The sequence below is a fragment of the Anabrus simplex genome, chromosome 14 (genome assembly GCF_040414725.1).
Source record: "Anabrus simplex isolate iqAnaSimp1 chromosome 14, ASM4041472v1, whole genome shotgun sequence".
Taxonomy (NCBI): domain Eukaryota; kingdom Metazoa; phylum Arthropoda; class Insecta; order Orthoptera; family Tettigoniidae; genus Anabrus; species Anabrus simplex.
Window position 1 is genome coordinate 21,932,459 of NC_090278.1, and position 274,938 is coordinate 22,207,396.

The 274,938-nt window shown below is 38.0% G+C and overlaps 1 protein-coding gene across 3 annotated transcripts; it reads right to left on the bottom strand.

The window, feature by feature from the left end:
• Window positions 1-42,742: 42,742 nt before the first annotated feature.
• Window positions 42,743-239,337, bottom strand: LOC136885766 (zinc finger protein 211). Of its 3 annotated transcripts, XM_068230215.1 has the most exons (7): window positions 238,916-239,337; window positions 236,500-236,589; window positions 224,630-224,688; window positions 115,291-115,371; window positions 98,864-98,989; window positions 75,635-75,693; window positions 42,743-45,313 (listed from the first exon to the last, which is right to left on the bottom strand). In XM_068230215.1, the coding sequence occupies exons 4-7, from the start codon at window positions 115,357-115,359 to the stop codon at window positions 44,443-44,445; spliced, it is 1,125 nt and encodes a 374-aa protein (XP_068086316.1). In that variant the 5' UTR covers window positions 115,360-115,371; window positions 224,630-224,688; window positions 236,500-236,589; window positions 238,916-239,337; the 3' UTR covers window positions 42,743-44,442. The 3 variants fall into 3 exon arrangements, with proteins under 3 accessions (XP_068086316.1, XP_068086317.1, XP_067014605.2); XM_068230216.1 differs by lacking the exons at window positions 224,630-224,688; window positions 236,500-236,589; window positions 238,916-239,337 and adding an exon at window positions 121,732-122,041; XM_067158504.2 differs by lacking the exons at window positions 42,743-45,313; window positions 75,635-75,693; window positions 98,864-98,989; window positions 115,291-115,371 and adding an exon at window positions 193,050-195,847.
• Between the last annotated feature and the right edge of the window lie 35,601 nt (window positions 239,338-274,938).

The window sequence follows — 274,938 nt, forward strand, 5'->3', positions numbered from 1 at the left end:
TTTTGATTCTGAAGATGATAGGGATCAGATACGGAGAACAAAGAATTATCTACAACCTGTATAAAAATCAGTCTGCAGTGATAAGAATCGAGGGCTTTGAAAAAGAAGCAGCAATCCAGAAAGGAGTGAGGCAAGGCTGCAGTTTGTACGCTCTCCTTTTCAGTGTTTACATAGAACAGGCAGTAAAGGAAATCTAAGAGAAATTTGGAAAGGGAATCACAGTCCAAGGAGAGGAAATCAAAACCTTGAGATTTGCCGATGATATTGTTATTTTATCTGAGACTGCAGAAGATCTCGAGAAGTTGCTGAATGGTATGGATGAAGTCTTAGGTAAGGAGTACAAGATGAAAATAAATAAGTCCAAAACAAATGTAATGGAATGCAGTCGAACGAAGGCAGGTGATGTAGGAAATATGAGATTAGGAAACGAAGTCTTAAAGGAAGTAGATGAATATTGTTACTTGGGTAGTAAAATAACCAACGATGGCAGAAGTAAGGAGGACATAAAAAGCAGACTAGCACAAGCAAGGAGGTGCTTTCTTAAGAAAAGAAATTTGCTCACTTCAAACATTGATATCGGAATTAGAAAGATGTTTTTGAAGACTTTTGTGTGGAGCGTGGCATTGTATGGAAGTGAAACATGGACGATAACTAGCTCAGAAAGAAAGAGAATAGAAGCTTTTGAAATGTAGTGTTACAGAAGAATGCTGAAGGTGAGATGGATAGATCGAATCACGAATGAAGAGATACTGAATCGAATTGGTGAGAGAGATCGATTTGGCTAAATTTGACGAGAAGAAGAGATAGAATGATAGGACACATCTTAAAGACACCCAGGACTTGTTCAGTTGGTTTTTGAAGGAAGTGTAGATGGCAAGAACGGTAGGGGTAGACCAAGGTATGAATATGACAAACAGATTAGAGCAGATGTAGGATGTAATAGTTACGTAGAAGTGAAAAGGTTAACACAGGATAGGGTGGCATGGAGAGCTGCATCAAACCAGTCTATGGACTGATGACTCAAACAACAACAGTTCACTTAAGCTCTTGTTTCTTCCAAAGCCGCCCATACTTCCTCTACTCAAACATTGTTCAATCCTCTTCTTGGGTACCTCTGCGTTATCCTTTAACTCTGCACCTTCATAACTTTACTGCATTCTCTTCTCTGACTTTCTTCTTCACTTGCTGTGCCCGTAGCTGCTTCCCTAAGCCTTCCTAATATCACCTCATTGTCTGCCACTCTTCCTTTTTCACTATTAGCGATTACGCTTTCTGTAAGCTCCACTCCCTGTCTTCCTTCATTCCGCTTCCTATTGTCCTTCTTCTCCTATATCACTATCTTTCACTAGCCTATCATCCTCGCCATTCGCTGCACTTCTCTCTTTTTCTTCATCTTCTTTTATCTTCATTTCTAGGTCTATCAATCTATTCACAGACCAGGTTCTACTCCAGCTGCTGCTTGACACCACTAGATCTTGTCCTCTGATAATTGCTCTCAGCCCTTGAAGTCTAGCTCGTATCATATGTTTTCTCAGAATGTTGTCGTTCCTGATCGCTTCGGTTCCTATGTCCCTCTTGATCCATGTTACCCGCATTTCCAATCACAATATCAGCCATCAACGTAGAAAACAGTTGTACTTTGATAGGCCTGTTAACTCTAATTCTTTCCACTCTCTGCACATCGTCTATGTCTACTTGAGTAAAATTAATTTTCATTTTCCCCTGAATTAGGTCCACTACCTTATAAATTGTAAGCACTTCGTCCTCTCTCTTCTCAAGCACACCGTATATAAATAGGCATTTCTTCCTGCGATTTAGAGTGTTGACTTCCATTTTTGCTTTCAGTTTCAGCGTCTCCTCTTCTTAGCAACCTATTCTCTCTCTTAATGCTGCATATTCTTCGGTATTTTCCCTCACTTGCGATGTTGTGTCGTCTACCCTTTCTCGGAACCATCCCTTCATTTTTCAAATTCCCTCGTTTGCTGTTGAATCATATTTTTGAGTTGCTCAAAGGGGCAGACTTCTACGACCACCTCTTCTACAACTCTTCTGATTGCTTCCATGTCTTCCCAGCTCATATTTCTGCTGGAAGCCGGACCTGGGTTCAGCTCGACCCCCCACAATCCATAGCAATATTATCATCATCGCCGCTGCTAGCATTAATTTTCCTTTCGTTTACATTTCCTTATTACACCCTACTGGTTTCAATTCTTCTTTCTTTTTTCTTCCCTGCCATCCTCCAATGGTCGCCCTGTATTTCTCCACACCAATCATTGCCAGTAAACTCCTCACTACCTTCCTGCACTCAGCACCTGCACTCCCTTCTCCCACTCTTGCGACCTTCCACTCAGCACGTCTACACTCGTCAGTGGCTTAGGCTGAACTGGATTCTCTATCAATGAAATATAATCATGCTATCACGAACATAAATGATCCTATCTTGCATCAAATAACATCACCTTTCTCTTCAAAAAATCATTTTCTTCTTTTATCGTCGTAGCAACGTATATTGTATCTCTCCATTCTTCATTATACTCATATAACATCACAACATTACCCTCATTTCACATATCACATCATATCTCTTCCATTTCTTTCCAATAAACCTCCTATATAAATTATTTTGATGCTTAAAATAACTTCTTTCTCTATTATTCACTTCGTTAGATCAGTATCTTCATATCTATTCTCAACATGTCTTCGGTTTATTCTCATATCTATATATATAACTCTACTCTGATTTCCTATAGCAATATCTAACCTTCATATTTCAGTATATCAATCATCACTTCACATATAACCTTAAAGTGTCCTACCACTCTGCACTTCACATTTCACATGGTATAATCTACCAATATTCTTCGGGTTCATAGCAATGGTATTATCATATTATTCATAACACACTCCCTAATTAGAATTGGTCTTATCTTTTAGGAAGAATACCTATCTCCATGTATGTCGACACAAATGTATAACTATGGCGCGAAAATCTAACATAATTGAATTAATTTGGAAGATATTAACGATCTAACATCTACTCATAAACAACTAAAATGTCTATATTTGAATTTATACCGCAATAATTTACCTTAATTTAATAACTTACCTTTTTTCTTCGGCTCCGGGATTGGTTTATGTCTGCATCGTCATCTGCGGCTCGGGTTTGACGTTCGCACTCCACCGCTGGCCATCGAGATGTCCTCGGAGATGTAGTCACTCTTTGCCGTCATCTCAGCTTGGCCTCATCCAGACAATCTGCCCCATAGCCTTCTTAGAAATACATGGCGGTCTCGTCTTGCGCAATAGGAAGATAAAGTACATAATATATGAAGTTAGCTGCAACATTATGCTGTATTCAAGGCTTTCTAACATTACAAATTCAATGAGAACTCGTTTTAATCTTGCAGATCTCCAATATGTCTGCTGTTGTGTCAGCTTTTTATATAAATCACAATTCAGTTGTTGGATAAGTGAAGGGAGTAATGTGGATACACTTTGTGCTAAATTCAAAGGAATCGTTTGGGAAGGAGAGAAGAGATTTGTACCTGTTAAGAAGGGTAAAATGACATCAGACCCTGTTTATTATACAAGGGAAATAAGAAAATTAAAAAGAAAATGTAGATTAGTAAAGAGAAAAATCAAAGAGGGTAGGGAGAGTAGAGAAAGTAGAAAACAGCTAATGAGGGAACTGAATAGAGTGAAAAAGGAAGCAAAAGAGAATTATATAAATGGCATTCTTCAAGAGCGTAATGACCACAAAGGGAAATGGAAAAAGCTGTATTCATATATCAGGAATCAAAAAGGAAAAGGAATCCAAATTCCTACAATGGTGGGAGAAGGGGGTGAACACTATTTAACAGGTACTGAGAAAGCAAACCTCTTCAGCAGGGAATTTAGAGATTCAGTAGATGATTGTCAGGAGTTGGAAACCGAAACAGAAGTTACAGAGGGACAGACACAGAGGGAAACAAGAAGCTTCTCATTCACAAATGAAGATATTTTCAGAGAAATCCAACTGCTTCAGCAAGGAAAAGCAGCAGGAAGTGATCAAATTACTGGGGAGGTGATAAAGACAATGGGGTGGTACATAGTGCCTTATTTAAGATTTCTCTTTGACTATGTCCTAAATAATAGTGTAATACCAAAGGAATGGAAGGAATCTATAATAATACCAATTTATAAAGGAAAGGGTGATAGAAGGAAACCAGAGAACTACAGACCAAACAGCCTGACCAGTATAGTTTGTAAAATACCTACTGGAGAGTTTAATATCAAAGTACATCAGAGGGATATGTGATGATAAAAATTGGTTCATGGGGAGCCAGTATGGATTTAGAAAGAAATTTTCTTGTGAGGCACAACTGGTGGGATTTCAGCAGGACATATCAGATCAATTGAATTCAGGAGGCCAGTTAGATTGCATAGCCATAGATCTTTCCAAAGCCTTTGATAGAGTGGAACATGTAATATTATTAAAGAAATTGGGGGGAATAGGATTGGACGTAAGGGTTACACGTTGGGTAAAAACATTTCTAAATTCAAGGGTTCATAAAGTCAAAGTAGGAATTAACGTACGGTATCGCAGGAAGAGAAAGTTTGGAAGGGAATTGCACAGGGTAGTATTATTATTATTATACAATCTTCCTGCAACAGCTGCAGGTTGCCCAAAGACAAAGAGTACCTTCACAACAATAATGGATGTGGATACAATAGATAATGTGTTCGTATGATGTTAAATGTAGGCAGTCGAGTGAGGCATGTCAAACATTTATTTGAGGTCCGCAAGCATGGTTCTTGAAGATCATGATGGACTTCTTGAGTGTGGTAATGGCGATGTTATAAATAAAATCTCTATTTAGGGAACAATATAACATCAAAAATAAGATTGTATGCAGATGACATAATTGTTTATAGGGAAATAAATACCATTGAGGATTGTTCAGAATTACAAAGGGACCTTGAGAGTATCCAACAATAGGTTGAAGAGAATAACATGAAGGTTAATAGAGGCAAATCAACTGTTACAACATTTACAAACAGGAGTTTTAAAACTGAATTTGAATATACTTTGGATGGGGTAGTTATCCCAAAAGATGGCAAGTGCAAATACTTAGGTATAAGATTTGAAAGTAATTTGCACTGGAAGGGTCATGTGGATGACATTGTTGGGAAAGCATACAGATCGTTACATGTCATAATGAGGCTACTTAAAGGATGCAACAAAGAATTAAAAGAGAAAAGTTACTTAAGTATGGTTCGTCCATTATTGGAATATGCAAACAGTGTTTGGGATCCTCACCAAGAATACCTAATAAAAGAAATAGATAGTGTGCAGAGGAAAGCAGCAAGATTTGTAACAGGGGATTTCAGGAGAAAGAGTAGTGTGTCAGAAATGTTAAAGAAACTAGGGTGAGAAACTTTAAGTAAGAGAAGGGAGAAAACAAGACTTATAGGCTTATATAGAGCCTATACAGGAGAAGCAGCATGGGGAGATATCCGTGAGAGGCTTCAGTTGGAAAATAATTATATCGGCAGGACTGACCACAAATATCAAATTAGAAGGAATTTCAGCAGAAGAAATTTTCATTCATTGGGAAGGGTGTGAAGGAGTGGAATAGTTTACCAGGGGTAGTGTTTGATCCTTTTCCAAAATCTGTACAGATATTCAAGAAGAGAATAAACAGCAACAGAGAAAATAAATGAAATGTTAGAGGGCATTCGACCAGTGCAGGTTAATGTAAATAAAGAATGTGTGTGAATAAATTAATTCCATCCCGTGGTCTAAGGAGTTTGGACAGCCAAAGTAGGGGACTGCCTGTAGGGGTGAAGTACAGTGGGGATTTCAAGGGCCCTGGGACCGCTACGGTAGCTGTGAAGGCCCTTCAGGAACTCTGAAAAGTGGTGGTAAAAGGGGCTCTGGTTAAGACGCAGCAGGTCGTTATGCTACTTAGGTTCCAGAATGGGTGAAGAAAAGAAAAAGTAAATAAATGCAATGTAAATTTTAATCTTATACCAGTTGTACAGTATCATTTGAACCTACTGTATATCAGATGACTATATTTGTAAGTAGTACAGGAGATATTATAAGTAGAATTTTGTAAACAATGTACATTTATTAAGGATGAGCTGTGTGTTTAATAGAAAAAATTGTTAGCGTAAATTATATAATATTGTATTACAGGAAAATTTTATTATCTTGTTAATTTAATATTTAGTGCTTGACAATAATGTATTTTCGTGTACCATTTGCCACCGACGTAAACACCTCATTTGCAAATAAAGAGATTTTGATTTTTTAAAAATATTGTTTAAAGACTCAATATATTATCATTGCGTTACAAGGAATTCTTTCCCTTTTGATAGAATCAAGGCCTTGTCTTTGCCGTGATCTAACTCCTGTATATCGATTATTTTTAGAATATCCCCCATTCTATCGCGTATTTATATTATTGCTATTCTATTTACGCGTTATTCTGTTAATTTGACGCTGTAAATCTTTCCTTTTCCGACGGGTTTCTTCTAACCTATCACTCTAAATATGCGTCCCTAGCCTCTTGAATGTACGTAATGCGTTCGCTCTCTACGATGTTTTGTTCATTTATCAATTTACAACTGAGCTGTCTTTAACAATTCCCGGGCCGGTATTCATAGTAGCAATAAGTAATACTTACGTTCAAGATGAACTTAAATCTCGACTTTATTTCAGATTCCGGCACAAATAAGTCCTACTTAATAGTGATACTTCATAAAGTCTAACTTCATGAAGTTGGACTTAATGGAATTCGTAGTCATTTCAGTGTTACTTATGTGATGAAATAAGTTGAACTTCGTCAAGTCAAGCAGACCCTTGACTTATTTCGGATCTTAACCTATAAAATGGATGAAGATTTTGAGGAAGTGTTAGAAGAAATCCGTGCTCCAAAGTGATACTTGCAAAATGTTATGGACCCATTTGAATTTTACAGTGAAGTGGAATTCAAAAGGAGGTTCCTGTGATGACATTTCATATTTGCCCATACCTCCCACAATTGTTTGCATCTCTCTATAATAAATTGTAACCAAATTAGTGCTAGGTATAATAATACTTAATATTCGCTTCTGAAATAGTATTTTTACCATTATAAGAACATTACTTACATTTTCTACAGTACGGCATGTTTTGAGGAATTGAATTCTTCAGCAATACTTCCTTTTGCTTAGATGATACCGCGTTCGTCTTCTTATTCTCTACTAGCAAATGAACCCGTGCTTCGATACGGTATTCTACATTGTATTTTTTTTTTGCTAGGGGCTTTACGTCGCACCGACACAGATAGGTCTTATGGCGACGATGGGATAGGAAAGGCCTGGGAGTTGGAAGGAAGCGGCCGTGGCCTTAATTAAGGTACAGCCCCAGCATTTGCCTGGTGTGAAAATGGGAACCATGGAAAACCATCTTCAGGGCTGCCGATAGTGGGATTCGAACCTACTATCTCCCGGATGCAAGCTCACAGCCGCGCGCCTCTACGCGCATGGCCAACTCGCCCGGTCTACATTGTATACAGATTTCTACGTGAATTACTGTACACGCGGTGAGTGAGATTTTATTAAATAGCATGTCTCTTAGCGTTATCGAAGAAACGCCCCAGGAGGACCCCATACGTTCTTTCCCATGTAACGTACGAGTTGTGGAGTTACGATGATAACGGCAGGCTCACTTGCCTACTTCACAATCGCGTTGGAAAGTTTCATTATAATGGCAGGCCCCCTTGTCTACTGCCGGTCACAATCGATTTGGGGAGTTTTCGTTACAATGGCAGGCCCCCTTTCCTACTTCCGGGCACATTACAGATGAGGAGATTTTATTACAATGGTAGGCACCTTCCCTGCTGCCAATCAGTATTGAGTTATGCTGTTATCATTATAATGACAGGCCCCACTTTCTAATGCAAGTCAGGTTACTGTCAGTCACACTCGAGTTGGTGAGTTTCAATTACAATACCAGGACACTTTGTCTAATGCCAGTCACATTTTAATGGGCAAAATTGTTTATAATGGCGGGCGCCCTTGTCTACTGCCAGACACAGTCGGGTAGGGGGGATTTGAACAAAATTGCATGTTCCCTTGCCTTCTGCTAGTCAAATTGAGAAGGGAATTAATTATTCATTAAACTGGCCAGTTACACAAGAGTTGGAGAAGGACCCCATTCATTTTCCTTACAAGTTGCTTTACGTCACACCGACACATATAGGTCTTACGGCGATGGTGGGATAGGAAAGGGCTGGGAGTGCGAAGGAAGCGGCTGTGGCCTCAATTGAGGTATATCCCCAGCATTTGTCTGGTGTGAAAATGGGAAACCACGGAAAACCATCTTCAGGGCTGCCAACAGTGGGGTTCAAGTCCACTATCTCCCGAATACTGGATACTGGCCGCACTTAAACGACTGAAGCTCTCGAGCTTGGTGGATCCCATTGTTACTGCCAGTCAAAGTAGATGTGGGGAGAATTTATAACAACAGGAGACGCCCTCCTGCTGACAGACACTATCAATTTGGAAAGTATTTATAATAATGACACACACTTTCTAGGTCGCTCCAAACCGACTTGCTTTTATATATAGATGACAGATAAACATGGACACGTTTATAAGTGCCGACCTTAATTTCTAGATTTACTGCTCCTAAACGGTTCATCATATCGACAAACGGTTTAAACCGTCAGACGCCACTTTTATCGTTCTACATGTTTGGTCGCAAAGCATTTTCTCTATCTCCCATATTTATGGGTTCAATTGAGTTAGAAAATTAGAATGGGGTGAAATTTGGGTACATTTTTAACACTTATATTATTTTTCGCATACTTACGTGGAAGCTAGAATCATGAAATTTGGCACGCATATGGCCAACATTGGTCGTGTCAGTGTGCGTACAAAATTCGATGACTCTCTTTCCTATAAATGTGTCAAACTATGAAATATACGTGTAAAAATCACAAAATATACGTAGAATCGAGAAATACAGCCACATCAAACGTATAAGGAAAAGAGATAAAACAAAAAATCAGGAGTAAAAAGTGAAAAAGTTAAAATTCTTGGAATTTTTCCGTCGCTTAAAGGCTAACAGGCATAACTTCGCCAAATTTCAATTTTCTAGCTCGTCTGGCAGATTGTACCGCCAGCTTGATTTGGGGGAATTTAGGATTGATTTAGGAATTTCCTGAAAGTTTTTTAAGCACACTAAACCTATAGGTTATCGCTTTGGGTAAATATATATGAGTGCGTTCTTATGCTGAGCCCAAAATTTGAAGCCTCCCCTAACCCCCTAGCGTGCCCTCTGAGGAAATTTTGAGAATTTTCGATTTTTCTAGCAAGTTGTAAGTTTCTGAGATGCCTGGAACTGCCTCATTAATTCACGTCTGTTTTCATTTTTGTGCCTTTGTATATATATTTATAGACAGACTTGCTTATATTAGATAGATTTGTGAATGTTTCAATAAAATATCCTTGAAAACCTCCTTTTCAACGGAAGTAAAATGCTTGCGACTGCATTTCATATCCATTTAAAAAAGTAACTACAATTTTAGTCGCAGACGAACAGGTAAAAGGACAAATAAATAAACAAATAAACTCGGAATAAGGAGTGCAGCGTAGATCTAGTTGGCCGTGTCTGAGCGATGACTCTCATATTCAACTGTTGTGATGATGGCTGTACTATTTCTCATACTGTAAAGATCAACTTAATTGTGCAGAGCGCCTGCATAGTAAGTGTTACTGCATATCGCATTAACAGTTATATTTGAGTGATTTTATGACTTATTTGTGTAACTTACATTATTGTAGTGTTTTATTTATATTTCTTGAAATTGTGAATAGAGGGCAGCACTTGGCTTCCGGGACTGTTTTCTGGCGCGAGTGACTGGCGAGAGAAAAGAGAGTAGCGCGTCAGACATGCCGCTAGTAACATGTAGAGACAGCAGTCTCACAAAATACTAGCACAACAGTGCTAACCTTTCAGGTGCAGCCAAACCATTGGCACAATAACAATTAGGAACACAAGTGTAAAGAATATTTCGAGTGTTAATTTGTGTCAGTACGTACCGCATGTGTAAATAAAATTTTATTGTATATGTACAAGAAGTACGTTCAGTACTAGTGCCTTTTGTAATTCACGTACATCTGAATATATGTGACTTGTGTACCTTTTATGTTTTATATACTGTATTGCCTTAATAACATTTAAGTGGTCCTCCGAAAGTGTAATTCATTGTTTTTATGTGTGGTTATCATACGCGACCTCCAGAGGTAAAGTTTTGATCGAAAAATAAACAACATTTTCATCTCGGTCAAACATTTTGGTCCTAACGGGCCGGATACTTCGAGCTTTCATTTTATGTGACAACAAACATAGTGCATTTACAGTGACTGGATTATGCCGATAATATATTGTGATGTATCGTGGTGCAATTTATGACGCAATTCGCCACATGGCTGATTTACGCGCGAACTCACGCCGCTAAATCAGAGCTACCAACCGCGCCGGTCAAATCTTCCGCGCTGTGGAATACAACCTGTGGACTGTTGGCAGTAGCAACCCTGAGCCATATCAAGATGGCTCCTTGATGACAACAACTACTTCCCACACCTTACAAGGTCAGATCCAATTCATATCTTTATTCCTATCCTTTCATTATGGCAGAGGAGAGTATTAAAATTCTAATACGCAAACGAGGTGTAATAAAGGGCAGCGTAACACGTATTAAAAACTTCGTAGATGGGTTTAACTGTGAGCAGGGAATTGTGGCTATTATCTCTCGTAGGGAAAGTTTAGAGGAATTGAAACAAAGGTATGAGGACATTCAATCCCAGCTAGAAATCAGTGAGGAGGGAGAAACATACGAAGCAGATAGAGAAATATTTGAAGACACATATCATCAGATAAAGGTCGACATAGACAGAATAATCACCCAGCATGAAATAACAGGTCTTTCCAGACACTCCAGTCAAGGGAATATCTCAGTAAGCAATAATTACAATGGGGCGCACATCAAATTACCTACTATTACACTGAAACCATTTGGAGGCGAGTACGAAGACTGGAGAGGATTTCACGATTCCTTTGTATCTATGATCCATAACAATCAAGATTTGCATGATATACAGAAATTTCACTACCTAATTAGCAGTCTAAGAAACGAACCTCTTTCAATTGCACAAAGTCTCCCTCTATCTGCTGAAAACTACAGCATAGTTTGGCAAAGGTTAATAGACAGGTTTCAAAACAACAAATTAATTTCGTCAATCCACATTAAACGGATATTAGAGCAAGACTCAATCCAGAAAGAGAATGCCAGTTCTCTCAGAGAGGCTATAAACACAAGTCAGGCCAATGTAAAAGCATTACAAGCCCTTGACTTAGATGTTTCAATTGAAGATTTATTATTGTCACAATTGTTAATCAACAAACTAGACCCAGCGACTAGGAAGGCATGGGAAATACACACTTCAGGTTCTGAGTTAGAATCTCTGGAGGTGTTGTGGACATTTTTAGAAAAGAGATGTTTAGCACTTGAGGCAATCAAGCCAGGTACTCAAGTTCAACAGATTAAACAGTCGATTAGATCTACACCCAAACATCAAGTAAGCAATGTGCATGCTAGTGTTAATTACCAATGTGTACTCTGCAAGGGCTCACATTACCTATTTAAGTGCGAGTCCTTCAAAAGGCTCAATGTCCATGAGAGACATAATGTTGTGAGAGATTACAAATTATGCTTTAACTGCTTGGGCAGTAATCATAATGTCAATCAGTGCCAATCAGGCTCGTGCAAGATGTGCGGAAAGTATCACAATTCACTATTGCATGATGACACCAGACGTGACCGCAGCAGGCCAATGCTTAGCTCACGGGAAACAGAGAGAGAACACAGCTCACGCCAAGCAGTAGCTAATCACACAACCCGTTCAACAGATGTTACTCACTGCGCTGTCAAGGAATCCGATCTGTCTACAGTCTTGATATCAACAGCGATAGTCAAGGTTAAGGACATTCACGGTAATATGCATGAGGCTAGATGTCTTTTGGATTCAGGTTCTCAGACAAATTTCGTGAGCGAAGAACTAGCTCAATTATTACGTCTAAGGAAACAAAAACATGTTACACCAGTAACTGGAATTAACGGTGCAGGAGTTCAAACCTCACACTGCATTACAGTTCATTTGCAATCTGCGGTCAGCCCTTTCAATGTAGATGCCACATGCTTAGTGCTACCAAAGATTACAAACAATTTGCCAAGTAGAAAAATCGACATTTCAAGATGGAATCTACCCACCAATATAAAATATGCCGACAGAAATTTCCACATTCCAAGCAAGATCGATTTGCTACTCTGTGCAGACATATTCTTTAAGGTTATATTGGAGGGCAAGAAAACTCGTGATGGGTATCCAACATTGCAGAATACGAAACTGGGTTGGGTAGTAGCTGGCCAGGCACCCATACAACACCAAGGGGAACATGCAACATCACTATTCATCCAGGTAGACCAATTAGACACACACCTTAAAAGATTCTGGGAAATAGAAGAACTGAATATGCCACCAATCACTAAAGAAGAAAGAGATTGCGAAGAACACTTCACTAAGAACACAACGCGAGATGCTACAGGAAGGTTCCGAGTTCGACTGCCACTTAAACAGACTTCATCGCAGTTAGGGAATTCATACCCTCAGGCAGTAGTGAGATTCTACAGTATTGAGAAGAAACTTAATCGTGATCCCAAATTAAGAGAAGAATATTCAGCATTCATGAATGAATATCTGAAACTTGGCCACATGAAACCGGTACCCACGTGCACTGAAGATGGAGGATACTTCATGCCACATCATGCCGTATTCAAACCAACAAGTACCAGCACTAAAACTCGTGTTGTCTTTGATGCGTCTGCTAAGACTGACAGTGGCGTATCTTTGAATGACAAGTTACTCGTAGGTCCTACCATACAAGACGACCTGCATTCTATTGTACTACGTTTCAGATCACACAAGATTGCTCTTGTCGCAGATATTACAAAAATGTATCGACAAATACAAGTTGACAACAAGGACATGAAACTACAACGAATACTATGGAGAAACACTAGCACCGAACCTCTCCAGTGTTATGAACTCACGACAGTTACTTACGGTACGGCAAGTGCTCCCTTTCTCGCTGTGAGGTGTTTGAAACAGTTAGCCGATGACGAGTCAAAGGAATTTCCACAAGCAGCAGCTGTCCTTAGAAAGGATTTTTATGTTGATGACCTCCTAACCGGAGCCAGTACTGAATCAGAAGCCATTCGTTTACAGCAAGAATTAGAGACATTACTGTTAAGAGGGAGATTTGAACTTAAGAAATGGTGTTCTAACAGCAGTAAGGTCATGTCAAAAATACCAGAAGAAAATAGAGAAACCAAATCACCACTTCAACTCGACAATGCAGACACAGTAAGAACATTGGGAATACTATGGCACCCTTCTACGGACCAGTTTCAATTCGACATAACTGTTAAAAGGGTTTCCCATGCAACCAAGAGAAGTGTACTCTCAACTATTGCTGCAATTTTTGACCCTCTGGGCTTATTGGGTCCAGTTATTCTCTCATGCAAGGTCTTCATGCAACAACTCTGGACCTTTCAATTAAAATGGGATCAAGACCTGCCGAGTCAGCTTCTTAACACTTGGAATGCTATTTACTCGCAATTACCAGAACTTAACGACATCAAAATTGACAGGTACATTTTAAGTAAGACTAAAGTTGTAAATTGTGAATTACATGGTTTCTGCGACGCCTCTGAACGTGCTTACGGGGCTTGCGTGTACATTCGTACCACAGATGAAGAAGGGCTTATTTCATGCAATTTGATGTGTTCTAAATCAAGAGTCGCCCCACTTAAACAATTGTCAATTCCACGCTTAGAATTGTGCGGCGCTCTCCTGTTAGCAAGATTACTTAAGCGAACGTTCACGAGTCTCAACCTGGATATAAGTTCTATTCATGCGTGGACAGACTCTACAATTGTCTTACAATGGATTGCGTCACCGTCGACGAGGTGGAAAACATTCGTCGCCAACCGGGTCTCTGAAATCCAGGACACGGCAGAAAACTGCACATGGCATCATGTGTCTACACAAGAGAATCCAGCTGACATATTGTCACGAGGAAGCGAGCCTCAAGCATTAAAATCACATGACCTCTGGTGGCATGGACCGTCCTGGTTGTGCCAGCCTGAAGAATTATGGCCAATCAGTACTGCAGAATGTACCTCAGAAGCACTTGAAGCCAAACCCACTACATGTGCAATCAACAGCTGCGATAATGAAGACATCACTACACGGTTTTCCTCGTTATCAAGAATGAAACGTGTCTTTGCGTACTGTAAAAGATTCATCTACAATTTACAGCACTCACATGCGAAGATTACAGGAAATCTAAGCACGGAAGAATGCAACAATGCACTACTTTGCTGTGTACGATATATTCAACACCAGGAATTTCAGAAGGAAATTCAATATCTTCAACTGAAAAAAGAAGTTGACAAGAGAAGTCAGTTAAAATCTCTCGCTCCATTTCTTGATAAAGATGAGTGTCTCAGAGTGGGCGGGCGATTACGTAATGCAGACGCAGCATATGACCAGAAACATCAGATTATACTACCAGCGCATCACCATGTCACGAAATTAATTATTCGTGACGAACACTTAAGATTACTACATGCTAGCACACAGCTACTAGTTGCATCACTTAGAATGAAGTATTGGATTCCTCACGCCAGGACAACTGTCAAAGGTGTCATTCGCAAATGTGTGACATGTTACAGGTTCAAGGCCGAGAGCTCATCGCAATTGATGGGCCAGCTGCCTGCTGAAAGAGTTAAACCCACTCGTCCTTTCCTATATAGCGGTGTAGACTTTGCGGGACCCTTCTTCATTAAACAGGGTTCTCCACGTAGTAACACGAGAGTAAAATGCTACGTTGCACTTTTTGTCTGCTTAGCCACCAAGGCCATTCACTTGGAACTTGTAAGCAATTTAACCACCGAAGCCTTCATTGCTGCCTTAAGGAGAATGATAGCCCGGAGAGGAAAGGTACTTCAACTTCACAGTGACAATGGTTCATCATTCATCGGAGCCAGAAATCAACTTCGAGAACTTAACAAATTATTCCAATCAGAGCAACACCAACGTGAAATTGATAATGTTGGAATCCAAGAAGGATTTACCTGGAAATTCATTCCTCCACGAGCACCAAATTTCGGAGGTCTTTGGGAAGCTGGGGTGAAATCTATGAAATTTCACCTTACTAGAATCACAAAGCACGCTCACTTGACATTCGAAGAAATGACCACTCTTCTCTGTCAGATTGAATCCATTTTAAATTCACGTCCAATCACTCTCCTGAACAATGACCCAAATGACACCTCTTATCTTTCACCCGGACATTTCCTGATAGGAGAACCCATGATGGCCATACCTGAAACAGACCTAACCTTATCAAATACTTCAAGGCTTTCCAGGTGGAATCATCTTCAAAAAATGAAGGGACATTTTTGGAACAGGTGGTCATCCGACTATCTGGGCAGCTTGCAGCAACGCATGAGATGGAAGTCAGCACAGCCCAGTGTATCTACAGGAACTGTTGTCCTAATTAAGGAGGACAACACTCCACCATTGGACTGGAGACTAGGCATCATTGAGCAAACATTTCCAGGCAAGGACGGGTTGGTGAGAGTCGTTGATGTCCGTACACCCACAGGAGTTTATAGGAGACCTGTGTGCAAATTATGCCCACTCCCAATTGACTAGTGACCTCAGTGTAGTGCGTCGTCCATATTTTCTTGTGTATTTGTGCATATGTATTTATCTTTGCCTTGACAGTTTTTCTTTTTTTTGAGACAGAACTCATGCATTACTTGTCTTATTTTCAGGGTATTTAATTTCATTGTTATTGCATTTAATTTGTAAAATGTGAGCACATTTTAAGTGGGCCGGTATGTTACTGCATATCGCATTAACAGTTATATTTGAGTGATTTTATGACTTATTTGTGTAACTTACATTATTGTAGTGTTTTATTTATATTTCTTGAAATTGTGAATAGAGGGCAGCACTTGGCTTCCGGGACTGTTTTCTGGCGCGAGTGACTGGCGAGAGAAAAGAGAGTAGCGCGTCAGACATGCCGCTAGTAACATGTAGAGACAGCAGTCTCACAAAATACTAGCACAACAGTGCTAACCTTTCAGGTGCAGCCAAACCATTGGCACAATAACAATTAGGAACACAAGTGTAAAGAATATTTCGAGTGTTAATTTGTGTCAGTACGTACCGCATGTGTAAATAAAATTTTATTGTATATGTACAAGAAGTACGTTCAGTACTAGTGCCTTTTGTAATTCACGTACATCTGAATATATGTGACTTGTGTACCTTTTATGTTTTATATACTGTATTGCCTTAATAACATTTAAGTGGTCCTCCGAAAGTGTAATTCATTGTTTTTATGTGTGGTTATCATACGCGACCTCCAGAGGTAAAGTTTTGATCGAAAAATAAACAACATTTTCATCTCGGTCAAACAGTAAGTAACGCTTTATCAAGTCCAGCTTAATAAAGTAGAACTTGACCAACGACTATGAAAACGAGAAACGTTTAAGTCGACTTCACGAATAAGTACAGCTTTGTTAAGTCATTCTTGTTAGAGAAATAAGTCGCTGACTATGAATGCCGGCTTAAGTCTTGTTTTGTCTTAGCCACTGCCATGTTGATTTTGACTATTTCAACTTCGCCCTATGCTCTATCTCCTTGATTTATTATCGAGTTTATGCGTTTTGTTTAAATTTGTTAGCGACAATTGCGACCGTCTTAATTCCACTGAATTATATTCTCAGAACAGTGAAATGGCACATAATTCCCCCTTTGTTCGGCATATTTACTTAGATTGTTTTTACTCGAATGGGACTTTTCACTGTTCCAATCTACCATCTTTTCATTCTCTACTAAACCGTGTGGTTTTTGTATCGTTATCTTAAATGTATGTTTCCTTCTGCAAGCCTCGTAATATTTGTACTGACATTTGGCTTCTTTATATGGTTTAATCTGATTTGTCATTATCATCAGCCTCGTATTCAGTATCAGAATTGTCCATTTCTCTGTATATTTCTATCATATTATTCTGTGTGTGTTCTTCATCCTCCTTATCTTATTATTTTAAGTTTGCGTCATTATGTATGCTTTTGTACGTGCCATTCATATTCCCTACCTCATATGCGTTATTACCGAACACTTTCCTAATGACGTATGACCCGTCAAGATTCTTTCAGTATTTCCCAACATTTCTTCTTCTATTACATTAATATCGTCCTGTTCTGTATCTTGATTTAAGCATTCCTTCATATTGTTATTCACCTCCTGCTCTTCTATTCTCATATGTTAATCAATATATGTATTTTCATTCAACTTGACTCTTTCTCGTGCATCTTCACTATCATGTTTATTGATAGGAAATCAAATTTCTTATTTCTCCAGATTTATGATCATTCCTGTCATTGCCATACAATCTATTCCCCGTATTACGTTATATTTGATCTTGTTCATTACAATGAACGGATGTTCCATGGCAATCTTTAAATATGTCTGAATTTTGCATTTGACTGATTTATCCGGTATGATCCCTCTGATTTTGACTACTGATACCGGAATTGTTGGTAATTTAACCTTTTGACAAATTTCACGGTTTAAGGCTTGAAATACCACGCTAATTCTATGACGGTGAAAACGTGTGCCAAATCCCCTCCCTAAACCTTTTGGGCTGAAGGACAAACTTTGAAATTTGTAGCTCTAGTCTTCCTGCCAATTAACTTCTTCTCCGCTGATTATTAAAGCGGTCAATCTTTCCACATTCACATTCCCTACATGTGCATTCAGGTTCGTACCCCTGTAATGAACGTCATATGTATAGTGCTGTGCCCTAAGATCTAGCACTGCAATTGCTGGTGGCTCTCCCGCTACTGTCTCAGCCAATCTGTGTGCGGCCAGTATGCGGCCCGGGGAACGCTCGCTATCGAGCGTGGGGAAGCCCCTGATTCCGAGTTGACCAGCCATGGAGTACGGACGTAGTGTATGGCCGCGCAGCATGTTGGCTTGGGCCCGAGACATGGACCCAGGCCAAATCTACTGTTTCCTACGGGTATGTTAGCCCATCAAGTTTGTGATATTGTCCTCGTTCCTTCATGTTTCTTACTAATAGTGAATTATCTTGATTCTCGTCTCTACTCATCGTGTGGAAGGTAGCGTACCTTCTGACCGAGTGGCTTGGCTGGTAAACCGACGAGATTGTAAGTGTATTTATTCCTCTTTAAATTAATTGAAAATTATTTCAAACACTGATCTGTGATCAAGTGGTGCGTTTTTGGAGAAAAATAAGGATACTTTGCTTTTAAGGAGCCATGAAGTGTTAAACGACGCCATGTTTCAGTATTTACCTTTTCGATACCTCGTTTTGGTATAAATAACAAATCTTAACAAATCTTAAACTTGATTTAATTAACCTAAATACGTTTACCGTTCCGACGAATTTTCAAATTTGACTCTAATTGTTGTTGTTGTTATTATTATTAGTAATACTATTATGCAATATCTGGGTACAACCTTATCTTGTGAACCAAGGAGGTTCACGCAAGGCTTCCTATCTCAACTGATCCTTAACTTATTTATTTTACTTTTGGTTATTTATTTCCTCTGTAATTGTATTCGCTGTGTTTAATGCCTATTTGAAGGGCCGTATCCGTCGGGATTTGTATGTATCAGCGGACTTGATGTGTTTTGTTTGGGTTACCTTAGCAACGTTTTGTTTATGGGGATTGTAGGGTATTAAGTGATTGCCTTGGTCGGGGTAATTGATGCGTGCTTGTTTTGTGATGGTGAATTTTTAATTAGTTTCAATTTGTTCTGAGTTATGTTCTAAAATATTTTCTCCCACTGTCTATTTTTTCTTCTGGGTTTGCGTCTGGGGCGTTTCTGAATATTTATTGTTTGCTGCTAAAATTGTGTCCTTGGGATGGCCCTTTGGTAACTAGTAAGCTAACTACGTCACGTGAAAGTGTTAAAGAACACTTTGGTATATCACCTCTGTAAGATGGACAGGTCGTCGTAATTACTAATTAAAAGTAGGGATTTTCATTCATTCATTCATTCATTCATTCATTCATTCATTCATTCATTCATTCATTCATTCATTCATTCATTCATTCATTCATTCATTCATTCATTCATTTATTTCAATTAATTCCAACGAGCCTGCAGGCTCATACATAGAAATTGTACAGTACATTACATACTGGCGGGCACTTACACATCAAAATATAGTTTGTGTATATAAGATAATTAGTAAATGGTTGAACATATAAACACATACAATATATAAAATATGTACATCATCAATATGAGGATTACAGAGAATTATTTCTGACTGTATTTACATTTACGTAACATGAAAGTTGCAAAGCTACAAGAATGGATTATGGAGTATTTTCATTTACATAAGAGTTGCTGAAGTACAAGAATAGATTTCAGATTATTTACAATTACATAACACAAAAGTTGCAGACGTACAGGAATTGATTACAGAGTATTTACAGTATATATACATAACACAGAGTTGCAGAGGTACAAGAACAGATTACAGAGTATTTACATAACATAAAAGTTATAGAGGTACAAGAATAGTTCCGGACAGTTTGCAAGATTGTTTGGGAGAATGCCTTAAATGACATCTGATATTTTGATTTAAACAGCACTGTACCTTTCCCAAAAATAATGCTTGACTCTTTGTTTGGCTTTTGCCAAAGTTGGTGCTGTTTTTATCTCCACAGGGATGTTATTAAATAACTGGATCGCAGAGAACTTCAAGCTGTTTATACCATATTTATAAGAGCAAACATTGTATAAGGCAAAGTCATTTGCATGCCTATTTCAATTAAGCGACTGGTAGCATTTGCAAGTTTTAATTAATCCATTAATTCTTATGAAGAGCTTAACATTAATTTGAGAACATATTTGGTGTTGTGATTTGTTGTTTTGTTTTTTACCCTTCTTTTCTTTTGTATCTCACACGTGCCAGCTATAACTCCCTTCTGGGGCTAGTACGTTATCATCCTTCAAACCTCGTGGGTTACCCTCAGGCTTGTAAGTTTAATGCTGACCATTTGTGGGGTTGTGGTTTTACCCCTCGAGTGGCTCAATACTCGGTCCAGAATCTATCAAACATTGCGTTCTCATTCCATTTATTTTTACAATAATTGTAGGTAAGTTAGATTGATGGATTTTCGGAGTCGCTGCAACATCCTCTATCAACTCATCCGATCTTACTTTCCAAGATTATATTTGTGCAATTACCCAACTTAGAATTTTTCTGTCATCTTTATCTCTAATATTTTCTATTTTCCTACCTTTTCTAAATTTGACGTATTTTTTATCCTCGGTTTTCTCTGATCTAAAATTAAAGGATTGAGCAGTATGATTTAATCTTTGCTCATCTCATTCCTTTCTCCTATATCTTCGTAGATCGAGACTTTTAGCTCTTTAATTGCGCGTTCCCATTTCTCCATATTCCGGGTCGCTTCTCTCAGATCTCGAATGTACCTTCTGTTACTGTATTCCCTTTCCTTCTCTTCCTTCGAATCTTTGTCTTCTTTTGAAATTAAATATATGTCTGTTTCATCTAAACTGATTATTAAGTCAGTAGTGTGGTACAAATCTGCTATTTCCATTACATCTTTCGCAAACTTGAATTTCTCTCCTACACTGAAATCTGTTTTTTTTTTCCTCCGTCTCGTTCGACCCTGTATTTTCGTCCATAATTTCTTACATTTCCCCTTTGCTCAAATGGCACGTTTTTACCAGGATTTTCCCGCGTTAAGATGTTTATTCTTTCTGCGTTATCCTACTTGTTGGATGTACGGTGGTCATGTCTTGCTGCCTCAAGGTATTTTCCATATTGATTTATGATTCCTCATTTTCATCTGCCAGTAACCTCTATGCATCTGACGGAAATTGCTTTTGAATCGTTTTAATGGCTTCCAACTCACTATGGGCTGCATCGAAATACTGGAAACGATGAAATTGATTCGCGAAATAATCGCTAAATCTGGTCTGCCCATTAGATGCATATTTCTTGGAATATAATTCCAGTCTTAAATTCTGCAGGGCCTCTGAATTCCAGAATCTCCTCACAAATGCTACTTTAAAGTCTTCATACTCGTGAAAGCTGTATTTAAATTCCTGGTACCAAAGACGAGGATTTGAATCTAAGTGTTTCTCTATCACTCTCAAATTCTTGTCTTCAGGAATTTTCTTTTCTTTGAAGTATTCCACCATTTCTCTGAGGATTTTTTCGGAGATATGCTTGCCGTGTTATTGAAGTGCTTTGATAGGTAGTCGTAAGTATTGATAATGTTTATTAGCGCTGGATTCCCATTACTATTCCCCATCATCATTTCGTTGTTACTTTGATTGATTTGAGCTGCACTGTAGGCGTTGCTTCTCTCACATTTATATGTAACTCCATTGCCCCTTGTCTCTCGTTGTAGTTAGACATTACCGATTTAGTTGCCTGGGTTTCATTTCGTATCTCCTGTATTTCTTATTGAATTTTCCTTAGTCCTTATTCTGTTCGGTCTATTGTCTCGTTAGTCTTGTTTTTATTTTGTTCTATGTCCTCCTTCATGATGTCTAATTTATCTCCAATTTGGTCTCGGGCTACTGTGAAATTTATCTCCAGTGTTTTGTTATTTCAAATCCCTCATTTATCTTATTTGTCCTCTCCTGGCATTGTCCCCATTTTTCTCGTGAGGCAGTTTTTAAACCTCTATATTTTCGGTTAGTTTATTAATTCCGTCTTCCTTTAAGGTTTGAATGTAATTCCGTTTCTCCGATAGTTCCTTTCTCACCCTAATGACTTCCTCACATATGTCCTTATACTTTTACTCAGATACGACTCGTGAAGAAAACCGTCCTATGTGCTACAAGAAACGATAAATACGCTGTTTTCAATTAGCATATTGCCATGATGAACAACACATAAGTTACTTCAAACTTGTTAATAATAATAATAATAATAATAATAATAATAATAATAATAATAATAATAATAATAATAATAATAATGACCTAGAAAATATTTTAAAAGAAGAAAGGAGAATCCTGAGGAAAATTCTCGGCCCCCGAAAAACAGAAGATGGATATAGACTGAGGTTACGCAGAGAGACAGAAGAGCATTCCAACATTGCAGCAGACATCCGTAAAAGACGTCTGAAATTCTATGGGCACGTCCACAGATTGCCGGCAAGTAGACTGACACACAAGATTCTCACCTACATAGAACATCTAAAAAATATTCCATGGGTATTAGAAGTGAAGAAGGATCTGGAAAAAGCCCAGATAAACCCAAATGACACCGCGGACAGAAACCTTTATAGGAAAAAAATTAATGGATGGAAAGTGCAACCAGAGAACGAAGTGAAAAAGAAGACTGGAGCAAAGTGGACAGAAGAACGAAAAAGGATCCACGGAGAAAGGATGAGAGCTGTTTGGCAACTCAGAAAACAGAATCGTTACAGCTTTGCGTGATCCATTGGGTCCATACGCACATAATAATAATAATAATAATAATAATAATAATAATAATAATAATAATAATAATAATAATAATAATAATAATAATAATAACAGCTTTTCTCAAAATCTGCGATCTAACCCTTCAGTGATTCGGTCACAAACATCCTTAGCATTAGCCGTCCTGTATGATTCCGTTCTGCAATTTTTTGCTTTGTAGCATTTCTGAAGAAACTTCATTTGCTATTTTCTCGACAGAATTGGTGACTGAAGCAACAGTCTTCTTAAAATGCCAATAGCATTTCCCATTTTGATTGCATCTGTCGATCTTGCTTGTAGCTGGGAGTACAAAATATCCATATGAGGTATTATTCTGTGAAAGAAGGACAGCCAAAATAAGAAATCTTCGTCCTCCAAAATGTGTCTGAGTCCACGTAGTTTTGAACTGCCCTTACACATTTAGACTTTTCCAGGTCCAGAAAACATTGCAAAAAACCATCCTTGTTTTCATGCACGACATTGACGGTTCTAGGCTTGAAGTTCCACCTTGTTGACTAACATCCTGGAATTCGTCGTGCTACCACTTTTTCCAAAGCTGCCAGACGTTGAAGAGATCTGCAAAAGAATGCAGGAAATGCAGATAGGCAGCAGAAAAATACGCTCGCAGCGTGATTTTGAGAGGCCGCTGTTCTAATACGAGGTTGAGCTGGTGGGCATAGCAGTGAATGTAACTGGCAAGGGGATAGTGAGCTTTGATTTTCCTTTGAAGTTCACCTCTTTCACCACTCATCACAAATGCTCCATCGTAGGATTGGGCGATAATGTTATCTGGATTTATTTATTTATTTATTTATTTATTTATTTATTTATTCACGAAGCACAAGATACAGCTACGCTGAGCAAATTTCACTTGCACTGTCAAACTATTTAACAAACATAAACTTTCATAATAAAATATAACAAATATAACAAGATCAGGTACACAGCCTACTAATAACAACTGTCCAAATCGAGAACCAGTAGAATGTCCATGAGTAGTATAATTGGAGCGTTCGGGCGCCTCCTCCCGCGGGAAATTTGAATTCTGGCGAGAAATTTGAATTTTTGGCGGGAAATTTGAATTTTGGCGGGAGATTTGAATTTTTAAACAAAGCCACGTGCTTTTTGACAGCTGCCACGACAATAACGCATCGCTAACCTCACTGCTGCCATCTTGACAGGCCTAAACCTCAGTAGTGCCAACTTAACCTAACTAGCGCGAGGTAAACAAAGCCACGTGCTTTTTGACAGCTGTCATCGACAACAACGCATCGCTAACCTCAGTACCGCCATCTTGACGGGCCTAAACCTCAGTAGTACCAACTTAACCTAACTAGCGCGAGGTAAACGAAGCCACGTGTTTTTTGACAGCCACGTGCTTTTTGACAGACAACAACGCATCGCTAACCTCAGTACTGCCATCTTGACGGGCCTAAACATCAGTAGTACCAACTTAACCTAACTAGCGTGTGGTAAACAAAGCCACGTGCTTTTTTGACAGCTGTCATCCACCATCTTTAAACTACAGAGCACTGTGCTGCCCTCTTTATCGCAGTAGCTGCAAAATTCGTCATCTGTCATCGGCAGTGCTGCCATCTTGGCGGGTCTAAACCTTAGTGCTACCAACTTAACCTCACTAGCGTGAGATAAACAAATCCACGTGCAGCTGACATCCGCCATCTTTAATCTATAGAGCACAGTGCTGCCCTCTTTAGCTACTTACCTTCCACGTGCAGCTGTCATCCGCCATCTTTAATCTATAGAGCACAGTGCTGCCCTCTTTAGCTACTTACCTTTGAAATGTGGTGACGGATAATTTGAAAAATGCTTTTTGACAGCAGCCATCTTGCATCGCAAACCTCAGTGCTGCCCTCTTTAGCTAGATACCTGTGGTGGCAGACAATTCCACGTGACAGCAGCCATCTTTGAGCACAGTGCTGCCCCTCTTTGTGGCGGCGGGAAATTCCACGTGCTCTTGTTTGGAAACAAATTCACGTGCTATTTTCTGACAGCTGTCATCCGCCATCTTGCATCACAAACCTCAGTGCTACACTCTTTAGCTAGATACCTTTGAAATGTGGTGGCGGCAAATTCTACATGCTCTTGTTTGGAAACAAACCCATGTGCTTTTCTGACAGCTATCATCCGCCATCTTTAATCCAGAGAGAACCGTGCTGCCCTCTTTAGCTACTTACCTTTGAAATGTGGTGGCGGCAAATTCCACGTCCTCTTGTTTGGAAACAAACCCATGTGCTTTTTTGACAGCTATCATCCCCCATATTAAATCCAGAGAGTACAGTGCTGCACTCTTTAGTTGAAATGTGGTGGCGGCAAATTCCACGTGCTCTTGTTTGGAAACAAACCTATGCGCTTTTTTGACAGCTATCATCCGCCATCTTTAATCCAGAGAGCACCGTGCTGCCCTCTTTAGCTACTTACCTATGAAATGTGTTGGCGGCAAATTCTACGTGCTCTTGTTTGGAAACAAATTCTACTCGCTCTTCAGCTGTCATCCACCATCTTTAATCCAGAGAGAACAGTGCTGCACTCTTTAGTTGAAATGTGGTCGCGGCAAATTCCACGTGCTCTTGTCTGGAAACAAACCCATGTGCTTTTCTGACAGCTGTCATCCACCATCCTTAATCCAGAGAGAACAGTGCTGCACTCTTTAGTTGAAATGTGGTGGTAGCAAATTCCACGTGCTCTTGTTTGGAAACAAACCTATGCGCTTTTCTGACAGCTGTCATCCGCCATCTTTAATCCAGAGAGAACAGTGCCGCACTCTTTAGTTGAAATGTGGTGGCGGCAAATTCCACGTGCTCTTGTTTGGAAACAAATTCTACTCGCTCTTCAGCTGTCATCCACCATCTTTAATCAAGAGAGCACCGTGCTGCCCTCTTTGTGGTGGCGGATAATTTGAAAAATTCTTTTCGACAAGCAGCCATCTTTAATCCAGAGAGAACAGTGCTGCCCTCTTTAGCTACTTACCTTTGAGGCGGCTAATTTGAAAAATTCTTTTCGACAAGCAGCCATCTTTAATCCAGAGAAAACAGTGCTGCCCTCTTTAGCTACTTACCTTTGAGGCGGTTAATTTGAAAAATTCTATTTGAAAAGCTGCCATCTTTAATGAAAAGAGCATCGTGGTGCTATCTTGCGGGTAATGTTTTACGTCACAGCTGTCATCCACCATCTTGCATTGCTAACCTTAGTGCTGCCCTCTTTAGCTACTTACCTTTGAAAAAAAATCTATTTGACAAGCTGTCACCCGCCATCTTGCATCGCAAACATCAGTGCTGCACTCTATGTAGTGGCGGATAATTTTAAAAAATCTTTTTGACAAGCAGCCATCTTTAATCCAGAGAGAACAGTGCTGCCATCTTTAGCTACTGCCATCTTACATCGCTTACCTCGATGCTGCACTCTTTAGTTGAAATGTGGTGGCGGTAAATTCGAACAAGTTTAATCACGAATCGGGAAAGCTAGAGTAAGCACGTGCTGCAGTGATGACGTCATCATGCATGTTTCGACTTGTCCGTTTTCTTAAGAGTAAGTCGGTGTAAAGGAATGTGGTAGCGGTAAATTCGAACAAGTTTAAACATGCATCGGGAAAGCTAGAGTAAGCACGTGCTGTTGTGATGACGTCATTGTGCATGTTTAGACCTGATCGTTTTTCTTAAGAGTAAGTCGGTGTAAAGCAATGCAATAAGTACAACATTTTTTGAATGCGATCAAATATTTATTTACAAATGTACTACAACAGTGTTCGTTTTTGCTGCTGACAAGGTTGGTGTGCTTCTTAACAACGTATCCTTCTGAAATGCCTCCTGCAACATTCAAATTAAACAAAGCATTTAGAAATATATTATACTAAGTATGTTATGCTTTACAGAGAAGATCATATACTTCTTACCCTGCTGTTATTCCTTTTCGGAATCATCATCATCATCATCATGAGGTACTAGAGAAAGTTCGTTCATACACTGTGTACAGTGTTCAATCCTCGGATTTGGTCCATCCCAATCATCATCACCATTTTCTCCTCGATGCTTGTAATGTCGTTCACAAGTTCTGCATAAAGCTACTTCGATCGACATCTTACTATGTAGAGGAAGGATTCCCAAAAATTATGTACGTAAGAGGCAGCGTACGTATATAAAAATCCTGGTGGTAAGTATTGAATAAGATGTTTCGGCATCGACGATCTACGTTTATAGAACATCTTAATAGCCCCACTCACTCGTGAAACATAAATAAGATGTTGCGTATGAGCATGCAAACAGCATGCACATTTACAGTTTTGTTCCATAGCGTACACACTAATGAAAATGATAAAGATCTATTCTTATTTATAGTCTCGTAACAATATTCGTTAGCGGATGGTAAGTAACATCACTCATATGAATAATAAGACAATAGGCTGCTGTGTTAGCAGGAATGTTTTCAGATGTTTCAAATTCTAAACGAATATCAACTGGAGATTCTTTTATAGATTCTTCATGATAAGAGCAGTCTATAACTACAATCGGAGCTTTATTTTTAAATTCTTGAGGTGTAAATAGCGGACGATTTTCTTTCTGATAGTACGATGATTGAAATTTACAAAACATGTCATAGAGCATCCCAAACTTATTTTTCTCAAAGTTAATGTCGATGTTTTCGTAGGGATACGTAATTCCGTTGAGATATAGTCTAACGTGTCTTAATTTACAAAGTTAATGTCGATGTTTTCGTAGGGATACGTAATTCCGTTGAGATATAGTCTAACGTGTCTTAATTTACAGTGATCAAACAGTGAGCTATCTTTTTCGTGATTGAATTTACGATTAGTTTGAAATCCAAAAATAATGTACAAGGGCTTCTCAGTAAAACGTGATGTTTTAACAGCCCAGCTATGCTTGTTTGTAGGTGGTAACACAGGATATTCATGCAGCTCCCAACTTCTAAAACGTATAGGTAATGGTGTATCATTTTCTACAATCTTGAGCAATCGAAGTTTTTCACGATCAGATAAGGTTACATGTGGAATCCGCCACAGTATACGATGCAGTGTTATTTTCGATTCTACTGGTGTTTCTACTGCTTTAAGAGAATTGTAATCACTTCGATCACGGATTAGAATAAGCTCTTGTTTTGCGTTGATTATAATACGTGTAAAGTCTTCTGCGAATCCAAAAATATGTTTCAGTGATAACATACCCGTAAAAGTTCCATCCTCATTAATCATCCAGTTGTTAGTAGCTTTTGGACACCATCCAGCCATCCGCAAAAGATTACTTTCTTCATCACAGAAAGAAGGGTAGAGTTTCATTGCACTTGTAATACCAACATTCTTCGTTCGATCTATTTCAACATTATTTACTTCATATCGCGCTTCAGAAAAGAGAAAAGCTAGAGCATGGTTGTTTAGTTGTGAAGTGCTTGGTCCACTTCCATCAGACTTTTCTAGTCGTCCTTCAATATAGAGGTAGCTTTCGTGTGGTAAGGTGTAAACATCTTGCTGATTAATAAGAAAATGAATTTCATCATTGTTATTTAATCCAAACGTAAAAGGTTGATAGGAATGAAGCTCACTTCGTACTACACCTTCACGACTTTCTACTGTATTCGTAATGCCTAACATTTCTTCCATTCTGTTGTAGTAGTGTATATCCTAAATCTTGGAGTATCTGCTTATGGGTATCTGTTAACTCGATGAGTCTCTGCACACATGTAGTATGTCTTCGGAATGTACACCGTGTTTTATAGATGGTTTTCATACTGGTTTAAGATGTAGTTTGTAAGCTACGTACGCGTGCTGATCTAAATGAATAAGCTGATTATGTTTATTTACAAGTCTAAGAGTAATGTTGCTAATGTGTTTTACAGACACAGGATGATAAAGAACTACTGCTGGTTTCTCACAAATAGTATATCCACGTTCCTCTGTAACAATAAAGTCGTGCAGGACGTGCGAAGGTTGTAGATTACTATAAGTCTGTAATAATATTACAAGTAATGTTCACATTATAATCATCGAAGAGTTTTATAGGCTGATCAGAGTCGTAACGTACGTTCGGTAGGAGCTCCCTCGATGAAAATCCAAGCAGTGGTCCAATCGAATCAGGTTGTGATTTGAAGTCAATCTTAAATGATGATTCAATAACACATTTATGTGTAATGTTGCTTATAGTGATTGAGAACTTGTAATTATGATTACTAAAACTATCTTCCCCAAACTGATCAATTAACGTACTTTCAATGTAGTCTTGAATATCGTCTACTGTATAACTACCTGAGGGTAGTGTTAGCACATACTCATCGTAATAGAACTTGTTTACACCATCACGCACATTATAGATTTTATTGTAGCTTTCAAACGATACTAGTCCAAGACTATGCGGCTGATAACCAAGTTCGATTGGTGGATTAAAATAGACGGTTGTTTCAGGTCCTTCTCCACGTACAGCAAACGTTCTTTCACTGTTCGTCATCACGTAGACACTAATGCACTTTCTTTACTGTCTGGGTTTGATATAAGAACATAAGACATAATCGTCCGCACATGCGTGTATTAAAGTTTTGCACACGGTTTTTATTGTAAACAATGTCTGCACTGCTTCCGAAATAACGTATGAGCTCAAAAGGAGGAGGTAAATCTCCATAGCTATCAAAATACCATACTTTAGATTTACGTTTTACATAAGCAACGTAATGAGTTCCAGGTCCACGACTGTCGTCCAAGTTAATTACGGCACTTTCACGTTCACGTGGGCGCGCTGGTAGTTGATCGCGCATATACACTCCTCGAAAATAATGAATTCCTAGTTGTTTAGCAAACGTAAAAACTTCATAATGCGTTAGAGCTCGATATGGCAGTGCATTCAGTAGACGTTTTTTTGGAGAAATGTAGATACCAAGCCCTTTCTTGTATGGCGCTAGCTTCATGTTCACACCTTTGCCTCGTAACGCAATTGCCTCCATCGTCTTGTTATGACGTTCACTCTCTTTCAACTGTTGCTTCGCTTCTTCTACAGCTTTGACAGTTCTCGCTACAGCACTAGCACCACCTAGCAATGACCCTAAAGCTGCTAAGCCAGCAAACAGCGCAGGAAGAAATCCTCCTCGTTTTGGTATAGAAATAATTCGTGCACGTTTACTAAATATTGCTCTGCACTTTGGAGAAATTCTCGCTCTTGCTGCGCGTAACGCTTTAGTAATAGCTACACGAGGATTGTATTCCCCTCGAATAGCTTTTTGCGCAGCCTTTATAACATCTTTCCATCCAACAGTCTTTACTTTCTTCTTCTTCTTCTTCATGTCCTTTGGATATCGTTGTTTCACCATGCTGGACACGACTTTACTAGTCAAGAGCAAATCATAAACTAACCGTTACCTCTTGTTTCGTTTAATATATATATTACTATTACGTACTTTATGATTCAGTTATCATGAAGATTATAAAGCAGCAAGACACGCTACCTGTTACCGACATTGTACCACATCTCTTACCTAGCTCTAGTACAACTACAAGAAAACGTCATGGAACGTTGTTTCCTTTCACTGTTCGATGTATTATATCAGGTCAGTCGGGATGTGGTAAAACTAATCTTTTACTCACACTTATTACTTCTGTAAATGGTGTACGCTTCGAGAATATTTACGTTTTCGCAAAGTCACTCTATCAGCCGCTATATACTATTCTACAAACTGTAATACACGATCTAGTTAAAGATGGAATAAGATATTTTAAATTTAATTCACATGAGCAAGTACCATCACCAGACGATGTGCTTCCTAATTCTCTTATGATCTTTGATGATGTCGCAACAGAACAGCAAAACGTTATTCGTGCATTCTTTAGTATGGGTCGGCATAAATATGTTGATTGCATCTATTTGTGCCAAACCTATTCTCGTGTGCCTAAGCAGTTGATACGCGACAACGCAAATGTTATTGTGCTTTTTCGGCAAGATGAGCGCAACATGCGACATGTGTATAACGATCATGTTAACACTGATATGACATTCGATGACTTTAAACGTATGTGTGCTAAATGTTGGTCATTACACCGTTACAGCTTTTTAGTTATTGATAAAGAAAGTGATGTACAGCATGGACGATATCGCATGGGTTTCGATCATTTTATATGCATTAACACAGAATTACAGTAACTACTTGATTAAAAACCATCATCATGTTAACATCTAGCAAGGAGATCACAAAACATATCATCCAAGCTCGAAACAATATTCGACGGAAATTTAAAGAGCTTAAACGTATTCAAGCAGACACGGATTTATTTTTAAAAACACAACTAAGTACACCACTCAAAGAAATTTTTAATTCTACTTCATTACCGCAGTCTACTTCAAGTTTTGCTTCTATGCAAACATCATATCATAAAGAGAAGCATGAAGAAGAAAAGCATGAACAAGATAAGGAAGAGAAGAAGCAGGATGTAGATCAAGAAGAGGAAGAGGAAGATAAGGAAGAAGAACAAGAAGAACTTAATGATACATCACCATCTAAGCGTGTTGAGTTTTAACTACAGATGTTATTGCTGAAACACCTACTACATCGACGCAAAATCTACCATCTTTGTCTGAGGTTATGATTACACCAGAGTATCGCAATCAGTTTAGAACTTTTATTCAAGATACCTATGGATCTCTTTGCACCTTATATAGAAAAACTTTTTACAGGACATGCTGACAGTACCTACGGTATTCGCTACGAAGATGACTGTTTCCGGATAGGAAATTCAAATGTTAAGATTAATAGCAATAAACTCATTGTAAAAGGTGTTACCTATAAACCTACGAAAGGACTCTTAGAACTTCTTTTCTCACGAATACCTGACAAGGATATAAGTTTACAAGATGATCTTAAAAAATATAAAGCAATACTTTTTGCTACTGACGCAACACGACGTAATTACAAGAGAACAGAAGCTGTAAATGCGAATAAAAGTTACAAGTATCGTGAGTTTATTTCTAAGCTGTTTCCGACTGCACGTAGTCTTGATGTTATCTATAAGCCTTTGTTGCCGTATGAGGATGTAAGATACTGGAATGACCCAAACTTACTCGTTGAACGATTACAACTTTTAAGAGCATCGCAAGAGGCTGGTCACACTGGTCACGGATCAGAAATTCTAGAAATAGAAAGAGAACTACGTTATGCCGGTATTATTTTGTAATGGCTCGTCAAGAGAAGATCTCACCTTTAAAGGTAAACATCGCACATGAGTTACATAAACCAGCACGTCACTCCTACTGTCGCAGACGCGTTATTACACGAGGAAAAGATGATCTCTGGCAAGCAGACTTAGTAGAAATGATTCCATATGCCTCTAGTAATAAGGGGTATAAGTATCTACTTACTGTTATCGATGTGTACTCGAAGTTTGCTTTTGCACAACCCGTGCGTTCTAAAACAGCAGCTCAAGTTAAAGAAGCATTTAAACATATTGTTGAAGAATCGAAACGCTGCCCAAGGCTTCTTCAAACTGATCAAGGTAAAGAGTTTTACAACAAGGATTTTTCTTCTTACCTAAAGTTACTTGGCATTCAACACTACTCTACGTTCAGCAATCTCAAGGCAAGTGTTGTAGAACGCTTTAGTCGTACACTCAAAACAATGATGTGGCGTGAATTTACAGCGCAAGGTTCATATCGTTGGATTGATCTGCTACCTAGACTTTTATCTACCTACAACGATACACCTCATCGCACTATCGGAACAAAGCCACGTCTTGTTACAAAGAATACACCTCGTATAAATGCTATTCATCTAGTAATTAAAACAGCTGATCCACGTCGTCATCGCTTTAAAGAAGGTGATTCTGTTCGCATCAGCAAACACAAGTCTATCTTTGCAAAAGGATACACACCTAACTGGAGCACTGAAATTTTTCAAATCAGAAGTGTTAAGCTTACTAATCCAGTTACGTATTTACTTCGCGATCTCAGAGGACAGCCTATTGAAGGAGGATTCTACATCGAAGAACTGCAGAAAACAAAATATCCTGATCACTATTTAGTTGAACGTGTTATTCGACGTCGTGGCAATAAACTGTATGTTAAATGGCTTGGTTTTAATAACAGCTTTAATTCATGGATTAATAAAGAGGATGTACTTTAAATCTTTTGTGTGTTTTCTTTTAATCCTCTACGTTTCCTTTCTTCTAAGTCACTAGGACATGCTGTAGGATTAAACAACACCTGTAATATGTTTTGACAATTCATATTTATTTTAGAATATATATACATTTTTATCCTTTGTTTATTTTACTGTCTTTGTCACTCAGTTTTCGTTTTATTGCACCAACAACGACAAGTGCTGCTATATTCTTCTGAGCAGCTAAAGCACTAGGTAATAACACACACACACACAGCATAACTTTACGAAGCAGATTTTAACAGCTACACGACATACTCTATGCAGGCAGCATGTAACTACGTGTCAGGCGAACGTGTTCTAGGGGAGCAGGGGAGATGAAGCACGAAGAAAAGAAGATCAATCGCTCTATTGATGAGTCCACGCCCAACATGCTTCCTCATCTTTCTCCCAGCACGTTTCTTCAACTTTTCCTTGTTTACTCTCTCCACAGCCATGATAAGTGTTTATAAGCGAAGACAACTCGTTAGTTTTAGGTCCGTGATACAGTTTAATTACTTAACATGTACGGCACTGTCTCACAGAAGGTCGTCTACCTAAACTCACGTGTTCATGATGTAAACTACACGTTTGAAGCTCTGACAAAACAGGATCTTGAGTCCACTCACGAGGCACCTTATCCCAAATCTTCTTTATAGCATTCGCAGCTACATTAACCAAAAATGCCTTTGGTAATGCATTTAACTCTTCTTCAGTAAAAGTGTTTAGTTTCTTTTTGCATGCATAAAACTTTACGATCGCCTTTTCAACTGCGTTACACTTAGTATCTGTTAGAAATGACATGATGTCCTTACTCTACAAATGTTTCTTTTACACTAAGGTTATTTCGACACTGCAGTTTACATATGTTGTTCACTTCCCGGCATGCACTGCGACACAACCAATCAAAGAGCATGCATACATGTTGTAAAGACTGTTTACTTGTTTCTCTGCTATGCTCTTTCGGAAGAGTTTTAAATGATGGGCACCCCAATTCATGCATGTCGATAACTTCACATGATGATGGTAGAAAATCACGCAACCATTCTTTCTTTTCACAACCCTTTAAAAGAACAAGATCTGCTCTTAACAAATGTGCATTCATCATTAAAGGTAGAACACGATAAGGTATTCCTTTTTCTTCCCACTTCAAACCTAAATTGTTTTCAATCCACTGAGTCTGCTTTTTATCTTCATCTGTTTGCAAACAGTAAGGGAACGGTGGACTAAATACTAAACTAACAAGTTTTGGAGCCCACAACACACTGCAATCTAACACAGCCACCTCTTTAAACACAAATTTGTTTCCGTTTATTTTAAGCCTTGCACATCAACTATTAATGTTTTCGTCATGTTTGCACTCCACACTCTATCACTGTTTCTCGAAGACTTTAGTCAACGAACGGGTTTAAACATGCACAATGACGTCATCACTGCAGCACGTGCTTACTCTAGCTTTCCCGATGCGTGATTAAACTTGTTCGAATTTACCGCCACCACATTTCAACTAAAGAGTGCAGCACTGAGGTTTGCGATGCAAGATGGCGGGTGACAGCTTGTCAAATAGATATTTTTTTCAAAGGTAAGTAGCTAAAGAGGGCAGCACTAAGGTTAGCAATGCAAGATGGTGGATGACAGCTGTGACGTAAAAAATTACCCGCAAGATAGCACCACGATGCTCTTTTCATTAAAGATGGCAGCTTTTCAAATAGAATTTTTCAAATTAACCGCCTCAAAGGTAAGTATCTAAAGAGTGCAGCACTGTTCTCTCTGCATTAAAGATGGCTGCTTGTCGAAAAGAATTTTTCAAATTAACCGCCTCAAAGGTAAGTAGCTAAAGAGGGCAGCAATGTTCTCTCTGGATTAAAGATGGCTGCTTGTCGAAAAGAATTTTTCAAATTATCCGCCACCACAAAGAGGGCAGCATGGTGCTCTCTTGATTAAAGATGGTGGATGACAGCTGAAGAGCGAGTAGAATTTGTTTCCAAACAAGAGCTCGTGGAATTTGCCGCCACCACATTTCAACTAAAGAGTGCGGCACTGTTCTCTCTGGATTAAAGATGGCGGATGACAGCTGTCAGAAAAGCGCATAGGTTTGTTTCCAAACAAGAGCACGTGGAATTTGCTACCACCACATTTCAACTAAAGAGTGCAGCACTGTTCTCTCTGGATTAAAGATGGTGGATGACAGCTGTCAGAAAAGCACATGGGTTTGTTTCCAAACAAGAGCACGTGGAATTTGCCGCGACCACATTTCAACTAAAGAGTGCAGCACTGTTCTCTCTGGATTAAAGATGGTGGATGACAGCTGAAGAGCGAGTAGAATTTGTTTCCAAACAAGAGCACGTAGAATTTGCCGCCAACACATTTCATAGGTAAGTAGCTAAAGAGGGCAGCACGGTGCTCTCTGGATTAAAGATGGCGGATGATAGCTGTCAAAAAAGCGCATAGGTTTGTTTCCAAACAAGAGCACGTGGAATTTGCCGCCACCATATTTCAACTAAAGAGTGCAGCACTGTTCTCTCTGGATTAAATATGGCGGATGATAGCTGTCAAAAAAAGCACATGGGTTTGTTTCCAAACAAGAGGACGTGGAATTTGCCGCCACCACATTTCAAAGGTAAGTAGCTAAAGAAGGCAGCACTGTTCTCTCTGGATTAAAGATGGCTGCTTGTCGAAAAGAATTTTTCAAATTATCCGCCACCACAAAGAGGGCAGCACGGTGCTCTCTTGATTAAAGATGGTGGATGACAGCTGAAGAGCGAGTAGAATTTGTTTCCAAACAAGAGCTCGTGGAATTTGCCGCCACCACATTTCAACTAAAGAGTGCGGCACTGTTCTCTCTGGATTAAAGATGGCGGATGACAGCTGTCAGAAAAGCGCATAGGTTTGTTTCCAAACAAGAGCACGTGGAATTTGCTACCACCACATTTCAACTAAAGAGTGCAGCACTGTTCTCTCTGGATTAAAGATGGTGGATGACAGCTGTCAGAAAAGCACATGGGTTTGTTTCCAAACAAGAGCACGTGGAATTTGCCGCGACCACATTTCAACTAAAGAGTGCAGCACTGTTCTCTCTGGATTAAAGATGGTGGATGACAGCTGAAGAGCGAGTAGAATTTGTTTCCAAACAAGAGCACGTAGAATTTGCCGCCAACACATTTCATAGGTAAGTAGCTAAAGAGGGCAGCACGGTGCTCTCTGGATTAAAGATGGCGGATGATAGCTGTCAAAAAAGCGCATAGGTTTGTTTCCGAACAAGAGCACGTGGAATTTGCCGCCACCACATTTCAACTAAAGAGTGCAGCACTGTTCTCTCTGGATTTAATATGGCGGATGATAGCTGTCAAAAAAGCACATGGGTTTGTTTCCAAACAAGAGGACGTGGAATTTGCCGCCACCACATTTCAAAGGTAAGTAGCTAAAGAGGGCAGCACGGTTCTCTCTGGATTAAAGATGGCGGATGATAGCTGTCAGAAAAGCACATGGGTTTGTTTCCAAACAAGAGCATGTAGAATTTGCCGCCACCACATTTCAAAGGTATCTAGCTAAAGAGTGTAGCACTGAGGTTTGTGATGCAAGATGGCGGATGACAGCTGTCAGAAAATAGCACGTGAATTTGTTTCCAAACAAGAGCACGTGGAATTTCCCGCCGCCACAAAGAGGGGCAGCACTGTGCTCAAAGATGGCTGCTGTCACGTGGAATTGTCTGCCACCACAGGTATCTAGCTAAAGAGGGCAGCACTGAGGTTTGCGATGCAAGATGGCTGCTGTCAAAAAGCATTTTTCAAATTATCCGTCACCACATTTCAAAGGTAAGTAGCTAAAGAGGGCAGCACTGTGCTCTATAGATTAAAGATGGCGGATGACAGCTGCACGTGGAAGGTAAGTAGCTAAAGAGGGCAGCACTGTGCTCTATAGATTAAAGATTGCGGATGTCAGCTGCACGTGGATTTGTTTATCTCACGCTAGTGAGGTTAAGTTGGTAGCACTAAGGTTTAGACCCGCCAAGATGGCAGCACTGCCGATGACAGGTGACGAATTTTGCAGCTACTGCGATAAAGAGGGCAGCACAGTGCTCTGTAGTTTAAAGATGGTGGATGACAGCTGTCAAAAAAGCACGTGGCTTTGTTTACCACACGCTAGTTAGGTTAAGTTGGTACTACTGATGTTTAGGCCCGTCAAGATGGCAGTACTGAGGTTAGCGATGCGTTGTTGTCTGTCAAAAAGCACGTGGCTGTCAAAAAACACGTGGCTTTGTTTACCTCGCGCTAGTTAGGTTAAGTTGGTACTACTGAGGTTTAGGCCCGTCAAGATGGCGGTACTGAGGTTAGCGATGCGTTGTTGTCGATGACAGCTGTCAAAAAGCACGTGGCTTTGTTTACAAATTCAAATCTCCCGCCAAAATTCAAATTTCCCGCCAAAAATTCAAATTTCTCGCCAGAATTCAAATTTCCCGCGGGAGGAGGCGCCCGAACTCTCCAATTATACTACTCCATGTTCATAGCCAAGTCGTCGTGGGTCAAGGTGGCGGTATAATCCCTTCACATCAACTTATCTTTAAGAGACTATTTACACACCTCTCGAATACACTTTTATTTGATGCTATATCAAGCTCTTGTCTCCTATTAATATTGTTAACGAGTGTTCGGAGGCGGATTAGGAAAGACCATTGAAGTATTGAGTGCTGAGTGTGGGGAATGTGGAGAAGTCTTTGGTTCTGGTGGAGCGGGAAGGAACACGGAGAGAGAAGAGTGAGACAAGATGTTCCGAGCGGTAATGCCCATTTAAGATATCGTGGAGGAAACTCAGGTCAGCTACTTGTCACCTGATGTGCAGCGGTGACATATTAATTGCCATTAATACCTGCTGCGTAGACAGAAATCTGAGCTTGGTGTTTCTGTTCCTTACAATTGCAGCAAAGAAGGACACTGCTCTGTCTAACTGCTTAGTATTGTAAGGGGTGGCTGTTGTCCAAATAGGAGAGCAGTAGTTTAAGAGAGGTTGAATGATCGTGAGGAAGAAGTGACGAAAGAGTATTGGGGTCAGAATTTTTTCTGTGAAGCGATAGAGAATGGCTAGTAATTTCATAGCCTTGGTTTTATAGGTTTCTATGTGGGTCTTAAATTGTAATTTTGTGTCGAATATTACACCTAGGTCACGCTGTTGCGTAACTACGGTGATGGGCTTGTCGAGTAGGTAATATGATATCGGTAGAGGAGATTTACGTAGTGTTATGGTCATGTGGCTGTATTTTTGTGGATTGGGGATAAGTTTCCACGTACGGCACCAGTTCGAGAGGGTATTAAGTGAGGACTGTTGCAGAGCTGCATCTGCTGGATTCCTGATCTCCCTAAATATCTTGCAGTCGTCAGCAAAGAGTAAGGTATTGGCTGTTTCGTTGAGTTCGGACGGCAGATCGTCCATAAACAAAGAAAACAGCAAGGGGCCAAGAGTACTGCCTTGTGGGACACCGGAGGTGACTGGTATCTATGAAGATGAAGTGCCTGATATTACCACTCTCTGCCAACGGTTATGTAGGAAGCCAGCAACAAGGACCAGAAGACTGCCATGTATATTAAACCGTTCGGAGAGTTTATGGAGCAACAGAGTATGGTCTACAAAATCGAAAGCTTTCGAAATGTCTACGTAGCAGATATCCAGCTGTGATTTAGCTGCAATGGCGTGTGATGCAAAGCTAATCAGATTGGCCAGGTTTGTTAGACAAGAGCCACCTAGTAGAAAACCATGCTGCTTGGTTGAGATGTACGGCAAAGTGAAAACGAGGAGACGCTGGTGAATAATTTTTTCAAAGATAAAAGATAGTGTGGGGAGAATAGAAATTGGTCGGTAAGATGAAACATTAAATTTGTTGCCTGATTTGAGAAGTGGAACAATATTTGCCTGTTTCCAGTTAATAGGAAAATAGCCCGCGGCGAAACATCTGTTAAATAATTTAGAGACAGGGACGCAAAGAGTGCTGGCAGTATGTTTTAGGAAAAGAGGAACCATAGTGTCGGCACCGGTAGCTTTGTTGGTACGAAGAGTTTGAAGAAGGTTAACTTCACTTGGTGTGGTAGTTATGCTTGATAGGGTACTGTTTGAAGCTGTACCAACGGGAGGGAGCGGTTGGTTTTGTAAGGAAGGGGAGAATTGGAGAAGAAATACCTGTTGAACAGTTCATTACGATCGGCGCCGTCTGCTGTTGCATCGTTGTGGTTCACGCTGACAGGAATCCGCTCCGTCCTTCTCCGTGTGTTGATGAGACTCCAGTAGCGCTTGGGATTACTGCGGACGTTTTCAGTGACAGTGTCTAAGTGTGTTTTGTAGTCTCTTCTGACCATAAACCTCGCGTGGTGGCGGATTTTAACTAAGGTATTGTGAGTGTGTGGGTTAGGGAAGTCTTTCCACAGGCGCCAAGCTCTCTTCTTATTAAATAGTATCAGTCTGCTCTCTTGTGATATCCAGTGTTGATATTTGCTGCTAGTAGCCCGTTGTGCAGGTACGTAGTCTTTAATTGCAGCTTGCAGCCAGTCGTACAGCAGGTTAAGGGCCGATTCGATATCAGCTGTTTCGAGCAGATTCCAGAGAAGGCATTCCAGGGCACGACACATTGCAGGCCAGTCGGCATGGCGCCAGATGTAGGTAGGGCGGTAGGATGTCCTATTGTGAGGCTTTGAGGAGGGTTGGGGAAGGAGGAATGTAGCATCGAGAGCATCCGAAAAATGCTATTGACCTCCTGCAGTATGCACTCCGATATTGCATCTGCAGTTTGTCCAGCTGGATTAAAGAATCCCAAAAATCTTTGAAGTGGTTGTCCATTTAATATGTATCTGAACACAATTGCTAACTGTAGCTCTTCAGAAACGTCAGTAGTTTCATCTGCCATGATATCAGTGAACGTAGTGTTATGTATATCCTCCAGTATCCTTTCATAGAAGACTTCCATCATACAGTCTAGCAATTCATTCTGGATGGTTTTTGATGTGCCCTTAAAAACCTTATTGGATTCCATGTCTGGACTGCTCATGAAATAAACTAATCACAATAACACTCCTGGATTTTCAGATATGGATGACTCATCATGACCATGTAAAGCTAGTTCGAATGCCCCCACACAATTTTATTAAATCAATGATTTTAGACAAAATATACCTATTCTTCTCTTTTTCTGCATTATGTCTCTGCAAATTGTCATGATATGCCCTATTAAGTTGTGTTACAATATTCACATTTCCTAGAGCACTTAGGTCTACTACATAATTGATGTGTTTTCTGTTCGACGAATATTTCTTCATACACTCGTTTAAATGTCCCAGATCCTTCATAGCTTTTGTACTCCAGATATCATTATTTACAAATAAGACGCAAGAAAAGCAAAGCAAAGCATTTTCTATTTCACAGTCACATATCCAACTGTTATTGTCGTAAACTTTACAGTTGAAATGCCTGATGTAACTGGAATTTTGCCCTCCCGAAGCCTTCCGAGTTAAATTTAAGACTGGAGCGGGACGACCTATAATTTTTAGGTTCACATTTTCTTCTAATGTTCTCTTAGATAATGGTTCTTTCATCAAACTGTCCACACTATTCTTGCTGTATACTCACTTCCCAAATAGGTTCACGGAAATATAGATCCTCACTAAGAACACTTGTTTAATTTCAATTGATATATACTGTAGTGGATGGATAAATAATTGGATAAATATCCGTATGAACTTTAGCACCAACACAGTGATAGAAAAACACGCACCAACCACATAACCACGAGATCAAACACCACACAAAGCAACTGAAATTGCTGCCAACTAAATGATTGAGACCTCTTCTATTACCAGCATAAATTACATTCTAATGTGGGATAACATTTAGGGTCAGTCCAAGATTCCTTGACCCATTTATGAAACCCTTATTTTTGACACAAAAGGAAGATGGATATTTTAATAAGCATTGGTTGGTTACCTTAATTACAACATTACGTTTGCGACAGATTGTTCCCAGTTACGTTTTACCTTTGAGTCCAGACGATGCTACTCTCCAGTGGCAGAATCACTTATCACATTCAAAATCAGGGTTGCAAGAGGCATCGAGCCCCCTTACAGGAGAAAAAGTAGCTATAGACGGGATCAGTGAAAGTTAATCCCAGTGATGGCATACTCCACTGGCTACGGGGAGTGTAGCAAGCTTGGCTGCGCCTGCATATTGCTTCCTTCAGGCTACACGACAGAGCTCATTTCACAAGAGTACGAGCAAATACAGTAGACACAACATGCGGCACTCTGCGATATATCAAGGGACAGCGATTGGAGCTCTATCTAGCAGAGTGACCTGAGAGTTACTGATTCTGTTATAAGAAAACTTGTATTTGTTCGTGAAGTTTTGGGGTTATTTATGCATTTGCATTAAGTTGACATAAGTAAATAGTAGCGTGTGTCATTCCTTTATTACAAAATGTATACAATACTGTACACATGTATCCATGTTTTAAATGATTTGTTAGAATCCAACGATGTTCTTGTAGAATGAAACAAGTCATTCCTTGTATAATAGTGTGTATATTTTCACAGGTATGTTTACAGTGCTAAAACATGTATTGAAATTGTTGTGTGTTTGACAAATGGGAAAATTTTCATTTTACACTTAAAGTTAATTCCTGAAATGTTAAGAAGATACTCCAGACCTTTTGAAAACTGAGTTGGTCTGATGGTTGCCTGGTTGCAGTAGGTACAAAAAAAATGGACATTTCACACATTTTCAGATAGTTTTCAAACATTGTTCACTGCTGTGGCTTTTCTGCAAATTGACATGAATGATTCCATTAGAGTTATAGCTGGTAGAGCAAGGGTAGCTCCTACTAGTAAATCCCAAAAGATGACAATTCCTAGACAGGAGTTGATGAAGCATCAATTGCTGAGTGGCTGTTCGCAAGCATTGTAGACGATTTCAGAGTTTCAGCAGGCAAACTATTTTCTGGACTGATGCAACAATGGTTCAGGCTTGGATTCATCATTTCAAGCCATGGGATGTATTTGTTTTCAACAGTCAAAGAGATCTGAGAAACCTACTCAGGGCCATATATGGAGGCACATTCCTGATCATTTTAATCCACCTTACACAACTTCCAGAGGCCGCTCAGCAAAGACACTGATAGAATCGCATTAATGAGAGGGCCCTGACTAGTTATAATTTGACCCAAGCCTTTGGCCAACATTGGAGACTACCTATGATGAAGAAGAAATAAACAAGGAAAAGTAGATTGTCATTTCCTAGATGTTGTGTGACATTATAGACAGTGGATGATATTACAGGTATTTTTCACAATATAAGGTCATTCACATGATGGGATGGATTTGTCCTTCACAAGGAATTGCAAAGAGGCAAAAGACGAGCATATACAGCAGGACTTGAAGTCTGAAGAATGTGATAATAGTGAAATCAAGTTAATTAGCCTCATGCAAGAAGAGGCTTTTACTGGTCTAAAAGATCCAAAACTGACTGGTCTACTAACCTTCCTAGACAGGAAATGTGTTATAAGTCTAAAGACCAAAGTGTTGGATAGAGATTATGTTGGTGATTTCTGTTACCAGGCAGTTCTGAAGTAGTCATCCTGTAGTGAATTGAATGATCATGGATCCATATAAAGACAACTGTCATGCTGGAACAAAACTACTGATATCAATATTGAGGCAAAAATTTAAGTCTCAGGATGAAGGAGTACAAGAGTGGTTATTTGCTCATATGTAAAGAGCATCAGATATGATGCAAGAAAAACTGAAGCTGTACCTACCCCATGACTGAGAATAGAGTTTGATGCAAAGATCTTTGAAATCACAGGGATAAACATGGCTGGTCCACTGTTTCTGAAGGCTAGAGTTGACAAAATCATGTATTAGCCCATTTACTTATGCAATGTATAGGGCAATACATTTTGAATTGTTTTCTTCTCTATCAACCTACATCATCTTGCAGGCATTTCCGTTGTGATCAGAAGGAGACGGCCAACAATTTTTTACTATGACCAAGGAATAAATTTTGTTTATATAGCAACTTGTATGGGAAGTTCCACCTTTCCACTACTTTAAAAACTACAAATTTCTTAGATTATAATAACATGAATTTATTGCAATTTTCTTTTTGGTGGAACAAATTTCTTTTTCCTGGAAAACATCTTCAGCCATGATCTTGAATGATAATTAAAATATACACAAAAAACAAATACACAGGTAAAATAATATTAAAAACAACTTGACTTTAATTTGATAAAAGCTTTAAATGTCTAGAGTCAATGGTTTTCTCTTCATTGTTACGGTTTGGCACCTCTTGATATGAAAGATATGTTCAAGAGAAGTCACTTAAAACTATCGTAAAAAAAGGATCTTAATATTTCTTAACAAATAATTAAAACAGAAATGTGTAGCTCTACAAGCTGTTGTAACATTCAACCTGTGTTTGATGGAAAGGGGAATTCTCTTGCCAGATGAAATGGGCTAGGCCTAATTGTGGTCAAGACAGAAAATGACTCTTTGTGATTGTGTCCATATCTCCTGATACCCCTCACGAATGACTCATCCTGGGCCGCCTACTTGCTTAACACTGCTGTTCTGGAAACTTTTGTAGGTAACTTAGAGGAATTGTGAAAAAATTCATTGGACTCAATGGTAAATAAAGGCAATCGAGGTGTTGAAGTATTGGTAACCTGTGGCTGATTTTAGTTTGTGTTGTAAACTGTGATCTTTTGTTTCCAGGTAATAACTGATGTCATATTAAGTTTACTTTCAGTTGAGTTAGGTGGGAGGAGATGTGAGAAAACAAGGGGCAACAGTATGCACACTATGATATTTTGTTTCCAGCAGCTGTTTCTCTTGTCTGCTGTTGGTAGTAAAAAAAAACATGTCATCTAGCTTGGATTGTTATTGTTGTAATAGAGCGGAAAGACAATCCAGAATAAATCCATATTAATGCAAATGATTGATTCCTTGATTTAGTGAGGCTACATTTCATAGGAAGTTAGAATGAAATATACACTCTTGTAATGTTATTGTTCTATTCAGTCATAATATAAACAAACTCCGAAAGTGGAGTCAGGTGTTGCAAATGCGTGAAGAAATTCTTACGAGGACAATAACAGACTCTGCTATAGACTGTATATTAATGAGATTAAGGCTATGATGTTTAGATTCTCAGTTTTCAATGCTGTATACATAAAAGGTTAGGAAATTAATGGGGCTACTGAACCGGTTATAAATAATGAATTGTGGAGGTATGTATTAAATTCTCAAAACAACACAGCTGAATATGATGTTTTGAAAAAAGGCACTGCTAGATTTTTCTTTTTGCTAGGGGCTTTACGTCGCACCGACACAGATAGGTCTTATGGCGACGATGGGAGAGGAAAGGCCTAGGAGTTGGAAGGAAGCGGCCGTGGCCTTAATTAAGGTACAGCCCCAGCATTTGCCTGGTGTGAAAATGGGAAACCACGGAAAACCATTTTCAGGGCTGCCGATAGTGGGATTCGAACCTACTATCTCCCAGATGCAAGCTCACAGCCGCGCGCCTCTACGCGCACGGCCAACTCGCCCGGTACTGCTAGATTAATTGACCCAAATAGCCGAAAACACACACCGATGAAGGCATGCCAATCTGCGGTCAATGAGTCGCTAAGTGTGTGATAAGATTCGATTTCTGAAGAAACGCTTTACCACACACACTACATAAAACAGGGCGGTTTCCTATGTGACTGAGCATATGCTTTTTGAAATCGCACTTCCAGGAGAATGTCTCAGGGCATTCCGAACACGAATAAACCCTCTCTCCAGTGTCCACATAGGTGTTATTGTTAACGTCCCATAATTTAAGGTAACCCACACCACAGTCTTTAAAAGTATACTGACCAACTCCTAAATGACTGATGGAATGTAGATAAAATTCCGAGCTTAATCCGAAAGTCTTATTGCATTTGATACACTTATAGAGCCTTTCACATGTATCAACAATGGAATCAAAGTGAGTAAGGAGGTGATTATCTAAAATGGAGGACGATAGAAAAGATTTACCACACAGTGAACATGCATGAGGTTTCCTCACCGTATGAGTATGTTTATGTTTCACTAGAACACTTTTCCAGGTATATGATTTGCCGCACACGTCACAAATGTGAGGCCGCAGACCAGTGTGTACCGTCATGTGATGCCTGAGGTACCATTTTGAAGTGTACGTCTTACAGCACACAGAACAAGTGAACCCCTTACCAGTGTGTAACCTCATGTGTATCTTCAGGTTATTTGGTGTAGTGAATGTCTTATAGCACACCGAAAACGTAGAAGTATTATCCTGTGCCACTCTCGAGTTCGCATGAACAAACATATCTCTCTTGAGGAGCGATTCAGTTCTTGACGTTTCTCCACAAACGTTACAAATCCACGGTCCTGCTTCAAGTCCTAGTGATCCTTTAACAGAAGATCCTTGACTCTCACTGTGATTGTTCCTCTTCTTCACCTCAGAACCTGGAACTTCGGTACTGTAAAAATATAAAAGTACAGTGTACATAAGATTGAAATTGGGATCTACAAGTTGAATGAAAACTTTACAGCAAAACCTTAAGGAATGGATTCCTCATATATGGCAATGCACGGAACATAAGAAAACATGGCTCTGGAAGTGCATAGTTATGAAGTTAAGTAATGTTTGTGTAATCTGACACTCCAGTACTGTTGCACTGTTCCAACCTCGGTAATGCCAGCTAGAACACTGCATTCACAAATCACACCAAATGTTGAAAGAGACCCCATCCTGCAAAACACAATCAAATATGCCTCGTATAATGCGTACTACCAGACAGGCTCCGAGAATGTGCACACAATGAGTTGGTTCATCATCAAAAGCAGTCGAATACGAGACAAACTTTATGAGTCCCCAAAGATACACGTCCGGGAGAGCATGGTGAACGAAGGTACGACAAATCTGCGGTTATGTATTTCTGGACTAATGTTGCGATACCCTTTTTTTGTTCCATTTATGACAAAATCATTCCTGTAATTTTGGCAGTAAGTTTTGTTACACCCTCATCAAAACCTATCAGAGTGTAATCTGTAATAGTACATACTGAGAGCAGTAATAATATCTTCCCCACGACTTCACTCATAGATCATAGGCAACTTTACATATAAAATTCCACAATTAATTCCAGGGAATCAGTTAAAGATCTTAAAATTTGGTGATCAGACTCCTGGCTTCATATCAGGAGGCCCCAGGTTTTATTTTGAGCTAGGGAGGAATTTTTACCTCAGTACAGTTAAATCCGGTGGCTCAAAGTGGAGTGTTTTTGTTCCAATTAATATACATCTCTTTACCTACAAACAAGACACTGCACTACAAATGATGCAATAATGATTACAAGCCTCCACATAGGCACAATAAAAGACATCCCGTGAAAAACCTACACAAAATCCAAATGAAGAGCCCAGTTGAATAAACTGGGAAATAAGCCAGGAAGAAGTCAAAGTATTGATGCTATCGTAGACAAACAACTTTCATAGAAGCAAAACATTATCAGTGTTTCCAGAAAAGGATTTACAATATTCAAGATATTCAAGAACATATATTCACATATATTCAAAACCCAGAGCCATATAGTAAGAGCTGGCCTGTTTCATTCATGCAAGCACAGCTGCATTGTGGCTGCCAGTCGGAGGCTGTGATATCTAGCTGCGACTGCCTCTATTCTGTTCTGTTCATCACCAGTTCTGATTGAACACTGTTCCTTCATGTGCTGAAGTTTTGTAATCTCGTGCTTGTAGATGACTTTCACGTAGCAGTTTTGCTGTCATTAATTTGTTCTAAGAGGTAGAATGGGTTGTTGTGTGGTAACTAGGAGTAAAATTTATCCTCCGAAGACAAAAAAATATCTATGAACAATAAGATTTTATCACAGGTTTCCAAAGGATTCTGTGACTTGAAAATTTTGGTTTACTAAATGTAAACAATTGGAGTCTGTTAATTGTAAAAATGCATATGTATGCGGCAAACATTTTCCTTCCTCTGATTATGAAGACAACTTGCAAAATAGTTTGATAGGATTATCGCTAAGGAATACACTAAAGTTAAGTGCTAGCCCATCTCTGAAACTACCAGGTCATGCAGAACAAATGGATACAAGTAACTGAAATTTAGCTTTGTGGCTTAAAGAAAGAATTATCTTGTTATCTGTCTTAGAAAGGCTGGTAAACAAGACTCCTTCAGCTTATACTATGTAAAACTGAATGAAGGAGAAGTACAGAAAGAAGGAGAACAGCTTAGCTATAAACTCTACAAGAACGATGTAGACTCAGCACTTCCACAATTTTTGGACTGGCTGAGAACAAGAATCAGATTGCCCTGATGAGAAGCTGAAGACAACATTATCAGACGTAGCTAGTCGTTCAATTTCTTTGAAATATTGAATTAAATTAGCACTATTAAAACATTAACTGAATTAGCATGGAACCATTTTATTATATTTCCTCTATGCATTAAATGAAAAGTAATAACTTTTTATTCTTTATTTTCATTTATTTTTAAAGCTATTTTCTTGTGTTCCAATTTGTGCTGTTTTATTTGTATGTCCCATAAATCGAGTATGGAAAACAGATTTGTTTGAATTATCGAATTCTATGGATGCTTGTGCAAGAAATCCTAAACTCATCCATCCCAATTCAAAGGTGTGTTTTACAAATGAAAAGAGAGCATCACAGTCTTCTCAGTTACCTCATTTATGTTTATTAGTAATAGACACCGATGCATAACATAAATATCACATCTTCACGGGTTACTGGTGGTAGAATGGAATAGTTCAGTTTACCTCTCCATCATTACCTTGTTTATCTTTGTCAGTAACGGTACACCTCTGTATATCATAAATCTCCCTATTTCATGTCTTCAGTTTTACTGGTTGTGGAATACAACAGTTTGGTTAACCTTCCCACCAGTCAAAATTCCTATAACTCACCAAAAAGCAGAGTGGACTAACTACTTTCATTAGGACATCATCTCAAAAAAGACAAAAAATAATGGTTTTAGGCATAATGTGAATCATTTCCTGTCTCAAACTTTTTTGTTAAAGAATATTTTCAGCTCAACATTGTGTTTAATGTTAGGTTTGTGGTTCCCAGGGGACTTGTAATTCTACATGTGCTGTCTGGATTCACATGACACATTACTTCAAAATTCTATAGAAAAAAATGAGGCAGTCATTATCAGCAGATGTTGTAAATGTTCGTAGTCTTGCCTGGGCTTCACATTTAATTAAAGAACTATAAATCAAGAAGAGATTTAATAGACTTGTGTACATTGATTTCTCCAAGCAATAAAGCAAATGACTCCACAAATGATGGTTACATGTGACGAAAGCTCTATGGCAGCAATACACGTTATACATGATGTACAAAACGTGCAACAGTAATAAACTGAAGCTGCCATAACACTGTCATGACAAATCTGAAATCTGTGAAAGACTTATCCACCACAGAGAATGTTATAACTGTTTCCTGTAAACTACTTTGGCTAATCAAATCATATTCCCTAGAGACTGTTGAAAGGAATCCTTCCATAGTGAAGGGGAATGGGCCAATGACCTCGATGTTAGGCCCCTTCTAAACAACAAGCAAGCAAGAGTGAAGGGGAATAAAGGACTGCCTGCCATCTACAGGTACACTATAAAAGGTATTAAGGGGAAAAGAAATGTGGAGTCAGTACTATGCAACAGATGATATATTCTCCTCTTAACAAAGAAGTTTTCACTGACTGAAAACGAGTAAATTTGTCATGAACAATATGATACAGGCTACGAAACAGCTTAACCATTCTACAGCTTCATCAGTGGCCACATGGAAGTCCTGCATTGTTCCACTGAACTTTCAGAATGGGAAATCCATAGAAATATGATGGACAGTCTAGTGCATGTCATCACAGTTACAGTAACCTCCCACTTATGCTTCTAGTATTGACATCTGGATTCTTATTCGATTTAATTATCTCCATACTTTTCTGGGTGGGTTGAAAGCAGGTCGGTGGTTAACTGGATCTAGGATTAACCCTCGGGATGTCGCACAGCAGTCTTTTCGACTGCACGCAGTCTTCTTTCGTTTCTCTGTATAGGATTGTTATAGGACAGATTTCTCCCTCCACTACATCTACCGTGCAAACTTCCCCTACTGTTTAAAGCCACGTAGCGCTCTCTAGTTGCTATTCTGTTGCCCCTGTGGATGTTTATGTGAGTGTGCAGTGCTTTCAACCACGGGCGACTACTGCTGTTTGTTAAATTTGGTTCGAATTCTGGACGTGCAAAAATTAGTTTACACATATTGTTTTACTGTTTCTGTGTTATATGAGTGAAAATGGATCCTGAAGAAGTTGATAGGATAAACAAATTGATTGATAGTGTGGGAAAGGAGGAGAAACATAATGAAACATTATAAGAACTACAAGTTAGTGCAAGGAAGAGGCTCTGTGATGATAATGTGAATGATACAGAAGAGGCATGTAATATTTTAGAAGAAGAAGAAGACATTGACGATTTTCTTGAAGAAAGTGATCACTATACAGATACTGAAGGTTGTACAGATACTGAAGATGAAAATATCGATGCATGAGAGAACAGGGTTCTACCAGAAAACATAACGATACCTCAACACACTGGAAAGGACAAGATTACTAAGTGGGACATTCACTGCACTAGGTGTAAGGGATGAGCCAGAAGACATAATACAGTATCACACTTGCCTGGCCCATTAAATTTAGCTCATAACATAACATCTCCCATTGAATCATGCCAGTTATTATTCCCTGAAGATGTGCTAGACAAAAGTGCATGTTACACAAATTTATGGATTGGAATGAGACGAGAAAATTACCAAAGGCCTCGAGATGCCCCAGACACAAAGCATCTAGACGAGAAGGCAGTAATAGGATTGCTCTACCTAGCAGAATTTCAGAAGTCATCCCACACAAATCTAAAATATTTATGGGCTTGCGATGGTACAGGTGTTGAGATTTTTCACACAACTATGAGTCTCAGAAGGTTTCAATTCCTATCGACTGCTTTGAAGTATGACAATTTCACAAGCAGCGTAGATTGTCAGAAATCTGACAATTTCATAGCCTTTCGGAAGGTGTGGGAGGAAAAGTCGAACAATGCAAATCATATTACTCATTGAGCGAATTCATAAACACAGATGAAAGGCAGATGCCCTTTTCATCAATATATAGGAAATAAGCCATCAAAATACGATTTCTAAGTATTTGCACTTTCAGATGCGAGGACCTTCTATACGTACAATATGGAGGTATGTACAGGGAAACAACCTGATGGACCCTACAATGTGAGCAACAGTTGTAAAGATGTAGTCAAGAGACAAGTACAGCCAATTTCTGGCACTGGCCGCAATATAACTACTGACAATTGGTATACGTCAGCACCATTAGCTCACAGTCTTTTGGCCAACCACAGACTTACTCTGATTGTAACAACAAAGAAAAACAAATGGGAAATACCTCCCGTCTTTGTTCAAACAAAAATCAGACCGGAAGTGAGCAATACGTTTCACTTTAGAAATGTTTCCACGTTGTTTTTGTATGTTCCCAATACAAATAATGTAATGTTGTTATCAACTATACACAACAGCAATGACATTGATGAAGAATCGGCTGAGGCAGATAAACCTGAAATAGTGACTTTTTACAACATAATCAAAGGGGAAGTGGATGCTGTTGATAAATTGAAAGCATCTTATAAAGTATCACGAACGAAAAACAATGGACATTGTTTTACACTCTCCTCAACGTAGATGGCATCAACAGTTTCATAATTCTACGAAACAAAATTGACGTAAACCATCGTCCAATTTAAAAGACACTGACGACTGAGCCATGCCACAATTACTTCCAGTATCGCTTCTTGGGACAGTAACAGAAAAAGAAAGGCCTGAGAGGAATAACCAAAACCCTGGGAGATGAGCCTTCTGTGAGAGAAGAAGAAACAGAAAGAGGAAGACTTCGTGTGCTGTACATATGTCGGGAGCAGACTGTCTTCACTTGTCAAGCCTGCAGTATGGAAACTGCAGATAATGATGATGACAGTTTTATTATCAAAGGACACAGTCAGCTCACGAATATAATGAAGATTGATAAATAACTTGCCTTTACTGAACAGTAACTCTAATTGCTGTTATCCTTCTATCAGTTGTAGCCTTTAAAGTGAAAAACGTTGCTCTTACCATTACCTTGCTTATATTGCTGTAACATTTTTTACATATACTTTTACTAATAGTTGTAAATGAATGGGAGGCAAGCATTTTCACTGTTCCTTAGATGTTTCCCCACTGTACATTTACAAGGTTTTTTTACTTCCTTTTTTAAAACAAATTTTCATTTCCTTCGTTACAGACTCCTTTCGACATCTTAAATCTTTCAAACAAAAAATCAACCTCATCTTCGGTTATTCTTTAGGAGTTTCCCCCGATCATTGTATTTAAAAATTTCACATTTTAAGCCTATCCTCAAGATATTAAAAGTACATACTTCTCCAGCTTCTGATCAAAGAAGATCCCTTATGTCATATTAATCTCAGACTCAAATACTTCGTTTATGCCGAATATGTAACTTTTCTAGCTTAAGAAGTTCCTCATTAGGAATGAAACATGTACTTCTTAAATAATGTAATTCCATTTTAAGCAGGATTATGTTACATAATTACATAGACTAACAGTAAAAAACAAACAAGTATTAGATGTGTTGTAAATTACTAGTACATTGTACTATACTTTCTTACCAGTTTACTTTTGTGAATTCTGTGAGTCTAAGTTCTTCCCATTTCACTGTATTTTGATGTGTGTTTTAAAGTAGAACGTAACATTAGTTATTGTATTATTTTAAAGCACTATTTAAATGTAAATAAATATTTGTATTTTTAATGTTGAAAATAGAGAATAAACAAAAAGTATAGCAAAATAACAAAAATAAATAGCAAATTGAAATACAAGAATGATACTTAATTCTTACAGTCTCTTCCACTGCACGCAATGACTGACATTACACTGCCTCACACGACATCCCAAGGGATATGCCTAATTTCTCGGGGTTTGAAGAGAACCACATATTGCACCATGTTTGATTCACATTAAATTGGTTTTGCATCAGTCTCTCGCCTACTACTTATGACGGTTTACTTCAATTTAACCTGAGGCATTGATGTGAGCAGTCCTGATGTATTGGCAGGAGAGAATTTTTTGGCGTAACTCTTTTCAATGCCATTTGTCTCCTAAGATGAGTGGGAGGAATATTTGAAAGTACTGGTAGCCATTCCAAATGTGTGGACTGTATGGTTCCTGATAAAGTCCTCATCGTGTCATTCAACACAGTGTCAATTTCCTTCATGTGAGCACTATTAAGCAACACTGGACGTCAACATTCAACTGCTGGTTAAACTGAAGTAAGAGCTGTTGTTCTCAAGGTAGACGCAATTGTACCCCAGCTGTTCCTGAGAGCTTATGTAGGATGTTAATACTTGCTTTAACTTTTGCAGATGTTCTGTTGAGATGTTGTCTATATGTCAATGGTCGCTCCAATACAAATATATTACAAAGACACTAATTGAGACACTAAGAAACATTCACTATAATGATGCTAATGTCCTATTAAACTCTACATAATGATTGTTATATGAATGTGCCTTTACAACAGTAAACATATTATAGGGAAAGCACTAAACATTATTAGGCTATACATAATCTTTCACAGAAATTCATAATCAACAATAACATTACATTGATTATTGTTTGTTGTGATGTGCTTTGTCTCTTCTGTTCCCCTCATCTCCAACAGATGGGAATACTACTGCATCCCAAGTAAAATAGCCTGTCTGAATACTGGTGTGAAGTAGCTAGGGAGTTAGAAACGTTCTTTATTTAGCTTGCCATTCCCCTGGTTCATAATTGTTTTGAAAATTACTGGTGCATAACACACTGGTCATCATGGAATTCCACCTATTTGGTCCCCGCTCTGACGCATGATTGGAATGAGCAGTGTGCTCACTTAGCATAAAATGGCAAAGGGGTGTTCACAGCTGTTTGCGGACTAGTTATTACAGCTCTGGAACTTGGCACTGTTAGAGCGCCACCGTAGTACTTCTTGTGAAAAGCGATTTTCACTTGACTGAGCATAGGATGCATCAGCATTGCTTTAAACTGCGACATTCCAGCCAGTTAATATTCTATTCTGACAAGAATACTGACATCATTATAATGACGTATATAGAGTTCAGTTCAATATTTGTCTGTCTGCGCCTGTTAAAGTAGTACGGGAAAATAAATGGGTGAATTTTAAAGAAACCTGGCATTTCAGTTTCAAAAAAGTTCAAGTAGGATCATAGCTATATGTTGTCTAAAAATTCCACCAGCAGGTGGTGCTTCAGAAGGGGCCTAAAGAATAAAATTCGATGTATCCCTCTTACAGTTGGTATTACTCAAAACTAACTCGTGGCAAATTTTTGTTCTATACCTTCTTCCGATTCAGTGAAAAATAAGGGAAATATCAGGGCAGTCATGTGAAAATTTTAGTCTAAGAGCCGGTAACTAGCTCTATAAGCTTTTAAGAGAATTACTATGGAGATCATTAAAGTAACGTTTTAAAGGACTGGTACACCTGTCAGTACTTTTCTAATTCATAACCTTCAAATTAAAGTTCTCTGCACTGTCTCTACTACTTGCATTTTTAATGTGAATTACTATCTTATATGACATCCATTCATCTATCATGGTTTTAGAGCCAGCACTTGCTCTTAAATTATGAATTTATGCCTATAAACAGTAAACTATGCTGGAGCAAATAAAAGCAATTTGTACAATTCATGAGAAATTATTTTACATTATTATTATTATTATTATTATTATTATTATTATTATTATTACTATTATTGCTATCGCATATAAATTAGTTTCACTACTAATTTCACTGAACAAATTATCGGTAAAAACCAAATGAAAAATCTAATTCTGTCTCTGGTTTCATAACTTGTGGTGGTTTGTAGCCTGAAACAGCAATTTCTTCAAGTCGGGACCTGCTACATGTTGTGTTATGTTACACAAGCCGACCATCGCCAGTTGACTTGGAGGCGCCATGAAATGACATTAGATATATTCTTTAGGGTACAAGGAAGGAGTAGAGTTGTGAAAATACTGTGGTTTTGTACAATTACCTGACATATACAACATCGAACAGTATACTGTATATGACTAGGAGAGCACCTGGTGACCATATTTGTTTGCTATCGCTCCAGACTTCGGGTGCGTCAGTGGACTGAACACAGCAGACGGTTTCACTGCCATGTAAATAACAGATTTTTTGACTGACTGCAAATAGTAACTGGAGTTTACAAAGTACCACGCTGGACCACAAGATGGCAGTACAATATAGCATAGTGTATTGTGTCAGCTAACAGACGGCAGACAAGCAGTGGGCAATACAATATTGTGTGGAGCCTCGCACGATATGCGACCGGAAAGGAAATATCGTAATGTTGGGCCTCATCTGACACACAAGGGACAAGGGTTAATATTAACCTGATACTTGGGTTCCTTTATGTCAGAAGGAAGAGATCAAATCAAGATCAGCAATAACGCACAGAGCAAGGATGCGAGTAAGTCACGTCAATCCACTCACAATCTGTGACAGGTATTACAGCCAGTATGTGATATAAACATCAGTTCTTCAACAATTCTCTACTTATAATGGTATGCCTTGAAGTATGCAGTCATTAAAATAGATGCAAAAGACATGTAAAACAGAAATATTACCTTACAGCATATCTGTAAACTACTGACATCATTCAAATATCATCAAACTACTTTTGAAAAAACAATGTGACCTGTCAGCTCGTCCTGAAAGCACTAGATAAGTCAAATTGTCATTGCTCATATAAGAAACAACAATAGGCAGAGACCATATCTAATTAATTTCATACTCAATCATATTGACAGCTAATTCATACATAATGGTATAGGAATTGGTCCACCTATTCAATACACACATGAAAATGACATAAATATCTTTTGTGCTCGAAGATGCCAAAATATAAACATTATATGCCAGAAAACTGAATCTTAATGAGGCTCATTTTAGTTTAACTTTTATTATGATCTAGGTTCTCCACCAATCAAAAGTTTAGATTTTCATTATGATAGATGTTCTCCACCAATCAGAGTTCTGTTTTACATTACGATACAACTGTTTGACCAATTAGGTAACAACAGCAAAATCAAAAATGTCAGGCACACATATTAATATCAGTGCACCTTCTACTTCCAATATTCCACAAGCACATGGCACATTACCGCACATTCACCTCACCAAGTGTACAATAAACAATTTGTATTTGAAATAAAGGTAGGTTGTGATATCCTTCTATCAAAGCTTTGAAAACATATGACACTGTCAAGGTCTCTGATCCACTCACGGAAAATCAATAACCGACGATAAACAGCCGAATGCAACTCGCCTATAATTGTAATTAAGACACAAGTATGTTTATAAAGCAAAGAGAAGCCATTATAGGCTTGTTGCATAATATTGTATTATACTCCTCACATTTTATAACCTGATGTCTTTATTCCACCTAATCAATACATTTTACTTTTTACTAGTTTCAACTGTTTAACTCAGTCATCTTCAGCTATTCACTTATACAAGTTAAAATAAGAACATAATCATTAAATAAAACGTGGTTTGTAAACCCTCAGCTCAAAGAATAAACATATTATGAAACACTTTACTCCATATTAAAATTCTCGGATTTTTACTTGACACTTGTCTTCTGAAGTAATGAGAATAGACTAATTTAAGAAATGGATAGGAATGTTCCAATTATGTAGAGGTCACTTCATACAACATAACAAATGTTCCAGAAATAAACAAAAGATTATGCTCAAATTACAGGCAAAACAACCTAATAATAGTTGTTGAAATGCTTAAAAACAATACTTTAAAATTGGGCTATGAAGAAATTATTTCACCTGGAACATGTTATATCTTATGAGAGCAACACGTATATCACTCCCTGTTAATGATCCATAGTATAAAATCTGATGTATACCCTCCAAATATTCTATCTTTGATGAATGATCAATCTGACTACATTTATCATCACTTGCACCTCGGTGCTGGTGCCTCCTTTCTTCTACAGTCGAGACCAATGGTACCTGAAGCATACAGATTTCATCAGGTTTTCTCTCCACAGATTTGGATGGCACCATCACTTGGGTAAGTTTCCAGGTATTCATGAGAGAGAGAGAGAGAGAGAGAGAGAGAGAGAGAGAGAGAGAGAGAGAGAGAGAGAGAGAGAGAGTTGGTTGTTCCGCTTGGGTAAAAGCAAGATAGCATCCGTCATCTGAGTAAAGGACGATCTTTAGTAATGTTGCTCATGAACAGTGGTGACAGAGCTGAGCCTTGATAGATACCGATTTTCACAGGGAAACTTTTTGTGGTACTGACTGCAAAGCACACTCGACTGCTGGTGTTTAAATACAACATCCTAACCCAGCTAATGAACAATTTAAGCATCTTATAGTTATGAATTTCATTGGTTCCCTATTGATGTGGGATTACAGTAAAATGAAATACCTTCAAGGTCCACCTATTCAATACAAAGACGTTTTAATCCTTTCCCACGGAATATCTTTGACTCACTGTCGGGCGAAACCTAGTGTAATAATTTGCTTGTCAGGTATAGTTGTTAAGTACCTTCACTAAATAATTTATTCTGTAGAAACCACTTAAGATATCACTTTCAAATTTGTAACAATGGAAAATACACTATAGTTATTCTAAAATTATAAAACGAAATCACCTAATTACACGCAAGACCCCCCCCCCCACCTGTTCAGAATGATACATCAGGAAGCATCCGATATGGTGCATAATGTTAAATTGCTTGTTCTTGAAATCAGTCTGAATTGCTGAACATGATGGGGCTCTTATTTTCTTGGTAATGCAGAGAACGCAGGAATTCACCCTGAATCTCCCAATTTATTTCATTTTCAGGATCAGTTGGATGAAGATGTTTAGATAACAAATCGTGCTTCCTCTTGGACATACAAACTATAAACAATTTTTGACTGAATGGGATTGGAAGATAAATTGACATTAGTTGGAATAGGCTATTATGTAATTAAGTAGAGGCTCATAGTATGAAACAGATTTAACTGAAGAATTAAAACTGATAATTATGTTTTTTACAAGTAGGCCTAATATTTTAAAAGGAGACAGTACTTGAATTAACATTTCCTGTCCTGTGCCGTATTTTGATTTCTCTCAGATCCATATCCTGTCCCAGATGCTTCCCATACCATTTTCATTATCATACAACTTCAAACTCACTACCACTGCATTTGTCAACATATTGATCTAATTTGTAACAAATATTCTCTGCATTCAACTGGTTATGAGCAGCCATGTTGCTGCAATGTGTTTACATTCAGTCAGCTGTCTGTTCTAAGAAAACGTATAAAAGAGCACTTTACTTTAGGATTCCGTGCATGCCAGTAGTATCTAGGAAGCGTAGGGAATTCACTGGTTCCAAAAAGTGTTTAGCAGACAGATGGCAGAGGAAGTCGGTTTGAAAGTTGAGTACGCTTTACTACGCAACCTGCATTCATGTATCATGTATGTTTTATTGAACTATCAACATGTATATTTCTACATTTAGTGTAAATTATTGTTAAAACGGCTATAATACTGATTATTTCCAATTGTTCAATTAAGTTCATTTCATACAGGACTAAATATTCATAAGATTAGAGATCAATTAAACTGACTAGGCAAATGCCTATGTTTAAAAATACTCCGACATACTCATCACACTAAAGAAAAGACGAACTCATATTAGATTCTTACATATGTACATTGAGTGTAATAAGAGCAATTAATTTTTGTAATTCTATAATACTGAATTCTCAGCATGGGTATAACCACCTTAAAATCGTTGAATTCTAGAGTATGTCATTAGCTCTCAATATGAGGCATAATATGTAAATGCAATTCTAGTGTAGCTGAGGATGACCTTTTGAGAGGTCGAAACCGGTCCTACATGTGACAATAAAATAGTATTGATTAGGTGGAACTTTTCTTTCATTTATGACTTATGGTGACTATCAATACGGAATAAAAATGAAATTTATCAATCAAGATATTAGCGCCAACCAGGCAAGGTGCAATGCATATAAATATAGGAATATCAGAATCAAATTAATGAACACAACTAAGAATATTGCATTTTTAAAACAATGCCTTGCTTATGACTTAACTCCAAAGTTTTTAAATAAATACAACAATAAACACAGAAACACTTATCAAACACGTGAAACTTTGAGAAAACTAATAGAATTTGGTTAAAAACCGAAATCAAATTTTTCTATCGTAAAAAGCAGTACCTGAATAATATACTATAGCCCCGACACCTGAAAGTGTCCCTGGAACTGCCACGCAGCTTTTGGGATCACTTCCAGCATGTCACAAACGAAAAAATAGAAAATCTAGCCTTAAAAAAGCAGAATAACTTAGGTAAAAAACTTGAGACCTTAAAGCGGACACAGAAAGCAAAACAAGTCACTCACTTCACAAAAACAGACAGCTTAAATCAATCTACAGGAAATAAAATGCACCTTTTCTATCCACCTGTAAAAAATCTTACGAACACAATATTCAACCAAGCAGAAAATGAAATTTTAAGCAAAGGACCTAAACATAATTGGGGTAACACCTCAATACTACAGGATATCACAACCGCGGTAACTGAAACAGAATTAGCTATACAAAGGATTCCGCATGAAATACCAGAAGAAGTCAGACACGAAATAGCAAAAAAACTACCACAATACGTCAATAAAATACAAGCTAACATCTCTGATAACAACAGAGCAAATATAACGCATTTAAATAATCTCAAGAACAAAATCAAACAGAATAATCTCCTTATAACAAAAGCCGACAAAGGAAACACAACGGTAATTATAAATAAAGATGAATACATTCTCAAAACGAAAGAATGTTTCAACAATGACACGTTTCGCATTATACGTAAAGATCCCACAAATACAGTACAAAGAAACTTAAAGAATCTACTCAAAAACACAAATTTCTTGCTAATTGAAACATATTTTGCAATAAGGTATAATGAACATGTCAACGCTATTAAGCATAATCATTTCTCTGCAATAGGACAGCACATGCACGATTACAAATATAATTTTACGGACATAGATAATGATTTGAAAATATTAAATACAAATCCGAAAGGCCCTTTGCTTAATATATACGAGGAGTTATACATAACATTTGATCAATATACAAATCCCAATTATAATATCAACGAACTAACTGAGAAAACCAACATTTTATTAAATAAAATTACCCCAATTGTAAAGAATTATTACATCAAATTAGTTAACAAACAGCGTCATACGCAAGCCATTGCGCAGACAGCGGACTTGCCCGGCCTCGCCCACACACACAACAAGGCTTCCCCCACACACCCCTCCAACCCCTCCACAACAGCCGACAACATTATCAGAAGTACAAGGTACAATACGCAACAGACAGCCAAACAGCAAACATTCCAACCACCCCACAGCAGTAAGTAAATTTTCATAGAACTCACACTAGTATACAACTTTTATTTCAATCAAATTTCTAATTCAATCATTTTGACTTGCAGATATTCACCATCATAAGAAAGGAAAGAGCCACCATTAGCGATCTTGGATTCAAAAAGTGAACGAATTTCTAGAACATTAATCAATGTCAAACAAACAAATGATTAAAGGTTACAAAATACTAAATTGGAAAGTGGTTGAGTAATATTCATACATATTGGCAATGATTACAATATTTTAAGCTTAAAACTTGCAAACAACATAGAATATGTCTGTCTCTTATTAATTTGGACTGTCAACTGAAGTTTACATCAAAGCACATTACAGTGATTTTAATGTTTTAATGTGTTTAAGAGTTTTGCTTATGAGCTATTTCACATAATTCTAACATAATACGCACCGCAACAACTACTATTATCTGCAGCTTTAGACAGTCAACAGTGCAATTAAGTTAAACCATGTCCACTAATTTTTATTGGGACTTTTATTGTTTTAATGTGTTTAAGTGTTTGTTTATGTGCTAACTTCTTATTATTCTAATATAACACGAACTGTACAACACAAGTACCACTATTACCTGCCGCATTAGACAATCAACAGTGCAGTCAAGCACGTTAAATTATATTTACTACTGTTTTATTTGGCTAGTCATTTGTTTTATTGAACTACCAACATGTATATTTCTACATTTTGTGTAAATTATTGTTAAAACGGCTATAATACTGATTATTTCCAATTGTTCAATTAAGTTCATTTCATACAGGACTAAATATTCATAAGATTAGAGATCAATTAAACTGACTAGGCAAATGCCTATGTTTAAAGATACTCCGACATACTCATCACACTAAAGAAAAGATGAACTCATATTAGATTCTTACATATGTACATTGAGTGTAATAAGAGCAATTAATTTTTGTAATTGTATAATATTGAATTCTCAGCATGGGTATAACCACTTTAATATCGTTGAATTCTAGAGTATGTCATTAGCTCTCAATATGAGGCATAATATGTAAATGCAATTTTAGTGTAACTGAGGATGACCTTTTGAGAGGTCGAAACCGGTCCTACATGTGACAATAAAATAGTATTGATTAGGTGGAACTTTTCTTACATTTATGACTTATGAACTTTCCTACGATGAGGGGAGGAAGTCTCTCACTTCCGTGTGCACTGCAACACAGTACAATGACCTCCACTCTTGTACAATTCCTCGGCTGGCACTTCTCTCGTTCAGAACTTTAAGTCCGTTTGGGGTCACATTAAAAAAAAAACAATGCAGTTTCATTGACATTGAAAATATTATATGGTGTGTACAAATTGATTATATGAGCAATGCTTTTTTGCCAACTGTTGGCATCACCAATGTTAGCTGATTCTGCTTCTCCGCACACTGCCTGCTATGTGATATCGTGGCGTTCTTTAAATTGTTAAATACAAAAGACTTACAATTTCACTTCAACTTAGCAAACATGAAGCACACTGTAGACACACCGAAGAGAGTGAAAGTGCGGAAAGCTACCTCTGTACGTTCTGGAAGATGCGTTCTATCACCATGTGGATAAATTTTGAATTTAAATTACTCTGTGAAGTACTTTTTTTTTAACTTAAAGGCAGTTTTGAATTAAAAGTCTGAATTTTGATGATGCGACAGACATTGTTCTTCAAATTACGAATTATCACTATTTTGAATTAAACAATTTAAATAACATGCAAAACCGTACCTCACATTTCTGGGAATGAGAGCCTCTTCGAATTAAGCGGGATTTTGAATTAACCGACTTCGAATTATCGGGGTTCTACTGTATACCCAATAATATTTTGCATTTTTAGTGTCACTTTTTCAGAAAACAATAATTCTATAGCATTCTGTAGAACATTGTAAAAAAAACTGTACCATAATAATTTTTGGTGTTAAACAAAAAAGTTCACATCTGAAGGATAAAGTTAAAATAGTTATTAATACAGATTAAGGCAATAAAATGCATACACACTTTGACAGGACATATCTATTAAATATATTATAAATTTGGATTGAAAAACAACAGTAATGTGTAGTATGTTCTGTTAACAGATATCCTCTATTTATAGGTAGGGATATGTGTAAAATTTACAGTGGACCCTGCTCCATTGTGCGACAACTGTCAAGGAGATGATGTATATGTATAAATTAGGCATTCACTAAATGTCATGAAAATTGATGTGAAATTCAACTCCCGCGGGTATTTCCTCTGCTGCATGCCGTCCACAATGCCAGCTCATCCTACTCTATTGCATTCAGACAAAAGAGTGTGTTGCATTGTTGTGTAGTTAATCTAAAGTAGTAGCCACGAGGTGATCCTGGTCTGTACACATGTCTCGGTTTTTCAATACCACTTCAAAATTACTTTCCGCTGTTCAAAAAACAATCTCGGCTAGCATAATGTCATGTGAGACAGATCTGTTAACAGAATATCATATGATAATGTTGGCGTCATTTGTTCATTGTTGCCTGTTGCATAGCAATACTAGCAGAACATAACCGCATTATTTGCTCAATCTTCTAACCAATGACGTGCCTCACGGCCACTATTGTAGATGAACTACACAAAAATACAACACAATCTTCTGTCTGAATGCAACAGCAATGTAATACAATACAGTAGCAAGAGCTGGCACAGTGCACGGCACGCAACAAAGGAAATACCTGCGCACGAATTGTATTTCCCACCAATTTACTCCACATTAAGTAAATGACTAATTTTATACATATCTATATATACATATATACAATAAAAGTTATGTCTGTACATTGCTCATAATTTAAAAACAAATGGCATTTCTGAATCAGTTGTCTCCATAGTAACAAGGAAATGCATTTTTAAAATTTCCCTCATTTCTGTCTGTACGGGCATCACAAAAAAAAAAAAATGGCTGAAGTGAATTTAATGAAAATCAGTATGTGAAGTCGGAAAATTATGCACTGCAGTCTAGGCTATAAATTTTATTCACATTGAAATGGCAGTTTAGGGGAAGGCCTAAAATTTAAATCTTCAATATTTATGTCCTATCGATAAATTCTACATTTAACTAAAATTATATTAGAATTATATTTCTGATCACTTATGTCTTATACATTTTTACCATACTGGTTATGATAACAGAGTATTCGTGAATTTTGGTTTTCATTGCTAAGATCATACCAACACCAAACCACGAGAAAATGGGTGAAAACAATTTTATGAAAATCGGTATGTAAAGTATGGGAATATGGTGATACAATTTAGGTTATAAATAATTTTTATTCATGCTGGGTGAAATGGTGGTTTAGGGGAAGGTGCCTAAATTCGCTTTTTAAAATACCTACATTATTGGTCCTATCGAAAATTATTACATACCATAACCAAATTTATAGAGAATACAAGTTCCAATGTCGCATACTATTTTACTGTACCGACTATGATAACAGAATAATGAATTTAGACTTTTGTTGCTTAGTCCATATCATCGCCAAGCATTGTTAACATAGAAATATTGTTTAATCACATCAAATGGTGGTGGTGTTAAACAGGATTGTCTTAAGGTGTAAAACAGTCTGGTCATCAGTGCGTATCGACAAGGAAAAATGTGAACATGATTATATAAAATATGAAAAAATCATAAAGGAACGAAAGCTTGTAGAATAAGACAAGAGGGAGTCAGGAAAGAAGGAAAGATGATCTAATATCCCAGGTACCGAGCTCAATAGCTGCAGTCGCTTAAGTGCGGCCAGTATCCAGTTTTCGGGAGATAGTAGGTTCGAACTCCACTGTCGGCAGCCCTGAAAATGGTTTTCCGTGGTTTCCCATTTTCACAATCTCTTTACTCCTTTTCAATTGTGAGATTACCAGCAATTTGTTGCAATGTGCTCATCAGCTGCATTTTGTCACACCTCTCCTAGATGCTCACGGCCACTTTGGTGTTCCCTTCCAGAAATTTAATTTATGATATGAAACTACAAGACAAAAAAAGATAAAAAGACAACATCATAAGGACACCCTGCAGTTAATTGAAGAACAGTTCAGTAAAACTAAATCAAGGGACTACTACAAAACCTTCAGAAAGCAGCTCCAAAAATATGAACCCCCGACCCTACTGATGAAGGATGAAGATGGTAAGCTGGCCCATAACAATAAAGACAATGCAGAAATTCTGGCTAAACATTTCAACAAGCTTTTAAATTGTGAGGAACCTACAGAACTCCTTCATTTGGACACCAACACCCCGATAAAAACATCACCAGAAAACATCAATCCCCCCACAATAAAGGAGGTCTACCAAGCTCTGAATAAATTAAAAAACTACAAAGCGCCAGGAGAAGATCAGACCTTTGCGGAAATCTGGAAATATGCAGGAACCTCAGCAAAAGTTGCCCTCCATCAACAACTTGTCTCTATCTGGATTAAAGAAGAACTACCAGAACACTGGACAACAGCCCTCATTCATCCTCTGCACAAAAAAGGGGACAAAACCGACCCTAATAACTACAGGGGAATCTCTCTCCTAGACATAACATACAAAATATTTTCAATAATCATCCTTAATAGGATAAGTTTACAACTTGAGAAAGAACTAGGAGAATATCAAGGAGGTTTCAGACCCTGGAGGAGCTGTCCTGATCAGATCATGAGTCTTAAGTTGATAATGGACTATAACAGGAGAAGAAACAGAGATATGGTGATAACATTTGTAGATTTCAAGAAAGCTTATGATTGCATCCATAGAGAATCTCTGTTTAAAATTTTAAGACACCTTGGACTACACCCCAAATTAATAAACATGATAAAATTGACTCTCACCAATACCAAGTCAAAAGTGAAGTTTAGGGGTGAAACATCAGAGACATTTGAAATTAAAACTGGACTACGGCAGGGAGATGGGCTCTCACCACTATTATTTAACTGTGCTCTAGAAATGGTAATGAGGGAATGGTTTAGAAAATGTCCCCCCAAAATAAAGATTGGCCGAAAAATCAAAACAAATTGCCTGGGTTTTGCTGACGATTTAGCATTACTAGCAGTGGACATAAAAGAAGCAAAAACCCAGATATCAGAACTTCAAAACATTGCAAATAAAATTGGCCTCAAAATATCATTTGAAAAAACAGAAATTATGCCCCAAAAACCAACACAGCTAAAAGAAGTCACCATAAATGGTAATAAAATCAAAATAGTAACTCAGTTTAAATATCTTGGAGAAGTAATAACACATAACTTAAATGAAAAAATCTCAATCCAAGTAAGAACAAATAGATTAGCTAAAGCACAAAAATTAACATGGGATATCTACAAAAAGAAATGTCTATCAATAAATACAAAAATAAAACACTACAACACAGTTATAAAACCGGAAGCTACATATGCAGCAGAAACACTCTTTTACCTGAATAAACAATCAAAGACTGACAGACTTCAGAAAATTGAAAGGAGGATTGGAAGAACCTGTATCAACAAAAAATATCAGAAAGATGGACAGTGGCGGTTAATACCTAACAAAGTCGTGTACAAAGAGCTAGAACCCATTACAGATACTATGCGTAAGAGGAGACTGGGATTCTTTGGACATATCATGAGGATGCAGGACTCGAGACTTCTGAAACAACTAGTACAACACAATCTCGTCTCAAAAAATACCACAACAGGATGTAAATGGATCAGAGAAGTAAGAGAGGATCTGAAGGAAATAGGCCTTACAACAGAAGACACCAAAAATAAGATAAAATTGAATACAAAACTCAAGAATACAAACCTCCGCTTTACCCTTACACAAAACAAACCAACAACACGCACATTTTCAACTGAGGAAAGGGCACGAAGATCGGAGCGTCTGAAGAAGTACTGGGAGGACCGCAAAGCCCGAACAATCCCTTCAAAGAGACCTGAACGACGGACTGACTAAAGTGATCCTATGCGGTCATAAAAGAAGAAGAAGAAGAAGAAGAAACTACAAGGTCAATTTTATAGGAAATTGAGGTGCATATTGGCACTGGTGCACTTTCACTGTGAAAGGACACTTGGAGTGGTGTCAAAACAGTAGCCTCCACTTCCTTCGACAGGTGTGGCAGTCCAACTGACGAGCCTACTGGCACATTGGAAAGAGATGCTGATAATTTTAGAACTGAAAAAGGTATAAAGTATTTGATATTTTAGCATTACAAAATGTGTGAATTAGAATCTATGTTTGGATGTTTGTATAATTATGACTTGGTGGACCTGGACTACATTTTACACACAATTACAGCATCACAAGGAATAATATACAGGCTACTTACTAATGTACTGCCTTAATTTTTTACAATTTGCTTTACATCACACCAAAACAGATAGATTTAAAATACCAATACAGTTGGTCCGTTACTGGACACTATAAATTTTCCAGCTAACCCATTCATGGTTGCCAGTATTTTGCCCCATTGTGCTAAGTTAGGCTCATCAGTTGGTAAATAGCACACCTACCAGGACGCATGACTAGTGCACACACCATGGAGGCCACTGTGTAGGCTACTTGGAGTTACCGGCAGTGCCAATGCACTATAAGAGACGTTGTCTCATTTTCAAAAATTGATGCCTGCCTGGCCATGAGATGATGATGATGTAGATTCCCATAGGGAACCTGATACATTTGTTCTGAATGAGTAAATTTATAATACCAATATAGTTTGTCCGTTATTGCACATTATAAATTTTTCAGCTAACTCATTCCCGGTTGCCAGCGTTTTGCCCCAGTGTGCTAAGTTGTTTTAGACTGGAAAATTAAAGGACGCAAAAGCATCTTACAGTCCATATCTTTGCTATTTTAAATTTTAAGATTAAGTTTGATATTTATTTGCTGTTAACGAATTTTAAGTCAAATTTAATGGGGTTTAATTTCAATTTGATTTAAAGATCTCTAAATAACATAATTTCTCAATATGCAGTGTTTTATACATAACTGCCTCTTCAGATCCTAGATGGGTTGAGGTAAAATGATAATAGTTTAACATTCTTTCTAAACATTCAAGTGTCTAAATAAATCAGATTTTGCATTCTATGTATTTCAAAGAACCGTTGTGACGGACATCATTCACATGACGTGAAATCAAATATATATATAATTATAATATTTTGTGTAACGAATGCAATCAGGTAGAAAGGACTGACAAAAATATATATCACAAAATCTTCCTCTTCTTCATGTCCCATTTCCAGGTTTCACTTTCGTTGGGTCATGGACCAGAAGTGAGGATTTCCTTCGCTTTCTGGACTGGATTTATGTCGTTCCTTCCATGTTCTCACTGAAGTTTCTTTCACGTATTAGCTCTTACGAAATTCTCACCACACGCCCAAACCATCTCAGTTTGTCTGCATCTATATTACTTTGAATTTTTTGTATTCCTATACCATTCTTAATTTTGTCATTCCGAATTCTCTCTCTCCTATCTTCTATCTCCAGCTCCATGTCTCCATATTTCACCTTTGCCTCATTCACCATTTTGTCTATAACCATTGTGAATAACAATGCTGACATCAAACTTCCTTGTCGCTCAATAGCTGCAGTCGCTTAAGTGCGGCCGGTATCCAGTAATCAGGAGATAGTAGGTTCGAGCCCCACTGTCGGCAGCCCTGAAGATGGTTTTCCGTGGTTTCCCATTTTCACACCAGGCAAATGCCGGGGCTGTACCTTAATTAAGGCCACGGCCGCTTCCTTCCAATTCCTAGGCCTCTCCTATCCCATCATTGCCATAAGACCTATCTGTGTCAGTGCGACGTAAAGCAAATAGAAAAAAAAAACTTCCTTGTCATAGTCCACTTTCATTCTAAAACCTCTCTGTCTGGACATTTCTGCAAACATCTTTGTATATTGTTTGCACATATTCTATCATTTTACTGCCAAATACTTTCTGTTCCGTTACTTTCCCTACATATCCTCCGAGTACATAAACTTTTTCCAAAGCTAGAAATGTATTTCAATTTGGTTAATACTGAAGATGTAGTCTAGTATTGATCTTCCATTTCAAAAGCCCCATTGCTCTTCTCATAATTGTCCTTCCAACTTTCTTCTCATTCTCTTTTCCAGTACATTTTCAAATATTTTTGCTACCTGAGATGGTCATGAAATGAGATGGTGTAGGTTACTCTAGACACCTCCTAGTTCATGAACCATGCGCTAAGGTTGAGTGGCCTAGTAAGTTGGCATGAGAGTTGGGACAACAGTTGCTATGGAAAAGAAGTGGGCATCTCAGACATATTCTGATTCACGACCCTTCTTGTGTTCAGGTGACCAGGACCACACAGTACACCAATGGTCCCTAACCCATTAGAAAATAGACCTCACTAGGACTATATGTAAGAATTCTAGCACCCAGCTCCACAGAATTTATCAAGCTCAGAGCATTTTAAGCAGGGCATAGACCTATGCGAGTAACAGAGTCCCACTTCCATTTGACAGGTGCGGAACAACTTAGAAAAACCACTTGGCAAGTGAAATGGAATTTGATGGGGAGCTATAAATATTACTGGGGCTTGAGGAGAAACAAAAGTAGAATTGGCTGAGCCAGGATAGGGAATGCATCTGGATACATCAGGAGTTAATTATATTATCTTAATTATATTAATGTAAGGGGAGATAACAAGGAAGAAATGAGAGATAAATACTGAAACAGGAACGGCAGGGTACAGGGTAGGACTGTTCATCAGCAATACTATTGCCTACAACACAGTTTCTGTTAAGCACATAAATGAATGAATGATGAAGGTAGATTTGGCAGTTGGAGGACCTAGAACAAGAAATGTTACAATGTATATACCAGGTGAGGGTGCAGATGGGGACGGAGTTTAATGAAGCACTAAGTGACGTTGTACTCATGGTAAACGGCAAGGATAAGGCAGTGCTAATGATTGATTTCAATGCAAAAGTTGGTAATGGAACTGAAGGATATGAAAAGGTGATGGGCAAATGTGGGAATGATATGGAAGCTAACTGCAATGGAAAGACTTTACTGGTCTTCTGTGCTAGTATTGGATTAACAGTAATGAATGCATTCTTTCAGCATAATGCTATTCACCGATGAAGAAGGGAAGGTAGAGGTACCGGATCCATAGTAGATTATGTCGTAACTGTCTTTGAATTCAGAAAATATGCGAGGAATGTGCAGGTATTCTGGGAATTTTTTGACAATACAACCAGTATCTAATATGTAGTGAACTAAGTATATGTGGGCTTAGGACAGAGAAAATGAAATCTGTCTGCATATGAATAAGGATAGGAAATAACCAGGATGAGGAAATAGAATGAAGTACATGGATATAATTAGTGAAAAGATACAAACAATAGACAGTAAGCAAATTCAAGATATAGAAATATTTTGCATAAACCAGGTGAACTCATTATAGATCCTAGAGACACACCGGGCTGCTGAAAGGAATATTTTGAATATCAGTATAAAAGTAAATCTTTCTGGTGGTGATATGAACAACTCAGCTCATGGCAAAATTGTGCAATTGCACATATCTATAAAGAAGAGTACAGGATGAATACCGACAACTGTTGAGGTATTTCATTGATCAGTGTACCAGGCAAGGTATTCACTGGCATTCTGGAAGGGAGTGAATGAACCGGGCTTGATAATAAGTCGGATGATAAACAGTGCGGTTTCAGACCAAAGAGTGGCTGTCAGGATCAGATTTTCAGTACGTGCCACACAACTGAAAAATGCTACAAGAGGAAATGACAATGATATTTATGTTTCATAGATCTATAGAAAGCACATGGCAGAGACCGAGGGAAAAGATGTTTGCCATACTGGGGAACTATGGCATTATTTGTAGCTTATGAAAATCAATCAGAGGCATTTATGATACCAGTATAGTTATAGTTATAATACCAATATGCACTAACTATGCATATTGGTAGGTGTGCTATTTACCAAGTGATGAGCCCAAATTAGCACAATAGGGTAAAATGCTGGCATCCAAGAAAGAGTTACCCGGACAATTTATAACATCAAACAATTGACCAACTATATTCGTATTATAAATGTACTCATTCAGGGCAAATATTTAGGCTCCCTATGGGAATCACAATCTATAACAAAGTCATTTATGTTGACAATTTGGCTGCAGTGAGAATAGGTGGTAGGACTGAGTTCTTGGTTTGAGGTATTAACAAGGCTGTAATCTTTAACCTCTGTTGTTTATAGTTTACAAGGATCATCTCCTGTAAGGTAATAAGCTGCAGGCCGGGATTCCAGTAAGTGAAAAAGTAGTGAGCAGTTTGGCTTTTGCTGATGACTTGATCTTAGTGGCAGATTGTGCCAAAAGCCTAGTCTAATGTCTTGGAACTTCGAAATAAGTACAATGAGTATGGTATGAAAATTAGCATTTCCAGGATTAAATTGATGTCAGTAGGTAAGAAATCTAAAATAACTGAATGCCAGATTGGGGGATACAAAGCTGGAACAGGTAGTCCAGTAGTCCCCTAGTCCAGTTAATTCCTGGTAGGTGCTAATATGGTTCCTCTCCAATATCTCGGTCAATCCTCCACACCACATTCAATACCATGGTCCAATCCAAGCTGTTCATTTCTAAACCAATCCACCTTGTACTTGGTTTCCTGGTGCATACAGTGTGTCACCCTCATCAAGAACTCCTGTTTGCTTACGCCTTGTGCTCTATCACCAGGTACAGTAGGGTGCACATCTATGGCGGCTCAGTCAGCGAGTTGATCCCTCCTTGGCTCTACACTTGATAATGACTGAAAGAGCTTTGTAATCTACACATTCCATTCTCATAATGACACATCATTTTTGCCTTTGTACCACATACAAATTCTTCTCTAAAATTAATCTTGTCCTGTACGTAATGAGAGACTTGTGTGATGAATGTACTCAATTCACTGACATGCCCATTGCTTGCTCTGCTGGCTTCTATCAACTATGATAAACACCAGCACTGCTTCACATAAGTTCATACCCTGGTTAAGTAATATTACTGGTGGTACACACATCTCATTCTCAGAGGCTGCGACATACACACTTCCATATTGATTTGTATCTCTATGACTTCTCAGCAGATCTAGTGGGGAATTCAATTCTTGCCTCATGGCTCTACGAAGAGTCACAGTGTGTGGTGAGAGTGTAAGTTGCATCTTGTAGCAATAACAGGAGTTCTGAAATGAGAAGTAACTCGCAAATAGTAGGAAAAAGGACAAAAGTTATAATTTATGCCATCTTACTATGTTAGCCCTCTCCCACGGACTATCTCTGACTCACTGTTTGGTGAAATCTAGAGTAATAATTTGCTTGTCATGCATATTTGTGTAGTACCTTCACTAAATAATTAATTCTGTAAAAACCACTTAAGATATCAGTTACAAGTTTTGCACCAAGGGAAAATACACTATACTTTCCATAAAATGATACAATGAGACCACTTAATTACACACAGGAACACCCAAGATTGGAACGATACTTCAAGAAGCATCCAACATTGTACAAGTTGATGTTAAATTGCTTGTATTTAAAACAGTCTGAATTGCTCGAACTGATGCTAATGGAGATAACGCAGGTCTCCACTCTGAATTCCCGAATTTATTTCATTTCCAGCAACTGTTGGATAAAGATATTTAGATAGCAAATCGTACTGTCTCTCGGACATACAAATGATAAATTATTCTGTCATTAATGCTTTCGCGGCCCGTACTTAAAGACATGATACTGTGTAGGCTTTTGGGCTTATGCTGTGTCAAGAAAATAAGGTGAAATTCTTAACGTTTCACAGGGAACTGTGCTCTGCGTCCTCAGTAGAAATCTCGACTGTCCACGAGAAAGGCTTCTTAAACAATGACACTTTAAATTTGGAACGTTATATTAGAAGTGGAAAATGGTACGTTCATTTGCCCCAGATGGCCCCCAGGACGTGGCAATGCTAGTGTTCGAAGCGGATGCTGACTGAACCATCACAATCAGTCTAAGCGGTTCACATAACGTGTTTGCGTAACACATGACATTGGCAGGTGTATGGCATAGACATAAGCCTGCAATGAAACATCTGGCAACGAGGAACATAGGAATTTGGAAAACACTGAGACGAAATAACAATAATGAAGGGACCGGGAAGGGAACCACCTATGCAAATTCTTAATGGCTGGCAACCAGGTATTAGTTAATTGATAGCCGGTGTCCCTGTTGAAATTGCTAGGATTTCCATGTATTTCCACAGCTTCCCATATAATCCTGGACCTGTAGAATGTCTAATGTGGGTAAGAGCTCAAGCATCTTTGAACATGACATCATGACCCGACGATACAGCGTGCTCAGCTATGGCCGATTTGTCTGGTTGGTTGAGACGAATACTACGTTCATGTTTTTTGATACGGGCACCAATGGACCGGCATGTTTGGCCGCTGTATACCTTACCGCAAGTAAAGGGGATTTTGTATACCCCAGGATGTAAAAGTGGGGACAATTTGTCCTTGGTTTTACTCAGACTGTGAGCAATTTTAGTGGCGGTGCCAAATACGGTTTTAATATTGTGTTTGCGGAGGATCTTGACAATTCGATCTGTGGTGTTGTGAATATAAGGCAAGTAGGCAGTTCCCTTCACTTCTTCCTTCTGTGAGCTTTGCTTAGTCGTTTCTCTGGTATGTAGGGCTTTATGAATCTGAAAATCACTGTAACCATTACCCTTGAACGCGACTATGAGCGTGTCCATCTCCACCTGGATATGTGATGGCTCACAGATTCGTCTTGCTCTCTTGGCAAGTGTCATGAGAATGCCTTGTTTTTGTGCTGGATGGTGGTTGGAATCTGCATGAAGATAGCGATTTGTGTGGGTAGGCTTACGATAGACGGTGTGTCCTAAGGAGCCGTCCGGTTTCCTTCTTACTAGAACATCCAAGAAAGGAAGGCATCTGTCCGACTCCATCTCCATAGTGAATTTTACTGATGGATGTTGTTGATTTAGGTGGTTTAGGAATAGATGAAGTTTCTCAGGACATTCTGTCCAGACCACAAATGCATCATTAACATAACTCCACCACATCATAGGCTTGATGGGCGCCGAAGCAACAGACTCCTCCTCAAAATGCTCCATAAACGAATTAGCCACTACGGGCGAAAGTGGACTTCCCATAGACACTCCGTTCGTCTGTTCGTAAAAATTCCCACCCCACAAGAAATAGCTGGCCGTCATGCAGTGGTAAAATAGCTTGGTAATATCCTCAGGGAACAGGTGTTTAATGAGAGACATGACCGAGTCAATCGGCACTTTAGTGAACAAGGACTCCACATCGAAACACACCAAAACTGCATTAGGTTGAACGGTTATGGTTGACAGCTTGTTGACGAAATACCAAGAGTCCCTGACGTATTATTCAGTACGTCCTATGTGTGCCTGAAGCAATTTGCTTAGGTATTTAGCCAAAGCATACATAGGAGAACCTATCGCACTAACAATAGGTCTGAGGGGAACAGTTTTTTATGGATCTTCGGCAGTCCATATAATCTAGGTGACACTGCATCCCCTGGGGACAGATGTTTAGCCTCCTCTTTTGGAATTGAAGACTGCCCTAAGAGCTTCACGGTGGCTTTGGATACATGAGTGGTGGGGTCAAGTGAGCTCAGTCTGTAAACAGGCTCTGACAATATAGCCGAGATCTTATTCATATACTCATCAGTGTCCATAACCACTGTCACATTAGCCTTGACAGCTGAGAGAATGGTCAGTTCAGAACCATCTCTAAGTTCCTTCAGAGCTCTCCTCTCGCCTCTTGTTAAACTGGGCGCGGGTACAACAGCAGACCTTATGAGTCTCACACATTTCTGTCTTAAATCCTCAGCCACATCCATAGGTAGTTTGTGGATGGCTGCCTCAACTGAAGTAATTAACTCCTCAGTGGGGGTTTTAGAGGGAGCGACAGCAAAATTAAGACCCCTAGCTAGAACTGCTGTTTGCTTCTTGTCCAAGGATTTCTTGGAAAGACTGACGACAGTTTTACTAGCATACCGGTTTGTGGGAGAGACCGCCTGTTTCTGAGCTAGATGGAGGAAACATGCTGGTCCATTGGTACCCGTATCAAAGAACATTAATGTAATATTTTTCTCAACCAACCAGACAAATTGGCCATAGCTGAGCACGCTCTATCGTCAGGTCATGATGTCATGTTCCAAGATGCTCGAGCTCTTATCCACACTAGACACTACAGGTCCAGGATTATATGGGAAGCTGTGGAAATACGTATGGAAATACATAGAAATCCAGGGAACCGCTTAAACTGATTGTGATGGTTCACCTTCCGCTTCGAACGCTAGCGTTGCCACGTCCAGGGAGCCATTTGGTGGTGAGTGAATGTACCGTTTTCCACTTCTACTACAACGTTCCACATTTAAAGTGTCATTGTTTAACAAGTCTTTCTCGTGGACAGTCAAGATTTCTTCTGAGGACGGAGAGCACAAAATGTTAAGAATTTCACCTTATTTTCTTGACACGGCATAAGCCCAAAAGCCTATACAGTATCATGTCTATAAATTATTTTTCACTGAATGGGATTGGAAGATAAATTGACATTTGTTGCAATATTATGTAATTATGTAGAGGCCCATGGACTCAAACAGAATGAACTGGATGATTATTCATTGCTATTCGCTTTACGTCGCACCAACATAGATATGTCTTATGGCAACGATGGGAGAGGAAAGGCCTAGGTATGGGAAGGAAGCGGCCGTGGCCTTAATTAAGGTACAGCCCCAGCATGTGCCTGGTGTGAAAATGGGAAACCACGGAAAACCATCTTCAGGGCTGCCGACAGTGGGGTTCGAACCCACTATCTCTCGATGACTGGATACTGATGGAAATTCTAAGTTCCCATGGAGAGAATTAGATTCTTTTCCACCAATAGAGCATATCAAAAATCAGATACTGGCCGCACTTAAGCGACTGCAGCTATCGAGTTCGGTACTGGATGATTAAAATTGATAATTATGTTTTGTCCATGTAGGCCTAATACTTTAACAGCAGACAGCACCTGAATGAGCTTTTCCTATCCTGTGCAACATACCATATTTTGATTTTCCTCAGGTTCATCTCCTGACCCAACTGTTTCCCACACCATTCTTATTATCATACCTACAACTTCAAACTCGCTACCATTGCATTCATCAAATATTAATGTAATTTGTAACAAATATCTTCTTAACTCCACTGTGTTATGTGCAGCCATGTTGCTGCGATGTGTTTACATTCAATCAGCTGTCTGTTCTATCTAAGAAAATGTGTAATGAAACACCTTATTTTAGCATTCTATGCATGTTAGTTGTATCTAGGAAGCATAGGGAATTCTCTGGTTCCTAAACATTATATGTTCAACAGACAGATGGCAGAGGAACTTGGTTTGAAAGTCAAGTACACTCTACTACGCAACCCGCGGGAAACAATGTGGGACTCCAGTATGCTTTACTACACAACCCGTAGGAAAAAGTTACTTTGCCAGATGAATTAATTCTGGATGTTGGCCATGTGGTCTAACACTAGTGAGCCTGGTACTTATCAGGAGGTCCCCAGGTTTGATTCCTAAGCAGGTGAGGGAGTTTTACATGGACCAAAGGGTTGATTTGAGGACCACTCAGCCTACATAAGAAAAACTGAAGACCTATATCACAGTGACATAGAAGCCCTGGTACAGAAAGCCCAGAATAACAGCCAAGAGGATCCTTTGGGCTGTCTACATGTCACATTGTAATCTATAAACCTATGTGCCAATCAATGGTTGATAAGGAAGTCAAGGCTCATTAAGGATGTAATGCCACTTTTTCACAAAGAGAACAGGGCTTCATTTAAAGGTAATCCTAATTAGAAAAAAGAGGCAGATCGCTTCTTGGGTAGCACTGGTTCTACAACCATGCTTCTCTTACAGCCTGTTGCATTCTGCTGCTGACTATGCAGCAAAGAACCAAAAGTGCTGTCATCACTGTTAGAAGGCAGATCTTTCATCTAGAGTACCATAAAAATATGAAAGCTGTAAATTCCAGCTCTAGTTTAAAGGAGCAAAAATAATACTGAACACCAACAAAGACATGTCAAATGGAAGAAAGCTCCTTTTAAAATGAAAACACCATTGCATAAAAATAGAAAAATAAAACCAGTTCCATTAATGAGATAATTACTTACGCACAGGAAGGAGACTTATTCAAGACACAAGCTTCATTCTCTGCTTCTTCTTTCACATCCTATGGAAAGACAGAGAAGTTTCATAATTCTACAAACTGTTAACACCTTAGAAAAGGAGAATCATACACTGCCTGACAGAGCAAATGCAACACCAAGAAGGAGTGGTCAGAACTTTATGCCAATTGCAGGGTAGACTGACGTCATTGAAGTATGCTCATGATGCGAAATGCGCCGCTGTGCTGCGCATGTAGCGAACGATAAATTGGACACGGCGTTGGCGAATGGCCCACTTCGTACCGTGATTTCTCAGCCGACAGTCATTGTAGAACGTGTTGTCATGTGCCACAGGACAAGTGTATAGCTAAGAATGCCAGGCCGCCGTCAACGGAGGCATTTCCAGCAGACAGACGACTTTACGAGGGGTATGGTGATCGGGCTGAGAAGGGCAGGTTGGTCGCTTCGTCAAATCGCAGCCGATACCCATAGGGATGTGTCCACGGTGCAGCGCCTGTGGCGAAGATGGTTGGCGCAGGGACATGTGGCACGTGCGAGGGGTCCAGGCGCAGCCCGAGTGACGTCAGCACGCGAGGATCGGCGCATCCGCCGCCAAGCGGTGGCAGCCCCGCACGCCACGTCAACCGCCATTCTTCAGCAAGTGCAAGACACCCTGGCTGTTCCAATATCGACCAGAACAATTTCCCGTCGATTGGCTGAAGGAGGCCTGCACTCCCGGCGTCTGCTCAGAAGACTACCATTGACTCCACAGCATAGACGTGCACGCCTGGCAAGGTGCCGGGCTAGAGCGACTTGGATGAGGGAATGGCGGAACATCGTGTTCTCCGATGAGTCACGCTTCTGTTCTGTCAGTGATAGTCACAGCAGACCAGTGTGGCGTCGGCGTGGAGAAAGGTCAAATCCGGCAGTAACTGTGGAGCGCCCTACCGCTAGACAACGCGGCATCATGGTTTGGGGCGCTATTGCGTATGATTCCACGTCACCTCTAGTGCGTATTCAAGGCACGTTAAATGCCCACCGCTACGTGCAGCATGTGCCGTGGCCAGTGGCACTCCCGTACCTTCAGGGGCTGCCCAATGCTCTGTTTCAGCAGGATAATGCCCGCCCACACACTGCTCGCATCTCCCAACAGGCTCTACGAGGTGTACAGATGCTTCCGTGGCCAGCGTACTCTCCGGATCTCTCACCAATCGAACACGTGTGGGATCTCATTGGACGCCGTTTGCAAACTCTGCCCCAGTCCCGTACGGACGACCTACTGTGGCAAATGGTTGACAGAGAATGGAGGACCATCCCTCAGGACACCATCCGCACTCTTATTGACTCTGTACCTCGACGTGTTTCTGCGTGCATCGCCGCTCGCGGTGGTCCTACATCCTACTGAGTCGATGCCGTGCGCATTGTGTAACCTGCATATCGGTTTGAAATAAACATAAATTATTCGTCCGTGCCGTCTCTGTTTTTTCCCCAACTTTCATCCCTTTCGAACCACTCCTCCTTGGTGTTGCATTTGCTCAGTCAGTGTATAATTTATAGAGAAGGTCAACACAAAAGAGAAGATATACATGATAAGTACAGATGGCAAATTTTAGCATTTTTAGCACTTAAGCAAGATGTGGAATTCAATGGAAGCTATCAATATAATGATGGGGCATATGGAAGGAAAGAAAGAAAGAAAGAAAGAAAGAAAGAAAGAAAGAAAGAAAGAAAGAAAGAAAGAAAGCTGAACTTGCTGAGTTAGCTAAAATGCCCCTCAATGAATTTGGAGTCAATGATGTTCGAATAGACAAAGGTAAAGAGGAAGAGATTATGAGTCTTCTTAACAGGTGTCAAAAGAGGGAGGGCAAAGTGTGGAGTGGGATCATTTATTAGAAAAATTATAGCACAAAATACAGCTCTGTTAGGTATGTAAATGAACAAATGACGTGGATAGATTTAGCAGTAGGTCAGATCAGAATGTCTGTCTTAGTTTACTCTCTGTGTGAGGGTGTCAATGAGGATGAAGTAGGCAAGTTTCATAAAGCACTGAGTAATATCACAGTCAGGATCAACATCAATAGTGTGATGGGTGAATTCAGCCTGAGAACTGGAAGTTGAAGTGAAGGATATTACAAGGTGATGGGTAAATGTGGGCAAATATGGAAGCAAAAAAAGGAATGGGAAGCATTTCCTGGAGTTCTGTGCTAGTATATGACTAAGAGTTATGAACACATTCACCAAGCATAACGCTGTTCATCACTACAGACAAAGGGAAGAGACATCGGATCCATAAGAGATACTATCAAAACTATCTTTAACTTCAGGAAATCTGTTAAGGAATGTATGGTTGTTCTGCAGTGAACTCAGCATCACTAAGCCTAGGACAGGTGAAGTGAAATCTGTATGCAGAAGAATAAGGGAAGAGAATCTCTGGGATGAGAAAATTAGAGAGAAGTACACAGGTGTATGATCAGGGAAAAGTTCCAAATAATAGTCAGCACGTTCAGGATATAGAAACAGAAGGGTTGTAACACAGGGATGCTGTAGTAAAAACACCACTGAAATACCTTGGATCAACAGTGTATGCTAGAAAAAGCCAAACATTTTGGTGGATTGATAAACTCAAGGAACCTTGTAAATATAAAAAGAAGGCTTATCAAAAATGGCTCCAAACAAGAACTCATGGGAACTGAATGTAGATGAAAGTAACTGAGTAAAACAAATCTATATGGCATTCTAGAAGAAATTATGGGAGAGTTTGCAAAAACAGAATTGTAAAATAAGCCTATGAACAGATACCATATAGACTTCAAAATGCCTCTTGATAGCTGGGCCTTGCCCCAGCTAACAGAGTAAAAGCACACACCTATGGTTAACAAACCAGGTTGTGAAGAAGCAGGTTCAAACTTCTTTCAATTTTACTCTTTATTACAGCAAGGATAGTAATTAGGTACCAATGAAGATGGGCATTATTTATACTTCATATATCAGTAGTACACATTGTCAATCGGTCCACAGTAGTATTAAGGGAGATTTTCAAGGAGAGTGTGGTTAAATGACCAGGAAGATACCCGAGTTCGAATCCCTGCATTTATTAACAGTGCGAGATGCTGAAAGGGGCAGTGTACATCAATAATCCCCACGTAAGAGAAGAACTCTTTCATTCATTCGTTCATTATCATTTTACACCATTATGCCTTTCAGCGTTAGTCTGCAAACAAGTGATGAAAATCATTTTTGTCCGTATTGAAAGTTTTGTAAATATATAGGAAAATATTTAAAATTTATTTCCACCTATTCAATACAATACAAGATGTTGGCATTTAAGTTAAAACATTTTTCAAATATGAGACATGTTTCGCCTCTTACTGTGAGGCATCTTCAGTCACTAATCAAAACCTTATTACTTTTGTCAAACAACATTTCAATATTCTACAGCTATTATAAAAATGTTCATGAAACAAATAAAAATCTAATATAATGATAAACTCATATGTAGTTCACTTGATGAATAGGACGTCATTAGATAGTACAGTAGTAGGCTTCAAGCCATCATCTGTACATCAGCTGACTTCCTTCTTACAGAAGATGGTTGATCGCAACTGCGAGCTCACTGCATTAGCTTTACTACAACTTGATTCAATCTCACTTACTATATTACCGTCCTGGGAGAACACACAACCTAAATACTTGAGATTATCGACCTCTTCTAGCTTTGTATCAACAAACTGACATTCAATTCTATTGAATTTCATACATACTGACATCAATTTAGTCCTCGAAAGGCAAATTTTCATACCATATTATTTGGGACCTATTTTCAAGTTCCAAGGAACCTTGTCTTGCTTCGTCCAGCAAGCGCTTCCCATTCCCATTAGTTTCCATATAATCCCTACTTTTACGAATCACCCATTCATACACTGCAGGCTTTCGGCACAATCTGCCATTAAGACCTAGTCGTCACCTTAGGCCAGACTGATTACTACATTTCCACCTAACTGAAACCCTCCCTGCCACTTTATACCTTTCAGCGGACGATCCATGTAAACTACGAACAGCAAAGGTGAACGATTACAGCCTTGTCTAACCCCTGTAAGTACCCTGAACCAAGAAATCATTCTACCACTAATTGTCACAACATAAATGCCTTTGATTGATTTTTGTACCGGTTGGTACACCTATACGCCGCACATTTGAATTTTCCGTCTTAAAGTACTCCTCTACAGCTAAAACTCTGAACTTTAAAACTGAATCAATTCAACCATTTATCAGAAGATGTCACTGTGTTGTTTTTGTTTACTAATTATCAAGAAGTGTGGACATTCACTCACAGATGTCTCTACCAAAAACTATGATCATGCACCCTGGTGCGAAGTGATGGAACTTTTTTGAAGATTTTTATACTCATAAGTTTTCCTATAACTAAATTTTGTTCTTTCATTTGTTGGTCGGCAATATAAATCTTTTCTTTCCGCCAGTTTTGAAGTTAGCCAATCAATAATTTCTGTCATTAATTTTCAGCCAATTGTGTCTTTTTTGCCCAATTTTTTTATGTGTAAATTTTTGTTAGCCAATAAATGCCTGTGGGTGTGTCTTAATTATTCATGAAAGGTCTCAAATCTTCCCCGAGAGTATAAAAACTGCTGATTTTCATGTCTCTCAGCCACTTCAACAACATCTAGCTTAGTGTATGGAAGTATAGCAGGGGGCGGGTAGCACCTCTTACTTCGGGTAGCAGCTCTTCAACAAAGGTAATGGCCTTTCAACATCTTTATTTCTTGCTAGCTCAGCAGTTTAGCCCTCGGGGAAGGTCCGAAACATTTTCAATGTAACCTACCTCTCTAAAAATGTAATAGTGCCAGCTTATGTGAAAATTTCTTATTACTTTAACTGTAAATCGGGAATAGAGAGTGCTTTACCCTCTCGAGCTCCCCTTCATTTTTGATTTGAGGTGACTACATTTTCATAACTGATTTCCTACTCTTAATGTACTAAAATTTTCTTACACGAGTCACCTCCCTAGTGTGGGAATAGCCCCTGTTTAATCGGCCTAGTGCCCCTTTGGTTTTAACATGTATTCATGCAGGAGTGCAAGTACACACCTCCATTCTTTTTGCATTTAGGGATTTTTAAGTTAACCTGTTAATTTTCTATATAGGCCCAGTAGGCTGGGTACTAGATACCCCTGTTTCATTATAAGTTGTGCCTTGATGGCAATCATGTGTAAAAGTCTGGTATTGCCTTTAATAGGCTTGAAAGATGGAGAGCGTGTCAGCTCTTTCTGGTATATTTGAAAGGTGTCCCTAGGAGGCTTGACATTACTAGGTGGGAGCAAGTGCTCCATGTAATTAGGGGTTTTCTGCCCTTTGGTAAATTGTGGTTGTGATCTGAGAGCTCAGGAATTATAAAACTTAGGGCTCGTAGCCCAGATCTTGTAATGATCTCCTAAAATTTGTGCTTTCACTTGTAAAGTTATCATTGTACCTGTGTTTTTCTTTTACTGTTATTTCACCTAGCGAAAATTTGGTAAATCTTGTTGTCTACTGAAAATATAACCTTTATTGATATTTTAATTCATCTTTCGGACTTGTAGTTAGACCCATTCCAGCCCGCACCTTCCTTCACCTCTGCATTCCACGGATAACTCCATAACAAGTGGTAGCAGAGCGTGGTTGAATCGGCCTCAATTTTGCCCCTTTTGACGGCTAAACATTGCTTTTGTTTTGAACTCTAACAATTTTCTCCATCGCTGGAGTTTTCTATCTTATTTTTTAAATTTGTCAATCTTTTGTCATCATGTCCAGCCCTCGCGATGTCCTCCATCCCGGCTATTTGCGCAAGGAGGAATTAAGTTATGAATTAGCTATTAGAAATGTTCAATCTGGAGGCACGGTTGCGGCCGATACCACTAAGCTTAAAGATTCTCTTGATTTGCCGATTAGTATCCCCACCTTGGGGGAGAAAGATATATTGACGACGCTCTCTCCACGATCACTGATAATATTACTGAACTAACATCTGTAGTTAGTTTTTTTGAAGGTGGTGATCCATCTCCTAATCAACTTAAACGTGTGCAAGCTAGATTGTACCATTTTTATAATAGGGTGAGTGATCTACTGTCTCTTAAATTAAGTGACATTCAGGGGAAGGAGGCTAGTGCTCTAGTTGAACACCTGTCTAAAATGTCCAATAGGGTTAATAAATTGTTAACTGGGGCAGCGGCTCCCAAAACCGACCAGCCCACTGTGGTAAACATTGCTAGCGAGGAGGGTTCTCCAAAAGGGGAAGAAAGTACTACATCTGCGGTTACCCAACAGATTATTGTTGTATATAAACAGATTTCAATACGGATTAAAACAGGAGATTAGTCACTTACCCAACAGATGTCCGCACCTTTGGAAAAGGAGCATAATCATCGAACTTCTATCCCACCCTACTTTGTAAATAATGTAGGCTTTGAATCAGCTTCTACGTCCCTTAGGCCTTTACCTACTATGTCACCCGGGTTCAGTAGTTTGCCTCATCCTTTAGCGATGTTGCTTAGGGGTATTTCCAAGTTTTCTGTTAACTCTACTAGTGATGTAATTTCATTTCTTTGTTTGAGTTTCAGGATCATGCTCTTGTGTTTTCGCTTTCCACATGTCAGATTCTTCAAATTATTTAACCCCCCTACTCCATAGGTGTCCTCTCGGACAAAATAGTAAGAGCAATTACTGAACAATCAACTATTGAAGATTTTCATGCACACCTCCTGGCAAATTTCATGCCTGCCTGGGCTAGGTCATCTCTAATTCAAAAGTACTATTACCGTGTACAGCGTCTGGATGAAAATCTTGCCGACTTCATCCAAGATATTAAGTTCTATACTATGGTATTTGCTCTCCATTTCCCAGAAGATCAAATTGTTCACGCCATTGTGGAAGGAATTTTACCATACTATAAGTCATATTTGTGTTTTGTGTCGCGTCTGCAAACTTTTGTCGAATTAGAAGCTATGGCTGTCTCAGCCGAGGGAGTTAGATATGCTGACACACTACGTGTGGCGAGGGAGCCCCCTCTTTCTTTAAGTAGTCTTCAGCCTACACCTCGCCGAACCATCGCAACCCGCAAATGTTATGCTTGTGGGTCTGCAGACCATCTCCGGAAAAAGTGCCCTCTGATCAAATCCAACGGGGCAAAGAATGGAGCAGGGTCATCGAGGCTGTTTTAAATGCGGTGCTATTTCCCATATTGCTAAGAATTATCCTAATACTAATAGCACCCCTTCCTGCTCAACTTCTGGTGCACCTTCCAACAACAATCTAAAGTGAATAGCGGCATCGGCTGAGTCGGCATGCCCACCTTCTTCAGGCTCAGCCCCTGTTAAATCTGATGAAAACTCAGGGAAAATTCAGTTTTCTAATTTATCATTTGAAGGTCCCAAAGAATGTCTTAGGATTGTGGCAGATTCCCCCCCCTCCTGTACCATTTCTCAAAACTGAATTGAATAATGAACCTGTAACTGCTCTATTAGACTCAGGCAGTGTTTGTTCCATTATTTTGGCTGAATGGTACTCTAAATTAAAATCTGTTTGTAAATTTTCTGATTTTTATTCGTCTTCGGTTCAATGTGTTTCAGCTAACTTGTCTCCATTGGAAATTTTAGGTTCCCTGTATGCCAAAATTCGAATTTTGAAATTCACTTGGAAAATTAAGCTGTTTGTGGCTAAGCACTTCTCTTGCCCCATTATATTGGGAGCGGATTTCATGTCTCACACCGGTCTAGTGCTCGACATTCAGAGCAAGTTGTGCACTTTCAAATTTGCTGGTAATTGTAAAATTCCTTTGTTAAAATGTAATTCTGTGTCATGTTCATCTATTTCGCCTACCCAGGATGAGATGTTGTTAGACCTTAGACATCTACCTGAGGAGCAGGCTGAGAGTATTCGTAAGCTGTGTCAGTCGTTTCCCGATGTTTTCTCTGAAACTCTTGGTGTTACTGACCTTATCGAATACAAGATCGAGGTTACGGATTCAATTCCTGTCCGATTTCCTCCTTATAGGTTATCTCCACCTAAAATGAAGGCTCTGAAGGAGATCGTTGATCACATGTTAAAAGATGGTATTATTCGACCCTCTAAGTCAGCGTATTCATCACTTACTTTTCTAGTTCCGAAATCCAAAGGTGGCTTCAGGCCTGTGATTGACTATAGGGCTTTAAATCAGAAGGTGGTGTTACAATCTGTGCCCCTTCCCGACCTTCACTCTTGTTTTTCATGGTTTCAAAAAGCTAAGTTCTTCACCATCTTAGACCTCAATCAGGCGTATAATCAGATCCCTCTAGCTGAAGAATCTAAACATCTGACAGCTTTTGCCATGGATTGGAACTTGTATGAGTACAACGCGTGTCTTTCGGGCTCCCCACGGGAGCAGCTGTGCTTACGAGACTGCTAGACAGGGTCTTCTCTGACATCAAATTTGAGTATTTATACCATTATCTTGATGATGTCGTCGTATTTTCTGAGACCTTTGAAGAACATCTAGATCATCTGAAAGAGGTCCTGAGTCGCCTTCGTAAGGCAGGGTTAATGGTGAAGTTGTCCAAGGTTGCTTTCGCTAAGCCTTCCATGTCATTTCTAGGGCATATTGTGTCGCCTGATGGTGTCGCTGTAGATCTTTCTAGAACACAGGCCATCTGTGATTTCAAACCTCCCAAGGACATCAAAGGAACTGCCAGATTCATTGGCATGGTGAATTTCTTCAGGAAATTTATTCCTAACTTCGCTAATAGAGCGGCGCCCTTGAACTTACTCTGTAGGAAAGGCGTCAAAATTGAGTGAGGACCTTCTCAATAAGCCGCTTTTGAAGACCTCAAATTAGCGCTGTGTAATGCCCCTGTTCTTGCCATGCCTGATTTCTCGAAGAAATTCATCGTCCAAACCGACGCGTCATCGTCGGCGGTGGCTGCAGTCCTTCTTCAAGAGACTGAACTAGGGAGGCGACCCATCGCCTATGCATCTAGGATGTTATCGGCTCAAGAATCCAAATATTCCATTTATGAACTTGAAGGTTTGGCAGTCTTGTATGCACTAGAAAAATTCCGCCTCTATCTGGAACATGTCAAGTTCGACTTTGAGACAGATAACCAAGCCTTAAGTTGGGTCCACTGATCTCTATACATGGATCACTGATAGCAGCTCTCCGCTGCAGGAGAAAGTACGCCAAGTTGAGCGCGCGGTTCGCCATGTTGCTGTGCCCACTCTAGAGCTCTCCTTACGGGGAAGCAATGATAATATAATCAATTTTAAATCGCATTTAATGGCGCATTGTAGTAATTAAAAATATACGGACATGTTCACTCAAAGCATAAGGACATTGGGAACACTGACACGTCATTCCGAGGTCAGTAAATCTCCGGGATAGCAATAAAAATGAGTGTATAATAACGGTCGACAAATATTAACTTAGGTGCTGAATACATGCAATTAGCGATCGGTAACACAATACGAGTGAAAAACGGTTTGTGGAAACATTGCTGTAAATTGTATACATTTATGCCACGAAATTATGTGTTCCTAAGGTGAGGTATGACTGATTTTTTCATATTTTGAGCCCAAAATTCGTTTTGTTATTCATACAAAAATAGCCCAATTCTTCCTCTTTCAGAAAATGTTTTTATTTTAGTCATTCCGGCTTGTTTGAAGCTTAAAGTCATTTAATATGAGCCCACAGGACATTTAAAAGCCCAGAACCACACCCACTTCTCCTGTAATGGCACAATGATAGTTTACTGTATGTTTTTCGCTAGATTTTCAAGTATTTCGCGGCGCATTTGCCGTAGAAGTACACCAGAGCATATTGACAGTCACTTGTTCACTATGTAATTAATACAATTACGTTATGTTAGGAAATATTTTAATTTTGAACTGACGGAGAGAACGTTGTACCTCTTCCAGATAGTATTCAATTTATATCTGCCACACATGTATACTTTGATAGTTTAAATATATTATGTATTTGTATTTACATTTTATAACGTGCAGAAGTAACATGTGGTTTCAATTCAGCGAGTGATTTTTCATTGATGTATTTCATCTTAATTCTTTTGTAAATGTTTGATTTATAGCGTAGAGTTCACAGTGCGTCGTTTTAGTGTATAGAAAAAGTGGTAATTATAGTGTTTAGGTTAGACTTATACCAGGTGCACTGATCTCTGTAGAGATCTGACAGCTCTAAGTCATGGAAAATCAAAAGGGTCCTAGGTGTACCTATAGGCCAGTGAAGAAATGTCCTTAAAAAAAGTAAGGCTGCCAAATTAGCATTTGATAAAACAAATTGTCAGAAACCTGGACCAGACATTAGTTCAGTTAGGCCTAATGAAGATGTGATCAGCATTTCTAATAGCTTGCTAGATGCAAATATGTCTGCATCTGAGAGGAAGATAAATTTATTTTCTGTTCCTGCCAGTGCAGAACTAAGTGTTGGGTCTGTGACTTATACTTTGGTCCATAAGGATGTTTTTCAAGAACTTGTGAAGGAACCAGTGTGTGGTGAGTGCAAGAACAAATCTATTTTTATTGAATTTAGGGAAACTCATGGGTTTTCATCTAAAATAGCAATTAAATGCAAGACTTGTAGTTATGTTACTGCTAACAAATAAAATTTAACCAAGAATCAGAGATGAGAATTCTCAAAGACCTGGCTTTCATGTAAACAGTGCAATGGTTGAGATATTTCATAGTTTAGGTAAAGGTCAGTGTGGGCTGAATACATTTTCAACTGGTTTGGGGATGAACTGTTTAGGTCGAAGGCCTTTTGCAAAGCACCTAAAAATCCTGATAGAGGAGGGAAAATTAATGAGAAAACAAGGCATCTGTATGGCTGCACAAGTAGTTCACATTGCCTATGGAGCTGATTGTGAACAGATCATCGATATAGGTGTTTCATATGATGCAACATGGCAAAAGCATGGCCATACATCACATTATGGTGTAGGATTTTTCATTGATATTCTGACTGGTCTTGTGCCATCAGTGTGTTATTACTGAAAGGGACCTGGGAAGAAACAGCGTAGAATTTAATGTATGGTGGGAGGGTCATAAGAGCTCAGGTGAGTGTTAGAAAAATTATTATGGATCCTCTAATGGAATGGAAAAAGACACTGGAGAGGTCCTGTGGAAGAGATCCATTGATAATTGTTTCAGTTACACATCAGTGTTGTCAGATGGGGATGCCAAGACCTATGACCATTTCAATGAGATTGAAGTGTATGGTCCAGAACAAATGATTGAGAAAGAGGAATGCATAAATCATATATCTAAGTACCTTGGTACTGCTCTTCGCAACACTGTAAAGGAATGAATGGTGAAGGGTGTGACACTGGGTGGGTGAAAAGAGGGCAATTTGAAAGAGAACACTGTTACTAAATTAACCCATTATTATAGGTAGGGCTTATTCCATAGTTAATAATATCCCAGATGTAGCGAAAATGAAGAGGGCAACTTTTGCAACTCTTAGACACTGTATGTCAACTGACCGCAAACCTCAGCATTTGACTTGTCCTAAACGTGTCGACTCCTGTTGTTTCTACAAGGAAAACTAACTGACAGCCAAGTAGAAGGAGTTGTAAGCTTAGTCCTTCTGTAGTAGAGAAGATAGCACTGGCCTCAGATCAGATAAATATCACTGAAGCAAATTTAGGCCTACACATTATAAAAACCAGCAAATATTCAAAACTTGTCAAGATATCGCATAACCTGCAGCTTAATTTACCACAGTAAAAATTACACAACAATAAATGTACATAATTATGAAACATAGAAATGATACCTGTAAATATTCAGAACTTGTCAAGATACCACATAACCTGCAGCTTAATTTACCACAGTAAAAATTACACAACAATAAATGTAAATAATTATGAAGCATAGAAATGTTACCTGTAAATATTCAGAACTTGTCAAGGTATCACATAACCTGCAGCTTAATTTACCACAGTAAAAATTACACAACCATAAACATACATAATTATGAAACATAGAAATGTTACCTGTAAATATTCAGAACTTGACAAGATATCACATAACCTGCAGCTTAATTTAACACAACCTTAAATATACATAATTATGAAGCATAGAAATGTTACCTGTAAATATTCAGAACTTGTCAAGGTATCACAAAACCTGCAGCTTAATTTACCACAGTAAAAATTACACAACAATAAATGTACATAATTATGAAACACAGAAATGTTACCTGTAAATATTCAGAACTTGTCAAGACACCACATAACCTGCAGCTTAATTTACCACAATGAAAATTACATCAGTAATAAGGAAATTTCATGTCTATAAAACACGACAGTCCTATTTGCAATATTTATCAAGATGGATAATTCAGTTCATTATTGGTGCCTGTGTATCACTAACCTGCTGAGGCCTTTCCTTATCAAATCTCTATGGATTTTCTCTAAAAATTCCTTTCCCTCATGAAAAAATCTGATTTTTGCATAAGATTCACTAATAAACTTAATCAACCTGAAGACATGGTTACTTTCTGCTGAAGTACTCAGCATGTGATTTCTGAGCTGTGCAAATGAATCACTCCCTACTTCAGAAAGAACACATGAAACTAAAGTTAACACTGATCTACTATTTGCCTTTGCAAGAGGCTGTGAACCATTAGTTGAGAGAAACATCCTAAAGTGCTTTTCTGTTGTCAAGCATACTCTGATAGTGTCAAGAGATGGCACGATCAAATGTCCCCTAGATTTAATTGTCAGAAGTTTGAGACTCTTGTCCACAGCAGCATCAGTAACTAAGGCTGATGTACATTCATCACAATGCACTCTTTTCTTCACCATCTTCACTACATATCCACTGATATATGCCACAGCATTTTCTAAATATTCACTAATGGTAACCTTAGGGATTGGGGCCCTGTCATAATTGTCAACAGTGCAGGCAGTGCAGTGTCATTAAGTCTAGAACACAAAACATCTGTGACATCAATGTCAGATGAGAAGGTAGCCGTATTAATGTAGTCCCTTGTTGCTGTAAGTATTGTAGTGTCATCTTGAGCATTCACATTACCTCCTTCTTCACAGACTTGATGGGGAAGCAACAGCTTCTTATAAGCTGAAATGAACTGGAGCACATTGGGATTGTTATTCCACCCACCCCTTGCCATAATTCCACAAAACAGAAGCTCAAGATGATCCTGTGATAGTTTGTAGGTCAGCAAATATCTTACTTGACTTGTTGGAGGAGCAACAAACACATCAAATATCTTCATCACACTCATTACAGACACACAAAATCCAACAAATGGAACCTTCGGTGGGGTAGTATGCAAAGGTTTCCCAGAGGGGTCTGTTAAATTCATGAGATATGGTAGAGCTTTCAATAAAAATGGCTCCCAGTCATCTCTGTTACTGACAGTCAGGGGAGCTTTAGAACCCTTTCCCAGAGGATTTCTGGAATTCAACAAGTCAAACAGTTTGTTAATTAATTTAATGAACTCTACTGTGGCATGAATATTCTCGAATTGAGGTAACTTCAGTACATCACAACAGAATATGAGTGCATCTGCTACACTGTCACTTAAAAAATTTTGCTGCAAGATTTACTTTCATTTTTTGCTGGTAGAACCTTATATGAGCTAACCTTAATTTATTCCCTGCCCAAAGACCTTCTTGTGCTTGTAGTTCATGCAGGGCAGTGATATATCTCCACTCAATCAATTCCCCATGCTAAGTTTTGTGCACTCCCAGTTTTGCCCAAGTGCTCCTTATCAATTTTAGCATGTGGCAGACATCTAAAATAATATACACTTTCTCAGAGGCATCACAAGGATGAGGAAACCAGTGCACTGTATTTGGAAACTGCAAGTTACCTCCCAGATGTTTAACCATTGAAAAATGACATCTTGGTCCATCAAATGTTATGGAAGTAACTGTAATACCCAGATCAAACAACTTTGCAATGACAGCAGTCACCAAATTTGCTCTTTCCTCTCCTGTTAAACTCTTAATAAAATAGTATGCAACAGGAATCTTCCACGATGAATCCAGACTCACTACCATAAAAACCAAAGCATGACTTGCAAGAGGTAAGTCACATGCATCAGAAAAAAATGTCTGTTCCTAGATCAATATAACCTCTGTACTGATGACCATCCCACTCAAGATGTTCCTTTATGCTCATTTCATCAAGCATTAAGGAACATATCACTTTCTTTCCAACTTCAGCACACTGGCTAACTTTTACTTGAGAGCCTGGCCTGCTTCCTCAGAAAATCCTGGTTCTGCATTAACGTTGCTAGACCAACTGCGAATGATAGAGGGATGAGGAAGAGCAAGGCCAAAAGTGTTTCTAACATACTTGTATACTTTTGTCGAATAAAACTGAAGGGTGAGAGCAAATTTTTTCAACAATGGAGGATAGCGTTCACGTGTCACAGAGTTGCTGGATATATTTTTCACCATGCGCTGGAGTATTTCCAGTGGTACACCTGTAAATGTCTGTTCTAAAATGTCTAGGGCATCACTTGTCATCAAGGATAATTTCTTCAAATTTTCTACTACATCCTTTAAAGACTACTTTATTTTGTAAATGAGAGTTCTTTTCCTTGATACCCTTTAATTGTTTTGCCACTTGACTCTTCTTTTCTATAGCATTTTCTAACTTTACTTTCATCTTTTTAGGACTCAGATAATAATGATGATCATGACCAATAACTTGTGAATTATCATTTGCATCACCTCCTTCAAAATCAATTGGCCTGCTAATTGGAACTGGACGAGCCATGGGCAGTTTCCTTTTCTTATTTACCTACAAGCAAGAAATAATATAATAGTACCTAATGATAATTGGTATAATTTATTTAAATTATTCTGCACACAATTATTTTATTTTGATTATGTATAATTTCACTAACCGAAAATAGGATAATTGGTTAAATCAATGAAAATATTATCCACAAATTTTGTACAACTTAAGTTAATTGAAAATAATTTACTACTGCCTGAAAATGATGTGAAACTAGAGGTGTAACAATGGAAGGGTGGGAAAATGTGATTAAAACACCCTCACCACTTGCAAGCCTATGATATTGAATAGAGTAAATTAAGGTTATGGTTTTATGACTTCCTTCCAGCACATAAATTGTTACCCTAATTAACTATTACAGACCCCTTCAATTAAGTTCAGCTAGCAAAGCAATATTGATGGTCATCATCAGAAATATGTAACACCCCTTAAAAGAGCCCCAAATACCACAAAGATTATAATGAGATAGCCTAAAACACCCACCACACTTTTCCTTATCTCACCACTCCAGTGTCTGAAACCCATAATTATTACTGATGTAAATAAGGTCTAGAACTCCTCCAGACTTCATTTTCTAAGATCGTTATAAAATCACGTGAATTATTTCATCAAAAGCGTCAGATTAATGATGACAAATAAATAAAAATATCAGTAAATCCTTACTCGCAGTAAATGTTCAGGAAAACTGAAAACAGTTGGCTGTGCATCACTTCTAAGGCGTACAGTTTGTCCTGTTCTATCAAAACATTCTTCCTCAAAGTGATCCGAACAAGAACAGCTGTTTTAGAAGGCTCCCAATTCTCCCGCCTGATATTCCTAATCCATAATCTTAGAAGTTCGGGTCTCAAGAAAGGAAACCTACAAAAATGAACTGCCACTTTGCTTCCAGAATATGCGAAATACGATGCGATAAACATAAAACACTACCCTAGGAAGGTTATTATGTACAGTATAAAACTCACCGATGAAATTATTTCTCCTTCTGCTCATCGGTTCTGTTTGTACATCCATAAGCTGAACACTATGGCATGTTAATACCCCGTAGGATGTTTCTTTATTCAGATTTCACATAAACACATACACACTGAAATTGAATCTTTGTAATTCACAAGCATACTATAAGGAAACAAACCTAGATTCGTAAAATACACTACTATTTCCTTTGCAATAACACAGCACAAAACACTCGTGGAACTGTAATCAAAAGACCTGTCGTCACTGAACTAAGCATTAACAAACGAAGCGCGCTCTTCGTGGTCTATTGCACCGTGCGCTCGCTGCTATCTTACTACGCCAGTCATCTTCTATTCGACTTACTGCTACCCAAGCTACCAGCCATCCATGTATAGAGATCAGTGGTTGGGTCTTAGCTAGGCCGCGTCGCACTGGTCGCATAGCCCGCTGGGCCATCAGAATTTCTGCCTTCCAATTTGATGTTAGGCATATAAGAGGAACTGAAAATGTTGTGGCTGACGGACTAAGCCGTATGTTTTCCAATGATGTAGAGCCCCTTGAACAAGATCACAGTTCTTCACTTCCCGAGTCCATATCTCCTGGTGTACATGCCATACTAACGGATGCTCCCATGTTGTTTAGGGATCTTAAAAAATATCAACGTGAAGATCCAGTGCTAACTCCTATTGTGGAAACCCTTTCTTCTGGGGAACATGTCGTCCCTTATGTATTGAAGAACGGTGTTTTATGTTGCCCATCGGGGGATGATAAGAAGATGAAAGTTGTGGTTCCAGCTGTCCTTGTACCTATGATCCTCAAGTACTACCATGAGACCCCATTAGGGGGGCATTTAGGCATTTTTAAAACCCGAGAAAAGATCCGAGAAATGTTCATTTGGAAAGGTATGGACGGTGAAATTTGTGAATTGGTAAAGGCTTGTAAAACTTGTTGGCTTAGTAAACCTACCATGTCCACTAAGCAAGGGCTATTGTCTTCTCATCAAGCGTCGCGCCCCATGGAACGTCTCTATATCGACTACGTAGGACCCTTCCCCCAATCAAAGGGGAACGCCAACAAATTCATTCTTGTGTGTGTGGATAGTTTATCAAGATTTGCCTGGTTATTTCCAACTAAGCTGGCTACCGCTCAGTATACTATTTCGTGTTTAAATTCCATCTTTGCTTCTTTTGGTCCATGTCAATATTTAGTGTCTGATAATGCTAAAGCCTTTACCTCCAATCTCTTCCGTAAATTCTGTTTTGACCTATCCATCTCACATGTAACAACTTCTGCATACTATCCTCAACCATCTCTAGCTGAACGAGTCAATCGTAATCTGAGGTCGGCTCTAATTGCCTATCATCATGATGATCATTCTAGGTGGGACAAGTCCTTGCATTGGTTAGCTTTCGCTCTGAAATCGGCGGTTCATGAATCTCATAAGTTTACTCCGGCTTCCTTGATGTTTAAGTTTGTACCCAACACGCTGCTCTCTAACCTGTGGTCTCTTAGTGATATTCTACCTGACACAATATATCCAGATAATATTAGAGATCTTTGGAAGAAGGCTAAGGCCAATCTTAAAGTTTCTCATGAAAAGGTTAGGGAAAGATATGATCGTGGACGGAGGCCCACCAATTTAAAAATAGGAGATCAGGTAATGGTCAAAAACTTTGTTCCTGCAGGCAAGCTTGCCCCCAGATTTCATGGGCCGTGTATCAGGTTTTCTAACTCCAGTAACTTTATTAGTGAGCAATCCAGCCACCGAGAGAATCTTTAGGGTTCACCTGTTTCAGGTGAAACCTGTGTAAGGTAATTGTTAACTTGCCATCTGTGTCTTGCAACGGTGTAAAGGTTATATTTTCTATAAATGTTAGGCCTTCTGCCCTTTGTTTCCTCATCTGCTCTGTATAAATATGTATGACCTTCCTCTCCAGTTACTCTGCTCTCCTTTCCCTTACGGCCATTACCAAACTCCCGTCTCCTGCTAAACCATACTAGTGGCTTTAAAAAAAAAATCCACTCCACTGGCCCCTCTGCCTCCCCTATAAGATCGTACCCTAAAGCACAAGTTACCAACAACAATTCTGCAGCCGAGATTTTATTGTTTCAGTGCCCCGCAGCCCATCGTAGCCTTACCGCCACCGTGGTGGGGTATGGGTCCAGTCCACTCCCGTGATGTCCTCCGGCGTACAGTGCGCCGGAGCCTATCTCCCGGCCAAGGCTGATGTGCAGCGCACCATCCGCCAGCTTATCTCGGAACTGTAAACACACTTCGCCTCTGCGGCATCCTTCAGCAAGACTAACCCTCTCATAGTAGTAGGAGAGGTGTATCTCAGGGAACTTGAGGGGTCCAGGCGACCTCGACTGGACATTGGCAGCAGCGACTGGTCTGGCCGTCAAAATTAGCAATATGTATTTGGCTGTATACAACAAGAAAGACACTCTAAGGCTGGAATTTATCTAGTCATCCACAAAAAAGACTTTGAAAAAAAAAATTTCTTTCTTCAAAATTCTTCTTCTATTCAACATTAAGAGACTTTTTCATCTATTAATGTTTCTTCCATGTACTTCAACTAATCTATTTGCAAGGAAGCAAAAAATTTTCTTCAAGTGATGATTAATTTTGGGTTAAACGAAAGGTGGACTTTTGTTTTGGAAAATAATTTTCTTCAACATACTTCTGTGTCACCCCTTGGATGGGCTTTTGGGGTTGGGAGGTCTGTACCAGTTGGTACACCTATACGCTGCACATTTGAATTTTCTGCCTTAAAGTACTCCCCTACAGGTGAAACTCTGAACTTAAAAACTGAATTAATTCAACCGTTTATCAGAAGATGTCACTGTGTTGTTTTTGTTTACTAATTATCAAAAAGTGTGGACATTCTTTCACAGATGTCTCTAACAAAAACTATGATCATGCACCCTGGTGCGAAGTGATGGAACTTTTTTGAATATATTTTATACTCAAAAGTTTTCCTATAACTAAATTTTGTTCTTTCATTTGTGGGTTGGCAATATAAATCTTTTCTTTCTGCCAGTTTTGAAGTTAGCCAATCAATAATTTCTGTCATTAATTTTCAGCCAATTGTGTCTTTCTTGCCCAATTTTTTATTTGTAAATTTTAGTTAGCCAATAAACACCTGTGGGTGTGTCTTAATTATTCATGAAAGTTCTCGAATCTTCCCCGAGAGTATAAAAACTGCTGATTTTCTTGTCTCTCAGCCACTTCAACAACATCTAGCTTAGTGTATGGAAGTATAGCAGGGGGCGCATAGCGCCTCTTCCTTCGACAGCAGCTCTTCAACAAAGGTAATAGCCTTTTAACATCTTATTTCCTGCTAGCTCAGCAGTTTAGCCATCGGGGAAGGTCCGAAACATTTTCATGTAACCTACCTCTCAAAAAATGTAACTTAGTGCCCGGCTTATGTAAAAACGTCTTATTACTTTAACTGTAAATCAGGGATAGTGAGTGCTTTACCCTCTCAAGCTCCCCTTCATTTCTGATTTGAGGTGACTACGTTTTCATAACCGATTTCCTACTCTTAATGTATTAAGATTTTCTTATACGGGTCACCTCCCTAGTGTGGGAATAGCCCCTGTGTAATCAGCCTAGTGCCCCTTAGGTTTTAACAAGTATTCATGTAGGAGTGCAAGTACACGCCTCCATTTTTTTTGCGTTTAGGGCCATTTAAGTTAACCTGTTAGTTTTCTATTTAGGCCCAGTAGGCTGGGTACTAGATACTCCTGTTTCATTATAAGTTGTTTTGCTATTGGCTTTACGTCTCACGGACACAGATAGGTCTTATGGCGATGATGGGGCAGGGAAGGGCTAGGACTGGGAAGGAAGCGGCCGTGGCCTTAATTAAGGTACAGCCCCGGCATTTGCCTGGTGTGAAAATGGGAAACCACGGAAAACCATCTTCAGGGCTACCGACAGTGGGGTTCGAACCCACTATCTCCCGAATACTGGATACTGGCCGCACTTAAGCGACTGCAGCTATCGAGCTTGGTATTATAAGTTGTGCCTTGATGGCAATCATGTGTAAAAGTCTGGTATTGCCTTTAATAGGCTTGAAAGATGGAGAGCGGGTCAGCTCTTTCTGGTATTTTTGAAAGATGTCTCTAGGAGGCTTGACATTACTAGGTGGAAGCAAGTGCTCCATGTAATTAGGGGTTTTCTGCTCTGGTAAATTGTGGTTGTGAGCTGAGAGCTCAGGAATTATAAAACTTAGGACTCATAGCCCAGATCTTGTAATGATCCCCTAAAATTTGTGCTTTCACTTGTAAAGTTATCATTGTACCTGTGTTTTTCTTTTATTGTTATTTCACCTACTGAAAATTTGTTAAGTCTTGTTGTCTATTGAAAATATAACCTTTATTGAAATTTTAATTCATCTTTCGGACTTGTAGTTAGACCCATTCCAGCCCGCACCTTCTTTCACCTCTACATTCCACGGATAACTTCGTAACAATTTTAATAATCTTTCCATAACTCCATAGTCCCCCAGCATGGTGGACATCTTTTCACTCGGTAACCTGTCATATGCTTTCTCTAGATCTATGAAACATAAACACAACTGTCTATTCCTCTCATAATATTTTACAATTACCTGGCACATATCGAAAATCTGATCCTGACAGCCACGCAGTTGTCTGAAATATACTGGTTTCCATCCAAATTCCTCTCAACCATTGATCGCAAGCTCCCCCCACCTTCTAAGATGCCAGAGAATTCTTTGCCTGGTATACTAATCAAAGAGATCCCTCGATACTTGTTGCAATCCTTCCTGTTCCCTTGCTTATTGACATGAGGAATTACTGCTTTTATCCAATCTGAAGGTACCTAACCATCACTCCGTGCTAATCTTACTACTCCATGAAGCATTTCATCCCTGCCTTCCCACTATACTTTACCATTTCAGGTCTAATTTCATCTATCCCTGTTGCTTTATGACAATGGAGTTTATTTACCATCCTTTCCGCTTCCTCAACTCTATAAGCTTGGTTGTTCGCGACACCACCAGCAAGATTTCCTTTTACATTGAGAAGATTTTCAAAATATTCCCTCATTGCCATAAGACCTATCTGGGTTGGTGCGACATGAAACAAATAGCAAAAAAAAAAAAAATTCCCTCCACCTGTCCAGTGATTCCTTGCGATCTATTATGAATTCTCCTGAATTACCCAAAACACCGTTCATTTCCTTTTCCCCTCCCCTTCAAAGATTTTTATTACTGTCCAGAAAGGTCTTTCTGCTCCTTGACCTAGCCTTTTCAGGTTGCTACCAAAATCTTCCCATGTCTTCTTTTTGAATTCAACAACTACTTGTATCACTGTTTCTTTCATCTACGTATCATTCCCTGTCTGCACTGACCCATGTTTGGAGCCATTTCTGATAAGCCTTCTTTTCATGTTTACAAGCTGCTCACACTTCATCATTCCACCAAGATGTTACCTTTTTCCCATCTTTATACACAGTTGTTCCTAGGCATTCCCTTGCTATTTCTACTACAGCATCCCAGTATGCAACCCATTCTCTTTCCATATCCTGAACCTGCTTATTGTTCACCATTCAAAACTTCTCACTAATCATATCGATGTACTTCTGTCTAATTTCATTGTCCTGGAGATTTCCTACCCTTATTCATTTACAGACAGAATTCACTTTCTCTATCCTAGGCCTAGAGATACTTAGTTCACTACAGATCAGATAGTGGTCTGTATCAGCGAAAAATCCCCGAAAAACCTGTACATTCCTAACAGATTTCCTGAATTCAAAGTTGGTTAAGATATAGTCTATTATGGATCTGGTACCCCTAGCCTCCCATGTGCAGTGGTGAATAGCCTTATGCTTGAAGAATATATTTGTAACTGCTGAACCCATACTAGCATAGAAGTCCAGCAAGCACTTCCCATTCCCATTAGTTTCCATATATTCCCTACTTTTACCAATCACACGTTCATATACTTCAGTTCTATTTCCAACTCTCGCATTGAAATCACCCATTAGCACTATTCTATCTTTGCTGTTGACCCTGACCATGATGTCACTCAATGCTTCATAAAACTTGTCAACTTCATCCTCATCTGCACCCGCACTTGGTGAATACACTGAGACAATTCTCGTCCTAATTCCTCCAACTGCCAAATCTACCCACATCATTAGCTCATTTACATGCCTAAAAGGAACACTGTTGCATGCAAGCATATTCCTGATGAACAGCCCTACCCCAGACTTTGCCCTTCCCTTTTTAACACCTGTCAAGTATACTTTATAATCTCTTTTTTGTTATCTCCCGTTACCTGAATATCACTTACGCGTAACACATACAGATGCATTCTCTTTGCTGACTCAGCCAGTTCTACCATGTCCCATTAATATTGATAGCTTGTCATCGAATTCCATTTTGTTCGAAAAGTTGTTTCCAAGGAGTCCCTCACCTGTCAAATGGGAGTGGGACTCTGTTACTTCCATAAGTCCGACGCTTGCTTGAAATGTCCTGAGTTTGGTAAATTCATGAAGCAGGATGCTACTATACTTACACATAGTCCAAGAGAGGATCTCTCCTCTAATGGGTTAGGGAACAATGGTGGATTGTATAGTCCTAGCTACCTGAGCACAAGGAGGGCCATGACTCAGAATATGTGAGATACCCACTCCCATTTCATAGCAACTGGTATCCGGAATCTCAGGACCACTTACTAAAGCCACTCAGCTGTCGCCCATGGTCCACGAACTAGGACATGATACAATAACCCATACCATGAACCATAGAGAAGAGCTACCTGGGCGAAATTTGGCAAGTTATATTGAACATCTCATAAGATGAGATTCACTCGATGTAAACAAAGATGCTTTGTTTTTGCCAAACGTGTTTGTGAGCTGAGGGATGTCACTTCAGCACCTCCTTTTAATGCCAGGCAAGTTTTTATAGCTTCACCAGAAACTGCCTTATATGACTGTTACTTGACACGGAGTGGTGCACAAATTTAGCTCTCATTTTTGTGGCCAGTTGCTGTGGCTGGTGTGTGCTGATGTAGTCATAAAATAAAGAAACTGCTGGTTGCAAAACATGGTCAGTATAGATGAAGTAAAATGACTCAATGCTAAAATTTTAATGAAAATGAAATAGCCTAGTTGTAGCAGAAGTTAAATTTGAGAGAAATATGAAGACAAGGAAATACGGTAGCAAGAGGTACTGTGTATGGACTGAAATAAAGATGGCAGAGTTAAGATATAAAATGGAAAACTATAGTGAGGTAGTTTGTATACTGAAAGAAGTAATGCCAAAACAGAGAATAGAATTGGTTATCGAAGGATAGGACAGCCAAGAAGACCTGGATTTAACTAAACGTAGACCAATTTAAGAACACAGGTTCAAACATGATGATGGATGACTGTTTTTGGATAAGGGAAAATAATGACACTGAATCCACAAACTGGTTAATCGAGTCTCAACTGTATTATTACCTGAATTTCATGTTCTTCTTTGATGAATTCTTCTGTTATCTTCCCTATCTTTTGATCAGGAACCACATTAGCTGTTTCAGTCTTCACTTCTACCAGCTCAACAGTGGCAGCTTCATCACTTGATCCCTGAAAGAAAACAATAAATACAGATAAAAAATCCCAGTGTGTGAAATATGGTTTAGATTGTAGGGGCAATTTAAAGATAAAAATGTCATTGTTCTGTAATGAAAGTATTAACATTAAAAATTAAATAATTGAAAAAGAGGTTCAACCTATTCAATACATAAGAGAAAGAAATGTAGTGATTACATTCTTATTTAATAGTAATTAAAAATGGGACCGGTTTCGACCCTAGTCCAGGTCATCGTCAGCCGTTCAAAACATAAAAAAACATGAAAAAAATGCACATCAAAAAGAAAAAGATTAAGTGAACTCTGAATCGGCATAAGATGAAATATAAATTGATGATGAGGGTAGAAATTGTGAGTCACTTAAAAGAAAAACAGTACGTAATATTGTGAATGGTAGTATGGCACACGCAATGATAGGTAAAGTCTCACAATGTTTATGAATAGTGGAGAACGATCTGTGAGGAGAAAGAAAAAACTAAATTAATAAACATGAACCCAGGACTACCCACTGCCAAAGCCCTCCCTAAAATTCACAAAACTAACATTCCCATCCGTCCAATAATCAATTACAGTCCCAGTCCCCTATACAACACTTCTAAATTCATCCAAACATTTTTACTAAAAAATTATCGATTTTTATCCAACAAATCTATCAAAAACACTTCTGATCTAATCAACAAATTAAAGAATTTTGAAATCCAACCAAATTTTTCTCTCCATTCTTTTGACATTGTAAACATGTACCCTAGTATTCCAATTTCAAAATTATTCCCCATTATAAACAACAACCTAAACAAATTCAGTAACTTAAGTAAACTTGAAATTCAAGACTTCATGTCTATTTTAAAATTAGTTCTCAACAATAATTATTTTACCTTTGACAACACCATTTATCAACAAGATGGCTTGGCTATGGGCTCACCAGCTTCTGGCATTCTTGCTGAAATTTACCTCGACTTCTTAGAAAGCACAAAAATTAATAATAATAATAATAATAATAATAATAATAATAATAATAATAATAATAATAATAATTTCTCCAACATCCTCTTTTGGCTAGATATGTCGATGACACATTAGTAATTTTAAATGAGGAATCAACCAACGCAGCCTCTACACTTCTTCATCTCAACAACCTAGACCCTAACATTAAATTCACCCTCAAATCAGAACACAACCAAACTCTTAATTTTCTAGACCTAACTATCACTAGACATCCTTCTTCTTTATCTTACAAAATTTTCAGAAAACCAACCCAAACAGCAACCACAATACGACAAGATTCTTCGCACCCTCAAGCTCATAAACGTGCTACTTATAACAGCTTAATTTTTCGTGCCTTCAACACCCCTATGTCCAAAAAAGATTTAAATAACAAATTAAACACCATCCGCAACATTGCTAAATTCAATGGCTTTAACAACTCCTTCATAAACCGCATCATCATCAAATTCAAACACCGTCCAGAAACCACTTTATCTAAAGACATAATAAAACCAACTGCTTTTTCCACCTTCACTTTCACTCAGGATGCTTATAAAATAACTAATATTTTTAAAAATCATAATATGAAAATTTCTTTTAGAACTAACAATAGAAATCTTGATATCTTACACAACTCTAAATCTCTAAGTACGTCTAATGCTTTTTCTAAATCTGGTGTATACAGATTCAAATGCAACAACTGCAATTCCTCCTACGTCGGACAAACTGGCCGCAACTTCAATATCAGGTACTCTGAACATGTCAACGCCATTACATACAACAGATTCTCTGCCATAGGACAGCACATACAAGACTCCAAGCATAGTTTCACGACATTTCTGAAAAACCCAACATCCTTTTCCACTTCCTAATTCTTCTTCTCAAAAATTCCAAATTTCAAAACCCCAGTTCTATTTTCCATGCCTTACAAAGTTCCCACCCACATTTTCTACCTCCAATAACCCACCCTAAACTACCCATCCTTCATTTCCCTATCTTATCCTTCCTCAACACCATTTAACTTCAATTTCTTTTATTCTTCTCTTATTTCACTATCACTCTTCCTCTTTTAATTTATTCTACCTTTTCTACATATTTAAAAAAAAAACCACCTACCTTCATTTCGGTTCTCCTCACTCAAATTTTAACTCTTGTCTTGCGCCAACTTCGACTACTTCAATTCATGACCTAATTTTTTTCAATTTAAAAAATAGCGCACTGTGCATATACGTTTTCATTTGTTTTCCGATATTGCGCTTTTTATTATATTTTTTCTCTTTACAATTGTTTTTTCAAGTCAACTGTTTTCCAAGAACTTAGCAGGAGCACAATTACTCATTTAATTATACTGAATTGTGTTGTATATTTCTATATATACGTACTTAACTTCCCGCAACCGAGGCAAATACTGGATCTTCAGGATACTACTTTGGCATTCGAGACCACAGCGCATGACCTTGAAAGTGCCGTGCTGATCACCGGGAGCTGGCAGTTTGCTTCTATAAATCTATTCGTCTGCGACTTCAACATATTTATGGATCTTCATATGTTGTTCGATAGTGTTGTGACTTTGTACCTGACAGAGTGTAAAAACTTACCCATTTGACCGTTCTCCACTATTCATAAACATATTGAGACTTTACCTATCATTGCGTGTGCCGTACTACCATTCATAATATTACATACTGTTTTTCTTTTAAGTGACTCACAATTTCTACCCTCATCATCAATTTATATTTCATCTTATACCGATCCAGAGTTCACTTAATCTTTTTCATGTTTTTTATGTTTTGAACGGCTGACGGTGACCTGGACTAGGGTCGAAACCGGCCCATTTTTAATTACTATTAAATAAGAATGTAATCACTACATTTCTTTCTCTTATGTATTGAATAGGTTGAACCTCTTTTTCAATTATTTAATTTTTAACGTTGTAGGGGCAAGTCAAATGGAAACCTAAAACTTGATATATCATGTCACAATACTCTAGATTGACAATAACATTACAAAGACTGTAACGAATATCCTAAAGATGGCAGCACCATGAGGAAAGCAAATACCATCGTAGTATAAGTGTAACAATGGCCACCACACTTCAGGCATTCATGAAAGAAAAAGAGCACTGTTCAGGGCTGTTTCTGGCAATATTCATATATCTGATGTCCCCTAAACTACTATATAATAAATACTGCTAATGTATGTACTACAAAGGTATGGATATGTTTTTTGTATGAATTCAAGCTTAAACTATAATTATTATTCTGAAGTTAAGGTCTCATTTGATAATAAAAAGAACTATGTAATTTTGGGTATCCTCATTTGAAGACTGTAGATGGTTCGTAACATGCTTCACTGTTGAGAAAGAGTGCCCAATTGAAGCATTTCTAACAGCTGAGCATAGAAAAATGTATAGAGCAATATTCACAGTGAGACACATAATTAAGGGAACTTTCTGCCCTATTACTATGACACAAACTGCCTACCCCATAGTGTAGGGGTAGCGTGACTCTCTCATACCGGGAGGCCCCGGATTCAATTCCCGGCCAGGTCAGAGATTTTTACCTGAATCTGAGGGCTGGTTGGAGTTCCACTCAGCCTGTGTGATTACAACTAAGGACTATCTGACAGTGAGATGGCGGCCCCTAACTATGAAGCCAAGAAAAACAGCAGAAACATTTGTCGTGCTGACTGCACAACACCTCATAATCTGCAGGCCATGGGGCTGGGCAGCAATTACTTGGTGGGCCATGGCTCTTCAGGGCTGTTGTGCCATTGGGTTTATTTTTTTGTTTTTTATTACACAAACTGGCACATACGTGAAGGCTTCACCTATGGAGAAAAATATTTCTAAATCACTTGGGACAACAATTCAACACTAAATTACTAGATCCACAGAACTAATTGGATGAAACTTTACTAGCAACATCACAATGACATACTACCCCTTCCTTTATTCCTCACTACCCATTTAAATATGCTGCCAAAACAAAATTCAAAAATCATCTTGTATCAGTGTTGAATTATAAGTAAATCAAGCATTAAAACCATCAGATCATAGCTGTTTGTCCTTGAATATTTTCCCAGCCATAATGTCTCCCAACTTGTAATTATTTCAGTCAGTTTTTCGCCATACTGGAAGATGTATTCTGAAACACTTATTTATATATTCAAAAAAACTTTGCACAGGTTCAAAATACAAAAGTATTTCACACAAAGACATAAGAAGGACAGAGATAGCTTTTTCCCACATTTTCATCAGAATATTTGGAGCATGTGATACTTTTCAAAGCACAGTCCTCGAAGTCCTGGTTGCTTCTCACGGGTTTTGCTGAAGTGAACCTTTCTGCCCCCCCTCCCCAATATTCCTAAAGCTTCAAACCGTGCAGTCCTACATTTTTCCTTCGGGATGGGGATAAAGCAGATGCAGCTTGCAATTTAGTCGCACGTCATCATCTGCAGTGGATGGCGGAACTTCAGATGCGACATTGCTTAAAGAGAAGGTAGACATTCACAATGGATACCTCCAGAAACCAGAACAATATCTTCCGCGACCACTTAACTGACTTACATGTAAAGGGGTATGAGTTCACATACTGGTCAGAAACATCAACCCTCCTCCAATGTACTTATAACCTTGTACAACTGGTTTATCGACAACTTCCTCAACTCCTCTCCTCATTTTCCTTTTCACCACCTAGTGGGCTTGTCATAGAATGTCCACAGCATGGCAATAATTCTTTTGTCCCTCCAAACACATGAGATATAATTTTTTCTCACTGCTACTAAGTCATGCTGTTTCATTTTCTTCATTGTTTCCTTTTTCACCTGGGGATGTAGGCCTTTCCTGCTGACCATTACAGTGCCCGTAACATGGACTTTTCAGTTTCAATAGTTCAGCTGCTAACTCGTGATTGGTATAAAACAGGTCCGTGAAGACGTGAAAACCTGTTTCAATGGTAGCCTGCAAAATTTCTGTCACCAAATGATAATCCTAGTGGTAAAAGGTAAATCAGGCCTAATAAGTGCTCGAATTGTCACTGCACCATAGTAAGGTTCCACTGCACAAAACTTCGAGTTTCGCCCTGCGATGAAAGATATTCTGAATTTTGTACCCAAGTATGACACTAAGTTTTTCAATTTAGAGCCCCTTAATTGTGATCCTACCTGGTCAGCCTGAGAGGAGGAGAGATATTTATAGAAATCTATCCCTAGGAAACATATCTTTGTAAAATAACTGCTTATCTAACCAGTCCTCACTAAAATAGTCCTGCATTTCTGCCTTACTGTACACTCCCATTTATCACTACACCGATAAACGTCTTCAGTTCTTCTTCAAGGATAGCCTTCCATGAACACCATATAGACTGCTTCTGAAGTGGAGTATTTCTCTGATATTTTAGTTTCACGTATTCATTAGTCTCATTTGTAATGGAGGTTAGTAGCTGGTCTGTAAAAAATAATTGCCAGTACTGTAATTCTGTAAGAGGCCTATTGCCATGGCTTACAAATCCACTTACTGACTTAAAAGAGGATTTAGGCAGGCATACATTGCCTGTAGTCCACGGTCTCCAAGCAGTGTTTTAGTTATGCAGACCCCGGTGAGGTCTGGGTCGTGGTAACACAATATCACCTCCCCCAACATTACACACATCACTGTCATTATTATTATCACTCAGACCACATTCTGAAACATCACTTTCATCACTTGCCTTGAAAAGTTCATTTACTTTCGTGGTCACTGGTCCGGCCACGCGGTGTCGGGAGCAACGCGTCCGCCTGTCAACCGGCGGCACCAGGTTTGATTCCCGGCCGGGTTATGGGTTCTTAATCATAAATGATTAATATCCCTGACCTGGGGACGGGTGCTTGTGTCGTCCTTAATGTTCCTTTCCTCACATTAAACACTTGACACATCACCATTTCTAAATACATGCAGGTTCACAACATATGGTGCAAAGTAGGGCAAAAGATCTTCTTACATCGATGCCCCAAATAAATAGCACTTTTATCATGGTCAGTGTCCATAAATTGAGTCAATATTGTCGCCAATATTTCATCCTCTGTCAAACCTGGCACTGCCACTTTTCCGTAATTGCTTTCCATTGAGCATACACATCGCAAAGGAAACAGAATAATATTGTCTTTGCATCCTAAAAGAAGTCTGAAATTGGTTATCACTGTGCCCTGAAGACAGCATCACTTGTTGAATAATAAATAGGAGTAGTAATATAATCCACAGAGTAGTTATGCGATGCAAAACTGGGTGCTAACCAGAGCTCAACATACAAGCGTTAGCGCTGAGTGGCAGCTGTCGACCTGTTGTCGACCCGCGAGCAGAAAAAGTTAAACATTAACACGTAAAACTGCTGCCCTAGGCTGGTACCTACTGTGACCTACTGAGAAAAATGTATCTGGGTCTGTTATTCAGTTTTTGAGTACTGAAGGTGTAAAACTTTTTCAAATTCATTGATGAAAGAAAATCCACATTTTGTCAACAGCAAAGTGTTTGGCCTCATAGTGCCCATGCAGCAGCTGTAATCATCCGAGAACCCATTGTGAATGTCTTCCATATCCACCACATCCACCAGTTCCACAAGGTTGGGCCACTCAAGAAGGCAATCCGAGGAAAGATGCTGCATTCAGATAAAGGTCTTCCATACGTAAATGCACAAACATTTAAAGTTAAAAGTTTCATGATTGTTCTCTATTGAATAGAGAACTATACAATATTAAATACAAGGAATGATCCACCTTTTCAATACTCTGTTATTAAGTTGAACCAAACAGAAGCCACAATCTGTACATTTGGGACTGGTTTCAACACATTTGAAGTGTCATCATCAGCCAATTAGCAAAGCAGAGAAAAAAAATCATAAAGTTCTAAAAACACATAATACAATGTTCACAGTCAAAAAGAGTATGTAGAAGATTAACACTATTTTGTGCCAAAGCACATCCAGTTGATGTTCATAACACAATTATCACAGCTAAAAGAATAAAAAGATCAACACTATTTTGTGCCAAAACAATTCCAGTTGAAGTCCATAAGCAGGACTTTTACAATGTTCTTGTGCTACATTCTCATATGAAGACGTTATATTAAAGGTCAATCATGAGTTAAAGGACTTGTTCTAAGATGATAACTTGAAGGATAACTTGTTATGAAATTGAACTTGTGATATGCAATTGTGTATAGTTCCTGCTAGGCAAGGTCTTGTACGCATTTGTTTTTTCGGCCAAAGAGTGTAAAGCGATGTAATTGACATCTTAGAAATACAGTGTATGACTTCATTTCAACAATTCAAAGTGGATATAAAAATCTGAAAAAGAATTTAAATCATTAAAAAAGAATAAAACCAAATAAAAATATTTTTAAAATAGGAAGAAAATTTTTAAAGAATTATGATATGAGGCTCAACTCGAACCACTTGCCGTGGTAATTGATAGATGTACGGGAGATGATAAATAGAGAACAGGGTGAGCGCTTATTAGAGGGTGGGAGGGAAAGGAAAAAAAGAGGGGGGAATATCAAAGGAGGATCACGGGGGCATTATGGAAGGGGCAAGTAACATGAAGGGGTATAGTGAAAGATTGATCAATTACTTGCAGACTTGATGTTAGCTAAATGGAGATGAGAAAATCAAAAAGGGCGTTAGGCTTCTCAGAAATATCATTCAGGTTAAAGTTTGGATTGAAAAACTGGTCAAGGTGTATAAAACAGTTTTCAGTTATGTCTAGGAGAGGGCCTTTATTAAGAGTGCTGAGAATTTTGATACCCTGGTCTATTGTAGTGAAAATATGTTTTTGTCATGTATATGTTGCCCCAATGCTGAAAATCTGTTGTATTTTATTCAATTAACATGTTCAAAATATCTAATTTTGAAGTTACGACCAGTTTGAGCTATGTAAGAAGAGTTGTAGTTGCTGCATTTAAAATGGTATACGGCTGACTTAGAAAAGACACTGGTTTTATTTAAGGAGCTGGATTTATGCAATAATTCAAGGTTTCTATAATGACTACAAAAAGAAATCATGGTGTTGTGTTTCTTGAAGACGTTAGCAATACTGTTAGGCATTTACATTGAATGTGAATGTGGAGAAAGCAGCTTGTTTAAGGTTATCTTTTAAGAGTGTTGTATTAGGATGGTATTTATTTTTGTTAATAATTCGTTCAATAAAATATCTATTATAACCATTAAATTTGGCGATGGAGCGGATGATATTTAGTTCTTTATTTAAGTTATCCTTTGATAGCGGAATTTTGAAAGCATGATTACCATACTGTTGTAGGAGGTGCATTTATGTGCCTGTGGATGAAAAGAGTAATGTTTTATTGTATTAGCTATATGTGTGAGTTTTCTATAAATCATATATGATAATGAGGAATGTAATCTGCTTATTGTTATATCTAGAAAATTAACTGATTTGTTAGATTCTGTTTCAAGAGCAAATTTAACATGTGGATAAGTTTTATTGAGGTTATTTAGAGTAGATGCTGCATTAAAAACTCCTTATCATCTAGGACAACAAATGTGTCATCTACATACCTGGCCCAAAATAATATGTGTTTAAAGTCGTCGTTATCAATGAAATAATGTTCTAAAAAATAAGGTATATTTCTGCTAAGATCCCTGAGGCTGATGAACCCACTGCTAAACAATCTTGTTGATAAACAATATTGTCGAAGATGAAGAAGTTGTTACTAACTACTAGTTTTAAAATTGTCATGAAATCATTTATTTCAAGTTTGCTTAAGCAGCTATGCGTGTTTAAATTTTTTTCAATAACAGGAAATAATTTTTTGATATTAATGCTGGGGTACATGTTGACAATATCAAAAGACTGTAGAGAATGGTGTGGTTGAATTTTAAAGTTATTTAATTTCTCAATTAGTTCTATGGTGTTTTCTACAGACTTATTAGATAAAAAATTGTGATTATTCTTAAGAAATTTCTGAATGAATTGTGCTCATTTGTAAAGTGGGCTGGATCTGTAATTAATAATTGGTCAAATGGGGGCATCACTATTAAGAATCTTAGGAAGAGATTTTGCAGTTGACAGGCCTGGATTCATACTCAATAATCTTGTTTTCTCATGCTCAGTAAGTAAGAATGAAGATTTCTTTAGGGTTTGTTTAAGGAGATGTTGAATCTGTTGAGTAGGACCTTTCTTTATTATAGATAATGAATTATTACTGAAGAATTTTCTTGTTTTTTCTATGTAATCAAATTTATCCATTACTACTGTAGTGTTACCTTTGTCAGCTTTTGTAATAATAAGGTCATTATCTTTAATTTCCTTTTTATGGTTCAAAAAGTGTTCACATTAAGTGAACAAAATACTGTTGTTATTATCGTTAGGGGTGTAAGTCTTTTTAAGTTTTTTCTTATGTCAAGTCTAATTTCATCTTGTAATTCTAAGGGCATTTTATTGATAGCTAATTTAGATTCAGTGATTATATTAAAGACTGTGCTACTTTTACTTCAGTTAGGCCAGTTATGTTTAGGGCCTTTTGATAGGATTAAGTTGTCATTATCATCTAGGATTTTTTGGATAAGTTGACAACAGGGGATGGAACTTACCAATTATAATGTTATGATTTTTCGGTTCTTTAGGTAATTTAGTAAAAGATTTCCTTGTCGAAGACATGTTTTTGTGATTGTTGAGCTTTCTATCTAAAGCTGATTGCATTTTTTAAAGTATAATGAATAACTTATTGTCTACATGGGTTTGAATTAAGTCCCCATGGGTGCTTGATAATAGGAGAGTTGCTTTGAGGTGGGACTCATAAAGACAATTGTTCAGGAAATATTTTTTCTTATAAAGGAATTTAATCACATTGAATAACCAAATCTTTTTTGACTTTAATTTGTGTTCTTCAACAATTAGGAGAATTGCGGCATTTAAAATTGTTAGGTTTAAGAAAATTTGGGGCCACGTTTTGTGCAATACACAGTCTGAGAAAATTAATATCTTTGCCTAGCTTAGCAATTTTGATATTAAAGCCTAAGTAGATATAAGTTTTGGATTTTGCTTGGTAAGTGTTATCATTTAAAGTTAGAAATTTCATGATTGTTCCGTACCGAATAGAGAAATACACAATATTAAATAGAAGGAAGGATCCACCTTTTATGTACTCTGTTACTAAGTTGAACCAAATAGAAGTTACAATCTGTTCATTTGGGACTGCTTTGAACACATTTGAAGTGTCATCATCAGCCAATTAGCAAAGCAGAGCAAAAATTTAATCATAAAGTTCTAAAAACACATAAGAGTATGTAGAATAATTAACACTATTTTGCGGCAAAGCAATTCCAGTTGATGTACGTAACACAATGACCACAGTCAAAACTGTAATTAAAAAACATTTTTTTTTTAAGTTCAAGTTGATAAACAGGTCTTGTACAATCCTGTTGTGCTGCATTCACATATGAAGACGTTGTATTAAAGGTCACGAGTTAAAGGACTTGTTCAAAGATGAAAACTTGAAGGATAACTCATTATGAAATTGAACTTGTGATACGCAGTAATGTATAGTTCCTGCTAGGCAAGGTCTTGTAGGCATGTGTTTTCTAGGCCTAAGAATGGAAAGCAATGCAATTGATGTCTTAGAAATTCAGTGTACAACTTCATTTCAACAATTCAAAGCAGATATATAAATCTTAAATAGAATTTGAATCATTAAAAAAGAATGAAACCAAATAAAAATATTTAATAATAGAAAGAAAATTTAAAAGAATTACAATATGAGGCTCAACTCGAACGATGTATGGGAGACGATAGAGAAAAGGGTGGGGAATAATGAGCACTTCTTTGAGGGTGGGAAGGAAAGGAAAAGAGGAGGGAAATATCTAAGGAGGATCACGGGGGCATTGTGGAAGGGGCAAGTAGCATGAGAGGGTATTGTGTAAATTGTGAAAGACTGATTGCCTACTATTAGCCTCACCTCGAAGCAACTCACCTACTATCAAGCGCTCAATGGGACTTATTTCAAACCCATGTAGACAATAAGTTATTCATTATACTTTTAAAAAATGCAATCAACTTTAGATAAAAAGCTCAACAATCTCAAAAACATCTCTACCACTAGGACACCTTTTACTACATTACCTAAAGAACCCAAAAATCACGACAATATAATTGATAAGTTCCATCCTCTGTTGTCAACTCATTCAAAAAAAATCCTAGGAGATGCTCTGGCCTGTGCCAAGAGATGGATGCAAAAGTACTGTAACCATCAAGAAATGACAGCAGGCATACTGACAAAGGTAACACTACAGAAGTAATGGATAAATTTGATTACATCAATAAAACCAACAATTTCCTTAGTAAATTTTTACCCTTCCTTTTTTTTGTTATTTGCTTTACGTCGCACCGAAGCAGATAGGTCTTATGGTGACGATGGAATAGGAAAAGCCTAGAAATGAGATGGATGCAGCCGTGGCCTTCATTAAGGTTTTGCCTGGTGTGAAAATGGGAAACCACAGAAAACCGTCTTCAGGGCTGCCGGCAGTGAGGTTCGAAACCACGATCTCCCAGATATAAGCTCACGCCCCTAACTGCATAGCCAACTCCCCCGGTCTTTCTTCAGTAATAATTCCTTTTCTATAATAAAGAAAGATCCTACTCAACAGGTTCAACATCTCCTTAAACAAAAATCCTTAAGAACTCTTCATTCTTATTTACTGAGCATTAACACACTGAGTGCCAGACCAAATTTCATAGAATTGCTGTCTAGTGATGTGAGCTAATAACATAGACTTACTCCCTGGTGCCAAAACGTTCACCAAGCAAATGATCGCTTATTATACACTTATTATACACTTATTGTACACTTTTTATGTATATTAGGTAAAATATTGTGACCTCACATGGGCTTGTATTAGTCATTATGAATTGTACACATACACGCGCCCCCGTATGGGGTTGTACTTGAACAGCAGTTATTGTCCAGACGCTCGGTCATACTTACCTTTTCCTTTGCAGGGACGCATTAAATGCTGTTGATTATGAGGTATGTGTTAGCTTGTTCATATTGGAGCTGTAAAAATGTATGATCCCTGATTTTAGGTCAAGAAATGTTTGTAAATGAGGATCTTCCGATTCTAGGTTAGGAAATTTTTGTATAAAATATAGATATATAAAGCGAAAATCATGTGAATTTGGTAAATTAGGATGTAAGAGAATAACATTATAAGAAGAATTAGTAGTTATGGAATACTGAATAAGTATATAATTGTGTTTGTATAACTTTTAATTTGAGTAAGGGAACCTAGCAGCGATGACTGTGCGACATGGCAAACCAGTGATTATATCCCTGAAGACGGTCATAACTGTTGCAACAGCTGGCTTCGAAACCCGGAGTACAGTGGGGAAGTGTATGCTGAAAACTGTAATTCATCAATGTGGATGAACGTGTGAGATCGCCATTTGCTCTGTACTGGGTTCAAAATCACTGTAACTATACACTTTGTCTAGATAATCATTGTCCGACTTGTTTGATATAACGTCCAGACTATCTGCACTAAGTATTTTACTGCTCGATTTACTCATAACGACTTAAACAAGAAAAGAAAACACACAGCACTGTACACTTACATAAACAATCTGTGCACGAGATAGATAATGATTTTGTCACCCTACAAAGCACTCTTGACATAGCCATATGGGGTCGCGCCAAAACAGGAATTGAAGAATGGAAGGTGGATTATGCACATATTTAAATAGACAACCAGCAGTTGGCAGGAAGAGACTTTATACAGCTTTGAAACACATACTTACTGCGCACACAAATGAGTTTGAAAAGTTCTCGATTTAGAAAGAACGTATGACCCCATATGGGGACGCGAAGTTCAGAAACTTGACTACTTTCATGTACCCAAATGGGGTCGCTTGGTGCTCAACGTGTTAAAAAAAAGCTGAGTAAGAATCCAGGCCTGCCAACTGCAAAATCTCTCCCTAGAATTCATAAGACTGATGTCCTCATTCCACCAATTATCAATTACAGACCAATTCCACTTAATAAATTAGCACAATTCATTCAGAAGTTTCTTAAGAATAATGACAAATTTTTATCAAATAAGTCTGTAGAAAACACCATAGAACTAATTGAGAAATTAAATAACTTTAGAATTCAACCACACCATTCTCTAAACTCTTTTGATATTGTGAACATGTACCCCATCATTAATATCAAAAAATTATTTCCTATTATTGAGAAGAATTTAAACACACATAGTTGCTTAAGCGAACATGAAATAAATTATTTCATGATCATCTTAAAATTAGTAGTTAATAACAACTTCTTCATGTTCAACAATATTATTTATCAACAAGATGGTTTGGCAATGGAATTATCAGCCTCTGGAATTGTATACCTAGATTTTTTAGACCACCATTTCATTGACAACGACTTTAAACACACATTATTTTGGGCTAGGTAAAATTAAAGAAGATCTGGCAAGATAGAGCAATATCTATGAATGCAAAAAAAAGTTTAGTCCATTCGCTTGTGTTCTCGATCTTCCTGTATGGATGCGAAACTTGGATCATGAAAGCTAAAGACAGGAACCGAATCAACGCCTTTGAAATGTGGTGATGGAGAAGGATGTTCTGAATACCGTGGACAGCCAGGCGAACAAATGCTTCTGTCATTCGGGAAATTGTAATACAAGAAAGTTTATGCCAAGCTGTGTACCAGAAAAATCCTGCAATTCTTTGGTCACATTATGAGAAGGGAGGATGACAACCTGGAAAAATGAATTGTCCAAGGAAAAGTTTCTGGCACAAGGACGGGTCGCAAAAAGATGGGTTGATCAAGTAAGACAGATTATGGATTTACCATGGAGAATTACTATCCGGAAAACGCAAGTATGTACAGAGTGGTATCAAATAAAAGAAACAACAACTTCCTTGGGTCACGATACTCAGTCATGAGTGGAACGACTGGAGACAGAGAGAGAGAGAGAGAGAGATGTAGATGACACATTTGTGATCCTAGATGATAGAGTTGTTAATGCAGCATCTACTCTAAATAATCTCAATAAAATTGATCTGCATATTAAATTCACTCAGAGTCTAACAAATCAATCAATTTTTAGATATAAGAATAAGCAGATTACATTCCTCATTATCATATATGATTTATAGAAAACGCACACATACAGCTAAAACCATAAAACAAGACTCTTTTCATCCACAGACATGTGTCCCATACAACACTATGGTTAACCGTGCTTTCAAAATTCAGCTATCAAAGGATAACTTAAATAAAGAACTAAATATCATCTGCCCCATCACCAAATTTCATGGTTCCAATAGATATTTATTGAATGAATTATTAACAAATTATTAACCATCCTGAAACAACACACTTAAAAGATAAGCGTAAACCAGCTGCGTACTCCACATCCACATTCAATATAAATGCCTACATTATTGCTAATGTCTTCAAAAACACAACACAGATTCCTTTCGTACTAATAGAAACCTTGAATTATTGCATAAGTCCAACCCCTTAAATGAAACCAGTGTCTTTTCTAATTCAGCCGTATACCGTTTTAAATGCAACAACTGCAACTCTTCTTACATAGCTCAAACTGGTCGATACTCTGAACACGTTAATGCAATAAAATACAACAGATTTTCAGCAGTGAAGCAACATATACCTGACACAAAACAAATTTTCACTATAATAGACCACGATATCAAAATTCTCAGCACTCATAATAAAGGCCCCCTCCTAGACATAACTGAAAATTGTTTTATAAACCTTGACCAGTTTTTCAATCCAAACCTTAACTTGAATGATATTGCTGAGAAGCTTAATGCCCTTTTAGATTGTCTCGTCTCCATTTAGCTAACATCAAGCCTACAAGTAATTGATCAATCTTTCACAATTTACACCACACCCTCTCATGCTACTTGCCCCTTCCACAACGCCCCCATGATCTTCCTTAGATATTCCGCCCCCTGTTTTTCCTTTCCCTCCTCATTATTCCCCACTATTTTCTCTATTTATCGTCTGCCATACTTCTATCAATCACCACGGCAAGCTGTTCAAGTTGAGTGTCATAATTCTCTTAAATTTTCTTCCTATTTTTAAATATTTTTATTTGGTTTTATTCATTTTTTAATGATTTAAATTCTTTTAAAGATTTATAAATCCCCTTTGATTGTTAAAATTAAGTCATACACAGTATTCCTAAGACGTCAATTTCATCGCTTTCCACTCTTCGGCTGAAGAAACATATGCCTACGACACCTTGCCTAGCAACAAAAATACATAACGGCATATCACAAGTTCAATTTCATAACAAGTTATCCTTCAGGTTTTCGTCTTAGAACAAGTCCTTTAACCCATTAATGACCTTTAATACGCCTTCATATGCGAATGCAGCATAACACGACACGACATGCTTATGAACTTTAACTGAAATTGTTTCGGCACGAAATAGTGTTGATCTTTTTACTCTTTTGACTGTGATGATTGTGTTATGAACATCAACTGAAATTGGAATTTGGCACAAAATAGTATTAATTATTCTATGTACTCTTTTTGACTGTGATCATTGTATTATGATTTAATTTTTGCTCTGCTTTGCTAATTGGCTGATTATGACAATTCAAATGTGTTGAAACTGGTCCCAAATGAACAGGTTGTAACTTCTATTTGGTTCAACTTAGTAACAGAGTAATGAAAAGGTGGATCCTTCCTTTTTATTTAATACTGTATAATGCACAAATGAGAATTTCTTACTAGAGGTATCCATACACTGTACAAACACTAGAGGACTTGGATTGAACATAACAGAATTATGTACCACTTTTAATGAATAAAATGTATTAAGAAAAAAGACACTCAAAGTTAATATCTGACTTGCCTCCGTATTTCAAATCTTACTTTTTCAGCTAGATGTAGGTAAGGGTTATTCTGCCTGAAGGCAGGTCCAAACCTCCACAGAGGTGTTCCTGAGCCGGAGTTTACGTGCGGTAGGGTGGCCAGTTCCTTTCCGCTCCTCCATTCCCTTACCCCCCACCAACAGCGCGTGGCAACCCATCCAACTCCTGACCACACCCAATGTTACTTACCTTCGGAGATCTCACAGGATCCGGTGTTTCAACATGGCTACGGCCGTTGGCTTTTCAGCTAGAGAATGTTAAACATTCAGGTGCCTTTCTTCAAAGAGCAACTAGAAATCTACGGAAATTCATGCCATCATTTCAACCTTTGATCACTACTGATCCATTCTTCAGTACTTAAGTATTAATATGGAGAATTTGAAACATTAATGAGGCTCACAGCTTACTTACAAAGTTGTAGCATTCTCCAGTGTCCGACTGCCAACCTGGTTCACATTTAATAAACTGTGGTTGTTCCATACTTCGTAAGATCTATAAACACAGAAAACAAAGAGTAATATTTGTATATAAAGTGAAACACTTTGAACTTTAGCAAAATATATTTTAATAAAATGGTATCACCCACTTTAAGTGGTAACTGATTCCTTAAGTAACAATTGTGAGGGACAGTCCCATATTTCAAAAGACATTTTAAATATGTTAATTAATTGCAATACTTTGGATGTCTGATTCTTACAAGGATAGTAGATGGTTTCAATTAAATATATTTGATTGTAAATGCTGTCATCTAGTTTAGAAAACTTACAACCAGAATATATGAAATACCAAAATTTTAGTCTGAAACTGAAATAGATGCTAACATTTTAAACAGGATATGGGTGCACTGCCTTCCTGGTTCTGGACGGAGTCTGCATACCGTACGGGCAAGATTTTTGCATGTGGTTATTGGCAGCTGTACGTATCCTATACAGTTCCCATCCCTTGCTTGAAGGCAGTAGTTTATCTAGAATCCACTACAATGCAGCAGTTATCAGGAAGTTCAAACTGAAACTATGAAAAGGGTAGTTTCTTCTTGCTGCAACCTCTACCAAAGAACTCTATGTGCTAGGTGCAAAGTGCGCCAAACATTTCGTGCCATCAGCTGTGTTACTGTATAAACATGTCCTCACACCAGCTCAATGATAGTGATATCTTGGATATTTTATTGGGAGAAATGGGTTCAGAAACAGATGACAGTGAGGAAGACGCTGCTCAGGAACCAGATCACATATCAAGTAACAGTTCAAGCAAGATTTTTATTTGTTACACCACTTCTGAATGCAAGGTTTTAGCCGCATTATTCTACTCCATATTCAAACAGTAGAAATACATCACCTCTCCAGAAACATGGGCCTATTCTTTTGTTTAGACAAAGAGATACAGGTTGATGATTTACCTGTACCACAAAATGAATGTAGATGGTAGTGCAAGGGGTGCAAGGTTGGACTGTGCATAGCCCAATGCTTTCAGGGCTACTATACCAAAACAAGCTATTCCTAAATAGGTACATTTTGTATTTCAAATGTAACTGTGTTTATTTGTGGCTTAAGTATCCACATTAAACCATTCCTTGTTGTTGCTTTAGCAGACTTACTGGTATAACTTAAATGTAAAAGATTTTTCTGTACATTTTTTATGGTTTTAATAACACTAGCATGATTAAATTACTTTAGATATGTTCTTCCTGATAAACATCTTCATTTTCATTGGCTCACACTTTCATACAACAAAAAATCAATAATGTACTATGTTTCACTGTTGTGTAATAATGTACTAAATTTCAGGGTACATGTTTTTTTTGTTTTTTTTTACTTATGAAGGAATTGCTGCAGAAAACAGAAGTAATGAAGAAGAGTGTGCAAGTTAATGGATAGTCCTCATAAGTTCACTACCTGAGTAAAAAGAATATAAAAGTAGATTAGCTAGGCTGACCCGATTTTTTTCCGTAATTACATTTACTTTCACTCAGGGGCTAAAATTATGGTGAGAACTTAAACTGCAAGTGGTCGCTACATGAGATTTTCCCTCACATTATTTTGTATGTGAGTTTACTTCTCAGTGATGCAAGATAGGTGACTGTTCCCTCTTCTAGCTGAGTTCATAACTGGCAGGAGTAAGGTAATTCACATTTGAAGGGTAAGTATCCTCTCCTCCATTCAGAACAAGGATTCGTAGGAGTTCGTGCACCCTGTGCGAGAGGTTCTCCCATCGCGTGACCAGTGGCGTTGGTATTATGTTAAAGTCATGAGGGAAACTTTCTCCTGTTGTAGGCATTAGTATTTGACTTGAAGCCATGCGCGTAACATTCTCCATTTGCAATTACTGATCAAAGAGTCTTCAAGAATTATGAGTCGAGGAAAAATGTTGGGAAATAAACGCTGTTACAAACTCCAGCTAACTGTCAGAAAGTTCTATATTAACACATTCATGCCCATATCCGAGTTTTTGCCTATAGCGCATGACCATGATATGGACCGTATCCGAGTTAGCCCGGATAAGCGTAACCTTCAACTGGAGCCATTCCTATGCAGCTGGGATCTATTCTGGTCACAAATATATGTGAGAGCGAAACAATTACGGGAACAGAACACTGCCGTATGTGGAACAATACGGTCAAATAGGGGTGTACCAAAAGATCTAAAGGAACACCAAGAAATTCTTAAACGTGGGGAAAAAGTGAACGACATAAAAATACTGTCACCTCTCTCCAAAATCTCAGCTCCATCTACTTCATCAGCTCCAAGTCAACGTCCCACGATTTTGCCGCCAAAAAGGGCACCGGCCAAGGATCCATCATTTAGGTTAGATGGGAAGAGAAAAAAGCATATTCTCTCTAAGTTTCCACCATCAATATAGTCAAGTTCCCCTGAAGATGCAAAGTGTGCTTAAAAAATAAAATTATTAGTGAAACACACTGTTTTTGTGGAAAGTGTGGTGTTCCCATTCACCCAGGAAAGAGTGACATACCTAACACACCCTACAGAGATACTAGAGGACTTCTTTAAGGTATGTGCAAAATTTTGTTTCCATATCTTGTTTAGTTTAGAACTTATTTTGAAAAGAATTTGTTGTTGTTGTTGTTTGCTCTGCCACTAACAGCTGGAATAGCTGGGTGAGCCCTATAAATAGCCGCTCAGATGATGGGCATGAATGTGTTAATAACAATGTTATTGGTTTTACGTCCAAATAACTGCTTTTTGCGGTTTTTGCTGATGCCTAGGTGCCAAAATTTTGTCACACAAGAGTTCTTTTATATGCCCATAAAGCTATAGCTGATGTATCTGAGCACCTTAGCATACCACCGGACTGAGCCAGGAGCAAACCTGCCAACTTGGGCTCAAAGAGCCAGAGCAGATCTTCAAGTGAAAATAAATTCTGATATGGCATGTACTAGTAAGGAACTTTTACATACTGAATCCAATGTTAATAACAATTTTGGTATGTGCAAGAAATAATGAAAAGTTCAGATTTGAATATAACTAATAAAATATTATATGGTTCAAGAGAGAACCACCATTGTCATTAATAACTGGACACTCATACATTAACACTTAACGCGAAGTCCGATGATATAGTTATGATGTAGGCCAACCCCCTGACACTATCACAGTCTCTGGCCCTTCTAGGAACACTTCTCAATATGTCAATATATAATGCAAGATTAACAAAATGATAGGAATACCTGAAAAAGAAAACATCCTGTTGCAATGTATGTTCAGTCCGTTAGCGATTCCGCTGGTGGGATCCTCAACAGCTCTGCCATCAGCTGTCATAGACGGCCTAGGCATCACTGAAGTGGCAATTAGGCCAAATTCACATACCATCAGTAATAAGGCTTGACGGATTGCAATGAAGCCTCCGCTGTTAATACAGATATCTCCTGCGGGAGGGTATATTGTTTGGAAACGTTTAAATATTGTGAGCAAACAGCTGCCCTCACACCTGGAGGATTATTATATTTCCTAACAAGGCTTGCAGCTTAACCCTCTATCTGCCAATTCTGATTGACCGGACGTTCTGGAAAAAATATTTTCCAAGTAATTTATTTGTTTTAATAATATATAATACATGTTTTGGACTAGTATTGGATTAAATTAGTGATGGGTCGCGTGATGCAAAGCTCTCGATACATTCTGAGCAAGCGATGCAGTACGTGCCCCATAATGCTTTCTCGGTGTTGTATACTGACGTCAGGCACATGACCTCTTTGTCTTGAGGCAGTGCTGGGAAACGTATCGAGAGCTTTCGATTCATTTCGAGCAAATGATGCAGTCCATGACCCCTAATCCTATCTCGAAGTTTGAATCGGGACATTATGCGCATGCGGTATGTTATCCCTCGACTATACTACGCCTGCTGATCAACTAATGAAGTCTCCGAAAACCTTAATAAGTAGTTAGTGGGATGTAAAGCAAATAACATCATTATAACAACTAATGATGATATGCCCACTTCTTTTTAATCTACTCGCTGTCAACTTACCTACCTGTACTTCCTGCATTTTACTTATGCACTGTATGCTTCCACGGTGAAATGGTTAACATGCTGGCATTTGGTCCAAGGGCTTCCAGGTTCGATTCTCGGCTAGGTAAAACATTTTATCCTTCATTGATTAGTTACTATGGTTCGTGGACTGGGTATGTGAAATAAATAGTAATGAAGAGTGTGACATATTTTTAACATTTTATGGAAACCATTTCTTTTACAATGCATCAAGTTGTGTAATCATTTGAAAAGGAAGGAAAATATACCACTAATAGCATAAAGATACTGGTATATGTGTGCATGTATCTGAAAAGGGACTCGTTTTCGGGTTAAGTCTCCTTCTGGACTATCAATACTTTTATATAAGTATGGTAACAAATAGATCATTTCCATGAAAAGAATCATTCAAGACCAGCCACAATATTATCAGACCTGAAGCCTAACTCCATTGACAAACTTTCGGAAATTGTTCAGGGAAACCTTCTTTGTATATTGGTAGAAGGTACCCATGGTCTCTGGTGGCTCATTATAGAGTAGAACCGGTAACACCTTATTTCTGAGAAAATACCTTCACAACAGAGAAAAAGCCCGAAATATTCAACAATCAAAACGTACAACACAAAACCCAAAGTAGCAAACTCTGTAATATGTAATAACCAAAACGTACAACACAAAACACAGAGTAATGGGATAACCCTCAGTCGAAACACGTACAAGTTTATCACAGTGTGTTCAATATTTTCTGTCAGTGTACTGTTTCAAAGGTAACAACTCCATGTCATTGGCTTCCAGCAGGACATAATTCCCACACCCCGGCGTCTATCAAGAACTAGCATTTAGGATGGGCATAAAACAAATAACATTATTATGAGTACTATTTTCAGTGCAATACGGATACAAAGCTAACTGATTTGATGACATGGCCACGAGGTAATCAGGTTTGTTTACATTACGATTGGTTTATATTGCATGTGTTCAAGTGGAAGAGATTTCATTATCTATTGGTTATTTTGTATATTTAGTAACATTACAATTAATTCTATTAGGGATTTGGTTGTTTATGCACGAAGAGGCGTGTGTTTGGTAGCTGAAACTCTGATTACAAAACAAAAGCAAACAAAAAATATTTGAAGAGAAGATTCGAACCACCACAACACGTAGCGGAGGATAATACTCAAGATGCTATTTAGCCAACTGAGCCATGCAAACAGCTCGAGTTCAATGTCTACTAATCATTTCTGTTTCTACCATATTCGTCCTGGCTGAGGTCCAATTGGAGCGTGCCTCGAGATGCATCGGGATAGTGACGTCAGGCTCGAGTATCTCAAACGAGAGTTATGTCCATCCCTACATAGACCTCGAAGATACGAGAGTGGTGACGTCAGTCTCAAGTATCTCGAACGAGGGTTTTGCCCACCACTAGATTAAATAAGACTATATACAAAAAGTTTAGTTGAGGAACTTGCTGCCGAGTGGCTTGGTGGCCAAGCGGCAATTCAGCTCCCGCAGGCGGGTAACGAACCCCTTACTATTTTACCAAAAAGAAGGAACGCAACTGTTCCGTATTCAGAAAGATTAGTACTAGTCAAGGTGGTAAATGGAAAAAAGACCAGATACATTTGTAAACAGTGTAAGAAGGGTGTACACCCTTTGTGCCTTTCTAAGCACATTTGCTAGAACACATAATAAACATGTGTAAATATTAGTAAATAATTTCTTGTATCATATTTTAAAGGCAAAAAGTGAATTTTAGAGTGTTAAGTCTGTGTGAAATATACATTAGTAGTAATTTTTTACTTAAAACGAACCAGGAACTGCAGCATTTGCATATAATGTAAGATTACAAAATTTCACGTTAAGTAATAATAATAATAATAATAATAATAATAATAATATTGTAACTGTAATACTGTACATAAGGCTCTCTTTTTTATATATAGCATATGAAAAACCACCTCTCTAAAATAATGCAGCTTTTGATAGTAAACATTTTTTTCTTACCGGTTTTTGATCTTGAAATACCTTTTTTTTTTTTTTTCAAAGAAAGGAAATATTCATTTGAATTGTCACTTCATAAAATAAAAAATTATAAAATAAAGGTGCATTAATTTACATCAATAAAATGTCCGAAGCATTGCCTTCGAAACAAAAAAATGCACATCCAATTTACATAAATTGAACAGATGTTATTACGAATAATTTACTGCAAGGTAAAATGTGCTCGTTAGGCTCATTAGGACATGGACACCGCGTATGAGGCTGGCGGTTAAAAGGTTAAACAATCTGTCCACATTTATGTTCAGTAGTTTGTTGAAATTAAATTAACTATGAATAACAGCAGCCTAAATATCAATTTGTATCACATACTTTAAAGTTTCAAAAATATCTCATGTTCAGATGCCAAGGCAACCGTATATCCACGTGTCCTCTCGTAGACAATTAGGAAGTTAATTTATACGTTCGAATTACAATAAAGCAAACGAAATTTAAAATACTATATTAAGTCATCCTAGTATTAATTGTCACTCAAATGCCTCTTTATAGTTATTTAAAATTCCCACAAACGTTATTTCATTATTCAACACAATTTGAAAAGAAAGGGGCACAAGAACGCAAACAACAGATATACCGGTACCGAACTTGCATAACGTTCGGTTCGACATAAATTCCTGTTTCAAACATCAACGTGCAATGAAACAAGCAGCAAACGACAAGCCTTTATTATGTTGTTGTTGTTGTTGTTGTTGTTGTTGTTGTCGGAGAGGTTATGGGCTCTATTATTTCACCTACACTTATTATCGCGATATTACACTTATAATGCGAAATCACACGCAATTAGTCCACTACGAAGGTCACACGCAAAGAATTTCACTACGAAGGTCTCAAGAACAGTTGAGCATCAGGTCTATGTACACATCTTAAGTAACGCGACACATAACAAAGGAAGTGCGTAGAAGCAAAAAAACAGTGGAAGCAGGAGTATGTAACGGTGCAAACAATAAACAGACAGTAATTTACAAATGAAGATGAGAGTCATCCAAATATTGATTGATAGCATGTATTAGAGCAGGAGACATATCGGTAAGCAAGCAGGAGACATTGGTGGGGAGAGCTTTCTGAAGACTGATAAGACGAGAAATAAAAGCCGGACGAAAAGAATCATACACAGGGCAATGGAATAATAAATGATTTACATCAGCACTCAGAATACCACATAGACAGGAGGATAGGGGGGGAGAGGTTAAAACGATGTTTATACAGAGGAGTAAGAGCATGGTTAAAGCGAAGACGAATAATGTTGGTAATGTGACGGCGAGAATAGTTACCCTTCAAATACCAAGGATAGGGAGGAATACAAGGCTGAATATTGTAATAATAGCGACCTTTATAAGAAGCTGATCTAGTCCAATCTTCTTGCCACTGACCATAAGCATAATGTTTAAGAACTGGATAAAAATAAGGTAGAGGAACTGCAAGTTGAAGTAGGGATTTGCCATCACGAACAGCTCGCTTAGCGAATAAATCCGCCTGTTCATTCCCATAGATACCTATATGACTAGGGACCCAGACAAAAGTGAGACCCACCCCAGATTAATGCAAAGTATAAATGAGACTTTTAACATGATACAAATACCAGTTAAAAGAAAGATGAGATGACTTGAGCGACTGAACTGCACTGAGGGAATCCGTATAAATAACTGCGTTAGGTATAGAATGATGCTTAATGTACATGAGAGCTTGACGAATAGCAAAAATTTCCGCAGTGTAGATAGAAAAGTCACTGGGTAAACGATAGAGTTCAGCAACATTGGTATTGACAATATAGAACGCTGCTCCAACGCCAGAAGAGTTTTTTGAGCCGTCTGTATATATGTGGACGCCAGAATCACTTAGAGCAAAACGTAGCTTCTTAAAAGGAGGGCCAGTCAACGAAGAACCAGGAATAGAAGAGGAAAAAGAAGATGTAGGGGAGATAATGATAGAAGGGACAAAAAATAAACAATCAAAATTTACTGAATAAACGGGGGAAGAAGCAGTGCGTAAGATAGTGTTTTTATAGGAAAGAAGAAATTGATATGCATACAACAAAGCAGGCATCTTACGACGGCGGGCCTGTGAAAGAAGAGAATATTCATCTAATAACTGCAATTTAGGAAGCAATGGATGTTGAGCCAGAGCAAATCTTTTAAGTAAATATTTAGATGTTATCATTTTACGGCGAATGGGAAGAGGGAGCTCACCGGTCTCGACAAGGAGAGCATTAGTAGGGGTAGACAACAATGCTCCAACACAAGTTCTCAGGGCTTTAAATTGTAAAGTATTTAAGTGGTTAATAACAGAATCCGACGCAGTATCTATAACATGCGCACAGTAGTCGAGTCTAGAGCGAATAGTAGCGGAATATAACAACTGAGCTGTGCCAGGGTCAGCACCCCATGATCGTCTAGTAACCACTTGGAGAATTTTAATATACGTATCAGAAGAATTACGTAACTGAGTAATATGATGTTTCCAAGATAACGAGCGGTCTAGCATAACACCAAGGTATTTATGGGAGGAACAAAAAGGAATGACATGAGAATCGAAAACAAGTGACTCAGAGTTAAACCTACTCTTAGAGGTAAAAAACATTGCACAGCATTTGGAGGTAGAAAGTTGAAGACCATGGAAAGTAAGCCATGTAATGACTTGCTCCATTAGCTGATATATATGGTGACGACACACATCGACATTACTATGAGAGTAATAAAGAACTATATCATCAGCATAAAAGAGAATGCGAGCTTTTTGGGTAACCAATTGTTCAAGATTACTCATATACAGGGCGAAAAGCAGACCACTTAAAATGTCTCCCTGAGGAACACCGACAGATGATAGACGACCAGGAAGAGAAGAATAAGCGGATTTAAGTGAAAGTTTCCGATACGTAAACAAATTACGCAAGATGTGGAGAAAATGAGCAGGAAAACCTTTCTGTGCAAGATTAGTCCAGAGAAGATGAAGTGGTATGGGGTCAAAAGCCCCTCGTATGTCCAAAAAAATAGCAATAAGACAATCCTTACGAATTTCCGCTAATAAAATATCGATAAGTAAAATGTTAATAGCATCTTGAGCACAACGACCTTTAAAGTAGGCGAATTGATATTTGGGAACCAAATTATAATATTCAAGAGACCACAGGATTCGTTGAAGGAGAATTTTTAAAAACGTCTTGCGGATACACGAACCAAGGACAATCCCTCGAAAGCCGTTAGCATGAGTTGGAAGTTGACCAGGTTTGGGGATAGGCACTAAAAAAAATCATTCCAAGAGGTAGGAACAGAAGTAGTGAGAAGGATATTATTATAGAGAGCTAATAAAGCTTGTTTAGCACGTAGAGGGAGAATCCGGAGCATATCATATGATATATAATCAGGGCCCGGAGACGAACTCTTTGCATTACACAAGGTGGCCTCAAGTTCAGAAAGGTGTATAGGTTGGAGTAATACAGAAAAGCGGGAAGAGCATGGAGACAGGGGGATAGTAAAGTCGGGCACGACATAATCAGGAGTGAGGGAGTTGAGAAAGATAGATAGAATCTGTGGAGGGGTGACAGAGGGTGGAATGTATTGAGAAGCTCGGGTAAGGGAACGAATTGCACTCCATAAGTGAGAAGACGAAGTATGAGCGTTTAGGGAGGAAATAAAGGATCGCCATGCAGCACGGCGTTTAGAAAGAAAAACTCGTCTAGTATAAGCAATATGTTGTTTAAGACGGAAACAATGGTGGGGGGCTAATGTTTTCCTATATATCCGGAATAAGCGGCGTCGTTTAAGAACCAGATTATGGCACTCTGAGTCCCACCATCGTAAAAAGGAATAGGGGCGAGCAGAGTGGGAAGAAATAGGTTTATAGGGATGATAAAGATCGAGATAATCTTGTATAAATTGAAAGAGAGTAGAAAAGGACAAAATATTTTCCGAAATAAGCTCAATACGATGGGTAACATAAGAAATAAAAGATACTCTATCAAAGTGACGGAGGGAGCGAACATTACTGATACATGTAGGAGCGGAAGAAGAACTAGGAAACCTACCAAGACCATACGTAAGAATAATAGGTAAATGGTCGCTAGAATGTGTATCAGTAAGACGGTGCCAAGTTACAATCGAAGCCATTGCAGGACGACATAATGATAAATCCACAGCACTGGGAGGAGAGCCGGGGGGAGTGAGGCGCGTGGGAGAACCATCGTTTAAAATGACAAAGTCATACAATTGGGAGGCAGTGAGGAAATAAGAACCCAGGGAAGTATCACTACTGCTTCCCCACATAGAATGATGAAGATTGAAGTCCCCTAAGAGGAGAAGCTCGTTATGAGAAGAAAATTGCTGCAAAAATCGACACCATTGAATGTGAGAAATAGAAAGATCTGGAGGGCAATAAAGGTTAATAATGGAAAGGCGATTATATGAGATACCAATAACAAATGTATGGGGTAGACAATACGAAATATGAAGACGTTGATAGGATAAACTATGGTGAATAAATAAAGCAACACCACCGTAACCAACACCATCACAGCGTTCAACATTAAAGCCATTTAAATAAAACTCAGAGGATGGGGAAAACCAAATCCCCTGTAATGGTATAATGAATGGGGAAATTTCATTTATCAAAAATTGTAACTCATACCGTTTAGAAGGAATACTCCTAGCATTCCACTGCAGGATACGTACCATCTAAAGAGAACATACTGTGCACACAGTCACGAAGCTTATAAAGTGTATGTGCGACGTGTGGCTGGTCCCCTAATAATTGAATAAGTTGTAGAAATAGTTGATGAATACCACTTTGGAGATGCGCCTTTTGGCGTAGCACAGGGGAACTAGATGATTGAGAAGGAGCTGAAGGTAAACACTGAGAATTACGAGACGTAGACGGAATCGGGGACGGAGAGGATGAAGATGAAGTGGATGGAAAGACCGAGGTATGTGAGGACACAGGAGTGGGTCGGATGAGATTAAAATACCCAGACTTATCGAAACCAGGTGTTGGAATGGGACGGGGCTCTTTCATAACCACCTGAGTAAATTTACGTTTCCTCGGTGTTTCCACAGGTGAAGTGGAACTAGTAGAAGGAAGAGGTGGAAAAAGATGGGTATTATTGGACATGTCAAATTGGGTCGAGGGTATTCTAGCAGACGCCTCGGAAAAGGATAGATTTTCTGTACACATAAGCTTTTTAAGGGCAGTTTGCTGTTGATGAGTAGGGCAGTTTGATGAGCCAGAATAATGTTCCTGATGACAGTGAACACAGCGGCGAATATTTTCCTGACACTCTGATGTAAGGTGATGTAACGCGCAATGCCCACATCGGGGTGACTTAGCCTGACAGTTTTTAATCGTGTGTCCATATCACTGACATTTTGAACAGATAATCGGGGAAAATATGAAAGGGTAAACCTCTAAACGCACTTGAAACAAAGAGACATATTGAGGAAGAGTCTGAGAGCGAAAAACAATCTTAACCGTTCCAGTAGGAACGTAGTTCACTCCACTGGGCTCCACAACCTTACGGTTAAGCCGCTTGACCGATTTGACCCGAACATCAGATTTGAGGTATTTAAGAATGTCAGAATCGGAAACATTCTTTTCCACACCGCGTATAAGTCCAACACGAAAGATATTGGAACTGGGAATATATGCTTTCAATGAGTGAGTTGCAAGTATTGAATGACGTAGAAAGGAATTAGCTTGGATCGCGGAACTAAATTCCACCAATAATCTATTTCGTCCTTTGGGCGTTATACCTTTCACAAAAATATCATTATCGTAAAACAAGCGCCCAAGCGCCATAGGATGTAGCCCACCAATATTTTTCGACTTAGTTGATTCAACAAATACAATAAATGGACCAAAATGAGCCTGTTGATAAACCTCCAACTCTTCAGGAGGTGGGGAAGGTGGAGGAGGCGGCTGAGCGGCATTAGACTGTCGAGGTTGTAAAGGCTGCTGTAATGAATTCATATTTGAAGTGAGATTAATCAAATCGGTTTGCATCGGCACAGTTTCCTCACGACCAACATTGGCATTAGATGAGGGATCCGGTGCCTCATCTCCTCCACTATCAGTATCCATCACCAAAGCGTACATAGACACACACTCGCCAAACGGTCACACACTACTTGTCACCGCAGGCAAACACCAGACTGCAACCAAAGAACGATCCGCACCGTACGAGACACACCAACGGACTCCCTTCATGTAAGGAAGTGAAGCAATAAATCGAGAATTATACCCCTTTCATCCTCCTTGTAAAATTTCGACACACGGATGTCAGAACCTGGTGATCCTCCTTGTCTTGTCTAGTCTTGATAATTTAATGGGCTTCGCTTGGGAGCGGTATACCCAGCCACGTTCCCTTAAATCCAGTATTAAGAAAGGAGATTGAATCGTACAAGGTAATAAAATGTAAGGAGAGAATATGGGATATAACGAAACACCTACAACACAGGAGAAACACAAGGACACATGGTACTAATCTTCACGCCATAGAGACCAAGACTGAAACTTCGCGACTTTCTACCAATCACAGACAATGCAAGTATGAAGAATGAGATGTCCACCTAATCAATACTTTATTACAAAATGTTTAAAGTTATCTACATTGAAACAGTACCGGTTTCGACCTCTAAAAAGGTCATCATCAGCTGTTGGTGAACCTGCTTAATAGCGATAGTACGTAAAACATTGCTAAAACTTATTTAACAAGAATGCCTTATTCTAATATAATATTACTATTAAGATATATACATATGGTACAATATGGGGCTTAGACTCGTTGGAGTTCCATTCAAAAATCTGTGCTGTTGCCAACATTATGTCAAACAATATACATATATACATATGGTGCAATAAAGAGCTTTGCCTTGCTGGAGTCCCTTGAATGCCACATACTCCAAAAATTGTATAACAGAGGTTGCAAATACAGTCCCTATAGAACAGAGGATCACTGAGGTTTCGGTGTTAAGTTGAAACGTCTTTGCAGCATGTCGGCACTGAGACCAACCGTTGTGAATACACAATCAAAGTGCTTTGTTGGGCCGCAATTTTGCGGAGAGCGTAATCGACTGAGGTTCTGTAGCTTGTTCATACTTATTGTATGATGTTGCTGATAAATACTAATTTCCAGGTTCCTTGTTGAAGCATGTCATGGTATGGATGAACTTTTGAAATTAAAGAAAGATTGATAGAGTCCCCTCTTCACACTTGCATTTGTGCTCAGGTAAATTCAAAATCTGAGAAAGAAAAAGGAATTGGAATTAGAATAACTGGATAGAGAGTGCCTGTTAAATGGAAGTAGGAATTAGAATAACTGATAGAGAGTTCTTGTTAAATGGTTTGTGTGCTAAGGAGTGTGTGTTACTTACGTGTGGGCTGGATATGTCTTCAAGTGTAGCCGGGAGTGTGCTGCACCTTGTTGCGTGTGCGTCGTGTTGCCGTCGTAGTGTTCAGATTGAGAGGTGGTGGGGAGGGGGAAGCAGCTTCTGGAGGGGGTGGGGTGGAGTGGGTTATGTCTTTTGGGTTTTGTGTGGGTTTGTGTCTGCTGATTCTTTTTAAATATGTGTCTTTTAGAATGGGAATAGCTGTGTTGAAGAGGATGTTAGTTTTATCTGTGATTTCATTTAAGTTGAGGTTGGGATTAGCGTATTGGTCCATATTGATATAAAAATCTTTCATTATATTGAGCAATGGGCCTGTGAGGTTCATATTTAGAATTTCCATATCGTTCTCGATATTAGTGAACTTATGCTTGTGTTCTTCGACATGTTGCCCTATGGATGAAAAGCGGTTATATTTAGTGGCATTGACATGTTCGCTGTAGCGAATGGAAAAGCATCTGCCGGTACGTCCGATGTAGCTGGCTTCACAATCGTTGCATTTCATGCGGTATACTCCTGAGTGGCTGTATTTGTTGTTTTCATTGATAGATTTAGTGTTATGTAAAATGGAAGCATTATTACGTGTGGTTCTGTAAGCTATTTTTAGATTGTGTCTTTTGAAAATATTAGTTATGGGGTGGAAGTGGGTGTTGTTAAAGGTAAAAAGTGCGTAGTCTTTCTTAGGTTTGTTGTTTCTACTTAATTTGGATTTCGGTTGGTGTTTTATTTTGTGAATGATATTGTTTATCATGTTTCTGCTGTATCCGTTATGCTCCGCTATTTCATGAATTAGGTTTAGTTCCTTCTTTAATTCTTCTGGGGATAGGGGAATGCTGAAAGCTCTGTACCCTATATCATACTGTAGTCCGCTGCCTTCTTGTGTGCAATGGGATGAGTGGAATCAATTTTTATGGTATTGGAGGTTTGTGTAGGTTTTCTATAGATTTTGTATGTCAAGTGGTCTTCTGTTTTGGTGATGGATAAATCAAGATAATTCAGAGTGTGATTTTTCTCGGTTTCCATCGTAAATTTTATGTGTGGATCTATTTTGTTTAGCTGTTCGACTATGTTGTTTTCGTTTGTAAACCTGCAGTCTATAACAACGAAGATATCATCTACAAACATGCACCAGAATGATATATTGTCAATTTTGCTAATTTCTGAGTGCTCTAAGTGGTCTATGTAGATCTCGGCTAGTATTCCTGAAGCTAGTGAACCCATGGGAAGGCCTTGTTGTTTGTAGATAGTGTCGTGGAATCTAAAGTAATTATTGTTGATGGCAATTCAAGTAAATTAATGAATTCATCTATTTCAAGAACACTCAGATTACTGTGATTTCTTAAATTTGATTCTATTAGTCTTGTCTTTTTCTGTATGGGTATGTTGGGGTACATGTTAGTGATATCATATGATGCTAGAGCGTGGTGTTGTTCGATTTTCAGTTCTTTGGTGATGTTGCAGAATTCTATTGAGTTTCGTACTGATTTCTTGGCTAAGAATTTGTAGTGTTTCTTGAGAAATGTTTGTATGAAGCATGATAATTTGTACGTCGGGCTTGATCTGTAATTTATGACCGGTCTCATGGGTACTTTGTCTTTGTGGATTTTAGGGTAGGCTTTCGCTGACGGCAGTTTGGGGTTCATTATAGTCAGCTTCGTGGTTTCTTGTTCGTTAAGGAGAAAATGGGTGTTTTTCAGTAATGTTTTGAGATTTTTTTGGATACTGGCAGTTGCATCTTTTCGTTTAATTTGTAAGGTGCCGTCTGAGAAACACTGTTTAGTTTTATTGATGTATTCGTTTCTGTCGATGATGACTGTGGTATTACCTTTGTCTGCCTTTGTTATTAATAGATTGTTATGCTTGATTTTGTCTTTGAGTTTCCTGAGTTGGATATTATCAGTTTTGCTTTTACAGTTGATGTTGTTGTTAATCTTGTTAATGTATAGCGGCAATTTCTTCTTAACCTCAATTCTGATCTCGTTGCGTGAGTTGTGAGGAACTTTATTTAGAGCATTTTCGGTTTCAGAAATGATGGTTGTGAGGTTATGGAAGGTTGATGTGTTCTCCCAATTGTGTTTAGGTCCTTTGCTCAAGATATTGGTCTCTGTTTCATCAAAGTTTGTGTCTGTTAAATTCATTATGGGTGGGTGGAAGGTGTGTTCGTTTTCTTTATTGCGTTTGAAGGGGGTGATATTCTCCTGTTTGTTTTGGATTTGTGACTGTTTGAGTGCATTTAGCTTCTTATCTAATGTGTGCTGTTTTTCGGATTGCTAGGTTAGTTACTTTGTCTTGGGTTATTTGTTGGAAGTTGTCCCAAAAACTTCGCGGTAAAACATGGGACGCTTCTAGGTGTGTTTCATAGAGTTTAGTGTTAAGGAATTGTTTTTTCCTATAGAGGAATTTTATTTCTTCTGTTAACCATATTTTGTTAGTTTTTCTCTGTGTGTTCCGTGTCTGGATGGTGTTTTTGTGTTTATTGTTGTATCTCTTGAAGAAGTTCGGTACTAAGTTACTAGATAGGCATTCTCTTAGAAAGGCAATGTTCTTAATCACGTTCGCTATTTTAATTTTCAGGTTCTGATATCTGAAAGCAATGTTCTTTGCCTGTTTGGCTGAGATACTATAATCTATCAGCTTCATTGTCCATATTGATGAATTAAGAATGCAAGTATGAAGAATGAGATTTCCACCTAAAGGCCGGTCTCCACTGATTCACATTTAACAACAACATGTTAAATGTTAACTGGTGACACCATCAGCATGTTAAATGTTAAATGTCAAAAACTGTTTCATTTAACATTGTGTCCACACTTAATAAACATGTTAAACTTGACATCCTTTGTTTATATAGGCCTACAGGTAGTTCATCATACAATTTATGGTAATACATTTAGATGGTGTCTAGTATTTTTAAATGGACTCATATGAAGAGGAATTGGCCTTTGTTATTGCCACTGTTGCTTCTTGTTTTGATTTAAAAATTCAGTTTTATTAGGCACATTTCCTCCCCTCACTCTGCTCATAGCTTTAAAAGCAAACCACTTTGTAGTACAGGGTATAAACTTCGTCCGCTCCCGACTACCGACTTTTCTGAACTTTCTGCAATTCTCGACTGTACTGGGAGCGGAGGGACGCTAGTTTTTAATTTTATTTTTCGATTTACTCGCGGGAACAATTATAGATATTTTCGAGTTCCTGGAAACTGTCGGCTTTCTTCGCTTTATATCTGTATTCCTCTGATGAGACATCCCACAAATAAGGCCTTTCTATTATATCATTAATTAGGTCCAGAGTAATCTCCTTGCTCTACCCCATTTCTGACATTTTAGTATAGTGCAGAGAGAACGACACACGTGCGTGTACTGTATTTGTAGCTTATAACAAAGAGAAGGAGTATTGCGGAGTGTTGTAAATATAACCCTACTTCATGAGGAGCACGTCGTTTGCATCGTTTAGGTTATGTGTTGGCATGGAAACATCATGGAAGTTGCCGAAGCTGTGCCGACAACGCACGAACAACGAATTGACTTGACATGTTTTCCACTTGGAGCGGAAAACACGCCAACATGTTAAAAGTGTTAACTCAACATTCTGAGTTGACATGCAAAGTCAATTGGAAGACACAATCACAATATACATGTCAACTGTAACATGTTAAATTTAACATGTTGGTGTTAAATGTTAAACAGTGGAGACCGGCCTTAATCAATACTTTATTACAAAATGTTTAAAGTTATCTACATTGAAATAGTACCGGTTTCGACCTCTAAAAAGGTCATCATCAGCTGTTGGTGAACCTGCTTAATAGCGATAGTACGTAAAACATTACTAAAACTAATTTAACAAGAATGCCTTATTCTAATACAATATTACTATTAAGATATATACATATGGTACAGTATGGGGCTTAGACTCGTTGGAGTTCCATTCAAAAATCTGTGCTGTTGCCAACATTATTTCAAACAATATACATATATACATATGGTGCAATAAAGGGCTTTGGCTTGCTGGAGTTCCTTGAATGCCACATACTCCACAAATTGTATAACAGAGGTTGAAAATACAGTTCCTATAGAATAGAGGATCACTGAGGTTTCGGTGTTAAGTTGAAATGTCTTTGCAGCATGTCGGCACTGAGACCAACCGTTGTGAATACACAATCAAGGTGCTTTGTTGGGCCGCAATTTTGCGGAGAGCGTAATCCACTGAGGTTCTGCAGCTTGTTCATACTTATTGTATGATGTTGCTGATAAATACTAATTTCCAGGTTCCTTGTTGAGGCATGTCATGCTATGGATGAAGTTTTGAAATTAAAGAAATGTTGATAGAGTCCCCTCTTCACACTTAATTCATCAATACGGACAATGAGGCTGATAGATTATAGTATCTCAGCCAGCTAAATGCACTCAGTCACAAATCCAAAACAAACAGGAGAATATCACCCCCTTCAAACGCAATAACGAAAACGAACACACCTTCCACCCACCCATAATGAATTTAACAGACACAAACTTTGATGAAACAGAGACCAATATCTTGAGCAAAGGACCTAAACACAATTGGGAGAACACATCAACATTCCATAACCTCACAACCATCATTGCTGAAACCGAAAATGCTCTAAATAAAGTTCCTCACGACTCACGCAACGAGATCAGAATTGAGGTTAAGAAGAAATTGCCGCTATACATTAACAAGATTAACAACAACATCAACTGTAAAAGCAAAACTGATAATATCCAACTCAGGAAACTCAAAGACAAAATCAAGCATAACAATATATTAATAACAAAGGCAGACAAAGGTAATACCACAGTCATCATCGACAGAAACGAATACATCAATAAAACTAAACAGTGTTTCTCAGACGACACCTTACAAATTAAACGAAAAGATGCAACTGCCAGTATCCAAAAAAATCTCAAAACATTACTGAAAAACACCCATTTTCTCCTTAACGAACAAGAAACCACGAAGCTGACTATAATGAACCCCAAACTACCGTCACCGAAATCCTACCCTAAAATCCACAAAGACAAAGTACCCATGAGACCGGTCATAAATTACAGATCAAGCCCGACGTACAAATTATCATGCTTCATACAAGCATTTCTCAAGAAACACTACAAATTCTTAGCCCAGAAATCAGTACGAAACTCAATAGAATTCTGCAACATCACCAAACAACTGAAAATCGAACAACACCACGCTCTAGCATCATATGATATCACTAACATGTACCCCAACATACCCATACAGAAAACGACAAGACTAATAGAATCAAATTTAAGAAATCACAGTAATCTGAGTGTCCTTGAAATAGATGAATTCATTAATTTACTTGAACTTGCCCTCAACAATAATTACTTTAGATTCCACGACACTATCTACAAACAACAAGGCCTTACCATGGGTTCACCAGCTTCAGGAATACCAGCCGAGATCTACATAGACCACTTAGAGCACTCAGAAATTAGCAAAATTGAAAATATATCATTCTGGTGCAGGTTTGTAGATGATATCTTCGTTGTGATAGACTGCAGGTTTACAAACGAAAACAACATGCTCGAACAGCTAAACAAAATAGATCCACACATAAAATTTACAATGGAAATCGAGAAAAATCACACTCTGAATTATCTTGATTTATCCATCACCAAAACAGAAGACCACTTGACATACAAAATCTATAGAAAACCTACACAAACCTCCAATACCATAAAAATTGATTCCACTCATCCCAATGCACACGAGAAGGCAGCATACTACAGTATGATATAGGGTACAGAGCTTTCAGCATTCCCCTATCCCCAGAAGAATTAAAGAAGGAACTAAACCTAATTCACGAAATAGCGGAGCATAACGGATACAGCAGAAACATGATAAAAAATATCATTCACAAAATAAAACACCAACCGAAATCCAAATTAAGTAGAAACAACAAACCTAAGAAAGACTACGCACTTTTTACCTTTAACAACACCCACATCCACCCCATAACTAATATTTTCAGAAGACACAATCTAAAAATAGCTTACAGAACCACACGTAATAATGCTTCCATTTTACATAACACTAAATCTGTCAATGAAAACAACAAATACAGCCACTCAGGAATGTACCGCATGAAAATACTCCATAATCCATTCGTGTACCTTGCAACTTTCATGTTACGTAAATGTAAATACAGTCAGAAATAATTCTCTGTAATCCGCATATTGATGATGTACATATTTTATATATTGTATGTGTTTATATGTTCAACCATTTACTAATTATCTTATTTACACAAACTATATTTTGATGTGTAAGTGCCCGCCAATATGTAATGTCCTGTACAATTCCTATGTATGAGCCTGCAGGCTCGTTGGAATTAATTGAAATAAATGAATGAATGAATGAATGAATGAATGAATGAATGAATGAATGAATGAATGAATGAAATGCAACGATTATGAAGCCACCTACATCGGACGTACCGGCAGATACTTTTCCATTCGCTACAGCGAACATGTCAATGCCACTAAATATAACCGCTTTTCATCCATACGGCAACATGTCGAAGAACACAAGCATAAGTTCACTAATATCGAGAACGATATGGAAATTCTAAATATGAACCTCACAGGCCCATTGCTCAACATAATGGAAGATTTTTATATCAATATGGACCAATACGCTAATCCCAACCTCAAAAAAATCACAGATAAAACTAACATCCTCTTCAACACAGCCATTCCCATTCTAAAAGACACATATTTAAAAAGAATCAGCAGACACAAACCCACACAAAACCCAAAAGACACAACTCACTCCACCCCACCCCCTCCAGAAGCTGCTTCCCCCTCCCCACCACCACTCGATCTGAACGCTACGACAGCAAAACGACGCACACGCAACAAGGTGCAGCACACTCCCGGCCAAAGAGGATAGAATAGAATAGAGATGAAACTCAATGATAAATTTCGGTTCCAAGCCACTTGGCGCTAGTAGTTTTAGTCTCTTTTCCGAGATAGCGCCACAGTGTGTATTCTGGTGCAATACCTTAGTATTACTATCAACAGATAGCGCAGTGACGCACATCCGGGTATGCTTACGGCTCCTCCCCCCTCCTTTCCCTGCCCCACGCCCCCGCGCCTCCAAAACGGTGATGATAATGCAGTTCTACTACTTCTATGCCCAATACATTGTAATTCATATATTTTATTTCCAAGTACTTACTATGTTGTAAATATTGATCTGATACCCCTAGTTCGTATGGCATACTATGTTACTGAGAACATAACCACACACCTCAAAGCAGCTTTATCTTCAAATGAATGATTGACACATTAACACAAAGCTGATATTATAACAAATAAGAAATCCCTTCGAAAGCAAGACAACAGAGCACACCATATGCAAGACAATGGGGTATCACATCAATTTCCAAGTACCACATGAAAATAACAATAACAATTAAATGCACTGAGACAGGCAATATGTAGAACTACATTAATAGAACCATTCAGCTTTCAGCCCCTGATGTGTACTCAAACAGGAAATACAGGATTTCAGGAGGACTGCCGAAGATATATTTCAAATAGACAAGCACATGGAACTAAGATTTACAGCACAAGCACATGAGCACTTGGAATTCAAACACAAATACTATAGCATCATGGGAACTATCGATTAAAATCGATATAAGTTCGAACAAGGTTAATCGATTGGGTAAAGTCGAATTCGATGCTATTTAGCAATATTATCTCCACAATGCTTGACGTTTTATGACTAATTAATTTGTGAGAAGTGCCCACTGATTGAGGTTAGACTTGAAATAATTTAAATATTTCACTTCGAGACAAACTGCCTTGAATTATTAACAACGCTCATTTCATGCTTACTTGCGTGCCTTCAACAGAACGTGTATATAACTATTTACACGTTATGAATGACCTCCAGCGCCATCTAGAAAAAGAGACTGAAACTACCTGAACCTAGCTACAGATTGGAATCAAAAGCCCAATTCGAGTTTCACCCCCCTGCTCCCGGCTACACTTGAAGACATATCCAGTCCACACGTAAGTAACACACACTCCTTAGCACACAAACCATTTAACAGGAACTCTCTATCAGTTATTCTAATTCCTACTTCCATTTAGCAGGCACTCTCTAACAGTTATTCTAAATCCACTTCCTTTTTCTTTCTCAGATTTTGAATTTACCTGAGCACAAATGCAAGTGTGAAGAGGGGACTCTATCAACCTTTCTTTAATTTCAAAACTTCATCCATAGCATGACATGCCTCAACAAGGAACCTGGAAATTAGTATTTATCAGCAAGTTCATGCAATAAGTATGAACAAGCTACAGAACCTCAGTCGATTACGCTCCCCGCAAAATTGCGGCCCAACAAAGCACCTTGATTGTGTATTCACAACGGTTGGTCTCAGTGCCGACATGCTGCAAAGACGTTTCAACTTAACACCGAAACCTCAGTGATCCTCTATTCTATAGGAACTGTATTTTCAACCTCTGTTATACAATTTGTGGAGTATGTGGCATTCAAGGAACTCCAGCAAGCCAAAGCTCTTTATTGCACCATGTGTATATACGTATATTGTTTGACATAATGTTGGCAACAGCACAGATTTTTGAATGGAACTCCAACGAGTCTAAGCCCCATATTGTACCATATGTATATATCTTAATAGTAATATTGTATTAGAATAAGGCATTCTTGTTAAATTAGTTTCAGTAATGTTTTACGTACTATCGCTATTAAGCAGGTTCACCAACAGCTGATGATGACCTTTTTAGAGGTCGAAACCGGTACTGTTTCAATGTAGATAACTTTAAACATTTTGTAATAAAGTATTGATTAGGTGGAAATCTCATTCTGCATACTTGCATTCTTAATTCATCAATACGGACAATGAAGCTGATAGATTATAGAATCACAGACAAGACCGGGTCAACACTGAAGAGGAATAGAAAGGACCTAACCTACAGAAATATTATGGTAACCTAAAGAAAATTCGAGAAAACACAAACCGAATTGCGCGGGAACAAGAGTCTACACTTCACATTAAGTTTATAACACGAATAAGGTATGCTAAAAGAGATTAGTGCTGGGGACGGAGCGGAGCAGTTGTTGTGACGTCATCACCCGGTAGTACCGAGTGAATGTCCTGACGCGGGACGTTTTAACACGTTATAGGTATGGCACTGCGAAGGTATTGCATCCCCCTATTAATACCCTTCTCTCACAACGTAGCAACTGTAAACAACTGCATATATATTCACTATAATTGTTATATACGTAACTGCTAGGGAGTAGGAGGTATTATGTGGAATAAATGTTAGTAACTCGTATAGTTAACTCATTCGAATAGTGAAACAAAGTATGGCGCATACCTACCGAAAGGGTTTGTATACAAGGGGATTGGAAGTTAACAGAAAAGTAACGTATTAACAATTATTTCGTAAGTTCATGTGATACGGTACACTGTTAATGAGAAGAATAACCTGAATATAAAGAATCTTATCAGGATATAATGAAAAACACTGACATAATTTCATCTACAGGATGACAAAAGTAATTACGTAAATGAACGTTGACTGGAATGTCCTTCTTTGCAAATGTGATTACAAAACATATCTGACAACATACTACTACACGTTCCAATGCCAAACAGCTATCAGTAGAATGCTTCCATAAATACAGTTATTATCCTATCTACAGCTGTGGAACAAGGTGAGGGAGAGGGGGAAGATGACCCAAACGTGGTCGAGACGGCAGAAGTACAAAACAAAGAGCTTATATTTGTAACATTAGTCAATGAGATTAAAGAATGCGACAAAGTAAGATGGATCGAAAGATTGCAGCAGATGATTGATGCACGGTTTAGCAGGATGCCCCGAGGATGGTGGCCGAAAATAACCAAAGAGTTTCAACAACGCTTTGACCAAGGAGCTCGTCAAATTGATGTCAGGAATTTATACAATCGATTCAGACACAAGAGTCAGAATATTAATGCATGTGAAACGGATAACCTCAAAGAAAATAATGCAATACAAATGCCATCTATGGTGAAGAACACAGACTTGTTCCTCAAAGTGAAACGAACGTTATTGACAAATATTGATGAATACTGTAAGAAGAAAGAGGCAAAAACAAGAACTAAGAAAATATTTAGCCAGGAAATAAATCAAGAAATATTCGAAATGATGAATGTAATCATAAAATCGGAACGAGTAGAACAGCAAATAACCACGATCGCCGAAATGAATGATGTGTTGTATGCATGCCAACAGACGTATGAGATGGTGACAGCTAAAGAAAAGAAGGCATCTGTCTGGAAAAGCTCTATCGAAGCCAAGATCAACAAATTGAATAGAAAATTGGAAATAATTGATGCCCACCGCCCAAATGAAAGAGTAAGTAAAGAGTTGATTAGAATGTGTAGAGAAAATCGAATTCATTCAAACAAGAGTAGTGATATTCAGAAGATGCGTGATACGATTCTTGAGAAAATAGCTATTTACAAGAAGAAGATAGTGATAGCTGAAAATCGTATAGCATCTAGAAACACAAACCGAAAGTTTGAGTTTAATAGGAAGACCTTCTATCGTGACCTTGAAGGCGACAGATTTACAGTAAGTGAAGATATTAATCTTGAAGAAACCAAACGCTTTTGGACTACAATTTGGCAATATGATGAAAGACAAGATTATGAACAACTGATCCAAGAACTAAGTCCAGCGGAAGTGGAGGTAGATATGGATAGAGATAAGATAAAAGAGGTCATATCCAGTTGTATAAAGTACCTTGCGAACTGGAAAGCAACAGGACCTGATTTTGTATATAATTACTTTATTAAGAGAATGTATGCACTACATGAGAGGTTAGAACAACTAATCCACGAAATAATCAAAAACCCAGACTTGATCGATGAAGAGCTTTATGCTGGGATAACATATTTGATTCCAAAAGTCCCGAATGCAAACATACCGCAGCTCCTGAGGCCAATTACATGCCTTTCAAATTTATTCAAATTAATCAGCAAAGTGTTCACGGTAATAGTCAATGATTTCTGTGACGTGAACAATATTATCTCAAGCAATCAAATGGGAACACGCAACCGATGTCAAGGCGCTAAGGAACAAGCACTTATAAGCAAAACCATAAATGAAAAGTACAATAATAAATTGTGTACTGCTTGGGTGGACATTCAGAAAGCATATGATTCGTTGTCACATGAATACCTAATTGAATGCCTACGGAAGATACATATGCCAGAAAACATCATTAAATTTGTCAATAGAACACTTGACAAACAGAGAACAACATTAATATGTGGAAATAAAGTGGTCGGTGACGTGAAAATAAATAGAGGAATATTACAAGGAGATGCTCTATCACCCAAGTTGTTCGTAATTGCTATGGAATCATTAAGCAGAATTTTAAATAAGAACTGCGAGAAGATCCAAGCAGATGAACATGGAAGAATTGAGTGCAACCACCTCATTTTCATCGATGACATTAAATTGTTCGCCAAAGATGTGCAGACATTGACCGAGCTGAGCCAGTGGACGAATCAATGTCTCAACAACATGGGTTTTACAATCAATCAGCAAAAGTCAGCGAACAATATCAATTTGAACCATATCTTTGGAGAGAAGGTAAATGACGTGGAAGGATACAAATACCTAGGAATATTAGAAGACTCGAGAAATGTAATTAAACCCGAGAATAAAGTTATCATAGCCAACAAGATCGAATCACGGGTAACAAATGTATGCCAAACAAAGTTGAACGCGAGAAACCTGTTTGCAGCAATAAATGAGTACGCGTTATCAACTATTAACTATTATATTGGCCTGATCCCGTACGAGCACGAAGAATTTAACAACATTGATCTGAAGGTGAGAGGAATCTTGAGAGAGCATAATATCGTCAGAACAGCAGGTAATATGGAACGACTGTACCTGAAAAGACATGAGTTAGGAAGAGGACTACAAAATATTTCTGAGAAGGCCGAATTGATTTTACTAGAACTATGTAAATATTTGGCAACAAACACAAGAACGAAGTTTATCGCAGAAAGTGAAAGAAGAAATGCAACCCATCTTGGACTGATTGAAGAACATTTGAAACGGAAGTACCTAATTGAGGAAGGAAACGATATCACGGTAAAAGTAGTTAAACAGAAACAAAAACAGATGCGAATGGATCGAATCATGGCTAAGTCAATGCATTCCACATTGTTCCGTGAACAACAGGAGAAATTTGTTGACGTAAAACAGTCATCGTTATGGCTAATGAGGGGGAATATATCTCCACAGGAAGAAGGAATGTTCTGTAAGATACAAGACAGAAACATCTTCTTTAGTCATGGGAGTATATTCCAGAGGTGCCCACACTGCAACCAGGGCAATAAGACACTAGATCACCTGGCAACACAATGTGGACGAATGCTTAATTTGGACTACAAGAAACGCCACAATGATGTTGTCAGATGCTTGCATTTCATGTTCACCAAAAAGTATGGGCTGAATAATTCTAAGAAAATAAAGAACTATAAAGTTGAAAATGTCATATCCAATCAGCGAATTAGAATAAAGTCAGACGTCATCATACAGACTGAGCTTCGCATTGAACACAATAAACCGGATCTGATGATACATGACCTTGTAAAGAATGAAATCCTATTAATTGAAGTTGGAATCACAAACAAAAATATCCTGAAACAGACCGAAACCACTAAAGGAAGAAAGTACGAGATGCTAGCCAACGAACTCTCACTTATGTACAATGGGGCCAAGGTGACGATGGTCCCTGTGGTAATAACATGGGACGGGCTAGTTACCAACTTGTTCAAGAAGCACATGGACAAATTGGAAGTGAGCAAACAGCTACAGGCCTACCTACAGACCATTGTACTAAAAAGAACATGTGAGAGTGTGCTAATCGACTTCAGACGAGGCAACTTGGATAACGAGTTGTGGACGGAGGACTTGCAAACAATGATGGACCAGATGGAGGCGGTCCTGGTACCGTAAATGGTGTGCAAGAAGTGTGTATACAAATGCGTAGAATCATTGGATGTAACATGGACTTAAAAACTAATTGAATAAATTTATTATTATATTATATTATATTATATTATATTATATTATATTATATTATATTATATTATATTATATTATATTATATTATATTATATTATATTATATTATATTATATTATATTATATTATATTTGATGTGCCACCACCCGTCGCGTATGTGCGGCCACAAAATTTGCATTTTGCGTGTTTCCTATTATCAGTGATGTCAAAAAACTGCCAGGCATCCGACGGTTTTCGTGGCATTTGTGGAACAACGTTCTGTAAAAATTTCTTTAAATTCCTTTAAATGTTCTAAAAATATAACTACTATCTACGAATATGTTTAAATATCACACTAACACCACAAATATAATCTAACAGACTTTACATTATCTACAAAACATAACAAGCGTAGGAAATATATACGTACATTCGAAACACACAGATTGAATACAGGTACTTTCGTACGTGTGTTGTGCGCTACTCTGTGCTCAGGTCCTCCGCGAGTACTCGCAGTTGTAAGCGGAGGGGATCGGTGTCGCGCTCTACCGCTATAACCGGATTACTCATCGGCATTACTCCCTCCGTCCCCACCTCTAAAAGAGATACGAATAGAGAAAGCAAAAAGATACCGGATGAGTGGGGAACGATATTATCTACCGACTGTGGGCGACTTATCCTTTACTGAGATGGAAGCTGCTGTTTTATGTAGGAGAACCATACGTTCATCACGCAACGTGGTCATCAGTTTAAATAAATGGGGGTCCTCTTCAACCGCGCGTACATATGCCTCGAGTTTGTCAGAAGCGACAGGAAAGAGATCCACAAACGAGGGCGAAGCCCGTGACTTGGCAGATTGCGATGTCCCAGCCGACTCAACTGGTCTGGAAGGAATCGAAACTTTCTGCTCGGATACAGAGTCTTAAGGAGCTGTTTTAGGTGGGATCACGGGAGGCATTTTAATAAGTTCGCGATAACCCTGAACATCACAACCCGGCGACCTCTCTGGACACGGGGATGGAGATGAAACTACCGCCGTAAATTTACGTTTTCTAGGTAATTGAGGTTGAATAACCTGAGTAGCACTCGGGAGCGGAGGGAAATGTGGTAGAGATAAAAGTGGACTGAATCTATTATTGTTCGGATTAAAAAGAGAATCAGAGGAGAAAGACACGCCCTCCAAGGCCTGCTTTTTCCTCAGTTCCTGTTGTCTCTTGTGTTCCGGACATTGCAGCGATCCGACGGAATGTTCCCCGGAGCAATTGAGACAGAGTTTGGTCGAGGTCTGACAATCTGATGATTCATGTTTCTGGGCGCAATTAGCGCATCTCGGGTGTTGAGCTCTACAGTTCTTTCTAGTGTGGCCATATCTTTGACATCGCCGGAGATCGTTGGGGAAAAACAAATTGTTCCACCGGCGTACGCACACGATAAATTGAAATGAAAGCCGGTAAGGTCTGACTTTGAAACGTTAGTTTAATGGTACCCGTCGGAAGATAAAGAACCTTGCCCTCCTGAACTGCACGGCGTTTCATGCGCTGAGCTCCTACAATGGGAGTGGTTGATTCAGCTACCTGACATATTTCCTCCATAGACAAATCCTTATCGACCCCACGGATCAAGCCAATCTTAAATAACGCTGCGGAAGGTATAAATGCTTTGAGATGTTTTTCTTTTAGAACCGGGTTGGTAAGGAATTGGTTAGCTTTATGTCTATTCTGGAATTCAATCTGTATCCTCTGGCGACCACGCCTAGCAATTTGAGTGACACCTTCAAATTTTCGATCATAAAAAATTGTTCCTAACGCCATGGGATGTATGCTCCCCAAATTCTTGCTGGCATCTAGGGCCTCCACGAAGACAAAGTATGGACCGATATGATTATCATCATAGAGCTGAGTTGCCGATTTTACGGAAAATAAATCAGCATTGATAGATGAAGCATTTTCACCATTAGTTGTAGGGGGTGCAGGGATCACCAACGTATTTTCCATCGAGAACTCTTGACTATCCACTTCAATTGATTCCTCCTCCATTCCTAGACCCCCACTCGATTCCGCCATGAGGTCGGGAGGGAGTTGGGAATTTAAACCATAGAATACTCACAACCGCTCACCGCTCCCAAGGAAGTATCGAGAACAACACAAAAGAACACGCACACCAAACAGAATCTACCCACGTACAACTCTGAGTATAACGCTAGAGCCACTCCTCACACATACACACACCACGAGCACTCAGGTCGAACTCAAGGTGATCCTCCTCGATTTTGCTGTTCTTCTTCTCCTTCTTACTCTTCTCCTTAGGATTTTCTTGGGCGCTGCTGAGAAGCCATTACCGAATCACAACACTTATTATCACAAATCTTCAAGAAAAATAGACTGAGTTTTACTTATGAGGGATAGAATTGTTCAACACTTGTAGAAACACTCGGGTTACAGGTCGAGAACGTGACGTCAGCATATGTTATAGCAAAGTGATTGGGGTACGGTTATGTATAGAGGAGGATGCGAGTTAAGAAGCTCATAAGACCCACTATACTGCTAATAATAAGAGTTGGTGTCTGACATTTCTTAGAGGGAGGTCCGTTTACTGCCTGCCTAGGCGGGATAAAGGGAGTGGCTGTATGGTTACCACGGAAACGAGGGTGGGGCGACTGCGGTTGCCATGGAGATAAAACTTCAGGGCAGCTCGTCTTGCTGGGAGTTGCCAAACCTGTCACTGTCACTGATAAGAACCTGATTGTATAAGAGTGATCGCAAATGGGACGACACCGCCTGCCCAGGTAGTCTACAACAGATCACAGCGGTCAGAATGAATGAGGGAACAAGTGAGCCGGAAGCGAGGGGTAAGAGCATGTAGAAAGGAATGCTGGAATGTGGCAACATCGTGAAATGGCACGTGCAGTGCTCCTCCCTCCAACCTTACCTGTCAGACGCCAACTTTAGTTAAGTCTAGTATAGTCAAAATAATTTAGAGTTTAATATGACAATTATCCAAAAATTCTTGAATAGCAAGAATAAGTGAAGGTTGAACAAGGCTAGCGACCGTTGTGGGTACCTGTACTTTTTGTGAGCGTAAAGTTTGGAAAAAACTTTTTCTATGAAGGGCGAAATGGGAACATTGAAAGAATATGTGAGTAATGTCGGCCATACTATTATTACAGGAACACATGGGTGAATCCGATAACTTTAATTTGAATGTATAAGCCGGAGTTATAGCATGATTAAAGCGTAATCTGATAATTGTTGTAATATGGCTGCGTGAATATTTTGTTGTTGAAAACCATGGGTGACTAGCAATACGTGGTTGCAGCTGATAATAATATTTTCCTTTGAGTTTCGCCGATTGTGTCCAATTGTGCTACCATTTTTGTTGAATAGCAAGTTTAATAAATGGCGTGAAATCTGTGTAGGTAAGGGCTATTGAAGCATTGATTCCGGTTCCGGATGCAGCTTGTTTTGCCATTTTATCAGCCTTATCATTACCTGCGTTGTTCGAATGAACTTTTATCCATGTTAACGTTATATCAGCGCCATTTTCATCGAGTTCAAATAAAAGTCGGCGAATATTTCAGATGTACCAATTTGTATAGGACTTACGTGGCATTAAACTTTGAAGCACACTTAAGGAATCTGTAAAAATGATCGCTTTGGAGACATGGTTATTTTTTAGGTATAGCAAAGCTTGTCGTATAGCGAAAGCCTCAGCAGTAATATTGAGGCAGGGTTTGGAAGTGTGTAGTGCTCACAGACGTGTAACTGTGGAATGTAATATGCGACCCCTGTGCCTACAGTTTGTTTGGAACCATCTGTATATATTATGAGAGTAGGATTGAGATCATTTATCGCCATTTTAAGTGTTAGTTTAGGTAGGTCAGAAATTTGCATTGTGCTGTTATTAAAGGAAATGTGCTGAGACACTACAATATTAGGTTTGTATGGCATTGTATTGTATGGAAGCGAAATATTTTGTTGAATGCTAGTATGATATTGTCGCGTCAAGTTGAAAGCGTCTAAAAAAGCAGGAGTTCGTGATTGCTGTTGAGAACGTTGCCGATATTTCTCCAGTAATTGTAGTTTGGGTAGGATAGGGTGTCTAGCTAGCGCCATTCGGGGCAATAAAAATGTAGAAGCTAAATACAAACGGCGATAGTGGAGCAGCATGTCACATGTTTCAACAAGTAACGCATTAGTAGGTGAAGATGGTAAAGCGCCTATACATAATCGGAGTGCTCAATATTGAATTACGTTGAGCTTGTGAATAAGAGTGGAGGAAGCAATATCAAAGTAAAAGGATCCATAATCTCAATGCAAGCGTATTGTATGCCGATAAAGTAATAACGCCCTTACGGGATCAGCACCCCAGTTTCGTCGAATTGTTAATTTCAATATATTGGTAAATTATTGAGATTTTTTCGAAAGGTATTCGAAATGGGGTTTCCAGGACAGTTTATTATCTATATATATACCAAGATACTTGTGCACCCGGACTATCGGAATTGTAATATTTGCAATTCTGAAAGAGTCTGTATTATACTTGCATTTATGCGTGAAAAACATGGCTACTTTTTTGGTAGATGAAAGTTCCAAACCATGCTCGTTTAACCATGCTTGAGCAGTAGTTAATGCTCGAGTAATATTAGTTCTGCAGACTTCCAGACTTTCATGAGAAGAATGAATGACTATATCATCCGCATATAATAGTATTCGTGCATCACGTATGACGATACCTTCTAAATCCTTTAAGTATAGAGCAAATAATAGGCCACTTAAAATGTCGCCCTGAGGCAACCAATTAGATGCGTATCGTACGTTAGACGTAGAGGTTGGGCATGCGAGTTCCATTCGCCGAAAATATAAAAGATGTTGGAGAGTTTTAATAAAATTAGCAGGGAGGTATAAGTTATGAAGTTTCGACAGCAACATGTGTATGGGCACGTTGTCATAGGCAGCTTTAATATCAAGGAAACAGCAATTGTTCCATGTTTGCGTTGTTTTGCAAGCACCAAATCCGTTAATAATATATTAATGGGATCCTCTGTGCTTCTCCCTTTTATAAAGGCATATTGATAGACGGGTAGCAAATTGTGATAAGCGAGACACCATAAAAGCCTTTCCAATAGAATACTGAGGAAGATTTTTCTTAAACATGACCCTAAACAGATTCCTCTATATTCAATGAGATTGGTAGCCGAGTATTTTGGTTTCGGCATGGGCACAAGTGTAAAATTATTCCATGCAGGAGGAATATCGGAGTTTAGTATTTGATTGTAATATGCTATGATGATTGCATGTGCATGGTAAGGAAAGTGGGAAATCATTTTATAGGTAATATAGTCCGGTCCAGGAGCAGAAGTAGGTTTCTTTTGGAGTATGTTAAAACATTCTGTGTAAGATATAGGTCGGGAAAGTGTGAGAAATTTATCTGGAAGAGGCACTGTAGTATACTGCTGAAATTCTTGAACAACAAAATCCGGCGTTAATGTGTCCTAAAATTGGGAGATGCTTTCGAAGTGTGTTTGGTCGAGTGTACTGCATCCCATATGTTTTATAGCAGCCCAAATACCCTTAGTACATGTGTTTCTATTGAGGGAGTTAATAAAACATTTCCAAGATTCTCTTCGTCTTTCCTTGAATACTTTTCTCAGGTGGGCAGTGTACTTTTTATATTGCAAATAATTAGCAGGTGTGAAATTTTGGTTTAAACTTCTGAGCAGGCTGCGTCTTCGTTTCACCATAGCAGCACATTGCTTATTCCACCAGTGAATATTAAGACGTCTAGTAGTATTGCTATATATGCGAAAATGAGAAGGGTGGTATATATCTAGGTAGTTTTGAATATGCTGATATAAGGAAGTATAGGCAGAAGATGATTGTGAGGCAAATTTAATGTGATTTGAAATATAATCATGAAAGAGGCCAAAATCAAAATCTTGGAGATTCCGTGTTCTACGCCGAAGTTGTAAAACTATGTTCTGCGGGTGGAGTTGTGTTATGTCAATAATTATAGGAAAGTGATCACTTAGATGAGTGTCTTTGTGCGTGTACCACATTGATTTATGGACGATATTTTCGAAGCAAATTGATAGATCTACTGCACTATTAGGATGTCCTGGTGGAGATAGCCGCGTAGGGGAGCCATCATTTAAAAAAACAAATGGTTATTTAAGACTGCATTAAGAATATGACGTCCTTTTGTTGTGATATCGACACATCCCCAGTCAGTGTGATGTCCGTTGAGATCATCTCCTATTATTAAACTGTCTCGGGTTGAAAACTGTGAAAAATAGTGATACCATTGAAAGACGTTGCCTTGTATGGAAGGCGGGCAGCAGAGGTTCACGATAAGGAAATGTTGCACTCTCACAGCCAAGGAGTATGCGTTAGGAATCGTGTACGGGAGCAAGCATCTGCGACTCAATCAAAGTGAGTACCCCACCGTAGCCACAATCATCGAGTCGTTCAACATTATAACCCTGGACGGAAAAGGTGGAGTCAGGTTTTAACCATAATTCTTGTAATATAATAATATGGGGATGATATTCTTGGATGAGGAGTATTAATTCATGCTTTTTTGGAGCAATACTTCTACTGGTCCATTGCAGTATGCGCATCCTCCTCTACTAAAAACTGACTAACCTTGTTAAAGAGGATTTTTAATAAATGAGCCCATTGAGGCTGTTCACCCAGAACGTCTGCTAATCGCTTGAAGTATTTCTGCTTGAACATTCTTCGTTAATCGTGGGAGTATAGGGCGATCAGATGAAGTCTGAGGACCTTCTGTAGGAAAAGCCGTGCTAGTTGACTGTTGCACTTGCACCTTTGGGGTTGAGTCTGTGAAATAGATACCCGTGGAGCATGTTCCAAAATAGGATTGCGTAAGATCACGTGATAGCCTGCTCTATCAAAGCGTGGCAGGGGAGCTGGTCGAATTGGTCTTTGAATTACTTCAGTGAATTTTCGTTTACGAGGAGTCTCGCGTGGAGACGTCGAAGTACTTGTACTAAGCTGTGGAAATAGATGTGGGACGCTAAGGGGGGAAAATCCTGTCGGATGGAGTTTTTGTTGTGCTTCCTGGAAGGAAATATTGTCCACACACATCATGCGCTTGATTGCGATTTGTTGCTGATGAACTTCACATCTATCGGACCCGACACTATGATTTAGCCCACAATGTAGGCATTTACGTATTACATCAGAACATGTGTGAGTTTCATGAGTCTTAGAGCAGTTACCGCATCTCCGGTATTTTGTTCTGCAGTTTTTGGCTGTATGCCCATATCGTTGACACTTCCCGCAGATAATAGGGCGAAAAATGAATGCCTGAACCTATAGTATGACGTGAAAAATAGTAATGAATTCTGGTAAAGATTGACATTTGAAGGTTTATTTTATCGTTCCCGTAGGAACAAAGTTAGCTTCCCCATCAACTGACACACGTCGGTTGAGCCGTTGGGCTTTAACTATAGGAAAGGGGGATTCAATGTACTTAATAATGTCCTCCGCAGTTAATTTCTTGTCGACTCCCCGAATTAATCCAATGCGAAACAAGTTGGAGTCCGGAATGAAAGCTTTAAGTTGATGAGAATTCAAAATGGAGTGTTTGAGAAAAATGTTGGCATTGTTAGCTGAGTAAAATAGAATTTGAATACGCTTTGCCCCTTTCGGTTTGATAGATTTTATACCGACAATTTTACTATCGTAGAAGAGCCTACCAAGCGCCATGGGATGATTATTTCCAGTGTTTTTCTCATCAACTGACTCAACATAGATTACGTACGGACCGCGGTGTCCTGAATAGTAGTAAATCGGATTAGTTATAACAATCTCATCAGATTGTACATTGGATAAAGAGTTTTCACCACCGAGAGCAGGTGTGATGACACTATTATTGGTTGACCGCACTGTTTCTTCATGATCAATATTACTAGAAATGTCCATGTCCGGTGAACGGTTAGTACCGCCACCCCCACTATATCATACATATACTGTAACGCTTGCACTATAGAATACTGCACTTGTCGCACATGAACCAATTAGGAAAGTGGAACCGCACACTACCACTGTTCAAAGCGAACTGGATGAATTTTGCTGTTTATTGCGAACAACAGTGTTGACCAAACATCAGAAAACACAGTTGACAGAAATACACTATGCCAAAGTTTGCACATAAACAGAATTGTGTTAAAATACAAAATTACCTATCGAAGAATGACCTGACAGACAGTAAATCATATATTGCTGTCAGTTAGTCTCATTCTCGTACTGATCGTTTAGTTTTACAAAATCAAATGCATATGTCAGGACAAATTTCTTTAATGCAGGCTATGTGGTTCAATAGTGACAGTATTTGTCAATAATATATTATTATACATTTAAAGGTGGCATACACCATCGTTCTTCTCATTGAATATTGTTGACAGATCAGACTATGGTGAGTATCACAAATTTATTTTGTATGGTAATTACTGCGACTTTCCACAGACTGAAAAAACGTAACTTAATTGGATGGTACCTTAAGTTTTTCTTCCATGATTTTTCTCACATTAAGTTAAGATTACGGTGTTAAGGTGAATTATGTAGGTTATGAATAGAGTAGATAGAAAGCGCAGGAAACTCAAGGAAGCACGGCTAAAATAAAATTTCAAGGATGTTGAATGTTGTATGGTTGTAGGAAAGATGCTGCATGCAAGAAAATCAAGGAAACTCTGGGAGAGAGGAAAACTAGGTGTTTGAACGTCCAGAGCTCAGAGGACGACCACTTCTAGGGAAAGAAGGCAAGGCAGATAAATGGCAGGAACTAATCCAACAGTAGCCTATATCAAAGGAAAGAAGTGGATAATAAAGTTCTTGAAAAAGATGACAAACTTGATACTGATGAAATGGGAGACCTCATTTTTAGTTCAATATTCAACAGAGTTTTGAGGAACAAGGCACCTGGAATTCATGACATAACATCAGAATTACTGACTTCCAAAGGAGAAACCAGCATGGCGAAGTTATTCCATTTATTGTGTAAGATGTATGATAAGGAGAAGTGCTATCTGATTTTAGGCAGAAAGATGTGAATTTTCCCAAGGAATGAGGTGCTGACAAGTATGCAAACTACCACACTGTTAGTTTAGAATTTTGTTCTTGCAAAATGTTAGCAGGTATTATTTACAGAAGAATGTGAAGACAAGTTGAAGCTGAGATGGAAAAAGATCAGTTTGGCTTCAGAATTAATGTATAGTATGGTCACATGAACAAATTCTGAATTTATGTTTTATTTTAGAGGACAAGCCCACTTACATAGAATGCACTAAGTTACTGGTATATTAAATTCTAACATTGACATAAAAGTAGTAATATATGTACATGTGGAATATCAAAAATACTTGTAGATGCTTTCATTGTCAGTCTGCAGGCACTGGACAAAGCAGATTTCCCATGAGCTAGAGAAGTATTATCTTTATATTTCAGACTTAATAGTATTATTCATTATTAAATAAATTTGCTTATTAAATATTTGTATCTAAATGGTGCTTACACCATAAATATTACAGTTCATTGAATACCGGTATTTACATGTTTCTTATGAAAAAATTATTTAAAGATCTGTATCAGTGACATGCCCTAGAATGTACTAGATATATATGTTACCTTTTATATCCCTTTTTTTTACTTTTGCACTGCTAGTTATATTTTAAAAGATCAAAATGTGGAACACTTTCTCATAAAAATAAAGAGTGTGGATCATATGTTCATATAAACCAAATAAATAACCATGCAGTTGTGTGAGAATTCACCAATTCAATTTTCATTAAAATAAAGTCTCACCATAGGTATTTTCTCTCAGTAAAGGTTGTATCAACAGAAATTTCATCAATAGTGTTTTGATGGTATAAACAGCTTGAAGTTCTCTGCGATCCAGTTATTTAATAACATCCCTGTGGAGATAAAAACAGCACCAACTTTGGCAAAATTCAAACAAAGAGTCAAGCATTATTTTTGGGAAAGGTACAGTGCTGTTTAAATCAAAATATCAGATGTCATTTAAGGCATTCTCCCAAACAATCTTGCAAACTGTCCGGAACTATTCTTGTACCTCTACAACTTTTATGTTATGTAAATGTAAATACTCTGTAATCTGTTCTTGTACCTCTGCAACTCTGTGTTATGTATATATACTGTAAATACTCTGTAATCAATTCCTGTACGTCTGCAACTTTTGTGTTATGTAATTGTAAATAATCTGAAATCTATTCTTGTACTTCAGCAACTCTTATGTAAATGAAAATACTCCATAATCCATTCTTGTACCTTTGCAACTTTCATGTTACGTAAATGTAAATACAGTCAGAAATAATTCTCTGTAATCCTCATATTGATGATGTACATATTTTATATGTTGTATGTGTTTATATGTTCAACCACTTACTAATTATCTTATATACACAAACTATATTTTGATGTGTAAGTGCCCGCCAGTATGTAATGTCCTGTACAATTCCTATGTATGAGCCTGCAGGCTCGTTGGAATTAATTGAAATAAATGAATGAATGAATGAATAAAGTAAAGAGAATTCACCCGAGAAATTTGTGCATCATTGGTTTAAAAGGCCATGTTATGAGAACAAGCATGCCAAAATTCACTGTTTCTCGTTGTTGACATCTCGGATTGGGCAGGCATACCAGGAAAGACTGTTGAATTTTGGGTTTGCTGGGAAGTCTTTTTGACACCTTTGATTAATGCTCATTTTCAGTGGTTCTTGTAAGGGTAGAAATGGGAGTAATGAAGATATCTTTTCCAGCCCCCATTGAATAATTTATGATGGACAAGCAAGGACTCATTCTTGGCAGCTTGCTCTAGATGGACACATCACAGATCTGCTTCCACCTCCTTGTTAGATGGAAGATGCTCATGATCATCAACCTGTGGGTGTTGTACTTATTGTCCCTTATATGCAAATTTGTCTCCTTCTGCAAACAGAATATTTAAATTTCTGCAATATTTTTGAATTAGGCTGCACATATAATATACACTAAAATGAACCAATTTCTTTCCCTCAATATTTTTTTCCAGATTGGTCACGCTGAAAGTTACAAATAGGAATCTAGTTTTAGAAAGATACAAAATCACTAATAAATATTACAGATATGAAAAAATTATTATTTTCATGGATAAAATTAATATTGTAAATTTGTTTTTTAAGGAAGATAGGAGAAGAATAAATTTACTGGATGAAGCTTCCTCAGTGTATTGTCATTGACATATTGTTTTGGTGAGGGTAAGACAGACACTAAGTCATTTCTTACTGGGTGAATATTCTTAAGTGAATTATCCTGAGTGAATCTTCAGTACTTCATGATTTATGATGAAAATTATATATGAAGATGAAATGAGCAACAAACAAATGGCAGGGTGGGACATGGCAACTGATGGTACCTGGACAATAAAAAATATATATTTTGAAGTAATTGAGATAATTATTTTCCATGTGACTGAAGAAGGAAGTATATTGATAAAGAAAATATAAATTTTAGAACTGTGTTCTTGATTCATTAAGATGTACTTCAAACCTTAATACATATTTAAACTAGTCTGCCTCACACAGGGCGTCGACCTAAGAAGATCTTTTGCTCCTACTTTGCACCATATGTTATGAACCTGTGTGTATTTGGAAATTGTGGAAGTGTAAAGTGTTGAATGTGAGGAAAAGAACAGACAGAGAAAAAGTATGCACCATGTCAAAAAATAGATTCAACATGGAATATTTTTCAATTAAATGCCTTCGTCTTTCATTTCACCCTCTTTGGAGTATGCTGAATCTATCATTTCTCTTTTCTTAGTGCCCAGTATTCTTCATATTTTCTGATTTTCATTTCCTCTCATTTTCCCTCATAATAAATATGGCTTTTAATGTAGATTTGTCTTGAAACCTTATATTTTCCTCTTTAGTGAATTTTCTGTTATTTTAATTCTACTAGGTCATTTTCAGTTTCTTTAAACCAGTTGGGTTTTGTTTTGTGATTACAGAAGAAGTCAAAGATATGTTTGGTTAATTGATTAGAGTTCATTCTGAGAAGATGACCATAAAAATGTATCTTTCTTTTCTGCATAGTATCTGAGAGTTTATCAATTTTCTTGAAGATTGTCTCATTCTTTAAGTAATTATCTTATAATCCTAAAGTTTTTGTACTGTGATCTTTCTTAAAGTTTCCTTTCTATAGCTCAAGTTTCTCCACCTGGCGTATGAAGTGCACGTTCAGTGTTTCTGCTGCGTATGGTGCTTCCGGTTTTATCACTGTTTTATAATGTTTCATTTTTGACCCCTGTGAAAGGGATTTCTTGCTTTATGTATCTTTTGTTAAATGCCTATTGGACTCACATTTTAAAACAGTAATACAAAATTGCAGACAAACATGCATAAACGTACATGTAGGGGAAGAAACTTACAAGGATTGATGCTTGGCAAAGAATACAAAATTCAAACATGGGAATTATTTAGGGTGTGTACTCCTGCAGGATGAGGTTATACTAAGTCAGATTGAATCAAAACCCAGCAAGCTAATGCACTGTGTTTGCATTTATGATGAATGGTGTTCTGTAAGAAGGAAATAACTTCTCGGAAAGTGTGTAAATATCGTGCATCTGTCAGATTTCATATTGATTCTCTTGTATGGCAGTGAAAGCTGGATGTACTCATACTATCTTTTTTTTTTAAGTTAGAAATACACTCAATGGGTGAAATATACGTACAAACCAGCAAATGAAGGAGAGTAGGTTATTGGGAGAATAATGGATTTGGCTATGGATGGTAAGAAAAGTAAATGGAGACCAGAGCAACAATGATTAGACTCAGTTTTTAATGATTTGATGATGAGAGGGTTTGAAATAAATGTGGCTACATGATAGGTCAAAGTGGAGGATTGTTGAAAGCATGGTTAATTCACAGAGCTTGCAGACTGAATGCTGGAGGCTATAATGAAGTTGTATATGTGCAGCCTTCTACTTTGTTCATTTATTTATTCATGTTGAAAATGTTGCTTTCCGGAGTAAACTATGGAGCAGACAGAAGGAACTGTTATCAAGACTGAACGTGGATGGCCTGGAAAGGAAGACGAAGAGGAGTTATCAGTGAGTATGGAGCAATCTCCTTCAGAGTTGTGCAATTCATCACAGTATGGTGGTTTACTTATGTTAGTATTATAAATAGAGTGAAGGGTGATCTCGAGAACCATTCAACCAATTTCAGTTATTCTTTCACCATTAGAAAGTTTGTATCTTCTAGGGTATTTTACACTGTATACAGTGATCTGCTGCAGTAACAGGAATTGTTGTCTTTTTCTCACTTTACTGGAATTTAATGAACATTTCAAAAAGACTTGACTATCATTTAAATTATAGTCTTACAATGCATGAAAATATATTTCTTCATCAGGTAGAAATATTCAGTATTTTGTTTGACTTCTGTGCCTTTGATCAGGTTTTTAATGCAATGTAGTATATCTCTGATATAATCATTATGAAAGCTGTACTGTGTAGAAGAAGACTCCATGAAATACAACAACCACAAGTTACGGAGATATACAGTTGTTTTCATAGTTCCGCGAAGAAATCATCTAGGTCGAACTGCTAAGCTGAACGCATTAAGTTTATGTTCACACAAGTTACAAGGTAGTTTTAATGAGTTTTAACTGTGAAAAACTGGATCGTCAAAATGTCTTAGGTAACAAACGTAGTCTTGAATGAAGAAAACTGAGAGCTAATTAATTAGATGTCGGAACCCTCAAAAATAAAATCACCATCAAGAAAAACAAAATAGCTTGCAGTAATTAATTGGTTATGCTAGTTTATCAGGGAAGCTGGCAGTTTTAAGAGGAGTAGGGCAAGTCAGAAAGATAGTGTGCCTAGGACATAGCCTGAACTGTTTTCCCATTAACATTGAAGCCCACTAAGTTTGCTGGGAGTTGCATTTTCTAGAAGAATTCTCCTGATGTTTTTACTTACTCTAACAGTTTTCTAGGCAAAGATATACTTCTGTGTTTAAGGCACATGCTTTATAAGAAAAGTGTGTAGCCAGGCTTAAGAAGTAAATATTTTACAACAAATGCCCCTATGTATTTTCTTGCTAACTCTAACAGTTTTATTGGAAAACAATGCTTTACACTCTGTTTGAAGCATGGTTTACTGAATAAAAAAACAACATTGCAAACAATAAATTTCATAATGGCTTCATATAGATACAATTCTGAAATATTCATTCTGAAAATAATTTGTGTTTATGGATCCTCTTTTTCGCTTAGACTAAACACTAAAATTGAGTGTAGAATTTAGTCACATAAAAAATTATTCAGAACATGCCTCATCCCCTATTGAGTATGTATGTATTTATTTATTTATTTATTTATTTATTTATTTATTTATTTATTTATTTATTTATTTATTTATTTATTTATTTATTTATCAGGCTAGGTTGGGGGATCTCATTTTGTTAATATGTGTTGGGCAGACTTTAATCAAGAAAAAAGGCACTTCTGATAATACAAAATGTCGACACAGATACTCTGATGCCAGTATTACTGGTACTGTAGTTCTTTATATTTCTGACAGAGTCTAGGAAGGAAGAAATGCTAACTGAATGTGTTGATGGAGAATAAGAAATACATCTGAAGGAAAATAAATTAGGTAAAGTGGTCACTCATGGCCAAGAATCTACTGTATTTCTTGGCATTCCAATGTACTTTATAATCCTCCCTGTTTGACTAATGTAAGTAGCATCACATTGGAAATATTTTAGTTTGTAAATACCAGAGATATTTTTTCTTATTTTTATATATATATATTTTATTAGCTATTGGAATATTATGAGCTCTGTAGGTCATACTATAGAAGGCAGGTTTCTATGGGCACTAGGTGAAGGGAAACCTGTTTGATGATGTTAATTATTTTAGTGGGTTTTCTGAAGATATCACAAGCAATATTGTTGTTATTTATGATGTTCTTTTTTCCAGTGAAGTAGTTTCAACTTTTGCTGTTTGACTAGAAATCTTAGGGAAGCAAAAACATAGTCATTATTCATTAAAGGATAAACTTGAAGTTTTAAAACACTTAAATAATGGGAAAAGTGGAGTGAACTTAGCAGCTGAATTTGGTACCTATCAGGAAAGCAATGGTCAGTGAGCGGAGGAAATGTCGAACCAAGGTACAAAAGTTTTGCAGAACTGTGATCGAGAAGGTAATCAAAGGGCTCCAGACATCAAAAATATCAGAGTTCTAAAAAGTTGATGAAACCATTTTTGTATGGTTTTTGGAACGAATATAGAGAGGTGTTCCACTGAGTTAATCCTGTAATCCAAGAGAAAGCACTCCAGCTCAGTTAGCAGATCAGTAGTGATTCCAAATTTTCTACATTTAAAGGATGGCTATGGCATTGAAAAAGGAGGCATGGGAGTATGTAACTGAATTTGCAGGTATGGTTTCTTTACAAAGTTCTTCACCACAGGTAGATTCACAAATTTCCCACGACATATATAAACATAAGAAAAAACTATTTTTGGTCTATACTCCTTTGAACATGACTTCTTTCCATACTCAGATATGTAAAAAACTGTCACACTGCTTCAGGAAAATTTTCTTTCAAAAAGCTTCACTGATTGGTTGAACTCTGGTTTCCTTACCATCAGCATTTCTGATGGGTTAATTGATGTTGTGAAATTCCTTCCATGTTTATCATTTGTTCACATACATTTGTATAAATTTTATTGGCCATGGACTCCTTGATCATGCTGCTCGATTTGAGTGGCAGCGTGATGAAATTATTTGTAATATAATACGTACTTAAAAATGAGTAAATTGGCCATGGAAAGGAATAAAATATTTAATTCACCTGCCATTACATCTGTACGTTACTCCTTCGGAAATTCCCAGGCTTGGATGTAAACACCTCACTTGTAAAGTAAAACATCACTTTCAGTGGTAGTTTTATAAATAATTGTTTAGTTTGCCATTCATTTAAACTGTTTCATGCTTATTTAAAAAATATTTACATATTTCACATTATCATTTTTACAACTCAAACCACTAACATTGTATTCTTGTTCCTATATGTTCTGCATCCAGATATTTTCTGCCACTCCCAACCTAAATATTGTTTGCCATAAAGGAGGAAGGTATTCGTTGATGGAGAAAAGGAAACTCCTCTAAGGAGTTGCAATTGCAAATAGACCAGACTGTGATGAAGATGCTCCATTATCAACTGTGTCCTCTGACCAGAAGATGACCTACATCAGGCCCCAGTGAACCTTAACTGAATATTTGTATTTCCAGTTTTAGCAACTGAATGAATGGATAGAAGCAGTGGACCAGTGGATAAGTGAGTTTCTGGTTATGACAAGGATGAAAGACTGACCTCTCCATGGAGGAGAAAGACTGTTCAAAAGAAACTGAAGTTCTTCTAAATTGGCAGCAATTATCCTGGTTTCAGATACTTCACACAGGATGTTTGTTTCCTTCCCATTGGTTCTTCATTCCTTCATGTACTTCATTGAGGCTGATTCAGTGATTGGGAAAGCTTCAGGATAAAGAAAATAGATGGTAGTATATGAGGGTGATTAATGAAATGTTTGAAACAAGAAGACTAACATAGTTTTCTTTTTTAGAGGATTATTCATATCAAGATCTTTACAATGATTCTGGAAAGGCAGGAAATCATCCTCTGATAGAACACAGATATTAAAGAGGAATTACCTTACTCTGTCTCAAAGATTGAAAATGAATTAAATGAACTGAAGTACGAATCTGTTATGCCACAAGTGTTTAATGCTGAGGACAAGTCTTTATCCAGGGTGAGTATCTCAGAACTGTTGCATTGCTATCATCACAATGTCCTAGGAGTGTCACTGCCATTTTACCTGGTACTATGTCTAATGTTGATCATTGTCATCGCTCCTCTAGTTCAGGTACCTGTTCCAACTCCAACAAAGATTATCTATACTCTGCACAATAAATTATGTTGGTTGATCCACTCTTTCACAGGATCAAAAACTGTTTGTTCGGTGGTGAAATCCTAACTCTCAAAGACTTTCCAACAGTGTCCACTATTCTTTACTTTTTTGGCAGCATGTAGACATATGTTATTGTGGAATACAAGCATGCTTCTTGACAGGTTTCTGGTCAAAGTACCCTTGCTTAAAATTGTAATCATGCTACATCGTGTTTGTTTGAACGTAAGACGGATGTTGCTCCTCTGACTTCACAAGTCACTTATTAACAGCTGTTGCTACAAACACCAAATGATGGCATACTACCACCTTTTTGCTTCCTATCAATTATTTGCAGTTATATTTCAATTGCAGAGATGCCCAATACTATGGATATTCCATTTTAGGAAGAATTTTCTCGCCTACGACCATCCACAATATCAGCAAACTACTTGTTTTATGAAATATGCATTGTTGTTTTCCAGTTAAACGTGGGGGCATGATGACTAGCCACGTGAAAATAGATGAATACTTATTCATTTATTGTAGTCTTTACCTATTTACAAGATTCTGTTTTCTCATCTATATACTCCTCTAACATCATTATTGAAAACATTTTCCTTTATAATCTTTAAAGCAATTCATTAATTTCTAACATCAATCAATCAATCAATCAATCAATCAATCAATCAATCAATCAATCAATCAATCGATCAATCAATCAATCAATCAATCAATCAATCAATCAATCAATCAATCAATCAATCAATCAATCAATCAATCAATCAATCAATCAATCAATGCTAATCTGCATTTAGGGCTGTCGCACAGGTGGCAGATTTCCTATCTGTTGTTTCCTTAGCCTTTACATAAATCATTGCAAAGAATTTGGAAATTTATTGAACATCTCCCTTGGTAAATCATTCCAATCCCTAACTCCCCTTCCTATAATCGAATATTTGCCCCAATTTGTCCTCTTGAGTTCCAACTTTATTTTCATACTGTGATCTTTCCTACTCTTAGGGCCGGTATTATAATAGAGGTTTAAACTCAGTGTTGCCAACTCCTAAGTCCAAATTGCCCCAGATCAGTTCTAAAATCGCTTTAAATGAGGCAAAAAAACCAAATCATAATTATTATTTTCATTACCATCATATTGATCAAACACAATATTTTTCAAAATCTACAGAAATACTACGGTACACAAAAGGATGATTGGAAATTTACAAGAAAATCATTAGAAAACATGCATGCTACTGTTTAAGAGAAAATTACTCACAAGTTTTTCTTTCTTGTCTTCCTGCTGAATGATTCTGCAGAAGTCTTAAAATTTGCTGAGATCCTCTAGCACCTCCTCTTCTTCTTCACTTACTTCAACGTTTTTGTGATGATACATGGACGCATCAAACTTTTTCATCATTTGAGGGGATGGTTGAAAACAAGTACAATATATGTTTTCCGTAATTAAATAATATGTAGTTGCAAGTAGAGAATTTATTAGTCCCAACGATAACCTGTTCCTTAATTTTTTTATATCAGAAAAGATTGAAAATGCGCGCTCCACTGTGGCATTTGATACTGGTAACGTTAGCAGCCTAATTGCAAAGTTACCAATATTAGAGAAACAATCATTTCTAGCTGCATCTTTATCCTGAAGAACCTCAGCTCAGAAAGCCGTAGTACTTGATGTGTTGTGCCATTGTTTATCTTGGAGACTGTTCCACTCTGAGACAATGTCATCTACATTCCCAGCCACTTTAGGACCACTGAAATTGGAGACAAGTTGAAGTATTTCAGGTTTCTTCTGTGACGTTGCTGTAGAAGGATGTAGCACTGCCATCGTCTGTAAAGTTGCTATATTATCTGGTAATCTTTTCTGGAGTTCCTTGCACAGTTCAATTAAGAACTTCTGGCACCTTTCATGAATGTTGATGCGATCATCACGTTTCAGAGTTTACACCAAACATTAAAAATCATATCCTAAATACATACCTGAAGTATGCACCACGTACTTCTCAAAGTCAGAGTATGGGAGATCTACATCTTTCTGCTTTTCCAGCTGACAGGGATCAACAATTTTTTTCAGTACTGATTTAAAGAATCCAGTGCTTTCTCTGCTTCAACTCACTCACTTTTAAATATCATATTAATCCTGCATATAGCTTTTCATTCAGTTTTGAGGAACACCAGAAGGGCTTTATACGCAGAGCAGTCCATTATATTATAAAGTTGTTCAGCCATGAAACATTTGTCCTCAGTTCTGGCTAAGGAAAATAGCAAGTTCATTTCTTCCCATTGTTCCAGAATTGTTTCAATGGCAGCATATCTCGCGAGCCACCGGGTGCCACTAAGCCCTTCATTCCTTTTGGGGCTGCGATTGTTATTCACTGTTCTAAACAGTTGATTGTAATGTCCTAGTCTCTCAGCACTGTAGAAAAACCAGTTGTGGGTCTCCCTGATTAGAAACTCCACTGACGAGGAATAATTCCAGTAGCTTTTTCGGCACAAAGATGGAGAAAATGACACACGCACTTTATGACAATAAGGTCAGGGACAGTGCGTTTCAGAAGAGCTGTTACAGAATTATTGATCCCTACCATTACACTTGCACCACCCAATGCCTACTAAGTTTTCAAGTTTAATGCCATCACTTTCAAGCTTTCCTTTCAGTGAATTGTAAATGATTTCTGCATCACAACTAGTCAGTTCCAAAATACAATAAAATGTAGAAACAATGTCTTTTTTTAATAACAGAAAAGTACCGAAACATTACAAAAATCAGCTTTTGAGTTGTGAGATCGATACTTTCATCAATAATAATAGAATAAGGGGAATTTCCAATTTCGAGGACCAAATCTTCTTGCAGAGAAGGCCCTATAACGTTCTTAATAAGCATGGTACATTTTGTTCTATGGATCTTTATACTTTGTAAAGTGGTAGACGTAGAACACTCTAAGAGAGGAAGAAGTTCCCCCAGGTGATCAACACTCCTAATGGAAGAGTGTTGAGCCACATAAAGAGCAATTTTAAGTTCTGCCTGTTTAACAGTGCTACCAATTTCTACAGGTTTGATCTTTTGGCATGATTTTGCGACCCTCTCCATCTGAACTTTATAGCAATGCTTTTTCGTTTTCGCATGATCTAACAAGTCCTTCTTATGGGCTTTGAGACTAGCGTGGCAATTTATGCAGAATGCTTTGGAATCCTGGCCAGATGGGTTGGGTGCTAACCAGTCTGAAAAGTGATGAAGAGATTTGTTACTCACTAATTCTCAAAGATGAAAATGAACATGTTTATAAACTAACCATAACAGCAAAATTGACCTGTATCCGTGTAGGGTCTACTGATGAGCGATTTATAGTAGTACCTACAAACATCTCTGAACAGTCGTTAGGACTGTAGGAAAATCAGTTGTGGGTTACCCTTATTAGAAACATTATGTCTAGCAATATCGTACCGTATTTTTTAAATGTACAATTTTCTGTTTGAGATGATAACAAAATAAATATCCCATGAGGGTATTTTTAGTGCGGTATTTAACACATTTTAAGTACCAGTATACTCAAATTGCTGAAATACGTAACCTTCTACCCTACATAAATTTCATATATAACTTACCTTTCAATACGGAATTTGTTTCCCACTTCTTTGTATACTTCTGTACGTATTCACAAAAGAGAATAAATTACTGCACAGAATTATTAACAGATCACGCAAACAAGCTTACATCTGCATGAACTGCACAGTCACTGCTACAATCAGGTACTGCGGGGATTTTCATCCTACATGATGTTTATTCTACAAAACGGACCAATGAACTATGTGCGAGGCCCAAAGTCTGTGCTTCCCCTCAACATGTACCAATAGGAATCAATGCTGCTGTGGTTACCGAGGAGAAGGTGATACAGAGAGAAAGAGACAGATATGCATATCTGTAATGTTTTGATGTATCGGTAATTTGTAGCTCTAATTAACTGAAAAAATCAGTCGATTTTATATAAATACACCTCTCCGCTGGTGGTCAATAAAAATGTAAAGCATAAGGCTGCTGCTGGGTTCGTAAAAGAGGCGAGAAGAGGGAATACCAAGGCACGTGAAGGGATCGTACGTTAAGAGCTGTAGAAGAGAAAATAATGACGTTGCATGATGAACTGCAGTGTCTGAGACTGGCTGACAGTGAAAAATTAAACCTCAAGATAAATTTGACACACTAGCGGACCCAAGCATGCTATAACAAACAAACAAACAAACAAACAAACAAACAAACAAACAAACAAAAAACAAACAAACAAATAAATAAATAAATAAATAAATAAATAAATTAATTAATTAATTAATTAATTAATTAATTGTCATTCCCATAGTCCCTCAAAATTCCTCAAAAAATAATTTCCCCCCTAAAATTCCCCCTGACTATTTTATCCCCCAACTTGCCCTCTAAGACGAATAAATGGGGGAGACCTCTAAGTTGGCAACACTGTTTAAACTGTTGGTCCAGTTTAAACTTTGGTTTATCTGTTAGTCATGTATTATAAAACTTAATCTTAAGTTTAACTAGAGATTAATTTTACTGCCACTCATCTACTGTTTAAACTGAAGTTTAAGAATACATAACACTACAACATGGCAGAACGAATGGATCTCGAAGATATTTTTGAGGTGTTTGAAGAAATACTAAGCGATGATGGAGAAGTGGTTCAAATTATTGAACGACCACGGGCACTACGAGTTTTCCGAGCAAGGGGATGTCACGTTCATATATAGAATGAAAAATGGTTTTTAAAGAGGTTTAGGCTTACAAAACAGACTGTCAACACCCTATTTTAGCAAATTGATGCTAGAATAAATTATGCAACGAAAAGGTAAGAATGACTTTTTGGACTGATTGATGTCGAAAGTGTAAATTTTAGAAAATAAAGTAATTTCCTTCTATTTCAGAAATCATGCTGTAGAACCCCTCAGTCAGCTACTAATAGCATTGCGGTTTTATGCCTCCCGTCGTATGTTTATTAAAATGGGAATTTCGAAGGAATTCATAAGTCCACTGTTTCACGGACTATATAAATATTTCTTAACTAATTGTGCAAGCAATTCTATTTCCTTACAAGTAAAATTTGGACAATGTTTATTGCTTTTATCCGCCATTTTGCTTATAAGAAATAAACAAAACATTATCGATAGTCACCTTTCCTAGCAGGTCACTGCTACCAAGATAATTATTTCCTTCTTCACCTCAGTTTAACTTAGGCCGACCATTATAAGACTCACCTTCGGTTTAAACTCAAGTTACAGTTTAAATCATTCTTCAGTTTAAACCCTCATTATAACACTGGCCCCTTTTCAAACTTATTCGTATGCTGATGTCATTCCGTGCCATCTCTCCACTGGCAGCACGGAACATATCACTTACACGTTATAATTCTCATGTTTGGCCCGTATTGAAATGTATGTAAATACACAGTACATTGTATTGAATAGGTGGATATTAAAAATAACACTTGTAACATACTTTATATCTACATACCACTTAGTTGAGCAGCTCGTCTCCTTTTTCTCAAGCCTTCCAAGCCCAAACTTTGCAACATTTTTGTAACGCTACTCTTTTGTCAGAAATCAGCCAGAACAAATTGAGCTGCTTTCTTTGGATCTTTACCAGTTTTCAAATCAAGTAATCCTGGTTGGAGTCTCATACACTGGAACCATACTCTAGTTGGGGTCTTACCAGAGACTTATATGCCCTGTCCTTTACATCCTTACTGTATGTTCAGTCTTCAGCCCTAAGGCTGGTTGGATCCTCAACAGCTCCGCCGTCAGCTGTCATAGATGACCTAGGCATCACTGAAGAGGCGTACTAGGGAAATTAGGAGTGAGGTAGTTTACCGTTGCTTTCCTCACCGAGCCAGAAGTTGCTATTAAATATCAGTCTGCCAAGCCCACTGAAATAGATGCACCAACCGACCCTATGAGCAACCTTTTCACACCATTCATAGCAGGGACTGGCTGCAGGAGGAATGGCATTACTAACATCGCTCATACCTCAGTCACTTTCATATTGTCAAAGCCAAGTATAAGACAGAGACAGGTCAACAAAATTACTCTAGCCCATACTAGACGACATAGTGCACTGTAAACACTATAACCCCTTAATACCCTCATAACCATGTACAGAAATCTGTACCCTTTATTTACAATCATATTTATGTGATTACCCCAATGAAGATCTTTCCTTATATTATGACCTAGGTACTTACGATGATCCCCAAAGGGAACTTTCCCCCCATCAACGCAGTAATTAAAACTGAGAGGACTATTCCTATTTGTGAAACTCACAACCTGACTTTTTACCCCGTTTATCATCATAACATCGCCTACTGTCCATCCTACAACATTATCGAGGTCATTTTACAGTTGACCACCATCTCGTAACTTATTTATTACTCTGTACACAATATCATCATCTGCAAAAAGCCTTATCTCCGATTCCACTCCTTTACACTTATCATTGATATATATATAAGAAAACATAAAGGTCCAATAATACTGCCTTGAGGAATTCCCCTCTTAATTATTACAGGGTCAGATAAAGCTTTGCCTACTCTAATTCTCTGAGTTCTATTTTGTAGAAACATGTCCACCCATTCACTCACTCTTTCATCAAGTCCAATTGCACTCACTTTTGCCAGTAGTCTCCCATGATCTACTCTATCAAATGCCTTAGATAGGTCAATCACAATACAGTCCAATTGACTTCCTGAATCCAGGATATCTCCTATATCTTGCTGGAATCCGACAAGTTGAGCTTCAGTGGAATAACCTTTCCTAAACACAAACGGCCTTATATCAAACCAGTTACTAATTTTGCAAACATGTCTAATCTAATCAGAAAGAGTTTTTTCCCAAAGCTTTCCTGCAATGTGTGTCAAACTGACTGGCCTGACCATCAACAATATCGGTGAACTACTTGTTTTATGAAACATGCATTGTTGTTCTTCAGTTAAACATGGAGGACATGATGATTACCTTATTGGTTTTATTTCATTTAATTTATGTTTGTAACCCACTCTAAGCTTAAAATTAATATTTAGAAGTGACTCAACTTATGCAGTTTGTGAGTTGCTCATAGTCTAATGAGATTTCAGCTCTTTCCATCAACATGTACTAGTGTCCAAAAGTTAAGCATAATCACTAAACGTGGCCATAATGCATGATAGGAATGTCAGATGGATTCCTGAACAAATGGAAGCTGAATCACACACCATATATCACAAAACTTGACAAACAAACAGTGTTAGAAATGTTTGATAGCTAAGAGACACCTCTGACAACAACTAATTAAACTTGGCAATGTCATCCACAACAAAATATGGTGTTAATAGGGTGTATGGTTACCCTTAATGACCACACATGATTTGAAACAATGTGGCATGCTCTCTATCAGATGGTCCAAGAGCTCTTGTGGCAGTTGATCCCATTCCTCCGAAAGGGTAATGGAAGGTCTTGGAGGGTGCTTGGTGGAGGCTGATGGGATGCAATTCGCCTTCCCAATGCATCCCAGGCAGTTCTATAGGATTCAGATCCACAGACCTTGCTGGCCAGTCCATGCGTTAAATATCTTTCCCAGACAAAAATTCATCCACCAGAGCAGCGCGATGTGGTCGTGCATTATCGTCCATTAAGAGGAAGTCTGGACCAACCACACCTCTGAAGAATCAAACATGTGGTCTCAGTACCTCATCCCTCTATCTCCAAGCATTAACAGCATTCCTTGGACCACCCGTGAAGATGTGTAGGTCCGTACGGCCATTCAACATGATGCCGCTCCATACCATGACACCACCACCACCTCCACCACCATACTGCTCCCGTTCCACAATGTTCCTGTGGTTGTATTGGCTACCTGGTTCTCTCCAGATTAATGTGTGATGACAGTCGTTCCGAAAACTGAAGCAGGATTCATCTGTGAAGAGCACATGCCTCCATTCATTAGTGGTCTTGTTTTGATGTTGACGGCTCCACAGTAAACGTGCCCATCTCTGTGCTGGAATCTGCGGGACGCACACCACTGGATGACGGGCAAACAGCCCTGCTGTTCTGACCCTCCGATACACAGTTTGCCAGGAAACGGCAACCCCTGAGATGATTGCAAGCTCCGCCAGCAATTGTCTTTCAGGTGTACTCCGATTTTGTCGGGCGGTTAAGGCCAGATATCGGTCCTGCTGTGGTTACCCTTGGTCGACCTGGTATTGGCCTATGACTAACATCTCCTGTGCCTCAAAATCATTTCCAGAGCCTGGTTATTGACACTTTGTGGCACATGTGACTTCAGTCATTGTCTGGCCTGCTTCCAGGCGGCGTATTATTTTACCCTGCAAAATGGGGTCCAGATGGCGTCGTGCCGTTATGTTGTCACGTTCACCACGAGGCTACACTCCGCACACTATAAGAGGGCAAACACGACTGAGGTAATATGGGGCGCAGGCACTGGCTGTGTTTTCCTTGTGGTTACGCAGTTAGTCAAAGCAATGAACACTCCTTTTCTTGTACAGAGCGAACACGTAAGGTTGGTGGGTGTATATGTCATACCTTATGCTTAACGTTGGGACACTAGGTTAAATGACTGTATCGTATGCATAAATTACAATGTATGAATATGTGTATGTTCAGAAATATGTAAATTAAAAGTCTCCCTTAGTCAATAATCTTTAATTGTGTTACTAATCAGACATTGCATAAATTCACCATGTCCCTGTTTTGCTAGGTGTGCGGCTGTGTAACAAACAAATCCAATAAGTGCCATGTGGTGCATCTGCACTAATTGAAGCTAAAGCCTTATTCATTAGTTCTCCATGTAGCAATCAGTGTTCTCATGAAACTTCTCTCTGCTGGTTGGTTTACTTGATACAGTGATACATCCAGGGGCTGACCCCTTTCTTGCAGACTGCTATTGATCACTACTGTGACCTCACGTAATTGGTATAATCTTTAATTGTGTTTTTAATCAAAATTTGTGTGTTGACTAAGGTGGACTTTTAATTTACATATTTCTGTACTGTAAGGTCAATGCAGATTAATTATGAGCTTCTGAAATTGTGTGTATATTCATAAATTGTTAGATTTCTGCAGGCCATGAATCAAAAATTATAGTAATACACAATACTGTGTTCTGTGGAACATCCTTAATTATCATCTTCAGTGCACATAGAGATTGATTAGTTTTGATGTATTGTATTCAATCTGTCAAGTAATTCTCAAACAAATCCATCAACTCACCCCTGATAACATTTTTTTTTTCCAATTTTGGAGGGGGAATTTATGCAACACACAATCAAAAGCCTTTTCAATTTCAAGAAATATCCCTGTGGAGAGCTGGGAACTATTAAAATGTGGCTACGGCATCAGTTGTTCCAAGGTTCTTACTGAATCTGAACTGTGTGGCTGAAAGTACATTATGTGATGTTTATTTCAGAAAATTGTTCAATATTATTCTTTATAAAATTTTCTTGAATAATTTTGCTATTGTTGTAGTTTTCGAAATGGGTCTGTAATTTCTAATGTCACGAATATTTCCAGATATATGAAAAGGTTACAGATCTTTCTGAGAAGTCCACCTTTATAATACTAAAAATTATTCCATCTTATAATAACATCAATGGGATACGTTTCACCTTTCTCTAAGAAATATCTTCACCAATTCAAGGAATAAAATTAAATAGCAAAGATACCTAAGCATTCCTAAAACACAGTAAAATATTTCTTGAACAACATATCTTAGTTGTCTTGAGTTATTTTCTATAGACTGGTCAAATAGCCACTATTATAGACATACACTTAAGAAACCTAATTAAAAATCTGTCAATAGGCTTTTATCAAAGTAAAAACTTAGTTAATTACGATATGGTTTTTGGGTCTCCGTAAAAGGTCATATGAAATACCAAAATCTGACAAGTTTAAAATTAGTTACAGTGTCTTAAAAATATGGTTCTTACAAAGCTTTGTAATTGCTAAGTTGAAATATTAAATGATAGTTCCAACACTTGGCTGACAAACTGTAGTTTTTGATGTTCTAGCACTAATTTGAACTGAGCTTAATTCATGGGGGAACTTCTCTCAAAATATTGTGATTAAGTGTTGAATTGTCAGGCTTGGTATAATTGAAAACATATGCTGAATGAAAAACATAAAGGGGAGAAGAAGTCTAAAAGAAGAAGAATGGTAAAATTAGAAAAGATCTGAAAAATAATTGAACAAAGTTATGCAATTAAGAATGAATCCTGTTATTCTAAGAAGGAATATATCATTTCCAGTATTGTGACAGTGGATTTCTCCTCAAAAATCTGTAACACTTAATTTTATACAGTCAATGATTTTAGACAAAGTCCGACTCGTTGGCTGAACGGTCAGCGTACTGGCCTTTGGTTCAGAGGGTCCCGGGTTCGATTCCCGGCCGGGTCGGGGATTTTAGTCGCTTGTGATTAATTCTTCTGGCTCGGGGACTGGGTGCATGTGTCCGTCCCAACACTCTCCTCATCATATTCAGACAACATACTAGTAGAGGATCTAGAAGAATTCTGGACCAGCTTTTCGAGACAAGAATTCTGGACCAGCGGCAGCCACTGCGCATGCCCCCCCGTGCGCTTCACTCCCTGAAGGGGCCTCTCACTTGCCAAGGCGTGTGTGGAATGTTAACTACACATACTGCAAGGTCTTAATGTGAGAGGTAATTAATTCTTGAAAGGTGTGGGGGGGGCAAGGTGCTGTGACTGGATTTTGCCGGAGTAGCTTTCACTGCCTAAGGGGGTCAACCACATGTAGAATGAGGACAACACACTCAGAGGTCTTTATGTAAGAGGTAATTAATTTTCTTGAAAGGTTACTCTTGTGTCCAAGGTACAGTAACTATGTGGCAACTGGATTTGCTTTAATAGGTCACTTGCTGGTGAAAGCTGAACAGGATGTTAGTTTATGTTAAAAAAATGATCCCTCACTCCTCTCTTACTGGAGGGGTGAGGGGGAAACACTAAGGAGTGCTACAGTGCAGCTGTTACTAGGCAAGATCCGCTTTCTAACTTGTTGAAGGTTATCTCTGTCACGAACAGGATGTTTTTTGTAGGTTGTAATTTTGAGTGAAGGTGAACTAGTGACAAGTCCAGCCTACTGGTGAGGAGTGAAGGTGGTGGCAGGGAGTATTTAAGGAGCAGAGCGCAACATGAAAACTATCATCTAGTTGGAAGAGTTCTCTACTACTACTACTACTACTACTTTTCTTTCCTCTTCAGTAAGTGTAAGTTTATTTAGTTTGATAATTTTAAAAAGATATAACAGTTTCAACAGAATGGATATGTTAATGAAATTAAACAAAATTGCCAAGGCACCACAATATCATAATAGAAAGTTAAGTGAGTTGCAACTTAACCATCCATTTAAGGTTAAAGCGCTGAGAGCGGTAGAAACAAGATTTGGGAGGAAAATAATCGTTGATATAGAAGGGGAAGATGAGGAGACTGTGAGTGTTTTCCTGCCGGCGCAATTCTCAAAACTTACAGCAGAAGAAATAGAAGAAATAAATTCTTTAAAAAACAACTTGAAAATGATGTACAGAGGCATGGAGAGGGGCTACCATCAAGTGTGCTTCCTACAGTAGAATGTCATCAGTTACGACATCTATTTTAACTAAGTAAGTATGCAGAGAGTATTTTCGTTCTTAATGTAACTTTTTTTTTTTTCGCCGTATTCGCATAATTGTTTTGTTAATTGAAAATAGTATGTGGTGTTGTCTTTTCAGGTCCGAGGTGGTAATATGATGAAGTGGAAGAAAGTTGAGATTAAACCAGGAACTGAACATCAAGCATATCCAAGCATACAGAGTCGTCGTCTTCAAGTACATCGAGAGGAGGATGTGGTCGCTACTTCACAGCCCGTTGAAGATGAAGCGGGACAACTGAGCGCACAACAAGAACAAGAAGTGAGTGCTAATTGTATTGAACTATGGAACAGAGGGGGTCCTCTTTTTAATTATACAGTATATGTGACGAACCTGAGTAAAGCTTACGAAAGCCAGCAGGAAGTGACAGCTGCTGTAGTGCGATTTCTTTTGAGTGAACTTTCAAGTAATGAACATTTTCTTTTATTTCTTGGCTATAATACATTCGAAGAAATTTATAAAATTGAATTTTCCTTTTCGTCACAAAATTCAAATAACATTTCCTATTACCGTAATACATTGCTAGGGAAGCTTCAGGAGGAGTTTCCTAGCGAAGCTGTACACTGTTCACGCGATGCAGAAGGTAGTGACCTAGCTCGATGGTTATACTGTGTAATGACGGATTGTACATTCTTGATAAGTCGTTGCTACAGCAACTGCTGGACTTGTCTTGAGATTGCTGAAAAATTTAGCACCAAATCGTAATTTTTTTTTGTAGTCATGGAGTCGAGCAGCAAACGTAGGAAACTAGACATTAATTTACAGACAGATGAAGATGCGGGTAGAATGCAAACTCATTTCGATAGAGCGTTTGAACGCATTCGCGCGTTTATGAGGGAGGTAAATGGATCAATACTAATTTCATATCGGTTCGAACCTAGCGACGAGCGAGAAGAAGCTCAGTTCAAGCTGATTGAAAATCTTAACGAGCTAGAGGAAATGCGTAATCAGATGTTAGAAATTTATTTTCACGCTCGCGCTGTTAATGGACTAACTTTTCAGATAGAAGATTTGTCTGCTTTCCAGTGTAAACAAATCGAGGAAGCTTTTCGGCGCAGAGTGTACACACTAGCGGTGGTAAACGTTAACAATGATTTCTTACTCCCCGAAGAGTTCCTAGATAAATCTTACGTGTGGTTTAATAAATACGTGAAGGAAGCACTCAAGACACAAGCATTAAAAGTAAATACCGTTCTCTGCACACAACATGTCCGTCACGAGAAAATCGATAACAATTATTTTCATACAAGGAACGCTGAAATTACTGACGGTACTAATTTAAGAGAATGGTACAACGAACATGTAACGAGACCGATTCTGAAAAAATTATCAGAGTTCGAGGCTCGTGATTCGGGATGGTCTCTGCTACGAATTCGCGAATTGCGGATAAACATTAATAAAAATGTAGGTTTTCACGTGGGCAAGTCGCCAACTAGTCTAACGTTGCCTACAGCAATTCGAAACAAGAAAGCAGTTATTAATCTGCGGAACACACGAGATGCTTGCTTTGCGTGGAGTGTAGTTGCTGGCTTAATTCCAGCTAAACATCATGTAGATCGCATTTCTTCTTATCCACATTATAATGCAATTTTAAATTTAAAAGACATACCAATCCCGATGGAAATGAGATACATGAGAAAATTTGAAGATCAAAACGAAATCTCCGTGAATGTATTCGGAGCGCAGTATGACGAGAACAACTGGGTGTGCATAGGACGGAATAATGACAAAAAAGAGTTTACTCTTGTACCTTTGTACATTTCATATAAAACGTGTGAAAAGATCGTAGATCTTCTAATGCTTCAGATTGGCGACAGTGAGAAGTATCACTTTTGTTTGATTAAGAATCTTCCACGTCTTGTGCGCTCATCTCTTACGAAGAACCATAATAGAATTTATATTTGCAGACGGTGTTTGTCTTACTTTTCTAATAAGGAAAAATTAGCTTTGCATACTAATAACTGTATACAATTTCCGGTGGGCAAAAGTATAATGCCTTCGGATAGCGAACGGCTAGTGTACTTTACCGAGTATAAGGTTAAAAAGCCAGTGCCTTTTATTGTGTATGCTGACACAGAATGCATACTGAAACCTGTGACTACTTGTTTTCCAAGTGATGACACCTCACATTCAACTCCAATTCACGAACATGTGCCATACAGCGTAGCATATTATTTACACTGTAGTTTTGACAGAGATTTGTGCTCTTTCAAACTCTATCGAGGTAGTGATTGTGTAAAATGGTTCGTAGATGAGATGTATAACTTGGTGGACACGCTTGCGCCCTATTATTTTGATACGAAACCAATGTTAGCATTAACTGTTGAGCAAGAAAATGAATTTCTTTCGTCTACATTATGTCACATATGTGAGAAGGAAATTGCAGATAATGAAATTAAAGTTCGCGATCATTGTCATTTAACGGGTGTTTACAGGGGATCAGCACATCAATTGTGTAACTTACAGTATCGTAAAATTTCTATCTTGCCGGTAGCATTCCATAATTTGACAGCCTATGATGGTCATTTCATAATTAGAGAACTGCATAGGAAGGGAGGGGATGTTGTGACAAATCTCAGAACGAACATTAAACTATTAGCAGTGAACATGGAACGATACAAAGGATTTTCAAACTTTATACGTTATAACCAAAGACAGTGTGTTGAACTAAGATTTATAGACACTTACAACTTTATTCCTTTTTCGCTGGACAAAATGTCGCTATTACTTAGTGACGAGTCAAAGCTTGTAACGAGACGGTATTTCACCGATGATTTACAGTTTAAACTCGCTTCTCGGAAAGGGATATTTCCATACGAATATGTTACTAGTATGGAGGTGTTAGACGACACTAGTTTACCGTCAAGGAGTTCATTCTTTAGCTCTTTAAAGGGTGAAACTGTTTCGGAAGAAAACTACGCGTTTGCTCAGCTTATTTGGAATAAGTTTAACTGTAAATCGTTGGGTGAATATTCTGATCTTTACTTGAAAATCGATACTTTACTCTTGGCCGATGTATTTGAAAACTTTAGATTGAGTGGAAAAGAGACATATGGTATTGATGCCGCTCATTTCTACACGGTACCGTCTATGGCATGGAGTGCTATGAAGAAAATAACAGCTGTCCAGCTAGAATTACTTCAGGATATCGACATGCTGCAGTTTTTCGAACGCTCCATACGCGGTGGTAATGTGCAATGCGTTACGCGGCATGCAGTAGCAAATAACAAGTACATGGTAACATACGATGAGTCCAAACCGGAATCATACATAATGTACTTTGACGTGAACAATTTGTATGGATTCGCTATGCAACAGTTTCTTCCAACGGGCGGCTTTCAATGGGTCGAAAACGTTGAGAATTTAGACATTATGAATGTAGGAGATGAAGCAGATGTTGGGTTTATGGTAGAAGTTGATTTAATCTACCCGCTAGAACTTCATGATAAACATGCCGATTATCCATTGTGTCCTGAAAAATCTACGAAACTAATGAGCACTCTTTACAACAAGGAACGGTATGTTCTTCATTATAGGCTATTAAAACAGTGTGTAGAGTTAGGTATGAAAGTAGCTCACATTTACAGAGCGATTCAGTTTAATCAGAGCGCATGGTTAAAATGCTACATTGATTTGAACACAGAGAAACGAAAGTTAGCAAAAAATGAGTTCGAGAAAAGTTTCTATAAATTAATGAATAACGCAATTTTTGGTCGTTCATTAATGAACGTAAGGAAGCTGCGCGACGTCAGATGGGTCACACAGTGGAAGGGACGTTATGGTGCTGGTACGTTGATCTCAAGAGCAAACTTCAAACGTCGTATTATAGTAGACGAACAGTGTATGGTTATCGAAATGAAGAAACTTCAAATTCATCACAATCAACCGGTTTACCTCGGTGCTACAATTTTAGATTTGTCAAAAATGAAAATGAACGATTTTCACTACAACGTTATTTTGAGAAACACAGAATCAAACTCACAACTACTCTACACTGACACCGACAGTTTAATATACAATTTTTCATTTGATATCTATGAGTTTATGAAGGAAAATTCAGTTTTGTTTGATACAGGAAATTATGATGAAAATAATCCTTTCCAAATTGAAAGAAAAAATTCAGGTGAAATAGGTTTGATGAAGGATGAAAACGGTGGAAGTATTGTTGAAGAATTTGTAGGTTTGCGACCAAAGATGTATGCTATTAAGTTGTGTGAAAAAGAGAAACCTACATGTAAAGCTAAGGGTGTCAAAAAAAATGTTGTCGATCACCTTACAATTGATCAGTATAGACGTTGTCTGTATGAAGGTGAACAAGTGACCAAACTACAAGTGTGCATTACTTCCAATTCTCATTCTGTGTTCACGGTTCGTCAATACAAACTAGCACTCACAGCTAATGATGACAAAAGGTACATCACAGATAACAAAATTAATACATTACCATTTGGACATTACAGTCTTGCAGAGAAAAGAAGTATAACTAATGTATAGCTATCTTGCAAAGTAGGTTTGCTTTTTTTTGTGAACACCTCCTCCACTTTGTCATCAGTTTACCCCTCTGTATGTAAAATAATGTAATTTTCTTGAATATTAAGTAATAAGAGGAGAAGCTCCTATGATTACTTTAATCATTTTTATTTTAGAGAAACTTTTGTTTCATTCTGTAATTAATGAAAAAAAAATGTAAGCTTATAGAATTTCAAACTAGATAAACATTTCACTCGCTGTTTCTTTTATTCAATGTATTGTACTGTATTTATACTTTTAAAGTACATTGCATACTATTATTATAATTATTTAATTATGAAAAAAAAAGGAATCTTATACAATTACACTCGCTGTTTAAGTACATTGTATACTATTGTACTAACTAGTATTGAACTGTAAGTTAATTTTCTATCATTTATATATTAAAGTGCATTGTAAACCTTTATTTAATCTTTTTTCTTTCTCGAAAAAATAAAAAACTCTACACTAGATGATCAAAAAGTTGATTTTCTTTCAAACTATCCTGCGCAGCCTCTCCTTTTATTCCTTGTACTCTTAACTAAAGTAGGAGTAGGAGAATGAAAAAAAAAGAGAACATATTTCTTTTTTACAATCAAGTTTATTGAATAGGAAACTACAGAGGTTTTTCAAAATATAAACTTCTGATTGAATTTGTAACTGCAACCACGAGGAGAGATCTGCAGAGACTGAATCTTCGACCGCCACCAGAGGAGAGTCCTGCAGAGGGAAAAAAAAAAAGAAAGAAAAATTAGTTGATAGCAGCATAAAACAGAAAAAGCAAGCAAGAAAGAAAAAAAAGGAAACTATTTTTTTTTTACCTTAATAATTGATGAAATAGTATCTAATATCAAGCTCAGACGTTGTTGTTGTTGTTGTTGTTGTTGTTGATCCCACTATGAGGAGACAGCTGCAGAGGAGAAAAAATAAATAAATTAGTTAGAAGCAGAATAAAACCGAAAAAACAAGCAAGGAAAAAGGATGGTATTATATCTTTTTTTTTTCACCTTAATAATTGATGTATTAGTAGCCGATATCAAGCTCGCACGATGTCGTTGTTGTTAGCTCCTGAATCCTGACAAGCCTGGTGTAAGTTCGCCTTCAGATGATCTGGTAGATACTGCCAGAGCGCACTTAACTGATGTTGTTCGTAAATAGATAATATGTTTTCAGGGAAGAAAGTCCACTCAAATTTATTGAATCTGCTCACACCTTCTTTCTTAAATTTGTTTATCACTGAACACACTATTCTCATCACACCATCTGACGATTTTAGCCAACTATGAACTGCGTGAACGTTGAACATAGCACAGCTGCCTGAATGTCTTGCAACATGTGGTAAATGGCGCGGGCACTCAACAGGGAAACACTCGTTACGCATTGTTCTTAAATCAGGTACACCTTCTATAGTGTTCAAGTCAATTATGCATGTACGAGGATACTCTTGCAGTGCTAATAGTCGTAACTCATTAACACAGTTGCACACAACCAGATATTGGTATTGTTGTTCACTGAGAAGATTGAAAAACGACGTAAGCGTGAAATCTAAATTAGGTACACTCATACCTAATAGAGCAGTAGATAACACATTTGTAGACGAATCTATATTACAACAGGCTATCTCGTAACCTCCAGTAGGTAACCTCTGAATGTCAACTATCACTCCTCTGGGTTTTGCACTCATGGTGTGCTTGATATCGAAGAACTGAAGCAGAGAATCTTCACTCTCTCGTTTATATACACTATTAGAAAGAAAAAAAAAGGAAGAAAAACTCGCGCAAGATTATTGGAAGAAAAATACTTCATTCGTTAGTGGTTTATAATTTATTATGCGATCGTGAATAATAATGCAATGCAGAGTAGTGTTGGCTGGAATAGGTTCGTTTGTTTCAATTTCAACGCGAACATCTACAGAGGAAGATTTTATCGATTCAACCTGTTCCATGCAATTAACAACAACAATAGGACAATGCGAGTGAAATTCACTTCGTGATATGTTCGGTTCGGAACGATTATCATCAAGCTGATAGTACGCATTACGAAACTTGATGAACATATCATACAATTCACTGTAGTCGCCATTGTTAAAATTAGCTACAGCCTTTTCATAGGGATAAAAGTTTGAATTTAAGAATACACCAACGGATCGAATATTACAGTGATCGAACAGAGAAGAAGAAACATTAATTTTCTTACGATCGGTTTGGAAAGCAAGCATAAAAACTCTCGGTTTTTCTATTTGTGACGTAGTCATAACAGTCCAATTAATTTTCGTTGAATTTGGAATAGTAGGTAACTCGTGATAACTCCACGATCGAAATGCTACAGGAATAGAAGGATTTTTTTGGATTAACTTTATGCGTTTAACTTCTTCCTCGTCGGACAGTATTAGAGTTGGTAGCTTTATATACATTTTTCGTACTTTGACTTTAGCTGTATCTTCCGCGTTGGCTGAAAACAGTGCACATTTGTCATCTCTAGAACGAATAAAGATAAATTCAAGTTTACAGTTTATGAATGGTTTCCTGTAGTCTTCAAATAATCCGCAAAGAAGACTCAGTGGGATAATTGCATGGAACAGCTTTGTAGTCGCGTGGATAATATTAGCTTCGTTTGGTGGTGTAGAAATTGATAGAAAATAGCCTGCATTTTGCAGCGCTAACATTTCATTTTTAGAATAAGAGGCGAAAGTTTTTATAGCACTAGTCGTGCCTACACGTCGTGTTCTTTCAATCTCTTTCCCATTCAATTCAATACGCATTTCATCGAAGAGATTTGCTGCAAAGTTTTGATCGGGAACGGCTGTAGCTGAAGGTGCATTATCTGCGCTTGATCTAACTATTTCACCTTCGATGTGAACATCAGCTTCAGAGGGTAAAAATATATGTTCTTGGTTGTGTACAGGAACTCGAATTTCATCGTTGTTTTCATATTTCGTGCCAGCATATGGATGATAGCTCCTTACTTCCCGCCTAGCAACTCTGTTGTCAAATATAACTTTGTCCGTTACGTTGAACATATTTCTCCTTGATGTTAGCGTGATTGTACACAAAAAGAGACTAAAGTAGTTTTTCGTAGAGAATTAGAATTTATATGCTTTATCCTAGGGGGGCAGTCGGTAGCATTGTAAAGTGATTTCACACAAAAAGAGAGTAATGTTACCTTGATTACGCACACGAAAAGAGAGTAAAGTAGTTTCTGTAGGAGAAATAGAACTTATAGTAGTCGGTAGCCTAGCGATTGTAAAAAGTCTTTATTGTTTGAGGTTAATTTTTTCTTGTCGCGTACACGATGAGATTGTTTTTTTAGCTTTACTCTATATTTTACTACTCTAGCTGCTGCCTCTTTTAATCCTCGGTTTTTTGACTGGTTGTTGTAAATTACTACCATGATGTTGATGATCAACTGTTCCTTACTCGAATGATAGTACATAAGTGTACGCTTTATGTTATATATGATTACTGTATTTTTACTGGACGAATAATTAACTCTACTGTTACATCCTCATTTTGTAAGTCGATTGGGTTTTCGAACTGATCTTCGAGTACGACAGATATATGTTGAATAACACTAGTGTTTACCGGTAAGAAGCTTATAGTTGACGGTTGAACTACGATAGGATAGCCTGCTGGAACAAGCGGTTTAAAATTGTATAACGAATGTGTTTGTTTACCGTTGAGGTAGGAACCGGAACCTAACACGAGATTACAACATACACGAATCGAGTTCACGTTATTAATTTTAATAATCTCTCCTGAAATATGTAATTTATTAGCATCATATTTTCGGCGTGAAAATCCTAACAAATCAGCAATTGAATCGGAAACATCAAAGTCTACGTCTAGGTTGGAGGACATTTTACAGCGAAGATAGGTCTTTTCGTAAGTAATAGTAATAAGTTTACTATCTCCATCTAGAGGGTCATTCTCCTCTTCGAGAATAGGAAAGTTGTTAATTATTGCTTCTTGAACTAGAGCTCCTATTTCCGAAAAAGTGTAACTACCTTCCGGTAATGTGAGTACAGTTGTTTTGTCTCCCTTCATTTTAATACCAATCTGGTTATTTGTGCTATTAACGATTACGTTACCTATTTCATTCAGCTGTGATTCATGGTTAGCATATTTCTCATATACATTTAACAGATAACCTAAGCTAGTGCCAACACTGTTCGGTACATTGAAATCAATGTCAAACGGAGAATGCATAGTAGGTTTGTTGTTAATAGTCGAGATAAAAAAACTAAGTTTTGGAGTGTACTCCCGCAGAAATAGTTTCACATTTTTAATAGTTAGCAAACTTTCTATTTTTGCAACAAGATCTTCGAATTCATAAATGCCTTCTGCTACACTCAAAAGAATTTTTTTACCATTCAAATATATAGCAAACTTATTATTTTTACTAGTGACATTACGAATACTATTAGATGTAAATAGTGCGGCAAGACCTATTTCATAGAAAGAGGCTCTATTCAAATAAATCGGAGTTTCTAATACTACATCAATCTTCGAGCCTCTACCCTCGAGTGTAATCCGTCTTTCATACGGCATCGTGCACACTGAACACAAATACTAAGGTCTTGCTTTATTTATACAGTATAAAAATAGTAAACACAGATGACCACAAATTGATGAATTAAAAGTTTGATAAGAATGAAAATTATATCGAATGTAACAGTTTCTTAAATATTCTAATACCTCTTTTGGGGGACGTAAATTACCAAAACTATCGAAGTAGTAGACATACGCACCTCGTTTACTGAACGCAACCCAGTGCGAACCAGATTTACTTATCGGATCTAAATTCAAAATACAACTCTCATTTTTACGAGAAATTTTCGGTAACGTATCTCGCATAAACACACCTCTGAAGTAGGGAATTTTTAAACGATATGCGTAACGATACAGATCTATGTTAGTTAATGCTCTATTCGGCAGACCTTCCATTATCTTTTGTATGCTGGAGGATTTAAGTAAATGCCCTTTCCTTTGTTTCGAGTAGAAAGCCCTTTCCCACGCATCGCTTCTAGCATTCGATTGTGGCGCTTCATTTCTTTTAATTCTTCCTGTGCGGCTTTCGCCTTGTTTACAGCCGATGCTATGCCCGCAGCTCCACTTGCTAGACCGCCCAAGCCCGACAAGGCTGCAAATATCGGAAGGAGTGGAAGAAAACCACCTTTCTTTTTTTTTACAGCATGTTGTCTTTTTTTTGGTTTTACTCGTTCTCTTCGATGTTTTGATTTTCTTCTTCGTCTACCGCCACCAACTTTAGTTTTCGCTTTCATAATACCCGTAACTGCTAGTGCAGCTGCTCTTTCTCCTAATGATGCGTCCTGAGAGTTTACACGAGACCAAGCCTTAGAGGCTAAGATTTCATCTGCTTCTTTCCTTCTGTTCTGGTCTTTGTATGTAGCGTAAGCGATATCGTGTTCTTTACATGCCTTATCTAATAGATTTATTCCTTGATCACCACGCTTAAGTCGTTTTTCTAACTTTGTCCCAGGTCCACAGAATTCATAACCTGGTATGTGCAATTCTACTGGTAAATTATCTATAGCTTTATTAAGAACTTTGCCTATTATTCCTCCTTTCCCTACTCGTTTACATGGAGCTGCTACAACGTTGCGTCTTCGACGCAGCATACTCAAATAAGAGCTCCTGCTATCAAGTGTGTTATTATATACGAATTACATTTTTACACGATGTGCAACTGTTGAGTACTAAAAATGTATGTAAGTTTTTTTATCTTTCTTTTTTTTTCTGAAAGGTTGAAAGATATATATAAATAAGAGAGATATTTTTCTGCTCTCCTCATTTTACCGCGACATGGCGTACATTCCTCGTCCGTTAAATTTAAAATCTGAGGTAGATCGGATAAGGACTTTCGCTAGATGGCGTGTACCGTGGATAGACCCCTTAAGTTTAGCTAAAGCTGGATTTTACTTCACGGGATACCTAGACGCAGTTAAATGTATTTTTTGCGGAATCGAATTATTTTCGTGGGATAAAGATGATGATCCGTTAACAGAACATAGAAAATGGTCGCCTTCTTGTCGGTATATGAGAGGTTGTGAAGTTGGCAACATAGTATTAGATCACTATAACAGGACAGCTCTTCCAGCACTTCTTAATACTACGTGTAGTGTGATGCACGAACCATTTTGGAACTAGATAAGTAAAAACAGAAGGTAAAAAAAAAGTTCGTGTTTATTTAGTAATCAACAATAACTTTGAGAAAAAAGAAATCCACTGTGCACTCGATCGTTGAAAATTATCAACATCAAAAGAAAGTGATGGTGAAGACAATAAAACAATCGATATCTTTACCTGTTGCAAATCTGAACGACACAAAACGTTCAGTAGGAAAGAAAAATAAACATAGTAAACTGTTGCCGGACACAATACGCTGTCTCATATGCGGACCATCGAATGCAGGGAAGACTAATGTAATGATTAATTTGTTATTGCAACCGAACGGGTTACGTTTTGAGAATGTGTATGTTTACTCAAAATCATTGTCGCAGAAGAAATATATTGAGCTAGAGAAGCTTTTAAAATCTATTAAAGAAATAAAATGCGAGTTTTACTCTGATCGTGAGCAAGTAATACCGCCAGAAAAAGCTCAAAGAAATTCCGTGTTTATTTTTGACGATGTAGCAAGCGACAAACAGCAGCACATGAAAGACTACTTTAGTAGAGGTCGACACCATATCGTGGATGTTTTTTACTTATGTCAGACCTATTCCTGCATTCCCAAACAACTTATTAGAGACAACGCTAATTTCATTATTCTGTTTAAACAAGATGCAAGAAATCTTCGGCATGTCTACGACGATCACGTGAACACCGATATGAGTTACAACCAGTTCACTGATTTATGTTATCGTTGTTGGTCACAGTCGAAATTCAGCTTTCTCGTTATCGATAAGGATAGCGAAATAAGCAAAGGTCGATATCGAAATGGATTCGATATATTTTATGTGATATAAATACGAGAGTGTATACATTAACGAACTCATTTTCGAATTGTTGAGTAGAGAAAGAACATCACGATGGCATCAAACAACAGAACCAGTAACGTGTATGTAACGCGACCATCATCACGTCATGATATTGCTACTAAATCATATGTAGATGAAAAAATGATGGTTAATACAAATTACGTAACATCAACATCTGACGGAAACTTAAGTATTCATGGTAAACGTTTAAAGAACGTCGCCAATCCTATAAACATGGAGGATGCTTGTAATAAAAATTATGTGTTAAAAACCGTTAAGGACAGTATTAATAAAGAAGAAATACAACGTGACATTTTAGATCTTAAAAATGAAATACATGACATATGTGAACTAGAAGAGGATGCAGTTGATTTTAAGAACAAAAGGCTGAAAGGAATAGCTCCAGCGATGAATGGAAACGAAGCAGTTTCGCTTGACACAATGCGTACGCACACTAACCATGTGCAGAGAAATTTAGAGAAACGAGTTAACGACGTTTCTGCACGCATAGAATATGTTGATTCTCTTTTACGTGATATTGTGGATGATCACCTTCCTGTAACTGACAATAACCTCAACATGAACAACAAGAGAATATCGGGTGTGGCAGATCCTGAAGAGGAACAAGATGCAATTTCGCTTTTATTTTTAGAAAAGCATACAAAAGGTAGACTACTACAAGTGAATGACGATGGATCGATAGATATGCAAAATAAACGAGTAACAAACATCGGTAAACCTATTCATTCGACGGATGCGATTAATAAAGCATACCTAGAAAAACATTCAGCAGCGCGTGAAGAACTCGAAAAACTGAAGAATGAAATAAGCAATCAACAGAAACTAAACGTTGATGTAGGTGGTACTTTGAGTATGGAAAATAAGCGAATTACTAACGTACATAATCCGTTAAATGAGAAAGATGTTGCAAATAAAGTCTTTGTAGAACAGTATGCAGCTGCGCGGAGAGAAGTTGACGAGTTAAAACTTGTCATATCTAAACTTCAGAAAAATTCTCTACCAGTAGAATCTAACGGAGAATTAAATATGAAGAACAAACGAATTACAAATGTTGATTCACCTATCCACGAGCAAGATGTTGTTAACAAACAGTATTTAGAAACGTTTGCTACTGCAAAAGAAGAGTTTGAAGTGATGAAAAAGGAACTGCACAAAAAACCAAGAAAAGCTCTTTTTCAAATTAACAGTCTACCGTCAAATCAGTCACCAATATATATGCTACAAAACTCTCGTCTTATGTATAAGCTTCCCTATACGGGTACACTTACACCGTTAACAAGTACACGTGGTTCTCTGGTATATGCGATGATTAATCACGTGAACAATCCAATCGAATTAGAAGTAGGTACACCAATTGCTGTAAAGGAAGGTGATGAAATTCAATTCCGCCTAAAAGACCCAGAACAATGGAATACTAACGATCTTCCGCTCCATATACTCTTTGAATATACTATATATGAGTAAAACAATAGACGTTACGCTTCAGTTTAAAAAATGCAGGCGAACATAGTGGAAAAAAGCCGTGTAAAGGATAAACTAGCAAAATTAAGAAAAGATGTAAAAAAAAAATATAACTCTCTTAAAGCAGATATGGCTTTAAACCAACTAAAGTTAGAAGAAACATTTAAACCAATAACTGCACCATTAAATAAACTACAGCAGCTTACAGTTAACTCGAATGGATTAATTGCAAAGAAAAATCGAAAATTGAATAGTTATATAAGTGATGAGGAAGAAGAAGAATCAGAAGAAGAAGAAGAAACTCTGGACAGAAAGGTTACAACTCTCCTGCAAAATTATCTTAACCCACAATTGAGACACAAAGTTGATAGAATATTCGGGCTTCGAGTAGTTCATGGAGAACACTATTTAGGGAGTAAAAAAGTACTGTTTCGCGATAACAATCTTATAATTGACAATTTTAACTATCCTTTAACTGAAGGTCTCCTTGAATTAATATTTCAGAAAGATCCGGACGCACAGTTGTATGATGATAAGGATCTGTCAACTTACAGTCATATATTAAATTACACTAACGTGCACAGGAAACAGTATGACGCAGGCAAGCCAATGAGAGGCACGAAATCGCTCAAATTTCAAAAAATTATCAAGCCATTAGTAGAAGATGCAAAAGTGAAAAAAGGAAGGAGCACACCAAAATTTGTAAGTGTACACAAATACAAACGTACAGGAAGAGGATCAAAAGTAGCCAAGTGGAAAAATGAACAAAGAAAGAAGATCGAATTAGTTCACTGGAATGATCCAAACAGTCTAGTGGAGAGACTGAAAAAGTTAATAGCATCTAGAAGTGCTGGTCATTCGTCACACGAAAACGAAATCTTGTCAATCGAAGAAGAACTTCGAAAGTCGAGGTACATCGAATAAATGAACACTGCGCGGTGGGACGAACTTCCGTTCGCAAATATATTTAAAGCGGTTAGATTCTCAAAGGATATTTCAGTAATCTATGAAATTGGATGTGAAGACAGAAGAAGCAACTGGCAACAACTGGCTATAGATCGACTGCGATTCAAGAAACGAATAGACGACACAGAACGAATTCTTTTACCTATACTTTATGAACAATATCAGAGAAGAAATAGCGAAAGAACTCCACGCTCCAGTGCGAAAGAATTTTGAAAGACGGAGCGTTATTAGCCGGGGGAGAGATGATTTACATCAAGCGGATCTTGTTGATATGTCTCTGTTTTCGAAAGTTAATAGTGGATATAAATACATGTTAACTGTTATTGATGTTTATTCAAAGTATGCCTGGGCAGTTCCACTTAAAACAAAAACAGGAAACGAAGTAGTGGAGAATATGGAACGCATCTATTCAAAATGTAAACGCTATCCAAAACATCTGCAAACTGACAGGGGAAAAGAATTTTATAATAAGATTTTTCAACAGTGGATTACAATAAGAAAAATTAATCACTATTCGACAGGGAGCAGCTTGAAGGCAAGCGTAGTTGAACGCTTCAATCGAACACTGAAGCAGTGGATGTGGAGGAAATTCTCGGCGTGCGGATCATACCACTGGCTTCGCATGCTACCAAAACTATTAGATGAATATAATAATCGAAAACATCGTACGATTGGTATGAAACCTATAGACGTCACAAACAATCTACAACAACTTGCTACTGTGTACAAATTACGGGAAATGAAGAAAAAGAAGTCACCTTATCCACCAAAATTTAAAGTAGGTGACACAGTACGAATAAGTAAAATTAAGCGATATTTTACAAAGGGCTATACTCCTAATTGGAGTAATGAATTATTTACTGTAAGAAAAGTAAAAGAAACATCACCGAGAACTTACTTGCTTCACGACTATCAAAATAAACCAATATTTGGTGCGTTCTATGAACAAGAACTGCAGAAGACAAAACATCCTAAAATATACCTCATTGATAAAATTTTAAAAAGAAAGAACGACAAAGTTTTCGTATCGTGGCTAGGATTCGACGCCACGCATAATTCATGGATTCCGAAGGAATATGTATTCTAAAAAAAAATCAATAGTAAGTACGCTAGTATAATATATTTTTAATTTTTTACTCTAATGTCTGATAGATTTACCATCTTATAGTGTCCTCTCTCTATTGTTGCAGACTTCCCTTGCTCAAGAAACTGTGCTGTTTGTTTTGTTGATGACAACGTTGGACATTACCTCAAGCAAGAAAATATTTCCACCTCAACTCTGCATAATTAATTCGAAACATTTGTGTAACATGTGTCGTAATAAATTATAATAAACAAAATTTAACAAAATTTAACTCTTATAATTTTTTAAATAAAAAATTAAACTCCATCCTTTTTCCTACTCCTTTACGTATCTGTGTTAGTGTGACATAAAATAAATCTCTTTAATTAGTTTATCTTCCTAAGAGCAGAAAAAAAAATGAAAGCAAAAAAAAATATTTTTTACACTCACCTACATCGGTTCAAAGAAATTTAATTCTTCTGGTCTTACAGGCTCTTCTACTTGTTGTTGTTCATATACTATATTAAAGAAAAAGATAATGTAAAATTAAAATCTTTCGCAATCCTACAGTAAACGAATTTCTTAAAATTAAACAAAAGTTGAAACTCACCAATAACATCTTCGTTACTTTCTTCTTCTATCATCGCTCGTAGCTCAGCTAATATCGCGCAGCAGAGAAAGTAATTAAATTTATGAATTAAAAATAGGTGGAAATAAGGGCTATTGCGCCGTGATATAATGTCGGAGTACACACTAATAAAGAGCTGAAACTCTTCGTCAGTGAACTCCCTCATTCTATTCACAATGGCGCGTTCAAAGCCACCCTCTACTTCCACAATATTATTTAATTCACATTCTTCTTGTAGTCTGATTACATCCCTGAGCGCCACTAGCTTTTCTACAAGGCTACGTTGTACAGCAGTCATTTTTCTAAACTTTAACGTACCTACAGCAACCGATTCGCAGTATATATACCTGTTCTAACGGCGATATGTAATTTGAAACAACAACTAGTTTCAAAAAAAACCTGCCTGGATACAACATCTGCTAGTAAGCCGCGACCCGGATTTAAGTTCAAGCATCCTTTTTTTTGTAGCCTTGATGAAACCGTGGTCAAAGCACGACCATGACCAGCAATGACCGCGAAAGAAGTAAGGCGTTAACCGGTTTATGCGAAAGCTGCTTGCAGAAAACATCCGGGATAGATATACACTACAAAGGAATGTTCTACTTCAAACATATGTCTACAAAATAATAATTTTACACACAATAAAGTCGCGTCTGGTAAATATAATGTGAGATTATCTTACACCTAGCATTAAAATTTATATATAAAGCAAGTGAATTCGCTCACATCTAGAAGAGTACAAGTTCGATCCTCCTCGTTGGCAATCATAAAATTATTCTCTCTAGTTCGCTATTTTCACACTAGGCAACTGATAAGAGAAGTGTACTTTAAAGCTAACTGGAGTATACGCCATGTCAGTGTGACGTAACGTAAACTGTAGCACACTATTTAAAAAAGTGTGTGAATAAATATTAAGGTAATGTCTTTGTTGACAACAGTGTGTGCGTGTCATCAGTCATGGAGCGACAAGTAAAGAATGAGTTTGGTGAGAAGAGAAACCGTAACATCCAGTGTAAATGTGAACTTTGTACACCAAGTATTAAACCTGATCCTTTACGTACAATATATTTCTCACTAGTAAGTGAGGCTATTACATCATACTATACACATGGCAGTTTACATCGAATGCCACAACATCTAATTCGCTATTTACCATCTGGGTTTCTCTCAACATATGCCGCTAAAGATTTAGATGAAGCATGGGAGAAACTACCCTACTATGTAAAAGCAAAACTGGAAATAGCAGTATGCAGCCCGTGTGTCAGACATTATTGCTACAGAGGACAAGACGAGGTTGATGGTTTTGACGGAGCGAATCCAATGATTAAAGACTGTGAAGCATGTAAGAAAGAATTTAATCATGTATTTTGAACTAACAGGTAAATAAAACACTGTGATGTTCCACTTATTATTCGAGTTGCTTGAATAATTCATCCTAACCTATATATGCATACACGTATTTTTTTTACACCAACCAAATGCTATAACCTTGAATCCTTTACCAGATTTTATTTTTTCTATCCTCAAATCAACAACCTGTGTAGGTGTGACAAATTATAGCTTTCACTCACACACTGTCTCAATTCAGAGGTTGATTAAGAAATATTCCGTAATATTTTATTTTAAAAGAAACCATGCTTTACAGTTTTTCAACCAATATTTCGGCTACGTAGCAGCACGTTCTTTTGTTAAAACACTGTCGTGTTTGATGTCTTTGGTCACTGAAGTTCTTTGCTGCTGTTCTTTGCGGTGAATTCACGCGCCCCTAACTGATTCATTAGACGATTTATTATTTCATCTTCCCTGCTAAACATATATATTCGATATAATTTTTGATGAGATGACACATCATGTGTTAGCCATAACTAATTTATTCGTTCGGAGATCATAATGCATTTTTTTGTGTTAGCCATCTTGGACAAAGATAATAAGAAATCACAGACATGCCACTCTCATGTATGGGCTGTTTGACCTCGATGAGTATAAACAGTTGCCGACGTATCCAACAAAAATGGCGAGATGTGTTTTATTCCGTATGTAAAAATTCATACTATCGCGTTCGTAACAACGGAATGTCTTAATCAACCTCTGATTTCAGACTTTATCCGAGTTTTTTTTTTTAATTTGTTTTTTACCTAGTACAATGATATTTCATTGATGACATTTATTGATGTAAGGTTAGTAAACAATGCGTGTATCTATCGTCATGAAATACAGCTAGATGTGCATCCTGTCGAAAAAATAATTCAAGGTAAGTAGTCAAGAAAAATATTTTTATTATTTAGTTAAACTAAGCACTTTTGTGTTGCGCTTTCACTCATCACCAGTTGGTTAGAGTTGTTAGTACCTAACCTTCACTCCGCTGAGCAGGAGGAGGGAGCGATTCTTTTTTACAAAAAAAATCTCATATCCTGTTCACCTTTCGCCCGCAAGTAACCTTGTGAAGCAAATCCAGTTGCTGCAATTATTTAACATGTAGCTGTCTCACCTTGAGCAGTGAGAGGAACTCCAGCACGTAACTTTTAGGAGCAAATCTACTCACAGCACCTTGTCTTTCAAGAAATATTTACCTATTACATAAAGACCTCTGGGGAAGTGTAGTTAACATTTCCTACATGCACCCTAACAAGTAAAAAAACATCAGCAAAAAAAAAAAAATTATTACCATATCTAACATGATGATTTTTGTCTAAATGTCTTTCCTGTCACCAACATAAACAATTCAAGAGGTAATCACATAGGCAAGTAGGGTAGAATATATATATATATATTTGATAATTACAATAATTAATTACACTCAATAGAGTTTTTTTTTTAATCTCTACTAGAAGAGTGCGGTTAATAGTGAACTTGTTTTGCTCTTACAATACCTTTCAGTAAAAAGATACTCAATTACGCACCAAAACAAGTGATGTCACCTATCACCCCCCCAATGCATAGCAGTAGTAAGCTACCGCAAGGAGCGACATTCCACACTTGTGTGTAGCCTTGACAGCGAGAGGCGCCTCCCCGCACGTGGCTTGCCAAGTGAGAGGCCCCTTCAGGGAGTGAAGCGCACGGGGGGGCATGCGCAGTGGCTGCCGCTGGTCCAGAATTCTTGTCTCGAAAAGCTGGTCCAGAATTCTTCTAGATCCTCTACTCATACTACACTACCAACCACCACAGAAACACGCAATAGCGATTACATTCCTCCATACAGGGTTGGCGTCAGGAAGGGCATCCGGCCGTAAAACAGGGCCAAATCCACATGTGCGACGCAGTTTGCACCCGCGACCCCACAGGTGTGGGAAAAAGCGGTAGAAAAAGAAGAATGATTTTAGACAAAATATACCTATTCTTCTCTATTTCTGCAAATTGTTGTGATATGCCCTACCAAGTTGTGTTGCAATATTCACATTTCCTAGAGCACTTAGGTCCATATTCTGTTCAATGAATGCTTCTTCCTACACTTGTTTAAATGTTCCAGATCCTTCATAGCTTTTGCACTCCAGATATCATTATTTTCAATAAGATGCAAGGAAAGCAAAACAAAGCATTTCCTATTTCACAGCCACATATCCAAATGTTATTGTCGTAAACTTCACAGTTGAAATGCTTGATATAACTGGAATTTTGCCCTCTTGAAGCCTTCTGAGTTAAATTTAAGACTGGAGCGGGACAACCTATAACATTTTTCACTTTTTCTTCTAATGTTCTCTTAGAAAATAGTTCTTACATCAAACTGTCTACAATGGAGGCCATCCTAGGTTTTCCCCCATTACATTTATATGTTAAGGTAATGGCGGGAATGAGTGCCTATCGCCTTTGGTCACTCGGAGGATGGTCCTTCAAAAACCCGAATAGAGGTCATGCCTCTATTCTTACAAGGCTTCACCAGACTTGCCCTATGACAATGATGATCGGGGATCTGATGAAGCCTAGCTTTAATTTGAATTATAAATTTACAGTGGTGATACCCACAAGGGAGGAGTGGGCCGCGGACGCTGGGGCCCGTCTTAAGTCTGGGGGCTGTACGTGGTACACAGATGGCTCGCGGATGGAGACGGGCACAGGCGCCGGGGTCTGGGGGCCTAAGACAAGGCTCTCCCTTCCTATGGGTAAATATGCTACTGTTTTCCAGGCTGAAGTATACGCAATACTAGCCTGTGCTGTAAATATATGGAATATGCCTGGACACAGAAGACATATCACTATTTGTAGTGATAGCCAGGCAGCGCTAAAAGCACTATGTGCAGTTAAAACAACATCAAAACTGGTATGGGAATGCCAAAGGATGTTAGATCAGCTGTGTGAGCTTAGCTCAGTTACCCTATTATGGGTTCCTGGGCACACAGGTATCAGTGGAAATGAAGAAGCTGACAAACTAGCGAAACAGGGCTCAATGGGTTCCTTCATAGGACCAGAGCCCTTCCTGGGAGTGTCACTCCTAAGTGTGAGACTGGTAATATCCCAATGGATAAACCAGTCTCACCTAGATATTTGGAAGAGGTTAACCATAGCAAGACAGGCACGTGAACTTATCAAAGGGCCTAGTCAAAGCTATAAAAAGGTCCTAACGAATTTGAATAGGACCAGAACGAGAATGGTAGTTGGACTGAATAACAGGCCACAATACCTTACAGAGACACCTACACATCATGAAAATCACCCAGGATCCGATGTGTAGAAGATGCGGTAAGGAGGAGGAGACCTCCGCGCATGTGTTATGTCAGTGCGAGGCTTTTGCAAGCACTAGACATCGATTCCTGGGCTCACATTTTGTGAGCCTGGAGGACATCAGGAATGCCAAAATCCGGACACTGGTATCCCTTATAGGAGCACTAGGGCTGGACTAGGCAAACTCGTTCAAGGGGCACAAAGGGTCTTCATAGACCTACGTGTGGAGCTCTGCGAAAACAGGGCTCACCCATTTCTTATCTATCTATCTACACTATTCATGCTGTATACTCACTTCCGAAATAGGATCACGGAAATATAGATCCTCACTAAGAACACTAGTTTAATTTCACTTGATATACACTGTAGTAGATAAATAATCTGATAAATCTCTGCATGAACTTTAGCACTAACACAGTGATAGAAAAACACGCACGAACAATATAACCGCGAGATCAAACACCGCACAAAGCAACTGAAATTGCTGCCAACTGAATCATTGAGACCTCTTCTATTACCAGCATAAATTCCATTCTAATGTGGGATAACATTTAGGGTCAGTCCAAGATTTTTTGACCCACCTACAAAATCCTTATTTTTGACACAAAAGGAAGATGGATATTTAAATAAGCATTAGTTGGTTACCTTAATAACAACGTTATGTTTGTGATAGATTGCTCCGAGTTACGTTTTACCTTTGAGTCCAGACGATGCTACTCTCCAGTGGCAGAATCACTTATCACATTCAACATCAGGGTTGCAAGAGGCATCGAGCACTTCTACCCCCTTGCAGGTAAAAAAGTAACTATAGACGGGATCAGTGAAAGTTCATCCCGGTGATGGCATAGGCTACTCCACCGGCTACGGGAAGTGTTGCAAGCTTGGCTGCGCCTGCATATTGCTTCCTTCAGGATACATGCCAAAGCTCATTTCACAAGAGCATGAGCATACACACTAGACACAATATGCGGCACTCTGCGAGATATTGAGGGACAGCTATTAGAGCTCTATCTAGCAGAGTGACCTGAGATTTACTGATTCTGTTATAAGAACATGTGTATTTGTTTGTGAAGGTTTTGGGGTTATTTATGCATTTGCGTTAAGTTGACAAGTAAATAGTACAGTGTGTCATTCCTTTATTATTCAATGTACACAATACTGTACACATGCATCCATGTTTCAAATGATTTGTTAGAACCTGAGGATGTTCTTTTAGAATTAAACAAGTCATACCTTGTATAATAGTATGTATATTTTCACAGGTATGTTTATAGTGTTAAAACATGTATTGAAATTGTTGTATGTTTGACAAATTGGAAAGTTTTTGTTTTACACTTAAAGTTAATTCCTGAAATGTTATGAAGATACTCCAGACCTTCTGAAAACTGAGTTAGTCTGATGGTTGCCTGGTTGCAGTAGGTACAAAAATGGACATTTCACACATTTTCAGATGGTTTTCAAACATTGTTCAATGCTATGGCTTTTCTGCAAATTGACATGAATGATTCCATTAGAGTTATAGCTGGTAGAGCAAGGGTAGCTCCTACTAGTAAATCCCAAAAGATGACAATTCCTAGACAGGAGTTGTTGAAGCATCAATTGCTGAGTGGCTGTTCGCAAGCATTGTAGATGATTTCAGAGCTTCAGCAGGGGAAACTATTTTCTGGACTGATGCAACATTGGTTCTGGCTTGGATTCATTATTTCGAGCCATGGGATATATTTGTTTTCAACAGAGTCAAAGAGATCTGAGAAACTGACTCAGGGCCATATATGGAGGCACATTCCTGACCATTTTAATCCAGCTGATACAACTTCCAGAGCCTGCTCAGCAAAGACACTGATTGAACCACATTAATGGGAGGGCCCTGACTAGTTATAATATGACCCAAACCTTTGGCCAACATCGGAGGCCATCTATGATGAAGAAGAAATAAACAAGGAAAAGTAGATTGTCATTTCCTATATGTTGTGTGACATTATAGATAGTGGATGATATTACAGATATTTTTCACAATAGAAGGTCATTCACATGATGGGATGGATTTGTTATTTCGCAAGGCATTGCAAAGAGGAAGAAGACGAAAGTATACACCAGGACTTGAAGTCTGAAGAATGTGATAATACTGAAATCAAGTTAATTAGCCTCATGCAAGAAGAGGCTTTTACTGGTCTAAAAGATCCAAAACTGACTGGTCTACTAACCTTCCTAGACAGGAACTGTGTTATAAGTCTAAAGACCAAAGTGTTGGATAGAGATTATGTTGGTGATTTCTGTTACCAGGCAGTTCTGAAGTAGTCATCCTGTAGTGAATTGAATGATCATGGATCCATATAAAGACAACTGTCATGCTGGAACAAAACTACTGATATCAATATTGAGGCAAAAATTTAAGTTCTAGGACTAATGTGTAAAGAGCATCAGAAATGATGCAGGGAAGAGTGAAGGTGTACCTACCCCATGTCTGATAATAGAGTTATGCAAGGATCTTTGAAATCATAGGGATAAACATGGCTGGTCCACTGTTTCTGAAGGCTACAGGTAATAAAAATCATGTATATGCCTGTTTCTTTATGCAATGTGTAGGGCAATACAACTTGAATTGTTTTCTTCTCTATCAACCAATATCCTCTTGCAGGCATTTCCATGGTTTGTGACCAGAAGATGACAGTCAACATGTTTTTACTGTGACCAAGGGATAAATTTTATTTATATAGCAAATTGTATGGGAAGTTCCACCTTTCCACTACTATAAAATTTTACAAATTTCTTACATTACAATAACATGAATTTATTTTAATTTTCTTTTTGGTGGAACAAATTTATTTTTTGCCTGGAAAACAACTTCAGCCATGATCTTGAATGATAATTAAAATGAACACAAATACATAGGTAAAATAATATTAAAAACAACTTTTCCTTTAAGTTGATAAAAGGTTTAAATGTCTAGAGTCAATGGTTTTCTCTTCATTGTCACTGTTTGGCACCTCTTGATATGAAAGATATGTTCAAGAGAAGTCACTTAAAACTATCCTAAAATGAAAGGATCTTAAAATTTCTTAAGGAATAGTTAAAAAAGAAGTGTATAGCTTTACAAGCTGTTGTAACATTCAACCTGGGTTTGATGGAAGCAGGAATTCTCTTGCCAGATGAAATGGGGTAGGCCTAATTGTTGTCAAGACAGAAAATGACTCTCTGTGGTTGTGTCCATATCACATGATACCCCTCACGGCTGACTCATCCTAGGTCTCCTACTTGCTTAACACTGCTTTTCTGGAAACTTTGGTGGGTAACTTAGAGGAGTTGTGAAAACAGTCATTGGATTCAGTGGTAAATAGAGGCTATCCAGGTTTAGAGGAACAAAATCACAGAACTCTGTGATAACATGCACTAGTAGAACAATTGTTCCTCCAAAGAAATGGGATTTGTATTGGTAATCTGTGGCTGATTTTAGTTTGTGTTGTAAACTGTGATCTTCTGTTTCCATGTAATAACTTACGTTCCATTAAGTTTACATTCAGTTGAGTTAGGTGGGAGGAGATGTGAGAAAGCAAGGGGTAAGAGTATGCACACTATGATATTTTGTTTCCAGCAGCTGTTTCTATTGTCAGCTATTGGTAGTAAAAAAAACAAGTCATCTAGCTTGGATTGTTATTGTTGTAATAGAGTGGAAAGACAATCCAGAATAAATCCATATTAATGCAAATGACTGATTCCCTGATTTAGTGAGCCTACATCTGATAAGAAGTTAGAATGAAATATGCACTCTTGTAATGTTATTATTCTATTCAGTCATAATATAAACCAATTCCAAAAGTGGAATCGTGTTGCAACCGCGTGAAGAAATTCTTACGAGGACAATAACGGACTTGGCTATAGACAGTATGAGAAATACTAATGAGATTAAGGCAATGATGTTTAGATTCTCAGTTTGCAATGCTGTATACATAAAATGTTTGTAAATAAATGGGGCTACTGAACCGGTTATAAATAATGAATTGTGGAGGTATGTATTAAATTCTCAAAAAGACACAGCTGAATATGATTTTTTGAAAAAAGGCACTGCTAGATTAATTGACCTGAATAGCTGAAAACACACACCTATGAAGGCATGCCAATCTGCGGTCCATGAGTCGCTAAGTGTGCGATAAGATTTGATTTCTGAAGAAATGCTTTACCACACACACTACATAAAACAGGGCGGTTTCCTATGTGACTGAGCATATGCTTTTTGAAATCGCATTTCCAGGAGAATGTCTCAGTGCATTCCGAACACGAATAGACCTTCTCTCCGATGTCCACATAGGTGCTATTGTTAACGTCCCATAATTTAAGGTAACCCACACCACAGTCTTTAAAAGTATACTGACCAACTCCTAAATGACTGATGGAATGTATATAAAATTCCGAGCTTAACCCGAAAGTCATACTGCATTTGCTACACTTATAGAGCCTTTCACATGTATCAACACACGAATCATCAAAGTGAGTAAACAAGTGCTTATCTAACGTGGACGACAACACAAAAGATTTACCACACACTGAACAAACATGAGGTTTCTCTGCCGTATGAGAAAGCTTATGATACACTAGATCACAATTCCGGGCATATGATTTGCCACACACATCACAAATGTGAGGCCGTTGTCCAGTGTGTACCGTCATGTGATTCCTAAGGTAACCTCGTCTACTGTAAGTCTTACAGCACACAGAACAACTGTACCCCTTCCCAGTGTGTAACCTCATGTGTATCTTCAGATAATTTGCTGTAGTGAATGTCTTATGGCACACCGAACATGTAGAAGTATTATACTGTGCCACTCTCGAGTTCCCATGAACAAACATATGTCTCCTGAGGAGAGATTCAGTTCTTGATGTTTCTCCGCAAACGTTACAAATCCACGGTCCTACTTCAAGTCCTAGTGTTCCTTTAGCAGAAGATTCTTGACTCTCACTGTGATTGTTCTTCTTCACCTTAGAACGTGGAACGTCGGTACTGTAAAAATATAAAAGTACAGTGTACATAAGATTGAAATTGGGATCTACAAGTTGAATGAAACTATACAGCAAACCTTAAGGAACGGATTCCTATAAATGGGAATGCACTGAACATAAGAAAACATGGCTCTAGAAGTGCATAGTTATGAAGTTAAGTGTTATGTTTGTGTAATCTGAAACTCCAGTAGTGTGGCACTGTTACAACCTCGATAATGCCAGCTGGAACACAGAATTCACAAATAACACCAAAAGTTGAATGAGACCTATCCTGCAAAACACAATCAAATATGTCTCGAATAATGCTTACTATCAGAAAGCTCCGAGAATGTGCACACGAGTTGGTTCAACTTCAACAGCAGTCGAATACAAGACAAACTTTACGAGTCCCCAAAGATACACGTCCCGGAGAGCATGGTGGACGAAGGTACGATAAATCTGCGGTTATGTTTTTCTGGACTAATGTTGCGATACCCCTTTTTTGCTCCATTTATGACAAAACTATTCCTGTAATTTTGGCGTTGAGTTTTGTTACACCCCCATCAAAACATAACAGAGTGTAATCTGTAATAGTACATAATGAGAGCAGTAATAATATCTTACCCACAACTTCATTCATGGATCATAGACATATAAAATACCACAATTAATTACAGTGAATCAGTTAAAGATCTTCACATTTTAATAGTCAGACTACTGGCTTCATATCTAAAGGCCCCAGGTTTTATTTCGAGCTAGGGAGGAATTTTTACCTCAGTATGGTAAAAATCCGGTGGCTCCGAGTGGAGTGTTTTGTTTGAATTAATATACATATCTTTGCCTACATACAAGACACAGCACTACAAATGATGCAATAATGATTACAACCCTCCGCATAGGTAAAATAAAAGATATCCAGTCAAAAACCTACACAAAATCTACATGAAGAGCCCAGCTGAATAAACTGGGAAATATGCCAGGAAGAAGTCAAAAGTATTGATGCTATCATAGACAAACAACTTTCATAGAAGAAAAACATTATCAGTGTTTAAAGAAAAGTTTTTACAATACTCAAGATATTCAAGAACATATATTCACAAATATTTTAAAATGAGTAATTTGCCCTTAACCCAGAGCACGGCCGACTTGATGCGTCGCTCTAGCTAGCTCCTCACCGGCCTTGACAATCAGGTCCTCTCACTGTAATCGGAGTAGTTACACAGCTTGACACGTGGTGCTGGCGGCCGACCTATTTGCGGTAGAAATAATGATAATCTCTATGGAAAGTACACTGACTGACAGAGCAAATGCAACACCAAGAAGGAGTGGTTCGAAAGGGATGAAAGTTGGGGAAAAAACAGAGACGACACGGACGAATAATTGATGTTTATTTCAAACCGATATGCAGGTTACACAATGCGCACGGCATCGACTCAGTAGGATGTAGGACCACCACGAGCGGCGATGCACGCAGAAACACGTCGAGGTACAGAGTCAATAAGAGTGCGGATGGTGTCCTGAAGGATGGTTCTCCATTCTCCGTCAACCATTTGCCACAGTTGGTCGTCCGTACGAGGCTGGGGCAGAGTTTGCAAACGGCGTCCAATGAGATCCCACACGTGTTCGATTGGTGAGAGATCCGGAGAGTACGCTGGCCACGGAAGCATCTGTACACCTCGTAGAGCCTGTTGGGAGATGCGAGCAGTGTGTGGGCGGGCATTATCCTGCTGAAACAGAGCATTGGGCAGCCCCTGAAGGTATGGGGGTGCCACCGGCCGCAGCACATGCTGCACGTAGCGGTGGGCATTTAACGTGCCTTGAATACGCACTAGTGGTGACGTGGAATCATACGCAATAGCGCCCCAAACCATGATGCCGCGTTGTCTAGCGGTAGGGCGCTCCACAGTTACTGCCGGATTTGACCTTTCTCCACGCCGACGCCACACTCGTCTGCGGTGACTATCACTGACAGAACAGAAGCGTGACTCATCGGAGAACACGACGTTCCGCCATTCCCTCATCCAAGTCGCTCTAGCCCGGCACCATGCCAGGCGTGCACGTCTATGCTGTGGAGTCAATGGTAGTCTTCTGAGCGGACGCCGGGAGTGCAGGCCTCCTTCAACCAATCGACGGGAAATTGTTCTGGTCGATATTGGAACAGCCAGGGTGTCTTGCACATGCTGAAGAATGGCGGTTGACGTGGCGTGCGGGGCTGCCACCGCTTGGCGGCGGATGCGCCGATCCTCGCGTGCTGACGTCACTCGGGCTGCGCCTGGACCCCTCGCACGTGCCACATGTCCCTGCGCCAACCATCTTCGCCACAGGCGCTGCACCGCGGACACATCCCTATGGGTATCGGCTGCGATTAGACGAAGCGACCAACCTGCCCTTCTCAGCCCGATCACCATACCCCTCGTAAAGTCGTCTGTCTGCTGGAAATGCCTCCGTTGACGGCGGCCTGGCATTCTTAGCTATACACGTGTCCTGTGGCACACGACAACACGTTCTACAATGACTGTCGGCTGAGAAATCACGGTACGAAATGGGCCATTCGCCAACGCCGTGTCCCATTTATCGTTCGCTACGTGCGCAGCACAGCGGCGCATTTCACATCATGAGCATACCTCAGTGACGTCAGTCTACCCTGCAATTGGCATAAAGTTCTGACCACTCCTTCTTGGTGTTGCATTTGCTCTGTCAGTCAGTGTAAATAAAACTGGAAATGCGGCAATTTGCTGTATAGAGCTTCCTGTCAGTGGGTAGTAGGCCAGTGCTTCAGCGGCATTATGCTGAAACTTTCCAATTACAGCTTTATGCTGGGCTTCACAAGCGATTGTCAAGGCCGGTATAAGGAGCGCAGCGAGGGATCCAGTTGGCCGTGCCCAGGGCCATATAGTAAGGGCTGGCCTGTTTCATTCATGCAAGCACAGCTGCATTGTGGCTGCCTCTATTCTGTTCTGTTCATCACCAGTTCTGATTGAACACTGTCCCTTCATGTGCTGAAGTTTTGTAATCTCGTGCTTGTAGATGAGTTTCACGTAGCAGTGTTGCTGTCATTAATTCGTTCTAAGAGATAGAATGGGTTGTTGTGTGGTAACTAGGAGTAAAATTTATCCTCCAAAGACAAAAAAATATCTGGGAACAGTAACATTTTATCACAGGTTTCCAAAGGATCCTGTGACTTGAAAAGTTTGGTTCACTAAATGTAAACAATTGGAGTCTGTTAATTGTAAAAATGCATATGTATGCGGCAAACGTTTTCCTTCCTCTGATTATGAAGACAACTTGCAAAATAGTTTGATAGGATTATCGATAAGGAATACACTAAAGTTAAGTGCTTGCCCATCTCTGAAACTACCAGGTCATGCAGAACAAATGGATACAAGTAAATGAAATTTAGCTTTGTGGCTAAAAAAAAGAAATATCTTGTTATCTGTCTTAGAAAGACTGAAAAACAGACTCATTCAGCTGATACTATGTAAAACTGAATGAAGGAGAAGTACAGAAAGAAGGAGAATAGCTTAGCTATAAACCCTAAGAGGATGGTGTAGAACAGCACTTCCACAGTTTTCAGACTGGCTGAGAACAAGAATCAGATTGCCCTGATCAGAAGTTGAAGACAACATTATCAGAAGTAGCTAGTCATTTAATTTCTTTGAAATATTAAATTCAATTAGCAGTATTAAAACATTAACTGAATTAGCATGGAAGCATCTTATTACACTTCCTCTATGCATTAAATGAAATGTAAAATCTTTTTATTCTTTCACTGTCATGTCAAATCTGAAATCTGTGAAAGACTTAACCACCACAGAGAATGTTATAACTGTTTCCTGTAAACTACTTTGGCTAATCAAATCATATTTCCTAGAGACTGTTGAAAGGAATCCTTCCATAGTGAAGGGGAATGGGCCAATGACCTCGATGTTAGGCTCCTTCTAAACAACAAGCAAGCAAGAGTGAAGGGGAATAAAGGACTGCCTGCCATCTACAGGTACACTATGAAAGGTATTAATGGGAAAAGAAATGTGGAGTCAGTACTATGCAACAGATGATATATTCACCTCTTAACAAAGAAGTTTTCACTGACTGAAAACGAGTAAATTTGTCATGAACAATATGATGTAGGCTACGAAACAGCTTAACCATTCTACAGCTTCATCAGTGGCCTCATGGAAGTCCTGCATTGTTCCACTGAACTTTCAGAATGGGAAATCCATAGAAATATGATGGAGAGTCTAGTGCATGTCAGCACAGTTACAGTAAGCTCCCACTTATGCTTCTAGTACTGACATCTGGATTCTTATTCGATTTAATGATCTCCATACTTTTCTGGGTGGGTTGAAAGCAGGTCGATGGTTAACTGGATCTAGGATTAACCCTCGGGATGTCGCACAGCAGTCTTTTCGACTGCACGCATTCTTCTTTCGTTTCTCTGTATAGGATTGTTATAGGACAGATTTCTCCTTCCACTACATCTACCGTGCAAACTTCCCCTAGTGTTTAAAGCCACGTAGCGCTCTCTAGTTGCTATTCTGTTGCCCCTGTGGATGTTTATGTGAGTATGCAGTGCTTTCAACCACGGGCGACTACTGCCGTTTGTTAAATTTAGTTCTAATTCTGGACGTGCAAAAATTAGTTTACACATATTGTTTTACTGTTTCTGTGTTATATGAGTGAAAATGGATCCTCAAGAAGTTGACAGGATAAACAAATTGATTGATAGTGTGGGAAAGGAGGAGAAACATAATGAAACATTATAAAAACTACAAGTTAGTGCAAGGAAGAGGCTCTGTGATGATAATGTGAATGATACAGAAGAGGCATGTAATATTTTAGAAGAAGAAGAAGACGTTGACGATTTTCTTGAAGAAAGTGATCACTATACAGATACTGAAGGTTGTACAGATACTGAAGATGAAAATATCAATGCATGAGAGAACAGGGTTCTACCAGAAAACATAACAATACCTCAATACACTGGAAAGGACAAGATTACTAAGTGGGACATTCACTGCACTAGGTGTAAGGGATGAGCCAGAAGACATAATACAGTATCGCACTTGCCTGGCCCATTAAATTTAGCTCATAACATAACATCTCCCATTGAATCATGCCAGTTATTATTCCCTGAAGATGTGCTAGACAAAAGTGCATGTTACACAAATTTATGGATTGGAATGAGACGAGAAAATTACCAAAGGCCTCGAGATGCCCCAGACACAAAGCATCTAGACGAGAAGGCAGTAATAGGATTGCTCTACCTAGCAGAATTTCAGAAGTCGTCCCACACAAATCTAAAATATTTATGGGCTTGCGATGGTACAGGTGTTGAGATTTTTCACACAACTATGAGTCTCAGAAGGTTTCAATTCCAATCGACTGCTTTGAGGTATGACAATTTCACAAGCAGCGTAGATTGTCAGAAATCTGACAATTTCATAGCCTTTCGGGAGGTGTGGGAGGAATTCGTCGAACAATGCAAATCATATTACTCATTGAGCGAATTCATAAACACAGATGAAAGGCAGATGCCCTTTTCATCAATATATAGGAAATGAGCCATCAAAATATGATTTCTAAGTATTTGCACTTTCAGATGCGAGGACCTTCTATACGTACAATATGGAGGTATGTACAGGGAAACAACCTGATGGACCCTACAATGTGAGCAACAGTTGTAAAGATGTAGTCAAGAGACAAGTACATCCGATTTCTGGCACTGGCCGTAATATAACAACGGACAATTGGTATAGGTCAGCACCATTAGCTCACTGTCTTCTGGCCAACCACAGACTTACTCTGGTTGGAACAACAAAGAAAAACAAACGGGAAATACCTCCCATCTTTGTTCAAACAAAAATCAGACCAGAAGTGAGCAACTTTGGAAATGTTTCTACGTTATTTTTGTTTGTTCCCTATACAAATAATGTAGTGTTGTTATCAACTATATACAACAGTAATGACATTGATGAGGAATCGGCTGAGGCAGATAAACCTGAAATAGTGACTTTTTACAACCTAATCAAAGGGGAAGAGGATATCGTTGATAAATTGAAAGCATCTTATTAAGAAAAAACAATGGACATTGTTTTACACTCTCCTCAACGTAGATGGCATCAACAGTTTCATAATTCTACAAAACAAAATTGACGTAAACCATCATCCATTTTTGAAGACACTGAAAACAGCCATGCCACGATTACTTCCAGTATCGCTTCTTGGGACAGTAACAGAAAAGGAAAGGCCTGAGAGGAATAACCAAAACTCTGGGAGATGAGCCTTCTGTGAGAGAAGAAGAAACAGAAAGAGGAAGACTTCGTGTGCTGTACATATGCCGGGAGCAGACTGTCTTCACTCGTCAAGCCTGCAGTATGGGAACTGCAGATGAAGATGAAGATGATGATGACAGTTTTATTATCTAAGGACACAGTCAGCTTACGAATATAATGAAGATTGATAAATAACTTGCCTTTACTGAACAGTAACTCTAAGTGCTGTTATCCTTCTATCAGTTGTAGCCTTTAAAGTGAAAAAATGTTGCTCTTACCATTACCTTGTTTATATCGCTGTAACATTTTTTACACATACTTTTACTAATAGTTGTAAATGAATGGGAGGCAAGCATTTTCACTGTTCCTTAGACGTTTCACCACAGTATATTTACAAGGTTTTCCTTTACTTCCTTTTCTAAAACAAATTTTCATTTCCTTCATTACAGACTCCTTTCAACATCTTAAATCTTTAAAATAAAAAATCAACCTCACCTTCGGTTATTCTTTAGGAGTTTCCCCCGATCATTGTATTTAAAAATTTCACATTTTTTTGCCTGTCATCAAAATATTAAAACTACATACTTCTCCAGCTTCTGAACAAAGAAGATCCCTTATGTCATATTAATCTCAGACTCGAATACTTCGTTTATGCCGATTACGTAACTTTTCTAGCTTAAGAAGTTCCACATTCGGAATGAAACATGTACTTTTTAAATAATGTAACTCGATTTTAAGCAGGATTGTGTTACATAATTACATAGACTAGCAGCAAAAAACAAACAAGTGTTAGAAGGTGGGATTCTTCATTTAACTTAACCTCAGTTTAGTTGTAAATTACTAGTACATTGTACTATACTTTTTTATCAGTTTACTTTTGTGAATTCTGTGAGTCTATGTTCTTCCCATTTCACTGTATTTTGATGTGTGTTTTAAAGTAGAACGTAACATTAGTTATTGTATTATTTTAAAGCACTATTTAAATGTAAATAAATATATGTATTTTTAATGTTGAAAATAGAGAATAAACAAAAAGTATAGCAAGATAACAAAAATAAATAGCAAATTGTAATACAAGAATATTTAATTCTTACGGTCTCTTCCACCGCATGCAATGACTGACATTACATTGCCTCGCACGACATCCCAAGGGATATGCCTAATTTATCTGGGTTTGAAGAAAACCACATATTGCACCATATTAACCCATTAATGCCCAGAAAATATTTTTTTCGAGGTTTTTTTAACATTACATTTATAACTGACCCTTGAAGCAAGAATACTTAAAAAATCTGAATATTCCCATTTTAAGGACCATTTTTTGGGCGTATGATATATCATACGCTGGGCAGTAGGAGATAACATATTACACCAAGCATATTTATGATTTACTAAGAACAAAAATAATTGATTGCAACATAAATTAAAACTAAAAACAGAATAATCTTATAGATGGAATTTAAATAATTCAGAACCTTCTGGGGCAAGGAATACTCGTGGGGAAACTCCCTACTTCCCACCTATCATATGATGTGTTAGCGTGATCTGAAGCAAATTTTGAAGCCTACTGTTGTTTTTGTAATACAACAGGAACTTATTAGTAACAGTAACCACAGAAAACATTGTATTGTTTGTTTTCATGATTCTCTCCATCACCATTTAGTAATCACTTCATCATATGGAACTGAACAAAGCACTGGAGTGAACTTACTGACACTCCACTCTTGAACGCATGATGGTTCTGGCACATCTCTCTTTGTAAACTTTACTGACTTCTTAAGCTCCTTGTTTACCCAATTTCTTACTTTTCTTACTTTCTTTTGTGGATTCCTGGATTTATTCCATTCGGAAGGTACATAAATGGATTCTGTAATTGTAGGAGCCTTCTGTAGTGGTACTTGATTCTCATCAGCTGCAGTAATACTCTCTCTGAATTTTCAGAAATGCATATAGCAAGTCACTCTTCTAAGCCACACAGAGTTTTCTTTAATCTCTGACCTCAATTTCCTGTCTAAGTACACCCTTCCCTACATCCCAAGCTGTAGCACAATCATCATATTCACTAGGCCCATCGTCTTGATCACTGTCATTGCCACCAACAGCTCCCGTAAGCACTAATCCTATTTCATCTGCTTCCGAAAACGGGTCATCATCACAATCACCATTTTCTAAGCTGTCTAGAGTGTTCAGAATGGCCTCCCTACCTGTTATTGTATTTTATCTGAAATTGAAAAATTTCATCTTGCGAATGCCCAGCGTATGATATTTCATACGTTAAAAGATAGTTGTGTTTGAATGCCATCTCAATTAGTGAAGATAGTAACTATCATACGAGGTCAAATCCTCATACTATTCCCGTAACAAATATACTGAAATATGATTAATTTTTCATAGTTTAAGTCCACAATAATTATAAATACTCACCGGCGCATCATTTTTGTCAGCCTGCTGCGCTACCCGCACTCTCTTGCCAACTATCGTTGTAACAGGAGGGAAACAACAACGCCATTAGGTAGGAAACATCATTTGCATCCCTGATGCTTTAAATGATGCCTTTAAAAATTGCAAAACAGTCACGGTGACTTAGATATAACGCAATTTGGAAAGCACGTTTTGCGTATGATATATCATACGGTGGGCATTAGTGGGTTAAATTGTTTCTGGATCAGTCTCTCACCTACTACTTATGATGGTTTACTTGAATTTAACCTGAAGCATTGATGTGAGCAGTCCTGATGTATTGGCAGGAGATAATTTTTTGGCGTAACTCTTTTCAATGCCATTTGTCTCCTTAGATGAGTGGGAGGAATATTTTAAAGTACTGGTAGCCATTCCAAAGGTGTGGACTGTATGGTTCCTGATAAAGTCCTCATCGTGTCATTCAACACAGTGTCAATTTCCTTCATGTGAGCACTATTAAGCAACACTGGACGTCAAAATTCAACTGCTGGTTAAACTGAAGTAAGAGCTGTTGTTCTCAAGGTAGACGCAATTGTACCCCAGCTGTTCCTGAGAGCTTATGTAGGATGTTAATACTTGTTTTAACTTTTGCAGATGTTCTGTTGAGATGTCCTCTATATGCCAATGATTGATCCAACACAAATATATTACGACACTAATTGAGACACTAATAAGAAACAATCACTATACCGTAATGATACTAATGTCCTATTAAACTCTACATTATGATTAAATATTGTTAGGCTATACATAAAGTTACACAGAAATTCATAATCAACAGTAACATTACATTGATTATTGTTTGTTGTGATGTCTTTGTCTCTTCTGCTCCACTCATCTCCGACAGATGGGAATACGCCTACATCCCAAGTAAAATAGCCTGTCTGAATACTGGTGTGAAGTAGCTGGGGAGTTAGATAACGTTCTTTATTTACCTTGCCATTCCCCTGATTCATAATTGTTCTGAAAATTACTGGTGCGTAACACACTGGTCATCATGGTATTCCACCTATTTGGTCCCTGCTCTGAGGCACTGATTGGAATGAGCAGTGTGCTCACTTAGCATAAAATGGCAAAGGAGTGTTCACAGCTGTTTGCGGACTAGTTATTTCAGCTCTGGAACTTGGCACTGTTAGAACGCCAGCGTAGTACTTCTTGTGAAAAGTGATTTTCATTTGACTGAGCATAGGATGTGTCAGCATTGCTTTAAAGTGTGACATTCTAGCCAGTTAATATTCTATTCTGATAAGAATACTGACATCATTATAGTGACCTATGTAGAGTTCAGTTCAATATTTATCTGTCTGCACCTGTTACAGTAGTACGAGAAAATAAATGGGTGAATTTTAAAGATACCTGGTGTTTATGTTTCAAAAAAGTTCAAGTAGGATCTTAGCTATATGTTGTCTAAAAATTCCACCAGGAGATGGTGCTTCAGAAGGGGCCTAAAGGATAAAATTAGATGTATCTCTCTTATGGTTGGTTTTACCCGAAAATAACTCATGGCAAACTTTTGTTCTATACTTTTTTCCGATGCAGTAAAAAATAAGGGAAGTATCAGGGCAGTCATGTGAAAGTATAAATCTAAGAGCCAGTAACTAGCACTATAAGCTTTTAAGAGAATTACTATGGAGATCATTAAAGCAACGTTTTAAAGCATTCATACACCTGTCAGTACTTTTCTAATTCATAACCTTCAAATTAAAGTTCTCTGTGTTGTCTCTACTACTCGCATTTTAAATGCGAATTACTATCTTATATGACATGCATTCATCTATCATGGTTTTAGAGCCAGCACTTGCTCTTAAATGATGTATTTAGGCCTATAAACAGCAAACTATGCTGGAACAAATAAAAGCAATACATACAATTCAAGACAAATTATTTTACACTTTTATTATTATTATTACTATTACTATCGCATATAAATTGGTTTCACTACTAATTTCACTGAACAAATTACCGGTAAAATCCAAATGAAAAATTCTAATTCAGTCTCTGGTTTCATAACTTGTGTTGGTTTGTAGCCAGAAACAGCAATTTCTTGAAGTCGGGACCTGTTTATTTATAACTGCCATCAGCATCACCTACATGTCGTGTTATGTTACACAAGCCGACCATCGCCAGTTGACTTGGAGGCAACATCAAATGACATTAGATATATTCTTTAGGGTACAAGGAAGGAGTAGAGTTGTGAAAATACTGTGGTTTTGTACAATTACCTGACATATACAACATCGAACAGTACACTGTATATGACCAGGAGAGCACATGGCGACCATGTTTGTTTGCTATCGCTCCAGACTTTGGGTCCGTCATTGGACTGAACACAGCAGACTGTTTCACTGCCATCTAAATAACAGATTTTTGTCTGATTGTCAAATAGTATGTGGAGTTTACAAAGTACCACACTGAACTAAAAGATGGCAGTACAATATAGCATAGTGTATTTTGTCGGCTAAGAGATGGCAGACAAGCAGTGGTCAATAGAATATTGTGTGGAGCCTCGCACGATATGCGACCGGAAAGGGAATATCGTAATGTCGGGGCTCACCTGAGAGATGAGGGATAAGGGTTAATATTAACCTGATACTGGGCTTCCTTTATGTCAGAAGGAAGAGATCAAATTAAGATCAGCAATAACGCACAGAGCAAGGATGCGAGTAAGTCACGTCAAGCCGCTCACAATCTGTGACAGGTACTACAGCCAGTACGTGATATAAACATCAATTCTTCAACAATTCCCTACTTATAATGGTATGCCTTGAAGCATGCAGTCATTAAAATAGATGCAAAAGACATGTAAAACAGAAATATTACCTTACAGCACATCTGGAAACTACTGACATCATTCAAATATCATCAAACTACTTTTGAAAAACAATCTGACCTGTCAGCTCGTCCTGAAAGCACTAGATAAGTCAAACTGTCATTGCTCATATAAGAAACAACAATATCTAATAAATTTCATACTCATACATTTTGTGACCGTATCGACACAGTGAATAATTATTTCAAATTATATATTTGGGAAAGAAGTAGTTTGGAAGCTTCCTTTGTGAGGATGCTAGCGGTTGCATCATGTTGCGCAAGAAGTTCTCGCCAGATCGGCGCCTAACACACCCAGATGATGGCTTATAAAACCACCGAACTGAGCGCTTGTGGAGGAAGCAAGCGAAGAAGAATACAATTTTTGTTGAGACTGCCTCGAAAACAAATGCCGACTCACAGTAGTGCCAACGTGAGGAGGTGATTTTGAAGGTGTTTTCGATATAATAACGCTGAAATTAAGCTCAAAGCACATGGCGAAGAAACAGCTGGAATTTTGGATCATCGACAAAATTATAAAACATAGTAAAATTATATCAGTTCCAAAATGACGTCTTAATAATGTTACGTAAGAGGCTTTAGCGTCATGACGCGAGCTGTGAAACGGGGATTCCCTACCCCACTCCTGATTTTGACGGGCAAATTATGATAAAGCCACTGATCATTTCGCCCTCCGCATCATATCTCGTATTTCGGAGTAGATGGCCGCACAATCTGCAGCATCGCTGAGATTCGTAAGTCTTGTGGATCTGGAAATCTGAAAATTGTGGTAGGGAGAAGTCTTCGAAGCATCCCCCACTCTATGTTAGCGCATATATGCTTGCACTTGTGAGGGTTGACGTCAGTCTGCGAGCAGTCTATGGCGTGACCACACGGCCGGTTGGTGGTCTGATTTTCCCTCTCTTTGTACTATAAATGATGTGCGCGTTGATGGTTTGATCGCGACGCAACACGAAAATACGTGAGTTACGTTGTAATTTCGTACCGAGAACTGTGAAGCTATGAATTGCCGTTAATCGGACGTAGAATGCTACTTTTCGATTAGTATCCCGTAGTGGAGACAGAGAGCCGATTAATTGTAGTATATGTTTGAAACTGTGTGAAGGTAGACGCATGAATAGAGGTAGCACGAATAAAGAGTGTTTTATCACATAAATAAATTCCAGAAAGCTTTATCGGGCTTCATAACGGCATAATTTTAGAAGCGCGCAGAACAAAGCGCACACGACAGAGCGCTATAACAAGTACAAGTACCCCATATCAGAGTAAGGCGGAGTATCAAACTATTCCGATAATGAAACTGTGAGCTCAGAATTGCATGTGCCAGAATAAGATAGGCTAGCTGCGTCCTGTACCAGGGTATCATATACATAACCTTCATTTTGGTGAGAGGAAAGGAAAACTTGCTTGTGACGTATGAAGAGGAAACATTGGTGAAAACAGTGTAAACAGTGTCATTTCAGTGTTCAAACTCCAACGCCATTGATTATTGCAGAATCGTCACGGGACGTCTTGAACCAGGGACCCCACACGTCAGCATTATGGAGTAAGAGCTTCAGGGGAGCCCCTCCATGGGCTTGGATGACGGATGACCAGCACTGTTGAGTACAAAACTATGATTTTTATGATATTAATATTCCATGTAGATAAATCATATCAAAATGTAGGAATAGGGTAGGATGATTTTATATTGAATAATTAAAGTAGTTCGCTTAGAGTGGTCTGTAGTTTCCCTTTCATTTTAATCATTTGAAGCTGTCTGGGAAGGAAGCAAGTGAGGAATAGAGTATGAATTTCCCGCCTAGTTATGTCTATTGCATGGGCATGGTATCTTTGTTTAACGAGTACTGTTCGAGAAAAGGGGGGGAGAAAGTAGTGAATTATGTCGAGGTAAGGAAAGGAGCCTTTCTGTTGGAAAGACTATATGAAAGAAGTCAGGTTAAGATGATGCTAAGATCTTTGCCAAATATCCTGTGAACAAGATAAATTGGGATAGACGAGGTACTCAATTTTAATGTAATGTAGTAGTCCTTGCTGCGTGATAAAGTAAGGCCTGGCTGCAATCATATGTGTGTGAAGCACTTACATCACCGAGGTACAAATGTCCACCCCACCAACACTAGCTAGGACCATGTAATAGGAAACGTTGTTTGTTTGTGTTTGTTTAAATATAATTTGCTATTATTATTTTATTTAAATTAATGGTCTAGGTCAGATATTAAATACCGATTTAATGTAGGTAGTATAAATTCACGTCTGGTACACTGTTATTAGTATATATTTTATTTGTGTCTGAGATAGTAGTAAACTCTAGCTTGCTAGCTTGCAGATTGTGGTAATTCTACAATGAGGGGCATGAGGACTGAACCACGGACTTCTGTAATGTGAGAGAAAGTGAAGCGATATGGCGGCCCAAATGTTGAGAGATTTATTGGATGAATAATGCCAGAGCTGATTTGAGCATGGTTAGAAATGCTTCAGTTTTACTGCGTGAATAAAATGGCCCATTGAATAGGCATTTCAACATATTAACGTTGGTCTTTAAAAAGAGTGGAGCCCGTGAGAGGGTGAATGACACGCAGTATTTATGGCCAGCGACCTGGGTGGCTGGAGCTCGTTTGTTTGCGTAAAATCAGGCCAGCTGAAAAGGAGTTGCCTGGCTGTTTTCGTCAAGGAAGTGGAGTTAACTGGAGCCCTCTGTTCTTGTGCTAGTAAAACGTTATAATTTACTGGATTACCACATTATCAAAAGGCTAGGTCGATTTAATATAGGGACATTTAATTGATATAGCTGAAGAAACAATAGAAAGGTTTGATTTTTCCAGGATCCCCGACATGGGAGAACGGATGGACTCCCGTTCGTACCTTGGACGTGACAAGAGGAGTTAGGCACACAAACGGCGGATGATGGTAAACAAAATGCAGCCACTATTTATGTGAAATGTGATGATGTTTTCTTTTCCAGGAGTGATAACAGTGTAAATATGATTTTTTTAATTTGTTGATAATAAGTGTTTTATTTCATTTAGACTTCGTGAAAAATCCTTTGATGATCATGTTATTTTATTGTTTGGGGAATAGGTTATAATTGAGTAGTATCCATATATCAGTTTATAAAATATTTTTAATTCTGTGTATATTTATTTCTCGTGTCACGTTCAATGTAGTCGGCCACTCTAAGATGAATCTCAGAGTAGATTAGTGAAACTTGTTGTATTTTAAATATATAATTTGGGAATTAAGCCCGGGAATATTCATATCCGTAAGGTCAGAGTTTTTCTTTTCACTGTAAATAAGTAAGGTTCATTGTATGTTGTTTACCGTACTCAACAGTTAAAATACTCGTGTTCTTAAATTCGAAACCAAGGTTAACAATGAAGATTGTAGGAAATGCAACTCAAATTTCTCCGAGTTGTTTGAAACTATATGTGAACACCCAAGTGCTCGATTTGAATATGTGATTGTTCTTGTGTTCTAATATTCAACAGTGTAATGTCAATAGACCATGTAAAGACTCTCACAATGATGTGGATCTAATATTCACTTGGGTGATAGCACGGACATGTCGCCCGTTGCTGGTATTCACTTTAACCCATATGTGCCCACTGTCGACATTTGTCGACGTTAATATCTGAATATTGTTGATCTTATATCGGTAAACCGGAAGAATATGTTTGAGGTGCATTGTTTACAGTTCATTATCGATACTTACTGCACAGCACGAAAACAAGAAACAGTAGGTAACGCGCCTTATCCCGTGGCTGTGTATAAAATATCATTCCATATACACTCAAGAGGATGACGCTTCCTTCATTCTGAATTAATTTATGGCTGACGTCGACATATGTCGACAGTGGGCGCGAATGGGATTGCCTCAGTACTGTACCGTTTTCATCGTCCTGATAACGGAATAAAGGTTGTCATACGACATTAAAAGATTGCCATGCACGGTAATGAGATCGCGAAGATTACGTAATTGGGCCATACACCAGAAAAGAACGCATATATTAAGTGAAATAGGCCGTGATTTCGGAGTGTATATATTATACGAACGTATATAATCAAGAGCCGGCCCCGTGGTGTAGGGGTAGCGTGCCTGCCTCTCACCCGGAGGCCCCGGGTTCGATTCCCGGCCAGGTCAGGGATTTTTACCTGGACCTGAGGGCTGGTTCGAGGTCCACTCAGCCTACGTGATTAGAATTGAGGAGCTATCTGACGGTGAGATAGCGGCCCCGGTCTAGAAAACCAAGAATAACGGCCGAGAGGATTCGTCGTGCTGACCCCACGACACCTCGTAATCTGCAGGCCTTCGGGCTGAGCAGCGGTCGCTTGGTAGGCCATGGCCCTTCAAGGGCTGTAGTGCCATGGGGTTTGGTTTGGTTTGGATATAATCAAGAAGGCCATGCACGTGACGGCAATACTTAATGAATTAAGTATGCCTAGATCACGGACTGAGGCGGAAAGTTATAAAGGATCCATGCGGCCGTGATAAAATAATAGAAGGTTTTTAAAATTGTTAAAAAAGAAGAAGTAGGTGAACAATAAAAAAATCTGTTACGCAAAACGACGTAAATTTATCTACGAGAAGAAAAATTAATCCTCGCATAAAGAAGGAGGGAGATATTGCAGTTATTACCGGCTGAAGAACCTGCAAAGCGAAGGAATATTTGAATATCACATATATTTGAACGAATATCATGACGGAAAATCAGAGCAAGTTGGAAAATACCCGAACAGTAGTCGGAGTATAGTCTGAAGGCCGTACGAGAAATCAAGTCGAGTTTAACACAGTATAGGTTGATTAGCTGGGCAAAAGGAATTTTTAGAAAGCTAACTTGATAAAATTTCCCCTGTTAAACTACCGCAAAGAATTAACCTTGAGTCACTGTCTTAATAACCTGAATCATAGATACAAACTAGATACTCATTCTCAAGAGTGATGGACGAGAAATTAATCCCTATTTTTGAAATGTTTCTTTCACATATGACTGACGGCTACAACATGAGAGGCTAAATCGGAGATGGAGCCGACTGTCCGACGAAGACCGCCCAGCTGTTTCTACTATCCCGGTTCCCAAAACTGCAACCTGATGGTGACGTAACGGAGGATGGAATCATTCTACGCAGTCCTAAGATGACAACATCGAAGCCAAAGCCAGTCGTCCAACGTCAGTGATCGCAAGATAAGTACCAAAGAGTTACTTTATTTTCTTGAAATTAATATGCAGTAAATATAGTAGTTATATTTGTGGCGAACATTGGTATATTGTTTTTACGTAGTTCTTCGTGATAAAATCTCAGTCGTTGCCACCTTTGCAATGAGATTGTCCTTGTTGACTTATTATATGGGAATAGGTATTTCTTCCAGAGTTTACAATCAATGTCATAATATAGGAATGTTTATAATTGAACAAGGAGAGATTTAGAATGTGATTTTCAACCATTATGGGATTGAAACATCGTATATAAAGAGACGTAACCCTAATTTAATATTTTTAAAGAAGACAGTTGATTTCTGAATAACCAATATCTGTTTGCTGGTACGACGCGATGAAATGTGAGTACTATCCGCACACTTTATCTTGGTGCATTTACATCCTAGTGCTGAATCGGTCGACCTCGGCGATCTTCGAGATTCATACTGGCAACCTATGAAACACAAACTATGAATCGCTTAAGCATCGTTGTGCGACATCTGGCGTAAACTTTACGTACTGGTACTGTTGTTGTTTACACATCAAAGTCAAAGTATAGAATTCATGCTAGGAACAAGATTCGCATCGAGAGATATGTTTTATAATGTTATATAATGTGTATGTGACATAGTTGTTGGCTTAAGATGATAACGGTTTAGAAATTTCATATCGATCGAACATATTCTCGATTCAATTCAGATTTCATTTTCATTCAGTTGGCAGCACCAGGCAGCACTATCGATACCGGGACAGCTCCCTCCTTACTCCTCACCCCGTACACAAATGCATCAAGATAAAGTGTGCGGACAGTACATATTAACTTGTTTGGCTTATATATGTGTTTCATTTTCAGGTTAACGTGTTTATGTGTATTATATATGAAATCTAACCCAAAAGAGTACCGTTGCAGTGCATTAATGAGATGCTAAGATGATTTGCCGTCATGTTGGAAATGATAAATGTTTACGTGGGGAAGTTATGATTTGAATGGCATGTTAATGTGGATTTACGAATAATTATTCGCTGAGATATGTTTATGGGAATGAATAATGATATATTATGGTAATTAATATTGGTAAATGGAGAGATAGATATGCTTATGGATAATTTTGGCGGTAAATACGGCGTATTATTGGCCGATGATGATGTTTGACATATGCGGCAAAATATTAATATGGTAATGCGAGATATATTGGGTTAGTGGTACACGAGTACAATGAAATACATCGCAGATTTCGTATATGGGTTACCATAAACTGTCTTCATAGCAAATATCCAAGTAGGAAATAATAGAAGGGAAACTTGTTGTCTTCATAGACAATATATATCAACGTTGTACTGAATATTATTTGAAGTTTGGTGTCGAGAATGTATTTAATTCATAGAACAATTCCATAATTTAAATCTCTACCACAATTAGATAACATAGATTACAAAATGCATTCCTACGGAATTTTTGATATCTGACTGAAGATTGGTAAACCATAAATCATGTTAGATATAATTTATATTTGAACTACGATTATAATTATTCTTTACACGATACCTACATTTAATTTTAAGGTGTTATTGGAATATTTTAACCAAATGACATGCTCAAGGTGACCAATATTTCTCATTTAATGAACTATATATATTTGAAATAGCTATTTTAAGCTGATATATATATTTGGAACTTACTTGTGATTGCTAACGTTATACCATCGAAAGAAACGCATGATAGTGACAGAATATCAATGTGATGATGAAAATAAGCATTTTTTTATATAAAAGAAAGAAACAAGAACTGATGGACTCAGATTACACAATTTTATTATGAAGTTTAATTAGGCTTAGGGACTTAGGTTTATTGTTAACCCAAAAATGTTATACTACTTTTTCAACAGTTAGGATATTTATTTTTGAGTTATGTAAGTAAGAGAATTTATCCTTTATTGCTGTGATACGCATAATGGATGCATGAAGGATAGTTGAAACAAATCGAAGATAGATTCAAATTGAATTTTTCTTTTATAGAGAGGAGGAAGAAAGTTGATGTTGATGAATATTATCAGATTTTCTCTTATGATTCTAGAATCATGAAATAAATTATAGATTATCCAATTTAGATGTTATTATTTTAGGAGATAGGCTAATATCATTAGGATATAAATGATTTTGAATTAATTCATTTAAAAAATATTTTATTTATTTTCATCACTTTCATTCGAATGGTTGGATTTGAAAAACTTGATATTGATTCTGGATGATGAATGGTATCGATAGTAATTTATCGAAAAGGAAATATGGTGTCTCAGTTGATCTCACGTAAAAATAGTATGGTTCGCAGATGCAATTTATTTATCCCTGAGAGGTGTCGCGTAGCAATTTTAGGATTAACATATCAAATAATGTGATAAGAAAAATGAAGGTTACGTCATCGCTAAAAGTCTATGATGCGATAACTGTTTATACGATGAATATTTAAAGCGAACATAGCTACCGACACTTAGCATCAATTTTATTATATGCATTCATCCATTTAATGATCTGTAGAAGTGATGGATGGTTGAGGGGAAACTAGCCGGAGCAATTGTTAGGTCGCCCAATATGGTGTAAGAAAGAAACCCCCCTCAGGATGGTGCAGTACTGATGTAGAATTTTCATTTATTTTTCTCAGATTGACCGTCGAGCAGATTGTATGTATCCTGGAGGAATCACAAGACATCCTACATGCTAATACGTCGTATATACGTAGAACCACCTGAAAATGCTTTCCATAGTGACGGGGTAGCGATGATGATGAGTCATGTGGAGATATAAACAGACTCTCTGGTAATCAACTCCGGGCTGGTGCTGAACTAGTGTGTACAAAAATAAGTGAACTTTACCGTTTGACCCCAAAGGGCAAAGAGGAAAATTTAGACCTCCTCGGCTTCATACGGTACATCGTTAGGGCATATATCCTATCTTATCCCGCTACGCGTCCTAACGCAGAAAGACCGAGTATGAATGTATCTTCACGCATGTTGCCAGAAGTGCGTTTCCATGGGGTATCCCACTACCTCAAAACAAGAAGCAAGTGCGGTGTGCTCACTGTGGTAAAGCTGCCAGGAAACAGTGCAAAATATGTAACGTTGGCTGCCACATCCCTTGCTTCGAGCAGACTGGATGACAGAAAGCAGAGTGTATCCTCAAAACACAGACTAAACTGTTTTGAAGTTCTACTCGTAGTTTTACTTTTTTGGTATTTTCAGAGTGATCATACTTGCTCATAATTTGGTACTGTGTGTATAACAAGTCCTACAAACATACGAATATTGTCCTTTTGTTTTGAAACAGTATGCATTCTAAATTGAGATAAAAACTGTTCCTCATTTATGTTTTGAATCATATATTTTGTAATATTTTGTGCTTATTCAACACTTGTGTGACTAATATTTACTAAATGATTAATTATTACATTCATATGAGCTTAAAATGCGAACAGAAGTTCCTTTATTGAGCATGTCTTTTACCCTACCCGTCCATGCCCACTGTCGACATAAGTGAAAATGTGTTAATGAAACCTAAAATCGTCATAACCCTTCCATTTAGGTTGCAAACAACTGTACTTACGAAATATATCGCAATATTCCACAGAAAAATAATTTAGGCAGATATGGGTTAAAATGGATGTAAGTTAAAATTAATCTAACAGGGTTGTAGAAATTAGTGTATATGTTTCAACGAGCGCCAAGTAAATGTTTATAGAAAGTAATCTGTGCCTATTTTTGCCGATAATTAGTATCCATAACCTCTTCCGTTCATTTTATGCCTTTAAGTTAGTTGTAAGATATTTTATATTTATTGCCGCAAACGCTCTACGCCCTCGAGAAGCCTGGGTTCAGATCTTAGGAACGGGAGAGTAGCGGTGACCTCGCTATGCCGTAAATGGCAATTGTCCCCCATGTGAGTGGATTAATTATATAAAAACCCAATGTGGCAACATTGTCATCAAGCAGAAAAAGGTCACTTGACTGTTGGCTTCTATGGAGCATGGTCCCATGTGTTCATGACCCGAGAGGGTTACAATTTTGTCATTCACATGGTCCCATGAGGTATGGGAGGTGATGGGAAAGGTCCTAATATTGACAGCTAATTCATACATAATGGTGTAGGAATTGGTCAACCTATTCAACACACACATGAAAATGACATAAATATATTTTATGCTCGACGATGCCAAAATATAAACATTATATGCCAGAAAACTGAATCTTAATGAGGATCATTTTAGTTCAAGTTTTATTATGATCTAGGTTCTCCACCAATCAAGAATTCAGATTTTCATTATGATACAGGTTCTCCACCAATCAGAGTTCTGTTTTTCATTATGATACAACTGTTCGACCAATTAGGTAACAATAGCAAAATCAAACATGTCACACACACATATTAATATCAGTGCACCTTCTATTTCCAATATTCCACAAACACATGGCACATTCCTGTAAATTCACCTCACCAACTGTACAATAAGCAATTTTTATTTGAAATAAAGGTAGATTATGATAACCTTTTATCAAAGCTTTGAAAACATATGACATAACATATGAGTAACAACACAGTAAAGGTTTCCACCTATTCAATACAAAATATATTCACAATATTTTAAAATTACATGGAACTAGTTTCGACCCATTTAAGGGGTCATCATCAGCCACATCAAAGCAAAGATCACTCTTGACGAAATCAGGATTCACTCCTTAGATGGGTCGAAACTAGTTCCATATAATTTTAAAATATTGTGAATATATTTTGTATTGAATAGGTGGAAACCTTTACTGTGTTGTTACTCATATGTTATTCTCAGTTCAATACGGACCAACAACATGAAATTTATAACCCTTAACATATGACATTGTCAAGGTCCCTGATCCACTCGTGGTAAATCAATAAGCCAGCGTGTGTGCTATGCACTCTGTTCGGTAAACTGAACTGTCAAGCGACATTTTGACAGAAATGTATGAATCTTTAAAAAATAGAGTTATAATTATCGTCGAGCATAAACAGTCGTGTGCAACTCGCCTATAATGGTAATTAAGACATAAGTATGCTTATAAAACGAGCGAAGTGAAGCCATTATAGGCTTGCTGCATAATGTACTATTTCTCACTTTTTATAATCCTGGTTTATAACCTGATGTCTTTATTCCACCTAATCAATATATTTTATTTTTTACTAGACATAAGAAAGTGCCCGATGACATCATAGCGCAAGTACAACGATTATATGATGAAACCAAGTGTTGTGTCCAGGTCCAGGATGGAAGATCAGGTTGGTTTGAAACAAAGAGTGGAGTCCAGCAAGGAAGTTGTCTTTCGCCACTTCTCTTCATAATCATAATGGATGAAGTTTTAAAAGCGGTTAAGAGAAAGGATCCAACAACTAATGGCCAGGTTTTTGCTGATTATGTAATGGTATGGGGTGAGACAGAAGCTGAAGTACAAACTAGACTAGATCTCTGGCATGAAGCTTTTACAACCTTAGGTCTCAAAATCAGCAAAACGAAGACAGTTGGCTTGGTGATGAGTAGAAACTCTCCAACTGTTCATCTAAGAATTGGAGATAAGGAGATGGATATTGTAGACAACTTCCAGTATTTAGGTAGTGTTCTGTCATCAGACAATACCATACATCAAGAGATTAGTAACAGAATACAGAAAGCTTCCAAATTCTATCACGCTGTACGTCAAATATTTTGGGATGAAACATTTCCGTTAGTTTCCCAAATCAGCTTGTACAAAATATATCTAGTACCTATATTGACATACGGCCTGGAACCAGCAACACTTACTGGACCAACAAAGAGTCGTCTTCAGGCAACAGAATTGAAGTTCCTGCGTACTTGCCTACAAAAAACAAAAAATGGATGAAATAAGGAACATGGATATCCAAAAACAGCTTGGATTGGAAAGAAGCTTGCTGGAGACTCTAGAAGTGAAGTGATTGCAATGGTATGGTCACATGAAAAGAATGAACCCTCACAGGACTCCTTGAACATACTTTGAACACAATGTTCCTGGGAAGAGGACAAGAGGAAGACCTCGTGATGTTTGGGAAAAACAGATAATGAAGGACCTTGAAATTAGAGATGTGAACTGATGTCACATATACATGGATGGATAGAACAAACTGGAGGAGGCTCGTACACAACCACACCTGGCTTGCTGGAGCAAAGAAATGATGATGATGACGACTAGTTTCAACTGCTTAACTCTGTCATCTTCAGATATTCACTTATACAAGTTAAAATAAGAACACAATCATTAAATAAAATGTGGTTTCTAAACCCTGAGCTAAAAGAATAAACAGATTATGAAACATTTTACTCCACATTAAAATTCTTGGATTTTCACTTAACACTTGTCTTCTGAAGTAATGAGAATAAACTAATTTAAGAAATGGATAGGAATGTTCCAATTATGAAGAGGTTGCTTCATACGAAATAACAAATGTTTTAGAAATAAACAAAAGATTATGTTCAAATTACAGGTGAAACAACCTAATAATGGTTGTTGAAATGCTCAAAAACAATACTTTAAAATTGGGCTATGAAGAAATTATTTTACCTGGAACACGTTATATCTTATGAGAGTAACATGTATATCACTACCTGTTGATGATCCATAGTATGAAATCTGATATATACCCGTCAAATATTCCATCTTTGATGAATGATCATTTTCACTACATTTATCATCACTTGCACCTCGTTGCTGGTGCCTCCTTTCTTCTACAGCTGAGACCAAAGGTACCTGAAGCATACAGCTTTCACCAGGTTTTCTCTCCACCGATTCAGTTGGCGCCATCACTTGGGTAAGTTTCCAGGTATTCATGAGAGAGAGAGAGAGTTGGTTGTTCTGCTCGGGTAAAAGCAAGATATTATCTATCATCTGAGTAAAGGACGGTCCAAGGAACATCTTTAGTAATGTTGTTCATGAATAACAGTGGTGACAGAGCTGAGCCTTGATAAGACTCCAATTTTCACAGGGAAACTTTCTGAGGTACTGATTGCACAGCACACTTGACTGCTGGTGTTTAAATACAACATCCTAACCCAGCTAATGAACAATTTAAGCATGCCATCATCATGAATGCCGTACCATATCAGTTGATGCACAACATGGGCACATAGGTCCTATTCAGAAATGTACTTCGGCTTCAAGTTCCTACAAGGCATTTTACATGTATTTACAGCCTAATTAAAACAGTTTTCCAGAATATATTATCTTACGTATTTTGAGGCATGTTCCTGACACAAGGTTGCAGATGAGGTGAGATGAATGATGAATTCAATTTTGGTCTATGAATATGAACTACTCCAGTATTTGTCTGAAGGTGAAAATGGAAAACCAAAGAAAACCCATTCTCAGAAGAAGCCAACAATGGCAGTCAAACACACTTGGCTCTCGAAAGCAGAGCTTGGCTCCATAGCTACAGCGCATTAACATGCCTGGGCACTCTACTTGGTTGCTAATATTAATATTAATCTTTGCCAATAGCATCCCTTGCATGAGTGTTGAATTTTTATTATATTATCTCTGGTTAAGCAATAAGCAGTGTTGCCAACTTAGCGGATTTTTTGCTAAATTTGGTGGAATTAGAAGACTGTCGGTGGAGAAATATAACATTTAATGGACAGCGGATTTTTTGGCGGAATTATAGATTTATTATAGCAGAATTTAGCGTTTTATCCATGTTACTTTAAAAAAATTGTACTCCAGCCTGTCTCTGAGCTATTCTGTATTTCTTGTCAGGAGCTAGCAGTCATATGAGGAAAACATGTTATTTGGATTTGATGTTATGAGATTGTGGTATCATAAATTTGTAATACGTGGGGAAAGGGTACTTATCCCTTAGTTGACGAATGATGACAGATAATGAAACTGTGAGAGAGTAGCATTTATATTTATGCTATGAAGGAAGACCATTTAATGAACAGGCCTGTTCTGTGTCTGGCCCTTGAGGTAGGAGATTCACCTAGTTTACCCGGCAGTAAAACGCCTTCAAGTTTTAGCTCGCCGGCTGGCAGGCACGGGGTTAATCCCAGTCAAACTCACAGATCAGGCGAGTACAGACATTTACGATTATTATTATTATTATTATTATTATTATTATTATTATTATTATTATTATTATTATTATTATGTGCATAGGGACCCAATGGATCAAGCAAAGCTCTAACGATTCTGTTTTCTGAGTTGCCAAACAGCTCTCATCCGTTCTCCGTGAATCCCTTTGCGTTCTTCTGTCCACTTTGCTCCAGTCTTCTTTTTCACTTCATTCTCTGGTTACACTTTCCATCCATTAACTTTTTTCCTATAGAGGTTTCTGTCCACGGTGTCATTTGAGTTCATCTGGGCTTTTTCCAGATCCTTCTTCACTTCCAGTACCCATAGAATATTATTTAGATGCTCTATGTAGGTGAGAACCTTGTGTGTCAGTCTACTTGCCAGCAGTCTGCGGACGTGCCCATAAAATTCCAGACGTCTTTTGCGGATGTCTGCTGCAATGTTGGAAAGCTCTTCTGTCACTTTGCGTGACCTCGGTCTATATCCATCTTCTGTTTTTCGGGGGCCAAGAATTTTCCTCAGATTATTATTATTATTGCCCATTATTTGAGATCAGATTTCTTGGCGGAATTTTAGCGGATTTTTAATGGTATTTAGAGGATCTTGAAAATATAAGTTGGCAACACTGGTAATGAGTTGCCTGCTTTTGTTACAAAATACAGTAAAAAAGTATTTCAGTTTTAATATCATTACTTGTTACAGAAATTAAAAATAAATACAGTAAAATCTTGTTAATTCAAAGTCACTGGGATGCACAAATCGGACTTTGAATTACGTGATTGCCAACTCCTAATTCAGAAATGCCAACCTTTGCCATATCACAAAATATTCCAAGACCCATTACTGCATGTAATTAATCTTGATTCACAGTTTAAAGCTTTCAAATACAGTGGAAAAATCTACTTCCAAAATGTATCCAACAAAGTGCATTTACAGGATTCAAATAATGTACTTGGATAACTCACTAACCTCATGAAACAAAAGAGAAATAAAAGCATGATTCAAACATGAGGATAATCTATGCTGCCTCAGCCACCCTTGAGCATGTGCTTTATTCATTGGACTACTGTACTGTATGCATTTTAGATACCCTGTACTTGCATGGAAAGTACCCGATGCCCTTAAAACATCTTGCCTTATCGAACTTTCCTATGACGAAGAAAGTCTCTCACTTCCATCTGCATCACATTTTTCTATTTCCCACCACAGTACCTCTCTTGAAATTCAGAAATGCCAGCCCTTGTCATGTTACAAAGTATTCTAAGACCCATTAATGCATGCAATCCTCTTGATTCAAAGTTTAAACCTTGCAAGTGACATGGAAAAAAAAAACTATTTCCGAAATGTATCCAACAAAGTGCATTGACATTAGGCCTATTCAAAGAATATAATTAGATAAATCACTGACAAACATAACATCACATAATGAAAAAAAAACCCACATGATTCAAAGACGAAGACAAATAATTATATTGGCTTCCCTGTGCAAATGCTTTTTTTAAATTATTCTACTGTCTGCATTTTCAGATGCCTTGTACTTGGACAGAAAGGGCCCAACACCCTTAAAACATAGTGGCTTATCGATCTTTCCTACCATGAGGGGAGGAAGTCCTTCGCTTCCGTGTGCATTGCAACACAGTACAATGACCCCCACCCTTTTACAATTTCTCGGCTGGCACTCTCTTGTTCAGAACTTTAAGTCCATTTAGGCTTGCATTCAAAAAATGCAGTTTCATTGACACTGAAAATATTGTACAGTGTGAACAAATTGATTATATAGGCAACGCTTTTTTGCCAACTGTCGGCATCGCCAGTGTTAGCAGATTCTGATTCTCCGCACACTGCCTGCTACGTTATATTGTGGCATTCTTTAAAACGCTGAAAACGAAAGACGTACGATTTCACTTCAACTTAGCAAACATGAAGCACACTGTAGACATACCGAAGAGAGTGGAAGTGTGTTCTGGAAGACGCGTTCTACCATGATGCAGATAAATTTTGAATTTAAATTACTCTTTAAAGTACTAATTTTTTTACTTAGAGGCAGTTTTGAATAAAAAGTCCAAATTTTGGTAATGTGGTGGACAATGTTCTTCAAATGATGAATTATCCCTATTTTGAATTAAATAATTTAAATAACATGCAAAACCGTACCTCATGTTTCTGGGAATAAGAGACTCTGACGTGCTTCATGGCTACTACTATAGATGAACTACACAAAAATACTACACGATCTTCTGTCTGAATACAACAGCAATGCAATACAGTAGCGAGAGCTGGCTTACTGCACAGCACACAGCAAAAGAAATACCCGCGCACGACTTGAATATCCCACTAATTTACTCGACATGAAGTAAATGACTAATTTTATATGTATCTATAGATATAAAATAAAGTTAGGTCTGTACATTGCTCATAATTTAAAAAGAACGGTATTTCTGTATCAACAGTGTCCACCTAACAAGGAAATGCACTATTTTTATTTTTCCCCCATGGGCATCATGAAAAAATAGCTGAAGTGAATTTAATGAAAATCGGTATGTAAAGTCAAGAAATTATGCACTATAATCTGAGCTATAAAACATGTTATTCACATTGATTGAAATGGTAGTTTAGGGGAAGACATAAAATTTAATTCACAAATATTTGTGTCCTATCGATAAATTCTACATAACAAAATTATATACATAATTAAATTTCTGATCACTTATGTCTGAAACATTTTTACCATACTGGCTAAGATAACAGAGATATTCGTGAATTTCGATTTTTGTTGCTAAATCCATACAAACACTGAACCACGAGAAAATGGGTGAACAAAATTTAATGAAAATCGGTATGGTGATACAGTCTAGGTTATAAATAATTTTTATTCATGCCAGGTGAAATGGTGGTTTAGGGGAAGGTGCCTAAATTCTCATTTTTAAATACCTACGTTTTTGGTCCTATCGAAAATTATTACATTTATAGAGAATACAAGTTCCAATGTCGCATACAGTTTTACTGTACAAACTATGATAACAGAATAATGAATTTAGACTTTTGTTGCTTAGTCCATATAATCGCCAAGCATTGTTAACATGGAAATATTGTTTAATCGCATCAAATGGTGACAGTTTTAATCAGTATTGTCTTAAGGTGTAAAACAGTCCGGTCATCGGTGCATATCGACAAGGAAAAATGTGGATATGATTGTAAAAAATAAAAAATAAATCATAAAGAAATGAAAGCTTGAAGAATAAGACAAGAGAGAGTCATGAAAGAAGGAAGGACTCCCTTTCCATTAGATGTTTTAATATCCCAGGGTATGAAGAAAATTAAATGTGAAGGCCTACAATAATGAAAGCTCATAAAACTGATCAAGAGTAAAATTATATTGACCATTGTTTTGATATGATTTTTCTTGTCTGCTGCCACTCATCTCTGATAGATGGATTACTGCTGCATCCCAAGTAAAACAGCTTGCCTGAATATTGGCGGAAAGTAGCTCGGGATTTAGATATCTTTGCTCATTCTATATGATCATCCCGTCAACGACGGGTCTGCAGCTAGTACATACCCAAAAATACAGTACATCTCTTTACAGAACATCATACTACATAGTACTGGGTTTTTTCGGTCCAGCTTTATATTATATTAAATAGATATCTCCTGTCAAAGTGTGTGTACATTTTATTGGCACCCTCTGTATTTTTTTCTTTTTTTGCTACCTGTTTTATGTCACACTTCCCAGACATGTCTTATGAGAAGGGCTAAGACTGGAAGGGAAGTAACCATAGCCTCAATTGAAGTTGAAACCAAACATGTGCCTGGAGTGAAAATGAGGAACAATAGGAAACCATATTTGAGCCTACCGCAAGTGCGGTTACCGAGCTGCAAAACCCAAATAACTCAGTGCTGATTTTCTTTGTTAATGTGATGTTTTAAAATAGAGTAAGTAAATGATACTTACGCGTTCTCAGGAAATGCACTCACAACACTCTCTACACTGGGTACTGCTGTCTTCACATCCTGTGTGAAAGCATACATTTCTCAATGAAAGGGATTTAGAAGTAACATATTTACAATTACAGTGAGTTTCCTTTATTGGTTGGCCAGCAGGGATGCCCAGCTTATCTGCCTGACTCATCACTTCCTGTTATACAGCGCAGCAACAGCACAGGAACGCCCGCACTTCACAGTTCAGGTTTGTGCTTAGAACATGTATTAAGTGTTAATCTGTCGCTCCAACTGTTCCCGAGTTGTGAAGTGTTACTTCAGGGTATAATTCTCATAAAGCCTTCACGTGTGTACACGGTAGAGGAAGGGGTATTCCTCTACGATAATTATGTGAAAACAGAGTCTTCCAGGGAAGTCGTTGGGCGATTTGTAACACAATTTCCAGGTGTACACCCTCCACATACAGAGAACATGTGGGAACATGTAAAAAAAAATGAGAGGAACTGGTACTTTACTTGATAAGAAGTAAAGTAAATGAAACAACAGAATGATTACAACACACACCAACAAAATCCCTAAGACGACTTGCACAAGAAGCTGGGTATCAAAGAGCTTAGCATGGCAGGCTATGAAATGTTAATATTGAAACTAAACCTATGTGGAGTTTATGCTGGAAATGTGTGGATGCAGGAAGAGAACATTTCTAACATCTCCTGTCATAAGGTACGAGCTTAATTTCTTAATTCTTATTCACTAATTTTCTTAGTTCTCATTTTCTTAATACAGATTGTCTTAATTTTATATGTTATCTCCTGTCATGCTCGGATAAAGTAAGTGAAGTGCTGTTCTAGATGCTATGCCATGGAGCGCAGAGTGATGAAACAACGGGAGGCAGATAACTGATGCCGGACAACAGATGAGTGAAACTCACTGTAGATCAAATATTGATGTCCCAGAAAGGAACTATAAATTAATTTAATCAATTGTGAGAACGTAAGTACACAACCTCTTTAGTCCTTTTCAATTGTGAGATTACCAGCATTTCGTTGTAATGTGCTCATCAGCTGGATTGTGTCACACCTCTCCTAGATGGTCACGGCTGCTTTAGTGTTCCCTTCCAGAAACTCAATTTTTGATATGAAACCACAAGGTCAAATTTTATAGGAAATGGAGGTACATATTGGCACTGGTGCACTTTCACTGTGAAAGGACACTTGGAGTGGTGTCAAAACAGTAGCCTCCACTTCCTTCAACAGGTATGGCAGTCCAACTGACGAGCCTACTGGCACACAAGGAAAAGATGCTGATAATTTTAGAATTGAAAAAGGTATAAAGTACTTGATATTTTAGCAATATTATGAAATGTGTGAATTAGAATCTATGTTTAGATGTTTGCAGAATTATGACTTGGTGGATGTGGACTACATTTTACATACAATTAGAGCATCACACAGAATAACATACAGGCTACTTACTAATGTACTGTCTCATTTTTTACAATTCACATTACATCACACCCACACAGATAGATTTCAAATACCAATACAGTTGGTCTGTTACTGGACACTATAAATTTTCCAGCTAACTCATTCATGGTTGCCAGTATTCTGGCCCAGTGTGCTAAGCTAGGCTCATCAGTTGGTAAATAGCACACCTACCAGGACGCATGACTACTGCACACACCATGGAGGCCACTTCATAGGCTACTTGGAGCCACCGGCAGTGCCAATGCACTATGAGAGACTTTGTCTCATTTTCAAAAACTGATGCTTGCCTGGCCATCAGATGATAAAGATGTAGAATCCCATAGGGAACCTGATATATTTGCTCGGAATGAGTAAATTTATAATACCAATATAGTTGGTCGGTTATTGCACATTATAAATTTTCCAGCTAACTTATTCCTGGTTGCTAGCGTTTCACCTCAGTGTGCTAAGTTGGGCTCATCAGTTGGTAAATAACAGCTTTCTGTTACTATTTTCCCTACAAATACAAGTAATTTTTCAGTGTTAGCCTGTAGTACAATGGCAGTGTGCATCTCTTAGAGTGTGTTTATATTTTTTGTATTGGTAAGGTCTAGAATTTGCTGATTCAAAATTTGTTTTGATTTAATTTGACTCAAGTTGATCCACAACATAGAGCATCTCATTCATACTTTTACACCCAGATTTTTTAATATATTTGTGTACTTGTATTATATATATTGCTCACCTATTGTCACTCGTAATATTTCACTTTCATGTGCAACATTTTTAGCACCATAGCACTTTACCTAATTCAACCACACATCATAGTGTTAATTATATATTTGTTTCATACTGTTCTTACTGCTAAGAAACATGTTTTACGATTTCATCAAATATTGTGTATTGTTTAAATATAACTGATGATGACCCTGAGTAGGGTTGAAACTAGTACCATGTAATGTAAATACACCCAGTGTAAACATAACTATGTATTGAATAGGTGAAGAACTTTTATGTTTATAATTTATATGTAATCTCAGTTCAATACGGACCAACAACATGAAATTCATAAACCTTAATGAAAATGTGGTGTCGGAAAGATTGATTGTGGTTGGGGTGTTGTTCAAAGAGGGAGTGGGTGTTTTTGTGTTTCTATTCTGGTTAGATGACTGAAATTTGGCTTCCTTAAGACATGCTAACTTATGGTCCAAAGTTTCTTTGTTTTTTGTCTAGAATAATCTGTAATTTATAGTGTGACTTAGATAGAAATTCCATTCAAGAGGTGATAGATATTGTGAGATGGTCAAATTTACTCGATAAAGTTGCAAGTTTAAAAACTATATTTTCTTACATAGCGATTTCATTTCATTTCTGAGCCAGATATTATTGATCTTATTTTGAGTGTCATTTGACATACTGATTTCATATTTTAATGAGGATTAAACATTGATTTTATGACTGACTGTATGGAATAGGTGGACGAGAAACAAATGTTATATTATTTTGTACATACCACTTAGTCAAGCAGCTCGTCTCTTTGCTCCCAAGTCTTCCCAACACAAACTTTGCAACATTTTCCTAACACTTTGTTGGAAATCATCCAGGAAATTAAGCTGCTTTTCTTTGGATTTCTTGCAGTTCTTGAAACAAGTAATCCTGGTGAGGGTCCCATACACAGGGGACCTACCAGAAATGCATGTGCCCTCTCCTTTTCATCTTTACTAAACCCCTGAATACCCTTTTAACCATGTGCAGAGATCTGTACCCCTTATTTACAATACTATTTATGTGATTACCCAAATGAAGAGACTCCTGAGATGACCCTATTAAGTTAGACAGTCCACATCAGGGACACAGCTACAAAGTTTATGGCATGAAATTTACCTCTTTGTCAAAAATGAAGTAGAGTGAATTAGAATTATATTTTTTAATTGAATAGGACTTTAAAACTGCTGGCAGTAAAAGTGATATATGCCCTGTTGAGTGGATGGTTTCACATTCAGGCATATTCTGCTGCAGAACTATTGGGCTTACTTGATTCCTCAAATTTTCCTCTATCCTCCTGACTGTGCTTAACGTAGTTTCTGATCCATTTAGACCAAAGTTACTCAGATAGTTTACATAATTTTCAACTAACTTGATCATGAAGTTATGGTAACTAATGTGACAATACTACTTTCAACATTACCTGACAGACGGCGCCACCTGCTACTTTCAAGAAATATTTTAATGTTGAAAATATTTGATAGCAGACAAAGTAGGGGTCCCCATACTACGAAAAACATAAAAGTAACCACTTTCCTCAATTATGCCGAAAGTTGAAGGGCTAAAGAGCTGGAAAGGGTTCGAATTTTGAGTCTTCGATAGTTCTATCACACTAAAAAAACCACATTTTTAAAATCACTTCCGCCCTAAATGCAGTTCTGGAAAAACATCCTAAAATCACTTGTTCCTTTACTTTTTTTTTGCCATTTGCTTTACATCGCACCACACAGATAGGTCTTATGGCGACGATCCATTACTTGTTTCCTAGGCATTTGACCCTGTAACTGGTCCTGAGAGTCAGGATACCAGTTGCTATGGAATGGAAGTGGATATCTCAGACATATTCTGAGTCACAGCCCTCCTTGTGATCAGGCGGCTAGGACTATGCAATCCACTGGTGGTCCCAAATCCATTAGAGGAGAGATCCTCACTTGGAGTAGGTGTAAGTAGGGTAGCATCTTGCTTCACAAATTTACTGAGCTCAGAACATTTTAAACAGGCCTCAGACCTTTTGGAGTAATGGAGCCCCACTCCCATTTGACCGGCAAGCGACTCCTTGGAAACAACTTGGAAAAAGAAATGGAATTCGATGGGGAGCTATCAATATTAATGGGCCTAATGGAAGATAGAAAGTAGAAATGGCTGAGTCAGCAAAGAGGATGAATCTGGATGTGCTAGGAGTACATGATATTCAGGTAAGGGGAGATAATGAGGAAGAGAGAGGAGATTACAAAGGGTATTTGACGGGTCTTAAAAGGGAAGCGTAGAGTGTGGGGTAGGGCTGTTCATCAGTAATACCATTGCAAGCAACACAGTTTCTGTTGGGCACATAAATGAGTGAATGGTGTGGGTAGATTTGGATCTGACTCGTTGGCTGAATGGTCGGTGTACTGGCCTTCGGTTCAAAGGGTCCTGGGTTCAATTCCTGGCCGGGTCGGATTAATTATTCTGGCTCGGAGACTGGGTGTCTGTGTCCGTTCCAACACTCTCCTCATCAGACAACATACTACACTACTAACCACCACAGAAACACCCTCCGTATAGGGTTGTGTCAGGAAGGGCATCCAGTCATAAAACAGCACCAAATCCACATGTGCGACACAGTTCGCACCCTCGACCCCGCATGTGTGGGAAAAAGCTGTAGTAAAAGAAGGTGTGGGTAGATTTGGCACCGGGAGGAATTAGGACAAGAATTGTCTCAGTGTACCAGATCATCTTATTTGCCTTATGAGAAATCTCTACTCTGATCAGGAAGCTATGGTGAGAACCCTATATGGAACAACTGAATGCGTAAAGAGTGAGAAAGGTGTATGTCAAGGCTGCATATTGTCACCTTATTTATTCAACTTATATGCAGAGTATGTGATGAGGAATGCCAAATTAGATGAAACAGAAACTGGAGCTAAAATTGGTGGGATACATATAAATAATCTTAGATATGCTGATGACACCACCCTGTTGGTAGAAAGTGAAGAACAACTTAAGTATCTACCAATGAAGGCAAAAGAAGAAAGTGCAAAAGCTGGACTAAGGTTGAATATCAAGAAAACAAAGATCATGACAACTAAACCTATCACCTCCTGGCATATAACTGGTGAAACAATAGAGATTGTTCCTAGTTTCATCTACTTGGGCTCCAAAGTAACTGCTGACGGCGATTGCAGCCATGAAATTAGGAGACGCTTGCTCCTTGGGAGGAAGGCAATGGCCAACCATTATAAAATTTTTCAAGAGTAGAGACGTAACTTTAAGAACGAAGATTCGTATAGTGAAGGCTATGGTCTTCCCAGTAGCAATGTACAGAAGTGAAACCTGGACAGTAAGAAGGGCTGAGCATCGAAGAATAGACGCATTTGAACTATGGTGTTGGAGAAAACTCCTTACAGTTCCGTGGAATGCGAAGAGATCTGATAAGTCCATATTACAGGAAATCAACCCAGGCTGTTCACTAGAAGCTCAAATACTCAGACAAAAACTAAAGTACTTTGGTCATATTATGAGAAAACATGATTCACTAGAAAAGACCTTAATGCTGGGGAAGACTGATGGAACAGGAGAAGAGGGTGACAATGGATGAGGTGGATTGATGGCATCAAGGAAGCCACGGCTCTCAATTTAAAAAGACTTCGGAAAATAGTATATGACAGGAAGAAATGGCACACTTTGATCTATGGGGTCACGGAGAGTCGATAATGACTAAATGACTAACAACAACAACAACAACAACAATTCACCCTGTGAGGGTGCAGATGAGGATGAACTTGACGAGTTTTATGAAGCACTGAGCGAAATCGTAGTCAGGGTGAACATCAAGGATAGGGTACTGCTAATGGGCAATTTCAATGTGATAGCTGGAAATAGAACTGTAGCATATGAAAGGTCAGTTGGTAAATTTGGGGAAGATATGGAAGCTAATAGGAATGGGAAGTATTTGTTAGACTTCTGTGCTAGTATGGGATTAGCAGTTATGAGTACATTCTTCAAGCATAAGGCTATTTACTGCTACACATGCGAGGCTAGGGGTACCAGATCCATAATAGACTATGCCTTAAGCACCTTCAAATTCAGGAAATCTGTTAGGAATGTAAGGGTTTTCCAGGGATTTTTCGATCATTCAGACTACTATCTGATCTGTAGTGAACAAAGTATCTTGAGGCCTATGATAAAGAAAGTGAAATCCGTCCACAAACGACTAAGGGTAGAAAATCTCCAGGACGACGAAATTAGACAGAAGTATATGGATATGATTAGTAAGAAGTTCCGACCAGTGGACAGTAAGCAGTTTCAGGATATAAAAAGAGAATGAGTGGCATATAGGGATGCTGTAGTTGAAACAGCAACGGAATGCCTAGGAACAACTGTGTATAAAGATGGGAAAAAGCAAACATCTTGGTGGAATGATGAAGTAAGAGCAGCTTGTAAACGTAAAAAGAAGGTTGATCAGGAATGACTCCAAACAAGGCCTGATCTGGACTGGGAATTGTACGTAGATGAAAGAAACAGAGTGAAACAAATAGTTGTAGAATCCAAAAAGATGTCGTAGAAAGATTTTGGTACTAACCTGGAAAGGCTAGGTCAAGCAGCAGCGAAACAATTCTGGACAGTAATAAAGAATCTTAGGAAGGGAGAGAAAAATGCGATGAACAGTGTTTCGGGTAATTCAGGCAAACTCATAGATCCCATTGAATCAGTGGACAAGTTGGAGGGAATGATTTGAAAATCTTCTGAACATAAAGGGAAATCATCCTGGTGGTGCTGTGAACAACTGAGCTCTTGGGGAGGAGGAAAGTGACGTTGGTGAAATTATGCTTGAGGAAGTGGAAATGATGGTAAATAAACTCCATTGTCATAAAGCTGCAGGAACAGATGGAATTAGACTTGAAATGGTGAAGTATAGTGAGAAGACAGGGATGAAATGGCTTCATGGAGTAATAAGATTAGCATGGAGTGTTGGTAAGGTACTTTCAGATTGCACAAAAGCAGTAATTACACCTATATAAGCAAGGGAACAGTAAGGATTGCAACAACTATCGAGGTATCTCATTGATTAGTATACCAGGCAAAGTATTCACTGCCATCTTGGAAGCGAGGATGCGATCAGTAGGAAGTTGGACAAAAACCAGTGTGGTATCAGAGCATAGAGGAGCTGTCAGGATCAGATTTTCAGTATGCAACTGGTAAGTAAAAACTGCTGAGGGGAATAGGCAGTTATGCTTATGTTTCGTAGATCTAGAGGAAGATTATGACATGGTTCCGCGGTTAAAGATGTTCACCATACTGGGGGACTATGGGATTAAGGGTAGATTATTAAAATAAATTAAAGGCATTTATTCCGACAATTGGGCTCCAGTAAGAATTGATGGTGGAATGAGTTCTTGGTTCAGGTTACTCGCAGGGGTTAGACAAGGCTGTAATTTTTCACCTTTGTTGTTCATAAATTGCATGGATCACCTGCCGAAAGTTATTAAGTGGCAGGGTGAGATTCAGCTAAGTGGAAATATAGTAAGCAGTCTGGCCTATGCTGACGACTTGGTCTTAATGGCAGATTGTGCCAAAAGCCTGCAGGATAATATCTTGAAACTTGAAAATCGGTGCAATGAGTATGGTATGAAAATTAGCCTTTCAAAGACTAAATCGATGTCAGTAGGTAAGAAATCCAAGTGAAATGAATATCAGATATGAAATACAAAGCTGGAACAGGTAGATATTTTCAAGTATTTAGAATGTGTGTTTCCCAGGATGGTAGTATGATACGTGACTTTGAATCAAGGAGCAGTAAAGGTAATGCAGCAAGCTTGCAGATGCGATCAACACTCTTCTGTAAGAAAGAAGTCAGCTCCTGGGCAAAAATATCTTTACACTGGTCTGTTTTAAGACCAACTTTGCTTTACGGGAGTGAAAGCTGGGTGGACTCAGGATATCTTATTCATAAGTTAGAAGTAACAGACACAAAAATAGCAAGAATGATTGATAGTACAAACAGGTGGGGACAATGGCAGGAGGGTGCAGGGAATGAGGAAATAAAAGGTAAGGTTGGAATGAACATGATTGATGAAGCTGCACGTATAACCTGGCTTTGGTGGTGGAGTTATGTTAGGCGAATGGAGGAGGACAGGTTACCTAGAAGAATAATGGACTCTGTATGGAGGTAAGAGAAGTAGAGGGAGACCAATACAATGATGTTCAGATTAAGTTTTTAATGATTTAAAGATAAGAGGTACAGAACTAAATGAAGCCACAGCACTAGTTGAAAATAGAGGATTGTGGCGATATTTAGTTAATTCACTGAAGCTTGCAGACTGAACGCTGAAACGCATAATAGTCTATTATGATGATGTATGTATGTTCTAGCCAAATTAACTTATTTACATAATTCTTTCTGTAATGTGTTCCTTGGTTCAATACCCAAGGGTGTTTTTTAAATTTTTTTAAATGTCCACACCGAATATTTATACGGGCTTAAGTGAAACTCTGCAATGACTCGCATTAGTGCTCCTAGTGGTGCTTAAGTGAAACAATGCACTGACTCACATTAGCACTCATAATGGTGGAAAAGGGCAAAGTGCTAATCTAATCCACTGGATAATGATGATTAAGAAAATTATTGTAATTTTTAGGAACAAATAAAGAATATATTTTCATATTTATTATATTTGATTTACCTAAAATTTGTATCTCATATCCCTAGGATGTTCTCAACATTGAGTTGCTTGCCTGAAGGGCTAGGACTATGGATTTCTGTCATTATATTTAAACTCATATTTAACATTTTTGTATTATTCACAACTGTGAAGTTATGAATTGAATATGTTATGCATTCCCCTGTGATACCCACAGTGGAGCACAGTACACAAAGGAAATCAAAACATCACTGTATCCATGAAGTAGTGCAGCTTGGTCGAGTATAAACAACTACAGGCTATTACAATTAAGAATGTTCCCCATTTAGGGACAATTTCATATATGAGGACGGTTTGAAAAGTTCTCGGAATCACCGCTAGATGTCAGTGCTAGATCAAGGAGGTTCCCGCGCAATAATCACACATCCTTTGTGAGTGAACACATGGCGCGTCAGTGCTCTAGCTGCAGGAGTGTGGTAGTGATGACTCTTTGTTGCCCCCGCATAGTGATTTGTGACAATGGAAAAACTGAGATTCGTGCAGTGATTAAATACTTTGTAAAGAAAGGTATGAAAGCAAAGGAAATTCATGCCGACTTTCAGAACACACTGGTGGACTCTGCTCCTTCATATTCAACTGTTGCCAAGTGGACCAGCGAGTTTACATTTGGTCGGGAGAGCTTGGATGATGATCCACGTAGTGGACTGCCAAAAAGTGTTATGATCCCAGAATTTAAAGCAAAAGTGCATAAAATGGTCATGGAGGATCATCAACTGAAAGTGCATGAGATTGCTGAAGCTGTAGGGATGTCTTCTGAATGGGTATATTATATTTTAACCAAAGAATTGGGTATGAAAAAATTATCCGCAAGATGGACGTTGGACAATAAACGCACCAGATTGCAAATGTCCGAACAAAGTCTGGTCCGTTTTCAGTGCAACCAACAAGATTTTTTGTGCCGGTTTGTGACTACAGATGAAACTTGGGTCCACTACTATACCCCAGAGACAAAACAGCAGTCAAAGCGGTGGAAACATACTGATTCACCACCACTAAAGAAAGCAAAGACAGTGCGTTCGGCCGGAAAGGTCATGGCCTCAGATTTCTGGGATGCAAAAGGCATTCTGCTGATAGATTTTCTTACTACTGGCCAAACAATTACGGGGCAAAACTATGCAAACCTCCTAGACCAACTACAGGAAAAGATACGCGAAACAAGGCCTGGTTTGGCAAGGAAAAAAGGTCATCTTTCATCAGGACAACGCTCCGCCACATACAAGTGTTATTGCCATGGCAAAACTTCATGAAGTGGGGTACAAATTGTTGCCACATCCACCTTATTCACCTGATTTGGCACCATCAGACTTTCATCTATTCCCCAAGCAGAAAATTTTCCTTGGTGGCCGGAGATTTTCTACAAGGGAAGAACTGACAGTAGAATTAGAGAGGTATTTTGCAGGCCTGGAGTAATCACATTTTCGAGATGGGATTAAGGCATTCGAACATCGCTGGACCAAATGCATTAGTCTACAGGGAGACTATGTTGAAAAATAAAAGCAGTTCCACTGAGGTAAGATACTTAATTCTAGTACATTCCGAGAACATTTCAAAGCCCCTATGTACACTGAAGAACATAGAAACTGCAACACCCAGAAGGAGTGGTGCTACATTGCTGCAATTGAACATGCAGGACGAGTGTTTGGTTGTGATTCGATGATTATACTTTCAGGTCACTCTGACCACAAGTTTGGACAAGAATCAATACAGGATGTGCGCACCACGAGCTGCAATACACTGATGAATTTGTTGAGGCATGGAGTCAGTAAGGCCCTGGTCGCTTCCTGAGGAATTGTGGCCCATGCTTGCTGCACTGCACGGGCCAGTCATTCCAGAATTGTGGGTGGCTGAGGATGGTTGGCCAGTTGTCGACCCATCATGTCCCACACATGCTCAATAGGGCTGAGGTCCAGGGATCTGGCGGGCCATTCGAAGGTTGTGATGTCGTGAAGAGCTTCTGTGGAGATGCATGCAGTGTTAACCCGGGCATTGTCCTGCTGAAACATCCCATTAGCAATGTTCGCCATCATAGGGACAACCACTGGATTGAGTACCCTATCAACGTACTGTTGAGCAGTCATAGTGCCCTCAACAAGCTCTAATTGTGATTTCACATTAAAGCCAACAGCTCCCCAGATCATAACGCTTGGTGTTGGCCCTGTGTGCCTCTCGAAAATAAGATCTGGGCGGCCCCTCTCCCCGGTACATCGGCACATACGATTCCGGCAATCACTGCGGGCAAGACAGAAGCGCGATTCATCACTAAAGACGACCCTATGCCATACTTCGACCCACATCGATCTTTCTTGACACCAGGCCAGCCTTACACGTCGCTGTTGCGGGGTCAATGGAACACCTTCTGCAGGGACACGGGCTCGTAAGCCAGCTGCGTGCAGGCGATTACCAACTGTTTGTTGTGTAACGTGGAGTGCCACAGCTGCTTGAATTTGCACTGCTGTTGCATGGGGTTCCATCCGGGCCATCCGAATGATGCGGCGATCCTCTCTCACAGTTGTCTGTCGCGCTGGGTCTGTGCCAGGTCTACGAGTGTGGGTACCTTCATTTGGCCACAGCTGCCATACACGTTGTACCGTAAATGCCTGTCACCTAACACGTGCAGCGACAGTCCTTAGCGATAATCCAGCCTCACACAGCCCAATTATTCGAGCCCTCTAAAATGGCGACAGTTGTTGATAGCGTGCTCTTCTCTGTTGTCGAGGCATGTTTGACGGGGAACACTTCAATGCACAGACTGCAAGTCAACTACGCTACACCACAGTCCGTATACTGGAGGTGATTCCTCCGCGACCAATCACGTGGGGAGACCTGTAGCAACAATCCAATTCGTCTGAAACTTTCATCATTTACATACCTACATGGCATCGTTCCACATCCTGAAAATCAACACAAATGACCGATGCCTTCATGGTGTTGCAATTTCCATTTAAGTGTACCATACTTTTATGTCTACTTACAAACTTTGTATCTTCTTCTTCTTCTCCTTCATCGTAGGAACAGCCAGGCTCGCATTTGATGAAGACTTGATTCTCCATACTCTCAGAAAGCTAGACAAACAAGATTATGGTAGAAAAATTACTTCATAAAACAAGGTAGTCAATGTAATATTTGGAGTACTTCCAATTAAAATGCAAGCAATTTTGGTGGTGGTGATGATTTTTATTTAACACTTTGAGTCTTATGGATGTAAACATGCATCAACTGCAGCTAAGCTCAAGTGCCTAATAATGTATATTGGCATCACAAACTTATAAATTCCAAATTAAATTGAATGTTGATAATATTGCTGTTTTATGATTTTAGCCACTTATTTTAAATCTTGCTCTGCCTTTTCAAAAATCATATTTCAAACATACAAACAAACAAACAAAGGATACCCAGCGTAAATTGTATTTTGAAATGTTTGTACACAGGTGACTCTCACAAAATTAAGTACGGTATATTAATTTATATTGAGTAGTTTTCATCATGAACAATCCTATTTTGTAAAATATTTTCATGTAGTTCATCCCTTGCTTTTGGAATTTTATGTTCTAATGTTTTAGGAATTCCTTGAAAGTGATGTACAACCCTACCACTTAAAATAATTATTATTATGGTTTTAGAAACATGAAAATTATAAAACTCCTTATTCAGTAAAGACTACATTAATAGGAAGTACAATTAGGCAGCCATTCTCCTTTACTGCTAATTATGCAAATGCTGGAGTTGTACCTCAATTAAGGCCATGGCTGCTACCTTCCCACTCCTGGCCCTTTCCTATCCCATCGTTGCCATAAGACCTGTGTCAGACGTAAAACAAACTCTCCAAAAAATGCTGATTAGAGGGAAAACAAAAGAGGTACAGGAAAAGAATGGGAAAGGGCCATGAAGATCCATGAGAGGTGAGAAAATGAGGGCGTCACAAACCTAATATCATGAGGGTTAGAAAAAATAGAGTATGTGATACAAATTCTTATAATTTTGTTAAATACCACCTATTCAATACAATAAAAATGTAAAAAACTTACATATTTATTAAGTTGTTGACATGGTACATGTTTCGCTCCTTTTTTGTGAACATCATCAGCCAATTATCATTTACTTAAGGTTATATAAGAACATGAATCTATTCTATTGGATTAAATTATGCTTGTAAATCTGTAAGATTTGTCAATCAATAACCAGAATCCCAGATATTTTGATCTTTGAGTACAGGAACAATGGCTTATGATGCCCAAACTGTGGGCAGAACATGTCCCGTTAAAAAATGACTAATGTTAAGTTCTTTAAAAAAAAAATACCATACTCTATTGAAAAGGTGGACTCTCAAAATGTGTTATTTTTAAAGAAAAAAGTGCCTTGCTTGGCGTTCAAGCATATTTGTTCTAATATAGATACCCTTTTTATCTTTTCTTTTTTGCTATTTGCTTAATGTTGCACCGACACAGATAGGTCTTATGGCGACGATGGGACAGGAAAAGCCTAGGAATTGGAAGGAAGCAGCCGTAGCCTTAAATAAGGTACAGCCCCGGCATTTGCCTGGTGTGAAAATGAGAAACCATGGAAAACAATTTTCAGGGTTTCCGACAGTGGGGCTTGAACCCACTATCTCCCGATTACTGCATACTGGCCGCACTTAAGTGACTGCAGCTATCGAGCTCGGTTATAGATACCCTTGGTTAGATGATATGTCATTTCCATTTCATGACATGAAGGCTTCTTTCTCAGACATGTTGGGTTCTATTCACTCACCTACATATATAAACTTTCCTACATTTTTTAATTTTCCCTGATCCACATCTAGCTCTTTTGGAGCCGGCTTTATGCTAGTTCTAAACTGAATTTCCACAAGGGAGATCTAAAGACCTGCATTTGTTGCCTGTTAAAATCTGGTTGATTCGTTCTGTAGCTGTCTATAACGAATCGGAAAAATAGGGAGATCATCAGTAAAAAGCAAAACAGCCAATTACATTTACTGCTTTCTTAAAAAAAAAATGTATTCATCAAACGAAAATATAGACTGTACCAGTATCTTAAAAAGAAAATGCTAAACTTCTTTGCTTTTACAACCGCCGTATCGAGTGAAAATTACACATTAATATGCGAGATGTAAAATTGATATTGAATTTACCGTTAGCATTGTTAGTTTCGCCCTTATTTTCTAGCGTACAAACCAGGAAATAGAAGTAGTGTTGGGGCTGACAACTATCTTACCAATGTAGAGAGGATAGGAGTCTTTAGAGAGCCCTTTAAACATACCTCTGTACAGTACTTGTCATCGCACATACAACGGCCCTATCTCACCATATCATCTTAATAGTGTATGAAATTACAATATCGGAGATCTGCTACATACAAGCTATCCAAAGTGTATTCTCACATGGTACTTACCTAACAGGTACGTCATTTACTATCACTGCACTGATAAATGCAGGTTCCAGATGATTCTTGCGCAGTCAGGAATCTGGTTTTCTTTTCACTCACCAGCATTCCTCTCCGGCAGCAGTCTGCTGCAGTTTCAACAAATTTACGCCCCTCTGTTCTGTCGACAGCATTCTTTCTCATTCAGTTTAAGGAATTAGAAGATGCACAGTTGGACAGCGATCTCGTACTTCCCTGAAAATGAATATTTCTGCTGAATCTGCACTGAGGAGGAGGATTTCTTACATAAATGGAGGACAATTAAAGCATTCCTAGGTAAAATTGCCTTGTGTAGATGAACATGCTGAAGTCTTAGGTGCCTCTGAAAGGAGGGACGAATTCTTTTTTTATATTACCTACTGTACTGTTACCGTAATTGTAAAATTCTACACGAGAGATGTTTTTGAAATTATGATTCACCAATATGATGCCCTGATTGACTGTCACAAAATGTATTTCTTTCTTTTGTCCACTGAATATTAATTGGATAAAATACTCTTTCAGTCCCTGATTTTTTATTTGGAATAGCTAAATAAAATCGGCAAATTTCAGTAGCCTACCTACCTCCCTGCATGTTTACAAATATTTGAGACAATAGATTGGTTTCTTCAAACTTGATTTCTTTTATATTTTGCATTTTCATCCACTATAAACGCCCCTCACTGGGCAGTGGGCTTGTCAATCAATCAATCACTCACTCACTCACCATAAAATTAAAAATAACCAAAGTTTCATTTAATTTCATCGATTGCAAATATTAAATTGTTGACTACATTGTCCTGCAAGTAAGGCTTGCAGTGATGGCTGAACGGCACACTAGCCACCAGCATCTTAGAAAGTTATGGCAATCCAAATGACAAGCCCACTGCCACATTGGGATGAAACGTTAGTTATTTCATGATTGAAAACACCTAAAGAGATAGAATGATTTAATATTCACAATCGATGATATTAAATTATTTGATATCAAAGCCAGAGGATGTATGTATCTCCCGTTGTGCACCATCACATCATCATGATGCTTACAGTGGTGTCTCAATGGCACACTATCCGCCAACATGTTGGGAAGGTGTGGCAATCTAACTGACGAGCCCCCTGCCACACTGGGGTGAAACGTTGGTTATTTCATGATTGAAAAGACCCAAAGAACTTGAATAAAGTAATTTACTTTGAACAACCATGCAATGAATAATAAAACAAGCACATCATTCAGAGCAGCCATACCTCTTGTACCAATGATATATTTTTTAAGCAGAAACCTTTCCCATAACTCAGGTGATGAGTAAATTTAAATAGTCTTTCAAATGTTCTGCTTTTTATATCAACACACATTTGCATTGAAAGGCTTATAATTAAAGTGATCTGTGTAGAAATCTTTGGATTTAACTATGCAATTTTTAATAAATTATCATTTAGCCTGGAGATCCTGATCTGGTAATGGAATAGAATGTACAGCCAACATCTCAACACCAAGTATTGGGCAGCAGAAAATAACCTGACAACCTGAGAGAACCAAAGGCTTCGGGCAGATGAGGGTGAAATTCCCTCAGTGAAGAAAATATCATTGAAGTCCTTCAAGTAGCATCTCAACTCCAAAGGAGTGGCTACTACTAATCGCCAGTTTTAACAGTAGGAGTGGCGGCGGATGAACTCACAGTAGGTCAACGGCAGCTTCCATGCCCAGTCAGAGGGTTATTTTGTGCTCGCATCAGGTGGCAAATGGTCATAAAAATCCTGAACCAAATATTGATGATGATGATGATGATGATGATGCTTGTTGTTTAAAGGGGTCTAACTTCTAAGTCATCGACCCGTAATGGTAGGAAATGAGATGATCTGTAATGACAATTTAAAATTCCAAAATGCATTCACTGACCAGAATTCAAAATTTGAGGATGAAGAATGAATGTATTAATATGAATGTAAAATAATCTTCAGATACAATTCACAATAATGAAAATTAATAATAATTCCAAAATCAATCCATTGAATAGATTTCAGAAAGATGGCGATTAACAATGATTATGAACTTAAAACTATCAATGGATCCAACCCTCATAATGGTACTTATCGCTAGTAAAATAGATCCATGGTATTTCTCATGGAGCAGTTCTAATCACAAGAAACGTAGTCTCACGGCGTTCATCACCTTGTGGTACTACGCACAGGTAATGCAGAACTATGGTGTTTCTGACCTAATGGCGCCACTAATAAGTAACGCAAACCCATGGTGTTCCTTACAGAGTGGTACTAATTACAGGGACCTGTACTATTCCATGATGTTCATCACATAGTGGGTACTAATAATCACAGACATTAATCACATAGTGGTAGTAATTACAGGCAATGCCTAAACCCTTGGTGTTTCTAGAAACGCAGACCCATGATGTCTGCAACCAGATGCTGGAATACCACAGTGAGGATAGCCTCTTTTTATATCCTCGGGGTGTTGTAACCGTACCTGGACAGAGGGGAGCCTCCATCAAAGTGGTGGATACTATACACGGGTACTGTAAATCCATAGTCATCCATGTCCATACCAATGGTATTCCTCACATAGTGATACTAATTGCAAGAAAAGTCAACTCATGGTGTTTCTCACATGATAGTATCAATCACAGGTTCAAAACTCAGCATCCCTTGGTCAACCCTTTTAGTCACCTTTTATAACAGGCAGGGATGCATTCTTCGTCTGCATCCCCAACCCACAGGGGTTGTGGGTCTGCGAGAGCTACTTTTTCCGCTCAAGTCCGTCAGCAAGCAGATTAGGACACTCATATACACCATCTGGGACGCGCCATGTGGAAGTATCTCCTCGCCCCCTGCTACGGCAGCATAGTAGATTTGTGGACCAAATCTTGATCCAATAGAAAGAAAGTATTCAAAAAAGATGGTGTACAGGTTGCCTCCCTGCAAAATTAAGGTCAAGGTTAGGTCACAATCTGCAAAAGTAAGGCCCAAATTAGGTTGTCTCCCCAAGAAAATAAGCCACATAATAGGACACCACTCTGTGGCAGAAAGTCTCGGTGCATCAGTGTGGCAAGAAAAGAGCTTCAGAAGCAAAAAAAATGGACACCATAATGTGGGATATCGGCATCTTGACAGGAAAGACAGGTGAATTGATGGAAGTGCTGGAATGGAGATGTCTTGGTTGTGCTTGTATGCAAGAGACAAAATGGGTGAGAGCAAAGACCAGAAACATTGCACGGAGATACAAGCTGTTCTACAACAATGATAAAAATAGTCACAGCAAATTTGGCACTGTCTCAATATCTGACAAAGCAAATAATCTCTGTAGAAAGAGTGAATGGTTGATTGATGTCAATAAAATTGGTGGTGTAAGAAGTATGGTGTATGAACAAAATACCTGTTTCCCTAGTAGACCAGGACAGAATAAAATGACAAGGCAGACCATTCGGAAAGAGCTTGAGCAACTCTTGCAAGAATTTCCACCAGCGGAGGTGATTGTTTCTAGTGCAGACTGCAATGGATATGGTTGGCAATAGAAAACTGCATTAGACTATAAATAGGGTCATGGTGGTTTTGACGTCTCTTCCCCCCAGCTTCTTTCCCTGCTACGGTGCAGGGTCCCCTACACTGATGTCATTCTCTACTTAGGGTCCTGTTAAGAACATAACCAGATCTAACACCTACAATTTCCATGTCCTCCTTGACACGATCAAGGCACAGGTTTGTGGAATGGTCACGTAGTCAGTTTTATCCTAGGTTGTACTGGATATTTGTCAGAGTAACTGATTATTAGTCTCTTCTCATGTCATGTCCTTACTGTCTGAGGCAAGCTTCTCACAATTTGTCCACAACTGCACAACCACAACTGTTGTCTGATATAATCATTTCTAATCTGGTCGAGATTTAATCTCCTCAACCAGCAATGCAATAGTGTCCTTGGCTGTGGTTCTAAAAAGGATCAAAGGCAAGGGATGTTAGTCCTTGCACAGATATATGGTTTGGCAATTGTAACACACACTCTCAGAAAAAGGATGAACACCTTGTAACTTACAGTTCACAATCCTGAAATTGTTTCAGAGAGAGACAGATAGACCATATCTTGTGTAGCATGGAGTTACTTCAATATTTTGTGTATTGTAAAGTGGTTCTGGGTGAGCCTCTCACAACACATCAGTGGCTTTTATTTGCAGATACTTGTTAATAAGGAAAATGGAAAAGCTCAAATAATTTATGATAAAAATGAAGATACAAAAGCCTTTTTCAAACAATATTTAGTTGACAGTGCTGAGTTGAGTGCATAGGAAATGTGGATGCCATTTCATGGGTTTTTGCATTGGAAAGTCATAGGAGCATCTTGGTGAATCAAGAGGAAAATTACAGAAGGTAAAGAAACCTGGTGTTGGGAAGAAGCTATTCAGACAAAGATGAAAGAGAAGGAAGGCACAGTCGTATTTAGAGAAGAATACATCAAAGCAGGAAGAGAAGCAGCAGTGGTGGCAGTAGTGGAATATGGGGCACAAGACAGACTGTACAAATACAAAGAGTATTTTGATACAAGCAGAGTGTACAAGTGGTGTAAACAGTTGCAAGATGTGGCTTTCCTGAAATACTTTAGCAGTGAACAACACTTGCTATTGACAAAAGATGCCGACTTAAAGTACTGATGAAAATAACACTTTGAAGTGCTTTTCAAACAAAAATGTTTCCATCAAAAAGGAGAACAATATGAGCCCAATGTAAGACTAATTAATTAGGTACAGTAACTAAAACGATGATGTAAGAAGCCATGTTGATGATGAAACAGGGGTGTGCAGTTGATCAGAGTTATGGGAAAAGTGTGGTGAAGATGGATATGAGTGGCTTCAATGATAGATGCGATTCATGCAGTTTGAATCATAACAAAAATAAGTGTGAAGTTAACAAAAAGTGTTTGCTGATCTAGAAAAAACAGAGAATTGGTGTGGAACACTATGTACCAGAATAGCTGGTAAGTGCTGTGAAAAAGATCTATAAAATTTTGCTCACTACAGTGAAGAGCAGAGCTGGGGAGTCTGATGGTTTTCCTATTAAGTTTCGTGTTCACTCAGTGTTCAACACTTTCCTTATTGTCATTTAATTTGGTAATAAATATTTAACCTAACATCTTATGCTTGAGCTTCCATGGACAATTTTGTATATAGTCTCAACTGGTAAAACAAGAGAGCAGGTTGAAGAGGTTCTTGAGAGCCAAGGACTGAGAGTGAATTGGGTGAAGACTAAGTATACTTACTTCAACTTTTCAAGTCCACAATATATTAATCCACAATGTATGATTTTCTTGAATGATGAGCCCTTAAATTTGATAGATGAATTCAGGTATCTTGGATCTATCATCAACAGAAGCTGATGTTAGACACTGAATCAGTGTTGGTTGGCTAAAGTTGTGATAAGTGACGGGCATGATATGTGATGAGAGGTTGTCTGTGAAAATCAAAGACAAGATTTATAGCACTATGATCAGACCAGCAGTGGCATACAGTTCAATTACATGGGTCAGGCAGGCCAAGTATAATTAGAAAGCGCACATCGCTGAAATTAGAATGCTTCATTGGTCAGTAGCTCTAAACATGGGAATACCGGATCAAATATGATCACATTCTTGGCTCTGTATGATTCTCTATGATGACAAATAAAATGGACAAAGAACAGTTGAAATGGTTTGCACATGTCCAATGCAGAGACAAAAATCACCTTTTTCAGAGAGCCATAAGTATCAAGAAATACCTGCAAGATGAAGAAGACTTAAAGATGTATAGAGAAGACCCCACGAGAAACAGAAACATGCATCTGGATTTGGTAAATCAAAAAAATGAAAACTTCCTATGTATCCACTGACCTTGATGAGAGTAGTTAGAGCTTGTTATACTTATGGTATTGGAAAGAAGAACTCTAAATTTGTCCTTTATTTCTTGCTATTGTTATTAACATATTGCTCATGAAATTGGCACTTGTTCTTATTTTATTATTATTGTTTTCGAATAGGTCTACTATGGACCACGTTAAGCATCATTCATTTACGGTTCTTCCTCTTTCGATCGGCCCAGTACTTCTTCATCCTTTCGGAGTGGGCTTCTTTACGTTCTCGTGACCAGTTGTTGCCGGTCCGTTTTTTGCTACTTTGATCTTTGAATCCCTTAATTTTGTTGATGATTTTTCTGTATTCCTGTCTGTTGTATACTGCCTGCTGTGATATATTATTTTCCTCCATATCCTCCTTGACCCCTTTAAGCCAGCTAGTTTGTGTCTTCCTGTTCTCCATGTATTCCAGAATTCGCTTGGCTGTTCTCTCTGGTGGCATTCTTTTAATGTGTCCGTAGAAGCAGAGTCTTCTCTTCTTGAAGGATGTTGTGATTTTTTCGGTCCTTTTGTATAGTTCCTCATTTGGTCGCAGTCTAAATTCTTGACCCACTTTCCTGGGTCCTAGTATCTTCCTCAAGATCTTCCTTTCTGTCTTTTCAATGTTTTCTAGTAAGCCCTTCCTGTTCAGTGGAATACATTCGATCGCATATAGACTTTCTGGTTTGATGACAGTGTTGTAATGTCTGATTTTTGCAGTGAATGAAACTGATTTTTTATTGTAGACATTTCGACATAACTGGTATGCTGCTTCCATCTTTCTTGCCCTTTCCTGTAATGCTATTCCTGGTAGTCCTGTTGGGGTTATCCATTCCCCTAGATATTTAAACTTCTGTACTCTTTTAATTGTTCCATATTTGGTGACAATATTTTGTGTCGGATCCTTTTTGTCCTGAATCATTAGTTCAGTCTTTTCGAAGGATATCTGAAGTCCCGTCTTTACAGCAGTCTCTTGAAGTGTTTCAATTTGTACCTTGGCTGTTTCAGTGTCTTCTGCCAGTATTGCCATATCATCTGCGAATGCTAGACAGTCAATTTTGACTCCAGATCTTCCCAGTGATATTCCATTTTTCACCCCTAATTCCATCAGTCTCTTCCTCCACTCTCTGACCACTTTTTCAAGTATAACATTAAACAGAAGTGGTGACATCCCGTCCCCTTGTCGGACACCTGTTTCGATCTTGAATGGTTTTGACAACATACCCATAAACTTAACCTGTGATGTAGTGTCAGTGATGGTTTCTTTGATTAAATTTCTAGTTTTTTTATCTATCCCAAACTCTTCTAACGTGCTTATCAAGGTTGCTCTGTCGACTGAATCATAGGCTTTCTTAAAATCCACAAATATAATCACTAGATTTTTGGCTGTGAGTGCACGTAGTTGTATTATGGAGATTAGGTTGAAAATTTGCTCGCTGCATGATCTCCCTTTCCGGAATCCTGCCTGGTATTCACCAAGTTCTTTTTCTATTATCCCTTCAGTCCTGTTTTGTAGTGCCTTGGATAGAATTTTAGAGGCAACTGGTGGCAATGATATTCCTCTGTAATTGTTAACGTTTGTTCTGTCTCCTTTTTTGTGCAGCGGGTGTATTAATGATGTCTTCCATTCCTTTGGGATGCTCTCCGTTTGCCAAATCTCCTCCAACAGTGCTTCTAGCTGAGTCACTAAGTGTTCTCCGGCATATTTCAATAACTCTGCAACTATTGAATCTTCACCTGACGTCTTATTGTTCTTCAGTCCTGTTATTATTCCCCTGATTTCTTCTTTATTAGGTGGTTCTGAGTCCGGTGTCTGGTTCTTGGGTTTCTCAAACATTAGAGTTTCCTCAGGTTTTTTACAGTTCAGTAGTTTCTGGAAATAATTTGCAAGGTGTTGGCAATTCTGTTCATTTCCAGTGATTAGATTTCCTTCGTCATCTTTGAAGCATAGGGTTGGCGGTTTGTATCTTGTTAAGTTCCTCCTGAATGTCTGGTAGAAATTACGTGTATTGTTTTTCACGAAATCTTCTTCTAGTTTCTTTAGTTGCTGTGTGTCATAATGTTTTCGTTCACCTCTTATGGTTTTAGCTGTTGTTTTCCTTTGTGCTTTGAATGACTCCCAGTCTTCTGGTTTCTTAGTTGAGTTCCATTTCTTCCATGTCTGAGCCCATCTTTGTAGTGCTTCTTCGCAAACTTCATTCCACCACAGATGTTTCTTCTTTTTACTTCGTAGGATTGTTTGTTCCGCTGCTTGTTGTATTGATGTTGCCATCTCAGTCCAACTGTGACTTTGAATCTTATTTATCCTGTTCTGGTATTCATTCACAGTCTGCTGATTGAACTTCAGATCTTCTATTCTGTATCTTGTAATTTTTGTACCACTACTTTTTCTCCTTTCTGGTGTTAATTTCATCTTAATTTTTGTCAGATAGTGGTCAGAGTCGAAGTTTGCTCCTCTAGCTACATGTACATCTTGAATTTCTCTGGAGTTTTCATAACTGATTGCAACATGGTCAATCTGAAATTCGCCCAATAACTTGTTAGGTGATATCCATGTTGTTTGCTTCTTTGGCTTCTTCTGGAACTTGGTGGTCATGATGTTCAAATTGAATTTTTCACACAACTCTATCAACCTCTTACCATTCATGTTTGTCTTGCTGTGAGCCGTGAATTTTCCTGTGGTTCTTGATGGTTCATTCCTTCCAATTTGTGCATTGAAGTCTCCTAGCAGAATTACAACATTTTTCTCTGGAGTATTTCCTAGAATTTCTTCCAGACCTTCCCAAAATTTTTCTACTTTCTGTGGATTTTGTTGGTTGTCCTTATTTATTGGTGCATGTGCATTTATTATTGTGTATTTCTTGTTCTTGTTTTTGAAAGTTAGTGTTGACATCCTTGGTGAGGTGGATTTGAGTTCCGTTATCTTGTCTGCCATTGAATTGTGTACTACAAATGCTGTTCCAAACATCCAGAGACCTTTAGTGTTTTGTATTTTCTCTGCTGGTTTACCTTTATAAATCCTGTAGTTGTGTGTTTGTACCGTATTTTCGTCTTGGTATCTTGTTTCTTGTATAGCTAATATTTTCATCTCTTGTTCATCCATCATTTTAGTCAGTTCCATTTGTTTCCCTATTTTCAACATCGAGTTTACATTCAGTGTCCCTATGAACGTTCTGTGTGTACATTTGTGATTTGTCTTTGGGATTCTAAGACCCTCCGACTGGTCTTGACTTGCGCAATGCTGCTGGACCCCCGGATCCGAATGCCCAGCTTCGGTAGCTTCGCCACCACGAGGATATGAGTTACTCATTGCACCTTTCATGACTGATACTTGTTTAGAGCTTGTGCTTCTAGAAATTTGCATTTCCATCTGCTACGACTTGGTTCGCTGCACCAAGAAGTTTTCCAGGCCGCCCCTAACATGGGGAACAGACGCTACGGGAATGGCAGAGTGCTTTTTAGGCGGCACTCGCTCGCCTTGTCACATTGCCGTCACTGGATATATGTGGCATTTTTTAGAGACTATGGTGCCCTCCATAGTCCCACCACATCCTGGTGGCAATGCCGCTGTTGGTCCGGGACTGCTTATTTGTCAGGTTTCCCTGCTTATATCGCAGCTGCCCTCCATATCTGGAGGGATGCCCACTATCCGCCACCTGTGGACCCGCCTGGTCGCAGTCAGCTCTGCGTCCCATACACTGGGCAGGTGTTCTTATTTTATATTTTACTCTATTTTTTATATTATTTTCAAAATGCAGTGGCAGTTTTTTGGTGTAATAAATAGGTGGTTGCAATTTATTTTAAATGTAGGTATAAGTATCAATTTTACATTCTGAAAATAAGATGAAAAGAGATTCTCTTTGTAATGAATCCTAAAAAAAATACTGTATGGGATCAGTTGTTGTAAAACTCATATAAAGTTTTAAAATACCATGTAAACAATACTGCACTGCCATTCATGTTTTGGTACATTTTTCCTCCCCACCAAACAATAAGCAGAGAAGTCAGTACAATTAATTGTTCTTTTGACAGTCACAAATCCAGTTTAGTTTATCATAAACAGATGAATTGAACTTATGTGTAAACTGTCTGCTTTTACTCTGTTCTTCTCTATGTTTAGTAATGCCTTATTTATTTATTTATTTATTTATTTATTTATTTATTTATTTATTTATTTATATATATATATATTTTTTTTTTTTTGCTTCTGTTCTGTCGAATGCAAGTTGGAGAGATTTATCAGCAAATTAATTGTGAAAATGCCTGTCTTGAATTTAAACTATGCACTCCTGACCCCTACCAACAAGGAATGTAACTCAGTTGTGAACCTTCTTTCTCTGGGCACCAACCAGTGCAGAACCTAGCGAGATGTGCATGCATGACAAAGTAAGTTCAGAATGCAATCTGTCGTTTGGTTGCAGAGCAAAGTTGTACAACCCACACTCTGCTGCACCGAACAAGATAAGATGTAAGGATGTTGATACAGAGAGTTTAGTGTGAACGAATCACTGCTCAGAAATATTAAATTTAAATCTCTAATTAATTCTTCTAGAATATAAAAAATGGCCGATGCAAGGAAAGTGGCACCAGGTCAGAAACCAACACTGACCAAATGTGACAAAGAATCATAAAATATTTAAATGGCATCATAGGTGCAAAGGGGAAGTTCTTCTCACTCATATTTTTAAAAAAGGATTTATATTGCCATTCTCCACCTGCGATTGCAGCATGTATAGTGAAATAATGGACTTAATTTCAACATCAAGTGTATCATCATATCACAAAGGATAGAACATCACTAAATATCACAAGGCATTATTTTCGTCTTCACATGAGAAGGCATTGATCATACTGGAGTACACTACTCAGCAGCAGGAAACACAATTCCAAGGGCTGTAGAGCGTAGAGTTGCAGTTGAAATCCATATTGTTCCATATAGATAGAGGATATTGTTTCGTGTGTAGAACGCGGTAGCAGAGTTTTCAAAATATTATTTAACCCATTGAGGTACTGCATACTAATACAGGTATGTTAAAAGGAAATATTTGTTTTCTTGTGAGATGTATTTGGAATTTTAAGGTTGTTTGGGTTTAGGAAAAGTACACTGATCACACCTTTTGCAACACTTGGCTCTAACGATTATATAGAATTTTCTTTATTTGATTAATTTAATCCTAACTCTTGCCCAAAATGTATGTTTTACTGTGGAATCCTCCTTTATTTGAATACATCTGGTTATAAAATCTTCAACATTCCTCTGCTAGAAGAATTGAGAGAATGATACAATCAAGGAAATTAATAAGATAGTTGGTACGGTATGCATGTTATATAAATCTTCATATTCTACTCTTCTTAAAAATGTATAATTTTATACAGCCTATTTGTCTTGTTGGTGGAAAACTATAACATATTTTTCACCAATATTGCAGTATCCTTGCTGTTTTTTTTTTTTTTTTAAATTAAGAATCAGCACATTATTTTACAATTTGCCTAGAATTAGTTATTTATGTATGAAATTAGTAAAATATATATATTATTTCATATCTGAGATAAGTCACTTTAAAATCAAACATGATATTCTGATGTCTTAGTTTAGAATCATCAGTAACCAACAACTAAACATTTATTCATTCTGGAACCTGTTTGGGTTAGTTATTGTGGTCGATATTGCAACCACTGCACTGAGGGACTCCTTTGTAATACTGAGTCGCCACTCCTGTGCGCTGCAGTATTACACCATTCATTGTCCAAATTATAACAGAAATACACATCTGTAACTGCTGAACTTTTAAATTCTGACCCATTTCATCATACTGCAGCGTACTCTTCTATGGGCCTCCTTTTGAACAGATAAAAGCGGAAGATAGGGTATACACCAGGGAAAGACGCAGGTAAGTGGGGCTGCACCTACGGTGTTGTCACATGGTAAGAGAGGGCAATAGGGCGTGCGTTCTCTGACGTGTGCTAGGAGAGTTTATATATTGGCCTTCTTCAAGTAAATTTTGGATCATTTAAAATTGTATAAAATTTATCGTTGAAAATTTTGGTACACCCTGTTCCACACGTGTTGATTTTTCTGGGACTTGCACAAGATACAAGCTTCAAAATATTTCCAAAGGACAAGATAACAAGCATTCAATTAAACATTTAAATTTGATTGGTTTAAATAAATCGAAATGTAACTCCTATGTGGTCATTGTCAGTAATTTTGCTGTGCCATTTCGGGTGGGTGTCTGAATTCTGTCTTTAGCATCATGTAGAGTGGACGTGTTGTCCAGGAACCCTGTGCTCCATGGTAAGCAAATCTTAAAAAATTTCCTAATGTAACTTGATTTTATTTTATTTCTCATTTTAATTTGTCACAGGACTTCACCTGTCGATCTTACTATCAGGAATCAATTGTAATTTATGATGGTGTAATGACATCATGTTGGCTCGAGGTAAGTTTTTCTAACAGTTTTGTAACTAAAATGTATCTTTCATTAAGCTTGAACTCAGTAATTCTGATACATTTTAGAATGTTTTCCTACGACCTGTATTTTGATTTTTTTGGTGAAGGTGGTCACTTCCTATTTTCAACTTGTAATTTTCTTTGATGTAACTTCATTTCATCAGGGCTTGTTTTGCATTTTTGTGTTTATGCTACCAGTAGTGATCCTTATTGCCTTTTCTTAAATGTTTTTATAATAAATATGTATTTACTACAACTAGGTAGTAACTAAATTATTCTTTGGTGAAGTTTTGGCCTCAAATGTTCTTTGAACCTTTACCTCATAGGGTTCCTTCTGCTGTCCACATCCTGCTTTTAGTTTCTGTGTATTTTACCTTGTTTAATTTTGATTATATGATATAGTTTTAATGGTTCTAAATTTTATTTCTAGGTTTCAAATTTTCTTTCTCTTATGTCTGGCTCTATGGCTAAATGGTTAGCGTGCTGGCCTTTGGTCACAGGGGTCCCGGGTTTGATTCCCGGCAGGGTTGGGAATTTTAACCATAATTGGTTAATTCCGCTGGCACGGGTGCTGGGTGTATGTGTCATCTTCATCATCATTTCATCCTTTTAGCACATGTTAGAATAGCTTTCACAAACCTAGAGTAGTTACTAACCTCAGGAGGAATCCATCGTATGGTACTGTCAAGATCAGCTGAATAGCTCTCCCAACTAGCTTTACCAAAGTTCCAACGAGGGAGTGGAGAAGATCTCATAATAGGAATCTGCATTCCAATTTCCAGAAGGACAGGTCGATGTTGACCATGTGGAAAGTTCATGAGAACTTTATGAACCTCAGGTAAGCTGGATCCCTGTTGATCACATGAAGCAAAGCACAAGTCAGGATTGGTTGGATGAGGCTTGTGAAGTACTGTATAAAGATTTCCAGAGGAGTGGTGAAAAAGATGTAGCTGACGAGCTCCTTCATAAACTAGATGAAGCTAGACGAAGCAGATGGAAGGAAACCATGGATACACTGGACTTCAGACACTCAAGTAGAAAAGCTTGGAGCCTTCTAAAGAAGCTAGGAAGAATACCTCACAGTCCCCCAGCTGAAACCAGAGGTTTCACCTAATCATATTGCCAGTCGTATTGCCAGTTTGTCTAAATCCAAGCCAGACAAATTACACAAACGTTTTATTAAAAACGAACTGTCTCATTTGAGAAAGCAGTACACTACTTCTTCCAACATTTCTGCTCCTTTTACTGAGCAAGAGCTTTTACTTGCCCTAAATGAATTAAAAAATGGAAAATCCCTGAGTTTTGATGGTATACACCCAGAATTTTTGAAGCACTGTGGAAAAAATGTAAGGATCTGGCTAGTGCAGTTTTTCTCAAATGTACTCCGAACAAGTCAACTCCCTTCAGAGTTTAAACGAACTAAGGTACTAGCTATCTTAAAACCTGGTAAATCTATGGATTCTGTCAAAAGCTATAGATCAATTGCCTTAATGAGTGTCTGCCTTAAGCTCTTGGAACAGCTTATCTACAATAGAATAAGTCCTCTAATTTTTAGAATCATTCCAATCGAACAAGCTGGTTTTAGACCTCAACGTAGTTGTGAAGATCAGGTGCTTGCTCTGACAACACATATTGAGACAGATTTTGAAAAGCAATTAAAGAGTGGAGCAGTGTTTATTGATCTAACAGCTGCATATGATACAGTGTGGAGAGAAGGTATTGTGTATAAGTTCTTTAAACTGACAAAGTGTAGTCAAATGTCGCATTTGATTAACAATATGCTCTCAAATAGAATTATCCAGGTAGTCATGCATACACATCACAGCAAAATAAAGGTACTTAACCATGGACTACCTCAAGGATCTGCTCTCTCTCTCCATTACTGTTTAACTTGTATATTGCAGACATACCTGTCACGAGCTCTCGTCAATTTGCTTATGCCGACGATCTGGCAATAATTAGTCAGCATGTGGATGCTAATGTGATAGAGAGAACTTTAAATGCAGACCTGGAAGTTCTGTGCACATACTTCAAAACGTGGTGCTTGAAACCAAGCCCTAATAAAACGGAAACCTGCTTCTTCCGTTTAAATAACCAGCAAGCGAATATCGCCTTGAAAGTGTCACTTAATGGAAGTCTTCTCCCTCACAATGCCAACCCCAAATATCTTGGAGTTGCTCTCGACCGAACGCTATCATACAGGTAACATCTAACCAACCTAGCAGCCAAATTAAGGTCACGCAACAACATCATCCACAAACTTGCTGGCTCCACATGGGGAGCTTCTGCATCTACTTTGCGTACTTCAGCTATGGTGCTGGTGCTTTCCACAGCTGAGTAATGTTCTTCAGTTTGGATCAACAGCTCTCATGCTAAAAAGGTTGACACGGTCCTGAATGAAACAATGCGTGTCATAAGTGGCACAGTAAAATCTACTCCTCTTTTCTGGTTGCCAGTGCTCAGCCACGTAGAACCTCCTAGAATTAGAAGATTGAATAACTTGGTAAGAGAACACAACAAGATATTAATCAATCCTGATCTCCCTATCCATGAAGATGTTAATGTCAGATTCAGCCACCTAAAATCAAAATCCTCCTATTCGAACAGCACAGGAACTTGTTAGGATGGATTTCAATCCAAAAACTGATTGGCAACAAGAGTGGAACAGTGTAGCTCCGATTCATTGGCAGACACTGTTCAATTATAAGAATCTTCCAGCTGGCTTTGATTTGCCCCGCAAGACATGGGTAGCCCTCAACAGAGTACGTACTAACCACGGGAGATGGGGATCAATGTTGTTTAAATGGGGTGTGAGATCATCTCCAGCCTGTGACTGTGGTGCAGTTAAGCAGACTATCAATCATATTGTCACCGAATGCATTGGAAGGGCATTCGCTGGATCCAGTCAGGACTTTGTGGTGGCTTCTTCTGAGGCCATACAATGGCTAGAGAACTTAGATCTAACTCTTTGAACCCTTTTGCTTGCATGATTGATTTCAATGTTATAATGTGTATATCTTGTAATTATGTATATAATATTTTGTGCTGTATATTTAATCTTTCTATTGCTTTGTGTACGTTACCATACGCTAATAATAATAATAATAATAATAATAATAATAATAATCATTTCATCCTGATCATAGCACACAGGTTGCCTACAGACATCGATTCGAAAAACCTGCAACTGGCGAGCCGAACTTGTCCTCGGACACTACCAGCACTAAAAGCCTTACACCATTTCATTTTTCTTTCTCTTGTACCGTAATTGTTATGTAAAGCCCCCAATTGGTAGCAGTGTGTGGTTTGTGTGAACTGAAACTTCAAAAAGGGTAATTTAGTTAATTTTTAATTTCCTAAAAAAAAAAATGTAATTACCATGTGTGCATTCCTAATCCTTGTTTATTTGTGGTTTTTCATAATGGTTGCTCACACTCATTGTTCAGATCCTGAGGGAGTCATCTATTATCTCTGTATAAGACATCTAAATGTGTTTGGCGTTTTCTCCGTGATGTGGAATCTGTGTTTTACTGTTTTCAACCGGTAATTACCTGAATGTTGGAGGTAATGATAAGTCACTGTCCATGACATTTTATTTCAGTCTATTGTCAATTTATGTTTAAAAGTTTTGCCTGTGATAATCTTTCTGCTAATCTAGTGAATATTTTAAAGCTATATTATCATGTTCCGTGTTCTGAAAATCTTCTGTGATAAATTTCTATATGTTTTTAATTTAAAGTTTTCTCAATCCGTGTGTTTCAATTGTATCACCTGCATAATCACTTGTTGCTTTTGGGTACGATATAAAATTGTGCTAAGTTTTGTACTTCCCTGTGTTACTTCAGACTTGTAACAGCTAATTTATGTATCTTTTGAAGGCAGTTGAGTGCTTGGCCTACTAAGAGTTGATTCCAATAGGGACAAATATTTCAGGTACCCAATGGGGATCAACATCTATATCATCCGATGGCCAAGCAGGCATCAATTTTTGGTAATGAGACAAAGTCTCTCAAGTGCATTGGCACTGCCAAGTAGCCTACGCAGTGGCCACCACAGTATGCACTAGACATGCATCTTGGTGGGTGTGCTAGGTACCTACTGATGAGCCCCACTTAGCACACGGGAGCAAAATTCTTGCAACCAGGAATGAGTTAGCTGGAAAATTTATAATGTCCAATAACGGACCACTTATATTGGTATTACTACTAATAGTTTGCGCGCTATTCCATCTTATACTTATCTCGTGTCATATTATTCTTGTTCTCCTTCTAAATTACATGATTTAAAATATGATTGTTGTACCGGTTATCAAGTACATGTTAATAAGTCTTCAACATGGAGTTTCACTGGATATTGTTAATCTATTTTGAAAAAATTTTCAGTTACAAATTGTAGGTTAATCTTCGTCATTCTTTCGACGATGTTTACGAATGTTTATCCTGTTTTGTAAATCAGATGTTTCACTAAATAATTTTGCAAATTTCAAATTTCATTTCTAGTCATCTGCTGTGTAAGTACATTTCATTTGGCATTATTTTTTGTACCAGTATGTGTTCATTTAATATTTTCTGTTATGTTGCATTTTGGCTCAATGTTATGTCTACATTTCTGGTCATCAACCTTGTAACATTACATGTGTTGTATTTTGGTCTTATACGGACATATGTTGTATTTTGGTCTTATACTGTACCTTGGTGCGATTCTGAGCAAATATGGGATTACATAGGGTGTTCCTAATCAGTTGTTAAATTGTTAAAACACATAGGAGATTATGGGGTCCCTTAATCTGTTAAAAAAAATTCCTAGATAATCTGTTGAGCATTTTAATTGTGCAGTTTTCCATTTCTTTGTCAGTTATATTTTATTTTATCCCACGTATTCCTATATGTGGTAGGAAGGGTATCTATGAAGTCTTGGATGGTCTCATAGGGTGAAACAATGCTCACTATATTATTAGACCAGGTAATATTGAGGCAGTAATGGCAAGTTTGATGGGTTATGGTGTGCACCTGTATTTTCAATTAAATAATCTTTCATAACTCTGTCTTTATTTAATTTTCATGATTCTTATTTTCATCAGTTTCTGGATTGCCATGTCTTCTAAATTAATTACTCAATTTTCTAGATTAGGGGGTCTTGTAGGCTGAGTAAGGAATTTCTAATTTCAGTACCGAGCTTTGTCATATCTGTCCATCAATATTTTTGTAAATATGTAAATGTGGGGATGTCATTTTTATTTGTCCTGGGTGCCTTGGGAAGTCAAGTGAATTGAGACTTAGGAATTAAGGTGCTGAGGGTTTATTGCCCTCCTAGGAGTATGATTCAGGTCCTAAGGCAGTCTCATTTAGTGTGATGAAGTCAAGTAGTATTGAAGATTATGCTTTGCCTTTTTCTTCTGTTGGTGCTTCTTGTTTTGTGGTCATTTCACTGGAGTGTTTGTGTGAATTTATTGTGTCCTTGTATTGATGTTCATTGAAGGAGAGGTAAGCATGGTGATCATGTGTCATGCTGTGATCTGATATTTCCTGGTATGAAGGTGTTGTTTGTGCCTTTTACTTTCTCTATCATTTAGTCAGATTTTAGTGTGTGCAATTTTGTACGTTCCATGAATGTTTTCATTTGGATATGCTCTTGACTGTTTGTTTAATGTGATATTCTATTTAGTATTCAGACTTCAGTTGTATTTTCTTGTTTGGTGTGATAACATGTGCTTTGTAATGTGACTTTTAATAGTACCTACTAAATTATTTATGTAATGTGTATGATGACATGAAGTGGATAGTGACTCACTAACCTCCATTCTGTGACCAGTTCGAAGGGTCATGTGAGCAACGTTGCAAGCTAATGTAATAAATTGTAATCATCATCCTAGCTTGGATTCTCGTGCAATATTTAAAATTTAACCTCCCATTTGTTTTTCTTTCTGGAAATTAAGAATGTACGTGCAGTTGGTAACTTCAAGTTAATTTTTGGTGTTTGATGAAGATATGGTCTAGTATATTAACTTGCCCTAAAATTGAAAGTTTCATGTGTCTTATACTTCGGTTAGTAATGAAGGTCTAGTTTGTGAAATTTATTTTACCTGGAGGATATTTTCTCTTTCATGCTGACCTGTCATACCTGCTGTGCTCAAATTGTTTTGAAGTAAACTGTGTGTAAAGGTACTTGTGTGTGTCCGCCCCCGTAGCGTAATGGTTAGTGTTATTAGCTGCCGTCCTCGGGGGCCTGGGTTCGATTCCCGGTACTGCCAGAAATTTAAGAATGGCAGAAGGGCTGGTATGTGGTTGAAATGGTACATGCAGCTCACCTCCAATGGGGGGGTGCCTGAAAAGAGCTGCACCGCCTCGGGATGAGGACATGAGGTTTTTTTTTTTCACCATGATGTGTAATCGTTGACAGGTATTCCATATCCAGCATGTGTAAAAACGTGAGATGAATTTCATAAGGAGTTAAGGCAGTAGTAAATCATTGAAGCAATTCATTATAGGGAAAGTTGAGTAGGATATTAATTAGAAATTAACCCATACCTCTACCATAATGTTGAATATTCACTGAAGAAGTACATGGCATGCACTTAATTCTATGTACAAGTATTATGAGTTTTTCATATATCATTCCAGAAGGTTAAATAATTGATAGAGTCTTCATGAATAATACCCTATACCTATTTTGATAAATAACAATCAGTGAGGTATTGGAATTCAATTAATCACTTGACTCTAGATCTCATCAGACACATTTATATAATTAAAATAATTTGTAAGATTTATAAGATGATTGATATCCATTTCAGCTGATAAGTAATATTATATATTAATATAGAAATTAGCGCATAATATGGTTGACTTAGTACTTTCATTTTTCCTGATGCACCCCTAAAGCAGAATCACAGAATTATAAAAATCTTATCCTCATTCTAAATAAATAAATAAATAAATAAATAAATACAAGAAGAGAAATAATTTATGCTGAAATGTAATATTTCCCAAGAAGACTTGTAAATATTTTGAGAAACTTTGACTGAAGTTTAGGGACATTTTCTTTCATACATATAATTAATGATACAAAGTTAAAGAATGATTTCATTTTAATGATTTGAGTTGTACAGAATCATTTTAACTTTCCTGTTTTCCATAATTATGATTGCAATTTAATCAAAGAGTTTTGATACTACAATGAAAGTTAATTAATGAATTTTCAAAGCAGATGATAGTTCTTTTTAACTATATTTCATTCTTTTCCTTGATTTTTTTTAGAATATGTATAAATAGATGTGATAAAGATATATTTGGTACTTATGTTTATACTCTGGTATCAGCATTATACTTGTATATTCATTTCTAATTTAAGATATATATGCAGAATTATTTTTTGAACATAATTGATAGTTTGTATAATGGAGACGTCCATCGGTGTTGATGATAAATGACTTATCCATACGTCAGAAAGGTCTTTGCAACTTCTATAAATCCACGAAAAAGAAGAGAAACTCTGATATGCAGTTGAACCTGAGAAAGCCAGTCTGGATTTCTTCGCGACCCGCCCTGGAGCAGGAAAAGCGCACTGTCATAGTCTGTTTAAAACAGCAGTGGCAGTATGGGACTCCACAAATATGAAGAGGTTAATGCATTAATTTTTTCCAATGTGCTCAAGTTACAACCGGCGAGCACTGATTCGTTTGGCAACCAAGGCGAGTGTGTCAAGACAGTGATATTTCTTCTGCATTAATACCTTAAGAAGACAGCTCCTATGTGATGTGTTTACCAGGTGATGAAAAAATACGAAATAGTATTTTGAAGTTCTTCATTCAATAATCCATACAACAGATTGCAACTAAGTTACTAACATGATTTTTTCCTAACTATTGAGAATACAATCTCTTTTTTCTGAGAAATGAAAGAAAAGGTGATATTGTGCATAGGCAGACTACTAGGAAACATACTTCAGGCAGTAGTACGAATACTTCAGTATGAGTGTGTACCTATGTAATTCCATGATAACATGGTGTCACTTTGGATGCCTAGTTCAGCATATTTTAAACTGCTTCTGTTGTCTATGAAGAACTGTAAACAGGTCACATGAAATTCACTATATTCTTGTAGATTACTGTGACTCATAAACTAGGAACCAACAAGCAGGGTCTGTATATATTTATTTATATTTTCTTAACAGCGTTATGCCCATCTGTGGAGCACAAATAGAACATATTTAGCTGATATTGATTTTTATTCTCCCAAAAAATTTTCATCTGGGCACTGAACATTTTCCTCCATTTTTCAGTGCATGATGTATTGGTCCTGGTAATCATTTCCTCAGCAAATTGATGAATGTTGATTGCTTTTTTGAACTGGAATTGATCTTGAACAATTTTCTGTGGGATGCTAATTTCCTTAAGGTCTTATTCTATTCACTAAGCCAGTTGTTCTTGAATTTCATTGATAGGGCAAGGTTGAGAAGCCTTTTGGTGATCCTGTCATTGTTCATTCCAAGAATGTGGCCATAGAACTTTAATCACATTTTCCTGATGGTGTCTGTGATCTTTTCAGAAAGATGATAAAGCTCCTGGGACTTCCGGTTTGTCCAGATTCCCTCTGAATAGACTTAGCCAAAGATTTTCCTCTCCTGTTTCTCTATGTCTTTAACAAGTGATCTACCTCCAATGATCATGTTTTGTGAGGCATATAGTGCTTCAGGATTTATTATTGAGTTATAATATCTTAATTTTGCATTCTGGATGTTGATTTTTGTTATTATTTATAATTTTATTTATTATCGTTCCGGCCATCTATGGACCACGTTTTACAGTCTTTACGTTATTTTTCACCAGTCCTGACTTCACATTCTGCCAGTACTTCTTCATCCTTGCACTGACTTCTTTCTTCTGTTCTTCTGTGTAGGTTCTCTTCTTCTTCTTCTTCTTCACAAGTTCTTCCCCAGTCTCCTGGTAACCCTTGAACTCCTTCACTTTTTGTCTAAATTTGTTTCTGTCCAGTACGTCCTCTTTTCCTACTCCTATCCTGGCCAGGTCGGTCCTTACTTCCCGAAACCATTTTGGTTCCGTCTTCCTTAGGCTGAAGAAGCTGAAAATCCTTTTTGTCAGTCGGTTGGTGTCCATTCTCTGTAGATGTCCATAAAATTGAAGCCTTCGCTTTTTCATCAGTACGACGACTTCCTCTGTCTTCTGGTTTATTTTGCTTTGCGTCCCACTAACTACTTGTACAGTTTCTGGAGACACAGAGGTGCTGGAATTTTGTCCCACAGTAGTTCCTTTACATGCCAGTAAATCAACTGACATGAGGCTATTGTATTTGAGCACCTTCAAATACCACCAAAATGAGTCAGGATCGAACCTGCCAACTTGGGGTCAGAAGGCCAGTGCCTCAGTCATCTGAGTCACTCAGCCTGGCTATTATTATCGTAAGCTAAGATCCATCTCTGGTAATACATAGTGTTGACAGTGCACTATAATTTGAATAATAAAATTGTATATAAAATGCTATTTGTTTGGGGCGTTGACCTATAGCGATCTTTTGCCCCTACTTGCACCATGCGATATGAAACTATGTGTAATTTGAATGGAGGAAGTATAGAGTGTTTAATGTGAGGAAAGGAATTGTAAGGATGACACAAACATCCAGTCCCCAGGCCAGGGATATTAATCATTTACAATTAAAAACCCCTGACCCAGCCGGGAATCAAATCGAACCCAGGGCTGCCGGGTTACAGGTGGACGCGTTGCCCCCTACACCGTGGGGCTGGACATAATTTGGGCAATGTGCAACAATAAATTTGTTGCTTTTGTCCCCTTTTTCTATCTAATGAGCTTAGAAAATATCAAAAAAGTTTCATAAAAGGTGACTGAGGTATGAGTGATGCTAGTAATGCCATTGTGTGAGCATTCAGTCCCTGTGATGAATGGTGTGAAAATGTAAATGTCATCAGTAGGGTTGGTTGGTGTTTGCTTTTCAGTGGGCTTGGTGGCCTGATATGTAAGAGTACCTTCTGGCTCAGTGATGAAGTAAATGGTGAACTATTTCTCTCCAAATTTCCATAATGATATGTAGGCCATCTATGATTGCTGATGGTGTAACTGTTGAAGTTTCACCCAACCTTTGGGCTGCGAATGAAAGAGAATATTATTATCTCTAAATTCCTTTCATGGCTCTAAGTTGGCAGGCATCAGATCTAGAAAATACCACCACAAGAAATTATTTATTTAGTACCATTATATTTATACAGTGAGTTTCTCTCATCACTTGGCCAACAGGCATGTCCAGCTTATCTGCCTTCCATTTACTCATCACATCCTGTTACACAGAGCAGCGACAGCATGGGAATGCCCACACTTCACAGTGGTAACTAGTAACGAAATGACATGTTTTGTACTATATAACATCCTAAGATTAAATCAAATCACTTTTATAATATGTGTATATATGTACAATATTACTAATATTGCATATAACTGTAACCGATTGCAAATAGGTGATAATTAGAAAAAGTGAAAAGAAAACGTATGTTCAGAAAACATTTTCAGTTATTAAGGTTTTGAACAGAATATTAATACTCAAATGGCTTTTAAGTATATCACCCATTCAGATCAGTTACAAGTTAGATTAACTTGATACTGAAAACTATGGCTTCCCCCTTAACAAATGATTTTGTTTACCTAAGAAAAATATATTTTTTTAACATTTGCTTTATGTCTCACCAACACAGATAGGTCTAATACCAATATAATTGGTGCGTTATTGGACGTAATAAACTTTCCAGCTAACTCATTCCTGGTTGCCCCAGTGTGCTAAGTTGGGCTCATCATTTGGTAAGTAGCGCACCTACTAATACGCATGGCTAGTGCAGACCATGGAAGCTACTGCGTGGGCTACTTAGAGCCACTGGCAGTGCCAATGCACTATGCGAGACTTTGTCTCATTTTCAAAATAACATATAGGTCTTACCGCAACAGCGGGATAGTAAAGGTACAACACCAGCATTTATCAGAGCAGGTTGGTAGATGATGATAGAAGGATGTTAACAGTTTAAGATATTAAAACACATACAGAAAAAATAAATCAATTTATTATGAAGTAAAAATAGCTTTACATGCTGTACTGATATCAAATTAATAGGCCTCATTAAATTCATTAAATGCTAATATATTATTGAGACTCATAAACTGATCACATGCCTCTGTGAAACACAATTATTTGGTTTGCACATGAAGATTGCCTCTTTTTTATCTAATGAGCTTAGAAAGCAAACAAGCATGATGAACTACTGGGAAAATATGCAAATTCATTAATTTTTTAAATGCAATTATTGCTTAAGTATTGAAACCTGATTATTTGGTGTCACTTCAACTGATAATTTCAGCATATTTGAACCCAAGAAATGATTATCATTTTCCATGAAGTAATAAGATTTCCCTAGCTGAGCTTCAGAATATATTATATATTGTTAAATATAAAAACAATAATTATTATACATCTCGTACCTTTCTCCTTAGAATATACCTAGTTATCTACCTGTGCATCAAACGCAGGTTTGCATTTGTATTGCAGTGATATCTTTCAAAAGAATTGTAAAATAATAACAATAATTTGAATTCAAACTTCCAGAAACTACTGGAAAAATAAGTGTACAGCAATTTCATAATTATACAAAATCAGCAGAAGTTCTACTGATTTCAAGAGTTTTGGAACATTTGCTCTGTACAGTTCTTAAATAAAACCACAACTGAACATAAGTCACTGCATAGCAAACCTTATATAAAAGATATAAACAACGCCTATTTCATTACAGTGATAATTATCAGAGAAATGATGTGCTAATAAAAAATGAGAATGAAATAATATTGATTGGCTGCAAAAATAGCCTATTACTTTTATTCACTAATCATAATAAAAGCTTGCAGGTACAGATTTCCCCTTGTTTAAAGTTTCACTACCAAATCCAACGACTAATGGGCAAGGTTTACAATGTTGATTAAGGAAAAAGGGTTTCCAACTGTTCAATACATTAAATAATGTGCAAGAACCTGACATCTGCAGGTTTGCTATGATGAACTATATTTTCAAACACTTCAAGTAAAAGAGCCAAGCCCACTGACCAATCTACAGCTCAGATATGGTGTTCTAAATAACAATTTGAATGATCATAAGTTAAGAACTTAATGTTTATCAGTATTAATATGAGAATAGATATGAGGTTATCCACCTTTCAGTACACTATAAGTAAAATGACAAAGGGCTTTTAAATCATGTTACAATTTAAGGGACCTGTTTCAACCCACCAGGAGTCGTCCTTAGCCTTATACTTCTAAACATCGGAAAGTTAAACAATGTATGTACGAACATTAAAATCCCTTACTGTACGCATTACCACAAGACATAAAAGATACATTAAGATATGTGACAAAATAGAAGACACCAGTTGGCCTACAACTTACATTGTTTTAAGAAGCCTGATCACAGGATAATACCCATATATTATATGGTTCTCTTTTATAACTGCTGATGACTTCTAATTAACCACATAACTTTGGCCAATATTTTTCACATTATTTAAGAAGATAAGATTTTAACTTAGTGTAAACTGGTACTGGCATTAAATGTGATACACACAAGGAATAAATGTGAACTGAGTGACACACTTCAGACTTCCATTCCAACAGAACTTCATTACAGGTGGTCAATTTATCAAAACTTTTATTTGAATTTCACATCTGGTGTTTTAAGTGTGTTCTATTTTCTGGTTATATACCGTAAAACGGGGTGAATCGATACACCAGGATGACTTGATACGTTTCGTAGCTTCAGGTTAATTTGTATTTTTTCACTATGATTGTGACTTGAAAGAATTTTGTATGAAGTTTGGCAACCATACTGTTGGCCTATTCAACTGCTACAAATGCTTTCAAAATATTTCACTAGGTGGCATTACAGTACATTGTTTACTACAGTGTGGCCAAGTCCAGTTCAGCTGCCATGTTTTAGCCAAGTACTCAATCAGCTAATAGATGAAGGAGAGTGATATTATTATTGTTTCAATAAACAGAGAAGTTCAATATTTTAAGATTTTATTTTGCTTAAACTGTGTATAGGGCCTATACAGGCCTATCAGTATTTGTTCTACTCAAACTCTGACTACCGGATGTAAGACTTCAAAATGGATTTACACATGGTATAAAAGTCACAATTATTTAAGAAGTTAGAAATTCTGTATTGGCAGCTAGGCCTACAATAACATTTGTATTACATGTGGCATAAAAATAGTATAGCCATTGTCTTGAATAATGTATGTAATGACTGTAAAGTTAGCCTACATTTAAATTTTAAAACATAACATTACCATGTTAACATAATATAAGTTATCATAATATATTGTACCATTCTAATCATGGTACTAATATAAATAATAACGAAAACCAACCATATACCAGCCCTCATGCCATTCATAAATTTCTGGCAGTACTGGGAATCAGACCCGGGTATGGCAGCTAATAACACTAACCGCTACACTACAGAGGCAAACCTCTTTACTGGTTAAACCAAGTAACCAAGTCATGGTCCCAGAGTAGTTATGTATAGTGCTCTGTTAATGACAGCAATGGTTTGATCCCTGCAATGAGCAATTAAATATTGGTATCAAAATATAATATAGTTTGAGAAAATACTACTTGTTGCTCGGTGAAAACAAGCAGTTATCCTGGTCCCGGAGCACTTTTATTCAGGACTATGTTACCGACCACATGCAGTTCGATCCCCAAGATGTGCGACTAATTCTGTGCCCTGGTTCGGTTAGTAATGTTAGATATCCGCTGTATTTTAAACATTATATTTGCTAACACATTTCCATTAGTGTTAATAATTCTGTTTTCTCTACCGCTTTTCCCACAAATGTGGGGTTGTGGGAGCGAACTGCGTCACACATTTGGATTTGGCCCTGTCATACGGTTGGATGCCCTTCTTGCCCCAATCATATAGGGAGGGATGTAATCACTATTGCATGTTCTGTGCTGGTTTGCAGTGTGCTGTGTTGTTTGAATATGAAAAGGAGAGGATTGGGATAAACACAAGCACCCAGTCCCAAAGACCGAGTTATTAAAACACCCCACCCAGTCGGGAATTGAACCCGGTACTCTGAACTAAAGGGCAGTATGCTGACCATTCAGCCACGGAGTCGGACTACAGTATTATTGTTATCATTATAATGTACAGGAAAATTCAACTTCATACTAGGCAGCATTTATAACCACATCCTTTAAGAGATGAATAGCCATAAAAGCTTGAATTCGAGAATATATCCATTATGATAGCTCATGTCCATCTCTGTGGTGTAGTGGTTAGTGTGATTAGCTGCCACCACTGGAGGCCCGCGTTCATTTCCCAAAATTTGAAAAGTGGTACGAGGGTTGGAACTGGGTCCACACAGCCTCGAGTGGTCAACCGAGTAGAGGTGAGTCCGATTCATACCTCAGCCATCGTTGGAGTGGTTTTCCCTGGTTTCCCACTCTCCTCCAGGCAAATGCCAGGATGGTACCTAAGTTAAGACCACGCCCTTCCTTCCCTCTTCTTTGCTTTCCCTTTTCAATCTTCCCATCCTTCCACAACGCCCCTGTTCAGCATTGCAGATGAGGCAGCCTAGGCAAGGTACTGGTCCTCCTTCTCAGCTGTACTGTGCCGACCCAAAGTCTCACCCTCCTTGAGGCAGTAGAGGTGAGATCCCTTGCTGAGTCTGAGGGAAAACTCTGGAGGGTAAACAGATTAAGAAAGAAAGAAAGAAAGGTGATAGCTCATACGATGAAAATGAATGAACATAAATGATCGGGAGTGATCTTTTATGTATTAGTAAAAGTTTCAGATAAAACAGAAAATAATATAATTGTGAAAATCTGTTATTTCTTCTTACATAGTAAAACGACACAAAACGTAAAAGATAGGAAATTATAATCTAAACTTCTTTCGTTACGTACAGGTTTTCGATACAGCGAGTATTAATGGAAAAATCTGACATATGCTGCCTTGGCCTCCATAAAATTATGAACCCATTTTGTTATTATTGTTACCATTACAATGTAAGATACAACTCTACTCTTAGCTGTGAGCATCTTATAACGTATTACTTTCAAAGCTGAAAACAAGCAATAGTCTACTTTCATTTTATAACCCTTTCCGGATCTGTTTTTGTATCCATAAGCACAACAGCCTGCTGTAATTTTCTTCAAATCTCAGACCTTAGAAATACATAAATTCACACCGGGTTTAAAAAACATATTAAAGTTAAAATAGGGAGCCTGTACTTTGCTGAAATTGCATAAGGAGTGATTTTACCCTGTGCGGAATAGACAAGTTTAAATCGACTAATGGGGCATTCAGCTAAAACATGGCGGAGCTAATCAAAATGAAGTACTCATCAGTCATTGTATTGTTTACTACATTGTAAAACTCTTGCTCTTTTGTACTTCAAAAAAAAATTGTAGAAGAACAGTATTTATGGAAATCGTAAAGATTTAAGATTAACTGGTATTTCCATGTATTTGTGCTAATAGAAACATACATTAGAATAAGCAGAAACTAAAACTTGAAATATGTTAGAACACAATTTTAAATATTGTGCAACTCAAGGTGACCTGATACAAGAATGTGAACTCATCCTTACCATCCAACTTGGAATCATCACAGACACATTAAGTGTGTGCGATATCACTTAAATTACATGCTAACACACAAATTTTAATTCGTGATAGCCTACTTCATATAGGGTGTTCTATAGTACAGGGTACCATACCGGTACTGGTATTCACCACGATGCCGAGGAAATATAGGAAAATTCCTAATGGGTGACTTTACAATGCAGGCTGTCTGGAAAACTTGGAAAAAACTTTGCACAAGATCAAATCCTTAAAGTTAAGTTTTTGTGTAGCTTCTGAGAAGTATGAAATTGATAAAATGAAGCTTTGGCACTGTCTGCATGACAAACGCACAAAAACAATAGGCGGTAAGACAGTTCTCTCCACAGGAGAGGAAAGAAAGCTTGACAATGAACCTGGTTATTGCAAGCGAATGGGAATTTCCATTTATGTCGTAAGATATTAAGACTGTTGGTAAAGGGCTACTTAGACAGACAAGGCCATTTAGTCAAACAATTTAAAAATAATATGCCTATAGAAGACTGGGCAAAATCTTTTTTTTGATCGAAATGGACAAACATTGATTGCAAGACTTGCTGAGAACATTAAAAGCAGCTGTGCCTCACTATCACCTGTGATAATTAATCAATACTTTGATCACTTGGAAATTACACTGATAGGAGTCAAACCAGGAAGCATCATCAACTATGATGAGACGAACCTGTCAGACGATCCAGGTAGAAAGCGAGTTGTAGAGAAACGTAGGTGCAAGCATGCAGAATGGGTTGTGAACTCCTCAAAGGCATCGACATCTATAATGATGGCTTGTGCAAGAGATAGGACATTGTTGCCTCCATTTGTTATCTACTATTCTGTGCATCTCTGGGATTCTTGGACCAATGGATGACCGAAGGGAACATGTTACGCAAACACAAAATCAGGATGGATTGACCAAAGGACTTTTGAGGAATGGTTCCATACAATTGCATTGCCATATCTGACAACCAAGGCTGCACCATGAGCGATCCTAGGTTATAACCTCTCCAGTCACTTATCAGCATCTGTGATATACGTTCATTCTGCTGCCAAAGAACTCCACCCACCCCTGCCAACCATTAGAGGTTTCATTCTTTTGGTCATTTAAATGTCACTGGCGTGATATTCTGTTTGACTGGAAGCTGAAAGGCAGCCATGGAACAATTCCAAAGGACAGGATTCCTGTCATGTTCAAACGCTTACTAGCCAGAGTACAAGAAACAGCTACAGGAATTATTAAGGCAGGGTTTGAAAAGACAGGAAGCATGCCAATAAATCACATGGAGGTGCTGAATCAAATTCCATGTGATGACATCCAGAACACCAGAACCATTGGAGCTGACATGGAAGATTCATTTGCTGGGCTGTTGAAAACCCTTTGTTATGGGACAGATGACAATGTCAATACCAGTAATAAGAAATGCAAAAGAACAGTGCAACCAGGGAACAGTGTTACAAATGTGGAGTCTGATGATCCTTTAAGTTCACGTGAGCTGACCCCTGAACCACCTAATCTGCATGACAACATTGATGCCAATCAGTGAAGTGATGATGATACGGGGGAGCAGGAGGATGAACCAGAAATACCATCTGTATCTCGAAATGACCAGTCAGTGTATGAAGAAGTAAATGAAGGGCACTTCGTAGTGGTTGAGGTGGCAGTCAAATCAAAAAGGTCCATCAATCCTAAAATACATTTTGTTGCTAAAAGTGAGTGAAACTTCATCAACGGCTGTAGAGGTGAAGTTCATGAGGCACTATAAAATAGCCTGGATACATTTGTGTGGCCAGAAGTGGAAAATAAAAGTTTTGTTTATCCTCATGAAGTGAAACACCATTTGCCTCCCCCTATTGAACTTTGATATGGCAAATTGGAATTTGATGAATATATTACCTTTTAAAGTGCAATTACAGGCATGTGTTATCTTAATACGTAGACTTTCACGACCACTAAATGACATTATAATAATTCTTTGGGGATATTAGGTCGTGTTACTGAGCAATATTGTGACAATTTAATGTTAATATTTTGTATGTTAAGTATATATTGTCAATGTTATATTATTTACTCTTATTTGTAAAAAAAATTTAATAATAACTCTTTTATCACTGCCTTCAATATAACTGTAGGTGTAATGAACCCCAATTTCTACAAAATATGTCAGAAATTGGTTAAACACATAAATGTATGTATCATGACACCCCTTCTTACCTAGAACATGATAGAGAAGTGGTAATCAACCTGTGTGTCAAATCACCCCGACCCAGAAGGGTGACTTGATACAGCATAGTATGTTTTAAATTACTCTGTAGTGAATAATGATTTGAAGTTTATATTGTTATGTTGACATTACACTGAGACATGAATTTTACAACTTAAGTTCTGTAAGTTGAACAAATGGATATGAAGAGGCAGGCACTTGGATTCTAAACCCATATCAAGTATATACGGTATTTTAATGTGTGGTTTATGTCTTGTGATAATGCGTACTGTAATGGATTTTAATGATTGTACATACATTGTGTGACTTACCAATGTTTAGAATCATAAGGCTGAGGATGACCCATGGTTGGGTTAAAACTGGTCCCTTAAATTCTGAAATGATTTAAAAACTGTTTGTCATTTTAGTTATAATGTACTGAAACATGGATAACCTCATACCGGTACCTATTCCCCTGATTACAATTTCAATTGTAAAGTCATTCAGAAAGGTAACAGAATGAGATAAGGAAAAACAAGAACACAAAAAAGGACAAGTACAATCAAATACAGTAGAGACAATACGCGACACTCTGGAAGATATCGAGGGACAGCTATTAGAGTTCTCTCTAGTAGATTGACCTGAGAACTACTGATTCTGTCATAAGAGCACATGTACTTCTGTGTGAAGTTTTTGGTGTTATTTATGCGTTTTCAGTGAGTTGACATAATTAAATAGTAGCGTGTGTCATTCTTTGATATCTCTTCTCACCATGAGGGGAATGGTATGTGCTGTGTTTGGCTGCAGTACCTATGAAGTAGAGAAGAATGCGCGGTCTTTCTTCCATTCCCCTCGTGACAAGAAAAGGTAAGTAATTTGTGTTTGCATATGTATTCTTCCAGTGACAAAGAGACTTTTATAGTACTTCATAATCTTCTGACCTGCTCGACTCATATTTTAACTGGATTAAAATATAATACGCAAATTTTATTGTATCGTGCACCAATTAACCTTCAATACTGATGTGTTGTTGTAGGTGTGATCTGTGGGTTTGATTTAATTCAGGGAAATACGTATACATATGAGTGTGGCTGATTTTGTTCCAAGTTACCCTTTGGAATGCCGTAATGCGTTGTCAAGCACCGAAGAAAATATGGGTGATTTAAGAAATGTACATAATTTGTTGAAACAATATAATGATGCAAATTTGCTTTCCCCTAATATAATGGCATTATGGCAAGTATTGCTTAAAGGGAAAATTTGAATGTTTTTGAGGCTAAATTTATAGATTTTCTTTCTGTTAGTAGGCTTCAAGTTAAAAGGAAAATTGTCCAGCTCTTAAATGTAAATTCATTGAATCATGTGTGTAAGGAATGTACCGATATTTTTGTTGATAAGTGTTTTAATATGATGATACAATGGTTTTAAATGAGAAAAAAGAAAAATCTAGCCGTGAACATTCAGGCAGGAATTCTCGAGCTAAAAAAGTAAAGCATAAATGAAAGATCAAGCCCTTTCACAGCAGTCCATTTCACATCTTGATTATATGTCTAATTTCAGTCTTTAAATAATAACCTGTTAAATGATTCTTCATTCATTTATCCAGAATTGCTTTAGCAACTTTGAAGTTAATATTTTAGTAACACTTTCTTTCTAGACGTAATTTATTTATCCATTTCCGTATAGGCTATACATTTCCATTGATATTTGAATTTAGCGCGAATTTTCAGGTCAAGCCACTAGGAGCGCCACTTGCGACTTGTCTCCCATTTTAACAAGGCTGAATCCGGAAGTGTCCCGTATTGTCTCTACTGTAATTGGCACAATAGGGAACATGCATGATCCGGGGTTTTAATTAAAAATATGCTAATCTGATTCAAAATTTCATGCAGAATTCAAAAATGTGATCAGAATGTACAAATAATAACTCCAAACGTGATAAAAATCTACGAAAATGTCACGTCACGCAAGCACGCGATCTCATTGGTCTGACGTCATCGTACAGGTTGACTGAATTAGCAGACGAAGTAACACATAGTGTGCTGTGAGAAGCAGGATACACTTCGCGTATTTCTACTTCACGTTAGTGTCTAGTATGGTGAAATTCGAGGTCTATACATTGGATAATAATCTGAGTGGTATATTTTAGACTTAAAATGAATCCTGCGCAGACAGTGAGGCAGAAAACTTATAAATGGTGTAGAGTTCCGATGTGCAATAGCACATCGCATACCATACCAAACAAATTGTTTATAAATGTTCCAAAGACGCTAAAACTAGGGAGAAATGGATTTTGGCGAGCCGGAGAAATGCTGGTGATATATCGGAAAAGTCTACAGTTTATTTTTTTGAAGATTTTAAGATGAATTTGTTTGAATTTTCAAATCACTTTTCCATGTCAGCTGTTCTAGTGGTAAAACTTTAAATTTTAATGTATGATGCTTTATTTAAATGCTTCAATTACATCTTGGAATATGAAAGTAAAAAACAGTGCATTAAATAATGCTGATTATTATTCTCCAAACCTAACCTATGTTTTGGGTGATCCATGTCAAGATAATAAATCAAAGGGGTTATGAACCATTTTGACAGCTCTAATTCTACCAATATATCTTGGCATGGGACAGTTATGTACGTCTTTATTGAAGAGCTTAATTGGTAAAGAAATTTAGGCTATATCTAAATATTCTATAATGTAACAAAGAATAGGCGTGTACATCATGAAAGGAAACAACGTGAATTTAACAAATGTATAACTCTACACAAAACCAATGCTTGTCTGTTGGGGTCTTATAAGTTAACAAAGCTCAATTATAATAATTATCATAATATTAATGAAATAAATAACATAATTGCACACAGGTGAAAATAGTGATGTAGGTGTTTAAAATATTATCCAACTTAGCCTAAGTTTTAGGTTATACAATCCAAGTCAATAAACCGAAGGGTAAAAATACCGCGCGAGTTGGCCGTGCGGTTAGGAGCGCGCAGCTATGAGCTCGCATCCGGGAGATAGTGGGTTTTGAACCCCACTGCCGGCAGCCCTGAAGATGTTTTTCCGTGGTTTCCCATTTTCACACCAGGCAAGTGGTGAGGCTGTACCTAAGGCCACGGCCGCTTTGTTCCCATTCCTAGGCCTTTCCTGTCCCATCGTCGCCATAAGACCTATATGTGACGGTGTGACGTAAAGCAAACAGAAAAAAAAAAGTAAAAGTCACAGCACCCAAAGACATTCCTGTATTGAGCGACTAAAATGTCACCGGGACACTTTTCTTTCCTGATATGCTCAGCTTGTTAAAAGCCAAATGTAATTAATGTTATTGGCTTCACGCCCCGCTAACTACTTCTACGATTTTCGGAGACGCCGATGTGCAGGAATTTAGTCCTGCAGGAGTTCTTTTACGTGCCAGTAAATCTACCGACACGAGGCTGACGTATTTGAGCACCTTCAACTACCACCGGACTGAACCAGGATCGAACCTGCCAAGTTGGGGTCAGAAGGCCAGCACCTCAACAGTCTGAACCACTCAGCCCGACTTGTGAAAACTAGATGAAGTCATATTTATCTTTATCATGTTTAACTTTTTCTCTCCACAAAGATATTTAATTCTCTTTCATGGGCCCTGGAAGTGGGTAGGCCAGTTGTCCCAACCATAAATATATATTTTTTTGGGAATGATAGATTATAACCCTATAGTACTATGATCTATCTTTCCTTCTTTCTTTCTTTCTTTCTTTCTTTCTTTCTTAATCAGTGTATCCTTCAGGTTTAGTTTTCTCTCGGACTCAGCGAGGGATTTCACCTCTACCACTTCAAGGGCAGTGTCCTGGAACGTGAGACTTTGAGTATGGGATGAAACTGGTGAGGAGGGCCATTACCTCGCCCAGGCGGCCTCACCTGTTATGAACAGGGGCCTTGTTGGAGGATGGGAGTATCGGAAGGGATAGACAAGGAAGAGGGAAGGAAACGGCCGTGGCCTTAGGTGCCTGGAGGAGAAGTAGGAAAATACGAAAAACCACTTCGAGGATGGCTGAGGTGGGATTCGAAACCCTTCTACTCAGTTGACCTCCCGAGGCTGAGTAGACCCCGTTCCAGTCCTCGTACTATTTGTTTTCAACTTTCATGGCAGAGCCGGGAATTGAAACCGGGCCTCCGGGAGTGGCATACATTAACCACTACACCACAGAAGCGGACTAGTACTATAATGCTACCTATATGTTTATGTTAGTGCTGAAATCCGATTTCTTACTTTACTAATGCTGAAAGCCCGAAAATGTAATGTTCTTCTTTAATAGGGGAATCAGTCTAGAAGGAAATGTTGAAAGTGATGTGATATCTATCCAGGTTCGTTGTTATCCTAATACTATGGGTTACAGTACATTGCACGTATATAAAAGACGCCACTTACAAACTTGCTTGTTATCCGCGAATTTCTGCGGCCACAAAAGTCACATTTTTCAAGAATGATGACATCTACACATGGTAGATTGTCTGACTGTGCTGTTTCGAACCTTTCTTCTGTCATTTCGAAGTTATTCGCGATCGTGAATAATAAACAATCGGCTTTTAGCAACGGCTGATGCACAACGGCTGATAGAGCTCCATGCGGTACTGGATCGTGACGTCACAGAGCGCCGCTTACGTCAGAGGCCGTTTCACTCGCCTTGCGGAAAGGCACTATTAAATATTTTTTTAATGGTAGAAAACAAGGCAACATACCACAATGTAATACGTTTACGTACTATTTCATTGGTGTACTTTTCAAAAAAAATATTTTTGAAAATGATGCATGTTCCCAATTGCTGCATCTCCATATCTTCACTCTCCATCACTCCCTGTTCTACACCCATTTATTTCTTCTTAGTCCTCAAAGACCTTATTCCTGATTCCCAGCCACGACAAGCGTGTTTTAACACTCACTGAAGGGTTATCTTCACATATTTTCAATTTCGAAGCTGAGTAGCAAAAAGGAGCTTGTCGAGGTCTTAACTACAACCGAGACTAAAATTCGCCTTCGATACACTACCGCAGGATACTTCTCAGGGCCTCACATTTGTCAAGTGTCTTGTTGATTTCCTTACTTAGCTGTGTTCGTGAACGCGGCAATAACACTCTCCACAAAACCCACTTCCACTCCTAAATAAGTGGCTATCCGCTCCGCGGACCAACCACCTTCATGCAGACCAATTATTCGGCCCTGAAGAAATTCGTCCCATTGCTCATCTTCTTTGCTCTCTTTACCTTTTGGCATTCTGTGTGATTTTACGAACTTGGTAAGAGCGACAAACATGCACCAACTGTCTGCTAAACTGTATTTTTAAATTGTCACTCTCCCTGCACCTTGGTCACTTAAATAGAGATTACTTGCGTAAGTTGTGTAAGGATTTCTTCAAGGTGTTGGGTACAAATCTCGCAAAAAGCATTCAATGAATAATGTGAATATCTACTCCAGTTACTTTCCTCGCTGATCAGACAGACGCGTTGTTAGTGCAACGAATCAATTAGATACTTCATTTTACTGCAACTGAAAATATACATATCACCTACATCAAAATGAATACGCTGTTCCTGAATTTGTCAGATTGTATGCTCTTCCTGTAAAAATCCCGTTAAGTTTTATATTTACCGTTTGCTCCTGAGCTATTTCGTTTTCCCGCGCATGCTTCCGATACTGTAAGTTAAGTTTACATAACGAAGTGGTTATCTCAGGGCCGTTGACAAGTGGGGGCAGAACTTTAAAAAAATTAATAATAAAACCTTAATGCATTTAAATGCCGATAAGAATACATTTTTTTAAGTTTGAAACGTGAAACAATTTTTGGTAGAGTA

Excerpts from the sequence above, each read along its gene's own strand:
- LOC136885766 (XM_068230215.1), bottom strand. The coding sequence starts at position 115,359 with ATGGAACAACCACAGTTTATTAAATGTGAACCAGGTTGGCAGTCGGAC. Across the intron at positions 98,990-115,290 it reads CTGGAGAATGCTACAACTTT|GGATCAAGTGATGAAGCTGC; the intron begins GTAAGTAAGCTG and ends GTTTTCTTTCAG. Across the intron at positions 75,694-98,863 it reads AAGAAGAACATGAAATTCAG|GATGTGAAAGAAGAAGCAGA; the intron begins GTAATAATACAG and ends GTCTTTCCATAG.